General features: G+C 45.3%; 8 protein-coding genes and 1 long non-coding RNA gene across 13 annotated transcripts; 3 read left to right on the forward strand and 6 right to left on the reverse strand.

The window, feature by feature from the left end:
* Positions 1-9,691: 9,691 nt before the first annotated feature.
* LOC115392852 (heparan sulfate glucosamine 3-O-sulfotransferase 2-like) lies at positions 9,692-14,886 on the forward strand. The gene is made up of 3 exons (XM_030097475.1): positions 9,692-9,856; positions 9,937-10,525; positions 13,539-14,886. Exons 2-3 carry the CDS (start codon positions 10,032-10,034, stop codon positions 14,155-14,157), a joined length of 1,113 nt encoding a protein of 370 aa, XP_029953335.1. The 5' UTR covers positions 9,692-9,856; positions 9,937-10,031; the 3' UTR covers positions 14,158-14,886.
* Positions 14,887-17,954: 3,068 nt separating this feature from the next.
* Positions 17,955-25,048, reverse strand: LOC115392853 (uncharacterized). The gene is made up of 3 exons (XR_003931907.1): positions 24,967-25,048; positions 19,249-19,252; positions 17,955-17,964 (listed from the first exon to the last, which is right to left on the reverse strand). It is a non-coding gene; the product is annotated as an uncharacterized LOC115392853 (long non-coding RNA).
* A 682-nt stretch (positions 25,049-25,730) lies between these two features.
* LOC115392850 (ubiquitin carboxyl-terminal hydrolase 31-like) lies at positions 25,731-35,635 on the reverse strand. The gene is made up of 16 exons (XM_030097473.1): positions 35,098-35,635; positions 32,056-32,193; positions 31,884-31,972; positions 31,527-31,619; positions 31,198-31,333; positions 30,957-31,107; positions 30,585-30,765; positions 29,509-29,620; positions 29,304-29,398; positions 28,880-28,957; positions 28,585-28,714; positions 28,318-28,437; positions 27,892-28,117; positions 27,656-27,814; positions 27,427-27,579; positions 25,731-27,324 (listed from the first exon to the last, which is right to left on the reverse strand). Exons 1-16 carry the CDS (start codon positions 35,632-35,634, stop codon positions 25,793-25,795), a joined length of 3,930 nt encoding a protein of 1,309 aa, XP_029953333.1. The 5' UTR covers position 35,635; the 3' UTR covers positions 25,731-25,792.
* A 1,444-nt stretch (positions 35,636-37,079) lies between these two features.
* On the reverse strand, positions 37,080-44,723 carry cog7 (component of oligomeric golgi complex 7). Its single transcript, XM_030097474.1, has 17 exons — positions 44,252-44,723; positions 42,799-42,947; positions 42,596-42,712; positions 41,476-41,644; positions 41,276-41,358; positions 41,079-41,201; positions 40,803-41,001; positions 40,605-40,732; positions 40,003-40,157; positions 39,797-39,913; positions 39,626-39,691; positions 39,237-39,423; positions 38,986-39,126; positions 38,745-38,828; positions 38,489-38,603; positions 38,018-38,161; positions 37,080-37,884 (listed from the first exon to the last, which is right to left on the reverse strand). The coding sequence occupies exons 1-17, from the start codon at positions 44,415-44,417 to the stop codon at positions 37,718-37,720; spliced, it is 2,310 nt and encodes a 769-aa protein (XP_029953334.1). The 5' UTR covers positions 44,418-44,723; the 3' UTR covers positions 37,080-37,717.
* A 1,401-nt stretch (positions 44,724-46,124) lies between these two features.
* Positions 46,125-51,075, reverse strand: LOC115393854 (putative protein MSS51 homolog, mitochondrial). Of its 2 annotated transcripts, none has more exons than XM_030098971.1 (6): positions 50,942-51,075; positions 47,832-47,981; positions 47,612-47,736; positions 46,961-47,524; positions 46,767-46,860; positions 46,125-46,675 (listed from the first exon to the last, which is right to left on the reverse strand). In XM_030098971.1, the coding sequence occupies exons 2-6, from the start codon at positions 47,927-47,929 to the stop codon at positions 46,471-46,473; spliced, it is 1,086 nt and encodes a 361-aa protein (XP_029954831.1). In that variant the 5' UTR covers positions 47,930-47,981; positions 50,942-51,075; the 3' UTR covers positions 46,125-46,470. The 2 variants fall into 2 exon arrangements, with proteins under 2 accessions (XP_029954831.1, XP_029954830.1); XM_030098970.1 differs by lacking the exon at positions 50,942-51,075 and adding an exon at positions 49,395-49,462.
* Positions 51,076-51,210: 135 nt separating this feature from the next.
* LOC115393852 (putative protein MSS51 homolog, mitochondrial) lies at positions 51,211-60,442 on the reverse strand. 2 transcript variants are annotated; one of them, XM_030098968.1, is made up of 7 exons: positions 60,071-60,442; positions 57,924-58,095; positions 57,697-57,846; positions 54,940-55,064; positions 54,108-54,671; positions 52,030-52,123; positions 51,211-51,448 (listed from the first exon to the last, which is right to left on the reverse strand). In XM_030098968.1, the coding sequence occupies exons 2-7, from the start codon at positions 58,079-58,081 to the stop codon at positions 51,241-51,243; spliced, it is 1,299 nt and encodes a 432-aa protein (XP_029954828.1). In that variant the 5' UTR covers positions 58,082-58,095; positions 60,071-60,442; the 3' UTR covers positions 51,211-51,240. The 2 variants fall into 2 exon arrangements, with proteins under 2 accessions (XP_029954828.1, XP_029954829.1); XM_030098969.1 differs by lacking the exon at positions 60,071-60,442 and having other exon boundaries at positions 57,924-58,156.
* A 185-nt stretch (positions 60,443-60,627) lies between these two features.
* capn15 (calpain 15) lies at positions 60,628-102,265 on the reverse strand. Of its 3 annotated transcripts, none has more exons than XM_030097648.1 (12): positions 97,414-97,592; positions 83,156-84,806; positions 74,338-74,546; positions 72,230-72,413; positions 70,644-70,867; positions 70,070-70,195; positions 69,302-69,454; positions 66,768-66,929; positions 66,456-66,691; positions 66,204-66,373; positions 64,854-65,032; positions 60,628-63,802 (listed from the first exon to the last, which is right to left on the reverse strand). In XM_030097648.1, the coding sequence occupies exons 1-12, from the start codon at positions 97,590-97,592 to the stop codon at positions 63,625-63,627; spliced, it is 3,651 nt and encodes a 1,216-aa protein (XP_029953508.1). In that variant the 3' UTR covers positions 60,628-63,624. The 3 variants fall into 3 exon arrangements, with proteins under 3 accessions (XP_029953508.1, XP_029953509.1, XP_029953510.1); XM_030097649.1 differs by lacking the exon at positions 97,414-97,592 and adding an exon at positions 102,003-102,265 and having other exon boundaries at positions 63,625-63,802; XM_030097650.1 differs by lacking the exon at positions 97,414-97,592 and adding an exon at positions 87,899-88,108 and having other exon boundaries at positions 63,625-63,802.
* Positions 102,266-105,216: 2,951 nt separating this feature from the next.
* ankfn1b (ankyrin repeat and fibronectin type III domain containing 1b) lies at positions 105,217-231,765 on the forward strand. Its single transcript, XM_030098889.1, has 24 exons — positions 105,217-105,267; positions 111,439-111,539; positions 133,895-134,094; positions 137,697-137,947; positions 186,603-186,643; positions 199,696-199,818; positions 212,138-212,357; positions 212,642-212,849; positions 215,837-216,034; positions 216,639-216,752; positions 216,876-216,973; positions 218,086-218,176; positions 220,845-220,952; positions 223,294-223,393; positions 223,664-223,796; positions 223,890-224,009; positions 224,116-224,331; positions 225,278-225,444; positions 225,547-225,697; positions 226,895-227,063; positions 227,177-227,343; positions 227,418-227,625; positions 227,710-228,401; positions 228,507-231,765. Exons 2-24 carry the CDS (start codon positions 111,523-111,525, stop codon positions 228,813-228,815), a joined length of 4,101 nt encoding a protein of 1,366 aa, XP_029954749.1. The 5' UTR covers positions 105,217-105,267; positions 111,439-111,522; the 3' UTR covers positions 228,816-231,765.
* A 17,082-nt stretch (positions 231,766-248,847) lies between these two features.
* nog2 (noggin 2) lies at positions 248,848-251,001 on the forward strand. The gene has a single exon (XM_030097494.1). It carries the CDS (start codon positions 249,596-249,598, stop codon positions 250,229-250,231), a length of 636 nt encoding a protein of 211 aa, XP_029953354.1. The 5' UTR covers positions 248,848-249,595; the 3' UTR covers positions 250,232-251,001.
* The last annotated feature ends 8,729 nt before the right edge of the window (positions 251,002-259,730 follow it).

Below are 259,730 nucleotides of genomic sequence, written 5' to 3' on the forward strand. Positions count from 1 at the left end.
AAGGACAGAGAAGGCCAGTGATGCTTCAGAAAGACCCCCAAGATATATACTCTCTCTCTCTCCTCTCCATCTCTCCCCCTTCCCTCCTTCCCCCCTCCCTCGCTCCTCCCCTCCCCTCTCTGTGAATGCCGTAGTGAGCATTGTTCACGACCACTAGCTTTTGCTGAAAGCTGCACAGCAATGAGGTCTCTGTGCCTTTTGCCTCTCTCTTCCTCTCCCCTCCCCCTCCCCTGGCTCTCTCCCTCTCTCTCTTCCACCCATCTACCTCTCTCCCCTACCCTCTTTCTCCCTCTATCTCTCTCCCTCTATTAAATTTCCAGTCACACAGTGGTGCAGAGGATATTCCTCCTTTCCTTCTTTCCCCCTCTTCCCTCATTCCCTCTCACTCATGTTAAAATCTTAGCCCGTATCCCGTCTCCCGTCCGACCCTGGCTTGCCTTTTGGTGCTTTTCTGCCACTCTCGTCTTCCGTGCATCTTTTTTGCCTTCCAACCCCCGCACCATTTAAAATGCTTCCATGCCGCCCATGCCAAACCCAGCCTGTGCCTCTGCTCTCCTTCCTTCCCCCCTCTATCCACTCCCTGTCCTCACTGTGTCATTGCACATTGAATCTGATATTCCCCTTATGCATGTATAGTACGCCTGTGTGTGCGCAGGCACCCTTGAGCGTGTGTGTGTGTGTGTGTGGGAGCAGAGGAGTGGAGGGAGGGAGAAGGACATGCATTTGTGCACAGTAAATGAACAAACACTCATTGCTGTATTGCTTGTGTCATCAGTACAGGAAGGCTCCTGGAGTAGAAATACGGCGGACAGAGCTAATCCCGGCGTCCAGAGGGCGAGCGCGCGGCGTTTCCAATACTGCCCAGACCCCATAAACTCTTAATGCTGCGTTAGTTTGCCACGGGGGAGGAGAAGGGGAGGGTGATGAGGATTTGGCAGCAACATGCTAGTGCCAAGACATATGTGGCATGCTGATAGCACTGGAGAGGTGCAGCTCACGCTGTGCAGGAGCTTTGGAGAGTCGCTGATACGCATCCATCACTTTCTATCGTCGCAGGCCTCTCTCTCGCGCCTTGGAAGTGGGTGACTGAGTAAACCGCGTGCAATTCAAAGGGAGAAACACTGAATGTGGCTGATTTTTGTGGCAGTACCTCTGTTGTTAGATTTGGGTGAAGAGCAGCAGCGATCGGCTTAATGGCCCCAAGCATCCAATTGGGAATGTGAACAAAGATGCTTTTGGTGGTTATTTATAGAAGTGTAACAGAAAAAAAAAGTTGGGTTGGTGCTCACTGCCATCTGTGCAAGAGAATAAGAGAGATACAAGGGAGAGTTTCGACTTATTCATGGTGACATTCCTGTGTGTGTATATGTGTGAGTGTGTTAGAGACAGAGAGGGAGAGAAAATAGAGAGAAAAATCCTAGTGTCACAGTATCTTAGCAACTGCCTCCATCTCCTTGGAGACAAGAACTGACATCATTTCCTGTCTGTGAGAATTCACTTTTGGTTTGTACACAGTGTCTTTGTGCATATACTTGTGAGGAATTCTGTGTTTGCGCGTGTTACGTGTTGTCGTGCGTCTCCGCGTCCGGATGCGGATGTGAGCCTGCAGTTTGGCCGCTGATGCAAAGAGGCGGTTTGAGTTCGGCCGTTTGAGTCCAACTCCAAGCAAAGGCGTCTCCAGACAAAAAAGTTCAGCTCAGTGTGTTGCTTTAGAACTTTCACTTAGCATGTATGAGCTGAGACTGTTACCAATACCTAGCTCAAAAGAGAATATAACTACTCAGAAATAGAATAGAATCCATTTTCCTCTTTTAGATTTAGGTCCATAAGTATAAAGTGTACCTTTAATACTGTGAGTTTGCCGAGAACACGGCAGTGATGCAACGTGTTACACTTGTGCTGCCTCTATTTTTTACTTATTTGGATGTTCAAAGTCCAGATTCCTTGTTTATTCCATCAAATCTGACAGTTTATGGAGAGCCTGCTGCTCAAAGGCCTATTGAGCAGCTGCTGCTGCTGCTGCTGCTGCGCGGCACCAGGACAAAGTGTCGTCTTCAACTGCCACCTTGTGAGCAAAACACTGAACTGCAGCAATAAAATGAATTCTCCTTCACGTCAAAATCTAAATTGCTGCTGTTACATCAGCAGAGGAACACTGATTTTTGTGAGGCCCACAAATGTTTTATATTTGTGGCCATGAGTCTGCTTTCCTACAGCAATGTTATGGTCAGCAGTGCACTAAAAATATCAGGCTATTTATGTTAAATTAAAGGTTGTTACATTTAATTCAGTATTTACAGAGTATTTTCAAATGAGAAATCATTCAAATATGGTTGAAATGACCTTTCCTCACTATAACCTGTCAAACTAATAATTTCTAGAAATGATCCTGTTGATCACCAAGTCTGCATTTTACATATTGGTAATTTAAAATCAGAAAAATCTTTGTGGTTGAAAAAGTTTGACACACAATCTGAAAGTTCGAGTTTCACAAAAGCAACATATTCTTCGAGCGGCAATGAATCTTTTAAAAACACCGTTAAGTTCTTCTCAATAAAGGTGTCAGGCGCTCCAGGAGTAGCTGCAACAATAAGCTTTTATTTCCAGACACAACTCAACAAACAGGAAACTCAAAGCCAGAGACGCTGAAAGGGGGGGGGGGGGGGGGGGGGGGGGGGGGGATGATGGTGGAGATGATTGCAAATAAACGGTACAGCAGTGAACCATTGATTTTGCTGTGTTCGGACATCCAACATCAGCTCATAGAAGCAGAGCTGGCCGCAAATACGTTTGAAGGTAATGATTTTGTTTTGTTTTCTTCGGATGCAGTGAAAAGGCTCTATAGGGAGATTGATGATGCCACGCGCTGCAGCAGCCGCACAAACAGAAAATACTCCAACATTAACCCGATACCCTGGAGGAACACAGCAACTTACTTAGTGTTGCAGTGAATTTACGGCGTTGTACTCAAAGCGAGCTGACAGGTACCCGTAGACTGTCAGAGCCTTGATATTACAGAGCAGGAATTATGGCGCATCCGAGCCCCGAGGCATCAGAGCTGCAGGAATGTCAAACAAACCTGGTCTCAGGAGTCCAACAATCCAAAGATGCAAAATGTCACAGGTCTAAACAGCCAAGAAAGGTCATGACAAACAGCACGAACCTCAAAAACCTGAAAAATCTCGGTCAAATGAGCGAATGCAGAGCTTTAAGCTTCCACTGGAACATTGCTATTCCAGGGCTGTAGGAATCAACAAAGTCAGCAAGACACATAGTCAGACCATCATACAGATCAGCATACGATTTACAAGATATCCCTGGGGAATCCGTGTCCAACATGGTGCCAAGCTGATGTTTCAGCAAATCTCGCGCACTTCAGCAAATCATTCATATTCAAGCACTCAAGCTCTTCATTAAAGTACCCTCAATCAAACAGAAAAGCTGAAGGGAGGAAGAGGCTGCAAAGTCACTGCTGCAAAAAAAAAACCTGAGGTGGATACCCAGATGTGTGTGCTGCAAAAGAAATGATGAAGTCAGGACTGCCTGCAAAGTGAGCAGTGAGCGAGATGACTTCTCCTAATGTCACTGTGTGGATAACATGGAGCTTATTGTTCCATTATTATTTCAATCTTTGATTTCATAGCACTTCGTATATAGCCAAATTTTATAATGTCTCATCTTTTGCCATCAATAATCAACACATTGTGCAGCATTGATGCCTTGAGAGAAGCTGCAGCAGTAACTCCTGCTGCAGTTTCAGCTCTAAAAGCTGGAAGTCTTGGATCAGACCACCTGAGCCAAACTTCACTCCCCAAGTGACCAAAAAAAGGAATAAAAACAGATTCAAAAACAAGCAAAAATGGATCGATAGATGGATGGAGCAGTAAAATCCGTACTTCCTGGTATTGCTCTCATTAGTATTCCATTAGTCTTATTAATGTCACGCATGATTTTCTTTAAGCTCCAGCAGAGATTCATCTGATTCACCTTGAGCTAATTTTCACAAAGCTCATTTCAAACCCAATCAATAAATCCAACAATTGTGCAAGTTCACAGAATGTGACAGATAGTGCGCAAGTCATTAACATGTTGATGACAATTTGCAAAAATATTCTCATATGTTGAAGAAAACAGCTGTATAAACAGCTGTAGCTCAGAACAGTGGAGAAAAGTGCTGTAAAGGATGTTACAGGAAACAAATTCCTCTAATGTTCTGGGAGTGAAAATCCAGGTTTCTATCTAAATGGGTGTTTGTTATACACTGCCGTTAGATGTGGAGGTGTGAGTGTGTATGTGAGTGTGTGCATGAGTGTGTGTTTTCTCTCTCTCTCATGCTGAGCAGTGGTAAAGTGACACCTTCCCTCGATAGCTGATTTATGTGATTTACGCCTGAGATTATATAGTTTGCACAATGTTGATGTGTGGAGCTCCTCCACCATACAGCAGCAGGAAACGTCTTGGGTTCTGGGGGTCGCATTGATTTGAAAATCTTTAAAGAAAACCAAGAAATTAATGAGGGATGAAAAATATTAACTATTTCATGAAAAAAAAAATCAACATTTGATTCATTGTCAGTGTAATAGAATCAAATCAATGTCACTGAATACATTTGAATGTAAAATAATTCACTACTTTGTCTTGAGACAAAGCTATATATGCATAATGTTAATATAACATGTTAAGTTTTGAGGGTTTTATCGACATGGAGCCTCAGAGGCGAACATTTAAACCCTTGTGTCTTGAAAGCGTTCTACCTGCACTGCCAGCAGCTTCTTCTATCACAATGTGTGCAGAGCACCAGCATCAGTCTGAATAACCTACACACAGCTCCGAGCATATAATGAGGAAGTATCAGATGAATGGGAAAAGAATCAATGGAACTGCAGGGGCTCAGACTCTGCAGCTGATCCTCTGCTCTCCTACAGGCCCTGCTGTAAAAGCAGGGGGGGCGACACAGTGTTTAATCTCAGTGAGTGGATGTCACTGTTACAGCAAAAAAAAAAAACTTCTAACCAAGAGATGAGCCAAGATCAAAAGGACTCGGGTGAATGTGTATCCTTTATTATGCAATTTTACAAGCATCACGTTTAAGTGTGAGCGCATCCTCATAAGCAAATTACAGTAGATAAAGTGAAGCAGAATTGTGCAGACATGCCTTCAACAGAGCACCGTGCACATGAAAGACATCGTGGAAAAAGTATAAATAATGAGCAATCATATTTATACAGGCAATGAAAGCATAAGTACATTGAAGAACAATGACAACGATTTGAGGGGAAGTCCACAGCAGGCCCAAGGAATTTAAGGGATCCAGTTGATTTTTTTTATAACCAGTGTAGATTTCATTTCCCACTTTATTTCAGTTTCACTTTCGGAAAAGGATTCGAGAGCTTCAGCTGTGAATGAAAAAAGGAGAAAAACCATAAAAAAATAAGCAAATACAAAAGAACCCTCCGTCCATCTTCAATGTCATTTTATTGTTGATAAAGCTGATAAAAACTGTCTATGAATGAAGTGGAGTGACATCCTGCACAGGTCAACAGTTCATCACAGTGAAAAAAAACAGAGACAACACACACACACCTACCTTCACTCCTACAAATAACTTTCACTAAGAATTCACAAATTCACTGGAATATTAGGTGACAATCAGGCACAGGTGAACAAACCACAGAGCCAAAGAGACAAAGTTAAAAACACAGGACAAAATATCATTTAGTCTTCCTGATTCAACCCTCAGTGGGATAAAGAGATAATCACTTATTAATGGCCATGATGTTATGGCTGATCACTGCATTTTCAATAAAAGGAATGTGTCTGTGTCTGTGGGCCTCAGCTGACTCAGTAAATAGACAGATAGATAGATCGATGGATCAATAGATAGATGGACATAATAACATACAATAAACAAAACAGTAAGTATGATTACCTCTTTACAGACCCGCTTCTTTGCCTTTTTATTGCGAGGGCAATCCAAGAGGCCCTTTTTCTCAAAGAACAGACAGTCCACGACGAGATCCACCTCAGGATGCTCCGCCAGCGTCTCGCGCTCTGGCAGCGGGTAGTTTTCATTGAAAGTGTGATGCATGGCCACCAGAATCAGGGGCTTTTTATTTTCAGAAGAACCTGGAAGAAACAGAGAAAAGAAACAAGCTGATATTGAAGCAATGAAGTCATTTTCATGATAGAAAGGCAGATTGTTTACTTGACAGGCTGGATAAAGCAGCACTGATGTCGGTCTCGAAGCGGCTGACGATGGGGCAGAACAGGACGGTCGCTTCGCCCTCGGCTTCATGGTCCACTATCCTCGCACCCCTTTTGCGGAGTTTCTTGAGGAATTTCTCATGAGAGCCCAGAGTGTTTCCTTCAACTTTTGTGAAAATCTTCTTCCCCACTGAAAACCAACAAACACAGTTTAGAGGGTTTTCTTTATTGTCAGACACGCCCGAGGCACCTTTGGCGATTCTAATCATTTTCCAACCTGCAGGATTCATTTTGGCCTTATATCTCCAACATTAAATATAACAAGTAATTCAAACTTACTGTCTTTGTTCCCCCAGCTGACCAGCTCTGCAATAAACAGGAAATACTGTTTAGTTTGGAGTTCAACACTTTCGCTTTCACTTTAATGACAATACCGCCAAACCACCAGCAGATGGCAGTGCTGTGATAATAATCCACATGGTTTTGCAGCACTCTGCTTTATTGCTATTTAAAAGCAATTAAAGTGAACTAAAACATGACACGTATGCAATGCAGATTCATAAGTATTTCTAATCACTTTCTTGAATCCGTTCCTGTTTGTATCCATGAGGAATAGATGAATGGTGTGAGTTTTATAGCACTGTGTTAATTAACGATCTGGCACATGAATAATACTGTCACATGTTTGTCAGCACAGAGAACAGCTCTGTGTGTGCATTTTTTTTTTTCTCAAAACCACAGAGGGGGTGTGAACCGAGTCTGTGGGAGTGATTCTTCATCCATCTGTAATGTAAAGCTGTGAGGATCATCTGTAGCTGTCCTCGGTGGCTGATCGCACTCCAGACAGGCGGATGTTTCCCCCCTCAGGCTCCACTTTCTGCTGACAAATGAGCAGTGCAGCTGATGGAGTGGTCAATGGGCAAACTGTGGCCTATATTCAGCAGGCTCCTAGAGACAAACAACTATATATGTATTAAAACACACACACACACACATACGCACACACACGCATTGTGTATTCAGGCACGTTGTTTATTTTTGTGTGCTTGTTTTCCCCCAGAGGTAAATCATCATATTTGCTGTCACGTCAGGAATCCTCTCAGCTTAAACCAGCCTTGTTTTTTTTTTTAGATTTGAAAATTATTTTTAGTTCATCCAAAAAGATCCGTCTGTCTGTGTTGCCCATGCAAGAGGCTGCCACGGTCCAGGGTGTGTAAGGTGCTTCACACTCCTGCCTCACAGTGCTCTCCTCCCCAGGTTTATGTACATTTATAACTCAAACTGTTCAAAAACACCCGTTTGAGGAGAAAAGGTGAGTCTGAATCAGTGTGGATGTGAGCGTCTGCTCGCCCTGTGATGCACTGGTGACCCGGCCGGATGCATCCTGCCTTGGCCCAGAGTCAGCTGTGATCGACTGCCCCCCCTCTGACCCTGAGCTGGATAAAGCCACGTGGTTTCACGCTGCAGACTTCACAGTCTTCCTAAGTGGTGTTTTCCAACCTTTTCTTATTGGAGCCAGTCCAGTGATCCTGATCCACCTTGTAAAGGATAAGTTGCATTATCTAATCTCCATTGGATAAACATTAATTCTTTAAAAAATTTATTTTCACCAAGCATGTTTGTCCCCCTGTTTGTTCCCTGCTTCTTTTTGCTCGTCCGTCACAGTTCATGAAGCTCCAGAGACGTTCCCCTTCAGCTCTGCAAACTGAGACATATGTCCTGCAAATTAAACTAAAGGTAAACTGATTTTTCACAACACTATTTATGATTGTGGCGCAGAAAAGTCAAGCGGTGCACTCAGCAGAAGTGATTATAACATTTAATCACCTCGCCCTATCGCTGAGCTTTGCAGGCTTCTTGCCCCAAGGTTTGATTTACCCGCCCTCTTCCAGAGGAAAAATCTCATTCAGTAGACGGATTGCTGAGCGGGTCTCTCTGACCAGCCGCTATAAATCATTCTTTAATCAGAGGCCTCTGAGATTGGGCGCAGACACCCGCAGGAGCACCACTGTGACACCTCAACTCCTCCCCACGCGCCTCTGCAGTACAGGGAGTTTTTATCCTCTTTGGTTTCCACCTTGGGCTTGTCAACATTTGTATCAGTCATCGGGAAACCAAGAGGGATGACCACACACAGACGCCCCAACGCTTCCTCTGCTCGGAGGAGAGGGATGCTCAGGAAGCCACAGACGGGGAGAAGAGTATTAGTGTTGGAGGGTGCATGGGAGCACAGGGCAAAGTGGGTGAGTGAACTCACACGGCCCTGAAAGCACCAGGATCACTCTGTGGACCAGCGAGTGCTGATTAGGGATATAATTGACAGGGGAAAAAGGCAAAAAGGGGAAAGTTAATAAGCAGACGCGTGATAGCATCACTTTGTTTTAGGATCTCCTCTTCATTTATGGAAGAAATCACACATGTTATGTTCTCACCTTTCAAGGTGACCTTAAAGATCAACATTATGTAAATTAAATGAAAAATAATATATGGAACTGGAAAATAAAAGCCTCCGTGATGTTGAATGTCACATTCTAAAACTAATCGTATTTTATTTTTATTAATGTTAGACTATTTCATTTAGCATCTACAGTAAACTCACTATTGAAGGAGAAGGCCTGACAACTCTGATTTAGTTTCTTTCTCACATCACAGTCAGGACATAAAAAATGGATTGTTTGATTCTTGCATTAATAACCTTTGAGGGATGGTCGTGTCATTTTTAATCAATGAGATAATTGACATTCGAGCTCACTGTGTCTTAGTTCATTATTGTGTAATGTTGAATTAGAATGAAGAGGCCCGGCTTAGTGGTGCAGTGATGAAGACTGCTACCTCACAGGGTGACGGTCTGTTCAAATCCAGCCTTTCTTTTGGTTTTCTCTGACTGCCTCAGTGCACAGAGATGTTTGGTCCTGGAAGAACATGCAAACTCCACACATAAATGTGGAATTCAGAAACCCTCAACGCATCATATCTGAAATAAAGATATACTTCATGTTCAATCTTCAGAAATTTAATGCACATCGAGGAAGAAAAGAAACCCCCCTGCTGAGGTTAGTGCAACAGGAAGAGCTCTGCATTTCAGTAAGGAGGGTCTAGTTCCCTTTTAGTGTTAAATTATGGATTTCATGGATGTGTTTCATCCTCCAGTTTTTGGTTCTTTCAAATGTGTCTGAACCAATCTCAAGCTGAAACGTCAGTAGTTTTTTTTTTTCCATTTTGTTTTGATCTTCTGGTTCAAACATATTTAAATTTCCTTGCTGTGGGAAATAAAATAACACACAAGGAAGCTTAGTCCACAGAAATACAGGGAGTGCTGATGGATTCTATACAGCATCCTCCTGTGGAAAAGCGGATGAGAACTCAGAGGAGTGAGACAGCTGGATACTTTTTTTTCTAAGTAACGCAGAGATGCCGTGACGTCATGGCGCGGAGACGTTCCTTTCCGTCGCTCAGCAGCTTTTGAAGCTGACAGACAGTCCGCCCAAGTTTCCCAGAGAGCGCGCGCCCTCCCGCCGCCTCCGTGCGTAATGACCGCGGAGACGTCCGGGAGTTTCACAGGACGGTGTCGCCTCCGGATTCGGTGCGCAGCGCAGGATGAGGAGACCTCCTCAGTTCACGAAGTGCGGAGATGGGACTCAGGCGGGTTGTGGTAACACTCACCGCAGTCAAGTGATGGAAGAGTGGAAAAGCAACTGAATTAAGTTTTTTTTGTTTCTTTTTTCTTTTAAGACCTGCTTTGGATTCAGAGGACACTTTAAACAATCAGAGGGGACGCGACGGAGAAATCAATTAGAAAACCATGCGCTGTGCGTATCCATGGAGAGATGGCATGCGTGCTCCTCTTCAGTCGACTTCTCCCTTTCTCGCACCGGCTCAGAGGAACGTCCATCTGCCTGCTGTCTCTTTTCCTCTCATATCTGTGCTACTGTGCGCTGTTCCCCGACGGATCCGTCATGCTCAGGTCAGCTGATCCGACAGTCAGCTGTCAGCGCGCCGATGGTGCCAAAAGGCGCCTCCAGAAATCACCGTCCTGCGTCCTGGACGCGCGCGCGAGCAGCGTCGAGTCGCCCCGGCCGAGGAGCGACCAAAGACCCCCCTCCACCCTCCTCCACGCCGTCAGGAACGACACGCCCAGTCCCCCCATGAGCAATCTAAAGTTTGGCAATAAAAAGTTACCGAACGCCATCATAGTCGGCGTGAAAAAGGGAGGCACGCGAGCCGTGCTGGAGTTCATACGGATCCATCCCGACGTGCGCGCGGCGGGGACGGAGACGCACTTCTTCGACAGGAACTATGACAGAGGCCTGGAGTGGTACAGGTAAGAGAGCATCGCACCTGAGCACGTGTGTTATAAATGAAAATAAAAAAAATGCATGCCCTAGAGTAAAAAGTAGAAGGATGTGGTATAAATGACAAGTTTCATCTCAAAGTCAGAGCTAATATCATTAACTGTAGAAACTCAAATGACAGTTTGTCTATTTTGTCTATTGCAGCAATAAAAATAGAAATCAACATTATTTTCTATCCAACATTTGCAGTTTGTGCTCAGCTGTGCTTCCTCGTGCATCCCCTCTGCATCTTCACTGAATAACCATGACTGAAACGCATGTAAATTATTTACTACAGGACCATTTTGCTGTGCATACTAATTGCTATTAGTGATATTTTGCTCGATATCACTGCCTAGTGTAGTGAGAGGGACGTGGGAAATGTATAAGTTTGAAATGAATGGCTGGAACTCCTCAAGCGTGTGCGTGAAGCTGAATTTGCAGGTGTTTTTTTCTCTAATTTGATGTTTGTCTTGAATGCCATTCACATCTACAAAATGTGATTAAATTGCTATAAATGAATTCCTCTCAAAACACAGGTAAATATGTAATTAATAGTTTTAAGTGCTGCTCAGCCCTGAAATCTCCTTTGATTTAAAAAACCCAGCCTTGTCTTTGCCCCCCCCCTTCCCTCCCCCAGTGCTCCTCTGTGCATGTTATGCTTTGAGGTGGGTAAACATGCTGGTTGTGCCTTCCGCAGTCTCTCGACTGATTTCAACTTCTTATTGCAAAGAACTTTGGAGGGCTTTGTTTACACCGGTAGAACAGTGGCCCCTCTCTCTTTTTTATGTACTGTAGAGCAATTCATCAGATTTCTCATAAAAATCCAACCTCTGGAGGGAAACCATGCAAACGGCAGTGTGCAGCCTTGCTCTCGCTGCCAGACATCTAAAGCCCTAGTCCTGTTTGTTTGTTGAAATATTTAGAAATGGAGCTTAAAGTGAATGATTTATTGAATTGAAAATGCAGCGTAAAGCTCCCCCTCGCAAAGTGTAATCTCATCCATTTTCCTTTTGTTTGAGCGATTATCTCATGCTCCATTCTGATTGCCTAATTAGAGAGTTAAAACAAATATGTTGGTTCAGCTAATGAAGGATGCGGATTCGCACACCCACAAAAAACAAGTCGGTTAAATAACAGATAAACAGCCACGTTTGTCAATATATCCGTCTCCAAATGCATTTCATGTCAATGATTGGCTGTCATGCAGTCTGTAGGAGGGATGCGTATCAGTCTTATATAATAATTACAGACTGGAAGTATCTCCACTAATTGGCAGTGCTCAGGATGCTTGGCAGCTGAATCCCTTTCATCTCAGAGATTTGTCTTCCAGACATGAACCTTCGCCCATTACTGTAGTTTGATTGTCAGCTGTCAAAGCTGCAGAGAAAAGGTCAAGTGAGGATTCCTTCTTGGGAACTCTCCTGCCGGTGCTCATCAAAACGAGTCCAAATTATTATACGAAAGCGTCTCATCCCGAACGTCCCATTGAGCGTGCGGCGCGCATGTTTTGTATTATTCAACATCCGAACAAAAGAATAAATAAGAAGGAGCTGCGAGAAGACGCCTGGAGTGAATTTGCCAGGCGTCAGATGGTGGTTGGATTGGCCGGATCACAGCGGCGCGGCCGGCTCGACATGCCCTCACATCAAAACAGCACAACAGGTTGATTTCCTCTCCCTAAACAACAGATCTGAGAGCTTTGATCCTCATTATCATCACATTTTCACACCTATACAGCAGAAGAGGTGCTAGCAGGAGATTTCTGTTGTCGCGATACCAGTGAAAAACAGGATGTTATGAAACATCAGCAGCTTAATCAGAAAAGAATAAGTTTGCAGTAAAAATCAAATCAGACAAGTTACATAATAGACGATATTTTACATAAGTTGACAAAACTTATATAACACATCTGACATGACGAGGCTTTTCCTAATATATTCTTCATGTAGAATCCATATGGTGTGAGGATGCTAATAATTTTCTGCATTGTTCCTGCCATAAGCATTACGGCCACTAGAGGTCACAATTTAACACCTGCTAACACCCACGAGATCCAACAAGGATCAAACCTTTATCGATACACTGATACATCAGATTTGAAGAGAGTGAGAGGAAGAATCTTTCCAATCATAATAAAAACCTTAACTATATCCACGACATTAGTTTTAAAAATAATAAATGTAACACATTTTCTGGATAATGCGAATAAGCGGCCAAAAATATGACGCGTTCTTGCAACAAAGATTGCTAATCTGCCTCCTAAAAACTCCGTTTTGTAATCATTAAATATGCATCATCTCAAGTGAATTTTAATAAGTGATGCATTTGGGCTTTGATTTGCAGTCATTAAAATGAGTCGATTGGTTCATCAACAGCAAGTTAAAGATACTGAGATGTAGGCGCTCACATGAAAACAAGTCCTTCTATCAGAATTGATTAATTAGAATAAATACAGATAAAAAGATACGACGCTGATTATTAATTGTAGCTCTTTTGCAATACGTTCTTTCTGAATCCCTCTCGTCGATCTTCGAACTTTTATTCTACCTGTTCAGATCGCTTCTTTCATCGACCACAGTGTCCTAGTTTGGAGACCCAGAAGCAGCCTGACGGAGTCGGTCTGCTGTACGCGCTCCGCTCGCGTTCATGGTGATTTATTACTCCTGAAGCGTGCTGCGCTGATGTACGGGAAAGCTGTCTGCTCGACGAGTCTCCAGTGACAACAAACTACCATGACTTTGCTTCAGCGCTCTTATTATCATTTACATGAAGGAACTGGGTTCAAACCGGAGCTGAGAAGGAGGGTTTGTGTGCTTGAGCAATCCACTGGTGTAATCCTGCCCTGAATAGACGTCTAATATAGACTTTTTACTTTTGACAGAGTGAACACAAGGACGTATATTCCTCTGTGTTTGAGTCCGTTCGCCTTTGAAACAATTAAATGGAAATGAGAAACGCTATCCTCACTGAAACGTGTGTGTGTTTTCATCTTTCATCCAGAGGCTTAATGCCCAGGACTCTGGAAAGCCAGATCACGATGGAGAAGACGCCGAGCTACTATGTGACAAAAGAGACGCCTCACCGGATCTCCGCCATGTCCCAGGACACCAAGCTCATCGTGGTTGTGCGGGACCCCGTCACCCGGGCGATATCCGACTACACCCAGACTCTGTCCAAAACCCCCGACCTGCCCAGCTTCCAGGACCTGGCCTTCCGAAACCAGAGCCTGGGCGTCGTGGACATGTCCTGGAACGCCATCCGGATCGGCCTGTACGCTTTACACCTCGAGAACTGGCTCCGCTACTTCCCGCTGGCTCAGATCCACTTTGTGAGCGGAGAGCGTCTCATCACGGATCCAGCTGGCGAGTTGGCTCGGGTGCAAGACTTCCTCGGGCTGAAGCGCATCGTCACGGACAAACATTTCTATTTCAACCGCACTAAGGGCTTCCCTTGCCTTAAGAAGCCGGAGAGCAGCGGCTCGCCCCGCTGCCTGGGCAAGTCCAAGGGCAGGACTCACGTGCAGATCGACCGAGACGCCATTGAGCAGCTGAGGGACTTCTACAGGCCTCACAATGTCAAGTTTTATGAAATGGTGGGACACGACTTCAAGTGGGAGTAGAGGTTCCAGACCTATTTTTACACGGCGCGGGAAAGATTTATGCATCCCGCAAACAGTTTGCCTACAGTGAAACGTCAGGCCGGATAACTAAGTATCAGCGCTCTCCAGATGATCTCCGAGTGAAACAGCAGAGGCAGTGCGCCGCTTTGATGTGACTGTAATGAACGGAGCAAAAATCCGAGATGACATTGCTTTTGCACTTGTAACGATCAGTTACCGGCGTCAGCATCCTGTTTGTCGCTAGATATAGCCGTCATTTCAGCTTGGGGATCACATGGTTTCGGTTCGTGTTACTGTGCATTACTGCTGACTGGGCTGCTGACTTCTCCACAAAAAAAAAAAAAAAAAAAAATAGGGGGAAGAAATTCCAGGCAATGGGATTAGTTCCTTTTAAAATCTGCTTCACTAATCAAGGCGGGGTTTGAAAGCAAGTCCTTGGAAAATGTCAGCAAAGTCTTCAGGGAGAGCAAAATTAAGCTGCAGCACTGTGGTGGTAAATCCAACGTAAAGCCATAAGGCAAGTCTGAACCACCTAATATTACTTACTGTTCAGTTTGTGCACAGGGTGAAAAAAAAAAAAAAAAAAAGCTTTCCCCCCCTCTCTCTCATTCTCTGCAGCATGAATCAGATCTGTCTGTATGAGCTGTAAAGAGCAGCACTTCACTTTGTACTCCGTGCCAATTGTCTCTGCTGTGTTCGCAAAAATCCATGTTTATATTTTTGTTACCAGGAACAGTTAATCACTGCTTGTACATGAACCTCATTAAATGGAACAGAAGCACAATTTACACCGAATGATTAATTCCGTCTCATCTGAAGTGACCCCGATAGGCTGCAGGATTCCCACCATGCACCCTGCTCTGACTTAACCTTCCCAAAAATCATGCACTTAAACAAAAAAAAAAAAAAAAAAATCACATCACTGAGAAATCTGAACCTCTTTAAAAAAAAAAAAAAAATCTTTACAATACCTCCGTCTCTGCATCTAGTTTGTGCGTCTGTGGCTGAGCCCGCCACCCTTTGAGCCTTTATTGCTTTCCGTAGGGTTTGTTGTGAGCGGCGGTGTGTGTGTGTGTGTGCGCGCGAGTGCGCGCGTAGGTGTGGGGAATTTCAATCGCTTCTCAAAGACAAAACACAGGCAACACCTAGTCGTGGTGGGTTATCAAATAGATGCCGGTGCCGCGTGTCACAAGATTGCAGGGAAAACTTTGGATTTGGCTGCAAGGAATGAATACTAAAGCCGGAGCCGGATTGATACACTGCTGCGAAAAACAAAGGCAACGACTTTAAGCAGTGAGAAGAACACATGTTTCACAGCAGCCGCTGATTAGACACACATAATAACCTGAATTATGCTTCATGCTATCCTTTATATGAACATCTATCACTTTTATTATGTTTGAAATGAGGGTCATCAATTATAAAGGTGTCGAAATGTAAAACAATTTGCTTCATTTCCTGTGAATGCAACAACTTTGGAAGGTTATTTGCAGACGGACGCCTCAACCAGACACTTACTCAGCAAGTTTATTTGTCCTTACAATCTACAGCGGATGACTGAAGTCTGGGAATCTGTTTTCTTGACTAATGATACTCGGTAATAACAGTTTCCTTCAGTGGAATATAGAACGCGCCGCTCCTCTGTGTTATCTACTTTCCTCAGAAGTGGAGGACTTTTATCTATTTCAATGCTATTTCATCTGAAGCCCCCCTCCTTGAAATTTGCATGTAGCAGTGTATCCTTTGAAGATTCCCTGGTGTTTGACATTAGAAATCCAGAAAGTTTGAGCTCAGGAAGCCCGTTCTCATCTTCACACCGCTGTACGTTTCAGACCCTGTCTTTGGTCACGGCGCATTGTTAAAAGAAAAGGAAGATCATGAAAGATGCTCGACTCTCAGCGTGACCCTCTCTCCATCCAGATGTCTGTCTCGCTCTCTCTCTCTCTCTCTCTCTCTCTCCTGGCGGCTTCTCTTCCACTCGCTGTCCTAACATTCATTAAACTCCGGTGACCTGCAGGTGGGGGAGAGGCCCGTGTGGCCGCCCCACCTCCGATGCCCTTCTTGTCATCATGCTCACCAGAAGCTCATTTCTGTGGCTTATTGAGCACACACACACACACACACACACACACACTCACACACACGCAGGTGAACGTCTATCCAGTCGTCACTGTTAGCGGCAACTCTCTGTATGGTACACAGGGGTCCTAATTAGGCCTGAGGGCTGGAGAGAAGCAATCCCCTTGAACAAGCATCAGCCAGAGTCTGATTAGACTCTGCGAGTGAACGGCTCTCCAGAGATTGCTTGCAGGTCAAATCTCTTCTTCTCTTTTTCTTTTTCTCCCTCTCTCTCACTCTCTCTCTTGCTCTCTCTCACACACACACACACACACACACAGACATATGCATGCACCCAGCTTTCTTTTCAAATATGAATTCCCTCTGGAAAAAGTCCATGCAAATCGCGAAATCCTTTGCATTTTGGAGCACCGCTACGTTGTGACCTATTTGCACTCCAGCTAATGAGGTGCTTGTTAAGCTTAATGAGTATTTGTTAAAATCACCATGATTAATATTTCTCCCTGCTGTTACAACGACGTGAAGACCAAATGAACAGTTTGAAGCCAGTCCTCGGCCAAGTCGGCGCCAAATGTTTGGCTTGCATTTATGATCAAACAACTTTAAATTTTTAATACAATTCACATCGCTTCATTCCCATGGAGCTGCCCGGTAATTATTAAATCCTCAAAGTACCTGAGAGACTCAGTGAATAGTTCAGCGTTCTGTTGATAAGCACGAGTTATTATTAGGACTAAATGCCGAGACTTCAAGGGTAAAAGTAATCACACATTGTTCTGTTTTATCTGTCTCACTCTATAGAGAATTTCAGAAATAGGCTCAGAGCAATTGTGTTGATAACTCCTGAGCTCTGCGATCTGATATTGATTAATGCCAAAAGCAGCCATGCTGCATTTTAATAGGGAATTGAAAATCAAAACAGAAAAGGCTTCATTTTTCTCCAGAGTGTCAGAACGCGCCAAAATATGATCACAGCAGTGACTAAGGATGGAGTTTTAATGATTTAAATGTCATAGTGGTGTTATACGTGCACATCATACAAGTTTCTGTTGCTTCAAGTGACTTTTTTTTTAATCAAAAGTGCTGATAGGAGCAGCTGCAAAGGATTAATTCCAAAGAAACTGATCTCCCAAAACATTAATATTACAATAATTTCATATATTCTTGGTATTGCAAGAAAAAAGTGGCTCATATGTGCCTGCAGGTGAATACATTTCACATGCATGCTCCATTTAAGCTGCACTGAATTAAAGAAGTGCACATTCCCACAGCCTGCCTCGTCCTTTGCTCAGGATGCTCTCATGGGACGGAATAAGGTTCCCCGAGACAGCGGCTGACACGGCGGAGGCAGGGATTCGGCAGTGCACCTCGTTCGGTCCGAACGCTTCAGAATAGTTTAGCTTGTGCAGCCGACAGGGTGTCCCAGCGGTCGAACTCACCAGTGGCTCAGGAGCCAAATTAAAATGAAGCGCTGACAACTGTGGCACGGTCTCCAGTACGAAATGATACATGTTCTACAACTATTTGTAGACCAGGCTCAGAACTGCAGTCTGTTGGGAAGACACTTAATAAGCGCGCGGATGTGGTGCGTTTTATAAACTTAAGGAGGGAAGCATGGAGGAGAAGAGTTGGGGGAAAAAAAATGTGACTTTAAATTTAGGCCACAGTTTTGGAGCGCAGATGGAAACTGAAGCCTCAGAAAAACTGATAATTGTGAGAAAACTGATGCTGATGCTGAAGCTTCCAGCCCGACGGAGAGAGACAGCAGCTGTGCGACTGTTTCCATGCTGAACGCCGATGATGGTTATTGCAGCAGTAACATAAAGCTCTAAAGCTCCAGAAGCGTTCACGGCGGCCTGCCGTTGACTCTCCCTGCCTAAAAATTGCTCTTGAGGTGCATTTTTCTTCATTGCGCCGCCCGGCAGCGGCTCCATCGTGTCTCTTATTTTAACTGATCATTCTGAGGTGCAGCTTTATTTCATCTGCAATCAGATCTTTGCGCCTCTACGCTCGGATCCGCCGCCACCTGCACGCCCCTTTTAGACCCGTCTCCGGCGGGGGGAGCGGCAGGAAGATGACAAAGATGCGAGACTCCGTTGGGCATGTGGCCTTTCAAGATTTAGATCTGTGAGGCTCCGCAAAGTCCTCCAAATTAGAAACAGTTGTTGGGTGCCATCTCCTTGTTGTTGTATCCATTTGTCAGACGAGCGGGAGCCTGCTTTCTGTGGAGGAGCTAAAGCGAGGTAGAAAGCTGATTAGATTGGAGGAGTAGTCAGACCTCGGCGTCTCTCTCACCGGGAGATGTGTTCTAATTAGAGAGCGTGCCTGGTGTCTCACTGAGGAGAATAACAAGCCCCATCCCAAGGCTGCCTCCAGACGAACCTCACATCCGCGGCGAAAAAAAACCAAAACGCATCTGATGTATCGGCAACCCCTGGACTTCAGACCGCACCTGAGTCGACATGCTCAGGAGAGTGCCTCCACGGTCCGACTGGTTCTTATACCAGCAAATAAACAGATTCTCCTCCCACAGCCATGAGGAAATGGGAAATTGCATTAGCAGAGATTTGCGTCCTTCACTCGCAGGGAAAGTCATTTTGTCAGCATAAGAAGCGGCTTAAAAGCAGCGACCAGGAAGACGCTCCCCGCTGTGAGATTATTGGATTGATGAGGCAAAGATGATCCCGCATAAACCTCCTCTGATGTGTGAAGCTATTTGAAATTGCGCGTCAGTCTTGGTTCGCCTTCCACACATGTAACAAACAAATGCTCTCGCGCACAATCCGTATTTAAAATGAGCGAGGTGCTTTGGATATTCAACTTAAGGCGGCTTCATTCGCGTGGCGCATTACCGCAGCAAGGCATGAGGAGAGGATTAAAAAGAACATTCATTATTAAGAAATTTTTAGAAAAAGTAAGAAATGAACGATTTCTTTACAGAAAGGAATCAAGTTGGATCCAGATGATCTGGGAAATCAAATTGCAGAAAAAACTGCTGATTCATTCTGACACCAAACTTCAATATTCAGCTTTTGGTTATCATCACAGTGACCTGAGCTATTCTTAAGTACTTCCAGAAAGAAAAAAATAACCATACACTGCTTTCTCTCACAAAGAATTAAATTGCACTCCATCACAAAGAAACACACACACACACACACACACACACACACACACACACACACTTTACAGTGGAGGAGGGTCCGACCACCTCCCTGTGCGGCTTGTCTCGGATTGGATGTCAGATGCTGGAGACAGCTGCACTCATCACAGCTTTTATGAATGCATTACCTTTTATGTTCATCCAAACACTAATTTATCTTCCTCAGGAAATCAAACGGGACAGACGTTCGCTCATCGCCTCTCCGGAAAATTGCAACTTTGGGAAACTGCGCTGTCTGTAAGACAAATACGAGCAGCTAAAGTAACCGCCAGTCTTTCAGCTGGGCGGTAATTCGAACCTCATCGTTGACAGAGTGCATCTGCAAGTGTGTGTATATATATGTGTGTGTGTGTATGTGCCTGTTTGTGCCCAGATCCTCTCTCTCTCTCTCTCTCTCTCTCTCTCTCTCTCTCTCTCTCTCTCTCTCTCTCTTATAGCTGAGATGGCTTGCGAAATATCAAAGTGTGTTATTTGCCTCCATGAAACTCCACAACATCAAAGACTTCCCCCCCTCTCCCACAAGAACCTCCAGTTTTTTTAGCCGAGCAGCCTCGCCTGTCTCCCATCTCAGCGCTGCTCAGAAGGCAAAAGCCTCTAATGATACAAGATACAAGATGGAGAGACTGCTGCCAACTAAATAGGGAAAAAAAAAAAGAAAAAAAAAAAGGATCAACAACCAAACAGACACGTTTTGGGTGATGATTGACATCCCTGCATCTTTTTATTATTCCTGTGATGTTCATCCAGACGCACCGTTGCCAAAAAGCGTGGCCTCACACTTTGGCTGATGCAGCAATCTGGTGATATGCGCCTCTCTGCCTGCCAACCACCTGGCTGGAAAGAAGCATAATCAACCTCTCAGTCAATCATCCCTCGCGCAGCCAATGGTGTAGGATGGGTGTCGGAGGAAGCGTGGCAGACATGCGCTGGCTGTGCGTCCGACTCTGACACTTCACACCCTGCTCTCCAGCATCCTGATGAGTCGTCTCTGCCGGCGAGGCCTCCGGATCCCAGCTCCCCGCTGCTGCTGCTGCTGCTGCTGCTGCGTGGGGGACGGGGACGGCTGTCTCAGACGCTTCTCAGGTTGGGGTTTTCAGTGAGTATATCCCCCCTCCAACATAAGAAGAAAGAGCACTCGGCCGCCTAAATGTCAGCGAATTAATTAATCATAGAGGTCTGTGGAAAATTACACTGAAATTAAAGCGAACTCATAATTAAAACTGTGAATGAGAGGAAGAACAATGGAGATTATGTTTCTGCAACGATTGTATTGTAGAAAGATCCCGTCTCCCTAAAGGCACCGGAAGGCGAGCAGCAGCACAGCTTCATTGGGCGTCGAAGTTGATTCCAAGGTAGCGCAGACCAGCTCAGGGTTACGCAACACGGCCGTGCACGTCCCGCATGACGCGTCATGTATATTGCATCGGTTAAAAAGCAGCTCTGTCTCTTCAGCTGCACTCAAGGCCTGCTAGATTTTTCATCTCCAATTAAAAGAGAACTAAAGTACTCCATCACCAGACTCAGGAGAAGAGAAATAATTGACAAACTCGCTCCTGAAACAAGTGAATCATTTAATTTGTTTTTCACTCAGCAGAAGAAGAAAAAAAAAATCTTACGTTTGAAATACATTTGGTGACACCGTGGAGTGAATTATTCACGTTGAGATAATGAATTGATAGGCTATGAGTTGAAAATAAAAAAAAAAAAAAGACGGATTGCAGATGCACGGTAACGGCTGCAGGAAGCGTTTGCATATAATAAGTCACGTAAGAGGGCAGAGAGGCTCATATGGGGGGGCAAGGAATAACAGCTGCAACGTCAGCGTGGACAAAAAAAAAACTGCTGAGTGACATGATTAACATTATGTTTTTTAACTTAAAGATTAATAGATTAAACATGAGGTCCATGACGAGATGAGTTTAGTTAAAAATCCTGCAGCTATCAGGAAGAAAATACACAAAAAGAAGACTAACTATGGGGAAACTTAAAGAGGCAGAGTTTATGAGCAAAATGTTTGTTCAAACATTAAACAAATGAGGAATTTCTTCACTCCAGTGTCAGTTTTATACTCAAAAGTTAAAATTTCAGAATTAAAAGTGAATAATGTGAAACTTATTGTGTGGTAAAGGCGCAGCAAATTAGTGAAGATGGGTTTTTTTGGTCTCATTATCACTCATCCTATTCACCCTCAGTGGGTGTCTGCCTTTCCTTTCTGTCTCTGTCAATTAATACTAACATGTGGATAAAACGCTTGAGGCATTCAAATCCTGTCAATTCATCTGCATCACATAAGCAAAGTAAAATCTATTATATGTAAATAGTGGAAACAGCTTGAGTCCAACACATTCAACATTTTAATCACTTTACATTACATTCCACAAATAAATCAAATGTAGAAGGAAACTGAATGAACCCACATCAGCAAGCAGAAAGTAAAGTAGCCAGGGTGCAGACACAGAGGTGGCAGCTTTTCGGGGGGATAGCAGAGAGAAAGTGACGGGACATGAGACAGAGAGCAACAAACAAGTTGGAGAATCAGACAGCAAGCCAATTCACAAGCTGCAGACTTGATGTGGGCAGGAGGCACAGCTCACAAACCTCCAGGAAGGCGCAGGGAGGACAAACAGGATGAAACATCGGCTGGTGGAGGGAGACGCATTAAGTTAGTGATGTGCAATGATGATTTATGAACATACGGGGAGTAAAAAGAGAAGGATTTACAGGATTACTTTATACTGTCTGAAGAATCCGATACCAGACATAAACAAGACGGAATTTCATCTCATAATGTCAAACAAATCACCTCGAATTTCGTCTGAAGTGTTATTTGTCTGGAATACAGCGTGTTGTCTTATATAACAGAGCTGTTTATGGTGCGGTGGCCACCCACTATATGTCACCTTCACCACGGCCGTCGATGCATCGATCCATCCAAGCTGCATGTAGTAAAAAGAGAGAGAGAGCTAATCGTGGAGATCCTGCTGGTCGTCCGTCCCCATCGAGGGACCCGGCGTCTCAAAATGGAGACTTTAGCAGCAGCGGCGGCAACAATACGGATCGAATTTGGCCCGAGGAGATGCTGCGATTGGATTGATCGATACAATTAGATTGCCTTTCTGCAATGCATCAGGCACATTAATGCAGCAGTGGGAAAACATGTAAACTAATTCAACAAGTTAGACACGTTGTGCTCAGGAGTCAGGGAGGGTAATGTCACAGTTTGGGAGTTAAATCCTGATAAAAGTTGCAGAATTCTCCACCGAGGCCTTGCTAATGATGTTCTCTTGGAACTGATACAATTGGCAAATGATTATTGATTTCAGCACCAGAGGAGTCTGGCTCCTTTACAGAAGGATCTTGTGCCGGGTCGCAGTGTGTGAGTCTTATAATCACACCGGTTCATGCATCAGTCACAGAAAACTGCACATTTTTTTCTGTATTGTGCTCCTTCCTGATCAGACACACGCCCCTGAGCCCTCCTGCGTGTTGCAGCCCCTTCACACCACAGGCAATCTTAAAAATTTCATCGCTCCGACTGCACAAGAGGTGAGAAGTGAGAGGGTGAAAAACGTAATTCCCCAAACCCGTGACTGTTATAGAAAATTACAAGAATGGAAAAAGACAAAGAGGCGATATTAACTCTTAATATGCCCAGCCTTGGGCCAAACTAATAAAAGGAAAATTGCATTAGTCCTAAATAAATGACGGCGCTGTAGTTTAATAACGTATCATCTCCCCCCGCTGACAGCATTAGATATGGCACAGGTATAAATCTTCATAATCTTCACGGGTTGAAAGTGAGGAGCATTCGTCAGGAACAAATTGCTGTTTCCCCCTAACTTGATATTTCAGATCTGCTGAGATTCACAGGCAAACACCGAGCACCACCAAGTGGAGGCCGCGAGAAGCATGGAGCTGCTTTCAGGAAGGAAAAAGCACAAAAAAAAAAAAAAAAAAACTCAACAACAAACCACCCAAAGCTGCACACTTCAACAAATTTAACAGTAGTTTTATTTTTCTCATTTGTATTGCATTGCTAAATAAATGCCAACACGCACTGCTATCCCCCCAAAACAGAATATGAACACAGTACATTTAAAAAGAAAAAAGAGTCACAGTATTTAAATGGAAAAATAAAAATAAAAATCTCATGCATTTGTGTGGATAAATATCTGTACTTCAATATAATCCTACATTTCTGTCAGTTCCTGAACACCGCAGGGCTTACATGAGTCAGTGTCTTTACTGCATGTGTTGGTGCGACGCCGCGGCGTGGAGCACGCCGCAGCCACCAGGCACTGAAGAGAATACCTTTTGATTTGTGCAGCACTGCACGTGCCGGAGAGCTGCACGGAGCCGGTTTGCAGCTCATTGAGCCTGACATTCGGAAAAAAAAAATACACAATTTCCTCCCATTACGATGACTGTCGCTGATAAAGTGTGTGGGATCTTTTAATGGTGCGGCCTTTCACAGTGAAATGTTTTACAGTTTAGCTGTCACGGTCAAGTTATTACTGTTAATTTAGGCTTTTTGAAGACACATTTGGAGTTAGGGCTGAATCAGATTCATATATACAGAATTATTGCACATTCTCGCTATTAAGCAATCTTCAATCAAAGGTACGAGACATTTAGTACCTTGTTACAATCAGTCCCAGCCTGTTCAAAATTTAGAAGCAGACAACAATTCTGCTGCCCGAACTGTCTCATGAGATTTGGTAAAACCGTTGACGGGCGTTTGATAAATCTCAAACTATAAAAGCGATTCATTCACAAGGCGTAAACTTTGTAGCCAGGATCACATGAAAACTGTTCAGAGGTGAGCACGTGTGAGTCAAATAAATACAGTACAGAAAACATTACTTTTTGCAAGTGAGCTGATTTACTTTGAGAGGGTGAATGAGCAATACGTATCATCCATACAAAATGTATATTACTCTGAAGAAATGTGCAAAACAAAGCTTTAATAAAGGATGCCTGGACATGCTCCCCGATGCTGGCATTTGGAAAAATATACAATTCGAAATAAATAATAAACATCCAAGAGTAGCACTTCTACATACTCAGTGTGGGCATTAGCAAGAATCTGCTTGCATAGTTCGGTGCATGCATAAGCGATTTATCATGCAACAACTGTCATATACTTCAAGAACGCCGATCTCTGCTTCTCGGTCTATGTCAGTGCGGATTCGTGTCGATTCTACTCTGTGATGCGAGATAAAGATGTGCACACAAGCTGTGAGGTGAGGACGGAGGACGGGCGGACTCAGGCGCACCATAATGCCCTATGTACATGTATGGTGTTGATCGAAGGCGCCCCTGCTGGGAAACCCCTCCACGTGGTGACTGGTTTTTCTTTTTTTTTCTTTAATGGTTCTCTTTTGTTTTTACATTAACCCTGTGTTCGTCTGAGAGGAATGTCTGGAGATGTCTGGCAGTCTGAAGGAGGTCGGTCCCCATGGGGGGGGGGGGGGGTCACGGGCATCAGCAGCTGGAGGGCAGAGGTGGCGACGGTGGGGGGGAAAGAGGGGGGGGGGGGGGGGGGGGTCGGAGGGTAAATAAAACACGAAAGGACTTCAGACGTTTAAACACCAACAACACATGCTTCCTTCCTGCTCTCCTACCTCATCTCTCTCAGTGACGGTCGGATTTTTTTTTGTTTTTTTTTTTTTGGCCGGACATAAAAATGCTCCTTAAAGGCGGTTGCAAGAGTTACTACTTCAGAGAGAATATGTAAACAGCTGTTCAGGGTAAATAGGCGTAACTGTGTTTTACTTGAAATTACATTTTTCAGTGCTTAATAAATATTAAAATTGAGTTACAAATTTACGAACACCTGCAGTTATACAATTTAGATTAAATACTCTCTGTGATTATCTGAGGCACTGATGTTTGTTGTCGACACATGGCTCTCGGTAGTGAGGGAGAGCTGTACATAAAGATTGGAAAATAATTCACCGTATCAGCGTGTTTAAAAATTACCAGTAAACTTCCTTTGGTGACTGAATAAGTCCAAGTTGGATGTATCTCAAAAGTTTCTTCCCATCTTGTGCAAAGTGAGTTTTATTTTCACCTCCCACTAGGGCGCTCGTCTCCCGGCGATGCTACACACAGAACAAGGCAATAATGTCGATACATGTCCATGCTTATTTACAAGACAGGATAATATTCCTCGATGCAATCCATACAAAGTGCTTCGTTAAAACCCATTCCTAAATAAGTATGTAACAGTGCGGACGGTGGGCGTCCGCGATGGCAGCTGGTATTCAGTGATCACTGAAAAAGCTACAGGTGCTTTCAAGATGTTTGTTCTTTGATGGTTTTTAAAAAAAAGAAACACACAACACCTCAGGAGCTGCACTAAAGATTGTTGTCAGGCCTTGAAAAGTAGCATCACTTGGATCTCTGGCTAGTTTGTGTGGAATTAATGGGAATCTTCCTAGACTGTATTGTCTTTTTCGCAGGCTCTTTCTTTGAAGGGTCCTTTGCGCCGGCGGACGACTGGTTGGTCGTTTCCGCTCCGGACGGCTTGGATTTCGCGGACGGCAGCAGCGAGTGTTTGGCTGCGCCCGAACCTTTCGAGGACTCCTTGTCTTTGGCTGTGGTCGCGTTAGTCTGGGCCTCTGAGGCAGCATTCTGGGCCTTTTTGCTCGGGGGTGCGTCCCTGACTGCGTCCCCGCCGCCGTCGTCCGGACCTCCTTTGGCGTCCCCCGCGGTCGTTTTCCCGCTCTCGCTCGGTTTACGAGTCTCTTTCGGTCTCAGGGCAGTTTTAAAGAAGGACAAACCTTTGTCCTCGGTCTTACTGTTCCTTCGGGGGCCCTTCGACGGCGGGGCTGAGCTGGAGGAGGAAACGCCCACGCTGGAGGAGCGGAGGCTGGTCATGGAGGAGCTGCTGCTGGAGCTCCGGCCCGCCACCCGGTCCTCCACGGCCCGGGCCGGCTTGCCGTCTCCCCTGCCGGCGGCGCTCAGCCTGGAGGGAGGACCTCCGTGACTGACCTTCCTCTCCGACGGCACGCTGGCCCGAGAGGAGTCGCGGCTGGTGCTCCTCTCCGCCGCCTTAGTCCTTCCCGAGGCCGGGGTTTTCTCAGCCCCCGCTCGGGGCGACGTCCTCCTGGGAGGGTGTGAGCTCTGCGACCCCGGAGAGGCGCTCTTCCTCTGCTGGGCAGAGTCGGGATGTAAAGCCTCGGGGGTCTGGGAAGCCCCTTTCTTAGAGGGGGTCGCAGTCCTCGAAGAGCCGCCTTTACTGGTTTTCGCCGGACCTTCGCTCTTGTCCTTGGGATTGGACGCCGACGCGGCGCTCTTGGACTGCGTCCGAGACGGTGACTTGTCCACGGCCGGAGACGCGGGGGAGAGAGAGCTGGACGACGTGGAGGAGGTGGCGGGACGCTTTTTGGGACTCCTCTCGCTCTCCACCCCGGTTTTGGCGGCGGTCCTTTTGGCGCCGTCCGCAGCCCCGTTTCTCTGTTTGGGCTCCTTCGCAGAGGCGCCGTGTCGAGGACTGACCTGCTCGGCGGCGGCGGCGGCGGCGTTGTTGTTATCGCCCGCCTGGCCGGAGCTCCTCTGCTCGGCCTGAGCCACGGCTTTAGAGTGCACCTGCTCCAGCAGCCTCTTCCCGCCCGCATTCCCATCCGGGGCGGCGAGACCCAGCCTGCCGCCGGACAGCCGATCGGGCTTCGGCGACCCGGCGAAGCTCGAGGCCGACAGCTTGCTGTCCACCACCTCGCCGATCCTCTCCAGCGTCGGGGAGGAGGAGTGGGACTCCAGGGAGAAGCGGGAGGGGGAGTTGGAACGGAGCTGGAGCTTGGCGGAGTGGGACCAAGACGGCTTGGTGCCATTTTCGCTCAGCACCAGCGGGCTGGCGATGGAAGACCTCGAGGAGAAGGTCTGCCTTTGCATGCCCCTCACAGCCTGTCGACTCGATAAGCCTGCAGAAATTTAAAAAAAAAAAAAAATTACGTGCACGCCAATTCAACAGTAACACATACGAGTGAGAAGGCGGCGTGTGTAACTCGGCGAGCGCTCCTCACCGTCGTCCTCGCTCCGTTCGCCCGCAAACTCGGCAGACTCGGAGAGCGACGCCAGCGAGGTTCGCCTGGAGGAGCCGGACGACGCCTGGCTGGGAGGACGGCTGCCCATCAGCCGGCTGATCCAGTGCTCGCACAGAGAGGAGCTCGTGGATCCTGAAGTTCCAGAGAGAACGTGTGTAACGACTTCCGTACGCAACACTTCATCTTGTAATCTCATTTCACAAATCACCTCCGACAGAACTGTTGGCGGACCACGACGGGATCGTCGCCCGTCTCTGATAAAACAGGATGTAAGCGGTCTGCTTGCAGACGTCCTCCTCGGAGATGGGATGCACGTCGCTGTCGTCAAAGATGTACCACTGCCCGTCGATGGAGTTCTTACAGTGAGCTGCCGACACAAAGCCACACAAAGGTTGGACTCGTCCCGGAGAGGCTTCGACGGAGGCGAACGTGTGCGGCGTTCACCTGTGTAGTGTCCTCCCTGCATGGTGCCATGATGGTTGCACACGGCGTACAGGTCGTAGAGGTAGTCCTCCGGGTCGCGGCCCATCCCGTACGGCCGTCGCCACGGCGACCAGTGGGACGGGAGGCTCCAGCTGCTCTGGCTTCTCTTCACCATGTGAGGCGCCATGTCCATGCCCGTCAGCGGGAACTTCACCATGTTCTGCATCTTCATGCGCCGGTCCCCGTCCTGATGGGGGAGCAAGAAGGTTAACTCAACCCCAACTTTTTCCTGTTTTGATTTTAATTAAATTATTTCATCCAAAACCAAAAAAAAGGGTTCTTGATTTAACGTGCAAACCACTACCCCACCGTATCACCCCCACCAGATCTCTTTCTCAAATAAACAGTCAAATTATGAAAACTTATCTTCCTAAGTGAATAAGGTACCTGTCTGAAGCGTTTCAGGTGGAGAATGAGAATGTCTGGCAGGGTCCACAGGCTGAGCTTGATGCTGCCCTGCTGCAGCTGCTTACAGTGTGGGCACCGCCATGCGTCGTCAGGCGCAAGCTGCATTCACGAAAACATCGATCGTTCCAAGACATGATTACAGGATGCTTTTTTCTGTATTTTCGGTAAAGATATTTGATACAGCTGGCTTCACTTCAGCACTCCAGGACAGACTTCATCATCTCAGACCCTGTGCGCTCCGCCTACCTGCTCCTCCTTGGTGTAGAGCTGGAAGCACTGGGCGAGCGAGCAGGTCTGAGGCTGCAGATGCTGCTCCTTCACCTGCCGCACGCTCTCGGCATCCGGGATGTACTCGTCCTCGGTTCTTTTGAACAGACTGTGGGCGTAGCAACGGCACGAGTCACAGAGGGATCGCGCACGACTTCAAAAGGCGGTCACGTATGTAGCGCGGTGGAGCACGCCGCTCCGACGGGAGACACGGCGGCTCACACATCTGCCCCCAGCTTAATGAAGGCTGCCTGTTTGGCGTTATCAGACTTACTAATCTTTCGTCTCCTTGTCCCACTCGACGACGATTTTGACGTGGGGCGGCCCGCCAGGCCCGCAGGACTTGAAGGCTCTGATGGAATTGAGAATAACACACACAATAATTAATATTATTATCAGTCTTTATTTTTATTTCTCAAATTTTACTTTGTAGAAGACTTAGATGCCTGCGTTTTATCAACCCACATGGCAGAGTAGAGACTAGTTTGTTTTGTTTGTATCAAAATCCATAACTTTGTATAAATGTCACAGCAACAAAGTCAGCTAAGAGTAACATCTCCAAACATCAGACAGTATTTTGCCATAAACACCAGAGGAGACATGCTGGCAGACTCCCCCTCATGAGGACTGAACATGTGTTGTGATTTATGTAACGTGTCAGTGCAGCGCTGCCCCCTGGTGGCAGAGAGCGGTGTTACCTCTCCACAGAGGGATGGCAGAGCGGCTGCTCCTCCTGAGGCAGCAGGTAAGTGATCCCAACCACCCCGACCACCCGCAGGGTGAAAGGTCCCACCTGAGGAAAGCCACAGCTTCTTTTTATTATCATTATCGTGAAAACTTCTTTTAACAAGCTTCAGAAAAAAAAATGGAATGTCAGTTGCAAACTGTCATAAATATCTGTACCTGCACAAAGACTCCAGGGCGTAAAAGATGTCTCATCTTCTCCAAGATCTCCTTTTGCAGTATGTCCCAAGTCACTGTCCGCTCCAGATATAAAATAAATGGATTCCCAAACCTGCAGCGAGAACAAAAACAACATTTAAAGACATTCTTAGACGTGGTTGATGTTCATAGAAGCTGCCGTTTATTAATGCAGTCGCCTTCCATCCAGGGAAGATCTGCATGTTTTAGAGGGTTTATTGATCCAAACAGGGTGTGGGTGAAGAGAAAGTTTGTGTAAAAAGATGCAGGTGTAAATAATTCAATTGTAAAAATTTCACTGAAGATCTGGAACCAACTTCAATGCTGCTATAACATCCAGAATAAAAGCAAGCCAAGTCTTTCTACCATTAGTGGGAATCACAACTTTTAAAGAACTATATACACTGAATACTTTAGCATCAGTTATGAAAAATATAAACTTTACACAAATACCTCCATCTGTCCACTGATTCACCTCTACTGTGAATCTAATGAAATCATATCATCAAACTGCTGCAACTCATTTTCATGCAATTCATTTTTAACTGTTCTATTTTTGTCATTAGTGAGAGGCTTGTTCTCGCTTGAACTTAGAAACTGATCCTTGTTGTTGTACAATTTCTAATATTTATACTACAATGTGAAAAATACACTTAATCATTGTTCAGTTAATATATTTGTCTTTGTGTTATGTTTTTGTTGGCTTGGCTAATTCTTTCTCTTTGTAAACAGAGGGCATATTACTTCTTAATTCTCTACTATCAACTTTAATATTTGCTTGATTACCTTGTTTTCTTCAAAGTCTGGCCCTTCATTGCAGTAATAAAAGCTATTTAACAGACTACCAAAGCAAGAACATCAGTCTCTTTTTACAGTGAAAAACTCAGAATTGCCCTTAAAGTATAATTAAGGACAATGATTCCACCCTGGAACACCCTGTGATGCAATGAGAGGCTCTCTGCTGGTGTTATTGATGAAACTGTGTGTATTAGTGTAAAAATATTAAAAACACGCCGCCCTCAAGGATCAGGATTGACCACGGCTGCATGGAGGCGTACCTGCGGCCCTGCTGCCCGGCGCAGGCCCTGTTGCACACCAGCAGGACGATCTTCTCCGCCTGTCCACTGTTCTTATTGGGGCTGGAGGGCGGCGTTGTCGGCTCTTGTATCTGAGTGGATATCCTGTTGTTATCTGTGCCGTACTTCAAGTTGTTCTGGTTGAGATTAGCGTGCGGGCTCCCTGAGAAGAAGAACACCAAAAAAGTTCATGAAAAAGAGAAAACACACACGGGTCGGTCAGAGTGGGAAGCCACTTCCTGTAAATGGCTATTCCCCCGATATGAGTCCATCTCTAATCAGATCTCCGCTCTTCCCGCTGTGAAGAGACAAAGAGCTAAACGGATTCCAGGGGAAATAAGCCGGATGCCGTACCGCCTCGCTTGGAGCGGATCTGATCCGGTCTGAAGAGCTCAGGTGTCTCGAAGGCGAAGATGGAGTCGCTCTCCTGGATGATCTCCAGGTCGTCGTCGTCGTCGCAGAAGGAGCGGTGAAAGCCGTCGTAGTACATCTCGGTCAGGACGATCTGGAGGAAAGGTTAAAGAGGGCATTGCAAACACAGAAAACACCCCAAGACATTCAAAACTGTGAGGATCTGAAGGAGGCGAGGCGGCACCTGTTGGGCAGGGATTTTGGTCTCTTGAGCCACAGCTTGCCTCAGCCTGGACACAGTGCCAGAGAGCGGCACCGCCACCCCGACTCTCATGCAGTGGGAACACTTTCCTTGGTACACCACCGTCACGTACAGAGGCCTGCCGAACAAACGACGCTTCAGAGACACACCGGATCTTCTAATTTTAGTCTCCTCCTGTCACACTTGTCTGGATGAGTTTGATACTCTTTGTAAAACTTGGTTCAAACCGGGTTTCATCTTGATGCATTTTTGGAAACAGCGTTTTTATTAGAATTCGTCTTTCTCTGGAGCTGACTGCAGAGTCACCTTACCGTGTGTGAGGTACTGGGATTGGCAGTGAGATGCAGAGGAAAGGATCAAAGGTGTTGCTCTGTTTCTGGCAGTGAGGGCAAGTCAGGGAGGACCTGGAAAAACAGAAAGCTTCACTAACTTGCTTTTGTTTTTTTAATATCAGTACATATCAAGCTCCTGCATAGCTTTTATGACGGTGTGTGTGTGTGTGTGTGTGTGTGTGTGTGTGTGTGTGTGGCTGTGTGTCTCTGTGCTGACAGGTGACCTCTCCATGTCACATCCTGCCTTGGCCCCGCTGTTCGCTCCAGAGCTCGGCGACCCTGAGCCGGCGAGAGAAGATTGATGGATGGGATGGAAACACTGATGGATGATTTCACCTGTATTGTGCCTGAAACAGCTCCTGTACGAAAGAGCCCGGTGCTGGTAGTGGAGATCCTTCAGGAACCGTTTCTTCTTCGACTGGAGGCTGGAAAAGAGTCAAAATTTCTTAATGAATGCAAAATAACAGCTGATAATAAGGACACAAAGATAAAACATGTTGCTGTTTACCTTCCTGGGGGGCCTGATGTCAGGGTGGATGATCTGGTTGAGGTCTTCGTGAACCCGATCAAGCAGCCAGAGGAGGAATTCCTGCGCATCGTGCTGGGAGTTCCCCCGGAACTGAAGAGCGCTCTTCGACACCACATTCTGCGGAGGAAAAACCAAACCGGGGCTCAGAGGATGGCTCCGAAAGCAGGAGCGGATCGGTGGCTCGCTGAGAGCCACCTCTGCTCCCGACGCCGCCCCGTCATTAAATATTCAGCAGGTTTGACCAGGACGATGATCAGCACAATCCTAAAGGTCGGCGCAGAGCTGCAGCATGGCGGAGCTGCAAGGGCGCCGGCTGAAGCTTGACCTCACCGATGATTCGCGGGTGGAGGCGACAACAGCGTGACCTCCACCGAGCCGTGGAGGCACCCACGATCAAACGTCACACAAGGTCAAAGATATGAGCGTGTTTGTCTCCTCAACCTCTCCTTTGGGACGATCGGTTTTAATTTGGAATTATTAAATTAGCAGTATCAGCAAAAAATTAATCAAACCGACCATCCCTCTGTGGCTTGACCACAAAAATATCTTTTTATGGAAGCACATCTGTAGCGAATGTTATTGATTTTGAAATATCACAGTGCCTTTGAAGCAGCACACCCGGACAAAAATAGTTCATAAAAAGGAAGGCTGAGTGTATTTTTAGTCAACAAAGATCCACAACACAATATTTTTTTTTTTTATTGAGTGACTACAAGGTAAATCATTCTAGAGTACGATCCACATTTCTGTGCAAAAACACAAACCATTGAGGTAATTTGTGCATTTTTTTTAACTGGGAAATAAATGTGTCGTCAATTAAACTAAGAAACTACAAATGCTGCAGCGATGTCTTCATGTTAGTCATACAAACAATTCAAATTTGTTGTCCATACGGTCAGTAACTTGTGTTTCTTTTTCCCTCCATTTGTGTCAAACCCTCCACCTCCAGTTAGAAACACTTTCCTTTACATTATATAACTTTCCGTCCCAGGCTGAGTGCTACTTCTCAACATAAACAAACCGCCGTGTGGAAAACTGCTTGTGCTCTCATATCGGCTTCTCATATCAAAAATGCATGAGAAATCAGTGTTTAAGCTGAATGTGGAGTGTAGGGTGTATGGAGAGTCAGGAGAACTGAACAAGAGGAAAAATGACACAATCAATGCACTGAAATCAGTTCACTGAGAGAAAATCGTGCGTTTGTCTTTTATTTCCACAATTGCAAACGCACATTATGAATGTTAGTGAGTTGGTTTGTCATTTTATCACCTAATAGGTTTTGATTTTTTTTTTTTTTTTCACTTTTGTGGCTAAAAAGACTTCGATCAATGAATAAATCATTGTGATCGGTGCATCATCGCTGTGTCATTTACAGACTTGCACCATTAGTCGGATCTGTTTGGCCATTAATCACGATGTCAAATTAATCATCACTCTCCACAAACTCTGACTGTGTGTTGTGATCGTCGCTGGAACTCAGGATAGGCTGGGCTCTCGGGCCATTTGCTCTGTGTACAACAACATTTTCCTCAAACCAGCCTCTTCTGAGGGAAAATGGATCCTGAGACACAGCGGATAATTCCCCTCTGTCCTCTCTGCCTAATGATCTTTAAGTGCTCTCACAGTCCGGGTTCAGATTGTGGTCGCAGACGACTGTCACACGCGCACACCGAGCTGTAATGCACACTAACCACTGATGCAGTTTGCCTCAATTAGCCGCCTTCAGAGTTGTGACGCATACGTTGCCGGATAAATTACACATTTCTGCCCAACATTTAAAGCGACAGCTTGACTTTGGCTGTACTTTCAGTCCGTCCAAGTATTTAAATGTTGGAAACATTCCTACTGAGTGTTCTCCAAACGTCTGACATGATACCAGAATCAGTAATCACATTAATCTTCCAAAAAAAAAACTTCAAATAAACACCACTCTTAAGTTTTCTAAATATTCTCCTGTCCAGTTGAACATACCCAGTGCCTCCCTCTCTGATGAGAACAATCTATATCCAATCAGACTGTTTGTACTCTGGCTGGCAACCAAGGTAGAAAAAAAGGACAGAAATAGTAACACCATCAAGAATAAAGAATAGTGTGATGCATGTTTTGTATTTTCAACTTTTGAAAAGAGAAAAAAAAGAGGTTATCAAACAAAAGAGAAGGACAAAAAGCTTCCCTTTGTGAGTGTGACAGGCCGACTTTTCAGAGCAGGTTTGAGAGGTAAAACGATGAGAAAGCAGACGAGGACGGAACAAAAGCTGATGAGCGTGGGACAGACAGTGAAGTGGTCAAAAATAACTAAAAAACACCAGAGTATTATTACAGCCCAGCTCTGGGACTCAGAGCTCAGCTGATCCGCTGGTAGCAGACTGATTCTGCCTGCTTTATTTGGCTTTATTCTACGATAAAGACGGCTGTTTGTGACTGGAATTATTACACAGACTGGGAGGTGTGCCAGCTCATGTATGGAAAGCAATCCTTGATTAAAAACAGAAAATAGCTTCAATGTTTTATACTTTACCAAAAATGTACACAATGGACAGAGCAATCAATCACCGTGATCACAGCATGAAGACAAGTGAACATAATCATAGTGTTTTGCAAAAGCTCACTAATTGATGATACATGTTATTACTTAAATAATACAATGTGTCTTCTGAAATCAAAAGATGATCATTAGAAATTACTGTGCAATTTCCTTGCAGGAGTCTATATGAGAACATGAGTCAGACCTTTCTGTGTAGTTTGCATGTTATCTCTCTGTGTACATTTGAACTCCCCTTGCCTCTCATTTGAGGTTCAGTAGTGATCCTTATGGTGTTATATTAGTTCCATCACCCTGAGCTGAAGGTGTGACTGTGTCTGACTGACTGTCTCTCAGCGTCTGTCCTGTGGTGACCTGTACAGGTTGTTCCCTGCTGCAGAAGTTTTGGTCAACCTGATGCAACAGTTCCACTGCTGATCCGATCAATCTTTCAACGCTCCATCCAAACTCCATGATCCACCCCCCCACCCCTTCCTTACCTTGAAGTCCCTGCTGTGCTGAGGCGTGTACTCGAAGGTCCACAGCGCCCGGACCAGGCCGGACAGCTGCTCGGTCACCTCCCCGGACTCCTGCTGCTGGCCGCCCGCCTTCTTCTGCACCAGCACCCCGTTGGACTTGGCCTTGTCGTTGCCCCCCGGGTTGTCCGCCCCCCGGAACTGCTCCAGGGCCAGGTACTCGGCGAACAGCTCCGTGTTGCTCAGGCACTGCAGGATGGCGTTCATGAAGCAGGTGTTCCCGTGGTTCTTGAGCCCGGCCACCCCGGGCACCTTGTCCCCGAAGGGGAACCCCCCGCAGTCGCTGTCGTCCGACGGCACCGACCCCCCGGTGGTGTTGGGCAGGAGGGTGGCGTCGTCCTTCTCGTCCTCGGCGGCCTGCTCGTCGGTGCTGAAGTGGGAGAGCGTGGACAGAGTCCGGAGAACTCTGTTCATGAAGCTCCCCACGGAGCGCACCGAGCTCCTCCGGAACAGCTTCTTGCTGAAGGATTTCTTCTCCTTGTTGCTGACAACTTTCGACATGGTCGGTTCCGCGGCGGCTTTCCCCGGGAATAACGTGAGACTCCGGAGAGAGGGCTCCCCTCCGAAAATTCAGAGCGCCGCCCGGTCCCCGCGCGCAGGGACAGCTCCCGCACTCTGTGGCGTTTCCTCTCGAGGCCCGGGCATTTTGTTTTCTTTTTTAATTATTATTATTTTATCATTCAGAAACGTGAGAAGGGCCTGGCAGTTGTGGGGATCATCTCATACGGAGGCAGCGATCAGATCAGCCCACTTGCAACACTGCGTCGGATTGCATAAACAGCCTCCGCGGAGCGGCTCGGTCGGGGCGCTTTGCGCGGAAAGCAGGGGCAGTCCCGCACCGGCCAGCGGCCATCATCGTCCCCGGCGGTCGGTCCGGTGAAACAACATCACCTGGGTCATTGTTCAGAACAAAAACAAAAGAGGCGCGATCAGCCAGACATCAACATCACATCAGCCTCCGAGAGCGACGCGCGGGATTCCTCATTATTTATTAACCAAACCGCAGCTCCACCCTTTTAAAAAGGTATTTCTTCACATCTGATCGTCGGATCCGCTGAAATCTGGCGGCTCGGTGGCGGGGGGACATCTACCCGGTGGACGTCTTCCTCAAACCGCCACACTGAGGAACCCCCGGACCGGAGCGGCTCAGCCCGCCGCTCCCTCCCGTTCGGCCGCTGCGGGGCATCGCTTCCGGAGCCAGATGTGAAAGGCAGCTGTGTCCGTATCCCCCATCCGAAACTTGATCTCTCTCCCTCTCTTTATCTCTCTCTCTCTCTCTCTCTCTCTCTCTCCGCTCTTCCTCCTCCTCCGGCACTTGTCTCACTCCTCCTCGGTTCCGCCGCCGGACGGTGTTGCTGTGGAGGCCGCGGCCGCCGTCTCCATCATCTGTGGCTCCACTGCAGGCAGGGCGGTGACGGCTGACGTCAGGCCGGAGCACGCTGGAGGAGAGCAGGTAGAGCGGCACGTGACGCTCCCGCTCCTGGACGGCTCGTGAGCCTCCGGTCCCGCTCCTGCACGGCTCGTGACCGTCACAACAGTGGTTCATGAAATTTAACAGAACTGTATTATAGCATAATTTTAGAAAGTAGCCTTTTGTTAGTATTTTATAATATTAATATAATAATAATAATAGCCTTGTTTTCTAATTTAAACGATTTTAGGCCAAAAATATTTAGGGATTTTTTCTCATTTTGGAGCCTTGCCTTATGTGACACTCTTTTATTCCTTCTTGCAGTTCCCCAGACAGTTAACTGAGAGACTTACCAATTTGCATCATTCAGGGGTGCAAAATACATTCAGCCTCAGTTCATAAGGCAGAACGGTAAAACAAGGCGCTTCTAGATAATAGACACAATTTCAACATCTCCACAGGGATTGTGCTAAAAAGAAAAGTCTGTCAGTGTCTCATCTGAAGTGGAAGAAAAACCCCATGATCCCTTATAGTGTTGATGTCAATGTTTTATGTACACATTTTCACAATACTGCATGAACAAATATGGAACACCTGCCATATTAGTCCATCCCATACCACAACAACAAAGAAATAGACCACCGTCCTCTTCAACCTGCAAGTTAAATATTGAAAATGAAGCCAAGTAAACAAAAATCCATAAAGCTCATATCAGAAATATTACTACATATAATTTAATAGCCACAAATAATTATATTAGTACGTGTATCAAATATATTGGTCATATATGTTTTCATAAATGCTATGAAGCTGCCCTACCTCATGAATGCAGAAATCAAAAATGACAAGTCAGAACAACCATTTGGCTTGAGTTGAAGGCATCGACACTGCGGTGAGACATCAATGGAACTCTGATCAATAACAACGCATTGAGGAAAAAAAAAATAAAAAGCCGTAACTGCCATGATTTTCTCCCAACATTCCCACAACCCCCCTCAAGTAGACAGAAATGCCCTAATACGCTGTAGCCCTAACTCAGATACATCAAGCAAATCTGAGACGAGGAACGTTTACATGTAAACCCGCTCCTATTGATATCACATTCCTCTGTTTGTTTACAGCACAGAAGGCCTTCAGTGCCGTTCTGGGAGTCGTCCTCCTTCGCCCAGGCTGTTAGTAGTCGATGCAGCGGAGTGCAGCGATGGTGGAGGACAGTCGTCGAGGCAGCAGTTTGGCGGTCTGCCTGTATTCTTCGGGTTTCGCTCTCAGTAGCGTGACGATATGCTGCAGGGCGCGTGAGGGCTGCAGGCCCAGGGCGTCCATCACATTGCTCAGGTAGTCTGAGGGGCGCAAAGCGAGAAATCGTCAACCCAAATGACTGACTAAACATGTGGTCGACTCTTCAATGCATCACTGCAACATCCACCGCCACATGTCAATAGTGTGTTTGCATAAAGGGTTAAACTCCTGTACCAATATCTGTGGCCAACTGCTTGGTGGAATGTGGGCTCAGCTGGGGGATGAGCAAGATGGCGTCGCAGTAAGTCTGCATGGTGGCACGAGCGATGGAGCCCAGCCAGTAGTCTGCAGTGTTGTCCAGCTCGGGGAGGTCATCACCTGGAAAAGAAGGAACACAAGACACATGTAGGAAGTGACCCAGATCACTGATTCTCATCTCTGTAGCTTTGTCTAGTCACACTCATTAACGGTATGTTATGTCAATGTGAATGCATGTGTGAGTGTGTGTGTGTGTGTGTGTGTGTGTGTGTGTGTGTGTGTGTGTGTGTGTGTGTGTGTGTGTGTGTGTGTGAGACTGTCTGTCTCTCTATCTGGTGACCTTTTCTGGTTGTACTCTACTCTACCGGCCGGAACTCTCAGCTGGATGGATGGATGTGGAAAACATCGAAAAGCAAGCTGACATGAGGATGTTGATCTGTTAGTGACCTTGTTCCGGAGGGAACGGCAGCTTCCCAGCATGCAATGCCATCTCCAACGCCGGATCCTCCTGTGTCACGAAGGGCTCCAGGTGGAGAGGCAGAGACATCAGGTACTGCCCTATCTGGAAGAGAGGAAGTCATGAGAGGTGATACATTTGTCTGATTTTCTTGAGTTCTTTCAAATTTGAATGTTATAGTGAAAGAATTAAGAAAATAGCATCATTAAAATGCCACAACCTTCATTAAAGTCCAACCTGACTCACATTTGTGATGTACTCCTGTGGCGACAGGCTGAAATTAGGCAGGTCTTCAGTGTAGCTCTCTCCTAAACCGGGTCCCTCTTGATTCTGAAATCCAGCAGCATGTGATCAGATTTTATTAGCTACCATACGGCCTACATTCAGAAGCACGTCCGCAGAGGCGAATCCTAAAGCTCACAGCGCTCAGATCTTATCTGTTAGCGGTTCAAATCAAATAACGTGGAACCCTGACATGCGGCTTTACCTCCATCTTTGAGACGAGGCAGAGCTGGTGTTTGATCTGCAGGAAGACAGAGTCGAAGGCCAGCTGGTTCGCCTGCTGATTGAGTCTGGTCAGAGCGGTTCTGGGTTCCGCTAACAAGCTGGAGTTCCCTGTGCCTTTTTCCTGCGAGGCGAAGGAAAGGGGCAGCGTGAGTGCAGCAGGAGGAGGCGTGTGATAAACCAATTACAACTGTTCCCTCTAGAAGGCGTCAACGCTTCAAGCCTGGAGCGGACCTTTAACGAGTACAGCACTTCCATGAGGTTGTTGTATTCGGCGACGTTGCCCCTCTGGAGGTAGTTGTATTCCTGCCACGGGTTCTTGGTGGCGCTCTTCCTCTCGGTGGAGGTGGCCTCCTGGATGCCCGTCAGGCTGCGAGGGCTGTACGACTCAGACAGGTATTTTCCCGCCGTTCCCAGGATCCTGCAGGACGGGTCGATCGCCAATGAGGCACGTGTTTAAATCGCAAAGACAATATATACATTATGTATATATGACAGCATGTACAGTGTGAACACCCAGATGCTCTTATTGTGACTTTTTACACAGTGTTTGCCATTTAAATAGAAGCTGAATGTTTCCTAGAGCAACAAAAACCATATTCAGTGTGTGGCATTCCTCTCACTTGTTTGATAGCTGCTGTTCAAACGCCCCACATTGTCTGAGCAGCTCTCCACACGTGGCAATGATCCTGCAGGGACCGACACACACACACACAGAGAAAACACAGAGCAGTTTTTAATCAATAATTTACAATGAGAATACATTACCTCACATATCAGAGAGAAATATTAACCTGACGGAGTTCTGGAAAGCTGTCCAGTCCTCCTGGAAACCTGATGAACTGGGGATATCTTCGAGTTTACACTTCTTCCTGATGGACTGGAGCGTCGTGGAGAAGTCGGACACGTACCTGCAACGCACAGGGCAGCGTGTGCGCTCAAAGCCGGGAGAGTGGTTCCCACTTAACAAGACGGAATAGAGGAGAGAAAGGCTTTTTACTTGGTGAAGAGGGCTTTGAGAGCTTTGAGGAGGCCACACACGGCAAGTCCATCAGTCAGTTTGACGCAGCGATCCACGGCTGCACTGGCCAGTCCAAACAACTTTCCTACGGAGTGACTCAACTCTTCCACACAGTCGATTACCTCCCCGTGTTCCTGGAGATAAGAGAGAAGATGGAGGGTGTGAAGCAAAAGACAGTATAGACAAAGAGAGACAGAAAAAAAAAATGGGAAAAACCAAAGGTGTGGTAAATTAAAATTTCAAATAAATACATCATTGATCTGAATATCAGTGACGACTCTTCACAAGGCTCACATTAGAAAAAAAACAGTCTTCTCTGAAGGTCAGTAAAAACACAGGAACTAAACAGCTGTTTCTAATACTGATAATGAGACACGTGTTTAACTCTGCAACTTCTCTGAACTCAGATGTTTCCTGACTGCTGAACCTGATCCTCACACACATCTCCTGCTATTAAAGGTTTCACATTCCGGTTCCTCTTGCTCCTCCCACAGCACATCATCCTATACAGCCTTATATTCAGACCAATATGCTATTTTTTCTCTGTGTGTGTGTGTGTGTGTGTGTGTGTGTGTTCTCACCAGAGGAATAGCACTGATCTGAATGAGGAGGTGGTTTTCCTCCAGGTCTCCGTACTGCAGCTGGTAAGGCTTGTAGGGATCATACAGAGCACAGACCAGCTCGGTCACCTTCAGCAGGTTGTTTTCACCTGATAAGAAGCAGAACATGAGAACACGCCTCTTCCCTCTCCGTGTTTTTATTCCTCTGTGTGTACAGACCCAGGTGTGGCAGCATGGCGGCCTCCAGGCCGTGTCCGAACGTGGACGCGGTTTGATGCAGTTCCAGCAGAGTGTCCAGCCGCTGTTCCTGTGCTGCACGCTCCATGGACGAGCTCAGGCATACGGGGATCGAAGGCACCATGGCCCCCAGAGTCTGGATCAGCAGCACCGTCACAACTTCGTACGGGTTCTTAAACACCTGCCGCGACGAAAAAAGAACGAGTCAGCGTCGTATCTCGTCGCCGGAGTGAAAACCCGCGTCTATCGGTGTCTCACCTGGCTGCTCCACTGCAGCTGAGTGTGCCACGACGAGAGCAAGGTGTCATAAAACTCGGCCAGCTGCTGATTGAGACTGAGCTCACTCTGAGACAGGTCCTGCCACACGCTCACCAACTGTCCCTGGTGACGGCAAAACACACGTTAATGCCTGGCTCACACCTGAAGTCCAGGAGAATGTTAATGTTTTTTTTTACCTTATGACACTTGTAGTAGTACGCCAGAAGCTGAGGCATTCTGTCGATCTCCGTGAAGACTTTCACAAACAGCTTCGCTTGGTCTGCAGAGAGGAAAATCCAAATAAGCGTGTGTGTGCTCGCGGCAAACTGAAGCAAACACTCGACGAGGAAGACGGAATCGCAATGAAAATGAAGAGGCTTTTCTCCGGGGCTCCTACCTATAGACATGGAATTAAAGGTTGCGACTATCTGTGGGCTGGCCATGGCCTCCAGTCTGTTCTTCAGGGCCTCTAAGTGAACACACTTTTCAGAGTAGTCCGGCGTGTCCACCAGCATGGCCAGGCTGTTCTGCATGCTGGTCAGCTTGGAGGAAATCACTGCAAGGTCCTGGGAGCAAAAAAGAAATCAGTATGATTGTCAACATCATCAAAAATAGGAAGTACTAATCATGAATTTAGGATTTTATTGTCTTTTTCTCAACACAATGAAGGTTAAAATAAAGGTATAAAGGTAAATAAAGGTAAAATCAAAGACATTCAAATACAATCACACCTAAAGATCTAAAACATACAATCATAAATTCACAGAGGCAATAAGATCAGGCTAAAAACAATGAAATGAACTAAATGTGACAAACATGAATGCTCTCCAGTGGATGGAGCCTTCGGGGCCTGCTGTGTGACATGCATCCGTTTGTTTTTAATTAATAAGAATGTATCCTATTCAGGGTCACTGGAGCAGATCCCAGCTGGCTGTGGAACTCCAGGCTGGCTCCTCTGCCATTCACTGGCTTTTTAATTTAGTTGAACGAGAGATGAAGCGATGTTTGTACTGGCTGTGTTTACACAGAGGCGCTCTGTATCATCCTCCTGATTTGTCCCGGGTATCGTAGATGTGTCTGCTAAAACACCTATGGACCGTCTCACGGTCATCTGCTCAATGAGATTGTTGGGGGTGTGGGGAGGAATTTTTGGGGACCTAACATGAGTTTGTCTGCCATTTAATCTGGGCTTTACATTTGACTGTCATATTGTTGAACCACGTTAACAACATGTCCATTATAGACTCTATTGTTGCTCCATAGAAGATAAATATGTTTCTACAAACATAAAAGACCCTCAGAATCCCAAGACAATGGGGGATTCTGGTATTTGTAGGAGGTAACACACGTAAATCAGCTAATACAGAACACTAAGGAAAAGGTTTGTGTCTGCAGGAGGCTGTTATACAGAACTGTTACATGGAACAGGATGACTAACTAAGGCTTAATATCACTAAGCAACAAGCCAGACTAACATAATTATATAACAGGAAGTCTTGCCGCAACTTTATCAATACCTGTGTTTTGAAGGTCTCCTCGATGTCTGCACTCAGCGTGCTCCACTTGTCTGCTTCCTGCAGGGCTTCTGCTGCCAGCTGCATTCGACTCTTCACCTGATCTATCTCCACCAGGACCTGACCAACACCATCCAAAAACATTCACTTGAAACACTCAACGTCCTTTCGATCAAAATAGCAGAAGAGATGGAGAGCTCACAGACCTGCATGGACTGCACAGTGTCCTGTTCGAACTTCTTGATGTCCTCTTTGACCAGAACCATCTGCTCCTTCAGGAAGGAGGCCTCCTGTTTCAGAGCCTCCACGTCCCGCAGCACTCGGGGCATATTCTGAAGGGCCTGATTGCTGCTCTCTTCACAGAACAACACACAGTCGGTAAGTTTTCATTCATCAAAAGGCACAGGAGGATCTTATTAGTTTAATACTATTATCTAAAAGAGATTGTGGTACAAACCTTGCTTCACAGCAAAGTTTGTGAAAATATAAGACTCAATAAAATTATGTAAATAATGGTATAATTGTTAATTGCAGCATTTTAAAACTAAACCTTTAATTACACTAATGATTGAGTGAACCTTCAATTCACACCTTTAAATTTGAAAACTGGAAATTTGACACCTTACATCAAGTACATCTGGGTTTCTGATTGCTGTAGCATTGCGATGCTGAAGCAAATATGCAGTCTGAAATTCACTTACACATTTGTGACCGTTTCATTTGATCAACAGACGTGCTGACATAGAGTCAGATCCATCTGAACAACCTCGAAACACACGTTAAATCGGCACTGTTTGTTTGAGATGAGGTTTGTGATTCACTGAGCAGGTTTAATGACTATAACATTCATACCTGTTTAACAAGATGAGAGCTACAGCAAAGGCTCAAACACTTAACCACACTAAACCTTGTTTAGACTAATAATAAAAACGAACTGTCTTAGTAACATTTTCATTTTTTTTAATGTTTATTAAGAACAGATCTCATAAATCCCAAACAGTATTTTATTGAATTGGATTAATTTTTCATGAATAATTCAGTTTCACAGGAGATGACTACTCTCTGCTACCTAAAACAGATTATCTTAAAAAAAAAAAAAAAAAAAAAAAAAAAAAAAAAAAAAGTGGTAGCAAATTTTATCAAATTACTGCAAAAGTTTTTTTTCCGACCTTGATGGAAAATTATATTTTTCCCATAACATACGTATCACACACAATGTAAAGTCATTGACCAAAAATACGTTTTTGTGAGGAATAAGCATGTTCCGTCTGTGTATTTTAAATTTCTTCTCACAACCCAATCCATCAGTTTTGGATGGTGACAAGTGCTCAGAAAACATTGATCTCTTTGTGTAGATGTACTTTACCCTCATTTTGTCTCCTTGTAATCCCAGAGTACACAATCAAGTATGAAGTCGTAATGTTGCAGTTTTTGTCAGACATTTTTTGTAAACTTAAAAACAGGCCAACCCTAATTTGTCAGGTTTAGGTAACAGACTGTTGAAGACTGGAACAACCAAATGTTTATTACATGCAATAACAATGACGTGGCAATGCAATTTTTTTTTCTGACAGCTAACACGCTTTTGCAGCTCATAAGTGATGTGCTGAAAAACAGATTAAAACAAACGCAGTCCTGTGAACCACTCAGTTTACTGACCCTCGATGGCGTTGTTGACCTCCTGGATGAAGAGCTGCAGCTTCATGACCAGAGTGGCTGCGTGTGTGTCCGCCTTCCCCGGAGCCTCCTTCTGCACCACCTTGAAGGCGCCGTTCACCCAGTCCTTCACGTCGAAGTCGTCGTCCAGGAATTTAGAGAAATCCATCTTCGTGTCTCAGGAGCGACAGCCAAAACCAAACCCGATCCTGTCACACTGTCATCGAGCCATGCTAGCAGCTAGCTAATGTTTCCCAAACAGAGGTTTGGACAGGAAAATAAAATAAATCGCCCAGGAAAATGAAATTATCATGACAACTAAATATAGTTCCAGTAATGCGACGGCTTCCTCCAGAGTTATTTCCGTTATAGTCCACGGTTTCAAAGAGAGAAAAGAAAAAGCATGTTCTTTAAATGTCTGATGCTTGAAAAGAGCTAAACACTGACAACAACTTCCGCATGTGCGCTCTGATTTAACTTCCCCGCAAACAAGTGCTGATGCAAGTGACCGCTTCCAAAAAAGTCCTACCGTGAGATTAAAAAAAATGTATATGTGACTACAACACCACTATGCAGTCATTGAATAAAATAATTGAAACTATTACAAGAACCAGCCAGCAAGTTATTATCCATCCATCCGCCCACAATTTAATTTCATCATATATATATATATATATATATATATATATATATATATATATATATATATATATATATATATATATATATATATATATATATATATATGCAGGGTTGCTGGGCACTAAAGCCAATCCCAGGACGATGAGTGACCCTAGACAAGTCACCAGACCAGCACAGGGCAAATACACAGAGACAGATAACCACACACACTCACTTTCACACCTATGTTACTAATGAACCTCATATACATGACATTGCACTGTAAGAGGAAACCCAAACACACACAGGGACAAAATGCAAACTCCACACACAAAGGCCCAGATGGAATTTGAATCCGGATCTTCTTGCTGTAAGGTGAGAACACGAACAACTACACCCTTAACTCACTCATGTGAGCTCCTTGGAGACTCAGATGCTGCTTGTACAAGATGACAGTCACAATATACAGGACTGATGTGTCTGACGTAGGCAAGCCTTTACTGAGAGAAAGATGTGACAAAGGATGTGCTCCAGTGGCTGCAGCAGCTGGTCATCACCTTCAAGAGCTATAATTGTAGCACTTTTAGAGATCGGAGATTGTTAATTTAAGTAAATCTTCTGTTAAAGACAAAAAACAAACAAACAAATAATTGGTCAAGCCAAAGTTGCACTTTTATAGATCTGTTCCTATACTCAACATGTCACCAAGGTTCTTCAAGACAAAACTGAATTTCTCGCAATTCTCTTCTCTTGATAAAGAGTAAAATTTGATATATTATATAATATATAATATATATAATCATATTGTTGAGCTGGTAAACCAGTGAAAATGTTAACACTATTATTATGAGTGATATTTCAGTTTCCAATTTTTGACTTCTTCATGCACTGTATGGACTTCAGAGTAATTTTAAAGATGGAAATCTGATGTGTTTGATGACTGAAATGTTTGTGTCCCTAAAAATGTTTTAAATGTTTTCCTTTTCTCATTTGAAAGAATATTTCTCACAAATAATAAACACTGAATGAATACTAAATGTTTTGTTAAAATATTTGCTACATAATAATTTGGGAGCCAACGCACTGAATTTAAATATTGATTCATTTTGACAAAAATAATGTAAGACGGCAGATATTCCAACATAGTAAGTAACTAATCGTAATAATAAAAAAAGTGTAACTATGTCATATTGCTTATCAGATATTCACAGAATAAATATAAAAAAATACAAATTTTGCAAAATTGTGTTGATATCCCAGCATTTAGATCATTTGTACTGAAATGCACCAGCAGACTTTTACAAATATTAACTCATTTATTTTACTTTTACAACTAGATTTAGTTGAAATAGCTCACAGACAGTGAATTCAATTTTCATACTTCTGGAAGTCTGAGATAAAAAAATGCAAATATCAAAAGCTCACACATGTACTCAACAAGGAAACTGATGGTGATACTATTCTAATGACAGAAACAGCTTAAAAAAGTAGCAAAACAGAGAAGTTTTATGAGAATTAATAAAGCACTTAAAAAAACAAAACAAAACATGAGCTTCCAGTCTAAAAAGCAAAACACAGTCCTGAAGTCACATGTCATTTGGTTAGGCGTCCTCTGGGTCCTCAAACTCCACAGACTCCAGCAGCCCCTGGAAACAGAAGTAGTGGGAGTTGCAGTAGACGGGGGTTTTGTTCAGAGACGAGCCCACCACCTCTGGCTTCAGCGACGCAAACGGATTGGCTCCGCTGCCCTTCATGTCCATCTCCAGCTCCAGCAGGATTTGCAGGGAATACGTCATCTCAGTCTCACTGCAGGTGCAAAACCGGAGGCAGTGTTCACTTCAGCCAATACCGTATACTGTATATGTTTATATTGTGAGGACGCAGCGCCAACACTCACTTGAGAGCCGTGAAAAGAGAAGGAATCTCATAATCCCTGAGGAGCAGCAGTGTTGGAAGCCAGCCCTCACCGAGGCCTTGACTCGCATCGAACCCTTCACACAGGATTTGGAGAAAAGCCAAAATCAGTAACTCAATTTAAATACAATGCAAAAGAGAAATGTGATGGTGTCATGGAAGTGCTGCTCTTCTCACCGGGATGAAATCCAATCACGAGGTCCGGCTTGGCGGCTTCCTCTTTCTCCACCAGCTCCTCCCAGAACTGATGGTAGAGGCCCCTGTAGCCGCTGAGGAAGACCCTCTGCCTGGGGCCGAACGCCCTGAGGGGGGGCCTCAGCACGGGGCCGCTCGCCACCTCCGGTCCCACCATGACGACCTCGACGCCCTGGTGTCCCGGGAACATGTTGTTCAGCTCGTCGTAGTCGCTCAGCCGGGCCGCCAGCGTCTCGCTCTGGCCCGCTCCCACCAGGTGGACGGTGAGGGGTCTGGCGAGGGGCTGCAGGCCGAACAGCCGCATCCCCCAGGCGATCGTGAGCGGCCGGGAGAAGAACTCGCTGCAAACCCTCCACAGCGACTGCCTCAGGTCGCCGTCGTCGGGTCGGGGCCGGCCGGCGTCCGCCCACAAGTCTCTCATGTTCGTTCCGTTTAAGATGGGATCCAGTCGCGCTGTGAGATCTCCCTGCATGGCGAGCCAGTCGTCCCAACCTTTGACCTCCGACTGGGGCTTTGACCATTTTCCTGTGGGGAACGGCAGGTCTCCTGTCGAGAGACCCGAAAGAAGAACATCAGCATCGGTGGGAGTGTCTCGCTGTCGTTTGTGTGGCGTTTGTCTGATCCACACTTTACCTTTGTAAACGAGCCACTCCACGACCCTGTCGATGGCGGCGAGGCGCAGCTGTGAGCAGAACTTCTTGTGCTTCGGCCAGTCAGTTTTCTGACAGTCCTTACAGCAGTAGTAAACGTTCAAACATCTGGGGAAAAAGAGAATACACTCTGAGTTGTCTGGTGTCCAAGGGTCCTTCCAGCTCATGCTGATTATGTGAATCTGTGTTTTTGTTGTTTCCACCTGGCACAGCGCTTCAGGCTCTGTGGGTCTGGGAGCTGGTTTGGCCGCTTCTCACAGCAGGCGCAGATTTTAAAAGACTCCTCCATCTTCTCGAACATCTCTTTTTGGGACTTGAAGGCCAAAGGTTTGGCCTTGGTGTCGGCAACATTTCTGGAAAGAGAAAAGCAGACAAAAATAGGTGGACTAAAATTCAGAAAAGGAAAAAAGAACAGACAAAAAAACTGACCGATTGTTGAATGACTATTGTACTGTTCAGTATTCACTCCAATTAAAGCATAGTGCTCCAACTCCTCGGTATTTTAAGGACCCCATGAGAAGATTGGGATCGGGGGATTGGAAGAAGATCCTGTCTAATTTGAATTTTTTGAGAGTCGCTGGGACTCCTGTCTGGAGCCAAGCCCAGGGATGGTTTTCACCAGGTTATCCACATGTCCCGGTAGGGTCCGCACTAAACCAGACATGTGGGAGGCGTACGTGGGCCCACAACCTGCAGAGTCCGTCGTGAGGGAGCGACGCATTGCGGATGCAGTGTGAAAGAGCAGGGAGCCACACGGCATTGTGGGCTGCTGCAACAGAAGGTGACTGAATCATATATTGTTAAAAAAATGTTTTGAAGAGTCTTTAAGAAAACAGCTCGTGACCTGTTTCTCTTTATCTTTTAATAAAGCGATTGTATATAAACCCACACTGATCACTTTATTGAAGATGTGGATGACTGGAGGCTAAAGAGGCAGACTTGGGATCAGACGTTTGCAGGTTTGAATCCCACAGTGGACAGGTCATCACTGTGGGTCTCTGAGAAAGACCCTTGACCCCCATCAGCTCCCCGGAGCACCCTAATGCGGCTGGGATGAGTACATTTAGATAATGAAGATTGATTTGATTGGAGAGGAATTCCCCCAAGGTGTTTAATAAAGCATGATTAGTTTCAGTTCATGTAAACAGGACTTCAACATCGACTGCTATAATTGCCAATAAGAGATTAACTTGTCAATATTATAATAAAAGTAATCAATTTTTTTACAACCGTGATTGAATGTTCATTCAGACAAGGTCATGTTCCTGCAGATACTGACTGTCAGACATTCACCAGCTCATTCAATAACCCATCACACCGAGAAAAGCATGTTTAACACTTTTAACCTTATTGTAAAGCACTTGATGTTGGACTACACACAACAGAATGGTACGTTTTGTTCATTTAAATGTCCATTCTTGTTCAAACTGTGTTAAACTGTGCGCTCCTTAAAGGCTGCGAGCTTCTATTATTAGACCAGAACAACTGCCGCTGTGTGAAGGGCGTAGTGTTCAAAACAAGGAACCGCTTGAAGCTTACAGTGGAGACAAGTCGAACAGGAAGAGAACAGAGGAGTGAATCCATACACAAAAAAACGGGGAAAGTGTGAGTGGTGGGCACGTGCAGATCAGGCCCTGCCGCTGTGCACGGCTCCTCGCGCCCGTCATTTCTTTCATATCGCTGGAAGGTGAGCGGGTACATTCAGAAATGCGTTCCAAAATTAAAACCAACCTGCAATTAAATGAGGCAAAGCACATTCCGCCTACCTCTCAGTTTCAGCCATACGAAGTTGTGTGAATGAGTCAGGCCTCGTTCAGCTGCTGCTTTCTCCCTCTGCTGCTCCTGGTCTGACATGTGAGCGGCCTGCTGGGTGGCGGGCCAGATATAGCACCTGGACCCACACTTCGAGAAATGTCTGACAAATCAAGACTGTTCTCGACTTCGCAAGGAGTGCACCAGTGTTATGAAATGGAGAGTGACGTGCAGATTTCACCGTTAATGCAGATTTTCCCTGCTCAGAAATACATCTCGATTGTTGAATTTGCTGTTTTAATGACAATAAGATCTTTAGTGAACACAAACGCTCGATCATATATATATGCAAAATAAAAAAACACGTTCTCCTTCGATGTGAGCGTAAACAGGTAAATGACAGGTAAATCCTCAGGCATCCTCACACTTGTCCTCCTCTATATTTGGATGATAAAACCCCAGAGACAGAGACCACAACCTTTGACCTGCGGCTTATCAAGCATGCAGTGTTTTTGTACTTTGCCGCTTGTATTTCCTACTTCCGACCACAAGAGGTCTGTGTCGCACTGTTGAGGCTCTTTATCAAGAACCACAGAAAATGATTCCTCACAGAGGTGGTTAAAATTTAAAGAAGGATCAGATCCTCTCCACTTTCATCACAGTCCCTTATGAGATTGGCTTCTGAAAGAAAAGCGACCATCTATCCACCGTGATGTGATAATTCATGTTAATTATTTCCTAAAATTGACTCTTTAAGCCATCTATAGAGATCGCTGTGGTAACACTGCACCCTTTGCATCTTTAATATTCAGACTCTCTTATTATGTTTTTACTAATAGAACCAAACCATTTCTTGCTTTGACGAATGCAGCAACAACAAAAACGAACCACTTGAATTATTTACAACCGATTTAATGGTCATAAAGTGCAATTTGCACTGCATCTGTAAAGATAAAATCGTTCAATTTTCCCATGCCTTGCAATATAATACTGTCTTGTATAAGATTTCCTGCAGCGATAAGCACTATTCAGCTTCTGCTACGTGTCAGACAGGCAATGAATTATCTCTTGGGAATTCTTAACGCGGAGGCTCTCGCTGTTTTTTCTGGATTACATTGTGTGGCGAGGTGTTACTGTAGCTAAATAACGCTTATCTGTAAAAAACAACTGCCACATGACTCGAGAGACTTTCACTCAGTGTGAGAGAAAACTTGTTATTCTGGGTCTGGTCTCCTGGGTCTTGCCTTGAGGCTGCACAGCGGTTTAATGGTCTCATTCCAGTGTGGAATTTGCATGTTCTCCTTGTGTTTGCATGATTCTTCTCTGTGTATCATAAGTTTTCTACACTTGTCATTAAACATGCATTTATTGCCTGTTTAGAAACCTGCATAATTTCCTCATGAAGAGGGAAAAGACGGTTCAGTCGTGATGTTGTTTCGTGCGGCTCCAGTGAGATCTGGACATTGATGCAGAGGAACTCACAGAAAGCTATCAAATGAACCGATTCTGGTCTGATTTTGCCCGTACAACAAAGGCCCTTTATATTCACCAAGCCTGTCACCTTGAGGCACCGGAGGGCTTCGGCCGATGGCGTCAAGCTGGTGCCATCATCCCGGAAAATGAGCGATGAGTGACTTTGGCATCTGCCTCATTAACTTCTCGTTAGGGAGAATCAGATTGAAAGGACAGTGTTAAATAGGACTCCGACGCTGTGAGTGTGCATTTTTTCATTTTGAAGAGCCTCGCAGAGCACAAGAATAGGCTTCAGCGTCCGTATTTATGCGTCAGAAAAGCAGAGTTTAGGGGGTTTATTGAGAAGGGCGCAAGTTGTGGTTGTCCATCATGGTTGATGATGAGCCGTTAGCTGTCGGCCGCCGGCCCCTCAAAGTCCTCGCAGGGCAGCAGTCCCTGGAAACGGACGTAGTGGGAGTTGCAGTAGACCGGAGGCTTGTTGGGACAGGCCTGGACCTGCTCGGGTTTCTGCGAGGAGAACGGATTGGACCCGCTGTCCCTGATGTGCATCTCCAGCTCCAGCAGGATCTGCAGCGAGTGTTTGAGCTCCATCTCACTGCAAGGGGACAGGAGGAGAAATCAGTTCACCAGGTGCGCTCTGTGTCATTATGCTCATGAGACATCCGGCGAGAAACCCAACGCCCCCGCAGAGACACCGACGGGAGAAACACACGGTCGGACACTCGCCAGTTTCATCGGGTTACACTCTGCAGGGGCAGTTTGCTGAAAGCGCCTGCAGTGGAGGATACAGATCTCCGCTTTATCATCGCCTCCGTGCACACAGGGAAGCGGCGTTTGCCACTAGAGAAAAGAGGCGTGCAGAGAAGACGGAGAGGAGTGCGATTCGGGTTTTGGGCAACAATAACTGTGCTGTGACGGATGACTGCAGCGGCGGGGTCAGCAAGGAGAGGAGCAGGTGGATCAAATGCATCATGGGAGTAAACAAGACCTTCCCGTTAAAGAGGTGCAGTGAATTTGTCCGTATTTACCAGTTCTGACATCTGCTCTCTGGGTGAGTTTACACTTGGTACGCGAGGTAAGGTAATGAGGCCCGCGAGCGCGATGACGTTCAAATATTCACCACAGCCATGATTTATGCAACGGAACGCAAAAGAAGCAATCTGAGATGTGGCTTACTTGTACATGGTGAAAAAGGAGGGGATGTTGTAGTCTCTGAGCAGCAGAAGAGTGGGCAGCCAGCCTTCGACGAGACCCTGGTTAGCATGAAACCCTGAAATATAGATGAATGCATGTCAGATATGTGCTTTTAATTTCCCTCCAATGCTTTCGTCATAATCATCACAGCCACTAGAGGTCAGTGTAAGTCTTTATTCTAGCTACTGAACAGAACCTTTTCCATTTAGCTGAGAACAACTTTAAACTATGCTAACGACCGACCTTGCTCCTGTTTTGCTCGGCGCCGCCCTCCTTCCACCGCCTGCTACGAACACACTGCTAACAGCTCCGCCCCGAAAGCGAGCCGGCTGAGCGACGCCGACACTACAAAGCTCTGGAGCTGCCGCCGTCCTCCCTCCGTTCGGAGTGTGGAAGTTGACACGCGGAGCGTTGAGGTGAAGATCGAACAGATTACTCTTGATTAGCCTCCAGCTGGCCTCGTCTTTCTTTTCTTAGCTGGAACACAATTCCTCCGAGGCCCACGCCTGTTTATTGCTGGAAGTGACGACGGGAGCGAAGCGCCCGAGGACTTCTGCCGAACTTAAGGAGGCTTGTTCACACCGAACCAGCTGAAAATTTATGACATTCTCGCTGAGTCGCATAAACAATTTGCAGCAGCGGTCCGGCTATATTTAAGATAGGCTGGACACATAATCCTGCGGCATATTAACTGACAGATGTCGCTTTTCCCAAACGCCGACGCTGAGCTGTTTGAGCGGAAAGCTTTCCGAGCAGCAGAACGGTGAAAAGTTTGCCCTTCAGACAGATTACTGCGGTCCAGGCCGCCATGGACGGCTTCGTGCCGTTTGGAGAAGGGATTTCGATTTTAATAATGCATGTCATGATATGAACATCCCAGAGGTTACGCTTCTCATCACGATCAAAAATTTAACAGGGAGTTAAGTGTTAAGAGGTTCAGACCTCCAGGAGATAAGGTGACAAAGAGAGGCCACAGTCGGACTGTTAATGGCAGCGGAAGCTGCCCGGCACGAGCCGGGATTTCAACCGTGCGCCGGGTAGAGGTGGTGGTAATGCTCACAGATTAAAAGCATTTCCCCGTGTGGAAACACACACTGCAGAGCAATGAACGTGTCGCTCGAAGCTTCTCTGAATGTATGGAAGACGTCAGAGCTCACAGATCCTCAAAGGTCAACGTCATATATCTGCTCCCAGCATTCCTTTCTCATTTTCCTTCGCTTATGACTTTCACATGCGCAAACACCCACTTTTCTTATTCCCTCTGACAGCCTCCTTGACGCTCTGTTGCTTAAACAGGGTCGTGGAGCAGCACTCCGTCAAATCCGGAGTTTGGAGTGCAGATGGGCTCTCAGACGGTTTACTTGCAGGACGACTGATTCCGGTATATTCAGCTCCGCCGGCGGAGCCCGCAGCGATAACTCAGCCGAGGATTATGGGGGCGTTTGGGGCAGGGCTACAGTGCTGATTCGCTGGTTAAATAGTTGAGGAACAGAGAGTGTTTGAGGCTTAAAGGGTGTTGGGTTACAGTGCCACGTTTAATGAGGCGGTTGTGAAACTGGACTAAAAGATAGCAACAACGCCGAGACCTTGAGTCTGAAACGCCGCGGCGCTCGCACATCAGAACAGTTTTAGGTGATCGGACTGCCTCAAATCAATGATTTTACACGTGATTCAGAGCGAGCGGCTGAGTGTCCCTTTTCAAAAGGGCAGCTTAAAGTCCGGCCAGACTCCTTCCCAGCTGCTTCTATTAATCACCCAAATCCCCAATAAAAGCCTGCTGCTAATGAACGGGCCGGATCCGGCGAGCTCCACGTCTCCTGCTTTTACCGTTCTCTGAAAGAGGTGATTGTCGGGCGGACATGAAAGGCAGACAAGCCACCGCTTCTGTCAGACAGCTGACTACTTAAGCTAAGCTGTTTCTATTCATAGCTGCGGCGATCATTATGTCCTCCGCTGTTTGATTTGAAAGCATTTTAAGTTCAGGACTCAACCGAGACTTTATGTTGACATTTGGCAGGTGATTTGTGGTTGTTGTTGTTTTTTTTTTTTTTTAAACATACCAGGATGAAATCCGACCACCAGGTCCGGCCTGGCCGCTCTGCCTTTCTCCACCACGTCCTCCCAGAACTGATGGTACAGGTCTTTGTAGGCACTGATGTAAACTCTCTGCCGGGGGCCGAACGCCGTGAGGGGGGGTCTCACGATGGGGCCGTGCACCACCTCGGGCCCCACCATCACCACCTCCACGCCCTGGTGCCCGGGAAACATGCGGTTCAGCTCGTCGTAGTCCGTCAGCCTGGCGCCCATGGTCTCGTTGTGGGACGCTCCCGCCAGGTGGACGGTGAGCGGCTTGGCGTACGGGTCGAGGCCGAACTGCCGCACGGCCATCCCCACCGTGAGGACCCGGGAGAGGAACTCGCTCTGGATCCGCCACAGCGACTGCCGGAGGTCGCCGTCGTCCGGCCTCGGCCTGGAGGCGTTCTTCCAGAGGTTGGCCATGCCGGCGCCGGACGCGATGGCGTCCAGACGCGGCGCCAGGTCGCCCTGCATGGGGAGCCAGTCGTCCCAGCTCCTGACCTCGGCGGCCGACCTGGACCATTTCTCAGTGGAGAACGGGAGATCTCCTGCGAAGAACACACATGTTGGAGTTTATTGGCGAGTTCACATCTCGTTAAAGAAAATAAAAGCAGGAGATGAAAAAACTAATTAACATTCTACAAACAGACTAATAGAGTATTACCAGTTTTTTTTTGTCACATTTTGCCTTCCAGGCATTTCATTTTCAGCCGAACGTTAAAATATGACTTTTAATTACAGGGATTTTTCTGCCTTGTTAACTTAAACTGCTATCAAGGCGAATTTTAATTCCGACATCATTTGCATATTTCTCACCAGTGAACATCAGCCACTCCACCAGTCTGTCGATGGCCACCAGCCGCAGCGATTTGCAGAACTTTTTGTGCAGGGGCCAATCCTTTTTCTGACAGTCCTTTGTGCAGTAATAGACATTCAAACACCTGTCAGGACACAGCAGGGGGGCAACGTCATAAAAGAAGAGCGTGGAGAGCACGCAAACCAGAGGTCAGGCACAGCTCAGTTCCATCAAGAAATTGGGGCTCTGTGTATGAAAAAGAACGCACAATAATCTGGAAATACCGACAGCTACAATTTGTCTGTCTGAAGTGCAAAGTACATCATAAAACGTTTCACATTTAATGCTTTTTTTCGTTTGCATTTCAACATTTCTCGAGGAAAAGAGAGTGAATGTTGGAGAAAGCCTTTCTCTTCACAGATCAGCCTTCGGTGTTGCACGTTTTCACAAATTCATGCTGTGGCTTTTATGCTTATGTTTTTGTACTCGTAGTAATTCAGGTAGCGTTTTTCCAGCGCCTCACTGATTTCTCAGGTGAAGTACCGACTTTCACAGTCAGATTTCTGAATGGAAAAGGAGCTCAGGTTCGCCTTTCACTTGCAGGCTTTCACACTGATTACAGATTGTGTCAAATATCTTAAATCAGAATTCTCTACACCCACAGAAACTTACAGGAAGATGTTTAATTGGTATCGGTCAGAGAAAAGTCTGAACATTCATAATCTGTCATGATAGTGGGTTTTTTTTATAAAGCATTCATTGATTTTATTGAAAATGGAGAATTTCAAAAATGATTTCAAAAATTACAAAAACACTTTTAAAGTATTAACTCATACAAAATTATCTATTTAAATATTTTCACTAATAGAGAGGTGATTTTAAAAATACACACTACTTTATGTGGTCATGATCAAATTAAAATTTTGGAAATGCTGAAAACATTTGGAACAGCAAAAAAAAAGGTATAAATTGTGTGCTCAGCACTGCCCCCTACAGTAAGACAGATGTACTGACTCACTTAATGCTTTTTTTCTTTTGTGGAGGTTTTACATGAACAACACTGAATATTTCACAGGCAGCAGTCAAACATTTAACTTTTTTTTTCCATGAAAAATGAAGACTTGAAACTTGAAAACTGAAAAACCTCGACAGAATTTACACTTTAGCAGGTCTGATTGTCAACCTTCATTTAAATTCATAATTACTATATTAGAAAATGTTGCAATTTGCTCGCTCATCCTGGATTGAAGTCTCCAGCAGTGCAGTTTTGGCCCACGTCCCGCCTGCTCGACACCCCGATACAAACTAAAAATCATTATCGAAGCTCTGAGTTCTCTGCGGTCGAGGCTGAAGCGTCTTCACAACATGAGACACGCATGTGAGCTATTTGCTTTGGACTTTTCATCGTCTCCATCTCAAGGTGCTGGGATATCATGTTTGAAGATGTGAATTCTGTTAAGATGCTTCCCTCCTAAGCGAGGTGGTGTCAAATCACCAAATACTAAAAGAGCTTTAAAGGGTTTACTGCTTGCAACATATATTCCAGACAGCTTTTTTTTTTTTTTTTTTTTTTTTTTTTTTAGAGCCCAGCAGCTAGAATGTCTTGTTTGTGCCAGGCCATAAATAGCCTCGGGCATTAATCTAGAACATTGACCTTCGCATTCGGTGGCAATCCCATGACCTGATAATGAATTCTGTCCTGTTTTAAATATCTGCCGCTCTGAGCCGAGTCTGGCACGATTCCGCCTCTGCTCACGGATGTGGGCCTTTCGTCGTCGCCGCCACAGTTCTGTGCATGACGGTGAGCAGCAGTCGGTGCAATAGCAGACTTCACCTCGCAATCATTTGTAGCCTCGGAGGCGCCAAGATTTACATAAAATAAATCAGCAGCCAGTGTGTCCATCATGGAGCACTATGAGCGAACTAATCCGACAAAAGAGGCTTAAAAGTGCAAAAAGTGAGTCAACGCAAGGTGAGAAAACAGAGTCCCCGAAAGTTCCAGTCTGAGACATCTCTGCTTTAATAAACAGGTCAGAGTGGGAATGATTTGAGAATTAAAGCGGCGCGGATAAAAAAAAGGAAGGAGGGTGTCGGCAGCAGGCTCTGCTTTATTGTCGGTCGTAACGTCGATGCTAAAGGTCTCGAGGGTTTCGCTTTTCAGCAGTTCTGTCTTCCGTCCGGCGAAACGGCCGCTTCTGTCGAGTGAAGCCAGAGAGTCTCTGGCAGCTGAGAATTTCAAGGGAAGGCGCGAGCAATAAAGTGAGTACGGGCATGTGTGAACCGGCCAAAAAGGAAACCAGAATCCGAATGACGAGACGCCCAGAAAGAGTGTCTCGCACGCGGGAAACCGCTACCTCCTCTATTATCCTCTGTTTTAGCAACACACACACAGATGCTGTGACTTTGTGAAGTTCATTAAAGTGTGTTTAATAAGCCGCGGAGAGATGAATCACAGCCAGGGGACTGGGCTATATTTTGCCACTGGCCACTGGCCACCTCTGCAGCGCCGTCCTCACTTCGGCGGCTTATCATTCCGCCGCCCGATACAAAAGCAACTGGTAATGATTCACACATGACAGCTATTGGATGGCCGCATCAAACCGACGCTCCGCAGACGCGCTGACAGATCCGGGCGGACAATGGGTTAGGTTTTACTTTCCGAAAATACTCTGACTGTCATCGACGATTAATGCTAATCGTCGATTTATCCTCCACGGGCCGAACACATCGGCGAGCGCCGCCGTCACCGCGGAGCGGTCGCTCTTCACCTCACTCACTTCACACAGCGCTTCAGGCTCTGGCCCTCGCCCAGCTGGCCGGGGAGTCGGCTGCAGCCGGTGCAGAACTTGAAGGTTTCCTCCATCTTCTGGAACATCTCCTTGTAGTTACGGAACGAGATTCCCCGAACCTTCCCCTCCACCGCCGACCTGATCGGAGTAAAGCACTCACTGTGAGTCAAGAAGTTACAAGAAGGTAACCGATCAGGTCCCTGAGCAGCGCTCACCTGTATTCTCCATAGTCCTTCATGTTGAGCTTGTCGAGGATCACCTGAGACAGGCCGGGCACGTTTGAGTCCAGGGAGTGAAAGCCCGACTGGTCGGAGAAGACGGTGTCCGCCCCCGGGGCGAAGGACTCGGGCAGCGCCGGGACCTGGGACGCCATGTTACGACTCTGACCTTTTATTAGGAGAGAAATTACAGCATAAATAATGAGGAAGACATTTCTTCGTGAAATGAATTGATCACCGTTAGTAATTCTTTGTAGTTCAACCCTTTATGTTGTCGGATATAAAAAATTATCCAAAATCACACATTGTTTTGTTCACTTTCTAAAAATCTTTCTAAAACAGTCAGAATATTGTCATAATGCATGTAATCTGACAATTTTTATAGAGACAACAGACCCCATCATTCATGAATTTTTACAAAGTGCTAATTGCTTTTCTGTATGTTGCACATTGAGTATTTAATTTAATAATAAGAGTTCTGTGGTGTAGGCTTTTCTCGCTGCTAACCACTGAAAGTTTCTCATTATTCCTTAAAGCCGACGCATGTTTATTAGTCTAATGTTTGGACCACATGCAAATCAATGCAAGGATTTAAGGATTACACGCTCCTGTGCTTTGTGCCTTTCTGTAAAGTCTTCCCGTGCTGACCCATCACTGGCGAACGCCGTCCAGCAGGCCTAATCATCCTCTGCTTAAGTGTCACTCAACCCCGGCGTGGAAACAGGATCCCAAAACAGCACACGGATTCAGTTTAGGCCCCTTTGACATTCTAAATCACCAAATCTGTCAAATCAGTGGGCTGCGCGCGGCGTGCTGACAGACGCACAGCAGAGCCGGACCCTGACGAATGAGGAGAAGCAGGGCGGGTGACGCCGAGACGCCGAGGGAAGGACGCCCAGTTTTACAAGAGTTCTTCAGATAAAGCATCCAGTGAAAGAACAACACCGGCGCTGCTTTTAGATGAGCTCACAGGGTTTGGATTTTTCTCGACCTATGAAAGCCATTTAAAACCAGTGACTACACCTCAACGCAGCTCTGGAAAACGCGTGCAAAGATAGGCCGGCGTTGTAAAATATGAATCTTTCAGGGTCTTCGAATTCTGAACGTGAAAGACAACACTGTCCCGACTGGAACACGGTGTGGAGATTACAGACCCAAGACTAAAAGGCCAGGACTGACTACCAGGCTTTTAAAATACTCCCGACAGAGAGTCTCCGGCCCGCCGGCCACCGCGACAAAGGGATCACACAAATCTCAGACAAGCGGAGGCTCCATCAGGCATGTTCTTGGAGGTGTGTGTCATTGTGCCCCTGCCCTTGACTGAAATCCCCCCACCTCTCCTCCCCTCCCCTCCCGGTTTGCATGTCACATGATTTATTCACTTGGCCTTACATGAGGGAAAATAAGGGCCGGAGAAATGTGATCATCCAGTGGTGGCACACACACACACACACACACACAGCTCCTCCGGTCTTTCTTTAGCATGACGCAGTAGTTAACATATAACCATGCAAATCTTCCAGTTTAAAGCAAATTCACGCAGGCGGCAGCGCGGGCCTGTCAGTGTTTATTGCAGTGTGAACACACACACTTCTCAGTGAAGTGCGGCTGAGCCTTCCCCAGCTTTAGAATCAATCCATAAACCTTCCTGAAACTTGATGCAATGAAACTCTAACTCGGTAAATGCTTGACTTTATCACCCTGGGACACTCTTCAGTGCTCCTTTTCCACTGTAACACTGAAAAAAAAAAAAAAAAAGTTTTCCTCCACTTTGGGGAACTCTGTATCTTTTCAATTTCATACCAAGTGTTGCTTGGGAGTGATTTAGCCTTATCATGTGTGCAGACTAAATTGAAAGGCTTATATCTAATTAGTTCCTCCATATCTACAGAGCACCGAGGGAAGCAGAGAGCTCGGAATGAACAGATTTCCCTCGGGGGGAAGGCAGGTTTTCACTTTTCTCCCCTCACCTGCCTGACGATAACCCCCTCATGGTTTTCAGGATGCCTTCCGCGGCCTGAGTAGCCGCCGCATTAACACATTTCCACCCTGCCCGGCCACACACACACACACACCTCACTAAAATAAGCCTCGGGCGCGTCCAAAACACACAGATCGGTAAAGAGATATTTTAGCGGCCATACCTTCGCTTTCAGATGAGCCGGGGCGCCTTCTGGATGATTTTCTTGGTTCTCGATACGGGATAAAGAGAGTGAGTGACGGCTCCTTATGCTGGATGTGAGAACCTCTTCCATGGAGCCCTGCCAGTGTTTGGACTGGACGTCTGTAACCCCCACCACCTCAGAGAGCGGCCCTGTAATCTGAGGTTAAGAGGGGAGACCACTAAGTGGGAGAGGGAGCTTGACAGGATGGGGGGGAGGAGAGGAGGGGAGGAGGGGGAGGCATTTGCCCCCAAAAGAAGGTGGGAGCAGATGAGAAAGAGGAGTGGAAAGCACAGCGTGGACACTCTTTTTAGTAGAAGATTTAGAGGAGGGTGGGGTGAAGGGAGGGGTAGGTGGAGGTTTTGGGAGAAGAGGTGGAGATTGGCATCAGGAGCTCCCGGGGGGGGGGGGGGGGGGGGGGGGGGGGGGGGGGGGGGTTCGGTGTAAACCATAAAAGCCTCTTCGCTGCTGTATAAATGATAAAACATCCCAGCTCAGGTAAAACACTGCGTTTTGTAATAAATAACCACTGGAGCCCGTTAATTTAAAAAAATTTATTTGGTCCACTGGAACCTGAGATTGAAAATTAAACATACATATGTTTGTACACATATACCTATACCCTGCCCCCTTCGCCAAAAAAGATCATTAAAATATATATATTTATATATGTATATCACATTCGTCATTTTTTTTTTTCAGCATTGGGTTATTTCATGTTTATTTCTGTTATCATATTTTCATCGTGTTTACAAGTTCAAAAGGGTCACTTGATTTCTTTTAATTCTTTCATCTTTTGCGTGACTTAAGTCTGCAGAATGTACAATTTACAAGGAGGGGATCAGGACACAGAAAGAGGAGCGGGGAGGCGGCGAGTCGCCTCTTTTCTGGGCTGTTGAGTGTTTAGCAGCAGGGGGCGCCGCTGAAGCACAGAAGAGAGGAGGAGGGGGGGGGTTTGTAGAACACCAACAAGAGCCCGTAAGAAAAAAAAAAAAAAAATGACAATGACATGACAAAGAAAGACACGACTTTAAAGGAAAAAAAAATAAATCTCATGTCAATGTAAATTCATCCAGCAGTGACACTTCAGTTTGCAGGTGTTCCAGTGCGGGTCGGCTTCCTGTCGAGTGAATCCGTCTGGGCTCAGAACTGAAGCCGCAGATCATCACATTCCTTTTTCTGTCAGTCGTCAGCTCAGTACGCAACAGCATTCATAAAAAAACAAAAGCAAACAAACAAACAAACAAAAACACAGGCCTGCGAATCACTTGTACAAATAAATTAGACACTGAGTTCACAGCTGTCAAGCTGTGACACACACACACACACACACACACACACACACACACACACACACACACACACACACACATAAACACACACGCACGCGCTCACAGCACAAAGTGGTCATTAACACATGTATGTTTCTTTGGAAAACATATTTACAGTCACTTCAGCTTCGGGTCGCTGTGACTCAGCTCCTTCAGGAGATTCCATCTAAACTGACTCCGAATCCAAAACAACAACAAAAAAAAATCCTACCGCTACACAATCGTCTAACGCATGCACGCTTTAGGGGGTTTTGCTTATCAGCTTTCAAGTTTTTTTTCCCAATCTCACTACAAAGAGTAAGACGTCAACTTTTTGCAGAGGAAAGTCTCCCGCTCCCTCCCGTTGCTGTAGTACCGTTTTAATCTTCCCACATTTCCCTGATCAAACATCAACATCTCCACTGCGAAACAGGACTGATGGCTTTGACAGTGAAGAAATGGGAGAAGAACAAGTGGGCGGAGCTAAATGAGGATCCATGTTGAAAAAAAAAAAAAACAGCTGTAGGCAACATATGAGACTAAAGTTTTCTCTTTTTTTGTGTCACAACATATCTCAGGGGTCTGTTCTCTCATTATGTGCACACCAAGTCAAGACGAAACGGTAATTTGTTATTTCTGGAGGACGCCTGTGTTTGTCGCCAGCATGCTGTCGGTGTATTCTTGGGGGAGGACGGCCCAGACGCTCGCGCCGCACCCGAACAAACAAGAAGTGGTCCCGGACCTCCCAAAGTAAACTCGCCGGCCCGTCTGAAGAGCTCCCCTGTGGCAAATCGACTGTGCAAACAGCCACCGGCTCCACCCGCACTCCGTAAGCACACTCAAGTTTAAAAACTGACACAACTGACAAAAAACTGCGAGAGGAAAAAGAAAGTTAACTGGCGTTCCGTACCGGGGAAAGATCAGACGTGGATCGCGGGGCGCTCCGAACGAGTGTGAGACGCAGCGAGATGTAAGAACTGGAGGAGGGAAAGTGGCTCCCTCAGCGTTAATTTATGTGTGAAGACATAAACGGAGGTTTGAAGTGAAGGAGAAAAGCCGGCGTGCCTGAGGGTCAAGCTGTAAAGTTGATCGTGCGACGACTCGCCTCCAGCGCCGGGGCTGCGAACCGAGCGGGAGGAATTAGAATAAGCACGAGGAAGGAGGTGCGCCGCGCGATTATCTGCGGGGAAAAGAACTAAATTAAAAGTTGTTCTATCTTAAGCGCCGCGGCGGGATTTGTATTATGTCTCAGGGTTCGGGAGATAAAGCCTCGCAGTCATAACACGGCGGCGGGACGTGGCGTCTCTTAAAGCGGCGGTTCCCCAACCCCGTATCCCAGGAGCGCCGGCCCCTCCGCAACGTCACAGTGAAGCCAAACAGACACGTCCCCAAGAAGAAGAGAGAGACGCTCCTCCGGCGTTAAGACTCGCCTCCGCCAGGCTACACGTGGAAATGGTTTGGTCCTGAGCTAGAGAGAGTGCCCGAGAGCACTGCGGCGACGGCCGACACACAGCACGATGTGGGTGATGGCTTTTTCTACGACCTCAAAAACACAAATATGGACAAAAAATAAATCAACACGGGATGGATATAAAACAAATAAGACTTATACCGACGTGTGTTTGCTCTCCAAGACGAATAAAAACACGTATCGATACGGGTAGAATGAGATGGGTTTGGCTCAAAAGGTACCGTTCTGAGGATGAGGGGAGGAAGTCGCCCTCAGTCAGCTGTCTCTGAGGGTGGAGGAGGGGTGGTGTGATTGGCTCATTGGTTGTAGGCCGGCGTATGGCTCAGTAGTTTCAGCACTCCACCCTGGCTTTTCCTCTCTTTTTTTTTTTTTCCTCCATTTTTGAAGCTCAGTGAAAGCAGGGTTGACTCCGGGGCTGACGTCTGCTTCACATACAGCGCTCACTACCAGCTACCGGAATCCGTCTTTAAAGTCCAAAACTTAAGTTTTTGTGACCAAGTTCCCTCATTTCATCCTGGCATGGCACATCCGTTTGGCGGGGGGGGGGGGGGGGGGGGGACAGATGGAAAAGCACGGAGAGAGGGGAGCGAGCCGCCGCCGCCCACTTCTGCTTTTACATTCATGTGTAGACGCAGAAAGACTCACAGACGCACGGGGGTTCTCCGTGCTCCTGCCGCTCAGCCTCGCCTGGCGCTCCAGTGGTCTGACGGTTCATTGGTCTGAAGTCCGTGCGCGCGGGGGGAGGCGGGCGGTGGTCATAGCGGCCGCGGCCGGTGCAGGCCGTCGATGTCCGGGGTGAGCTGCGGGCTGTGGGTGGCCTTGGTGGTGGTCCAGTCGCCCAGGGAGGCCTGCACCGCCTTGCGGTGCGCCAGGCGGTGGGTGATGGAGAAGCCGGCGTTGCCCTCCAGCTGAGAAAGCACCACCAGCACCTGCCTGCAGGGGGAGATGGAGGGCAGGGAGACGGCGTGAGCGGCCTCCGGTTTTCAGCTTTTCGGGCTGCTGTCAAGGCGCATCAAGCACAGGCTCAGCGCTCTGAATACAAATGCAGGCTTCTGCACTTGTGCATGAAGCGATGATCTGAGAGGCTGCGTGGATCCTACTGCGAGGAAGGGACTGGATTTCACACTGCTGCATAAAAACACACTTATTTTATTCCTATTTATTTTACAAGACAAGAAAAAAAATCTGTGATGAGTAATGCTAACTTGCATTAGCAGTACTTTTGATAAAGAACAATATATGTACAACATGCTGTTCAACTTTGTTCTGGAGGAAGAGAAGCTGATTAAACACACCTGAGTCAAAGCTCGGAGTGTGTTATTCACGCTTTGTGAATACGAACAGCACGCGGATTTCTTCCCGAATGTGATTACATAGCTGCTTAAATGCTTCCACCTATGAACTGATTGCCTAATAGCAAGTGAACAGAATATAAGGAGTAAGATTGCAGTGCTGAATGTTTCTATCGTACACAGAGCCTTAATGGCCTTGTTAGATGGAGAAAATTACAATAAAAAGACATAGTCCTCATGCATGGTGACTTTTAACAGTTTCCTATTATATGGGCCATAACTTTGGGGGTGATAAGGTCCTAAATTTACATTAATGCGGGCGGTAATGTGTTCAAAGAAACTAAATTCGCAAAAACCTAATGATGTGTGAACTGCTGCGCCATGCCTCACTCTGCAAGTGTGTATCAGTCTGCAACGCTGCGAAGCGCACAACAGGGACCCACAGAAAACAAAAGCAGCTATTAAATGTGCTCAGACCGGCCCGAGGTAGATTATTAAGAAATATAGAGCGCCGATCCTGTGGGAGCGCCGCGTTTATGTAAGCGTGTATATTTGCTGCACCTGTAGCAAATGCTCCCAGAGCGTTTACTTTCTTCTTTTTTGGTATAACTTCTGCTTCCTGCTGCAGTAAATGACGAGGCGAGTTTTCAGCGGCTGTGTGAATGGGGAGAGGGGGAGCGTGAAGCGCCTACCTGTGCAGCGGCGGGACGCTGTCGATGGTCTTCAGGCTGCCGCGCGTCGACACCACGTTGAAGCTGTCGGTGCAGTCGCAGGAGACGTGGAGGTAGTACTTGGGGTGGCGGTTCTCCACCACCACGATGAGCCCCGCCCAGCCGTGGGTCAGGTAGTAGCAGGTCATGCCCTCGCGGCCCTGAGAGAGGAAACACCGGACACGTGTCAGCAAGAGATTCTCCATTAATAATAATACTTTCATTTGTGGGCAAACAACAATCAATGTGTCAAAAAATATCGTACATGTACAGTATCTGCTCACAGATTAAAGCTTTTATTTATTTTTTACCACCCATGGCTGCTGAAGCTATTTATTAATATCCAAAAGTCTTTGTTGAAGCATGTTGTTAAAACGCTGGTGATTGTGCGCTGGCTGCCACGAAGCCGTCGAGAGACGAGCCCACCTATTGCGAGCGGCGGATTCCTGGAGAGCTGGAGTGATGAATGATTTAACAAAGATGATCTCCGGTGTTTAAAAAGCTCTGTCATCCACCGAAATACAAGCCGATGTGACAGCGCTTCCAGGGAGAAGCTGCTCAGGTGAGCCAGAATAATATATTTTATTGGCTTTGAGATGCTGTGCATGTGTGTGTGTGTTTGTGCAGGAGATACGGTGCTCGTGTGTGAAGGTAAAACAGGGTTCAGGATTCTGCTGACGATATCTTAAGGTCATCTCAAAGTGGATTATAGTTAAAAAGACTTCCCAGTTTGATAATCATCGACAGTCCACTACTTATACAGACACACAACCTGTTTTCTAACCTTCATGTGCTTAAATACATTTTCTATTTCATACCTTGTTCTTTCCAAAGTTAATTTAACAATGTGACATTGTCTCTTTGAGCAACAGACTCGACTGCAGAGTACAACAAACTGTTAGAAGCAGTTGCGCTGGGTTTCCTAATGAATCGTAGATGTGTTTCGGAGCACCGATTTGAATAAAACCTCCTTCGATTCCCTTTCAGTTTCAGGCTGGCGCCTCGCTTTTATGAGAGTGGATTTGCCAAAAAACTGCGTAATACCATCTGCCATTAGAAGCTGATTGATCCCGTCCTCTGTGATTGGAATATTTTAGAAGTAAATATTGAAAGTTGTCGCTGCTGTGCCAAGAATTTAAATGCCCATGATGTTCCTTCTATAGAGATGCACATTTAAATAAGTGTGTGTGTTTGCAGGTGCATAACAAGAACTCGTGTAGAGAAATACTGAAGGTTGTTTGAGTATTCAGACACAGTGAAGAGAATTTATCGAACTGCTGGCGATTTCACGGCAGACTTCCCCCGCTCTCGGGTTTCCCCAGTGTGTCGCACCTCGTGTCTTTCGCCTTTGTTCTCCGTCAGCAGAATGATGGCGTCGGCCAGCGTGGTGGCGGTCGCCTCCACCTGCTCCACCATCACCTGTCGGGAGCTGTAGATGGCCAGGATGTAGCCCGGGAAGTCCTGGCTCGGCCGCCGGGCGGCGCCGCTGGTGGGGCTCGAGACTGAATGGAACAATACACAGTTTCAGAGCAATATGTACGCGGTCACGGGCGCCGTCTGTGTCGACTGGACGTGTCCACCTACTGGGCGTGGGCGGCCCTCCGGAGCTGCTGATGTTCATCTGCCAGTGGTTGAAGGCGCAGCAGACGACGGCGTACTCCCCCGGCTCCAGCATGACGTCGCAGCCCACGAACTTCTTGACGGCGCGCTTGCTGTGAGCCAGCAGCCGGCCCAGGGTGAGCTTGTTCCCGCTGCCGAAGGAGGCGCGGAACACCATGATGCAGAGGTCCAGCAGGTGGCTGTCGGCCGTGTCCGAGCGTCTGCCGGGAGGGAAGAGTGAGCACGGTGGAGAACAGGAGGGTTCTGGGTAGGAGGGGCGGCGGCTCCCTGTTTTACCTGCTTCCTTCTTGGAAGAGAGCGAACTCCAGCGCCGTCCTCTCCAGCACCGTGAGCGCTGTGACCGTGACCGGCCCGTTGGCTTTGCTGGGGAAGCATCCCTGTAGCCTCACCTCCTGCCAGTCTGAGTGGATCTTACAGATGTCCACGGAGTCAAAGTACCTGTTGGAGCAAAGGGGAACGTTAAGGCCGCAGGCAGCACTGATAATTCTGGATAATTCATGACTGTGAAACGCACCACTGGCGTGTTTCCGGACCTGCTCTTCACAGACAGCGCTGACGCGGCCGGCCGATCCCCCCCCCCCCACACACACACACTCATTTGTATGCATCACAAGCAACTCTTTAACATTAGCATAACCTCTGAGGGTGCTGCTGTACAAAAACAGTTTACCTTGCTAACATATCAGACCTCTCTCTTCAAAGCGGGAGCCCCCGAGAGACGCTCTCTGCTCACTTTCCGCCTGTTTTTGGTTGTTTCATCACTTCCTAACCTCACTCTGACAACTGTCTTACATCTTCCCTTTGTCTTCCTGACGATCGAGGAAACGAGAGAGTGAATAAAGGCGGGGCGGTCTAAAGTTCTCCGGTTGATTTTGATCACCAGGCTGAATTATATCCGCTGATGCTGTAACTTCCTCTCCCGCCCTTGTGTCTTGTTTCTGAAACATCATAAATAATGAGGCTTTTGCCCGTTTTGATCAGCTGATCCGGAGCCTTGTTATCCGTCCAATGAACTGCCTGCTGTCTTCCAAACGAGTTGAGGGAGGCACAAGCTGGAGATTTGTCATATAGCGCAAAGCTGAAAGATTATTTGTCTGTCGGAGAAAACAATAAACCGCCGGAAGACAGATGGGAAACTCGTCTGGGCTCGGCACATCTTTCAGGTCCGAGTCGTCGAGGAGAAGAGGCGCGCCGGACTTATTACCACTCGTACTTTGTTAGCGAGGAGGGGCACGACTCAGGCTCAGCCTGCGAGTTCAGAAAAAATCAAGTTGTTTGCAGGAAATGTGGCGGTCACTTTACTTCCTAAACATGCTTTTCTTCTGGCACTTAAAGATGACAATCAAACTGCAGATTAGATTTGCTGCTCCTGACTGATTTTAAGGCTCATATTCTGCTCTCATTCTTCTTGCAGCATCACGGACGCTTCAACCGGGATTCAGAAAAGATGCAAGAAAAAAAACACACTGTACGCAAATAAATACCTGATCGCTATTAGATCACTGTATATCCCCATATGGTTTATCTGATCATTTATTGGAACATGCAAACCCGGGTCCTCTAACTAAAAGATTCTTTACGAGCAGCAGGCGCGGATCTGATTATCGCAATGATCTGATTTATAGCCAGATATTAAATTTTACAGTCTTGCTGAGCGAATGACCTCCACAAGGTGCTAAGTTAATTAAAAGACATTACAGATAAAAGAAATGTAACTAACAGGGCTGCAACTGCATGTGCTGAATGTTATCTCAAATAATGTGCTCTTTGTTCTTTAAAACATGAGAAATTTGCACAAAAAAGAGATAAGAATAAACCAATTTTTTATGAAACATAAGAAAAAAGCATGTCAAGTCATAAGCTGAATTATTCGAGTTTATATATGGAAGGAGTGAAAAAGGAAGAAGTGTCCAAAAATAGCATTGGAAAAAAAAGAAAAAAGAATCCAATTTCAATTCAGATGAATCTATTTTTCTAGAAAGTGTTTTTATGGGAGAGAATCAAGCGACGTTCTGGCCAAAACTTGACGCTGAGCATGACTGAAAGAATTAATTTAAGATGACAAAACACACTATGAGGCATGACAAGACTGAGCCTCTGCCTGCCAAATCCCTGGCAACCACAGCAACCGCCATACAAGAAAAGACACACACGCGCACACTCACACACACACACTCACTGACAGCACGGTGTGGAAACCAGTGTATGATGCGCTTGTCAGCAAACACGGTGTTGTAAAAACAAGAAAAAACACCGCCACTCATTGTGGTGTCAATACCAGATGGTCAGAGAAATCCACAAAGGCGTAACGTGATTAAGCCGCCCATCAGCGAGCAGATTTCATGTGTCCATTGTGGCAGAAATAAAGGATGTTCATGGACACCGGGGGTTCTCTGAGTGTGAAAGCACGAGCCTCCACTCCATTTCCTCCCCACGGTGCTGCAGTGGTTTTGGCAGCAGCCCAGTGGTGATTCTTGTTGTAGTAACGTTGCCTCATACTAGAGCTGATAAATTAACCTGGTTGAGTTCATGCTGCAGTCAGGCTGTCACTTGTGGTCTCCACTAGGGGGCAGGTGGAGGAACTGGTAATAAGATGAGGGAAACCTCATTCAGAAACAAACTGGTTTATGGCTTTAAGATATTCTGATTTGTGCATCTGTCCTCAGTGAAAATATGCCCACTGTTTGCTGAGAACAAACCAAATATGCTGCCAGGCAGATGCACAATTACCGTTTAAAAGAATAAATAAATAAATAAAAATCTGCCTCCTGCTAGAAGAGGCTTTAAAATTCGGTAAATCAGCGAGTTACTTTATGAAGTCGGTGTACTCCATCCAGAAGACCCCCTCGCTGCTCCCATGGGCCATCAGCTCGTGGCGGAGGTGCTGCGGCCAGTCCGTCCACTCGTCTGACCAGCTGCCGTTCCACGAGAAGCGGCCCCACGGATTCCGCAGGCGCAGCAACCTGGAGCGAAGGGGGGGGGAAGCGGTTAGAACGGCAGCGGCTTTCTGCAGACTCGTCTCTCTCCCGTTGTAAACGACTGCCCCTACTTTAACATCCCATTTCATTTTACTGCCTCCTCGATAGAGTGGAAAACTTGGGAGGCATAATGGAAAGCCGTGTTGGAGAGTCTCTACTTTGCAGGAGAGAAAAAAAAAAAAAAAAAAAAAAAAGGGACAGGTAGAACGCAGTTTTCAAACCGCGTAATCTCCTCAAGCTCAGAGCAGAAGGACCCCTGCTCATTTTAGATCAGGCACTTCAGCCCAATCTTCCAGCACTCTGATTGCTTTATGGCGGTACACGAGTGTCGCACTTAAACAAATTACATCTGGGATTTTTTTTTTTTTGGCGGCTCTCAACCTTCTCTTACAGGTATGGCGAAGTACCCACGATTCAAACCACTACCCTCCATCGGATTTAGAGACTGACTTAAGATTAGGAGGAATAAAACGTAGAATTCAAAGTGCGACACATCAGGAGCCCAACAGAAAACAGTCATTTAACTCCTGTATTTATGATACTGATTATTAAAAAGATAAGACAACTTAACATGAAATCAAAGAGTTACTGGGGGCTGACCTGTAACCCTGTACGTCCCGGACATCCAGGATTGAATAGGCGTGGCGAGGCCTCAGACCCAAAGACTCATAAACCACATCGTCGACCTTCATGTTGCCTCCTCCACAAGACGCGCCCATCAGAAACCTGAGACAGGAAACATCAGACGCAGCAATCACAAACGATATCCTTCAACCGCCGAGACGCTTTCGGTTTTCCTGCAGAACAAAGTTGTCGTTGTGACGGATCGGTTTGCATTCGTTTGCAGGTTTCTTTGGTGATGTCTCTGTTCAGCACAGTCTGTGAAGTCTTGATCTTCCAGGCTGTTCCCCTCTTTTGACATATTAAATCAGTCTTGAAACAATGATTCCAGCAGATGGACCTCTGATTTGGCCACAGATGATTTGGCCTTTTAGTCTCATGTTGCTTTTGAAAGCTCACATATCAAAGTGGCAATTACCGGACATCTTTTATTACCGGCATGAGCCACAGAAGAGCATTTTCGGAGCTTTGCAGGCTTTTCGCAATTTAAATTTGGCGATTTTATTGTTTCACCAAATTCATGCAGATGAATGTTTCATTCCCCTGGTCTTACCCGGCCTCTTTGGAGCTCAGCATCTTGGCCCAGATGAGGTCTGTGTCGATGGGCTCCTCTCTGGGGTTGGTGGAGCTGACCTGGAGCATGAGGGAGTCGCAGGGAGCCCCCGTCAGCGTGGCCAGGCCCTCGATGGCGCGCCCCGCCTGCAGGGCGAAGTAGGACCCGTGGAGTTTGGCCAGGGCCTTCTCGATCAGCGCCACCCAGAGCTGCTTCCTCTGGGCCTGGGATGACGGGAAGGAGGAGGAAATATTCAGTCACGACTCACCGTTTTGCAGCTCCATCTCTAACAGGATATCACCTTTCTCATAAGAGTGCGTTTTAAGGTGTGCTGGGCTCATTCCGATATGCGTGGCTCACATGTTTCAAGGCTCCGGCGCTTGATGGCCTGATAGCAGAGGTAACATATCTCATTTCGTCTGTCTTATCTTAGAGTCACAAGCTTCTGCATTTGCAACCTGCTCAGTCAGCATGCCCAGTTTCCCCTTCGTCTTCCTGCAGCAGACGAGGCTGTTGGTGCCAGAGAGTCTCCACAGGACGTCGTTTTTTTTAAATGCGTCTCTCCAACACATTACAGTACATTTACCTGCTTTTATTCTCAGCTTATTTTGCGTGCATAATTTAAACCTCATTTGCTCTGCGGCTGTTGACTGTTCATTAATTAGACATCGTCGGTGGGAATCTTTAAGGTGTGTTTGTGATAAAAGGGTACATACATAACGAACTTGGTTGAATTCATTAATATCTCAGCATTTCTGGTTCACCGAGTTAATTTTAATCAGTTATTTCGATCAATAGTGAAATCATGGTGTTATTTGTGAACGGGGCATTTTGAGGCAGCGCCTCTGAAGGCAGAACAGGCCGTCCCGCGTTCTTCCAATCTGCAAGCATCTCGCAACGCAGCCGCATCCCAACCGGTGTGTGAACAGGCGAATAAAATCCGAGTTGTAAAGTGCTCCGAGACCAACAGCCTGTGACCCCCCTGCAGTTCCTTCACTGTTTTAACAGGCCGTGGATGTACAGCAAAACTGAATGGCAAGATCAATGGGTTTTTCAACAACAATCACAAAATAAATCTGATAAATAAAATGACCTTATCTGACACAAATCTGAAATCTGACAACAAATATGTTTTTTTTGTTCCTCTGCTGCTGATTGACAGAAGAAACTCTTCAGCCGCTCAGATTCAGAGCTGTTGTTAGAAAATCTCTGCGTCTCCGCGGATGATAGTAATTCATCCGTAGAGGTGTAATTTATAAATCAACAGACGCGGTGAACCCCACATAAACTAAAACAAATCCGGGACCATTTAAAACTGAAGCTCAATTATCTGCACTGACAGTGAAATTCGCTGTTAGCCACGAGATGCGCCGTATGAAGACTCACAGAACAGTAACCTTTTGTTACAAGGAGATGATATCTGTGTTTACCTTCAGTTGAACCCAAAAGAAAACAGTTAAAATATTTTGTGTAATTCTGATATAGAAAGATCGGTTGATTTCCTGAAGGGCTTTGAATGTCTTCAAATTTCCAAGTAAATCTAGTTACTCTCGAGATAAGGTAACCCCCGTGGACGGCAGTCTGACCTGAGAAAAGAGGAGGTAGCCGTAGTCGTCGCAGGGCAGCATGTCGTCCACCAGCACCGTCGTCCACGTCCCGTCTTTACATAACCGCACCTGGTAGGCGCCCTCCTGGCAAATGGTCCTGGTGATCATCACCCGCTCCACCAGCTCCGGACGCTCCGCCAACACCGCCAGCGCGCTCAGGAACCTGCGGACGGATCAAACTCCATGAACTGGAAAATGAAACGTCGGATCAAGATGGACGGACGAGCCGGAGTGAGAGGATGTGGCCGAAAAACTGAGAGAGAGAGAAAAAAAAAAAAGTGAAGCGGGCATCCAGACAAACGGAGACGGAAACGCAGGAACGATGAGCTGATAGCGGCAGACAGTCGCGCCTAATGGACGTCGACTAATGCAACCAGAGAAGAACAGAGGAAGGAAAGACTGACTGACATTAAGGACATTAAGCTGCGACTGTGAAATTAAAAGGATTTGTTTTTCTTCATGAAATACCACGAGCAGTTGTGAAAGATTTGTTTTTAATATAATTTTCCCCTCATTGAAAATCAATGACATTTGATGAGTCAAGCTTCTCTGCCTCCTGGTTACCTCCCCATTTACCCCGCAGCAAAGACAAACTGACTCGCTTTCCCTAATTAGCTCGCAACAGGAATTAGTTAATCAAAAATCCGGAATACATCTAAAAATGCTAATTTCTTTGCACGGGAGGAATCCAGCTGGGGACACCAGGAGCCAGCTTAAAAGGAATATCTTCTAAAGTGAACATTAATTCATCTGAAACTAAGTAAAAGATCATACAACTCTAATGAAATGACTACAGAAAGTGGAGGTTTCGTGACAATCGCATAAAAATAATTGCCTCGGTGCGCTGATGATTCACCTCTGATACAGCAATTGGATTTCCTTATTAACGAAATTGCTGTAAAATGACCAAAATGAGAAGCTACTTTTGCCACCGTCACGTCTTTTATCGTCCACTCATCATTGTGTGTTAATGCAGCGATGGCCTAAATAGATAAAAGTGTTGTGCGGGGTTAGAAATGCGCGTTACTGGAGCCATATTCCATCTGTCTGAGTGGAGCTGATCAGCTCATTCGCTCGCTGGAGAAATACCCCAATCTGCAAAAAAGAATGCAATGAAAATCCAATTAGCCGTGTCATAATGTGGCTCGTGGTGCAGCCGCACTCAAGGACAAAGGTGACTGGCACGATTTTCTTCTGCTGTCATTGGCTGGCGGGCACAAGCCGCCATGTTTGCTGGTTTATTGGGACAGATGTGAGAGCGAGCGAGCGAGCGAGAGAGAGAGATGAAGCCAATAAGAAAGAATTTGGGTTACATCCTGTTGCGAACGAGAGGGTTTTGGCTCCAGGGAGGGTTATTTTTGATAAGCTTTGCACGCTGGTGATGAAGTGAAAAGTTGTGTCGGGACGACTCTGTGAGCGGCTGCTCTCTGTTGTGGGTTGAAGATGTTGATTGGCAACACACACACACACACACACACACACACACACGCACGCACACATACACACACACACACACACCCACACAACCCAAAGGACGCCAAGAACAAGGACAGTCAGATTAAACATGTGTCCAGACCCACTTTCCTGTGAATAATCCTCCCGTCAGGTGTATCTGTGCATCTGTCCGACTCCTCTTCTACTCTCTCTCTCAGTTAGCTCGCCTAGTCTCTCTCTCTCTTTTTTTTTTTTTCTGAAGGCCAATTTTTCAGCTTCTTGCTTTCACGCTCTTCGCTTAATGTTTCACTGCCCCTCTGCCTCTGTATCTATCTCCGTCTACTAGCTTCAGGCTGCAGTGTTCATCTATGGCAGACTTAAGACAAAAAAAAAAAAAAAAAGACGCAGACAGAAGTGTTATCTGCTTTAAAGTCCTCTGACCTTTCACAGACACTGAGCAGAATGAAAAGTTTTCTTTTGCTTTCGCAATCTTTGACGACTACCGCTTCTGTTCTGGGTCAATGCATTAACCAGCATAACTTTCCAAGCTTTTTCAGCCCTTTTCCAAGTCTTCCATCCGTCTTTCTTTGTCTCTGGGTTATCTAGTCTGACTCGTCTCCTGTGGATGATCCTGTTTTCTTGAGAAAGCTCACCAACAGTTTCCGAGGAGGCCTTGCAGGATGTCGGACGGCCGCGGCGTGCGGAAGACGGACCACTTGACGCCTCGGTCTTTGAAGTTGCTGCAGTTGATCTCGTGGGGGCGCAGCCACTTTTTGATGCGCTGCTGGACGCTGTCGCCCTCGGGGAAGCCCACGGAGCGAGGTCCGGGGGGGAAGCTGTCATCCACAAAGTTCACGGAATTCTAAACAAGGACAGGACAGACAGAGGAGGTCGGAGAGGAGAAGCGATAGGGAGCCTGAAGATCTTTTTCAAACATTGACACCCTACATTTTATTCAAAAATGGATTCAAACAAGCGCTTCTGACTTAATGATGCCCAAAGGAGCTGCTGAAAGCACTTAAAAAAATGAAGTTTTCAAACAGCTAATTTAAGACTGAAGAAGCCGTACAGCTTTGAGGTCTAACTATCTGGCAGTTCTTACAAGATCTTTTAGTCAACACTCAGCCACTGCTCACATGGTACATCCACGTGCACAAAGCAACTTCAGAAAACAAACCTTGAGCAGTCACGGCCAAGTGACTGATTCATTCTAAGATGTGGCTGCATGTCTACTGTACACAAGACCTACACTACAAGGACGCATTAACGGATCGAGACACCCGATCCGACACACTATCTGCCCATCTAAAACTCTCCCGTACAAACCTGAGAGGGCACACAGCCACGCATGCCAAACCCTCTCCAGTTTCCTATCTGCGGTGGGTAGAGCCGGTAGTGAAGCAGGAGGGATGCATTGTGGGTGCCGCCAGCCCCCCCGGTGTCTCATAGTGAAGCGAATTGATTAGTTTCCATCCCCTCCAACAATCCAATTCTGTGGTCATGATTTAGCATTAGCAGCCAGACAGAATCTCTTCAATGCTTCCTCGCCACCTTGGCCATCCGAGGTCTCCACGAGGATTACCGATTCTGGAGTTCACCGGCTTAGGTGTGACCCCTGCTGCCGGCTTTTATCGAGAGGGCGGAGAGGTCGATATGAATCTTCCACAGAGGAAGGGAGCGAAGCTTTGGCGCAGTTACACAGACATACGGAAATTATAATTATTGCAACTTACAGCGTAAAAGAGAGAAATGAGGACGATGCTCATTGATCCGGGTTTAGAGAGTCAGCCTCCTTATGCACAGACTGCCCCGGGTAGAATTGAACTCTGGCTTTTTTGAGAGGAGAGATGTACTGTACTTTCTCTCTGATGAGGCAGGACTTAATACAGACGAATGAATAAATCATAGTTAAACTTGAATGAATATTTATTAAAACTGTAGGTCGGAGCGGCTCCTGGATCTTTTGGCCTGCGCTACATCAGTGCAATCGGGGTCTGGCTCTGGAGGTTTCTTTCCCTCCACTGTCATCTGTTACCAAATCACGTGGGATTCGTTGGAGCCTTTTTTTTTTCAGCTTTTTATTATGATGTTAAATGCCTTCGGCTAGCTGTGATGAAAACTGATACTATAGATATGATGAAAATTAACAATATTTTATGAGCACATTCTATGCTATAACCCCATACTGCAACGCTAACAATATATGAGCAGTTATTATAATAGCCCAGTCCAAATTTATCATAAAAGAATCTTTTCCCCATATCATCGTTTCAAACATACTCATCTGCTACGTTCACCCATTAGAGCAAAACACTAATCAAACACACCTATCTGGACACTTTTGTGATGTGGAAAACTGAGTTTATTGAATTAATTCTATTTTATGCATTTTTTTATACAAACTTGTGACAAAATTACATGCATAATAAAACTGTAATAACTTAGAAAAAAACTGATTGAGCTAACTGTTAAGATAATTTGATTAACCATTAAATTTAATAGCAATGTCTACCCTGGAGGGCGGGTGTCAACCTTGAGTATAGGTGACCTGGGTTTTAAACTCCTTTGTGGCAGTAGGAGCTTCTGGTATGAAACATAGCAAACTGCAGTACAGTGTAAAGTGTAATGATTTGCTGAGGAGAAACACCTGTAATTAAAGCACCGGGCAAACAGGCGCTACTACTCATACTAACAATGGTTAAATGGAGTGTAATCAGAAGAAGGCTGAACACTATTTTATAAAGCAGCCTACACTCCAGGGCCACAACATTTGGTACAAATCTAACACTAATTATGGCACCACAATAAGCATAATTCCAGTATTGTGATATAACTTGACATAAACCTGAGGAGTATGTTATTAATGTCTGTTTGTATGGAGTGAAATTAATGCCAAAACCTCTCCAACACAAAAAACGTGTTTTATTCACAGCCGATGATTCACACACAAACACAGTGTGTTTTGCAAAAGCAAAATGTCATTCACAACTAATGCACTTAGGTTTGTCCATCAAAAAAACGTTCCACAAATTAAAAAAATATATATCTGCACTTACATTAAAATATTCTTTAAGTGCAAAATAAAATCTTTCAAGATTAATTTTTTTTTTCCGAGTACAAAAAACAATTCTGCGGGTTGGAGAAAAAAATCTGCAGGTTGGAGAAAAAATTCCGCGGGTTGGAGAAACTTTTCTGCGGGTTGGAGAAACTTTTCTGCGGGTTGGAGAAACTTTTCTGCGGGTTGGAGAAACTATTGGCTCCCCAGCGTCACGTGACTTTTGGCAGCGATTTTGCACCTTCCTGATTCGCATCCGCAGGACTTAGGATTTATTCACAACTGCCAGTGTTGTGTAATTTGCATGCCACAACAGGAGGTGGCGCTGTTGATGCCGTTTAACGCATAGCACCATCCACAACCAGCCAGGACCACAACCGAGTGAGTCAGTCGCCCCAGAACAACGCGCCCTGAGCAGCCAACAGGTGAGTTTGTGGTCATTGTTGATGAAAAATTAAATTATCTTCGTGGGTACATGTCATTTTTGTCACTGCCGGAGCTAACCCATGTTGTGGTGTCCGTGGTGTTAGCTGGTTGCTAGCGTTAGCCACGCTAGCTCAGGGCAGTAGTGGCAAAGCAAACACTCTTTCCTCCACTTCCTTATAGATTACTGTTGAATTTATATCATAATTGTCCTCACTCATAGGAGATTGACTTTGAGAGTACATTGTAACTGACCTCATGTTAAAAGTCATAATGGGCGTGTGTGTGTTTTTCAGGAGAGCTGCTGATGAAGTGAATGAACCTCATCCAGACTGAACCTGTCATCACATCTCAACACACGGAGGTGAAAGCTGCGGGAAGATTCCAACAGAGAGAAAGGAGACAGGAGAGTGTGACGGCAGTTACTGCAGCTGCTGCACCTGAACCTCACACACCTGATGGTTATCAAGCTCCACAACAGAGCGACATGGTGGAGAATGAGCAGTGTGTCAGTTGTAAACTTATGAATGGTGAAATTAAGTCCATGTGTGCTGAGATGAACCGCTTGTTTTGTTTATCTTGATTATATGTGACCAACTTCTGTTTTTCTGTAAATAAAATTGATGGCTAACAGTCTTCCTCTGCTTCATTCTAATATTTATCCTGAACATTTCATTCTGTCAGGACAGGTAAACCTCCTCAGCTGTTACTGCTCATATGGTGACAAAAACCAGCCTCTGCTTTAATAAGTTAATAAGACTATGGTGAAATTAAATATTGTAGCTCAGTAGCTATTTATGAAACTTCATTTTAATGGGAAATCCTCTGTGAGACTGTGCCATTTACCCATGCTGCAATAATGTCACCATTTCTGGTTTGAAAGTCTTTTCTGTTTATTACCAACCTTCTTGTGTAGCAGCGACACTGTTAAAGTTACAGTTACAGTTCAAATACGGTGCAAAAGTCTGTGCACACAAATATCACTGCAACTGTATAAAGTACGATTAGATTGTGCATAAACAACACTGCAAATAAAATGAAGGAAAACATTGTGCACCTTGCAGTCCACCGGCGTCCACACAACTAAGTCACAAAACTTAGCAGCTGTCACAGAGATGTGAGTCTGTCTGGCTGTAGTATTTCTGTGTCTGGCTGTAGTATTACTGTCTTCAAGACAAAAGTTTGTGCCCTGACAACCAACAGCGCCGTGCTGCTGCGATGCTTTGATGGACATTTCACTTCCAGGCAGCCTTTTTCCACAACAGGAGCGGTAAGTGAGCCCAACCGGGTCTGAACCGGGTCCAGCTGGTCTCCATACAGTCCGTCGCCTTTCTGTTTTGGTCCATTTCTCCTTGTGTTTAATTCTGTCTTGTTGCAGCACAGTACATGATCATTTACTGTAAACACTGTAAACGTGAACGCGCACAGCGCCACCTCCTGTTGTGGCATGCAAATTACACAACACTGGCAGTTGTGAATAAATCCTAAGTCCTGCGGATGCGAATCAGGAAGGTGCAAAATCGCTGCCAAAAGTCACGTGACGCTGGGGAGCCAATAGTTTCTCCAACCCGCAGAAAAGTTTCTCCAACCCGCAGAAAAGTTTCTCCAACCCGCGGAATTTTTTCTCCAACCTGCAGATTTTTTTCTCCAACCCGCAGAATTGTTTTTTGTACTCGGAAAAAAAAAATTAATCTTGAAAGATTTTATTTTGCACTTAAAGAATATTTTAATGTAAGTGCAGATATATATTTTTTTAATTTGTGGAACGTTTTTTTGATGGACAAACCTAAGTGCATTAGTTGTGAATGACATTTTGCTTTTGCAAAACACACTGTGTTTGTGTGTGAATCATCGGCTGTGAATAAAACACGTTTTTTGTGTTGGAGAGGTTTTGGCATTAATTTCACTCCATATGTTTGGTTTCGATGCATCTACTTCCAAATAAATAAAGCTCCCTCTTTTTTTGGGCTTAATTGTACACATACGTGAAACATGTTTTTATTGCAATTCAGGCATTTATGTTACAAAAAAAAAAAAAAAAAAAAAAAAAATAGATCCCCAAATTCTATGTGATTTGATTTGTGCTCTGTGATGAAATCTACTTGCGTGAAGCTTTTCGGATTGTGTTGACGCGATCGCCAAGGTTATACTTCCCTTTAACATCGCGGCAGCAGCCAAAACATAAGGCGCACTTCCCTTTATTATCCTGCCGCTGAGCTGCTGAAACCTACAATCTCAACATTATGCTGAAACGAACGCCGCTCTGACAGCCTCAGCCAAAGTTGAAGAGTCAGGGCAGAATTTATGGCGGCGCTGCTGCACTGGATCAAGAGCAGCAGATGAAGTGTCCACTAAGTGTACTTCAAACATTTTATTGTTGAACGCATTCATTTTCATCTTAATTCAGCCGGAGATGGGCTACTCCTGCTACTCTTCACACAATTTCTAAAACGGTGCACTCTGGCAAGAGAAGCCAGTATTTTAAGAATGAATTTAATTTTTCCGGAATAATCTCGACAAAGTATATTTTCACACTCTCTTATCTGCAGGATAATGTGGCACTTAAGCTAATGAATAAATATCTGATGTTACAGTTTACGCTGCAGCAACACGATGGGATATCATCCGTTTTCTTCAAGAACACTCTGTGGTTTTTGTATCCAGTTACGCTCACATAATATATCATGAGCATGTCGAAGAGCGTTAGTCTAAGCCAGTGGAAAGACATGATGAGCAGCAAATTGGTCTGCTGCAATCTGCCCACACGACGGAGCAGTGCATTTAGCCTGCGTGCTGTAGATCTGGAGTGTACAGGATGTTCTGATGACAGCGGTGTGTTTCTCCGGGTGCGCGAGTGCAACATGAGTGTGTGGCAACAACTGAAGTCCCCCGAAGATCATAAAGGTCCGAATCTGGAAGCTAAATCACGATAAATGTATAAACAGTCGAAAGAATGTTCGAGATCTGGTGTTGGAGATTTCGCGGAGCGTCCTGAGGTGTCTGATTGTATCTCTGGGCACAGTCCGACATGCAAACACAAGCCTGCAATCAGCCAGTGTGCTGCTGTGCTCAGAAAACCTGCTGCCTTCCCGTCATCTCTCAGGCAACTCAGACCTGGCACCAACACAAGGTCTTTTTTTTTTTGTTGGGAGTGGTAAGCTTGTAGCCAGATAGCTACATATTCCAGGCAACCTACTGGTCTCCTAAAAACAAATTTGTGACAAAGGACTATAGAGCTGAAAATTGGAGAGCTACACTTATCAAAAGCAAAACAAAAGCCTCCAAGTACAGCCTGGCGCATACAACACTGTCACAGGCGGTGAAAACCTGTCACCGCGGGGGGTCAGAGCGGCCAATCCAACATGCAAATCAAAACCCCACACAAAATCCAAGTGTCTGTGGGGGGAAAAAAAAAAGACACCGAGCAACAGGCGGAATAAAACACAACACAGAGAAGAAAAAACAAGAATCAGAGTCAATCTGTCGCAGTGTAGCGTGTTTCTGTTGCTCCCTCTGAGGCTCGCAGGGAAACAGAAGAGAGGAACCAGTTCAAACCCTGCTGTGTTTTACAGTTCACAAGTCGGACTGATGGCTGTTAGTAGCGTTTACTTGTTTGGCACAGCGAGTAAGCGGACACGCTCTGGGGCATTGGCATCAAGCACACACACCACTCGGCCTCAAAACCAATCAAGGAGAGGCGGAAAGCAAAGAGGCGAGAGAAATAAACTGCACTCAGGTGGAAAGAGAATATTTAGCTCTGAGATGCATTAATCCTGGAATCTGGACCAACTCCACAATAACTTTGATATATATTTCATCAAGCAGCACAAACTGCTTATTTTAACAAGTAAAAGAAAGAAAGCTGGGCAGTCTGAACTGTACCGTGGTGGCTGCGCCGCCCGTGTCTCTTGTTACAGGGTAAACCGAAAGCTTTTATCATTATTAAATGTTCCCCACTGGCGTTTCTCCGCTTGCCAAGTGTTAGTACCTCGACAAAGATGGATTAGAGAGCCAAGCACCTCTTGCTTACCAATTTACCCCCCCTTCATCTTATTGGCCCCTAAAACCCGAGATGCAGCAGTTGATGCTGGTGGCGATAACGTTCACGATAGAAAAGCAGATCGTTTCTGCTCGTCTCCTCTCCTCTCCGGCTTTTTGCGCTAAAAATAGGCCAGCCCTGTGTTCACCTTAGTACGTACATGCACACATACATGCACACATCGACTGCCACGCTGGAGAATTGAGTGCAATCATGTGGAGAGGGTGGGGTGGGGGCGGAGGGGCAGCAGTGGGAGGCATCGGGGAAAGTATATTTTGAGGCATTAGCAGAGAAGAGAAATAAAAAATTAAAAAAAAAAAAAAAGAGGGTGAACATGTGGGAATAGATGTGATGGAAGGAACCAGGATGAAAAGGAGATGAAGAGGGGAAACTACTTTGAAAAGCACAGAGGAGAAGAGTTGGAGAGAGGAAGACCTAAAATATTTGAGCAGAAAAGACAAGATTAAAAAAAAAAAAAAAAAAAAAGCAGCTCATATGACTATCTTAAATAGGGAGGGGGGGGGGGGGGGGCGGGGGGGGGATGAGGGATCTCCCATATCTTTCCTTCAGACAAGCCAACTTCCCTCCCACGCTCCCAGCAGTGAGCCCTGCGACTTTCAAAGAAGACATTAATAATGCATTCGAAACCTCACTTCATGCTATTGTAAACACGGCGAGATAGGTGCCAACACACGGGCACGCACCTGACACCCAGGCAAACCCTGAAAATGGAGTCCGAATTCAGCAATGCCCACATCTGACTGAGGTTTAACTGGTTCAATCAGATTAGTCGCATTTACTTAAGCGGTCTTAACAAAGAGAAGAAAATTAACCCCTCAGACAGTCCCAGGAAACCAACCTATGAGACAATACAGGCAAATCATAAAGCAAGTAGTGCAAGAAATAATAAATTTCCATAGCGATGATCAAACTGGTTGACCTAAAGTCAAAGATGCTGGAGCACAAACCAGAGTAATTGCAAAGAATCGATTCTAATTCTCTCAATTAAGAAGCAAAAGCATCCAAAAAAATATGAATTTTTGCAAAGTGACAGTCACGAAAGAGAACTCAAACATGCATATCTAAGGAGTTAAGTTGATACAGAGTGTTTGCCATCTTCAGATCTATTAATAACTTGGCAAAATTAAAGCAATCTGGCTTGCTTTAAAGAGAGATTACATCCAGACTGATGAAAAATGTTTTAATCTCACACAGGCAGCTCTGTCACTACACAGTGAAATGTATTCTATTAAGTAGTTTGATATCATTCTAAATACAAAACTAATGCTTAGTGTCAACTGAGGACAGAAAACACAGTCTGACCCCATCCAGCCTTCAGCATTCAAACGAGAAAGCTTGACACAACAATCACAGTTTAATCAGGACAAACAATAAACCTGAAATCATTATGGCCTCCTTGTGCAAGGGATCAAGTCCTGAAACTGAATTTCAGAATTTTGTGAAGCGACTGCACAGTTACAGAGGGTAGGGCGTCTGGATATGAAAATGAGACCGCGTACGCTCATTTAGGTGGCCAACATTTACCCGCTGGTCGTTTAAAACTCAACTAACGAAGCAAGTGCAAACAGAGGCAATAACAAAACCTATTAGCATTTCTCTGAAATTAGAGAGATTGAGGGAGCGGGAACAATGCCAGAGCCATAACAAAAAGAGGAATTACAATGAGGGAACTGTGCTCTGAAAGCCAATGTGCACCCTGTGACGAATTGCACATGAAAACAAGCTGGCTTCTCAAGAGAACCCCATCAAACATGGGATAAGACGGAAAAAAATGATCACTCAAGAATATCTGATGATTATTTTCACCTGTGTTGGAAACTGCCATTTATTTACTTACTTAACACTGAAAGTTGGTTAAAATCTAACACACAGCTAGAAGTGTGGCCACTGCAAGCCTTTACAAGTTTCCCGATATAACTCGAGCATCACTCACCTCTCTGCAGAAGCTGACGATGTTCTCCCAGAGCTCCTTGGCCTCGCCCTCATCGTTCCGCCGACGTGCCTCGACATGCATGCTCTCCCTCCTCTTCAGAGGTTTAACCACCTTGCGAAGGGTGAGGTACTGCTGTGGTGTGTGGCACGCTGCACAGTTCTTGGCCTTGATGTCATTGAGCAGCGTACATGCGGGGCAGCTCCACTGGCCCACCTTCTCCTGAAGGCTGGATGAAGACGAGGCTCCAGACGAGGAGGAGGCGGGAGGGTAGCCCCGGGCCGGCTTTCTCGTTTTATGACCTGAGGAAGATGAGGAGGAGGAGGAGGAGGGCGTACAGGAGCAAGATGCAGGGCCTGGCCCCACGGGGAGGCCACAGTGTGTACAAAGACGGGGCAAGGGCACTGGCTGCTCTTGAAAGCCATGCAGTTTGGAAGAACCGCAGGCGGAGCACTTGGGTGCGCCCGTGGGGTTGCGCAGGGTGCACTTGGAGCAGGCCCAGGTGCTGAAGTCCGGGCTGGAGGGGCTGGCCGGAGTAAATCGTACCGTCTCACAGCCAACCAGGTCAATGAGGTCAGCACCGACACGCGACGACCGGCAGGCCTCGCACTTCGACGAGCCTCCTTGGTTGGGCAAGGAGCAGCTAGGGCACTTCCAGGTAGGGGCTCCTGAGGAGGCAACGGGAAGGTGAGGGGTCAGCGGGTGGGGGTCTTCTTCCTCCAAGATACTGAGGCGCTTGCTGGGGTACGAAGGTTCCTGGGGTTGGGCGTGTTTAGGCTTGGCTGGCCGCTGCGGGCCGGGCTGTGGGGGCACACTGGTTGTTGACGGCGAAGTGGGGCTGGGGGTGTTGGTGCCTTGGTTTGGTGGGCGCCCGGGGGGTGGCACCTCTCTCCTGCTGCGGGGCACAGGATTGTTTTGGAGAGAAGAGAAAGAAGCAAAGGGGGAGGAGAGGGCCTGTGGCGGGACATGAGGAGGTTCTTGTGGGTCACAGGGAGGGGCCGGAGGAGAGTCATCTGTTAGGTCGATGAGCAGCGGGGTGGACCCACTTGTATGAACGGGAAAACCTGACACAGGTGTACGGACCTCAGGCACAACCAGGGCCTCGGGGGGGATTTTAGGCAAAGACAGTTTTCTGGGTCCACCGCAGGCTGAGCATGAGAGCGCCACGGGGGTGTTGTGAAGCGTGCAACGAGGACAAGCCCAGCCGGAGCGCAGCACCTCCAAACCACACACATCTCCGTTACTCTCAGACCGCCGTAAAACCTCCTCCTTGGTGGGATGCTGCCCGTGGGGCTCAAGCAGAACCGTGGGGATGAGGGTAGGCGTGGGGCTTTCTGTGGAAGCGGGGGCGAGGCCATTGGCAGTAGCGGCGATGGTTGTGGTAGGGGGCGTGTGAGTGGCGGGGGACGGGCCGAAGCCACAGACCGAGCAGGCTCCCGATCCCTGGGGGTTGTTGAGCGTACAGCGGGGGCAGGCCCAACGGTGCTCCTCGGTGCTGCTCAGTCGCAAGATCTGGTTAAGATCCGGTTTCTGTCGCGGCGCTTCGCAGATGGAACAGCGGGGCGCCGCACCGGCATTTAGGAAGGTGCAGCGTCCACATGACCACTCACTGCCTCGCACTGCTGCTGCCATGGAGCCCGGGGAGTGAGAATGGCTGGAAAACAGTAAACAGTGAGTCAGGACAAATTCAACCAGCAAATCAGCTTTAAAACGTTTTGCTGTTAATGTTTGATGAAAACAGCTAACCATCAATCACACAACTAAAGAATCACTTAAGTTATTTCAGACACAAACATATGGAGTAATATTTTAATGAACTTTCTATGCAGCAGAGAAAGAGAATAGAGAGAAGCAAGACAGAATCAGTCAAACTGAAAATGGGAAACTATGAACGAGCCACAGAAAGAATGCATGCTTCCAGTAAACTGATTATCTGCAGGAAGAGAGGACAGCGGAAACATCAGCGAGACTGCGGGCGGACAAGAGACAGTCAGAATTAGAAAAGAAAAATAGAGTGTGAGAGGCAAAGATTAGCCAGTGCAGGGGGAAAAAAATCAAATCTCCCTCCTGGGGGCACTGAGGGCAGTAAATCCATACACAATGGCCACCTGATTAGAGCCAGGGAGACAGCACAGAAAGGAGGAGTCAGAGGAGAGGAGAGGAGAGGAGAGGAGAGGAGAGGAGAGGAGAGGAGGGTCAGCGTCGCCTGAGTCCCCCTGACTGACACTTATTAGAGTGGAAGAAACACACGGGATCTCTTCCACTTCATATTAGCACCTCTTGCCTCTCAGTGAATGTTAATGCAGGGGAGACGGGAGCAACTTAAGGTCACGTCACTCCCGTGCCCAAATGAATTACAATCGGACGGGTGCATTAATGCCACGAAAAACCCATAACTTTGGCACATTTTTATGGTAAATCATGTGCTCTCCTGGTTTCAAGGTGATTTAAGCCCCATTAATATCAATACATTTAACAGAGCTCTGTGGGAACAGTGTAAACACTGCAGAGAAAAATGCATCCATCTTTTTAAGCTTCTCTGATGATTTTCCCCTCCCTGCCTGCGCATAAAGACCGAAAGCAGCCTGTTACTGTGGATTGACCTGTATGTACAAATCATTGTGTGTGCCTGCAGCTCAGTCAATCTGACTTATTGATGGTGGGTATATTAGGGCTTTTCGAGGGGAAAGCTGCGCAGTCGGACACTTCCTACTGCACGGCGGGGGTTTGGACAGGCACAGCCCAGAGGGACTGACATGGCTGCTGTACGGACAAGCCCATAAATGTCACTGTCACTCAGGCTGCTCATGTGTGAACAGCAACACAGAGAAGGTAATATGGGAACTTCAGTGTGGTGCAGAGCAAGGTGCTAAGAGCGAGGAAGCTGCAGTGGTTTTTTTTTTTTTCTGCATTGATCCCAGAAGCAGGCATGTTTGCTGTGAAGTGACTGGAGCTCACAGATCCGGTCTCAATAATCATCCTTTTTTACTTCTTGGTTGTAGGACTGCGCTCACATCTAAGACTGCTTTGACAAAGCCTTTTGTGGGGAGGGTTTCTGTAAAATTTATACACTCCCACAGGAAACTGTTTTCTCAGAAAAAAAAAAAAAAACAACATATTTTGATAATCCTTTGTTGTTTTCACATTACAGCATGCAGAAAAACAATCTCACGGTCCATGTGACAATTTACTGCCACTGAAGTATACAGTGACTGTTGGTTGGAGAGTCTCGGTCCTGCCCTTCCCCTCTGCGGCACCGAGCATCCTGGCCAGCTAACTGCTCTTAGTTCAACTCCATTAAACCCTTTCAAATCAGGCGAATCCTCAGAACCCAAGGGAACCTCTTACAGACGACCTCTTGTCCCCAGCATGCTGTCCTTTTCCTCCTGTCATCTCCAAAGAGGAAAATGAGAGCAGGGAGGTGCACCAGCGTGCCTCTTTTGTTGTTGTCGAGTGTGTGGGTCCTTGCTGTTGGGTTGTGTGCGCTTGTGCGACTATATTTATCCCCAGCTATAGTGTAGCCGCTTGCTTTATTGTCTACCTACATTTGTGCAGTCTGTGTGTGTCCTCTGGCCTGGGGCAACAAAAGTATAGAAGCAGAAGTCCCAGTGCTTTATGTCAGGAGCCATTAGCACTGCATTCATTCTCTTGAGCTGAAGTCAGCACTCTGGCAAAAAGCAAGGCCCCACAGAGTGAGGAGGACACTCAGCCTTGCAGTGATAATAAGAGAAACAAGGAGGAAATCACTGTTTCCATAAACACAGGCGGAGGTTGAGAATCGGATGCTTAGCACAATGTTATATTTCTGCGTTTTGTGCAAGGTAAAAAGCTAGAATAAATTCTCCCAGTTGATGCGCTTAAAAAAGGTCTGACTTTGTATTTGTTTAATTAAGTTAATTCAGTTAATTAATACAGACATCAGTGAGATATATGAATTGGGTTCACAACATCCTTAAACTGACTGAGACATTTTTTTAGGTTTATTTCTTTTGTTATGAGCTCAGATTAATAGCACACTTCCTATACGCTCAGCAGTTCAGCTAAAAGCTATCGGATCTCGTGCTACCTTTGGTGGCACATGTTCACACGATGTTTCGCCTCTCTGAAGACCCGCCTACCTCAGAGGTCGCAAGCAGCAATGACAACTACAACAACAAGTGTCAACACCTCACATTTGATGACAGGTTCTACCCGGTGGCCTTTTTTTAAGAACTGTCAGGCAGTTTTTGTTGTTGTTGTTTTTTTTTCTTCTTATCTCCAGTACAAGAGCAAAGTCATGGTGTCAACCACATGGAGACTTTGTCAAACCACTTGATCGAGTTCTCACTGAAGCACAATCTTCACACGTTCATTATGTTCCTGTCTGCAGCAGATGCTGAAAGAGCTTTTTTTAATAAAGTGAACAGCCTCAAGAAATCTTTTAACATCTACCGTAATTATCTTACTATGATCGGTACAAGCAATACACCTATCAAATGTCGGCAACGCATGATGAACGACTGAAGTCGCAACTGCCTCTCTAAATTAAGAGGACACAGACAGTTGCTTCATGAACACACACACATACACACACCTTTTTATAAACGGTACACATCTGCACCAAAGGATGAGCCACTACACCATGTGATCCCTGGACTGTACATAAAAGGTACATTCAGTGTACATGTACCACACACACACATACAAGAGTGTGCATAAAGCCATACACACACACACACACACACACACTTCAACACATGCACACACCTTTTGTCCTTGGCCTTGTGTTCAGTGGAGCTGCTCTAAAAGTGCCCACTTCAGCTCCTCGGTTCCTCAGTGTCGCAGACCTGGGCACACAGCCAGTAACTTCCAGGGTCGGGAGACAGGCGGGGAGAGAGAGAGAGTACAAGAGACACCTCACCCCTGAAACCCTGTCTTTTCGCCTGTAGGCCCTCAATGGAATCTGCAGTGCTTTTTTTTAAACTACCAGCTTTTGGCTGAAGATTGTCACTCGACAGGAAGAGCATGAATTACCCCTGGCCTACTTTTCAACATCGCACCAGGTATAACACAACTGTACAGTTTCAGCAGACTCCTCCTAAAACAGTAAGGTCTGAAAGCAATAGCAAAAAAACAAAACAAAACGAAAAAACCCTCCAATACCAGAGGAACAAAGTTAATTTACCTCCACAACTTAAATGTCTAGGAGGAGGCCTCGGGGACTTGGAGAAAATGGGAAATACAACAAGCATATTTGAAAGGTACAGAATGTGCTGAATTGGACACGTTATGGGTCAGTCAGGGTTTAAGCAATGCCTGAATAGCACTGATGAAAGTATATAGGCCAATTTTAAATTCATTCAATATAAACTACTTACTGTAGTGGGGGATCAACTCAGCGAAATGGAACCAGCTTCTAGGAACCTCGCTGTGACACATTCGGTCATTTTGATGAACAAGTGAAAATTTCTTTCTTACTCTTTTTTTTTCCCTCAAGTCTTCACAACAGTTGCACTGATGAAACATACTATAGAAACTACACTACAAAATGCTTAAAGACCCTTGAACCACTGCTAGGTGTTGAGATTTTTTTTTTATATCTTTCTTGAATGAGCGATGTTGGACTTTGTGAATTATTTGACAGTACTTTATAATTTGAATTTGGGCGTCCATCATCAAGCTACTCTTGAAATCACTTTTCTCAAAATCATCTAAATGTAACAAATTGAAGCGAATTAAAGTCAACTCTACTTTCTCAACCATATAATGGTGCATAAGATGTTAACAAGTGAGAAAACATATCGTGCCTCAATTCTAAGGTGAAATATCAAATCATGACAAAATGTCAAACCTTAATTTTTTTCCATTAGCAATTCAAGCATTCATCTTGCGGTCTAATGAATGAATTGTGACATTCAAAGCAGTGAGAATAAGAAAAAAAAAAAAAAAAAGCCAGTCAGCTCTTCAGAGATTTTATATGACAGATGGCCTGTCAGTCAGCGAACAGCGAGTGTCACACAGAATCTCCCTGACAGTTTATCTTGCGACGAGCTGCGCTTTAGGAAAGTTGCAAAACACAAGGTTCCTCAAAGTCTGCACGATAAACACGAGCAACTACACACAGACCCTTGATCTCCACAAACTGTTTGCTCTATATTTTAGTCGTGCGTTCGCCCGCCAACTAGTAACAATTATCAAGTGTACACAAACATGTTGTGCTTATCTGAGAGCAACACATTGAGTCATCTCTCCAGTATGAAAACAGACCTGGGAGGGAACTGAAACTCTGCGACTTGCTGCTTGTACTTATTACAAGTGGGAGTGTGTGGCTCATACTGCTGAAAGCCACATATCAAAAAGCTGCAGGCTAAGCAGCAACGAAAAGGTTCAAGTAGAGACATCTTCCTTAATCTTTCCTAAACAGCTCCAGCCTCAGTTCAGAGCGTGTTACTTGTTAATAATCTATTGAACCCATATCGCACTGGGTCAAGCCTTACTCATCTCTCTGATAGGGAGGATTGTAGCTACTGGATGGACTGCTTCAAAGTCCACTGAATACAAGGAAACACTGTGAGAGAATAAGGTTTCTAGGACATACAAAAAAACAAATTAGAAAAGGTTATGGCTTCAATGTTGTACTTGATTGAAATGTTAGAGTCCCCTTGAGTGATATCGCTTCAATTGAAACTATTGTAAACGATAAAAACGGTCACTTCTTTGGAGACATTTACAAAAGTGGGACAAATATGAGGTCATGTCAACAAAACCTGATCAGGTTATTGAGTCAGAGTAAAACACGTACTGTATGTTCTTCTGAAGAAACTCCGTTTCAGTATCCCAGGAATTCAGTTTTAATGAGAATGCCTGAGAAGAGCGCTGTTGTTTGAGTCAGAGCTGGGCGGAGTTAGCATGTTCTTCCTGTGTGCATGTGAGTGTGTGACTGCCCGTCTCTTTCTCGCTGTATTTATCCTGTGGTTGACTCGTAAAATACGAGATCTTCAACTGAAGAGGACAGACAGCCAGAAGGACAGACGAGCAGAAGACGAAGTGCTCGCGGCCTTCGGGTGTCAACACGCAGAAACAACACTTACAGACAGTTATACTTACTACTTTTTTAATAAATGAAACTTCTCAATTAAAAAAAAGGGTACAAACGCTGGATTTGCATATTAATATAACTAAAGCCTACTTGAAGACTCTCCTTTCTTAATTCACTTTCACCACTGAAATTAAAAGGCCTCCAGCATTTCATCCAGTCCAGTGCACTGTTCTGACCCACGCGCCTTTATTTCTTACAGCTACGACTGCAGACCGGAACGGGATGCCAGCTGAATAGTGATAGTTGTTTAACAGCAAGAAGCTGTTCGTTAACAAAGGAGACGTATCAGCAGTTGATATGGTGTTGATAAGGGAAAACGCAAAAAGAGAAATAATTGTGGAAGCGATCTGCTGGATGAGGACACACACAAACACACACACACACAAATCTCCCGCGATGAGGATTAGATCAGCACTTTTGCACACTTGAGAAATCCAACTGAGAACTTATTCTACCCCTCCAGTAATGAATGCTATCTGTCTGTAACAGCATCGCTGACAAACGCCTCTGTTTTTCACTTCAATGAGGATTCTTTTTTTCTCACTTGCAAGATCTGAACACCATTTGTATTTAATAATAATTTGTCATTACCAGGCCGTCTTTTCAGGGGGACGTCAGTGAGTCAGGGTATGACTACTAACAGTAGGAGCTTATTTCTACCTGCCAGGTAACACGTACTGGAATGAATATGAGTCATTTATTCAGCTTTGAAAGGTTCAGAATTTGGAGCAGTGCGACTGATTGCTTCTTATCTGTTGAGTATCAAGAGCCCAGCCTTTAGCGGGAAATAAGGCGCGTCTTCTCAGACAACAAAACTTTGGTAACACTGAAAACCTTTGTCACACGGCGGAAGATAGCTGGGAAGGGTGTAATAAAATGGCAGTAAATTAAAAGAGTTGCTGGTGTCGTGAAACTCTACTCAGACAAAAGCTAACTTGAGGCTGAGAGTTTCCTCCAAAAGGCACAACTGGAGTTTTACACTTTGAGCAGCTTAGAAAAATGAACACATATTTTGCTGTTAGGAAAAGAGGATATTATGATTGAGTAAAAACAAGGATTATGTTGTGTAAATGTTCACAACAATTACACTGAGTGATATTTTACATGAGATCAACTGCTTTTGCTTTGCTATTACATAAAAATTCAATCCTGTTGCCATTGGTTTTAGGAGAACGTCACTCAGACGATGACATTTAGTCGCCACCTCATAATCCGTAGCTATAGTTAAAGGTCTGACTGACCAATCAATGCTGCCAAAAAAAAAGACTAGTTCCGAAAATGCAAATAAAAGTCAAAAAGGACAAAAGCAGCAGAAACAATATCAACAGCCTCTGACCTGGAGCTGTGCCCTCTGTGAATATTTTACGACCTCTGCTCATTTTTGACGGGACAATCTGTCAGTGGTGGAGACAGCCCCAGACATTTGAATCTTTAAACAGAGGAAACTGTCTGACTGGGTTTCGGCATACATCAGTGGTGCAGAGCGAAGCCAGAGCAGGCGGGAAGCTTGGCAGGAAGCTCCAGAGGCAGAGGGGAGGAAAGGGAAGAGACGGCCGGGGCGCAGCGCCGTGCTAATCTGGAGTTCCAGCGGGCACCGGCACCTCGAGGGCAGCGGCTCTGCTGACACAGCGATGCTTTCAGGCAAAGAGGAACATCTCCGGCAGCGCAGACAGCACAATGTGGAGTTTTCCTGGTTACCATGATGCTAAGGCTGTGCGTCCTCACTCAATGGCTGCATCCTTAAAAAGCTCACCGATAGAGTCACAGCAGTGCAAGTTGGCTGTCGCATTTCAAAAGATCCTTCCAGTGTAAGATGTGTTGTGCATTTATGATTTTGGAATAGCTGTTGAACATTGCTCCAATAGAGCGATTAAATGTACGGTAAAATATTTCCTGACACAGCCTACAGGCTACCTTGTTTTAATCTTATACATGAACATTCTGTCAAACTAGGCTTGATTAGCAGGAAATCTGCAGTCTTAAGTCAGAAAGTGAAGTAGGTTTGAGTCATGAGACATAAAGCAGCCCGAGACGATTTTCTGACAGAAACTCGCCTCATTTGTAACTACTGCTTTAAGCTTCAGCTCCCAACAACCAACAGAAAAGTAGGAGAAAGTTAAATGACTATCAGATTGACGCATCAAGACAATACAAATACCGGCCCACATCAACATTTATTACCAAACTGCAGAACGACTGCTCCATTCTTTCGCTTTATCGTTTATATTTTGACAGCATTTGAGGAATGATGATGAAAACACTGATATTCTTTCAGCATCCATTGTAGGTGTTGTTGGTTCAGTTTCAGTGGAGTGACATTATGCATCCAAACCTACTCTCATATCTACATTCATAAAATCGCAGTTGGTAGGAGTTTTAAGTCACCTGCACAGCTCCACACAAATTCTATATGGTGGAGGGAGGACTGTGGGTGGTTTTGATCACAAATGTTGTAAGAAAGCTATCATTTAAGAAAAAAAAAACCCTGAATTGCAGATAAATGGTTTATGCTTTATTCTCCAAATATATCACAATACACCTGCGTGTCATTAGCGCATTGCTCAGAGTAATCAGTAGCAAAGAACTGCACATTCTACTAACCATGTTCACTCATCTTAACTGAGCAGCTAACAATAAAGTAAAATCCACGATGAAGAATCAAAAATTCTTATAACCTGTCAGGTCGACCTGACAACCTGGACTCCATGATGAAACAGAAAAAGGCTGAAAACCCTCTGCAGACTGAAGCGTCTCATTTTTGGAGCCGCTTTCCCCGGTCTTCACAGCCTTCAAAGGCCGTGCGATTGTCGGGCACATCCTCCAAACGATGCAGCTCCTGAATTGGGACACAGCTTAATATAAACCCTTGATGGTAGACCAGTGAAAACCACTCCCCGCCGCGATTCTCGGGCTCACTGGCTTCTATCTGACATCGCTAAACATTCGCAAGCTGAGATGGTATTTCTCCAATGGTGTAATCTGCCAACGCGGCTTTCTTTCTGTGTATGAGACTGCCAGGTTACCATGTGTGGTCTTATCTATGGCCCGATGGAATTAGGTTACTGAACATATGCTACAGATTTCCATAGCAACAAGAGCGGGGAATTCTGGAATCATGTCAGTTGCAGTGCCAACAGACATTTCTTTCTTTCCCTTTTTTTTTCTTTTTTTTTTTTTCTTTTGCTGCATCATTGCACTATCCTCCAAAGAAAGCCACGCTGTGAGACAAAGCCTGCCAGCCAAATCTATTCGGGAGGCTTGTGGACTGTCCTGACGCGGCCCTGTCTTCATCAGACAGGCAACAGCCAGGGAGTAATTCAGACATAAACGCAGCCAGTGACCATGCTTGTTGAGCCCAAGTGGACCAGTTTTAATCCAATTAAAGGGAGAAGAGCCAGTGGAATGGAGCTGCGATAAACGCCGTCATCCATCATGCTGGGCCAGTGGAGACACTGGGATCGACTCCTGAGAGAGCGCACACAGGATGCTCAAGGCCAAGTGCGGCAAAACACATGCTTGTTGGTGAAAAGAAGAAAATAAAGCCAAGTACTATTGTTATGGAACTGCAATGAGCAGCTGCTGTTCGTAAAAACTGAGAGTAGTCAGAGAGTAAAGGTTTGAAACTGGAGTTCACGCCACACAAAATCCAAGTGAGATAAAAGATCCGAAATCTCTTTAAAATCATGCTTGTTTTTGTCTAACGAGACATTATTCTTCAGCAGACAAATCCAATGTTTGCTTCAAGGTTTTTGCACTCCAATTACCCTAATAAGGAATTATAATGAGATTTTGCAAGGGTTCTGTAAGGGTTAATATAAGGAATCAGTACTAACTGAGATCATTTACACTTTTGATCATGGCTGACATGAATGAAGACACTTTTTCAAAGTCACAATTCAGATTTGTTAAAACACATTATGTCTGAATCCCATTCGCTTGCTCCTTTTTTTTTTTTTAAAGAAGAGAATGGTTGTTAGTTTTTACAAGATCATCAGTCAGTCAGAAACAAACTTTAGTTTCAAACTTGACAAAGATCTTTATGGTTAGGATTCTTTAAGTTATTTATTCAAAGAGAGGCGAGGAACGGACTTTGTAATTTTACAGCTCTCATATGCACTTTACAGAAACAATCACACCAATGGCGGCAGATTCCGTGTAACTTGACATTTAGTGTTTTCCCGAAGGACACAAGGAAACTGTCACCATCGAACTTACCAACATGGGGCGGCTGCGGCTCAGACGGTGGTTGCAGGTTTAATCCTAAATTATTATGTTAACATCAGTCTTTTAGTTATCGACAGGACACTTGCTACAAGGGATTCGGGTGTGGTTATTGTTTTCCAGGAATTCCAGAATAAAAGTGTGGTAAATTGTTTTGATACAGTAACAGTTATCAGAAGTATTTTATTTCCATATTAAGAAAAAGAAAAATCTAGGTACTGTTGCACCAAGAAAATCCACTTAGCTGCAAGATGATGGCACTAGCATTTGCTGAATTCAAGCATGCTTACTTATATTAAGGAAATCATTTTTACAGCAAGGCATCAGCAATTTCTTTCAGTCTCGCCTGACTAGTTTTAATAGAACCGAGGTTCTGACGCAAGATCCTTGAATTTTTTTTTTTTTTTTTGTAAATCTTATTTTGTTATCAGTTAATTTTGCTTACTAAAAAGTAAAACTATTACAATATATCACTTTTTTTATTTCCAAAAGTGGCACTTGTACAGCAGGTCTTTGTCTATGGAGAGGACTGTTATGACTAGTGAACCTTCGTAGACCAGGGACAGATTCAATGCACACAAACAGTTCCTGAAGTCAATGGGTCGCTGCCAGATGAAAACAAATTGAAATTACCCAAGGACAAGAATGTTCATGCACTCTTCAAGCTTAAAAAAAAACAAAAAAAAACAAAGGCAAGAAAAACAAAAAGCAGACAGGAAATGTTCATAAGACAAGATAGTGAAGTGTAAGAGGGCGACCAGAGTTGAGCAAGGCTCATAGAGTTTTGTTGTTTCTATATTTCATGCTCTGTCACAGCTCTGCAAAGCTTGCCTAACACTGTTAGTATCATGCAGTAGTGTGTGCGTGTGCAGGCTGCGATGGGTGTGAATTAAATGAGGAAGCGATGGTGAGTGCGGGTGGATGAGAGGGCACGTTCCAAGTGCCGTTGCACAGCCTTTCTAAAACATCTATTGTCACAGTGTGTAAGAGTGTGTCCATCTTTGCCCTGCAGTTTGACAGAAACACAACCTAATACGTTTGTATTTGTGTGCTCTGCTGACTGAGAGTGGCGATTGAATACTTAGAGGGAAAGAGATACACAAACTGCATAACCACTATGAGTTATGTTTGAGTTTCATTCATGAATTGAGCTTCGGATGATGGAACTGTGCTTCGAGATAAGCTAAAACCCGTCCTGTCTACATTTTAAAGTCTGAGGGGGAAGAAGCAGCGATAGCCATGACAGCTTTAACTGTTAAATGTGGGGCAACTGCGAGGAGAGCATTGAGAGCGGTGGGCAGGATTGAAGAAAAGATGAAAGCCCAACTGGAGGCCGATGTTGAATAAATAATGACATCCATTGTGGGGAAATGTGATCGGGCTCTCTGAAAATCAATAACTAACAACCAGACCATGATGCCCTGAGTGACTCAGCAGCAACTTCAATACACTACAGGCGGTCGATATCAACTGCCTGTTTTCGTTCCTGGAGACCCCCCTCAATAAAAAACAAACAAAACAACAACAACAAAAAAAAAAAAACCTCATGGAAAACTGGAAAGGCTTCTAAACACGTTTCTGTCAGGGTGGCTGAGAAGATCATCTTTTGGAAGAAAGTCAGTCAAAAGCTGCAGGATGAGCTGCGCATTTAAAGCTTCTTACAAACTACTGCCTTTCACTCTGCTGACAGTGATTCAGAAGGCAACGATTGGAACAATGGATTACGGCGTTGCAGTCTCTCCAGCAGATACAGTACTTTTTTTTTTTTTCCCTTCCAAGCAGTCGATAATGAGAAACACGGTCAATCTGGATAACACTGCTCTTCCACAAATAGTTCGCGCTGTTGGACATAAACGGCTCTCAAGTGCATGGCTACTAAGGGTTCAATAGAAAAGTTTGTGGTTCGAAAAACCCTCAATAGTGGACGTTATGTTCAGAAAACTCTCAACAGTGTCACAGATTTGGTTTGAAGGGAACGAGATGCTGACTGGATTATGTGTACAACATTGACAGATCTCCTCACTGAATACTCGACAATTTCAACATGAACACACGGTCACTCTCTGGTGATGAGCTCCAATTTGAGAGGCTGAGGGACATTCCTCATCTGTTTTTTTCCTGACTGAATTGAATTGAATTCTCTTGTAAAATCTATTGGTAGATGACACAAAAAAAGCAGTGGCCAAAAATCAGTCTAGCGTAACATCCACAAAAATGAGCATGGAGTTGAAATAATTACAGTTTAAAAAAACTGTCTTTGTACAAGGCCAATTGAATTAATTGTGCGTGTGAATTTGCTTTATTGGCTGATGAGTGTATGTACATTCAGCCGGCATTACTGAGTACTCAGCTCTATTATTAAGATTTCACAAAAGCCCAGTAACAGGGAAGACAGCAAACCCTATATTCTAATTACCCTTGGGCTGGTTTTCATCGGGCTCACAGGGGTCAGAGCGGTCTGTCTGTCCAGGCAATCCACTCGCCGATGTCTAAATTGTAGCACACACGGCACAGTGGAGCTATGAGGAGGTGGGATTTTGATTTACAAATCCGGCTTAGCCAGATTTTGGGTGCATCATAGAAAAAAAAAAAAAACATCAAAATGCAGGCTTTGATTAGATAAGCTTTGATGAAACAGTGGGGTTGATCTGTGGCTGCGAGGTTACCGAATCCTCAGTGAGCGCTTCAAAAAGATTGTGAGAGCAGAGGTGGTGAACATCTGAAACAATGTAGATAAACGGCGTCACTTCATAGCGAGACGTGTGCATGGGTCTCGCAGCAAATCCAAAGAAGAAAACCAGCAGAAGACAAAACGATGCCTCGCTGTGTGCTTACACTCGCACCGCTAAATGGCAGCGCTCATGCGTAACGCGATCCTCCCGAGCCAGGCCGGACCTGGCCCGAGTTCACTCAACTGTTAGATGTGCTGGCACCCGGCGGGTCATGCGGCGCCGGCTCTTACCTGCGCTCTCGGTGAGGCAGAGGGGGCTGCTGCTGCCGTGTGATAAAGGTCGTACCCCACACCGGACTGCTGTGGCTGTTCCTAAGCCAGCCCACGGGGGGCGAGGACGGGTAGGGGGTGCTGCGAAAGCCATGGTCCGACTCGGTCTCAGCGGTGAGGGATGAGGCTGAGCTCCCCATCACCACGCCGATAGGAAAATTAGTCTCTGAATGCGCTCCGATAAGGAGATCAGTTTGTTTTGTTGTGTTTCCCTCGAGAACAAGAGCTGACAAGGAATCCACCGTTGCAGTCAGTCACAATGAGACATCCTGTTTTTAGAGAAATGAAGCTGTTTGGGCTGCAGCAAGAAGCCTTGTCGGGTGTTTTTCTCCACTGTAACCTTCAAGATGAGAACTTTTAAGGTTGGAGTTGGAAGAATCTGTCTGAAGCTGCTCAAAAAAACAAAAACAAAACACAAACACAGACCAACGGGGAATCAAAGATAAAGGTCCTCAAATGATGAGTGTAACTTGCAGGTGGCCAAGTATGCAGATGAGGGTTGGATATACAGTGTGTGCAGGAAGTTCTCAATTCAAACAGTAATTTGAGGCACGGAGAGCTGATTCCAGTGGAGCAGTTGGTCCCCGAGAGGGGAAAAATACAATTTTCTCAGAACAAACGTTTGTAATACTCTCTCTTATCAATTTGAAGCTTGTAACACTCTGCACCACGTCTTCCTTAGTGTCACTCAGAATTCTGAGACAGTTCTTTCTGACACATCTCCCCAGCCTGTGCAGTCTCATGCCAGGCTCCCTTTCCTTTCGCACATTCTCGGCAAAAGAAATGTCGAGTACGTGAATCCATCCACTGTCTTTTCGCGTCGCAGTCACCAAACAGTCCAGCCCTGGAAAATATGAGGTTCAAGAAATACCCATCCAGGACATCACTAAGTCGTCACGCTCCTTGGAGACAGATTAATACTGGCACTGGTTTTTTTCTCTGGAATAAAAGTCACAGAAAATATGTCCATGGAGTTATTTACAACATGAGCACAGGAGGATTTCAATGCATTGCATTTCAAGGGAGGGGTGTTGGCAAAAATGCAACTATGCTAATATCCAAGTCTCCTCTTTCAGACATCCAGGCGAACTAACAGCTGCTGCGGAGGTTTTACCAGTAACACAGCCCAGCTGCATTGGTCCCACTGGGCGAAACTTCTTGTCCTGGAGCCTAATTCACACATCAGGTCATCTCTGCTGCTCAGAGAATTAGAGATTTCCACATGAATAAAAGCAGCGCTGATCCAACATAAAAACCTTTGACACAGAGAGGTGTTTGTGGGCAGTTTTACAGCTTCTTTTAACTTGGAAATGGTTGAAAAGTCTGCTTCAGCTTGTGAGAAATATCCAAGAAAACACCCGGGGGGAACGTTCCGTTTCAGGATGCGGTGATCAGGAGGCTGTTCAGGGAGAGACGGCTTCGTTCGGGTGTGATTCCAGCGCCGAGGCCGGTCGACTTCATCAACTTGCGCTTGGATTTATGCGGACTCGCCCGCCTGTCACGGCAAGTCCGTACAGGCGGAGCAGCTGAAGGAGCCGCCGCTGTCAGCACGGGGAGGCTGCATTCTCACGCATCTCGACGAGAACCTTCACTTCAGAGACGCCAAAAGTCGAAGCACAAGGCGATATTTCCTGGTTTTTCCTCGGGTTGCGAACCGATTCCGAATCACATGGGGTCAGATTCTGTCCGCCTCACATGATAATCGATCACTGACTTCCTATTGCCTGAAACAACGGCACCGCAACAACACACACACAATAAAAAGCATGTACTTGTTTCAGAAATGATGATCCGCGAGCACGGAGAGGCCAGGAGGAGAGCTGTGCGGGAGGCGGCTCGGGGAGGCTTCACTCAGGCGCACATTTCACCATCTTCCGCCGGCTCCGGTCGTGCCTGCCTGCCTGCCTGCCTGCGTTCATCTCATATTCCCAGCGTTTGGCGTGTGGACGCGCAGCCCTGTTGTCTTACATGAGGAGACACCATCGCTCCGGTCCCGCTGTCGTCCTGGATGTGGGATCGCTGGGAGCGCAAACCTTCCCCGCATCTCACGCTGCCTGCGCGTCCGGGTCCACCACAGCCTCGCTATCTGCCGCGATTCTCCGGGTGTACATATTTTCCATCTTTTTTTTTTTTCCCCTTTTTTTTTTTTTTTTAATTCTCCCACACTGATAGCCTGCGCGCAGCGGACGAGGATGCAATCTCCTCCAGCGGATTACTGGAGTGTCAGCAGAGCGCAGGCGCACTGGGCTGGAGCCGAGCACAGGAGAGCTGGAAGGCTGCGTTCAAGAGATTTAAATAAACCCAAATACAGTCCCTGCCTGATGAGGTCTCACTCATTAATGTGCACGGAGTAAACAAACAAACAAAAGAAATTCATTCCAGCATACAAAACACAGCGGTTCACCATGCACTGCCTGTTTTTTTTTCTGTTTTCTATTACATCCCTGGGAAATTCTACTAATTTTACCCATTGTTATAGGTAATTCTGACAAGAGGTGGCACCGGAAGGGTTAAGTAGAAGACAGTGGTGACTGCAACACTCATCACTGCTCAACTGTCTCTGCACATTACTGAGATAAGCCTTCAAACTTTCCCTCTCCTCTCTTCCACTTCATGTAACTTTACTGACCTCATTCCCGATCGCCAGTTCCAGCAATGAATTCTGAGCTCGCCAACAATATAAGCGCACATGACTCCAGACCGTGAACAGCCTAAAACCACAGGGTTCTCTCTGTCCCTTTGAAGCCCCGTGGGCTGCAGGTTGATTATTAGTCATCTTTAAAATCCCAGAGTCCTGTCATCTACCTGAAGGTATACTTAACCAGATGCTGCCCTGTGATCTTCATACAAAGCTCCATGTGTGCCTCCTTTGAGTGTGTTGACTCTCTGAGCACTTAGTGTAAACTCAACTTTCAGGTCATAAAAAAGGATTTACTATTTTTTATTTTATACTCATTAAAATGTAATGTAATTTGTATTAAATGTTAATCTGAGCAAAGTATGTTTGATCATTTATACCAGGAAAACTAAATGCCATGTGATGCATTACTGGCTGGATTATGATGAAGGGTTGTTGTGAACTGAAGTCAACTCAATGCTTCATTTGCCTAAGTACAAAACCAAACAAACTATGATGAACATCCCAGACATACAAATTGCTTTTAGTATTACAGCGAGTGCACCTGATCTGAGATAGCACTGAACACTTTCCCACACTTTAAATCAAGTCAGAGATACAGTACTTAATCAAAGCGCAGAGGCAAAACACAACAGTGATTTTATGATTATGGGAAGTTCAAAACAGAAGTGATATCAGCTGTCCTACTTTTGATGATTCGTCAGAGCCGCACCCAAACAACCCCTATGCAAATGTACAACACAAGAACTTCATCTGTGTTTGTTTTGTAAGGAATGTAAATACACCAGGAAGTTACCAAATATGGTTACTTGCCCGTCAAAGGGTTAAGATCGAAACTAGTAATTCCAGTAATCTTCTCCTAACAATTCCAGACAACAGTGTGCAGTTAGTAACATGGTTGTTAATGCTTGTAGCCTCATAAAATCCTTCACTTTTGCATTTGAATTTCTATGACAAAGGTTGCATTAGTAAAGCACAGATTGTAGCTCTGGGACAGAAAGAGCTCATCTAATGTACAACTAAAAGAGAATAAAGACCGCAAGAACAACATGCACTCTGGATACTGCACCCTTTTGTTAAGAGTGCACCTGTCCAGGAACCACCTGTCCCTCTGCAAGTCAGCACCCAGAAACAAGGCAGCTGACACAGTCAGTGCCAGAGGGAGGGATTGGATTTCATTTCTGCTCTCCGGGGACAGACTGGGGGAAGAGGGGGAACGGGAGGATGTGAGCTGATTTCACGGTACATTGTAAGTTGTCATCTCGACACCACCCCAAATGTCCTCACTGTCACATGCTCTCTGATTTCTTCCCTCCCAGTGGACGCTATCATAGCAAAACAAAGTACGTAGTAGATGGCTTTCAACAAGATCACCATAAAGCAAATCCTAGACAGACATAGTACCCAGAAGACTTTGTGATTTCCCCAATAATCCATAGTCCTAATCAAACATTTAATCAGACTGTTGTAAATGGAAGCCTGAGGTCACATATAATTAACCCAGCTGAGGTGTCCGTGAGCAGGTTGGTGTTTATTATGTCTAAATGCTGGTTAATCGGCCTGACCTGTGACCCCAACCAAGCTCCCATAAACAGCCAGGAATAGAGAAGCCTGCTCTAACTGTGTTATCTTGATCAGGACATGAAAGAAACGGGGTGAAAATGCCTGTTATATAAAATCACAGATCACATAATCAATCTATTTGTGGACAATCGGTAAGCCTGTGAGCCCTGTCACTAACACGAACATTAGCTACAGTGTGACCAGATGAGTACTCCGAACAATCCCATTGAGACGAGGACACCGGGAGCCTTGTAAACAAAGACATTCATTCAGTCATTCGGTCGACATTACCGGCCCGCCGGGCCGCCGGTTTCTTCATAAAGTCTGCGCACAAACTCATGATTCTTACCTCAATTCGGAGGGAGAGGGGATATTCCTGCTTTTTTGGTCGGCTTTGGGTTAACTTTTCACAGCCATGGAAACGATAAGTTCTCCCCGGGTTTCACTTTCGGTTGTCCTAAGGTCTCCACGGCTTCAGCTCAGCGCCGTCCGCGGCCGTCGCATGTTTCAGACAGTCGTGTTGAAGCCGTCGATGAACGATTTGTTCTCACTCCGTCAGGTATTAATGATACTGATGCCACCGCCACCGCGGAGGTTTACCTCAAACAGCCCAGGAAGGAAGGGGAATCTCCAAGGAGCAAACACAGAGCGAGCGTACGACGGAAGCGCAGCGACCGCTTCGCGGCAGTGCGTAACCGCACGCAACTGACGTAGAGTGTGTTGAAGAATCCCAGAAAAGGTGACTACATTTCCCAGGTTCCACGCGGAACCTTCAACAAGGATATCCGGGTATATTTGACGTCAACACATTCAACAAACATTAGCAGGAAAATGTTTGAAAATTAACGATAAAATGTTTAAAATAAACAATTAACACTTGTTAGCAAACATTAACAACAAAATATTTGAATTTCATATTCAAAAGACAACGAAAAAATTTCAACTAAAATATATCAAACATTAACAGTAAAATTATTCAACTGTTTGAGAGCCTTTTTTCCCGACGGAAAATGATAGGTGATTGATTCAGATGTTTTTCGCATCATTTTGTCTATTGCAGGGTGGATTTTACTTGATCTTCTATTTATGAATTATAATTTCATCAAACTACTTGCTTAGAATTCAGCAAACCCCCCATCCCTACCTTGTAAAAATCATTTGAAATCATCAATCAATTTCATTAATAATTTTGCATTATGTATCAAATGGGAAAGCAAGTGATATGAAAAAAGTGTAATATTTGTATGAATCAAATTATTTCCATAAACTATGGTGTGTATTCTTCTCTCCTACAACATATTATTGTTTGTCTGTATCATTCATCTAAATGTTCACTAATTATACATGCAATTAATTTCCACCTGAAGCTCTTTGAACCGCCTGGTACAATTTTATGGAGGTTTCATATCGACCCGTTAATAGCAGTCTACTACCATCTAGTGGTAGAAGTTCATTATGCCCCTTAATCTACTGAAACAGACATTTTTATGTCAAATGCTCATGCCATCTGCCAGAGTCATTAAATATTGGAGCTTTATTTAAATATTTAAAGACTGGATGTTCTTCATTCAATATTGATAGGCTTCTGTTGGCTACACTGGTATTAGAAACTGCAGCTGGAGACAGAATGTTTATTAGTATCAGCACTAGAAGGCGAGTTTGTTGACATTTTGGATGGAGACCTCACATGCAGAGGTGAAATCAAGTAAACAGGAGCAATATTGGAACTTACAGGTCGTCTTTTTTCCCAGAAAAAAAGTGTTATTGCTTTATTGACCATTTTTGACTTTATGACTTACAGGTGTATTGATATGTCTTATCTTTTTTTAGATTTTTCAAGTTAAATTGCATCATAAAATGAATCATCTAGTCATTTTAGCTCATATATAACACATTTGTCATGCTTTAGCAGTCAATTTACACACAAAAGTGATGGTTGACATGCACGGTGCTTCCATCTGCCTGCATCCCACCACCTATCTTTTGTACAGCTTTGTCTAATTTAAGGTCTGATTCGGCTACAGCTATGACTGAATGGCATATCTCTGAAGTTGCTATTCCTTCATAAGGAAAACACAGGAACAGATAAACACATCTTCAGGCTATTTGGAGTTGCCAATTACTCTCAAACTTGTTTTTGATGTGTGTCTTCAGATTGGTGATTATTCCAAAGCACACTATCTACTATTTCTCACTTACATCCAGTAGTGATTGCAATGTGCTGTTGATTTGATGATATTGTACCTCTGTCTGTATTGCAGTCTTCAGATTGACATTAGGGAATATCTAAGGTGTTGTTCCTGAGATTCAGTAACAATTTAGTAAGAGCTTGCCCTTCTCTGACTGTGTTGCAAGTCTTATCTGATGATTCCTGAACATTTTGAGTAAACCCAACATTGCAATAGACTTGAGATCTTAAATACAGCTGATGATCCATGTTTTTACTTTTAGCACTTCATACATTCAGATGTCTTCCACACAGTTTAACCTGGGTATTGTCTAACAAAGAGGAAACATGGTGAAGCAGATAACCTGTCACAGTCACACATGAAACATGGAGCACAGGGAAAACATGCAAACTTCACATAGAAGGCCAAACCCAATCTTTACTCAGGACATTCTCAAGAAGGGACTAATCACTACCACAATGCAACCTCATGCAATAGAAATCCCAGTTAAATATCTCTGTATTGACTGCTTTCATATGCATTTGCTTTAATGGAATTTACAGTAAATCAGATTTATTTAAGCCATTAAGAATATGAGATTAATTCCCAAATCTTGTGACTGAGAATTCTTTTATTCGACCCTTTTTTTGTACAAATAATTATTGTATTCCACTCATGATTGTCTTGTTCATTAATCTGTGCTGTATGGTGTTTCTGTTCAACTCCAGTGAAATTTAAATTTCCTTCGAATGAAGAGAAGCATGTGAAACATCCAGTGGGCCTGGATTACCTCTGTTAATGCTGGTGTCACCCGGGTTGTTTGAACTGAGAAAGTTCAAAGGATTACTCCAATATCAGCTCAGTTCTGTAATGAAATTGCACGTCCAAGTTATAAGACCCATAACCGTCTCATTAGGATAATTGCCATGTCTGAAATCAATCATCACAATTGCCTTTAACGAGGCTGCGGAAAATACAACAAAGCAAGGTGACAATTAAGAGTTTGAAACGCGTTGCTTGGGTGATGACATGGGAATTACACCACTGCAGGCTTATAATGAAGGCTCGCAAAATAAATACAATGTAAATCTAAGTGACGTGCTAGAAAATCACAGGGGAGGAAAAGACAGGGTGTCAGCCGATAGGGATCTTGAAGTTTCCTTGGATCTCAGTGATTTATCTTCTGGGCAGAGCGAGGCGGAGCGAAGCATCCTCTGATGGAAGCGGCGGTGGGCTGAGAGAGTCTGGGCGGAGAAAACTCCCGCTGGACGCTGTTCCTCTCACGCCGTGTGGCGTTCGGGCTCACGCAGCCTTCCCACAGGATATACACAAGCGCTCCTTAAAACTTTTCCTCTCATTTGGAGCGTCTAAACCTGAGCAGCGTGCGCCACAGAGCAAAACTCGGAAATACGCGTCAAGAAGTGGAATAATTTCCTCGTGGAGGAGGTATGGATGAATTCTGTACACCATTTTTTTTTTAATATAGTTGTGCACTTGTTCCTTCCGAGGAATTTGAGTTTCAGCGAGTGTATCTCCGCGTTTTTCACTCTCGACCTTTTCAGGAACTTGCTAGCGAGTTAACTTTTGGTGGGTGTATTGTTTTCAAAGGCCAGAGTCGGTGCGTACACACTGTTGTCATGACAATGCTCGGGAAACCCAGCGCGAGGCACGCTGAGACACAAAAGACACCAGCGTCAGGCTCCAGCTCTGCTCCAAGAGGCGAAAACTGCACCTTAAAGTTCACCCGACGGCTCAAACAAGCCGCAAGAGCAGGCTCTGCTGCCACCTTTTACCTATCTTCATATTAGAGAAGCAGATGCAGCTTTACCGCGCTGAGTGCAAAAGGACGAGGGACGAAAAGTTAATGGTGCGTTCAGGAGTAACTGGGAAGTGGGAAAGGTCCAACTTCCAAGTGGGAAAATGAATTCAATGAATTTTGTTGAAACTGGGAACGTTTCTGAGTGGCACCACTCACCTCGACCGCATGCCCTAATTATTTACCCTGTAGTAAGTCAGTATTTTCAGTTATTCTGAAAACATCTACACTTTGGCTTGTGAAGACTTGAAAACTGTTAAAATTTAATGGAGCGTTCAAGAGGAACACTGGAAATGGGACATGACTGAACGCCGTCAAACTGGGAACTTTCCTATTCCCTAATTATATACAGACCATTCTACAATTAAAGTAATAATAGCTACACTTTGGTTGAATTAGTAACTGGGAAATGGTACATGTCCCATCAAACTGTCAACTTTAGTATTTCCTAATTATTTACGACCCATTCACTAATCATACTATAATTAAAGTGAATATATCAACACTCCACGAGCCAAACATACATAATTAATGACCCATATAAATAATAATTGATCATTTTGAGTATCTCTTGATATGCCTACGTAAACACAATGACGCAAATGTCACCTTCCATGATGGATGTTGATGGGGTTTTTTTTTGGTCATATGCTGCATTCTTAAGTAATTGTGAAGAAGAAAAGTCTCACTTTGCCGTGTTAAAAAAAAGTATTATACTTTGAATTTCAGTAGCTTTTTAGAGCTAGAACACATGAAGATGACATCACCCAGAAAATGTGCTTGTTTGTCTATGAGCTAATTGCATTTTTTAAAGATGTACACTATTAAAAAATAAATTAAATGCAGCCTTGTCTGCCTAGTCGCTTAAATCTTAGGTACCGGTATTTTCACACATGCAGAAACAATGTTTATTAGCTTTAGTGACCTTACACCATTATTTCGTCCATGTGCTGTCTTACATGGGTGTTGATAACAGTCACTCAATTGGGAAACGGAACATCACCAATAAATAATACTCAAAGTTCCCAGTTGATGAATGCACCATAAGGTGTGTCCTGTGTTTATGTGAGATAAATTGTGACCCTGCTACTCAGGAAAGGGATGCTTTTAGTCGGCTCTTTGCTGTTTTATGGCCAACACACATGTGGAAATGACCGACTTCCACAATAGAGAGTGAGCAACACAATTGTCTTAGGGGAAAAGGAAAAAGATGTGTGTGTGGGTGGGGGGCTGACAGTTCCATGAGGTACACAGAGAAAAAGTGTGTCACTGTACGTGTGCATGTGTGTAGACTTGGTAGGAAAATGGGATCAGGGTCACATTACAGGGTCACGGACGCATGTGAGGACAGGACAAGGCCGCTTTCTGGCTATATTTGTGCCGCTGCTGTAGATGTTTGTAAGCACATGCAGTACGGAGACAGAGCAACTCAGGAGCTGGAGGCATGAATGAAGCCTGTGACAAGCAGGATAAGCTCTTCCCTCCGATGACTCATGATTACACTTGTTTACAGGCTTGTGCAAGGGAAGTTTTCACAACTCCAGGCGCTTACAGATGACAGACTTGTGGAACACTGCCACACTTTATATTAAATGCAGTGTCAGCAAAATATTTAATGATGTATTTTTGCTTCTGATACTCTAAGTAGTATTTTAAAACCGTAGTTCTTTAAATATTGATGAAAGGTTACTGAATTTTTGATGAGCTGAGACCTTTTATTATGGGATCTCTCGTTTTATTTCAGACAGAGTGAGCTGGATCAGACTGAAGAACAGAAAGCATTAACTATCTAATGACTGTTTTACTAGACTTTTAAATAACTGCGATTTTCAAAAACCTAAGCGACCACACTAGGCTAAGGCTAGAAAGCTACAATTGAGTACAGTTGAAATCAGTTGAGCAGGTGTGAGTTAATTTTAAGAAATCTGAACTATTCAAATCTGCGCTTAGTCTAACTAGTGCGTACAATACTTCATTTTGTGCAATGGTTGTCTTAGAATAGTGGCGTCAAACATACAGTTCCAGATACAGCCCAGCTTCATCTTGAATAGACAGAACAGGTAAATAGTCTCATAATAACTTTCAAATTTAAATTCAAGGTTTTGTTTGTTATAGCACAAGGTATATGTCATGAAAATGTTTATGTATTTGCAAAACCAAATTATTATGACTGAAAATACCTACAATCCCATCATAAATGCTATTTCATTGAGACCCTCTGGTGCAAATTGTCAAAAAACAAAACAAAAACCCTCTTTTGTAGCTGTTGCATTATGGATGCTTTTATGAAATCAGCATGAGATTGAGACTAATCCTAGTCTGTGGCTTGCCTGATGGCATCACCAATATCTCAGCTTGGCTCTCAGTTTTGTGTTGTGTCTGCCACCCTCAAGAAATTTCTAAAAAGAAAACAATGTCTTCTTTGAAATGTTTTCAATTTGTTTGGTGGTTTGGGGGGCCGGCTCGGAGCCTCTTGCGGGCTGCATTTGGCCCATAGGCTTTATTTTTGACATCCTGTTTTAGACAGTAGCTGTGAAATGGAAAGATGGAAACTGAAACAGGGGAGCAAATACTAAAATACACACTGGCAAAAACTTACATGAATGAAAAGCAATAAATAAGATGGAGTAGCTACAGGTCAACCAAAGGCCTTTCTGAATAAACATGTTTTCAACTGCCTCATAAAAGTTTCATAGCAGTCGACCGATCTCGACTGTAGAGGAAGAGCATTCCACAGCTTTGGTGCGAGAGGTTGAAAAGCACAATCACCATGGGTTTTGTGCTTAGTTTGCGAGACAGCCGGTAGTTTTTGTTGGCCAGACCTGAGACACCTATTTGAGTCATAAGAGGGAAGAAGGCAGGAAATATGATCATGAAAAGCCTTAAAATTAAGCACCAATATTTTAAAATGACCACGAAAAGTGACCGGGAACCTGTGAAGAGAGGACAGGACAGGGGTGATTTGGGATCTTATTACCTCTGTGAGCTATGATTTAATGTGTGAAAAAAAACAACATGCCCATTACGGCTTCATATAGTGTGTCTACACCCATAAATCAACGCTGGAATGTTAGTGTGCAGTGAGAGTCGTCTTCATATTTAGAAGACTGGGAAATGTCAGCTGTAATAAATTACTCTTGAAAATAAACTCCACAGTGCAGTGTGATTGAAAGCTAAAGTGATACATCACAGAAACAAATTTGCTTCCAGTCATGTGAATTATGCAGGAAAAGATAATGTGTGGCAACATATTGCCTCATTGATTATTTGTCATTTCGAGTGTCTGTGGCAGCCCTCCCGCTCTCCTTGTGTGTCGAGGCATGCAGCCGCATCTCCAGCTGGGCTTGTACCTGCAGGGCCTGAGAACACACACACACACACACACACACACACACACATACACACACACACTCATGCACATGGGGCAACATGAACAAGCCTACATCAAAGATACATCTGTTTCTTATGCATGTTTGATGGAACAGGCAGGCAGCGGCTGGCCACTGCTTCAAGTTGCAGCTCAGATTAGTATGCATGACCGGGTGGAAGGCTGCTGAGGGAAAAGAAGGCAGATATAGCACAGATATATGAAAAGACAAGTGAGGCAGGAGGAATGTGTTGAATTGTTGCTTCTTGACAGTTTTTTTTCTAACATTTTTTTTATCTTAAATACCTGTTTAAATAACCTTTTGGTACCACAGAAGTATAAATAACAGGTGCTGCAAATAGAAATGATTTGTTCTGTGCCACTAATCATATGATCACTAACATGAAGTGACAGCTAAAACACCAAAAGAACAGAGATAGAAGAACTGAACAAACATACTGCTACCAGAGATGTGATAAAAACCTTCCCTGTGTGCAGTTGTTGTTTGTACCTGCTGTTGCTGCATTGTTGAACTTTTTTGTAGCTGTGAACAGCCTGGTATTGTCTGGTTCACAGCTTGACGCCAAGCTATGCTGTTCAGGAACAAAGTTGCTAAAACTGTATCTCTGAGTTTTTCAGACAAAGATTGAACTCAGTTGAAGGAGTCAAGGTCATTTATGACGACATGGCGTCTCCACTTGATTGTGTGAATGTATTATGCCTTTGTTTGATTTTGGTAAATATTATATTTGGTAAATCCGATATTCTGGCACAATTTTTTTTCTTAAATAATAATCTTTCTAAATGTTCCGTCATCCCAAGCCCAGTTTTGAACCAGCAAGTCATAGAAACACGTGAGCGTGGTGTTGTGTGACAGCACCTTCTTGTCAACATCCGCTGTCTGTGCCTCGCCAGGATTTTTCCTTCACATCAGCGAAAGCGAGGACTGGAGCAGATCTTGGCATGGGGTGATAGCACACATCCTAAATTTGAGTGAAGCTCCCGCTCCAAAACACCCAGCAGTCTGGATCAGGGGAGATCTCCCCGTCGGTCCCGCTCAACACTGTGTTTTCCTTCCTGCCAGATGTTCTCCTTAATTAACATGTGGGCTCGGGGCAATAGAGGTGTTACCACCAATACACAGTTTGTCCAGGTGCTACCGCTCTGCATAATTACCCCACATTAACATGAACGACAATGATTAGATTCAAAGATGTGTCTCTATAAGTGAGAAATGTAGGTCAGTGTGATTTGTCCTTTGAATTAAGCTGATCGTGTGTGTGTGAAGAAGATAATGTGTCACATATCTCTGCAGGAATTACACTAAATTATTTAGAAGTTGTTTGGGTTTAAATTATTCTGCAACAGCATTAATAAAAAAAAAAGTGTCATTTTAATATTGCTAAAAGTGATATTTTAACTTCTCCCATGAGAGAAATTGATTCTTTCTGCATTCTAAGTAGAAAATTATGACACAAATGTCACGATTGTCTTTTTGTCAGATAAAATTCCAAGTAATAACAGGCATAATAACACATGAATGAGTCAAATGCACCTGTCGTAAAGTTTGGTTTTCGCATCAGAAAAAAAAAATCAAGTTGTGATGTGGTCACTTTGTTTATTTACAGCTAAAGCTTCTTGAGATCCTCCCTATTAGTTGTTTCAAACTTATGGCCTGTGGGCCAAATCTGGCTCACCGGAGAGTCCATTCTGGAACATGAGATGGTAGTACACATTGTAAAAAAACATCCAAAGAAAACATCAGTTACTTTTTCAATCAAAGTAATGGATTTTTCTGATTTGTTCCTTGGGGATTTCACTTTTTTATGAAGACGAGTGAACAGCATCAACATTAAAACCATACTATAAGAGGGAAAATTGTAAAAACATGAACGCTTAAAGCTTAAAAATTCTTTGATTGGACCATATGATTTATGTGCGTGTCACTTTATTTTCACATCAATTCAGTTAAAATGGTTTCTTGTTGATGTTGCACTTATTTTTCTTTAAAGCCTTAAACTTCTTAATGTTCTCTAAAACTGTTTTGTACCTCATTGCACTAAGATGAAAGAAAGATTTGGAGATGTCCAAACATGTGTATATGAAGAGTTTTACTTGTCTTGGCCAGATATGTGGGCCTTTTGTGTGAGCCCAAGCTGAAACGAGTTTAAAGAGATGGATTTGATTCTGCACAGGCAATCTGTACAGAAAAGTCCAAAGCAACAGAGACAGCCCTGTTCTTTTTCTGTCGTAAATCACACAGTGTGAGGACAACTTTGAAACTCGACACCTTTTGATCTGAGAGGGTTTTTGAAATGCTTGAAAAGATCGAGAGCGAGTGACAATAACACACAATAACATCAATGCTTTGTGGAAAAAGAAATCTACCGTTGGCTTTCCTTTCTATATCACATTTATGTGCATAATTCTTCAGGTTAACCACAGAGGGGGAGGCAAAGTGGACGACGAGGACTGCCGACCCAGAGCCGGGGGGGTGCTGGAGCCCCGGGGTGCTGGAATGGAGCAACTCATAGGGTAAGAGCGATCTCTCCCTCGTGTGTCTTATTTAACATTTGTTTTTTCATGGTTGGTAATGTCTCGTATTGTGTTTACTCAATGAATATCCTGCCTCTATTTTGGGGGCTTCCTGGAACTGTTGTTGCCCACGCTTCAGCTGCGTGGCACTGAGGCTGAACGGTTCGAACGACAAACCTACAGATGACTTCATCTGACTGGGTTGCATATCTTATTATTTCAAAAGGGCAATTTTATGGTCAAAACAATTCAAATGCACTCAGTTAGGGATTTGAAGTGTCAAATTTAGGCGAGCAGGAAGATGCTACTGACTAAAATACAGAATATTAAAAACATAAAATCTCCAGGTTAATAGGATACAGACTAACCTTGTCTGGGTGTTTGAGTGAGTCTGATCCACATCATCATCATGCAGCATGGGAGCGAAGTGAAGGTTACAGACACAATCGGACAGACCAACAGGAGTGTCCAGGAAAATAAAGAAACAAATAATTAACCTCATATATTCATGAATACTCAGAGGAGCATTTGCTGTCAGAATACCACATTTAGAACATGACGCACACAAACATTTGTCAGCCTACTAATTAAGCAACCAGTAGGGAGTAGAGAAAGCAGAGAGCGGTCTGGATGTAAGCAACCTTATGTTGTTGGGGGGAGGGGCTGTTGATTTATCTAACCCTGCATACCTCCAGCCCTCTTCATGATCAAGCTTTTGAACTCCAAATCACCCCCTACCTAGCTACCTACCTACCTATCTACTTACGTATCTACCCACCAACCTACATACCTACCTATCTACCCACCTATCAAGCTGGCTACCTACCTACCTACCTACCTATCTAACCTACATACCTACCTATCTACCTACCTACCTACCTATCTACCTACCTATCTAACCTACATACAGTACCTACCTATCTACCTACCTATCTACCTACCTATCTAACCTACATACAGTACCTACCTACCTACCTACCTACATACATACCTACCTATCAAGCTACCTACCTAGTTACCTACCTACCTATCTACTTACGTATCTACCTACCAATCTACATACCTACCTATCTAACCTACCTATCTAACCTACATACAGTACCTACCTATCTACCTACCTACCTACCTACCTACATACATACCTACCTATCAAGCTACCTACCTAGTTACCTACCTACCTATCTACTTACGTATCTACCTACTAATCTACATACCTACCTATCTACCTACCTACCTACGTCAAACTCATTCAGTATCTGCCGTTCCTCTTCCAGTTTCGCCACATTGTATCTTCCTTTGCAAATCTGTTCATTCCTCTCATTGTGGTCGCTGCAGCAGCAGGAAAAAATGTGATAAGAACCATGGGAGTCATATCATCCTGGCTCTCTTGTCGGGACATTCTGCTCTCAGCCGAGACACGATTGGCATTGTGTTTTCTCGTGTTCGCGTACAGTAAGTGCCTGGGCTCTGAAAGTGTGTGTTTGTGTGTGTGTGTGTGTGCGCGTGTGTGACTTTGCATTTAGGTATGTTGGTGTGTGTGAATCACACACTCTTTGGCATTTCATTATCCGCCTCTTTTCACTGGCGTATATGCTGCATGTTTAATTCATACCTGTGATTATGCCTAGAAAGGGATGCGTGCCTACACGCGCTCCCTCCCACATGGCTTGCCGCACACCCCAACCTGTCAAATGAAACCACTCATTTACAGTGTATTGATACCGGCTTTCATTATGTCTCATATTGACTATGACACATCGTGGATTGTTGAATCACCGGCTTCCTTTTCCGTCACCTCTGGCTCCATCGCCGGTGTGACTGGCTTCCTCTTAATGACGCTGTTACGTCAGCGACCTGCCGCTGCACCTTGACGAACTGAAGAGTGACAGACGAGTGCCTGACTTGCGCAAGTTCACTCTCCTCTCTGGCCCGTGACTCACTGGTGAGTCACAGCCACAGGGACGGGGGCTATAAATGTAACCCTCCAGCATGTGCGCGCACATCCAGTTGTGCTATAGTTCTTTTACTCATGTGATACGAATGTACATTCGCTTTCTGTTTTCTTTGACAAACTTTGCAGTGACGATGTCCGTGCATTATGTGTGTGTATGTAAGATGTGGTGGTGTACAGTAGATTTCACACACTTGGCTGAAATTCATTTCTTGAGGACTTACTTTACCTCCCAAAGGGGATGAATGAAACATGACTAGTTTAGTTATTTTAGTTTAGTTAGTGTACCTACCCATCACCCTTACCTTAACCTCATTGCAGCCGTTGTTTGACCTTGCAACTTGTCTTCACCTCAAAGTGTGATGAATGGAAACCCCGTGGATGCAATTAGCTTGTTCTCACTGGTACAGCAGAGCGAGGTCACATATCCATCAGACACAATGGACACACATATACACACACTCACAAGCTGGCGCTCACGCACGAACACACAATTACTTTGAATAATCCTCACAATTGTAATGATGTTTGTCATTTTCAGATAAAGCTCAAAAAGCACAGAATCAGTAATTGTTTGACACTCAGTGCATTCCAATTACTCTGCTGTTGACTCAGTCTTGATAAGAGATGGTCAGGCATAATAATGAGGGCTGGTGATAGTTTTGCTGGAGTGGATTGAGGTGCTCTGCCAATAGAGGGCGACACAACCATGTGTATCTGTGAGGAGGCGCTCCGTTCACAAATCATATGAATGTTTTATGAGTTTGACTAGTTTAGCAGCATCAGCTTTCACACTGATGTTTTTTAGGGAATGTGTGTTACTTGACTGCTGCTATATATATGTTTTCTTGAAAAGACTTTTGAACATCTACATTTTGGGTGATGGGGGCATTAAATGTCTTCCATGCAGCTCCTGGGAGGCTCGTTTACTGATGGGGGGTATACCTTCTAACAAAAAGCTGAAGACTTGTGTCTGTGTGATCAGTTTCCTGAGGGAAATGGGCCTGAGTGTCAGATTATATTTCATATCCCATGACGCAACCTGTCCAGCACTGACACTTAAAGCAGGTGCTGTAACAGTGAACCCGGTGGGAATCCTCTCAAACGTTTGTGCTCAGGCTCTGAATTCATGCTGGATGCATGTTACAAATCTTGTTTCGGGGCCAAATCAAATATTGAATTGTCAGAATTTTGTAGTATTATGTGTTTTTGGCTTTGGTTTGCCTTGATTAAAATAAAAACACAGTCATAAAGTAAATAATTACACAAAATAATCCATGTATTTGTTTAATCCTGCTTCTTTTCTCAGCTTCATTACCGCCACATGCACCTAATTCTTGTAAATTATACTCACAACCATAGCAACATGCACACGTAGCTTGATACACACATGTTAGAAAGAGATGGTAGATGACAGATTAGACACCTGGAGGCTTTAAACACAACCCATATTGAACCACTCATACTACCGCTTCTTATGAAGCCCTTTCATACAATACAATGAAAATCAACAGTGTGTTTAAAATTTTATAGTGTCTCAGAAAATATTTGTTTCAATAGAAGAGTGTTTTAATGTTGTCTTATTACCATTAAGAAGCTTCATTAAAAGTGTAACTGCAGCTAATGTCTTGAAAAGCAAAGAACTGGATTGCGGATAGTGTATCAGTGTGTTTGTAATTGCTTAATAGCTCATAAATCCCCCCCACACACACACACCCCCCACCCTCTTTGTCCTCGCTCACATTAGAATCATTTGTCTGGAATGACCAGCCAGTGTAAATTTACCGCCTCCTTTTCACGTGGATTGAGTTACTCCCAATGAAAGCAAAGCTTCCAGCAATCTGATAAGGAATCGAGAGTGAAGAATTTTAAGTCTGAGCTTTTTCTTGGGGCCATTTTCAGGCTGTTAAGGGACTTTTTGCCACGGAATGACCTGTCAGTGTGCAAAAATTACATAAGTATGAGGATCCGAGCCATCCTGTGAGGGTGACTGTCTGAAAATGCAAATATTAAAGTCCATGGAAGTCAAGGGACCTGAAACATGACGGCCTTCCAGAATTCTTGGAAAATTCTGTTTTGTTTTGTTCGTAATGCCGTTGTTTTGTATTCTATCAAATTGTTTTCGTTTTCTTTTCTTTTGTCAATTAAATACATAAATAAATCAATGAATAAATGAATAAATACACTTAAGATGCTAATTTCTTAATCTTCACTGCGATTAGCTGGAGAAGGTCCTGCCTGTCACTGAGAGAAGGTAACACCCGCTTTAATTGGGTCGTTTTGGGTCGAGCTGTCAGACAGAGAAAGCTGAACAAACAAGCCGCCGCTGATGATCGTGGCCTTTACGCTGCTCCAAGTTATGTGAATTGTTTTTAAAATCTATATTTTATAGTTGTTAGTGTCCTGATTTGTTATTTAAATACTGTCTCCTGCAGTGAGACCATAAAGATGTTTCACCGAAAAAAGCAGTTGCCAAACAAAACCAAAACAACTTGTTTGTTTGTGTGATCTATGCTTCAAGCGAGTCCAGGAGTCGCCTGTTTATGCGGTTTGTCACGATGCCTTCACGCAGTGCAAGTGTGTTGCATGCATTTCAGAGTGGGAAGACAGATTATCGCGGCCTCTTAGGGAATGTGTTTGTGCACCGCAGCCTTCCTGAGTGACTGACAGCGTCTGAATCTCCAGGACCGTACGAACAACATAGCTGGAAGGTCTCACGTCCGCGTCTTCAGATCGACGCCATCTCAACACGCTGTCAAATGCTTGTGCGAACACTCACATGTGCGCACTCTTTCAGACTGAACCTTGATCTCTGTTATTGGCGTTTTTTTCCCTTTTTCTGCCATGCCTTTCTTGTTCTTACATCTTTTGATGTGTACACGCATGTAACAAGCATCAGAGCGTTGCGCAACAGCCCTCTTACACAAGTTATTCTGATTGTGTGATTGTGTTGCGGCCATCGCAGGCGGCGCCCTCGTCTCCCATTGAACCGTCCACTTACACACACACACACACGCATGAAAATAGATACAACAGCAGCCGTCTAATCACTCCCAGGACAATGACGACAGTGATGAATGGCACCCTGCGCAGTTTGAATCTTAACAAACCGTTACATAATGAATCATGGAGGGCGGGCAGCTTGACACCGCGCACAACCCGGAACGGAAACAATGGTCAGCGCCCATCAGAAAAGGATGTGATGTGTATATGTGTGTAAATGTATGTAAATCTGATCACACACTCGTATTATGGGCACTTTTCAAAAATATACACATTGGACTGGGATCCGGTCCAGACTGTGGCAACATAATGTTGGATAAAGCATGAAAGAAGGAAGGTGGAGGAATGGAATAATGATCCAGACACATATTTTGCGACATGGCTCAATCCCCCTGGTTATTTGCAGATAGACGATCCGACCTGTATGAAATCCAGCGTGTGCTCAAAGGCAGCGACTCCACCGTGACTTGAACCTGATGTGTCTCTACTGTTCTAGACTGACTTGCTGCAATACTTTTTTTTCATCACAGTACCATTTTATCTCCTCATTTTTGAGCTTTAATGATTTTGTTTCAACGTTCTCTCAGTGGTTTAACAGCAGCCTGTGCTTACGTAGCTTCATCTTTTATTCAGACCAGCCTTCAGTACCAGAAATCCTCTAAATTTCAGTGTGTATGACTGGCAAAATGCAGGGAGAGAGGGAGGGACGGGGCGCTTCGGCGATGGTGAGAGGGGTGAAGAGGTTGTGAAATACAAAAAGAAGGAACGTTTCTATTTCCAGGCCCATCAGGCATAGCATTCTCAGTTACTTTGGAAGAGTGTTGCTTTACACTACAGTGCATATATATGTATTTTGGAGTTGTTAGGTGACCGTGAAGCTTTCCCGGACCTTATTTTGACCCCTGTCTGTTTGAAATACAGATTTTATGCTAATTTCAGGAAAAAAAAAAGTCATAAGCAACAAAACCTACTAACTGGCCTGATCTGGAAATGCAGCTGGCAGGAACTGGCCTGCTGCATGAGATGGAAATAATCAATAAAAAACCAGCTCCCTGCTATCTGGATGTGCAGATCCCAAAACACATCATCTGCTTGAGCTTTTGTAGATTTCAGATTCCTAAGGATTTCTGCATCCAACCTTATTATGTACTCATTAATTTCAGCAATTCATATTAGAAAAAAATATGCTCAATTTTATGCATTCAGAAACCTGTATATTTAAAGAAAATGGTTGTTCTTCTGAGTGACAGTAAGGTTTCCAGGATAACAACTCTGAATTTAGCTTACTTCCTCAGCTTTTGATAAATGAAATCACCGCCCGAAGGTTATTTTTTGATATGTGGTCCATTTTTTTTTTTTTTTCAATTTCACACTCATAAATCCAATCATTGTAAATAAGCCTTGAGTTTCTTTTTTTTTTTTTTTTCCAAAAACAGAAATAACTGACATTCACAAATGCCCTTGAACACCTGCGAGCAGACGGAGCGCTCGCTCTGCAGCTAAATGTGCAGCTCAGACATCCCCGGCACAAAGACGCCGTCCAGACACGCTGCAGAGGATTTTTATGTGTTTATTCAGAAAAGCACCTCAGTGGAGAGGAAGCCCAGACACTTCAAGAAGCCAGCATTTACCAGGCTTGTTTTTGTGCACGTTATCACATCACGTAACAGTATATCAGCAAAGTGGCAAATTTCTATTATATTTAGTTCATTAAATAAAGATATTACATTTTATTCTGGCTTTGTTTTGATCCTTGTGAATGAACAAACCCCCTTTTTAGCAGGAGGATAACTCACTGATAAACACTGGTAAGTGGAGCCTTTTATCATTAAAAAATACAGCAGGAATACATGAATACCAGGGTTCAGAGATGTGCCTCAGTGTCCTGCTCAAGAGGTGAGAAGCTTCACCTTCAGAAGCTCTTGTATTTCAAAATTATGTTTGCCTCCTCTCTCTGAGGGCATTTTTCCAAAAAGGAGAGATAAATCATCCTGAAGAATGTTCTTTGTCTCTTGGTGAAGCCATCATTAAAAAGTTATGGATAGATGGAGCCTGAACTTATTTCTTCTTCAGGTTTGGAAACTAGACTCTCAACATTTATACACTTTTACTAAGCTTATCTCATAAACTATAAACTGTGTTCAAAAGTAAGGACAATGTTCTTGGTACATTATTTTTTTTGATGTGACAAGAATTCTTGGTAATGAATCTCATACAGTTAGACAATCTTTTTCTTTTTTTTTTAAATGGCACCCATGAAAAGTTGCTAAGTCCTCCTCGTCAATACTAGACAGCTTTTATGTGCTCTTGACTCTGGTGGATTGGAGGAGTGAAGTTTGAGGAAAGATGTCATTTTGGCAATTTACCAGCATATGACACCTCCTCCTCATGGCCGTCACCTCAGTTAGGTTTTTTTTTTTTTTTTTTACAAGCTGTGGACTCCACAAACTCAAAACAAGAATCAAAAGCTACAGAAAACGAAAGAAAGTTTGGTGTTGGAAGAAAATATTTTGAAATCCTCGCTATCAATTAACATTACTGTGATGAAAATAGAAATAAACAGAATCAAGACACACCAAAAGCTAACAAAGGAGTTAATAAATACAGTCAACCAGAGGGGAAGTGCTGAAACAAGCAGGACAGAAGCGTTCTGCGTTGGCTTGTGTATGACACGTTTCTTATTAGCTTTATAAATAAGTGATCCCTCCTGTCTTTTGAACACAGATTTTCACACACGCCGACAAGCACAGATGTCTGGATGTGACAGGCAGAGACTTTGCATCCCTGAAGTTTGTCCCATTTTGCACGGAACATACGTAGTTTGTCAGTGTTGAACGTGCGCTTCCCAGCTGCTGTCTGTGCCTCTCTGATCACCCCTACAGCTGTATACACAGTGCATCACACATGCACACATGTCAGTAATTCTTACAGATCCTCTGTAAATTTGAGTAAAAACGGGCTGAAATGTTGAGCTGCTGTGCAAACATGGTCACGAAAGCTGGATCAGCCTGGAATGTGTCCGACTATTGTGTTTAGTCAAATTATTGAGTGTGTTTATCTTCCGACTGTGATTTAAGTTGGAGTTTGAAGCCATGCCGAACAGTGTGCAAGCCATTCATTTTGAAACTCTCTTCTCACTCTCTCTGCTCTGACGAGCCAAATATTCCTGTTGATCTCAGTCTGTCATCTTCTGAGTGCACGGTGTCAGAGCAACTCTTACTTTCAGCCGTTTGTATCAAAAACATTTTTCAGAGGGAATACAAGACGTCTAAACATGAGCTGAAATGTTGGGAAAGTTTTTCAGTTGCTGTACGTCATCACATCTAAACAGGAGCGTTGAAATGAGGGCTTTGAAGGCTTTAGATCTTATTTATCCAAAAACAATCTGCTGGAAATGGTTGAATTTCAGTGTTTGCTTACTGAATGGGGCCCTAACCCATTAAGTTACGCTTTCAAATTGCTGCACAATATGCGCAATTTCTCAATGGGTACGGCTCCCAGATAGAGGGAACTGATGGAGGAGGAACTGAGGAAATGAGAGAAATGATAAAAATAGGCTTTGACAAAGAGGTGGAGCTGAGGTTCAGAGATGAAATAACACGGGAAAGGAGAAACGAGAGCTCAAGTGGGTGATGACTTTTTCACAGCGCGACTGGAGGCGGGGACGTCACCGCTGGATCTTACTCAGACACGTGCACGCTCACATGCACGTGCACAGACGCACACACACACACACACAGGCATTATTATGGCGGGGGGTTTGCTGAGCCTCTTGCCGATGAGTCATAAAGACGGTGGCGGTCTTCATCCTCCGTGTGTGTGTGTGTGTGTGTGTGTGTGTGTGTGTGTGTGTGTGTGTGTCCACGGGGTCCTTATCATTCCATGCGGATATCAAAGATTACTCCAGTGTGCTCCAAAATTACGGGGTTCATTTCGCAGTGAATAACTTAGCTCCAGTCGGTGGGTCTCGTGAATGGTGTAGTCTGACTGATCCCTGTAGGGAAAGCCGCCGCCGAGCGCCGCCACAGTAATTACAGGAAGCAGCTTTTTTTAAAACCGTCTCTCACTTTCTCTCCCAGGCTGTTTTCTCTCTTGTCAGATGAAGGTTTTAATGTGGAACAGCGTATCAAGGTGCCGGCTGACGAGCGATCTGTGAATGTTTAGTGTGACTCAGGTGTGCAATGAGAAAACACTGATTTCATAATCACGACTACCTGTGCCCTCTTTAATTTTTTAATCATGCAAAATTCAGTGTAGAATATAAATTCAACAAGTTGCAATTCTGTTTGATGCACAGTTTTACTCACAGTTGGACAAAAACAACATATTAGATGTTGAAAGTAACATTTCTAAAGAAGGGTAATGACAGAGATACGCCTATAAAAAGCCTGTTGTCCCTTCCATCCATCTTTAATATTGCTTTATCTAACATAAAGTTGCAGGCTGCTACAACTAATCCCAGCTGACGAGGGTGTGAAGGCAGGGGACACCCAGGACGGGTCTCACAGAGAGCTGGACAATCACATAAACACACATCCAACAGCTGTCCCGACGCAGACAACATTTGGTGCATCATAACCCAGAACGAGGATCCCATGAATCGCGCTGTGTAAAAAATGCCACCATCCGGCAGAGCGCACCGAGCAGAATGGCGAAACACTTTAGAAAGCCACTAGAAGATCCTCTTCAGCTCCTGGCAGCTGTGCCCTGTTTTGAATGCTGCTGAAGTAACAGCTGGTAACTCAAGAGCTGTAAGGTCATGTGTTTTCTGCAGCGCTGCAACATTTGTCATGGATATATTAGTCAGGGGCGTCAAACACGTTTAAGTCCAGGCTCCACATTCAGCTCAGTGTCATCCTGAATGGGCCGAACTGGTGTCTGTCCTGAGCAGCGAATGATGTGAGTTTTGAGTTTTTTCATTTTTATTTTTTACACAACTTTCACTCTCAATTCAAAACAGGCGACAGCTTCCCTTCAATTTTTAAACGCATTCTGTTAATGTGTTTTGTCTCGTCTGCTGGTGACGTGGCTTCAATCACCCCGCAGAGAGAAACATTGGATCCCTCCCAACGGTGGGAATAATTAGACAGAAGGATGCGGCCCTCCAGGCAATCAAACCCTGCATGAGGTGATCCGACGCAAACTTAACGGAAAGTCATTGAAACAAAGTGAAGCGACAGACAGAAACATGACGAGAACCACCCTGCAGCAAATCAATATTTCAGATGAACTATTGAGATAAAAACATCCAAAATGAAGCGTTTGTGTAAAATCTCAGAAGCCCAGCTCTCCCACAGGAGTTCAACTGGGTTTAGCTGCATTGACTGAGATGGCCGAGCACTTTATTTTCAGTGACCCTTCACGCCCAGTGATTTGTGACATTGTTGTCCTTACAGAGGCCCCTCCCACTGGGACGGGAGCGCCTCATCACGGGGTAAAGGTGATCACTCACACCAACTTTGTATTGATTTATAGAGTCCCTTCTCTCTGTCAGAGCTCAAAGGGAACCGAATCACGGCGGCACGCCGTCCCCGGAGCGCCACTCTGCCAGCGGATGCGGGGTTTTTCTTCACTCTGTCACTCGTCTGCATTTATAATTAGAAGCCCCAGATTACCTCATCTCCATCTTTTTTTTTTTTTGTTTCATGGAAAGCAACTTCCACAAGCCAAGTATTGTGTTCCCAAATGGATGTTGCCAAAGCGAGCATTTTTTTTTTGTTTTCTTTTTTGTTTGAATGAAAATAGCCCTGAAAAATAGCAGCATATGATTTATTCATCAGCCAAAACCATTTTAGGCCCGAATACAGACTAAAGCTGTCAATATTTTGAGCTCGGCTCTTCTTCGGCTCGGTGGTAAATTCCCCTCAGAGGCTCGGAGTGCGCTCCATTGCTGCATCCTTTTTTTTTTTTTTTTTTTTAGGTAAAGATTCACTTTCTTCCACTGCCTCCGTCAGTCCTCTGAGTCCTCGCTTTAGCTGTCTTCTTGACTTCAGCTCTTTTTCCCTGTAAAGCTACTGTATCCAAGGCGTTCGTCCTCATTTTATTTTCCCATCTAATAAGTGCCAAAGAGTATTTCCCTTCCCAAAAAATGCAATATTTATAGAAGCATTTGAAAAAAAAAAAATCAAGAATATATAGATTTTAAACGGTTAATTAGGCTCTTTGCATATCTGCTTTCTAAAAGTAATGACTGACTCTCTTGTAATTATGGTAAACGTTGTGCCAGAGCTTGTTATTTTTCTGCGTCACTGAACAAAAAAAAGAAAAAAAAGGAGAGCATTCACAATTGATTTGATGTTCCTCAATAACAGTGCAAACCATGAAGTTTTTTTTTTTTTTTCCTTTTCTGTTAATACATTTCCAGGAAAGCACCTGAGTGCTACAATACATGTACAGGATGTGGTTTGAGAAGACCAGACGTTTTGGACCCTCGTCCATAAAGGTTTTTGCAAATAGTTGATCTAATGAGAAAGAAAAATTAAAAATGAAGAATATTGAAGCTTTAGTACTCATTTATTACACCACGTCTATCTGTTTTATTTTCATCAGTTGTGTCAAGTGTTTTCTGTTCCCCTCCAAGTGGCTTGGCTTAAAAATAGTGGTCATTCCATGCTGCTTCTCAGATCAATGGGCGGACGAACGCGGGAGTGGGGTGTGTGTGTGTGTGTGTGTGTGTGTGTGTGTGTGTGTGTGTGTGTGTGTGGGGAGGGAGGGAGGGGGTGATCATGCAAATCATGACGCAGAAGCAGGGGGTGACAGAGAGAGAAGAGGAAGACAGACGAGGCCAATCGATAGGTTGAACTCGTTAGCACAGGAACCTGCAAACACACACACACACACACACACACACACACACACACACACACACACACACAGCCCACACCTTTCACACAACATTAACTGCAGCGTGGGATCACAAAGCCGAAAACACACACACGCACACAGACACACACACACACACCAGCACATAGACACACTCTCTGCGGGTTGCCAAAATCTCACTCCGCCACAGTGTTGCTGAGACAAATTGCTCGACTTGCACTAATTCAAATCCTGTTGTGCAAACATTCAGATTTCAACGCAGCTTTTTGGAGATTGTTTATTTTCTTTGCCGAGTGAGATCTTGATTAACAAAAGCAATATTAATATTGGGGGGATTTTTTTGTTTGTTTTTTTAATCTCGCCGCACTGCGTCTGTGTTTGGCAGTAAAACACAAGGGGTGTGTTTTGGGGCCAAACCTGCAATGATTTCCAGTGGCTCCCGGGCCAAAACAAAACTTCATTTCATTCAGTAGTAAAAGCTGGATATTATTACGTCTGCTTCAAGAGTGATTCTGCGAGGGTGAATTCATAAAATAATCTAGAGAAATCGTAGATACAGAAAAGTGACAGATTTTTGTTGGCCCGAAGAAAAACACTGCGGCGGAGAGGATTTCAGGCCCATCAGCAGATTTGGAAGGGCGAATAAAACCAAGTTATTTCGATGCGTCTTTGGATGCTACAATATTCCAATGAGAAAGTACAAGCTGTGAACATGGACAAACTGGTTCCTGGACATTTGCCTTCATCTTGCAGAAAGAAGCGTTGTTGGAAATGAAATGAATTTGAAGTTGGACTTATTTTTCTTCAGTTTCGTACAAAGATAAATCAAGCGTTCTCATCTTTTTACTAAGCAAAGGGACACTGGAGTTACCTATCAGTTAATAACATCTTAGAATTTTTTTTTTTTTTTTTTACTTTTTTGAAGGCTCCAGCTTGTTGTGATCTTTATGAGGTTGGTCTGTCTCCCAGTGTTTTTCTTCACTGTAATATTTTCCAAATCAAAGCTTGGAAAAGAGGGTCCACAGAGGGAATCTGGGATGGGGGGGGGACTCCAGGAAAGAAAGCAGTACTTTACTGGTTCTCTGCATGTTTCAGTAGATATGTATTATTCATGTTTTCTTAAAATGTGTATCTGGACCTTTCTTAATGTATTTGGTCATTTACAGTAGAGGCCTTTCACACAACGCTGCTTTGCCACCTTGAAGATCCATTAACAGTGGGAGTGAATCACAGGGATCTATAGAAGATGGACAAAACTGATGAATAGGGTTCTATTTTCAACCCAGCTTAAAGAGACATGAACACATGAACACATGGGCTGCCACAGGACCGTCTCTGAACAATTTTACCTGGATTTACTGGTGCCCAACATTAAGAAAGGCTCATCATGGATCCGACAGCAGATACTCTCGTGTCTCTGTCTTCATTTTGGGAATATGAGCTGCTGCTCAATTTGTTAACAGTGTGTGTTCTCACTCCTCAGCGGTACCTGTCACTTCACAATATGCCAGTGAGCGCGGGAAGTTCTTTTTCATCTTGATTCATAGGTATGAGGAGAATGAGAAAAAAAGCCAAACATTTTAATTGTCCCTAATTAAACATCAGCCTGTCTGACATGTGGTTCCATGCAGGTTCTGTGCTCATCAAGTCGTTCAGTGCTTGACGGATTGGGACAGTGTCATTTGCAGAAAACGCTCGGGGTCGAAACATTTCATTACAGGATGAAGGAGATCACTCACAGCGATCTTTGTATTGACTCGCAGGGACTCCTCCTCTTCCTCAGGGACAAGAAAAATACTCCTGTATGTCCACAAAAATACTCATCCATCTGATCCCCTCATTGGATCAAATATCAAGCTTTCACCATCAAATTCTCACATGACTGGGCATTGTTATCTTCTGAAAATGCAAGAGAAGTCATGTGATATTTAGTTGGTTTCATTATTGACAGTATTATCCCAACTTTTCGTTAAGCACACCAAACATGGGCAGTTGCATGGCAACTATTCAGAAAAGAACAGAAAAAACCACCACCCTACACCTTTAAATTCATGCTTTGTTGGTCTGATAATTGAGTAATCATTTGACAGAGAGTCAATTAACATTTTACAGGCCAGGCGGTTAATGGAGAAAATAATCTGCATATTCATCTATAATGAAAATACTTGTTGGTTTGCAGCCCCAGTGGCGACGCTTACAGACATGCATCACAAGGGCAAAATTTGATCGGGAAAAAGGTTTCAGATGACAGACATGGTTTGCTTTCCACCTGTGCTGAAATGACGATCTGTTACTTGTATTAAAATATCCTTTCTGCCCCTTGATCTTCGCGTGTGATATCTGTAAAGGCGCAGACCAATAATAGTGCACAACCATTACCAGTCCGGCAGTGTGAGAGATTAGCTTTAAAATGATTCCCACATTGCCCTCTGGCTGTTTAATGAGAGAAAAGAAGTGGAAGAATCTTATGTGAGAGGAGAAGAAAAGCAGAATGAGAGGTATAGAAATGGGAAGGCATGTGGTGGCAGACAGATGAAAGGGAGGGAAAGGAGACGGCTGGAGGGGACGGGGAAGTAAATGGAGGATGCAACAGGGAGATTCTGACGGTGGATGCGGAGAGAGAGAAAGAGGAAGACACAATCACCTATTTTGAAAGGAGAATGAAAAAACATAGTGAGAGCGAGAAAGTGAATCGGCAGAAGTGTCTGTGTGTAGCTGTCTGGATGTGTGGGAGGCAGACGTACACACACACACACACACACACACATACTCACACACTCACTCACTAATGAGCACTTCACAAAGAGCCCTCCCTTTATCCCTCCGTTTCCTCCTTTCTCATGTTCTTCACCTCCATCCCTCCTTCTCTGTCCCCCCTCGGATGAATCCACGCCGCCGTTTGCTGGTGTTTCCTCGCGAGGCTCGCTGCCCGCGCCGCGTTTACTGATTGAATTACAAAGTCGGCTCGGTAGGAGTAAATACAGAGACAAACAAGTGGGCAAAGTTATGACGGTGGAGCAGGTGTACTTGAGGTCGAATGCATATGTGTGTGTTTGTGTGACAGAGAGAGAGAGAGAGAGAGGGAGAGGAGGGAATAAATGAAAAAAGGAGACAAAGATAGTGATTCACACAATGCCAGACCACTGCCACCTGCTCGCCAGCTTTGATCGAAGGTTGTGTGTGCCCGCCAAGAGTCGAATGGTCGTGTGAAAGAATTCAACCGTGACACGGAAAGAGAGAGAGAGAGGGAGAGAGAGAGAGGGAGAGAGAGCAGGCTGGTGGGCAACACACACACACACACATACACAATATGCACTACAAAAACAGAGAGGAAAAAGAGGGGGGTGGGCTTAGGTATGAGCATCATAGCAGCTCATATTCTCCCACCAGCTCAGCTTCCTCCGGCATACAGGAGCACTGACACTGAGCTACCATCTCTCTCTCTCTCTCTCTCTCTCTCTCTCTCTCTCTCTCTCTCTCTCTCTCTCTCTCTCTCTCTCTCTCTCTCTCTCTCTCTGCTCTCGTCCTTCTTGTCTGCTCTCCATTGGGGGGGGCACTGCTCTTGCTGTGTCGATTGGTAGGCAGTTACAAACGTTACTATTTTGAGAGAGTCAGTGTATGCGCTCTGTGCGCAGCGGCAAACGATCGAAAAAGGGGAGAGAGAGAGAGAGAGAGAGAGAGGGAGAGAGAGGGAGGCATAGTGGGCTTTGGTTGGCTCATCTGCACGTTAAATGTTGTGCAGGAGAGGATGAGGGAGCAGCGGGAGACTCGCACCTGCAGCTGATGCCGAATCGTGCCACTGAAGCCAGGTAGAAGTAGAGGAGGCAGGCAGGAAGTCAGGAGGTTTTGTGCCAAGACGCTCTGCCGAGCAAAACCACAGTTATCTTTTTTCTTTTTTTTTTTTTTTTTAAGGATCAAAAGGCAAAAGGAAAATAGGTAGGAGGAGGTGAGCAGGAAGAGGGGGGAAAAAAATGGCGAGTTTTGGTAAACTCACAGACTACTTTAATCGGCGTAAGTCTCGAGAGGAGCTTCGGGTGGGCAGGAGCTCGCGGCGCAGCGGCAGTTACTGCTGCACTGTGGCAGAGGCCAGGTAACCTGTGTGTACTATCTGCATGTGTGTCTGTGTCTGTGCACAGGTATGCCTGTCTGTGCGTCCGTCTCCGCGACTGTAAACACTGTGGATTCGTCTGAGCCACAGACCGAACAAGTGCACCAGCTGATTCCTGAGGGGATTGTTGTTGTCGCTCCTCATTGTCCACACAGTTGCATCTCTGGACTTTGATCAGAATTGAACAGCTGTTGACATGCACAGAATATATTTACCCACAACAGACAGGTATTGTTAGTAATGTTGTTAGATAGCGTGCGTCTGGACACAGACATCACTGTCAAGCTTACAGGTGTTTCTGTACTTGTTTGTGTGTGTGTGTGTGTGTAAGCATATGTTTTCATGCATGTGCGAGCATGCATAGTGTTACATAAGTGTGGAGGTGCAGAGGATGTTTGTTGACAGACATGTAGCTGTAGATCCTTCCCGCTGACGCACAGTTGTGCACAGATCCTTCTTCTATAGATACAAACGATGAGGATGAAGTCAATATGCTGCACATAGAGAGGAAGAAGATGGAGAGACGGAGTCTCTGTGGGCATGTCGACCTGATGCACGCCGTCTTCCCTGCCTCACATGTATCATTCTGCCACACTCGTCCACGCTGAGAGCTCCCCTGCATCACACACAACTTTACACTGGTAATCACTCGGCTCCACCGAAAGTGAAATCAGGAGTTTGGTCGAGGATCCTCCTCAAGGGCAAATCGTCAGCAGGTGTCAAGGCAAAAAAAGACGGTCACTCAGCTTTTACGGTGATTTAAAGGCAACCTTAACATTGGTAGATTCACCCTGAGCAGCAACATCACGATGTGATCAGCATCATATTTAATCTCCTCTGTCCTGCTGTCCTCAGTCGGCCGCATTTGTCACCTCTGTTCAAGGAGACAGACGGTATTAAATTATTTTAATTGTAATTTTTTTTGTGTGTGTGTGACTTAAGCTAAATATGCAAGCATAATAACATGGCAAAGACATTTTCTCAGGCGTTTGTTAAAATTTCACTGACTGCTGGAACTATTTTTTGATCAACAAAGGTAAAACACCTCCATTGCTCTTGAGAAAAACTCCCTCATGAAAAACAAAGCAACAGAACTACGTTTGATGTGTGCTGCGTCGCTTTTCCTTCCTAAAATTGAATCCCACACAGTTCTCAGTCTGAATGAGGTTTTTCTCATATGTAACCTGGATAAGAATACAAACCAGGATGCTCGCGTAAAGAACCCCCGCCGCTGCTACTACTTCAGCCTTAGCGTCCATCAGACCTCCTGTCATTTACTCTCAGCACAAGTGTGAACGTGCATGGACATCTGGTACAAAGAAAAAAAAAATCACACCTCTCAGATTCCTCTCAGAGCATCGCTCGTCCCTATAGTCTCTGTTTGTGTTTCTCCCACTCACTGTCTCTCTCTCCTCCCATAAGCCACCCCATACCGTCGCCCCTCCATCTCTCCCCAACTTTATTCGTTCTCTTGTATTGCTCTCCCCGTACTCTTACTTCACCAAAAGCTGGGGCCAGAGAGGCTTGTTAGTGTTGAATGGGTGGGACTGACCTCCATCTCCCTCCGCCTCCAATTGATACGAGCCGAGAGAAATTCCAAAAGCAGTCATCAGCTTAGAGCAGGGGTGTCAAACATCCGACCCCTGAGCTAAAATTTCCTCTCCAGCAGCTTGACCGTGCATTGTGTAAAAATTAAAACCAAAATCAACTGTATTAACTCAGGACCGAGCAGTTTGGAGACCCAGAACTGAATATGTGTTGCAGTTAAACAGTCTTGGCTGAGTTGAGGATTTCTGACTGCAGTTTAGGTTTGAACTATTTCTTAACCAACACAAGGTAACATGAAGTGCTCTCAAAATGAAAATGTCAGTGTTTTATGATTAAAGGATCAGACTTCGATAAAATGGCTCAATTTCCCTGAATTTTCATTGCAAAATGTAGAAAATACCCTGGTTTTGAACGGTCGTTGTTTGTTCTCAGTTTCACCAGTTGTTTTTTTCTTGTAAATTTCCTTTTAGTCCAGGTGCGCGTTGTTTTTTGAACTAATTCCTGTTGTTTTTGCCTGTTCTGCTCTCTGTTCGGGAAGCGTCATTTGCATCGAAATGTCTTCCTTTATTTCTCCTGATGGAGCATTGAGAATAATGACTCATGCAGACACACCACTTTCCTTCCCTGAAGGAGAGAAACAGTACTTTCAGCAGTCTTTCGGAGAGAGTTGGCACAAATTGTGCCCTGTCACCGACATAAACATAATGAGTGGTGACAAGACTCTGTGGTGTTGTGGTTTCCACTCCTGTCTCAGAGCCAGAACGTTCCAGGTTGGACTTTGGGGATTTTCTGTGTAGAGTTTGCATGTTCTCCTTGTGATTGCGTGGGGTTTTCTTCTGGAACTCCCTGTCCAAAAACATGCATTTGAGGTTGATTGCAATCTAAATCTGACCTATCCTAGATACGCTCTGCCTTTGTCCAGAGTCAGCTGAGATTGGCTTAACAGCCCTGTGAAGTAAAGATGGATGAATGAAGTCCAGCATTCCACAATGAGTTCATTCATATGAATGAACAGCGCTTTGATTTTCAGCTCATAACATACAGCTGGTGCGCATCATGGATGAAATTTTGTTTAAATTGACTCCACTTCTTTCAGCCCCCCCTATTTTCAGTCCGTGTTTTCTGGCTCATGCGTTTCTTTTAATACCCTGAAATGTTTTTGCAAAGGAGGCGACGTCTCAAGAGAGTGGAGGAGGGGCGGGGTGTTGAAGATGAGAAGTAAAGTAAAATGAAATGCAAGGGAGTGATTAGGAGTTATCTGGAGAAAGTAACTGCAGAAAGAGAGACAAGGACAGTGAAAATGATTGAACAAAAAAAGAAAAAAGAAGAAGAAGAAGAAAGAGCACGGGAATGGAATAGCACGTCACCCCCAAAACACACATCCAAGTTCAAACGTGCCGAGAACACATTAATACTGAATAAGAAATTTTAATGAATGGCTCAGTGCTGAGCAGCCATGCCTGGTTTATGAATGAGTAACCATGAGCTATTTCACTGCCTTCAGATGTGCTGAATTCATTAGTTTATTTCATTAATAAATGCAGCATTTGTTCCAGTGCACCAGCAGGAGTCTATAGAAAAAAAAATAACACAGACGGAAGTGTAATTTAAATTGTTTCAGTTAGTGGTAAATCTTCCGAGCTGCTTGTCCTCTGCTCCGTGCCTTACAACTCAATTCAGCACCATAGATAGCTCTCATTATCGTAGTGGCTTTCAGCGGCGCTCGGCATTCATGAAATCCCCGCTAACAGGTTGCTGTAAAGTCGGACCTTAACCTGCACGGCGGTTTGAGTCAAGGTCAGCGCTCGGAATTCAGGGACGGTTTCGAGCGTCTGGGTTCGGGAGAGACCTTTGAAGAGTTGCACAATGCCGAGCAGACGCCGGGCTTGGGTGTGCTACTTCTGGCAGTAAAATGGGTCACTAAAACAAATTGCTGTACATCTGTTGGACTGAAATGTGTTCCTGTGTATGTGGGAGCGCAGCATATTTTAGCCCGCAGCTAAACAGAGAACAGATGCTTTTGCAAAGTTGTCTGAGTTCCCCTTCATTGTGAGTCAGGCACAGAAAGAGACAAAAGAAGCGGCGCTTTTAAAGCATATGCAGTCTGTGTTTGTGATGTGTGAGCATGAGGGCTATCTCAGTTTAACACTGTATTTTCACACGCCGCTATCACACCATCAGCTCGTAAATCTTCCACTTTCTCCTCTCATTGTCTGTCATTCTTAAAAAAAAAAAAAAAAGCCCCAAACAGAATCTATTCATTGTCATATTTTATTTCCTCTCGCAGAACGCCGGGGCACAGATGGACTCGCACAAAGAAAGTGAGCTGTTTCCCTTGACTGCAGCTCGACAGATAATAAATTTGGCAACAGAAAACATGTGGCACACTTAATGCCTACAACTCGGGGCAAACATTGTTTTGATCAAACAAAAGCAGAAATATCCCCTCTCCTCTCCTCTCCTCTCCTCTCCTCTCCTCTCCTCTCCTCTCCTCTTGTTTTTGTTGTCGCCTAGCAACAGGTTTGTTGGATGAGTGAAACCCAAATTGTCGTCGCGGCCTGGGCCGGCTGTTCAGACTGGTGTGTTCCCGCCGCGACGTGCTGACGGGAAGCCAGGGATTGCGTTTGCGCACACGCGTTTGTGGACTCACAGTTAATTCATCTTATGCCAGACTGTATGTGTGTGCGTATGTGCCCTGCCCAGATATATAGTCAACATAAAATTGGCCATCGCCATCATCAGACCGGTCCGGGTCGTCCGTGTCTCAGCTCCGGCGCCCACCGCTTCTCTCAGGTCGGAGTTCAGTGGCTGACGCTGGGCAGATGTCGGCGCTTCGCCTCCCAGACGAGCGGATGTGCTGACACAGAGGCTTCTGTTGGTTTACCTGATCGCTCCCCAGTGCGATATCGCCCCGAGCCTGCAAACACATCCTGAGCCAAACATCTGAGAGAGTTAAAAAGTGGACTGAAGTATTTCTCTCGCAGAGACGTCACGCTTGGAATTTTAACTTAAGAGCAATTATATCCAAAATGAGATGTTTCAAAGTAGCTGTTCAAAACAGCCATTTAGTGTTTAATGTGGACAACTGCTCCGTTCAGTCATGAGTAATGAATGATTATTAATCCTTTTTTTTGGAAAGTCAAGGATTTAATGGATTAGATATGATTGTGTTTGGGGATAAAAGGCTGTAAACGATATGAGATTCCATCATTTTGATGATGTTTGATAAAAAGATTCTCGTGGAGTGATTTGTCAATTGCTCATGTTTCCAGTTCGGTGTAAAAGTTGTGTGTGTGTGTGTGTGTTATGAAATGAATTAATGTGCACTCTTAGATTTCTGTATAGATTCATTTAAAAGATCCTTATTTATAGAAAATAGTAACTCATGTTTTAGAAACCTAAATTCCAGCAGTTTTCATATAATTTTATTGAATGCATGTTAAACTGTCTGTATGATGAATGCAATCAAAGAGCATTCATTTTACTACAGTAGAGATTCAGTGCTTCCTGCAGTGAAGTGGGAGAAATATATCTGTAATCAGTCAAAAATCACTCAGCTCATCAGATATCGGCGAAAAAAAAAAATCCAATATTGTGAACCCCTGATGAAGCAGCAGCAAGACTCAAGGAGATCACCAATCAATAGTGGAAAATTCACTTACAGGCTCACATTCGTTCCAGCAAATACGCTGGCGCAATAACTCTAACTTAACAATATTTGAAAGTGGATATCTTCTTTTGAAAGCACATTTTTAAAATCTGGAAAAGATGCTTTTGCTCCATCTTCAAAATTGCATCAGAATGAGACAAAGTCAGTCTCGTCTCCGTCTTTCAGCCGGCGGCATTTATTGTCTCCAGTAAATATAAGCCTAAATTCCCGGCTAAACCCTGTCTGTGAAAATGTCAGCGCTCAAAAGCTCAGAGGAGCTCGGCTCGCTTGTCCTCGACTGGTTTTCATCTGCTCAGGTCCCCCAAACCTGAACCACATCGGGAGAGCAGACGTCCTGCAGCAGATGTCAGGAATGAATGAATCTGATCGAAGACACGCAAAGAAAGACACAACGGCTCTGTAATTGTTTATGCTGCTAGTAATTGTTTAAAAAAATGTGCTGGTGCTTGTCACCAATTGTGAGTGTGTGAATGATTGTGATTATTGATCGGCGTCCCACCGGAGAGTGCCTGCTATTGAGTGCTGTAATATTAATCTCTTGTCGGGGTCTTCGCCGCGACCTTCAGCCTGATTATGCCGAGGTGGAAGTCATTCCAGTATCGATTGGTGAAGCTCCTCTTGTTGCTCATTAACAGTGAGGCGCATGTGTTTGGCAGCATGTGCACGCTTATGATTGATGGCACGTGGAATGGCTAAATTCTTTTATAGTAAATAAACTCATAAGATCATCACACCTAAAGCCCCACTTTTTTTTTTTTTTTTTGCATTGTTCTTGTTTCCTGTTCAAATTTCACAGCTTGTCCATTGATTGGTTGACTGGCCATCAGTGATTTTTCCCTCCTTTTTCCCATTCCTTTGAACACATTTTGTGCAGGATAATGATCACATTATATTCTCATATATGTATAACTTTAGATTTTCATTCGTTTTGACTTTAAGCGTTCTGTTGTGGGGTTTGTAAGATTATTTCCAAGTTTGTTAACCACATTTTTTTTTTTAATTCAGTGCCTCTCAGGATGGAAAAGTAAAAACTACTTGAGAACATGAAAATGCTTCCGACTCCTTGAGTGGTGAAGGCAGGATGCTCTCAATCTCAAGTCACTAATTATCCCCAAGTGCATGTTTTAGAACTGTGGGAGGAAACAAGAGTGCACACACACACATACACACACATACGCAGACACCCGGGTCCTCGAACCGAGGCTCTTCTCACTGTTCGGGGGAATTGCTCATCACGCCCGCCGTCCTTTCAGGTCACTGGAGAGGAAGCTGCAGAGACCCCTGCTGGCTAAGTCGCGCACCCTGCCCAGCATCCCCCAGTCCCCCACCGTCTCCAGGGTCCACCACTCCGATCTGATCACTGGAAGTCCTCCACGCAGGAAGAACGCCCCCGCCAGCCCCACCGCCCCCACCAGCACCAGCAGCTCGACGGCCTGCACTCTGCCCCCAGCAGGTAAACTTCACTCTTCATTCTCCAAAACTTTAACTGCAGACTGTAGAATAACTTCCTACATGCCCTTTATTTTTTATATATTTAATTAAAACTGATTAATTTTGCTAAATTGAAACTGTGTTGAGTGTTGTTGCTCAACAACATTGTTGTTTTCTAGTCTTTAAATGGCAGTCCGTGACCTCTGATCACAGAGCATTTCTTTGCATTAAGCTGTCAAGTGAAATTGATTGGTTAGTTACGAGGGGAGCACGGCATCGTGTTCGGGCGCTACAGGAACATAAAGGGCAGCAGAGCTCAGCATAAATTCCTCTCAGGTATGAAAACACATAATCCTTTTGCCTCTTCCTTTCAAGCTTCCACACTTGCTTTGATATTAGCCTCACCTGACTGAGAGCACACAGCTGTCTCAGCAGCGGCAGAAAGTGTGTGTGTGTGTTTGCGCGCGCGTGTGTGTGTGTGTGTGTGTGAAAGAGCTCTATCCTCCTCAGCCTGGCTTCTCTCTCCACCGCAGAAATCAAACGGCGCTCTCTATCTGGGTTAGGGGAAACTCATCACGGAGAGTCCTGGAAGTTATCTTTCATCCTCAGGAGGAACTGAGTGTTTTTTTTTGTTTTTTTTTGTTTTTTGTTTTTTGTTTTTCAGAATGACAGCATCTATACTCGAGGAAGGTTTCACGTGAAAGGTCACTGTGCATTCGTTTCGACGTAAGGGAGGGGGGGGGAAAAATGCTGCGTTATCGTTCTTATTTGTGATGTTTAATTCAGAAGAAACTTGCAGAGGAGCCCAACCCGGCGTTCTGTCCTCTGTGTACAGTGTGAGAGAAAAGAAACGCGCAGCTCCGCAGAGACAGAAATGATGCCGTCAACAACAAAGAGGAAGACCTTATTAAAATGACTTCCCTTCCTGAAGCAAACCTAAATCAAACTGTGACAACAGGCAGCAACCGTGGAGGTAATCAATTCCAAATAAACCCCAGCGGATTTCCACAACATTCTGACGTGCACAGGAAACCATTTTAACCCGCTTTTTTTGTTTCTGTTTCACTTAAAAGTGCTGATAATGTAACGGCAGCATCAGTGACAGGACTAAGTGAGGAAAAGATGCTGACATAGCAAGGGCTGATTTTTGCCCTCTCTCTCTCTCTCTCTCTCTCTCTCTCTTGGCTACAGCCTCTCTCATTTTGCTGACTCCTTGCTGCTGTCAGTTCTGCTAAAAAGCTTAATTAAAGCTATATTCGAAAATATATCAGTCTTTGCAGCCAGGCTCTGGAAAGGTTCGAACAGAACATCCTTTTTCTGCTCACCCAAGTGTCGCCAAACAGACCTGAAATAATGGAAGTCACATGTTGAGCCAAGAGAGTCGCAAGTTACAGTAATAGAAGTATGTTTGAGTCAGAAGTGTGAAGTTACTTTCATTTCAGGGACCACATACAGTGATTAAATATGAAAATGTTCCCTTTGCTTTGGTGCAAAGAAATACAGCTGCTTTCTAAAATATACACTTATTCAACAATTGTTTACATAATCTGATCAACCTGAAAAGCAATTTGAATACTAATCTATTATGTCCTGGTGCAATGTAGTTCAAAATACAACGAAGTCTCCAAAAATAACCGGAAGTTTGGAAGTTTACCAGCTCAGCGCTGCAGCAGTGATCAGGCTCTTATCACCAGCTGCAAAATGAGACGTTTTCTGTTTCCCTTGCTATTTATTCCTGGTCTCATCGCCTCTCTTGTTTGAACTCTGACATTATTTCATCATTAAAACCACTTTGCTGTAGGGGCATCTCTCAGCGCTCTAATCCGTTAAATCCTCCTTGTTGCCACGTCTGACGGATTCTGGACCGAGCATCGTCACCTGTGATTGGACGATTTAGCCGAGCGCTTCCATTTGACGCAGGTTTTACATCTTGACTAATGATCCGGGTCTGGCGGTGCGTCTCTCTGCCTCCTCTCTTTGTCTGACTGCTGCTCTGCTGCAAATATCAAATTGGGAGCGGGATCAGTCTCACGTGGTACCTTGTTGCTAAGCAACCACTGTCACCGACCATGATGCTGCTCTCTCTACCGCTCTTAATAAACTTAAAAAAAAAAAAAAAATCAAGTGTTTAATAACACAGCTGCCGTTCATTTACAGATTTAAGTAACACCTTATATGAGTGATGGGGAAGCCTCGCAGTCTCCACACAGACAGTCTTCTTGTTACAGCGAGGTTTGACTCGGCTTCAGAAGCCAGATGCGCCCTGGCTGCTGCTCACACAGTGGAACTGATGCTGGAATATTTCCCTCATGGAGATCATTCACAAGCTCACTCACTCCTCAACAGCCTGCTGTTCAGAACCTTCTGAAATGACTGTTGCTACAAGGTAATGCTGGGACTGAGCATAAATTTGGGCACTAATCTGTGGAAGCTTTGTACGGAAGCCTGTTTTGCAGGTGTGGCATGTTCGAGTTACTTCAGCTGGCTCTAAATTATTCATGGTTTAGTCAAAAAAAAAAGCATTCTAATGCAACAACAAGGATGTCTCCTATACGCAGTACTCTAAAATTTTATTATTTTAAATGCCCTTTTGGAAATAGACTCACTATCAAATGAATTTGCTCAGACTTGCCATATTACTGGGGTTATTTAAAGGTGAAAATATCAAATGCATACATGCTGACTGAAAATAGAAGACAGACATACAGTTAGGTGTAGCTATGTGATGTAAGTTTCCATAATTCTGATTAGCATTTCTAATTCCTGATCCAAAGTGTACTTTTCCATGTTTCAAATGTACTATGTCCTTTTCAAGAATGATGTGGTAATCCATCACAGAGTAAAAGTTCTCATTTAAAAGTAGCTGCACACATGCATAAGGGACATTTCTTACTTTAAAGTAACTTTTTGTTTAAAAAGTAACTTTTAAGTAATATATAAAATATGATCTTTTCATGTTTTATACTTTGAGAACCTAAGTTGATCGTTTGCATTTGCAAATATGGGTCAATCAAGTTGTTTTATTTGGATCTTCTCCATGGACAGAGGTGATGTAATGCACCCAGCTGCCATCAGGTTCAGTCAGTGCCTGACCGTCCTGCGAGCGCCGTTACTCAGACGCTGACAGGACGTCCGAGGAGCGCCAGATGCAGAGTGATGGAAGCCGGTGCAGCTCAGCCGCGGTCTGACGGCGCTCATCCATCTCTGTTGTGCGACGATTAAGCCTCAACCTGGAAAAAAAAAAAAAAAAAAAAGAAACGACGACAACACAGCATCTCTGTCACAGCAAATCTCTTCTGTCCACTTCAATTTACACAAGCCATCGTTTTTATGCAGCATGTGAAATCATAATCAAGTTGTTCCGGAGGCGGGCTGAGAGTCTTGTTGTGCCGGTAATGTGATTGTAGAGTATATCACCTTAAAAGGATACTTTATGGGCGCAATCACCGGCTGACAGTCTACAATTTGTGGAGTGAGTTTCCAATAATTGCGCCGTCCACTCGCTCTCACTCACATATATCTACTCATCTCCTTCCTATTTCTCTTGTCCCTCTCATTTTCCTCCTGACAGCAGCCTGATCTCATTATTTCCCCTTTCCCTTCCCGTCTGTCTTCTTCCCCCAGGTGAGCTGTGGCGTTTGGAGGATGACATGGAGGGCGGCGATGAGATGGAGCGCGGCGGCGGCGGCGGCAGCGGCACCGAGGCCCGCCCTCGCTCCCAGTCGCCTTTCTCCCACTTCCGGGCGCGAGCCGCCTACCTGCGCAAGAGCGTGTCCGCAGACGACCACCTGGACCTGGGGTCTGACTACGGCTCGGGGCCGGCGGTGGAGAGCAAGCCAGCCGGCCGCACCAAAGGGAAGCTGAAGAGGAAGTTTGTAAGTTTCACTCCTTTCAAAATCACACCGTTTGTGCCCCTTTCGCTTGCTTTTTTTTTTTTTTGGTCCAAAAGAGTCTCATCTTACACATGTTCATACATGCAGTCTTAACTACAGGCGAATTGAAGGCTGCTGCAGCTCGAGCTCTGAAGCTGCCGTCAAGCAGACATTCACAGCAGCTCTCAAATGAAGACAGCTTGACTCGCGCACTCCCCTGTCTGCCCGTCTCCCACCCTCCCTCTCTCCCCTCCTTATCTTTAATTCATTTATACAATTTGCATTGGCCTTTATCTGCCCTACTTCCAGCCCTGTGTCTGTTTTACAGCCCTCTGACATTACCATGTAAATCCCACTTGTCATACTGACAAAATATCCTTGAAGCGACGGAGGAAAATTGAAAGCAACAAAGGTGGCCGAGTGTCTTAGTCAATGTGTTTCAGTCTGTTTGCGACACTCGGTTCTTCTCTCACTCTAACAAGGCAGTAAATAGTACATGACAGATGCAGAAACAACACAAACGCCGGCGTTTAGAGGTGGCGGAGAGGAGAGCGCTGTCTTGAGATCTCGCTGCCTGCAGTTCAAAGAGGACCACGCTTCAAAAGATGAACTCAATAATTCAAGTCTTATGGATAAAATGCGTCATTCAGTTCATTTTTAGTCCTAAGTACTAAGTTTCTTTGTCATATGGAAAGCTGACACATAGCTGCTGCAGCAATGCTAGCCAAGTGGCACGCACATTGCCGAGAGATTCCGTGTTTTTTTTGGTTTTTTTCGTCACCCATGCTGCTTGTCTTCAAACGCCTCCACTGCAAATCATTTTTTCGATCACATCAGATGCAAAACTTTGTTGTTTCTTTTGGTTCGGAAACTTGTGTCTCATGGGAAACGTCTCCTTGTCCTCCTTGCCGAGTGCGCCTGTCTTTTAATTTGGGCTTAATGTTTGCTGCATTCGGTCCAGTCGCAGCAGAAGCGGGCTTAGTGGTGAATGTGCATTAAAGATTGAAGACCTGGATATTGTCCCTCGGTCATTGGATCAGGTAATTGGAGACCTCATTACCAGCGCAGGCTTTGTAATTGATTCTCCTGTGTCACATGTGCAACAGGACACCAGCGTCGGGACAGCGGGAGTCTGGTGGGAGAGTTTAAGGTCTGAATGGGGATGAGCGGCGTCTTAAATGTGGCTGGAAAGAGGATATTAAGCTGATGACTTTTCTGATTGCTTGGTGCAGTGGGGAAATTACTTTTCAGTGGATTCTTTTTTTCTTTTTTGTTAATGGATGGCTTTCTTTAACCTCTAATCATCTGACACAAACAGTTAGCCGTCTGGACTTGAAGCCAAATTCTCATGTAAGGGATCATCCAACATTTTTTTTTTTGTTTTTCTCCCATCTCGTCCTTGATCTGGAGCACTTTGTGCAGATGCTCACAGATTAAAGTCAGACCTTCAGATCCATCACCGAGCCGAGAGTGAAAGGAAGAACTTGATAATACTTTTTCCTCACTCCTGGCGTTATAACACCGTGACTGGAGATGGGAACGGCTCTGGATCTGATGACTTGCTTTGGGGTGAGAGCTCATGCCGCCTTGTCTTGTAATAGCACACAACATTCATTCATCCCCGCTGCGATATCAAAATATAGCATCGCGTCCAAGGGTTTGCACTCTTACGCAACGTAATGCACTTACGGTGGGGGCTTTTATTCATACTGTCTTTTTTGTGCGGCTCCACAGGGACCGCAATTCTGCCTTCCAGATGGAAAACAGACAGAAATAAAAGCATATTAACAGGCCATCAGAGAGACAGGTTATATAAGGCGGCACTGTGCAGGTTTCAAGACTGTGCTTCTCTTCAAAAACACCCTCTGTGTTTCCTCCAGCACACCTCTAATTATGAGGGGAAAAAAAGAAACTTAGTAGGAATTTAAAGGATTGCGAATACTGTGTTTATGTCTTACTAATAATTCATTTATATTACCTGACTTCTCTACGTCACTGTACGTCTCCCCTCTTTCTTTTCTTTGTGTAAAATCCAAACTGCCTTATGCACACATCATTTATATGAATAGATGGAGGTAAAGAGAACCTGTTCAGCAATTTGGAGGTGCACGGAAGAAAATCAAGTATGTGGATTATGTGAAAAATTTCATTTTAATGTAATATCTGGTAATTCAAGTATTTCTGAGTTGGTTAGCTCCGATGCTAAAGAAGCGGTTGGATTTTTTTGTATATTGTTGCATGATAGATGTTGTTAACCTCTCTAACCAACATCCAGTGAGCAGATGGATGATTAATTCTGGATCAAACTTATTGTTGTTACATCAAAACGTGAAGGGTAAAAGATGTTGGATTTCAATTCTTTGGGCAGGTGTCATTATTTTTTACATGTTTCGCAGAAAATGAGCTTTGCTACGTAGAGGTATTCACATGAAGATATGTTCAGTCTGTTTGTAATGGCCCTCTGGCCAATACAGATGTATAATGAAAGCTTTATGGAGGTTAATGTACTCATTGCAGAACATTAACCTACAATCATTAAACAGTTTCTTATTATTAAAGCTTATTTCATCAGCCGGTCATATTAGGGGAATTATTACTTTCCTGACCTACTGATAAACTCTATGGTCGCAGTGGAAAAACGTCCGTCTCTCTCTAAGACATGAAAACATACAGCTTCCACTAAAAGCTTGTTGTCTTTAAAAAAATCAGTATTCATTAGAACTAAAAAAGAATACAAAAAAGTTACAATCAAAGAATGATCATTTTGACTCCTATAGCCAGTGATTCATTTTCAGTTCTCATTTTCAATAATCATGCAGACTTGAGATGATATAATCTTTGTCAGGAACATACATGCTGAGTTAGTAAATGTGTGGGTGGATCTGTGCGTAAAGCAAAGAGGGGGAGAGAGAGGTGAAAAGAGAGAGAGAGAGAGAGAGAGAGAGAGAGAGAGAGAGTCCCACTGTGTTGTAAGGCTGCCAAGTGGTGCATTAGCCTAAAAGTTAATTATCTACTGTACCAGTATCATCTCCTCTCCTCAAGTTTTTCCTCTCAGCTTTGACGCTCCACAAGTGCGGCGTCTCCTCTGCGTCTGAGGTCGCGCCCCTCAGATTCAACAGCGAACGGCAAAATAAAAGCTGTTCAAGTTTTTCACCGGCAGGTTGAAATGGCCGCGCGCTCTCTATTCAGCTCTCAATAAAAACAGCATGCGGCCTTACAGGCGCTTTCTTAACCTTTATTTAGTCTTTACCGAGCCGAGGGAGTCCGTCTGCTTCTTGGCACTGAAATATGTTACAGCAAAAAGAAGAAGAAAAAAAAATCCATTGGCACATAAAGTGCGCCACTTGATCCATAACTGACTTTTCACGTCTGGGTCGTTGTTGTTTTTGTTTCCACCTACCTGTGTGTGCAAACCACAGACGATACGTACAGGTGGATGATGCATGTTAGGTTTTATGTCTCTTTATCTCTCTTTAAGTGTCAAGACCTTAACAGGACGTTTGCATTGGGATCTCTCACTTCAGAGGCTGTCCTTGGTGCCTTCATGTGTGTTTCCTGAGCCAGTGGTGAATGTGTTTGAGGTTGTTCTCGATTAACACGCCTGTAAAGTTTTTGCTATAACTCGCCACCGCCGTTTCCTCTTGTGACCCTTCAGACAATGATATCAGGCGAACAGAATCAGGGGACGGCGTCCGTCCAGCTGCGACACCACTTTGTTTAATTCGGGGCGACGGCGAGCTGGAGCCGATCCCAGCCGACTTTGAACAAAGGCAGCGCAATCTGGGCAAATTTGAAGAGGCCAGCAACGGTCTGAGTACCCAGAGGCGATAAAACCAGCGACCACTACACCACCGTGCCAGTTAGGATTAATCCAGTCGTCTTATTGTGAATACCGAATACCAGGAACACCGAAACCCAAAGCCTTTCTGTGTTACAGTACACAAAGAGATGCTTGTTTTTGTCGACCATAATTGAATGTTGTGACATGCTGCAGACGCATTGTAAATATGTAAGCGTCCGTCCGGGTGTGTTTTATTTGTGTGTAATTGTGTCTGATGTTCAAATGCAGTCGGAGCTGAGCGTCAGCGAGCCGAGCGGCCGGGTGTAATCAGAGTACAGACCGTATCATTCCTCCTGATTGAATGGCTGTGACTACATAATGCTGTGTTCGTGCTTATTTGTAGCACTTTAGTCACCGACACGCCGCAGGATGACTCAAGTTTGTCTTTCAAATGAAACAGGGGGAGTCGGATTTCTCCTAAAACGGGGAATGCAAATAATTGCCGGCGGCAATTTCCTGATTCACTGAAACCCAACAGGAAACCACCACGAGACAAATCTCAAACAAATCACGCACGCAGATACATACTCACTCGTACGCGCCGCTGGCGGGAAAACCCAGCGGCGTTCAGACGTCCGAATGAGGAAAATTATATTCAGCGTGCTGCTTTGGTCAAAAGGCCGCGAGTGGCCTGGATTGGTTTAAGAAGCCCGCCGCTGTTCCCTGCGGTTCTGCTCCGTCTCTGCTCGGAATCATTCATGCTGTCAGGAAGCAGGCACAGAGCGTCCTCGCACTTAATCATTCAAAAACACACTCGAACACACATGAAAAATAGCCAAGGAACATCTTGCATAAATACAGATATCAGATCTTAAGAGCGCGTTGGCAGAGCTTTAAAAAGCCGAGCTCAGAAGCGGCGCGGCACTGTCAGTTCCTAAACTCTGTGTACCACCTGAGCCGTTTGTGAATCAGCTCGTTTGCGTCTCAGACAAAAAAAAAAAAAAACAGCGTTCACCTGAGGTAAGCGCCGCGGGGATTTTCTCTAACAGCTCCGAGGCAGTTTGCTTTCATTTTATAGTGTCTACCCAAACCGACCATCTGCTCACAAAATACCTTCAACGAGTCTTAAATTCTGGAATACACATCATGTTGTGTCCTCACCAGGAAGGATCTTTTCATAGGGGCAGCAGCGTCTCTCCAGCTTGAAATGGGCTCTGGGCCTGACGGCAGTTAAGTTGTTTGTTTCCCGTCTGTTTCAGCCAGTTTTGTGCTCCAGACAAAAACCTCTATTTGGATATGACGCGTTGTTTTTCAGTGAGTCATGGAGCCTTTCATTTGTTTTCATTGCTAAGTCACCATCTGATGTATCCTCAGATGGCATGTAAGCCTCGCGGACGGCCGTGTGCAACACGCCGGCGATTGTTGCTCATTTGAATGCGACAAATTGTCGCAACAATGCCCCTGATCAAGATAAAGAGCCAGTGATAGATAGATGTGTGAAGCATGGAATCATTGTCCGTTTCAGGACTAAGTTGGAGAATTATCTTGCCTGAAATGAATATAATTATCGTGGGTGTCAGTTAAAGTGACACCATGTGATTTTTATCCAGAAGAGAGCAGAAAATGAAGCTGGTGGAGGGCGTGTTCACCCAGTCCATCACATGGCGAACACAGGCATATGGAGAACATGCAAACCGCACACAGGAAGGCCAGGTCAGCGAGGATACGTGCACCCGGGGAGAAACTTGCATGAAATGATAACACTAATCATCAGTGAGCCGCCAAGTGACTAAAAGGCCGCTCAGTGCCAACGCCACAGTCCGTTCCATTTTCCATTACTGTTGTAGAAAATTGAGAAAGATGCTGTAATGACAGATTGGCAGATGTAGAACAGACCAGAAAATAACGAAGAATGAAAATGGGACAGTGATGCTGAGATCACGAGAAGAAGAAACAATAAAAACCTGGAGGAGCTCCCATCCCCACTCACTCCCCTGACTCCGCATGGGCCACACCATCAGACTAATTACCCCAGTAATTACTCTGCTGATGCTGCAGAGGCTGCGCTCTTCAGCCCTTTTCGATTGAGGCCGCTGGAAGTTAAACAGCTGGGAGGAGCAGGCTGCCAGTTTGCTTTTCAACATCTGTCTGGACTGCTCGATATGGACTTTGCAGACTGAGACACTCTGATGCTGAGTTGTCACTATGGACGACAACATCGCCCTTTATTAGGTCCTTATAGGTTTTTTCAGGTGGCCGTGCACATCCAAGGTTTTTTCCTTCTGTGCTATTGGTAAGAGAATCCTCAACAAAATGTACGAAACATTCAAGACTTGGCTTCTCTCCATTACTGTATGATCATATTAGCAAAAAAAAAATCTTAAAACAGTTCTCTGTAATACGCCCTCATGAAAATAAAAATTAGTATTACTTTGTACTAATTGTTTTCATGGTAAATGGATCATTGTAATTGCCACATACTGGCTGCTAATGCTCTGTTATATCATAAAAGACTTAATTCAGCATTGATATTGAGTCAAATACTGCAGCTCACTCATACAGTAAGAGAAAACAAGCAGAAATAATCATCAAGCCCCGAGCCATTTCATTTGACTTGACATTGACGGGATAGTAAAAACCTTTACTGAAGCTCCCACGTGAAACTATGCAGCATCCATCCGCCTCTGTTCCCTCAGACCAGGCGAAGCATCCCACTCGAAGAAAGACGATGTAAGTGGCAGGGGGATGAAGAGAGTCAAATGTCAAGGAACAGATGTTCTGCGGACAGCAGGAAAATGTTTTTTTCCACAGAGATGTTTCCTCTGTGTTTGTATTGCGTGAGTGAAAACTATGTGAGAGTTATTTTCCAAGAGCTGCATGGTACGATAACGATTTGAACCGCATGATGGTTATCCCGATCAAACGGAGCCCTGCTTTACAGACGCCCGCCCACTAAGGAGATGTGGAGATGTGTGGTAAGACAGTGTGTGAAAAATATTCAGGACTAGTCACATTATAATCACAATACACAGTCATGTTACGGCACATCACATGAACGCAGGTTATTGTGTCTTCGCCCGAAGTCAGCTTGGATTAGCGGCCCTCGACCCTGAGCTGGACGGAAACAGCAATAAGATCATTCATTCAGCTTCCGCAGCACATCCACATCAACTCATTGTCTCCATTGTTAGCCGCCTTCGTTTTGGGTTGCTGACTCACTTCACAAATCTGGACCCAGCTGTCTGGCTGATTGACAGATGATCTTTGGTGCACTGTGTATTGCCTTGGTGATTAATTTACCCCTAATCCTTAATTGCTGATGTGTGAAATCAACCAGCTGCAAGGACTAAAAGGAGGCTTGAAAACTTTCCGCACGCAGACAGAAAACTTTTCTCATTATATGTCCGCTTTTGCATTTTCATTTGTCTGCATTCTGTCTGTGTTGACCACCACATTCCTCGATTTATTTTCTGTTTGAGCAAACGACGTCCATTGCCTCATTTTTCCTCGGATCGTCTATATGTATACACACAGCCGTGTGTTATTTAAAGAACCTGCAAACCCACATTGCTTTTTTTTTTTCTCACTTTCTTGCCTATTAGTCATCTTGGCAGGTTGTAGTTATTTTAGGAAGGCTGTAATGTTACCAAAACTCTGTCCAAGAGATGAAGTAATGAAATAGATTTGATGAAGTAAGGAACTGCATTGCTCTGACATCTTGAAGAGGCACAAATCAGGTGATGCACACTTCTGCCGGTGTTTTTCAGTGGTGAGGTTATATCCATCCAAAGAACAACAAATGATGTAGCAGACAAGGTGACCAGTTCTTCAGTGTCCTCTATTACAAACTGCCATCGGGTAGAAAATATTGTCTGTTACTGTTTCTCTATAGTCTCACTTTGAACAACCAGTGTCAGGAAAACATCAGCTTCTTCTAAAATTAACTTCAATGCAATTCGACACAGAGTGCACCAGACTTCTGGAGGTGTGCGCTGAATCCTTTAAGTTCTGGAAGTTAAAGATGGAAAATCCATGAGACGGTGTGTGTCAGTGAGCCATGGCCACCCACAGCACATTTACCTTTCCTGGAGCACTTTCCAGAGTTATTGACCACTGCAGGCTACGAACAAAGAAAAGCGACAGTTTTGGAGATGCTGTTGGCCCAGTTGTCTCGAAATCATAACTCACTTCTTTTCTTACTTTATTGCTTTTTCAAATCCTTAGACTTACCTATTTTTCATGCTTCTGACACATCAGTTTTTTCACTCAATGCTTAATATTGCCCGTGCATGTTGAATAGACAGTGTTACTAACCTGACCAGTGTCTTCAGAGGACGGCAAAGCCTGTGCTTTGAGTGGGTGTTTGAGATTGGGAGCAGTTTTCCTGGTGGGATGTGATGATGTTGCTTTCTTGCTGCTGAGAAACACTCAGCAGTAACACTGAAAAGTGGCTCCATCAGCCAAAAGCATGTGAGAGCGCCTGCAGTGCTGTACCAGGACTGCCGGTTCCCGACTCCCTCTGGAAATCCACTCACCCGCTTCCAGCAAACACACCGTCTGTCTTGTATTTAGTCTGTCCTGCTCGTTCATATGTCAATAACATGATTGTTTTGGCTTTCCGTTTGATACAAATGACTTAATGTATGTCCTTTTCATTTTTCCTTTATTTTTCTTCTTTTTCTCTGGACAAAAATATTGTTATTACAATAATGAACCTGCAGTTTTTCATCGTAAAATATATTCAGTAAGTTATTATAATGAATATCTGGATCAATTATGGTTGAATGACCTTCGTTGACTGTTTCTGGTCATTCTCCTGCTGACCACATGATGGCAGCATAATGCCACACAATCGCAGTCCCGCCTGACAATCCCTCACCTCGTTGATCTCTGCTGTGCTCTGTGTGTGAGTGTAAGTGTGTGTGAGAGGGAACTGTTACCTGGGTGGTGCTTGAGGTTTCTTTGGGGTGACTCATTCATCCTGCGATGACTAACACACAGACACCACAGCGGACAGTCATAACCGCCATCGGAGCCGAGCGCTGGCCGCCTCCGAACGTTCATTATCTATGGAGACTTTTATTGGAATGCACAGCGGCAGGCGAGAAACCAGGCCGGAGGAGCCAGGCCACTTGGCCACTTTGTGAAAGTAAAACACTGGTGTTTTTGTTTGCTCAGCGTTCTTGTTCTGTACGTCGGCTTGACGATTAGGGCTGTGAGGAGAACACTCAGACAGAACTCACTTTGGGTCTCGTAAGACTTTGTGCGTGGCGGCGTCTCTCAACCTCGGCCTCCCCCGAATCGTAGACATAAGATGGATGAATAATGGTGTAAAATGATTAATGTCTATAAATAAGCAAAGGCAACCGCGATGAAATGAGATTTTGTGGAGTGTAAACTGATTTCAACAGATCATTTTTCTTGATCCGCACCGGCGGTTGGACTTAATTAAAGACACCAAAGGCCATGGTGCGAGCTCGTTGTACTTCACATCCAGAGTCAGGTTAAGCAAGCGCACGGCCCCAACGGTCTGGCTTCGGAAAGGCACGGTTATGGTTTAGCTTGGTTAGCGTTTTCTCTTACACACTTACTCCAATACCCATACACACAACTCACATCATCGCACATAATTCATCACTATTTTCAGCCCTCTCCTCCCACTCTCGGTTTTTTTTTTTTTTTCTTTTCGCTGCTCCCTTCTCCCCGTGCCTGGGGAGGACCCAGATCTTGTTATTTGAGGCAAAAAAAAAAAAAAAAAAAAAAAGAAAAGAAAAAAGAACCTGACTCATTTGAATGTGCTTGCTCTATCAAACCTCTCTTGGACACACATGCACGCACACACGCTCGCACAAAAAAACAGACGGAGAATGGCATGGGAATGTTTCCTGTAGCCACTTTGGTTGCTGATGGTAACCAATGAAATGGTGTTCATTAACTGTCTCGATTCAGAATTGCTCCTCTCGTCTCTCTCTCTCTCTCTCTCTCTCTCTCTCTCTCTCTCTCTCTCTCTCTCTCCCTCTTTAGCTCTCTATCACCCTCTTTCTCTCTCTCTCTCTCTCTCTCTCTCTCTCTCTCTCGGCTTCCTCCCCCTCTCCTCACATCTTTTCTCTCAGCAGTCAGTACTGAGGTTTGGTTTTTATTGACATGGGAGCTCTTGCAGAGGATTACTGTGGAGTCAGTAGTCCACTAATAATGATGTATAATAATCTCCTCTCCTCTTTTTCTTACTCTTTCCTCTTCTATTTGTCTTGCTTGCCCTCCTTTCTCCCATGCTCCCTTGTGCCCACTTAAACTCTCCACGTTGACAGTTTTCACTAAGGAATCAGACCCCTTAACCACAAGTCACATTTGGGTCAGTAGAATTACACGCCGTTCTTATTTGCTTTGAATTCATTTGTTCTATTTACCCTGGCCTCACTTCTTCAGGGGCTGCTCTCTCCCGTCTGCGGAGCCAGGCGCTGAGATTGACGTCCGCCGTGCGTACTTGGCCGTCCAGGACGCACTTCATCTCCCCTCGGTCCTCATCCTCCAATAGCTTTTTGATTCCTGCGACTACAGGGCGTTTCCGACGGTCCTGCAGGACGCAGCGCTGCAGCATCGTGACCTAGATTGTGGGAGATGCCCGGGGCTTTTGTTTTTTTAACGCAAGCCGACGCTCACTTTTGTCAGGTGATAATGAGCCGGAAGACTCTCACCTGAAATGTTTCTTGAAGGACGTCAAGCGCCTTAGTTGGAAAGTTTTCCTCTTAAAACGCCTCTGACCTTTCTTCAAAATTAAGTGACGTTTTCCTCATAAAGTGCGTCATATTAGGTTCTTTAAATGCCGAAGGCCTGCGCTGACTTTTTAAAAGTATTTATGCCCACTGAATGACGGGAGCTTCTGCAACCTTCCAGTGAGTTTGTTTGGTCCAAACTCGCCGTGCCCTCCTCTTCCATACATGCTTCCTTCTGGAGAATGGCAGATAAATTGCATTGTTTGTGTCCAGTGTGTGTTCCAGCGGAGCTATATGGAACACGCAGCCTCTCAGCAGCTGTTCGTCTGTTATGGTGATGGGGCTCTTGGCAAGCCCTTTTCCAATCAGAGGCCCACACACTGGCTATGTGAAGGCATTTCACATGCCTGTGAGCTTGCAGACTTAGACCCCCTGGAGCCATCTGAGCATACGCCATCCAGCTTTGGAGGCTCTGTCCAGCAAAGCATCAGTGGAGGAATACCTGCTTCAAGCCGCCCGGGTCTTTGAATGCCTCTTTGATCTGCTGCTACTGTTTGAATATTTCCAGATCATTCTCAAATCTCCCTCAGTTCTCAGTTCACACACTGCAGACCTCTCGGATGTGTTCTGCTTTGCTGCTGACCGGGCCATTGACGTGCGCCCCGGTGAGGCGGTGGATTAGTGTAATTTGGAAAGAACACGAGGCTATTTCAGGTCACTGGTGAAGGTAACAGGCTCTTCAGGAAAATTTAGAGTATTTGTATTTGGGAAAGAATAATGTTTAAATACGGACAACTTTGTTTCTTTGACTCGTATAAAAGTGAAGAAGTGCAGTTCTTGAAAAGTACTTAGAGGTGTCAGGCTCATTTTAGTTCAAGAGCCACTTACCGCAGTGAACAAATGAGAAGTCAGGATCTTATTTATTAGTATTTGGGCCACGTGCCTCCAACACACTGGCTTTGGCCACTTGCCTTACAACATTCTACCAACTTCCTTTTCCAGTTCTTTTGGTTGATTTAGAGTAATGACTTCCATAAAGGTATGCGTCTCGCTCCGTCTTCACTATAATCTCTTTCTTTGTTGGTGGTCTTTTTACACTTTATTACATGTGAAAAGTACACATCCATGAGACTCTGCATGATATCGAGTATATCTGATTTTTTTTTGGTGGGCTTTGGTGAAGCGTATGCAGTCAAGTCTTTATCAGTCTCAATAGGCTTTTATTTCTTGATAATCAGCTACATTCAGCCATTCACAAACACGATAATTCATACGTAAACACACCCATCACAATCGGTCGTAAGGAGCTACTTAGGCCTCAGTGTTCACACAGGGAGATCAGGGATTGGGAGATGACCTCTGACCCTCCTCTGTTGTGATTGCACAGGATTTATGTTACATCAGAACCTTTCATGCTCCGGCGTTCCCACCTGACAGATCTGTTTTTCTGGTCCCTGAAGGTCTTCCCCGTCTCTGTGCATGTCTGCTTGCGCTCAGTCCGCCCTCTCCCTTTCCACAACATGCTTGTTTCTTCGCTCCTGAACAGGATCCCGCACAAAACGGACCCTCCCTCCGTCTCCTTTGCATATTCCATTTTCTAACAAAAATGTTTCCCTTAATTTGATCACTCCTCTCACCTCCGTCGACCCTCTCCACATCCATCATCGGTCTGACACTCCACCTCTCCACATCACACCTTGCCTCTCCTCCTCCGTCGCAGCTTTTTTTCCCCCTGCAGCTCGATCTCTGTGGCTTCCTCTGCACCGACCTGCCCTTTAATGGCTCCGTTGCAGTGGCACCTACAGGATCGATGCAGCTGTCAAACAGATCCCTGCCCGGTGAGGTTAACCTCAAGGGGCCCCGAACCAGGGCCAGCACCCAGGTTTTAAATGGTTCTCAGGGTCTAGGGCCCTCCGGCACAAAAGCAGGGCCAAAAGCATTTCTTTGAGAGCACCAAATCTCCCGTCTCCTCTTCTCTCCCTCTACCGGGGCCTCCCTTCCTCCGTCCCTGCCTCCCCTCTCTCCTCTCATCCCTCTTTCCCTCCTCTCTGCCCCGTCCAGACTCTCTGTCTGCGCTGACACCGCCTTTAATAACGGGGAGAGGGGTGCACTGTTTATTTGTGCGGTGCGAGGTTAAAAACTTCCCCCTTAATTGACATTCCGGTAACACTTTCCAATAATGGGGCGAGCAATTTCCTTGAAATTGATGTGTGTCCACCGCAAGGAAAAACACTGCTTCTAGCTTTCACTCACCCATGGATGACCTACACTTGCGTTGTGTCTTTGTCTCTGTGTGTGTGTGTGTGTGTGTGTGCATGTGTGTGCGTGTGTCAGCGTGAGAAATTGGCTGAATGGCCTTTGGCTGGCAACGGCAGCTTGGTTGTGTTTGCAAGAAGGCAAGCAAACATCATTCCCATTCTGCATCTTTTTTTTTCTTTTTTAGCTAATACACGTCAGACGGTTTGTTAATTTTAATGAGTGTGTGTTTTCTCTGTATATTATACGCAGGCGTCTGGAAACCTACACATCAGTGTACGCATGCCCCCTTTTTGGAACTTTTGTCGGCCCATTTATATTGCTTGTGTACCCTTTATTTCCGAACCTGTTGAGGTCGATATAACTCAAATATTATTGTTTGTCCCACACGCCGGTGAACGACAGTTGAGCCGCGTCAAAACACTAAAACAAATCCACAGTAAAACAGCCTGTTTTGCCCTCTGCTCCGTCAATGTCTGTCTGTGAGAAAGTATGCAAACACAAACATCTCCCTCTGCTGCACACTGCATCCTTGGCTTCAGCTCTGACCGCCGCGTCGGACTTGTGGTGTAACGACGATCGGTGTTAAACGTGTGTGTGTGTGTGTGTGTGTGTGTGTGTGTGGGTGTGTGGGTTCGGGTTTGAGAGAGAGAAAAGGAGAGTGACAGACCGTGAGGGCGACTCTGTGTGTGTGTTTGTGAATATGCAGATATGTACGAATGAGAAACAAATAAGTTTTAATTTGTGTGTATGTGCATTTCTTGCGCGCACACATGTGCGTGTGTGTGTTGGTGTGTCTGTGTGTGGCTGCAGGCAGACGCTGGCTGGTTCCTGGCCTTGTCATTCTGTCTCCCACACACTCTCTGATGTGGTTTGAGGCTGTGGCTTTCACTGCGGAGGGGGATAGCCACCGCACACACTCACACTGTTCTCACATGTCTGTGGAAACACACATTGCGCACTGGTATGCAGTCACATTCTCAGAAATGCAGACACACATACTGAACAAATGTACACACACACACACACACAAGCAGGCACACGCACACACACACACACACGCAGCACAAGCCTTGAATGATGTGTAACAACACTGCGGCGGCTTGCCAGAGCGTCTGAATGGACGCCGGAGCGCGCTCATAGATTAACACACACGCAGTGCTAGACGCCATCAGTGGTGCTGGTGGGCTCCCACAATAAGTGGTTAGTTAAATAATATCAAAGACAGATGTTGGCGTCGGGCCCATCATACTTTCTGTGAGTGTGTGTGTCTGTGTGTGTGTGTGTGTGTGAGTTGGAGAAAGATGGAGAAGGGGTTGCTGATATGCACATCCTTGAGAGCACATGTTCCCTTGGAAATTACTGCATAGTTTACAGATTTGGAGCACTAAAAACATATGTATGTAATACATACATATGTAATACATACTATGTATAGAAATTCCCAATTGACTTAAATTTTATTTGTTTTCGAGCGGTGTAATGATTTCTCCAGTATGCTTTAATGAAACCACTGCATTGACTGGAATAGTCTGTCATATTTGGGATTCACGGTATTTTGGTATTTTCGGAAAAATACTGCTCACTATTTAGTTTTTCATTTTATTCTTTTATTCAATAACACATACTGTACAATCTGAATTAAAAGTAATGCTCCTTCGGCTACATGGCGACGTGGTGGTTAATCCTCTTCACAATATCCCTGGATTGAGTTTAAAAGTCTTTCTGTGTGGAATTTGCATGTTTACCCTGTGTGTCCACTTCAGAGTCCACAGTTTTTCACAATAAGTGTTTATTGAAAATATACTATATTCCAAATGGAAATACCACCACAAAAATAGACACACAAACAGCCAAACATCCGCATATCCATCAGTAAAAACATCTGGCACAGCAGTCAGTCCTGAAGACGCTCCAAAGAAAATCCGACAAAGCAGAGTGCGTCTGCGTGGCTTCGTGCTGAGAAGTCGGGATCCAGCGGGGACGCATAGCTCTGATGGTTTTGGGGAGGAAGCTGCTGCAGAGTCCAGCAGAAAAACCACAAAAACAACAGTTCATCACGACACGCCCAACTATTTTCCATCGTCTGAAATAATCCGCTTTGTTGCTCAGGGGTCGTATATCTGCCAGCACGGCGGAGGACACAGCGGGTTTGTGAATGCCATTTTTCAGCTTTTTGGTCCGGCGTGGATACGTCTGCGCCCGCCCCTCGCCTCTCACACAATTTACTGTACTTTCTTGGGACTCAGACTTGGGATCTGGTCAGCGCTGCAGCCCGAGTCGCCGTAACCTCCACCGGGAAGCTCCTGTCGACATGGATGGGCGATCTTCCAACGTACACAGGAGCCGCGGACCTCATACCTATCCACCGGGCTGGAGATCGGGCCTTTAAACAGACTGCAGGCTCAAACTTTCAGGAGCCTTTCTAAATATTTACTACTGAGCAAAGCAGGAGACGCTGCTGCGGCTGCCATGTTTGGAGGCTTGGATCGATCAGTTCATTAAACAATTATTCATCCTACTCATTTGAGTGGAAAAGAAATAAACGCATCACATTGCACGAGGGAAGAACGCCCTCAGGAAATGTCCTTTTGTGCGTCCTTTCTTCATTATCATGACCTTCATTGACTGCTTGGATACAGTATACCCACACATGCACACGTGCACTGTGTTACTGACCTCTTCTGGTTACACTGGGAAATGGAGCATCGGTTTGACACGTGCGAGGATTAATCTCTTAAAAACATCTCCTCTAATGAGATGCCAGACAACAAGTTCTCCATAACACGGTGTGTGTTATGGAAAGAGGCGGCAGACGAGGGGGAGCGGTGGAAAGGGCCGGTCTCACAAATGAACATCGGCGTTTATTTACAGAGCAGTAAATAAAAACTATTCATGGCATTATTTTTTTTTTTTTTTAAACTGTGTTCTTTACCGTCCTTGTTTTTTTGGCGTCGGCCACATGAGTCGTTGCAGCGTTTCCGCCCGCAGGAGTTGCCGCTCGCTGGATGTTGTTTTGTTGACTGTTGTGCGTGCAATTCCCAGGAGAGGAGAAACACTCAAACCAGCCTGTCTGGCACCAACACTCATGTCACAGTCTGAGCCGCTGAGGTCACTTTTTTTTTTCTTTCTTTTTTACCCCCCTTGTTTTGTTGTTTGATGTGAATCGAAGCCTCTGACTTGCAATTCACAGAATGAAACAAAAAAGAAAGCAGGTGTATATGTCTTCCTTAAAAAGTGATTCTTCACTGGTGGTTAAGATTTATTTTTTAGACGCTGCCTCCATTAAACTAATCATTGTTATCTTGACGAGTCTCAGCTCGTCTTATCGCATTGAGCTTTTGTGCTGGAGCGTATAAATTCCTGAGACTCTTACCTCTCCTGGATGATCCTTGATTATCAATAGCGGCCGCTGCCAGTCCCAGACTTGTTTGTATCTCTTCAAGAGCTCTTGAGGGGCCCTGCCGTCCCTCATTTTCTGCAAGCCTGTCTCTTTAAGGTGGTGTTTGTTTATGCCGAGGCTCGGCTCAGTGAGACCTGTGCAGGCTCAGTGCTGGGTTCCTTTCATAGGGGCTCCATTTTGTTCTTAATAAAATGGCACTCAGTGGCCGGGGGACTGGCAGGCACCCAGCTCCCTGGGAAACCAAAGAATGCCGGCCTTCATTTAGCGACAAACAGCTACTGCCTGAGGAGGCTAGTTCTCCACTCTGCTCCTCAATGCCACTGCTGCTCAGGCCTGTGTCTGTCCGTGTGTGTGTGTGTCTGTGTGTGTGTGTGTGTGTGTGTGTGTGTGTGTGTGTGTGTGTGTGTGTGTGTGTGTGTGTGTGTGTGTGTGTGTGTGTGTGTCACTATGGAATGGGGCCACGGTTGAAGGAGTCAGGTATGGCAGCTCCTCACATAGCTTGTCTCTTGTTGACGTTTGCTTACACCATTCTGTCTTTTCTGTCTGCCCCCCCCCCCCCCCACACCCCCTCCACCCCAAACCCACCCCACCCCACCCCCCCAACCCCGCCCCACCCCATCTCGGCTGCCCACTTGAAAACATGCAGCGCCACTTCTCCTCATCCCCTCGCTCCTCACGCCCTCACTCTCTCCATCACTTGGTGTGAATGGTGGGAACAGAGCGGCCATTAAGATGCATATTTAGAAGGGCTCACCCCTCCCTCTCCGCCCATCTCCCATGCACTCTCATAACACACACATACACATACTGTAAGTCACTAAAAGTGCCTGTCACCAGGGACACACGCATCATTACATGCACACACACTCATACACTGAAGCATACTTGTTGGAAAGCTCCTTGTTATTGGATGTTTTAAGCTCAGGCAGGATTTTTTTTTTTTTTTTTCTTCCCATCTCACCATTCGCGTCTCCTACTCATATCTCAGGGAGCGAGGTCACATATGTTATTTTGTCCTGATTTCTTAGCAGTGTTTACCCGATCAGAGCGGCGACAGGAATACCTCTGGTTCAGTTGACAGTGCGTGAGCCATTTTGAAAACAGCGAGACGTCACCCAGGCTCGCCATCTGGTAGACTTCATTCTGATAGCGGTGCGATCAAAGCAACCAGCGCCGCCGGGGTTACAGAAATTAATTTGCAGCCTAACACGCGAGCGCTAAAAAACACTGCGCCTTCAAGCTCCTGCAGGCTGTAATTTTTTTATTGGCTCCCACGTGTGCCTTGGAAACTCGAGTAAGACCATAAGTTTGACTCCACTGAATGGGAGGCGACGACCGCTGCGATGTATGTCAATACGCAAGAATAACAACATCATCGCCCACATGAGCCGCCGCCGCCGCCTCCGACAAACACAGAAGTGAAGTGAACCAAGAATGGAGCCATTACTCCAGGGTGGAAAAGGCTTCACATGGAAGTAGAGAGAGATTGTGGTCCCGCATGCCGTTGTCTCTTTGGGAATCTGCAAATTGTTGTTTTGGTGCTGCTGGAGCTTTGACCCTTGAGTAATTTTCTGCTGCATTTCTCTCGGTCGTTAGTATCTGTAGCTTGTGGCAGCAGTGTACTGAAGTGAGACTTGCAGTTGAGACATTGTTGAGACTGTCAGGTTATCTCAGACGGTCTGTGGTTGCACGACTGTGACAGAAGCCTTCCTGAACCCCCCTTTTACTGTACGAGGGGGAAAAAAAAACCTTCAAAGATATCACAGATCAAAGATACGGTCACGGCTGCTTGTCTTTCATCGTGGACCAAACCATCTTTAAAGAGAAAGTCGGGAAGATAAGCACAATAATAGGTGCATTTAACTAATCTGATGAGAAATTAGGTTTTTGACCACACAACGAGAGATTTGTGTGTCAGAATAATAAGAAGATGATCAAAGATCACACAAGAGCACGAAAAGTAACGTAAACGTCGATAATGAGGACTGCGCAAAAAGTGGAAGACTCGGTTCTGCCCTCATGTCTCCTCCTAATGTAACGCAGATGAAAGGTCTCGGAAACAATGAGTCACGCAGAACGGGAGTGTCGCCACTGTCTGGGTCCGTGCACAAGAGGTCAGTGCTCGCCATTTAGCCTCTGACTTCTCCCCACGACAACATTTTCACTGCTTGAGTTACATTCTGCCATCATCAACATGGCTCTGACTCAACGTATGGGAAACAGAAGTAGGCAAACTCAGACTTTTGCTTCAGCAGCAGAACAGAATATCAGGGGGAAGTTTGGTCTGTATTTAATTCCGGAGAGCAGCAGGAAGTTTTTGTCCTTGAAGATATAGTTGACCTTCTTATTGCTCAGTGTAGAAGTCTTTGAGGAGAGGAAGTCATCTATTTGCGATAAGCTCCATCACACTGACCACCTGTTGCAGGTCCGACAGAAATAACCAGCAGGCGGTGAGGAAGATGATGTTGCTTCCTCACTTTCTTCTTCTCAACCTTATTCTCCCAACAGAAGGGGATTGTTTTTCTTGGTATCTTCAGTTGAGAACCGAATGCCAAGAAATGTCAAGGTAGCTCTCCTCTCTCTTAACCTCCTCGTTATATATGCAGAGGACAGATTGCACATTGTGCCTCCCTCTTCTGAACTCGACTGCTTTTTTATTACGATTATAACGTCCCCGGTAATGTCAAAACATCAGCTTGGCAAATGCCCATTTCTTCTCTACAAGACAGTTTTTGTTTAATACTATGATAGTGTCATCAGCAAATTAGATAAATGAAACAGACATTGAACTTTCCCATCCAAGTGAAATTTGAAGCTTCTGAAAAGTACATTTTGTATTTTACTGCATCAGTGTTATCTGGTTCACTTTGAGCCGCATCCCTCCCATTTGGTTACAACTCTTTCATATTTCTTGACCTTGTACATCTGAAATGCACCGATGATTAAAGAGATTCGTTGCTTTTGATTTATTGTCATTCTGTCTCTTTTCATTGAAATGAGTTTGGATGTTGGCAAAGACGCGGACACTAAATCTAAAACCAAAAGCATTGTTGCTTTGTTAATGTGAGCAAAATGACAAACACTGAAGTTCAAAGGGCGGAAGAAAAATTTAAAACCTTTCTCAGATTACCCTGGCGTTTTACAGAAACAGATTGATTACATTTACAAAATACCTGAACATAATTTTTATCAGCTCAAATTTAATAACGTGTACCGAGAGAGGACGGAGCGCTCTCATCATAACCGCATTGTTCTGTTATCACCACAGGAAAGATGCTCCAGCAATGACCTCAGCCTCAGCACAGATGATACTGTGTGTGTGTGTGTGTGGCAGGATGTGTGGAAAGATGGAGGGCACGGCAGTGACAGCCTCTGATGTATAGATGGACAGGTGGAAGTTGGACAAAGAGTAAAGAGACTCGTAAACCCGCTGTATGGAGTCGCTTGTTCTCTCCTCCTTCAGCTGCTGCACATAGAAAGCATTTCAAAACAAATCTTCTTCCTCTCTCATTGTTCTACCCACACACACACACACACACTCATGCAAATGCACACGTGTACACACACAGTCAACTCCTGTCAAGTTTCCAGTGTGCGAGCGGATTGACAGTGACGGGCCTGGTAAAATGCGTTTTGTGTTTGAAATTGACAGAGCGTTCCAGCCACCATCAAATCATCAGTTATTGTCAGCTCCGTGCTCCTTCCATTTAGCCGCAGCGCGCTGTCATTGTTGTGACTGATTGGCAGGCCAGGCTGCCGCCGCAGACGGTTATGTAGGGAGGTAAAGCAATCAAGTACAAGTTGCAGAGTGCAGGCGGCGGCCTTTTCCGTGGGGCCAATTAGAGGGGAGATTTCCCAGCAGATTGCTGCAGCTCGGTCTGTGTCTGGGGCTGTGCTTTGGTTTGATCCCATGAAATTAGCCTGAAACAATGGGGCTGAACAATCCACTCTGCCTCTATCTGCAATCTGCCTATTGTTTATATCCATCAGTGTGTTTTCATCCCCACTGTGTCTGTCCGTCTTTTTTTGTTTTATCTCTGTCTTCATTTGTACCTTTTTCATTTCAACCACTTCCCTGTTCCTTTCCATAACCTGTTCATGACTTTTATCTCGTCCCATCTTCATTGTCCTCGCCATTTGTCTCTGCACACATGCACACTCGCGGCCATTTTTGGATGCATTCATCATCTGTGAATAGAAAGTTATAAAGAGGAGCCAACTATTTTTATTGAAGGTCACTTATGAAAGAAAGAAAAAAAAAACTGCTGTGTCTTCAGCAGGCAACAAATGATGATTATTATTCAGCAAAAATCTCACGTATTTTCAGAATGAATGTGCCCCAGCCAATTGCATGAGGCACAAGTCAAGTGCATGTGCGTGTCTAAACCAGGTAGCTTTGTGTGATCATACACTTCCCATAATGCTACTTAATAGTTTCATTAGTTCAACTTTTCAGTCGGAACACTCACTTCTTTCAAAAACCTCACGCCACATGTTTACAATGTGGGCTCCTGACTAACTGCAGATGCTCGCATCCATTACGGCTTTCCATCACTCAGCAGTAGTCCTCCGAGATAAATCTTCTGACATTACTGGGAATACTGTTCAGGCTTTGTAAGGAAGTACAGGAACTCCTGTGATCATTTGGATCTGTGTGTACAGTAATATGTGAAGCGTGCCATTAATTAAATCCACTTGTAGGTTTTGTAATCTGTCTGTATGAAATCATAACACGGCCTGCTGCTGTATGAGCAAAACCTTCGGATAAGAATGAACATCTTCCTTCCTTCCTTCCTTTTCATTTTGAAGGATTCCTCTGTTGCTAAGGCAATAACTCATTCAGTCTGCAGCCAGCGCTGCAGGTCAAGGGTCCAGCTGGTTGAGAGGAGTGAACAAGGGCAGACAACAGGGAGCCGGCGCGGCGAGAGGAGGCGAGCGGACGACAGTGAGGGGAGGCGAGGGCAGAGTGGCCCGCAAAAAATGAAAGGAGAGCATGGGTTAGGAAGGATATCGAGAGGATTTTGGCTGTGAAATGAAAGACGGGTCGGGGTGAACCAGGGCGGTCCGTGTAAGCGAGCATTCAAGACCCAAAAAAAAAAAAAAAAAAACGCCGAGAGGCTTCTTTGTGGTGTTTTCTGAATTCGATGGTTGCTGTTATTTCTGAGTGGAACCTCTTCTGTACATTTTTGAGGGATCTAATCGCGATGTGGCTAAAAACTTGACTTGATAATAGGAATTCTTCGGTTTATGCATTAGGTTTATTTGGTTCCTGGTAATATAATTGTGATGTGTGTTGGGAAGAATGCACAAAGAAGACGAGTAGAATAGCGAAAGAGTGACCATGAAAGTGACCGTAACACCGCATCATACTGAATCTGGAATATTCCAATAAACAATCAGCTAAAGCCTGCCAATAAAAGGAAAGTACAATCAATCCTTTGATATTAAATTTAGCCGCCCTTTGTTATTGCCCAAGATAAGAGGGTTTTTTTTCTTTCTTTCTTTCTTTCACTGCACACTGAAAAAGGTTTACAAACACTCATTTAGTTGATGGATTGGCTGGTAAACTTTTTTTTTCCTTCCATTGACTTTGTGAGTTGTTGAATTCCTCCAGTTTATTGCAGATTTCAGCAGGGATGCCAAGCCTTTAAAGTTGTACTAATGACCTAACACACACTAGTACAGCATGCGCATGCCGGACACACACACACACACACACACACACACACACACACATGCGTGCGCACACACACTCTTTTCTCCTAACGTGCACCCACACATGTCCTCATTATATTTTCTTCACACCAATGTATAAGCTACCAACTCAGATGCATTTCCCCATCAAAGGAGTTCCTACATATAGACATTGCATTAAACCCACACATGCTCTCTCTCTCTCTCTCTCTCTCCCTCCCTTCCAGTTTTCCTTTATCTTTTTTTTTCCTCCGCCAAGGCAGGCCTTTTATAGAAGATCAGAGTAACAACAGATACCTGCATCCATTAGGGCTTTCCAGTCACTCAGCAGCTGTATTGTGATACAGACAGGCAGGTAAAGGGACACACTTGTCGCTCAGTGGCGGCCTGAGGGAGCACTCCCTCCATCTTGGCAGGTATCTTTCTGCTAATGCCCCCTACGGGAGGCCTACCTGCACCTCCGCTGACTGATGCACATAGAAATAAGAGGAATACAGGTGGGGATCTCCTGAAACACTGTAGCGCAAATTTCAAGATTCTCACTTGCTTTGTAAGCGTATCCTCCTGTGCTGTGCAGCTCGGCGACTTGCCTTGTGTTGATCTTGCAGTAAAGCATTCATGGCGGATTTTATTTTCCAACACAGAGACTGTTACACTAAATCATCTAGCTGGAATGAGTGGGTGATGGAGTGGTTTTCGGTGTTTTTCCTGGAATCCAAAAGCCACATTGTGCAAAAGATTTCTTCGCAACATTTAGACTCACTTTTCTAAATTATTGTTATTGTCTTTTTTTAACAAATTAAAGTTGTGCTCACACTCTTGGTCTGTTTTCAGGTTGTAGAGACGGTGTTGTCCAGGTTTGGTTGGCATTTCCACATTTTTATCATCACTCCAAAGCTGCAAAGAGATGACATAATGGAATCCATTTATGATGTAGATTATGCAACTGGACTTTTATGATGCTCATACCAGCGGTGTGCGCTGGAGTGAATGCATCATGTAATTATTATTGTGGTGGAGTTCTCTCAGTTGTTTGGAAAATGGCTGAAGGAGCAGCAGAATTCATCCTCTGCATATTTCCCCGTAGTTGGTTTGGAAGTCGACCTCTGTTCAGACTGATGAGTATGAACTGGATGCATTTTCTCACACTGTTTATGCGTGACTTGACCATTTTACTGTATTGATTTAATATATACACTATATTAAAAATCCCTTTTTTAATAGAAATACTTGTTAATTGTGATTAGGAGAGAGATGGGTTAAAAAAAAACTCACCTCCTGGCCTCAGTTGCAAAACAATAACATTTCATTCATTTCTTGGAGCTGCTTAATGACAATACAACAGGATGCAACAGCAGTCTGAGCAAACAGAATAGATGAAGATTCTTTGGCCCCTTGTGCTCTAATTTGCTGGCTGACTGCAGAAAGACAACACTGTCTCTTTAATGTGGCCAGGGTCAGAGGTCACTGTATTGCATTTGTAAGGTCAGCGGTTGAGGTCGTGCTCAGCTCTGGGCCTTCCTGCCGCAGACAGCTAGGTCATGCCACCTACACAGAGTCCAATTATCCCTGCCAACTAATAACTCTTTAGCTCGTTCCATCGCACGGCGCGCACACACTCAGACACACACAATTCCCCGTGACACAATGAACGTCTTTCCATGCGTGCACGTTCGGACACACCAGTGTGTGTCAAGTCTTCGTCAAGTGCAGAAATTCAGAGCAAAATAATTTAACTTTGAACATTTCAAGTTAGATCAAGATATATCTTAAATTTGCTTCAGCTAACAAGCATGATCTAGAATTGGGGTGGGGGGGGGGTCTTCAGCTCTTCATGGACAAAAATTAATTCACGCAAAACCATCATTCCAATTCTTGTTTGCATATGTTGTCAGTCATATGATTCTCTATTGATTACCCACAAGCCCGACACAAACAAAAAATCCGAGGGGATTTAGCTTGACGCTAAACAAGCTTTATGTGGAATCTAAGTAAATCGGGCTCATAGTACTGACAAAACCACATGTGCCACTAAACCCTCATTTAAGAAAAAATATACAATGCAAGAGACAGACAGAGTAGGCCCAAGAGAAGAGATATTTTGAGGTGTATCCTGGCTGTCTGGCTTTGGCTAATGCCCTCTTCAGTGAGGTGGAATGGCACATAAGCTCCCATTAATACGGGAATGAGTTGAATTTAGCTCCGTCTGCCTGCACGGCTGGCCTGGCCAGCCCCCCTGGCTTTCCATGAAGTGTGGGGCGCAACACTTACTGAAAAGCTCTATGCTGTGCTCCGGCATGCCACACCCTCCTGACACCCCCAGCGCTTTCCTTTGTTCTCTAACTATAGCCGTAGCCATGCCAAGGCCCCCTGACTTAAATATTCCACTATAAAACAAGTGATAATGAACATGAAAAGCGCCCAGTGCTGGTAGTTGACTGAGCCGCTAAGCGCGCACGGCCATGTGCACACACACAATCAGTGGTGCATGCAGAGAGCCACAGAACACACCAAAGTGCATGCTTCTGTGTGTGTAAAATACACTCCTACACTGGAATCAAAAAGGAAAGTAAAAAAGCGAGTGGATGAGAGGCGCAGAGACCCAGGAGTGGAAAATGATTGATCCGTTTTAAGGGTCCTATAAACCCGACCAGCTGATGTGGGTATAAATGGCGGGTGTACATGTCTTTCCTACCTGGCAACCCACCGCAGCATCACAACAGGGATATTTATACTGTCCATCCTACAGTAAGACCTTGACAAACCCCTCACATGTCTGGAATGAGCGAGGAAATTAGCTAACACGGCTGTTTTTCCCGCATTCGTACCTCTAATCGTGTGTCAGATTTTCGGGTGTTTTGGTAGTTGTTGTGAGGTGAGTGTGCTGATTCATGAATGTTGCTATTATTGTCTGCCTGTTCGAGTGTGAGTATGGCTATTGATGAGTGGCGGGAGCCTTTACAGTAAACCGTATGTAACTGACTGGAGCGTCTGTACCGAGGGAGGCTCCATGTAAAGGTTGCCTGTCTCTGGAGGTCCCCAGAGTGCCCGGGCAGCCAGGCACCTTTGACCAGGACTAGGCCCCCTCAGGCCTTTGCACACACAGGCACACACAAACACACACACCTCTCTGTGGGCCCCCCACTCTCCCTGGGGTGAGATGAGCCCACTGAGGCCCCTCCTGGAGCTGTTGCCTCCGCAGCCCAGGATCTCCACCTCTCTCGCCCGCCGCTCCACGCAGACGTGGCCCACAGCCAGGGACGCCACTGTCTGGATCACGGGGGTTGGGGGGGGGGGGAAGATATGCCTGTGTAAGTGTGCACGTGCCTGTTTACGTGCATGTGTGAGTGTGTTTTTTTGCGTGTTTGTGTATATGCGTTGAAGGGGTTGTGGGGGGGGGGTCTATCCCCAGACACAAGTTGCTCAGTTTTTTGGAGAGTCTGTGGCCCACCCAGGAGGAAAGAGCAGGAGGAGAAGGTGGTGGGGGGGAGGAGACCAAGGCCTTGGGGGAACAAAGCCTTATTTCAAACTTGCCGAAAACAGGGGTCTTTATGCTGTGATGCTGGGGGCCCCCTCCTATGTAGGGAGATGTTATCGCAAAGATGCAATATCCACCTCGGCGTAGGGCCGGGGGCGGGCGCATAGGCCTCCAGTGTTACACTAAGTACCCTGGGGCACTGACCTCGCTAATGAAGTCTCCCTTGGCTGCTGCTGCCCACTACTGTACCCTCCTTTGTCTTTCACGTGGAGATCTCTCACTCTGTTTGTCTGTCTGCCTCTCTGTCAGCCTGTCTGGCTGCCTGCTTAACAACAGCTGTGTGTGTGACCACTGCTCCTATTTTGTCCACTTTGTTTATAAAGCATATTGTTGGTCTGTTTTGTTCATACAGGGTAATGTTTTTTTTGTTTTTTTGCGCTCACTTAAAACCTCCATGAGCCCTCCGTTTGAGTATGAACCTCTGCCTTTCTTTGCCATTCATTTATCTCCACGGCTGTCTCCATAGCTTACTTTGAAGTGTCTCCCTGATTTACTGTCCGGCTGTCTCTTATAGTCCTTTTGACTTTGAAGCTGCCAGTTATCTAACCACCGGAGCCTTCCTTTTTTAAGCTCGCTGTGACTTTTATGCGTGGCCTTGAGTTGAGTTTAAAGATGTTACACCAAGCCCTTCAAGGAATCCACAAGTGGGAAAAAGGGAAATTTGATTTTGTGAGATGGGGATCGGGAGAAAAGCACAATTAAAGTGGACGACCCACATTCCTGTGTGGAGCCAGTGGCCTGGGGATAGGATTTTCTCAGTTTTCCTGACAGCTTGGAAATCCCACCACTCCACGGCTTGATCCGCGTCTCAGCTTGCATCTTCTGGCCCAACGCAAAATTTAAAGAGGCAAAATGATATTTATTTAAAGGGAAGGCATAAGATAGCAGAGAGCAATTTCTGTGAGTTGACATTATGGACACTGAGGCTGTAAGACTAGATGCCAACTTGGTTTTTGCTGAAAAAAACACATTAATTATGGTGAAACAAAGTTTAATTTACCAGAAACACCAGGAAACGGTCTGTTCAACGCTCGATTTGCAGTATTTATTAAACTTTTCTGTGGTGAAATCCAAACTCTGCCATGACACAATTCTAAATTAGCTGACTTTTTTTTTTTTATCCTTGTAGGTTTTATGCAGTCATCTTATGGGATGGATCCTCCTGCCTCCTATTGATGCTGCTAAGCTGACACTAGATCTCTGAATCCGCCGTGCCCCTTGACTGAATCCGTCATGCGAGGGGCGTGGCAGCCCTTCTTTGAGGTGCTGAGAAGAGAGAACAGGTCCCTCAGACCCCAGAGAGCCAAAGTGGAAAGTTTGCTTTAGCACCCACTGGGTTAGAAGATGAAAGAGCTTTGGGATGACATGGGTCTATGGTCGGGGGGACAAGGGGGAGCACGGAGCATGAGGGGAGGGGGGGGGACTTATATCTCTTTATCCCGTCTGGCGTGCTGTGGATGGGCTCGACCCACATCAGCTGTCCACTTTTCTCCGGCTGCCAGTCGGCGTGCAGTCCAAAGCTGGCCTGTCTGCTGACGGATTACCTGGACGAGCGAGTGGACCCCTTCATCCCCTTTTGCTCTGAATATGCAGCTCAGCCTACCCAGCCTAAAAGCCCCTCACCTGAGCAGCCCTGCGTGGCCCTGGGGTGTAGTTATAAAAAGATGAAGGGGTCTGGGGCTTGGGTGTGGTGAAGCTGGACTAAGGCATTGGCAGGGGTTTGTGGGGGAGCTGCTGTAGCGGTGTTTATGGGAGCTAGCCAGGATTAGTTGGCGGCCGGTGGTTATTGATTCAATTTGGATGCTTTTTTATCTGCAAGCCGCCTAAGGCCAGTGCACATGCTAGCTTCCTCCAATGGGGCCTAATCCCTACTGGTTATAAAAGGAATATGCCTTTGGTGTCGGAGGAGATGCTCTGAATGCCTGCGCTGCAGCACAGGAGGCATCTGTCATGTGTGTGTTTGGTTGAGCCGGCACTGGGATCAGGGGGGCTCGGCATGTTGGCTGCAGGTTTTAGCCGGTGCTGAGAGCTAGAGTACAGTGTGAGTCGGCGTACTTTCGACATGCACTCATAATTTGTTCTGCGTTTTGTTTTTAACGCGTACAGCAGTACAGTGCATGCATGCTGTACAGGTTTTGTTATTTTAGTCTCACAAAACTGCTCTTGTAATACTTACTTGTGGTTAAAGCTTGAAAGTGAATGAGGCCTTTTTTTGAGCGCACGCATTAAAAGACAGATGGAATTTCGTTAAATGTCTTAAAATGTTAAGTGTTTTTGCAAAAGGACACATTTCCTAATATTGTTTCAAAAAATAAAAAAGTAGGGGGATTGATTTGAAGAAATAAGTGACGGACACCAGATGAAGTCAGAGGCCGAGACCAGAGGTTAATGAGAAGACCAGCACTGGCTGATGGATGATGAAAGAGTGATTCAGCTCTTTTTCTCCACCCCTCTCTCACTTGTGTGTTTATTCTGAGATTGTCATTTGTCATTGGCGGAGGGCCTTTCTTTCTTTCCTGCGACAGCCAGCTCCAAATCATGCGCAGACAGATGGAGGGGCCAGCAACTCAAATAGAGATGGGATGGAAGGGGGGGGGGGGGGGGGGTGGAACCAAGGCCAGCATCCCACGTTTGATGTCTTTCCCCTGGGCCTCATCCGCTCTGTCACCCCCCCCCGGATGGCGCTGACAGATGGAACTTCGAGACACTAACCCATTGGGGACAGTGACACAGAAGTATGAAACAGAAGGAGGGATGAGTGTGAAAGATGAATGGCTTAATGAATGGAAGCTGATGTATGAAACCATGTAAAAGGCAGCAGAGTCGCACTATATCACCTCTGTGTTGAACACGACACCTCACACAAACCTAATGAAGCTGAGTGAGTTACTTGATATCACACTTTTTACATAGCATCTACGAAAAATTCTCATCAGTGTACATTAAAAATGCAGTTCAGATAGAATCAAAGCGAAAGGAAAACGTGGCTTTGGTCACCTCTGTTTACTTCAGTAAGTTTTTTGCATATTCCTATAGTAATGACTGTTTTCAAGAGTTGAGATTTTGCAGGTAGCCACTAGAGGCTGACAAACTGCTGCAACCAGCCGTGCCACTGCTACTGTGTGTCACACAAATTAAAAAAGAGACCAGAAAATGAGACACATACGTCAACTTTCAGCATCCAAACAGGCAGACTCACTCATAAGCTCTAAGCCTGGTGCAATGCTGGGGGGTAGGATTTTTCTTTTTTTTAATCAGATTTATTTCAGTGTCATTGTCAGTATATTTCTCATTTAAATAAAAATCTTTTTTTTTGTGTGTTCACATTAACTATTATACTGAAAGGAGCTATGAATACTCAAGCATTTGACTTGATTTGACTCCACAAGACAATCAGCTGAATTTCCAGGATTTATAAAAGGGATAATGTAGGCTGACTACATTAATCAGATCAGCTCGCTCATTCCTGCTCGGTGCCAAAGGATGACTCTCTGCAGTCTTCACTTTCCATTTATGTTCATGGTCCAAACGCATGAATGGATAATTGTTGTTGTGTCTATCTCTTGCCCAAAATGGAATCTGAGTGGCTGGGACAGCAGCGGCGCTGGCCATGCCGGCGAGCCAAGCAGGAGACGGGCTCCTAGGTTTTGGGTCCAGCTTGCAGAACACACCTCCACTGGCTGTGGTTTCCTTTGTGACTTACCAGAGATGTCAGGCCTCTAAGGAGTAAAACTCAGGATCTTAAACTACTGCAAAATGTGAACATGTGTTTGTGCACAGTTAGTGATGCTACTTTTCCCGTTGAAATCCTCCTGAATCCATCATCCCACAACATAATTTAATTTGCTCATTTGACTATGAAATGAAGTATGAGAAAACACAAATTACAAGAGATTACTGAGAACCTTTTTAAAAACAAAAAAAAAATCAATTTTGTCCACAGACTTATGCTCCAAAGGACAAATGAAGGGATAGGAAGATAGTAAATTTCATGACACAGAATACTCCTAAACTAGATCGAAGTATTGCTATTGCTTCAAAACAGTTGACCAATTCTTCAATAAATGTTCAATACGTGAATCCTGCTTGTTTCCTGGTGTTTGGTGGATTTGTGAAAAGATGGATGCATCTGTGGACACAATGGAGATTTGTATGATTTCATTCTCATTCTTCACCGCAGTCGTTGGGGCAGCTGTTCAGGTGTTAGAGAACCTCTGAATCTGTGATTCTCCAATCCGAGGGTTGACTGTTCAGTCATGTCGAAGTGCCATTTGGTAAGACACTGAGCTCTACATTATTTATTGAAAGGCGAGCACATTGCATGGAAGCAGTTACCACTCTCAAGTGTGAGAGTGCTTAAAAAAAACACTATACTGAATGCATGAGTCTAATTAAATTACCTACTACTTCAATTTCAGTCATACTGAAGGATGTAGAAGCTCTTTCAAAGTTTCCAAATATACGTCTTCCAGTAATTTCTTGGTGGGTTTACTCCGCATGCTCCAGTTTCCTTTCAGAGTCCAAAAACCTGCATTTGAAAGTTAATTTGTGACAGTTTGAATGTCTGTGTGAGTAAATGTGTTTGCCCTGTGATGAATCACCTTCAGCGACTTTGAATAAAGCAGAATAGCAGATATATGAGTGGTTTAGCATTCCTGACTACTTCATCCAGTCACTTGTCTGAACGGCTTACGATCAGATGCTTATCTGTTAGGATGTAGTGTTTTTCACAAGGTTTGCTGTATTCTGGGTTTTGTTGTGCTTAATGGCAAAAAGTAGAAAGATATGTATGACTCAACTTCAAGTCAGTGTATCTTAAGAGATCCACTTCAACACTCCCCGTCTGTTTGAACATTTGGTTGTCGTTTGAATAGCTTGTTGAAAAATAGTAGAAAACGGATGGCTTCATCTATTTTTATTGCGGTTTGCTGTCTTTCATAAAATATGGTGTCATCAGCAGACTCTGAAACATTTCAGAGCATCGCTGTCCACTGGCACAGACAGGGCTGTGTGTGTATAAACACACACAGGACAATAAACCCAACAGGAACTGTAACAGTCACATTGGCAATCATAAAACATGGCAAGACTATTGGACATAAAGCTAAAATATGAAAATGTTATATGTGAAGATTAAGAATGCAATAATTGGTTATGTCATTAAACTGACAGATCAGAAACACATATAGTATCATGAGACTCCACGTAGGACAAAATACAAATAAAACAAAACCAAGGACTGTGGCATTAGTTCATGAATGAGTTTGAGAAGGATGTTTTCAAGAGGGAAAAAAGTAAGACTGTATCTTGAATTAAACTGTCACCATTTCTCATATTCATGACTTTCATGCTCCTTTTTCATGTCTCTATTTGCACGTTCTTTCTTTTCCATTATGCCAGACCAGCTTCAACCAAAACTTGTTTTCCATAGTCATACTCAGACCGACCCTTGTCTAGCCCATAAACATTCCTTGTTTTGGAAGTCATTGACCAGACCTGAAAGCCCCCATATCCCATGTAATGGGAAAAACTCCTAGACATTATAGTCAGACTTCTGGAATTCAGTCATTTGCACCAAACTTCAAAGATTCCCTACGGAGTCTCTGACTTCCAGTAGCACAATGAAGCAGTTTTGTTTATTAGGGGATTCCCGTTTTGTTTACTTAGTGTGTATACAGAAGGAAACATATGCCCGCAATTGGTGTCACACAGAGCATTTGTCGCCTCTAGGCGGCAGTAATGAGCCAATATGTGAAACAACCTGCCAACCAAGGCAAGTAAGAATAAGACTCAGACCACAAGTGCAGACATGGGCGGATTCTCTTACTCAACCAGTGTTTTTAAAACTCATATTACTCTATTACTTAATTTAAGTAGACATTTTATTTACTCTGGCGTAGCTTTAGGTTAAAAAGTTGTAAAAACACAGTTAGAATATTTACAATTTCAATAAAAAATCAGCCTGTGATGAAACCACATCACTTTTATCAGAACAGTTCTGTTGTTGCAGAGCAACTCAATATACCATAAACTCAAAGAAATGTGAAGCAATAATGAGTTTGACTAAAGTGAAAAAAGAGAGATACATACAGAGAAGCATTTATTCAGTTACTTGAACTTCATGCAAGTACCCTTCCTGCTCACCCAGGAAGTAATTGGTAAATAATACTGTAATGATGATGCAAGAGGAGGCTTGGATACCCCTGACTCTCCTCAGCATTTCTTTCCTCCCTCTCCTCTTTCCTTTACCAACAACTCCCACCCCACACAACACCCCGAGAACTCCTCCCCCTGAACTGACATGGCACCCATCAGGCTCCGGAGCAGGCTGCAGGCTGGGATTCTGAGGTGGCGCCCAGACTTGGATTATTTACAAGAACTGCAGCTCAGTAGAGTCTGTGGTATTTCTTCTTTCAGAGGATTGGAAGGCATGTTACGGGAAATTTAAAATATCTTTGCACAGCTGCTTTCCCTTGGTTTTTCTTATCAAGTTTCTCTTCTTATCCATAAATTTGTATATTGTTTATTATGCACAATAAGTGCATCACCAAAATATTTGTTTTACAAAAAAAATCAGGAATCGTGAGGCATGGCAACTTTCTGTAAGTTTCCCCAGTCACCTCTTGGTCCCCCATGCCGTCCATCGGCTGCTGGCCTTCTGTGACGAAGCAGAATGTTCCCCAGACTCTGTGACTGCTGCTGGGAAAGGACACCCGAGCCAGCCTGCATAAATGTTTTAGCAGAGTAAGGGGAGTGTGGTATGGTGACCGAGTGCAGATAAGGGAAATTTCACGGACGCGGTCTCACGTTAATGCCGTGTTCCACATGCCCAGAATAAGTGGCCGTCCATGGTAGTCTCACTACTCACAAACACTGTAAACTAGAAGCAGTAAGGTAAGAAAACAAAAAAAGGAATGGGTTGGGGGCACCAGGCATTGAAAGGAGATGGTTGAAGAGATTCGAGGCAGGCTAACTGTCAAGTGGGGGTTGTTTCTGGGGAGTGTGCGGCAGGCTGGAGTCAGCAGGGGTCAGGTTTGCTGTCTTGGGTATCAGCATCCGGACACCAACGCCAAAAGAGCACAAACTGCAGAAACGATTAGACGGAACGGAGAGGGGGGTTGGCGGGGGACTGGGAGAGGTCTCCAGTGTGCGTCCTGGTCTTTCACAGCTACTGTAGCTCCTCGGAGAGATGAAGGCATGCCAAAAAACAGAAGGAAAAGGGGGGCTGAAGAATGAGACAGCAAAGACGAAGAAGAAAGACTTGGTGTCAGATGAGGTTGGGGAGGGGTTTGTCATGACATGGAAATCCCAGCCTGTTGGTCACATGCCAGGCAGCTTTGGGATTAGAGCGCCAGGAAGGCCTTAGAGTCCAGTCTGTCTGCCTCCTACCTGACTCTGCTTGGGGTCAGGATGCCAGGAATGAACCTGTGACTGACTCCTGCTTGTAAACAAACTAAATATCGTGGGAACGATGAGGTGTTGGGCAGAGGATGGTGCTTTCTCCATGCGCTTCTCTCTCTAATAGAGGATCTATATTTCCGACGTTCCCATCAAGGCTGCACAGTTATTTTGTTTTGTCGTGGAGGAATATGTGGACTTCTGTTTTAGTCCAGCATGTTTGACTTTGAGAGCTCCAGCTGGTTTTCTCTTTTGGCAATAAGTCATTTTCCAAGAATCAGCAGAACTCTAAGATAACCACGAGTTTTACACATGAGAGCCAAAGAACATGGCTATCAACAGCAAGGGAGACATTTTTGGAGGAATATTAAATGGTAGTCCAAGACTTCCCATCACTAGTCCAGCTGTGAAACCCACTCTGGAAGTTCCCTCTTGTTTTTGGATGTGCGTCCCCACTCAGCCCAACGGTACTCACAAACAGGGCCTGTCATTCTTAATACGTTCCTGAGACTAAATCTGGGGGGTTTTTTGTCCAAAATAATCTTGAACTACCTAAGCGATGCTTGAAAAAGTTCTCTGGAGAGGCCTCAGGGTGAGGGAATGGAGCTGGAAGGAGGAGCTGGCCCCCGAGACGCCTGCAAGCCGTCGGGATACACACTGGTCTGGCCACAAAAATGAGCCCCTCGCCAGTGTTGGCTTTACACAAATACACTCTCGCTGACACACAGACACCAGTGGAAAAGTGTGACTGGAAGTAGCTGAGGAGCAGGTCGAGAAGTAGAACGATGATGAGAGAATTTAGGAATAAAGGAGAGAAGTGGAGGGTTGGAGTAAATTCATTCATACTACCCCCCCCCCCCCCCTCCTCCTTCCCTCGGCGCGAGAAAGCCAAACCTCACTGGGTGAATCAGTGTTCCTCGTAAACAAGCCGCAAGCACACAATGGCGCCTCTAACTCTGGACAGTCAGAGAGAGGGAAGACAGAGGAACATCGGAGAAAAGCAGTGACAGAAAGACGGCGTGCCAACCTCCTTAACTGGCACGCTGCGGAGGGAAACACACTCCCAAATGAAAACACTAATGCCTGGGGGTGATATGGCGAGTCTTACAGAAGCCAGGACAGATTCTCCAGAAGGGCTGTGAATGATCCCGACTCCCATCTATCATTTGTTGCGGGGGATAAAACCCTCAAGAGTCACCTTTAATCTCAGACTGTCTCTGATATCTCACAAAAACGGATCACTTGCAGCTCATTTGATCTAATTAAGGAAAAAAAAAACACACACACACCGACAGTCTGTACTGTGTATCTGTATTCCAGTCTGTCCCCTGGCGTCTTGCAGACAAATATACGCCCTTCTTACCATTGTGTTTTTTTGTCCTTGAGCTCTTCCATGATTCCACACAAAAGCAACAGGACTCTCTTAGAACTAATGCATTCAGATTACAGGCAATTATGGCTTATTACCATTTTGTGGTCGAAGCGGTGCTCATTTGCTGTATTTGTTCAGTGAACGTCTAATAGCGGGAAGGGGAGGGAGCCTTGTACTTCCTGCTGTGCAAGCTGCGACGCTGCAGGACAACTGTAGCGTAGCACAAATATTAATGAGTCATTTCCCCCTCACCTGGAAGACGAAAGTGGAGGTAATCCAGATACATCAGTGCTAATAGCCCAGATAAATCACTCCTGAGCTCATTTTGTGGCTTGTTGTCTTTTGGAAGAGCCAATATGGAAAATCAGGGCCAGGTCTTGTGCTGAAGAAAGGAACATTATCTCAAGTTTGAACTTGAAGTATTGTTGCAACAAAGTGAATAAATATCTAACACACCGTTTACATGAAACGTCATGTAAACGGTGTTTTAGTCGAAAGTGAAACATTGTAGTCAGATCTCAGATTGCTCTTGTTTTCTTCGGAAAATGAGTTTCTTCAACATTAAAAAAAAACAAAAAAACAAAAGCCTAGATGTGAACTAGAGCTAAAATAAAATTGTAAGAGTTGTTGGTTTTTTAAGTTTTCATGCTATTTTTTTCACTTGACAAGCTGCATTTAGATCAAATTGACCTTCATGTGGCCCTTTAACGAAAACGAGTTTGACATCCCTGGACTAGAAGAACAAGACTTGTTTTCTTGCTCAGAAAGAACACGAGAGATTGGACTAAAAATCAGTGCTGCACTGATCCAGTTTACTAAGAAAAAAACTCCCCAAAAAACAGCCAAAGGCTTCCGTGATGAATGACTTTTGGAAACTTGGGCTCCGTTAAGTTTCGCATCATATTTCTTCAATTACAAAAACTTTAGTTTCGTCAGGTCCTTTTATATTCAGGAGCATTTTTCAGGAGGTGGGAAACACCGTTATTAGCATTCTGGATTTTGACTACTATACTGATTTGGGGAAAAAAAATAAAGAAAGACCAGACGACTGTCACTTACTGGCCAATACACCGTGCTGTCAGACTCAGCATCCTTCTAGTGAAACCTTTTCGCCACAAGAGATGTGAAGCATGAAAGGGCTGCTGTGTAGCCGTGTGTGTCTCCTCCGGACCGTTGCTGCTGCAGTACGATGGAGCTTGCGGCAGTATTTTTAGGCGCATGGTTTGGGACAGGAAGAGGTGAAGCGCTGAGGTTATTTGATTGCTTCATTATGGTCATATATATGGCCATATATTTATGTATACTTTGTTACGTATGTCATTACATGTACACCAGTGAGTGTTTGTTTGTTTGTGTGCATGTGCTTGTGTGTGTGTGTGTGTGTGTGTGTGTGTGTGTGTGTGTGTGTGTCTGTATGTCTGTGTGTGTGTGTGTCTGTGTGTCTGTGTCTGTGTGTCTGTGTGTGTGTGTGTGTGTGTGTGTGTGTGTGTGTGTGTGTGTGTGTGTGTGTGTGTGTGTGTGTGTGTGTGCGACTGGAGTAAAGAGGGCTCAGTGTTTGGACCACCCTGCGAGCTGGGCTGAGTGACAGCATGGGCCTCAAGACTCTCACAGTACACACACACACACACACACACACACACACACACGCACATACAGTGCTCAAACACACACGTCAGCGAGCTCATTTTTCAACATGTTTTCTACTCTATTAATGTCTCATGACCAAATACATATAATGATCCAAGGCAAATATGCTGTATTAAAATGGAATAAATCACTTTGGATCAGGGGAGAACACACACTCAATGTTAAAAGTGCATCTCTGTACCTGCTGCTTACACCCCAAGTCGCACCGGTGTGACGATAAGTTGAAGCAGAAGTTCAAATTCAGTCATGAAGCAGTAATAAAATGCTGTTTCTTGATAACAGTGAGCGCTCCTACTGGTTTGACATGAAACACCAGCCATGCGAGGTGGAGGTCATTCATAGCAAAGGTCAGTTCTGATTCCCATCCTGTCCTGTTCTGCCGCTCAGCTAATGTCTTTGGCTCAACCTCACAAACATATAAATTTGAATATCTCTATGATTGTGAATAAATCGATATTGAAGATGAATGACTGCTATAAACCTGATATATGAGATTTTTAATGCTGTAATGGAAAAGCTTTATTTATCTCCCACCAATGGGGAGGATTCCTGCCTCAACTTGTTTTCACATCTTCCAGCTACCGTGACTTTTGAGCTATTTTCTTTATCCATTATTATAATGAGACTGACAGAAGCCCTGTGCCCTGAATGTGAAAACATCAGTCCACCAGGGTGTATTTAATTTAAGATAATAAGTGTTTTCTTCCGGTGACTAAATGCAGCATTTGCATTTAGATGCACGAGCCATTTGTTGATAAAACACTATGTTGATTTTTTTTTTGAAAAAGCACAACTATGACATTTAATAAAAACATGATAAATCTGAGAACATAAAATTTGCAGTTCCCAACCTTTTTACAGACTCCCTCTCTCTGATCCAGTGTTTAACACACCCATTTCTGCTGTATTCTGCGACTATCACCAGCGTACTGTGTCAGAAACAGGAAGAAATCTTGGTCACATTTATGATAAATCATTCATGTTATTTATTTTTACATTTGTATATTTATTCCAAGTGTTCTCCAGAAAGGGGCCGCAGACCCCAAGTTGTGAACCACACTTCTAGATCACAGGTTAAAAGCAGCTTTTAAAAAGTGAGCTTTTAGGATTTGAAAGTGTTGAGATTGTTACAGTCTCATGAGGGTCTGAGGACAGACTCACAGAGGGCAGCGATAGAAAAGCCTCTGTTCCTTCAGATCCGGTGCTGGGTTCCTCAGAGAGGTGAGAGGCGGTTGGCATCAGATTAGCAGTCGGGGCAGGAAGGAGTGTGTCGATGGAGCAGATCAGAGTGCTCGGACTGGGCCAGGTAATGGAGGGCTTTGTCTCTGGTCAGCAGCGTCTCAAAGAGATATACTGTTGAGTCTTTTTTGAAGCGTTCCATTTATGCACTGGCCGGTCGGAAAGGTTTTGGTCGGGCTTTTTGTCACGTTTTCTCAAAGTTGCGGAAAGAATCCAGATGACATCAGTGACATTGTCAACTTGGAGGAATGGATCTGAAAGTGGAGGGGAAAACCGATGCAAGACTTTCCATTTGTTCTTGATCAGAATCAGATTCTGAATTTTTCATGAGTAATAATATATTTGAATGAATCTACAATTGACGTCTGCTGGGAGGCTACTTTACACCACAAAGGTGCACGGCGAAGTCGTAAAACCCTGAGGTGTGTCCAATAACCTTTCTCATAACCTTCATTCATTTACGAAACGCTCGCGTACATGTCTGTGAGATTATCCGGTTAAATGTCACAGCCAGCCGTTACTGAACCTGAGAGCACAGCTTGGAGGTTCGAGTTCACTTTTCCCGTCCGTCCAAAAACTCCTCTGTGAAGTTCTGTGTAGTTATATCATCACTTTACCGAGTCTTACTTTAAGCATTTTTATTCACTGAAACTGGAGTTGGGTATTATTTTTGCACTGCAGTCTTACTTCTAAAAATATGACTTTTTGAAGGCTCTTTCTTGAGGAACTAATGTACCAGACGTTTCAGACGTGCGTTAGGTAATGGAAAAAGATCTAATGGGAGCTTTCTCTCCTTGTTGTGAAGCTCATGCAGGAGATGTATAAATAAAATTGGCCTGTTTTAAAATTGCAATTTGTGAAGCACAATTTAACAGTCGTGAACAAACGCAGCAGTCCATCAGTCCATTCACTTCCCAACCACTTTCTCTGAATTCGGTTCGTGGGGGGTTTGAGCTGATGGCAGCGAACGATGGGCTTAAGTAAGGTTCGTCTAATTTAGAGTGAAGAGTTGAACTGAGATTTATGTTTTTAAAGCGTGAGTAGAACCTGGAATCCCAGTAGAAAGTCCACTTAGGCTCAAGGAGAACATCCAAAGAAAACCCAAAGTAGAAATCCAACTTCTGTCAGTGCAGAAGTCCATATGCGTGTCAAAATGTGAATGTTTATAGTGTGTTGTTCTCTGCATGCATGCATGTGTGTGGTTTCATTACTGAAACAAACAACAGCACCTGTTAGTGGCCTTACACGAAAACTACATTGTTTTCAGCAATTCTGCCCTTTTTCATTGTAAAAAATGAAAACAATTCCAGGTTCACTATCAATACACGAGAGTGATCTTTGCTCTGATTTGTTAACGAAAAGGGTGAAAAGATGTGGGCGACGTGCGGCAGAGTAGCTGCCGCCTGCAGGAGCTGGATGAGTGGAGGAGAGACGCTGGCTCGCTGTTCGGCCGGCGGACTGACGAGAGACATCAAAGGGGAAGAAGCCAGCGCCCGGCTGAGCTCTCCAATGATTAAAAGCAGCAACGTCTGGATGGGCCGTTTAAAGCTAATGAGGGAAAATAAATATGGCCATTGGCATGTGTAGGTGGAGTATATATAGACACACGTGTGTGTGTGTGTGTGTGTGTGTGTGTGTGTGTGTGTGTGTGTGTGTGTGTGTGTGTGTGTGTGTGTGTGTATATGTCTGCGTATATTCTCAGCTGAATTTTCTGTCCATAACGTTGTGAATAATGTGAAGCATTAGAGGAGTAATAGAAGATGATGGGGATCATCTGGAGCTTCACGCAGGAAGCAGCCGAACAGGGCCACCCTTGCCGAAGCGCCATTGGCCGGACACCGGGTTTCTCACCTCAAATTTAATCCGTGCTGATAATCATCGTCATCACGTTGAGTCAGCGCGTGGTGCAGCACGCCGCTCGGGGGGTGGGGGGGAATGTAGGCAGGAGGCGTTTCGTTTTGTGAATGAGTCACGCACTCGGGATCGTTTGTCTTATCCCGGCGCTGTTGTGACACACGCAAATGTGCACATGCGCGCCGTGCGATGCCGATGACAGTAAGTGGAAGTGAAGTGCTGACACGGGGGACATCAATTCACGGAAAGTAGAGAAAAAAAGAAAACACAACAAAACATGGGGTCGGCAGCAAAACCGTGTGTTCTGATTCATCCGAGGTGAAGGCTGTTCTCGCCGGTGACTATAAGTAAATCACGGACGTCATGAGTGGCGTCAGCAGATGCATTACGGGCGTTTTATTAGTCATCCTCGTGGCATTTTAGACACACGGCTCAAACTTGTGAAACAGATATCAAGCAACTTTGATGTGTTAATTATTTTTTTCTTCTTCTTCTTCTTGTGATGCTTTCACTGCTGCGTTTCCTGGCCTCTTCTGTAATATTTCATTCCTGACTTTCATCCTATTTTCTCGTTTGCAGCTTCTTTTTCTTCTTTTTTTTTTTTTGTCTCATTTTCCCTTGTCATCATCTTTTCCATGTTCAAAGTGCAGCACAGCGAAAGGCCCAGACTGCGGAGCCCCTTACAACAAGCCATAATTTTCTTTGTTGATAATCCAAGTGCTTGGCTGAATGATAGTACAAAAAGCCAACCCATCTTAACGGATTCCAGGCCCCCTTTCACAATGTGACTTTTTTATTATTACAAGTTGCATTTAGCGTCAGACTTGAGTTATTTCTCAATCCAGCGCTCTTCCAAGATCTAATGGGCAATTATCTGTGAAGGAGAAGTTAATGGGTGTCCCATTTCACAAAGTCCCCAGTTATTTATGTCAATGAGCGCCATTGTGTGGAAACGTGGCAGACCCGTGCTAACCGCTCGACTTGTTTAGATTTTCTCGATGGAATCCCACTCCCATTGTAAGCCAGCAATAACCGCAAGACTGGTGTGTGCTTGTGTGAGCATGTGCGTCCGTATGTGTTTTGTTTTGTTGTTGTTTTTGGGAGGGGGGGGTGTAGATTCCAGTGTAATGTGTGCAAATATAGTGTGTATGTGTGTGTGTGAAAGCACGCCTTTGTGTGTCATTGTGTATGTTCTTGTGAGTAAATCAGTGTATATAACATGATGAAAGTACGTACCGTCAGACACACACACACTCACATACACACACACACACACACACACAATGACCACCTCGGTACACACAAACCCACATAAACAGAGATCCTGCCTCCCACACACACCACACACACACTCACCACAGACACTTAGACAAGCAGAACCGTAGAGCCGCCACCGCATACCCAGACACCCCCCGACATATATGCCGGCATCGCCTCTCTCTCGCTCTCTCTCTCTCTGTCTCTCTGTCTCTCTGTCACACACACACACTCAGACAGATCCAGAGACCCACCACCAACATCAACACCCACAGGGTGACATCATGGCTTGTATGACAGCACGTCTTCCAGCCCCATTAGACTGATTGGAGGAGGCTCCGCTGCTGTGATTTATGGGTAAATATCCATAGTCTGAGCAGTGCTGATTTATGAACCGCTTTTTTTTTTTTTTTTTTTTGCCTTTGGTCCCCACACCACAAGATTTGGGAGGAGGAATCCTGTACGAATAATGGCATTGTAAAACTGGAGACAGTGAAGGCTCACCCCGTCACTCTCACTCGCTCATCACTCTCTGCTTCTGACGGTTTCGGACCGGTCAGTGAAACCTGGAAGCACAAAACAGTAAAGTTTTCTCCTCTTGTCACCTGCACACTTGTACCTGTCCGATCCGCTGCCTCCCTTCTGATTTGACTCGCAGTTATTGTGTCCATTTGTTATCCGGCTGGTGTGTGTGTGTGTGTGTGTGTGTGTGTGTGTGTGTGTGTGTGTGTGTGTGTGTGTCTGTCAGCTGCCCTTGTCGCATGCCATCTGTTTTCTTTCCTTCTTTCTTTTTTTTTTTTTTTTTTTTTTTTTTTTTTACTTCTGGGCTTTCGGAGTGTCTGACTTTTTTAAGAGCGCTATTAATTCTGTCTAACACTGCAGTGGAAAAAGGATTAGCCCAAGGAGCCAAGTCAGAATGTACACTTTACTCCTTCCACATTATTCTTGTATTCATTAAGTATAATGGAGTTTGTCTTCCCTTACCATGAAAAGCAGGAAATATTTGGTTAGTGAAAACTTAATTCGCAACTGAAGATTTTCTGATTATAACAGCATTTCTGTCCGTGAGCACATTGAAAATATTCTCTCGCATGCTTTCTTTCACTCTTATCTCATACGACGCCTCATTGTGTTCATACGTTTTGTCTAAGCTGTGCCGCTGGACCCGAGTTGACGGAGATAAAGTCGCGTGTGTGATTGCACTTTTGCCGCCGTAGCGTGCTTCATGTCAGCTCAGTCCACTCACGTCTTCCTTCCACTTGAGCAGTACGAATCAGCCGGTCCTAATCATGCTGCAGCTCGCCACGAGGACAGCAATTAACTGCAATTATCATTAAAACTGAGGCTGGCTGAATGGCTGTTGGATTATTGCTTGAGTTACGTTTGGATACTGTACAATTCGAAGACAGATTTCCTTGGAAAGATGAACTTTATCCATAAAATCTTCAAATATTATTTAAATTTGATATAAAATCTTGCTTTTTTTTATGTAACTTTTCAAACCAGTCTTTAGCTTTATTTTTATTGTTTTTGTTCGCCCGTTCGCCTGTTGGAAGTCTGTTGGGCATCCACCAGTAAAAGTGCAAAAAACCCAACATGCAATTAAAAACTTTTATCAAGACTATTTCAGATACCAACAGATCTTTTAGTGGAAGTTAAACCATGGAAACTAGAACTGCTGCCGCCTCTGACTATCTATCCCCACAAACACAATATTAACATTTCTACCTTTTTAAAAAAAAATAATGTCACTGTTATCACAAATAAAGGTACATCTTGACTGTGCTATTTTTGTGTCGAGGTCTGACCTCATATTACTAATGCGAGTTTTGCCATCGGGAGGCTTATTGGTGCATGGAGTGTATCCTGAATCCAGCTGTCAGGCTCCTTCCCCACGAGCCTGCATAGGAAGGATAAGCTGAAAGGCCACCGGGATCCCACTGAGAGCCCTTCAAGGAAGTTGCGAATTGTGTGTGTGAAGAAGGTGGCGTGTGCATCGGGGTACATTGGGCCGTGTGCGTTTGTGTTGAGATATAATTAGAAAAGCCTCCTCTGACTGGCAGGTGTTGGGACGGCCTGCTGCGGCTCCTCGGCGGCACAAGCCGGGTGCCTGCATCCACTTTCGTCTCGGCGCCAGGAATTGGCAGGTGTTTTTTATAGGTGTAGGTGGGGAGATGGACGGACTCAAGAGGATGAATAGCGAGGATAAAAAAAGCAATTTCGACAGCGTTTCCTGCGTAGCCTTTCCAGAACGTCGCCGGTGTGTTTGACATTTCCGCTCGCTATGAGTAATGCTCCCTATACCACGACGTGCTCGGGCTGCGCGGGGCTCGCTCGCCGGACAATGAGCTGGCAGCCACAGTCACTAAAAACACACCGTGAGTCACTACAAAACATGCAAGCGTTGGGGAATACGTAACAGTTTTCTAAGCGGCTGTCATCAAACCGGCGACCGGCGGCACTTGACGACACGTCCGCGCAGGCGTGTGCGTCAGCAGGTCCGGTGGGCAGCCGCCCGGTCTGAACCCGCAGGTCTGCTGCTGTTATTCACACACTGATAGTGACCCAATTAATCCTGGATCGCATACCTCGCTTCATGTTAGTTTGTCATTTTTGGACTTTTGGTTTGTGGCTCTAAATTTTCTCGCGCACACAGAAGGTCAACATCTGTCGAGCTAAATATAGATTTCCTGATTGATACCAACACACACACACACACACACACACACACACACACACACACACACACACACACACACACACACACCAGAGATAAAAGTGTGAGCAGGTCGTCTCTTTTTATAGAATACTCAATGGTTTCCATGTGTGCAGCAGTGTTTGAAAGCTGCAGCCTCCCGGTCAATAACTCCAGTTCAGATGATGAACCCTGAGGTCATCGCAGTGCCTCAGGAGAAAGATCATTTATTTTCGATTCTTACTCTTATTTCAACTCGTTCATAGAAAAAAAAAGAAGAAAAATAAGACTTCACTTACTGCAGAATACTGAAAGTGCTGTATTGAAGTGTGTTGGTCATGATCACTCATTCATACACACACACACACATTTAATAGCTGTGGATGGACCTATGAGCTTCATTATATTCTTTTTTTTTTTTTTAAATCACTAATATAACAGTAACAGATAATTTCAGGGTCTTTTAAATTAGAAGGACAAATACTACAAATACTAAATAAATAATTCACTACAAGTGTAAATGAAGAAGCTTGCCTCAAGTACATTGGATGTCATTGACTGAGTCAACTTGATGTTATTTAGTTTTCTGCTGTGATTTAACAGATACTGACATGATCGGCACGTGACCCAATTAACGTTTACATTTACACGATTCATCAACAAATTAAAGCTAGGGTCGGCGATCTTGGGAAAACTAGCATGTAGCACGAATGTAGCATCTCCCCAAGGCTCCGCCCAAATCCCACCCCAATGGAGGAGCTCCCGTTGGGAGCGAACGTACTGGACGCGAAAGCGCCACGCGCGTGCGTGGAAGCGCCACGTGCACGGAGTTCGTGATCGCCTCCAATGTTATTAACCTTTCTGACTGCCTGCACACAACGCGCATAGGAGCGCAGCGCGCCCGCTCTGCTTCCTTCTATTTTTCACGCGAGCCGCGAGCGCCTTGGCAACACGTGCGCGCTCTGAACCAGAGCCGGTGCACGCCATTGAAATGTACGCGCAGGGGGCTGGTAGAACGGCGAAGGGATGTGATTGGTTTCTTAAGAGCGGTCCGCGCGATACCATTGGTCGGAGTTTTTACTGTCCTTTGGCCGCTACAGTGGTCAGATTTTTTCCGCACCTTTTTCCGTCCACATAATGTATTGACTTCTCCCAGGGGGCAAGGAGCATTTCACTCAGTATGACAAAAAGTTCTTTTGGACAACATCGTCTACCCTAGCTTTAAGCTCACATATCGCATGCAAAGCAGTATACACTGATCACAGTCATCAGATCTGGTCAGCATTGCATACCTGTTTATACACACACGCACGCACGCCCACACACACACACACACACACACACACACACACACACACACACACACACACACACACACACACACATACTAATAATTAGGTGCAGGTAAATTCAGAAATTCAGACACAGATCTTCAGCTGGTTGTTTGTTTATCGCTGACTCTGGAGCCGAGTTTTCCTTCAAAGCATGTTTTTTTTGTTTTGTTTTTTTTTAAAGTGCTGCCATATCTGCAGATTTCTAACTTTGATGAGCAGAAATCTATTTTTTTAAATCCCCAAAACAGGAATTCATTATTTTGGTGTAAAATCTATGGAAAGGTACTATATGTACAGACATGACTTTAATTCTGTTATCCATTTAAAGTTTGCACTATAAACCCTATTAAGTGAGTTTAAGCCCTCCAGATCGCACCAGGCGGTCTCAGGGTGGAAACGAGGATGAAGGTGCACCTGCTTCTGTGGGTTCGCCTCTTCTTCCTCCATCCTCACAGCTTCCTCCCCTCCTGCGAACTTCTCCCCTGCCCATCATTGTCCTCTGGCTACTGTGTCTATAATGAGCATTTCCTTCCACCGCCCCCCCCCTCCTCCTCCCCCCTCCCTCCTCCCTCCTCTCCTGTCCTCCCCTTCACTCTGTGTGCAGAATTGGAGAAGCTTATCGCCTAGCAACCACAATTAAAGTACAACAAGTCAGTGGCGGTAGCAGCCACCGTTGGAGCAAGCTTCGCAAACCTTCGCGTGACCGGCGGCTCTGGACAGGAAGAGGGGGAGAATAGCGAGGGAGTTTGCACGGGGAGGGAGGGCAGCGGAGCTAAAGAGTTGAAGTTGGACAGGTGTACGGCAATTAGAGGCGCCGGTGAGACAACGCGGAGAGGACTTTAGGTTCTGAGGAGGAGAAAGCGAGGCAGGAGGAGAGTGGAGGAACGTTCTGCCACTTGGCTCTCCGGGTTGCTCTCGGCAGGTATGTTGCCGGGATCGATGGTGGATGCAGAATGTTTCTGTGCGCGTCTTCGACTGTTTGTGCGGCTTTACTTCTGTGTGTGTATCTTAAATCTTAGTGCCTGTGTTCTATTTGTTTACTCGTGGCCGGGTATTTGAAGGAACACATGGTGAGGGGATTAGGTGTTTCAGGCGTTTGGCAAGAAAACTGTGTGTACTGTTACTGTGATTGCACAGCTGTGAGGCTTTTATTTTTTTCTGCTACCTGCTGTGTAAAGGTATGCGCTCACACACCTGCTTTGCCTCAATACACACGCAGATGCCGAAGAAAGTGATTTTCTTGTTAGATACAGGTAGCCTTACTTATATTCTTAACTCTGAATTTGTGCTGTTGCGTTAATGGTTTTCCATACTGTGCCATTAATAGAAATGTGTCTGTGGAAAAGCCCACTAATTACCTCCCATACTCTCCCGCAGTCATTAGGATAATGACTACGGAGTTAAGAACGAGTCCTGTCGGTGCCAGGTGTGCTGTCCGCCTGCATCCGCTGCATAGAAAACTTTTCTTCTTTAGGTATTTTCTTGAGTTGCAGAGATTGGAGATTTTCAGCCTTGCTGAATTTGTTCCTGATGCTCTCGGTGTGTAGGAGAGTGAGCTGACGCGTTAATTTTACAATGTGACATGATATTTATAATACCTAGAATTTGACAAGGATTTCTTGCATGGTTTGTGAAATCTTGATATTTCTGTCCATGTATTTCAAATCAAGACTTATCACTTTCTAAGATTCTGTTTTAAATCACTGATAATCTCTTGCAGATCTTTGCAGTTATGAATGTCTATTTATAGGCACACCCCAGTCTTTTTCCAGCTCTTGGTGGGGGGCCACTACCTGGGGGGGAGGGGCTGTTGTGGGGACTCGGGGGTGAAAGGTTATTCCCTCTGTATGCCGTATCCTGTCCCCACCAGGAGGATTATCCGCAGAGGTATATGTGCAGGGAAGCCACACACTGGTCAAAATGTCACCGCGCCGCACACATTAAAGCACACACTCCAAAAAAAAAAAAAAAACGCCACCGCGCAGGAGTCCTGCCCTGGTCAAAATGTCACCGCGCTCCTCACATTAAAGTGCACACACCACATGTGCACACACTGAAAACAGCAGTCCGCTCTGATGCGAGGTTCGAGATTCGCCGAGCGGCTCGTTTTCTTCTCGCTGCTTCTTCAAGCTGTCATAAGAGCTCCACAGAGCAGCCGCAAACACGGCAATTTGAAGCAAAATGTTCAAATAGAAATGAAAATGGGGTAAAGAAAGAAAGAAAAAAGCCTTTTTATGTCGTTTATGTGAGCGAAGAGTGGACTTGAAGGGAGCTGGTTCAGTCCTGCACCTGCTCTACAGGCATTAAAGAGCGACAATTGTTCATAAATACACACATTTTAAGCAGCAAAAAGGCAACGATTCTATTTTTTTTATTTTTACTCCAGCACCTCAAACGAAGGCGTCCACAAAGCAAGCCTGTTTGTTTGTTTTGGTTTTTCTATCGTCCATCTCCTGCGCCGTTTTATCCCATTCAGTCGATCCCAGCTGATTCTGGTCACAGGCAGGGCGCCAGGATAAACAACGAGAGACAGACAGTGACACACTCGCATCTACAGACAGGCTTAAAGTCAGCAGTTCACCTGATTTGTATGTTTTGTGACTGTGGTGGGCAGCCGGAGAGTTACCAGAAGAAAACCTACGAACACACAATCCCAGACTCCAACCAGGTCATTTTTGCTGCGTCCCAGGAGTGGCCACCGCTGTAGCGCTCTGCGGTCCTCCTCGGGGGTTTCCCCCTGGTAAAAAGGGAGTTTTTCGTGTTCCAAATACTTGCTGATGTGGGACTTCTTAGGGGGATATAAGTTGTCATGAGACGGCTATGTTGTAACTGACACTATATAAATAAAACTCAATTGAATACATGTACAGCTTGTAGGATTATTGTTAAAGTTTTTCTAACTACTCTTGAATTTTGTCTGCACATTTACACAGCTGGTTTTGAAGTGTCTTACTTTTCATTGTTGCGATACTTGGTGACATTCTTTGCAAAGTTTCTGTCGAACGTGTGTAATTTCTCCCACATTATATCCTAATTGATGACGCTTGCTTTGTTCTTCCAGAACTATTGTTCTGCACGTTGTTGGCCAGCACCTCAAGTACCTATAGCGCGTGCTTGGTGTTACCATAGTAACCAATGCAATTACGTCTTATATGCATATGTTGTTCTTGAGAATCTGTTAAAGTGCAAAAAACAAATGGGATAGCATAGAAAAAAAAACCTGAAGTGAACATTCTATATATACGTAGGTACAGAGCAACATAAGAAATCATTATGCTGCCTGTTGTCACATTGGATAAAAGCTTGGAGGCAGGTCAGTTTCAGTTCACAAGTCAAGAAATGGCTAAAGAGACAGAAGTGGGGAACCTGGTGGACCAAATCAAAATCCTCACTTCTGGTCTTCAAGGTCCAAATATTGAAATTGTAAAGAAAAGTAAATATTGAGGAAATATTCAGAATTGATTCCATTTGGAATTACTTAAGAAAAATCAGATTGACCAACATAAAATATATGAATCCTCAATCAAAATATATATGTCTGGATGTAAGCATTAACATTTTGTGCAGCGCCTTCACAAAATGAAATTAGATCTTTATTTTTCATTGGCTAGAACCTAGCAGAATCATTTTTCTTGTTGTGATCAATCAGCTGCTCAAGTTCCCTCTTTCGATTTGCACAATAAACCAAACTTACCGATCATGAAGTGCAACATGTGGAGCTACAGGTACACAATCATAAAGATGTTCTGTTTCCCCGTTGAATTCAAGGTGTTACTAGTCTTTCTGCATCCTATCTTGTGTAATAAGTGAATTCCAAAAGACGCCGATGCGAAGTCCTCAGTGTGAGTTACCTCTCTGTGTTATACACCTCCGGAGGATGCAGACAGCAGGGATACTATTTGTGCACTCGTGTGTGAATGTGTGTTTATATGTCAGCGCGCGCACTGCGCACGCGTGCCTAAATCTGCTGCTCTGCTGGAGGGATGCATTCAAATGTCCCCTGTTGAGCAGAGCTGGCGGGAAATATTAGTTTTGGCAATTGGAGTTTCTGAACTCAGTTGACTCCATCAGCAAGGAGCTGGTCTCGAAACTTTTCTCAATCCAATCCTTTTTTTATATTTCTTACTTGATAATATGCTTTAAATCAAATAAATCTAATGTTTGACCATTTATGATCATAGATAAAGAGTCGGAGGACTTTTTTTTCTTTTTTTTCCCCCACTGGAGAGGTTATGTTAATGAGAATCAAAAATGGAATTGGAAATGTGAACATCTTATCAATTCTCGTCCCTGTACGTCAGACTTGCTCATGAAACCTCTTCAGCGGAACGTGTCCATATTGTCACTCCAGCTTGTTTCTTTATGAACCAATGTCCTTTGAGCCGTCTGAACCGCCAACATAGAAACACAGACAATTCAGAAATAATCAGCTCTTCAACGCTGATTCTAATGTCTGTTTTCCTTCGTCTCTTTCCAGAGTCTGGGCTCAGCTGATCGCAAGGAGAACCAGAATAAAAAGTAAGTCCCAACCCGTTCCTTTGTTTCAGCCTCTGTAGTTCGTTTTTAATTTCTGCTCAAAGACATTTGTTCTTTATAAAAGACAGACGAACAAATTGATATAATTTAAGTGTGTTTTATTAAAAAAGCATGAACACTCACTCTCACTTTTTTGAAATGATGCTGAAATAAAAATTGAACACATTCAAACTGATCTTAGTGACACAACTGATCAACTCAAATCTTTAAAGGAAAACATCAGGCAGTAGAAAGCTGTTGGCTTCCTGGACTGAGTCGTTTTCGCAATGAATTTAATTATATTCATCTAAGTTGATTGTGGCTTAGTTGTGTGCATGTTTCCAGAGCTTAGTTGGCCTTTTCCGGACTGAACTTTAATCCTTTTCATAACTGTAATACCTCTCAGTCAACCCAGTTTGTCTGAATGTTCTTTCAATTAATCGGAGAAGGGTCCTACTTTTATTCACCAGCTCACACACACACACACACACACACACAAAATAAACAGCTTGTCGAGGTCACTCACAGAAACCAAGCCCTTCTGTGCAGAAGTAGGAGCAGTGTGCGTGTGTGTGTGTGTGTGTATTTGTGTGTGTGCATTGTGCAACTAATTGGATCTGCAGAGTGAAATGTTGACCATGACACCTTCTGTAGATCTGTGATTCATGCGTTTGGACCTTCTCGCTGTGAGATGGCACCAATGCAGCTGGTACATTAGCTCCTATCAACAAAACACGCTGCCAGATCAGGGGTTGCTGAGTCGACGCTGCAGCTCGGAGGGATGAGGTTTGCTTTCAGTGAGGGTGTCTTTCAGTACGAGCGGCTCAACCTGAAGATCGGGCCGTCTTCAGGACCCTCGCTCAGGCAATTCAGCCCCCGTTGCCAAAGATTTGGGAAGCACTGTTCTAATTTCTCCCCGTTCAGCGAGAAGCATAAGCATTTCCTTATCCACCACCATCAAATTTGCCCTTTAGTGGCATTTGCTGTTTATATTAGCTAAGCGCAGACCACACCTGTGTATATATTCTCTCAGTAACTATTAGCCCTACTAATTATGTTGTGGCTGCTTACAGCAACATTTTTGAGAGTACTGTGTCAGGGCCAATAATACGGCAAATACCAGCTTCTTCGTGGCGGTAAAACCATATCTATTTGCATGTCTGAGATTAGACTGTAAGAAAATAGAGAAGCCAGCCTAACAGTGGAGGTGCCAAGCATATCACTGTGGCTTCACGGAAAGCACTTACAGTACTTAGAGTTGACGACAACAACTTAATTCATGCTAAATAAGTATAATTAGTAGAAATTAGTAACTGAAGCCAGAAGAAACTTAACTGGTCATCCTGGTTATAATACCTGTTTCCAGTTTGCTTCTGTGATAATCTATTTTATATTAATCTTCTTGTGATGCCTCACTTTGAACCAGTTACCAGATTAACCCATAATGAGATCGCAAACTCAGTGTGGAGCAAAGCAAATGATGCGCTTGTTTGTTTTTTTAGAACATTTTCCGCTCCAACCACTGACAGTTCATCTTCACACGAGTCTCAGATGCATTCAGGTATTCTTCAATGAAACACAGCTTTGAGCCGCTCGCCTGAGCGGTCTGTGTTCACTTGGTTTCGTAGCAACAGGCCGCTGCCAGGAGAATATGGAGGCATGTATGAGCACACAGTGCACTTGTCATGCGAACGGCAGCCTTTCGATTCCACAGCCGCATTTCGTTTGGATCTGAATCAAACACAAACGGCAGAAGAGCAAACTGGCACCAAGAAGGTTAAATTCACTGGCAGTGTGTGTGTGTCTGTGGATGAAACATATAAAAGTTGCATAATTCAGTAGAAAAGAGATACTTAGATCAGAGGAATCCAATCCACCAGTCGCCCATTGGATGCATTTCTTTTTTTTTTAACTAGTGTTTTATATGGTGTGTTAGCTCTCTGAGCACTCAGTGTGCCAGAACAGAGGACATCTGTTGCCAGGAGACAAGCAGCTGTATTCAAGACAGTCATCAACAAAGCCATGGCGGGATGCCTCATAACAGGGATCCGCTGTCGTAGATTGGCTGCTTCTTGTTTTTAAATCCACAAATTGACTCGTAGTAGATGCTGCACATGTGAATGGGTGCAGGTGAAAACAGCAAACGTGCGGAACACAAATATTTGCGCGTGACGATCATGGCAAATGTGTCATTAACCCCGAGGAACACTTTGCAACACACGGACGTCTCGTCTTGACACACAGGGGTGTGTGTTGCTGGTTGGCGTCGGCGCGTGTTCTTTAATATCCCGTCTGTATTACCTGCTGCTCGGCCGCATTAACAGTCACCTCCGCGGTGTTGGAGCTCCCGCTCCGCCGTCTGTTCCGCTTTCCACTGGGACGGTATAACCTATAAATGTAATGCCATTATCATTTACTCTGCTTAGTCTCAGAATGCCACCCAGATAATTATATTTATATAATTACTCCGGCTTCATGATGGAGGGTGTCGTCGGTATTTTTCTGAACGTTATTGCAGATAAAAGCCTGTTTTACTTTTGTTGCTCCTGATAGGTTTGATTTTATCAACATGTGATCGTTAGAGGCCCGTTGTTGTACAGGAAACTGTTAATGCTTGATTACAATCGATTGCATTGAGCTTTTAAATGAAAGTTAGAGCGTCATGGTCTCGTCAGACAAGCTGCTCAGAAAGTTTTTGCAAAGCAGATGTACTGAAGAGGAAACTTTAATGTCATTATGCATGATACCACAAAATTATATTGAACAACAATCATTTATAGCAGCTATTTGTTAGAATTAATATGAATATGTGCAAAATCTGTTTCAATTTGTTTTTTTTTGCTTCTGTGTGTTGTGTAGTTGGATCTGTGTGTGCCTCTGGATGGAAATGTTTAGAGAGCTTTGGGGTGAACAGATCCAGCTACTTTTTATCCTTTGGGTTGCTGATAATTAATATCATCGCATTTTTTCTCACTGAAACATCCAAATTAACCTTTCTGAGTCACCGACAGCCCTCATTTCTTCTCATTGTTCGTTTGATGTCGCGGCTCTCAGTCGTCCTCCCTCCTCAGATCTCCGCGGACGCGTTTTTTTAAAAGCGGCTCAAAGCCTGTAATTTATCGGTGTCTGTGGGTGAATACATGTGCGGCTCACTTTTATAATTGTGACTCACTCGGCGCCGTCTTTGTCTCTCCTCCACCTTCTGCCGTGTGCACGGCGTGGCGGACGGCGGGGAGCGCGGCGGGAGGGGGGTCCTGGCGGCGCGTTCGCTTCTTTCATGGAGAAAGGGATTTAGGTACAGATGTCAGGGAAGAGAGAATTTGATGAGACTAATTTATTCACAGGAGCAGGCCGTGTAATTGTTCTCATGTGTCCATGACGTAGGTGTGTGTGTGTGATGGCATGGAATAAGTTAAGGTAAGACAGAAAGGGCATTTGTTCACCAGCTCAGACCCTATCCTAATGGAGTTTTCTGAATTGTCTTGAGAAGGTGATTTACATCTGTGGCTTTAGAAAGATTAAGGATCTTGTAATAGTTTCAATCACTTAAAACTTCAAACTGTTTTTAATTCCTTCCTCTATAACAGGAATGAATGGACCTAAATCAGTTTGCACATCCAGATTCTGTGAGAAAGATGTTTGAAGATGAAATAGAAGGTTACTTCCACTGCAGTTCTTAAAATAAAAATGTCATGACCCCCTTTCATTTCATTCACTGCTGGAGCTGTGTGAGTGTGTGTGTGTGTGTGTGTGTGTGTGTGTGTGTGTGTGTGTGTGTGTGTGTTTCCTGCAGTCACTGTTTGTTGCTGTGGTTACAGGTGACACACAAGATAAAAACCCCGCTGCAGCTAAATCACAACACGCTGTGGATGACACCACAATACATCCGAGCGATTATAGCCCTGTGCGGCGATACTGAACAGTGACAAACAGAACCGGGAGCGCAGACACACTCCGAGGACCCACCGCATCTCTCCAGTTCATCCCCCCCGACGGTGGAACCCAAAGCAAACTGTAGCAGAGAGATAATGAGGATTGAGGGTTCCCGCTGTCTGAGCTGCATGAAACACATTCCTTCATTTTTCCAGCCTTTTCTTTTTCTTTTTTTTTTTTCCCTCTTCACCTCCTTTTTTTTCCAGGATTCTGAAATCCCAATGTAAATACACACTGAGGAGTATTTACAATAGTGGTAATGGTGGTAGGAGAGGGAGCTCACTCACAGGCTACCTATCAGTGTGTGACTATAGTGAACAGAGTAGTGTTCTAATATGAGTAAAGCATCCTTATATTAACAGAATTTATCCAACTGTGTGTATGTGTGTGTGCATATGTTTGTGTGTGTGTGTGCTGCTTATTTCATGTGGCTTGGCCGAAGTTTCGTTGGGTTGTTTGAGAATTTCCCAAGAGCCGACCGCCAGGCCGAAGAGCCGCTGCAGGCGGAGACAGCCATTGTTTTGGTCTGACGTCCTCGCTCTACTCCTGTGTGTCTGCGCGGCGAACAGACAGAAGACGGACGAGTTTAATTTAGATACCTGAAGAACTAAGGTTGGAAAGTGTAACCCCTTTTCCACTTGAACTTCTCGTACAAACTCATAAACAACAACACTGCACTGAACAAAACAATAAAAAAACCACCACTCCGAGCAAGTTAAGTCTTATAATTTTTTCTTTCAATCATGTTGCAAAACAAATTCTTCACCAAACCTCTCCCTCCAGTCAGAAAAACCACACATCAAAATGCGATCGGCTTTACCAAAAACATCTCAACACTCTGGATGCTCGCAGTTTGTTGGCTTTCAATTACAGACATGATTTCAGAATGAAACAAATGAGCCAACTCAGCATTTCAACCACAATCTTCCTTCAGAGGTCACCCGCGGAGCTTTCTGAACTTAAGGTTGCTGTTTTTTTTTTGTCACCAGCCGTCTTCACCAAATAAAACCCCCGTGAAATGGAAAAAAAAAAATAAAAATCCCTACAATTTACTGTTTCTCTATGTGTTTTTCTCTTTTGATCTTTGCCAGCTGCATGTCAAACGAATCAATATTCTAATATTCTCACATAAAAATCAATCTCTTTTGCTTCTTGGTGAAGCATTCTGACCTGGAGGCTGTTGTATAAATGCAAAAGTAGAGAAAAATAGTCACAATTTCCAAAGTTCATTGATAATATCATGTAGGATTAGTCTCTAGACTAACATGTTTACTCAATTTGTATCATGTGTCTATGTCAGTGTCCATGTTCTCATCCCTACTACTACAGTTAGTGTGACTTTTTTGTTTTCCAACTAAATAATAAAACTCTGTAAATGGTTGAGTGTCAGTATTCGATTTGGGGAATTTTTTGTTCTGAAATTCTATCCTCGAGCAGACCTTTTGGTTCCTGCAAGTGTGCAACTATGCACATGCAGCAAACACACGCGTTGCTCTCCCTCCCCGAGGTTTCCTGATCCCTTCCAGCATAAATAATCCCCACAGTCTGCTGGCTCAATCCTGATTGGAATCTCGACGCCGTGCTCAATTGTGGCTAGCTGGGGGAAAACGGGGTGCCCTGACCGTGTGTGTGTGTGTGTGTGTGTGTCTGCGCCGCCGTTTCAAGGCCATAAACATAATACCGGCGGGGTGTTCACCTCCAACAAGTCAGTTCAGAATTCAGTTCTGGCGCTCAGCTCCTCACTTATTTACTATTTACTGCCGTATGCAAAGAGATACACCGTTAAAAAAAGAAAATGAAGCGTAAAGCTCTGAGTACTGAGTGTACCCGCACAGGGGGTTCACACGCTGGCTCCACAAAGTTTTATCAGCTTTCTCTGTGTCCTAGAGGAGGCCAGCTGGAGTCTTATGTGGAGTTTTATTGTGGAGATTCGGTGGATAAATGTAAGATTGAGCGGCAGGATTATTTGCGGGTTGCAGCGTCGTGTGATGACTCATGGTGATTGGTCACCGTTGTCGGGCTGGCGCTGATTCCTGACAGCAGCGATAAGACAAACAGTTCTGATCAAGTCATCTGTATGTATTTCCTGGATTGTGTCTTACTAACAAATCACCGGGTTCATTACTTTGGGTCGTGTTGGATCTGATACCGCTGCGTCACAGTTTGACTCCATTTCTGTGGTTATGTGCCGATCCACGCCCGCGGATTGCGTTCAAAGAGCTGTACGTTCACTGGGGTGTTACAGCGTGATAGCCGCTCGCCCCAGATCAGCTTACTTCAAATTACATCCCCGATTATCTCATTCCGCCCAACTGAAAGCGAGTGGAAAGAAAAACCATTTGCGGTGCCGCGCGCCGCGCCCCTCCTCTCTCGGCGGCGTGGCGCTCGAGCTGCAGACTCCGATAATTTGCTTGTCTCCACGTGTTTGTCGGCTCGATTCGGGATTAATTTGACTGCGAATCCATCATCGGTATATCTGCGAGTGTCGAGTCAGCCTTATGCCACACATCAAACGCGGAGCGGGACGCGGAGGGAACGGCATCAAACCCCACACCGCGGGAAGCCGACCAAACTGAAACACAAGCGAAGAATTCCTCCCTCATTTTTGTCTCAGTACAAATTCTATATGTGCCGACTCTGTGGAAAGTAGAAGGGAGAAAAAAGTAATAAAAGAGAAAGACTTGAGGGGGAAAAAAAAATACAAGAGTGAAGATTCAGCGACGAGTGTGACTCAGAGACATGCAAATGAAGGGATGGAGGGAAAAGAGCGAGGATGGAAATATCTGTGTTTGCTGTGGTGGGTGGATGAGCAGCATATGAGAAGACATGTGTAGGACGATAACAGAGTCCCTTCCCTTGGCTCACAGCGCTATGATTATATCATTAGCACTCCAAATTGTAGCAGTTTGTCATTAAGATGTTAAAGCAGCGGACCAGCTGCTAAATACCTGAACCCGTCTTTGCGTGCTCAAATGACAAAAAAGGAAAAAGGACGAAGATCTGAGTTGTTTTCGGAAACAAAACCTAAATTTTTTCTGCCTCATTTCAAATAACTTTGTTTGAAGAAAGCTGAATTCATGAGACTCCAAAGCAAATGAGGCATTATGCAATATGTTCTCGCTCCTCATTTATTGACCCTCTCAGCTACAGCAATTAAACCCTGCGCTCACGGCGAATCAGATAATGTAACTGTATCACAACTGAAGGAGAGCCTGTTAGCTCGGAGAAATATCAGTACATTTTATTGGTCAGGGCTCGGTCCAAGTGAAATAAAAGCAGCCTCTGCCATGTCGGGAGACGTACACACAGACATGGGTTTGGATGGAGATGCTGAGTGGAAAACAAGGCTTTCTTTGAGCACATTTTAATTAGCAATGTTCATAGCTTGGCTGCGTTCTTTTATGATTGGACCACTGAAAGCCTTTTTGTTTGCCTAATGAAACACATCGAGGGGCATGTTCGTGAATTAAACTGCTCTTGTGTGTGTGTGTGTGTGTGTGTGTGTGTGTGTGTGTGCTCTCTTAGGAACATTTGTCCACTCCTGTTGCCTGTATCTGTTCTGTCGGAGGGTGCCTGCGTTCTTTCTGGCGCATTAGTGCTCCGCTGGCAGGGATAAGAGGCCGTGGCAGGAGACGAAGATGAAAGAAATCCCAGCGCTTTTGTTTTCCCCCGCTTTTCCAAAATAGTTGTTTTAGGTAGGTAGCCATTGCCCATAATTACAGAAACAGGGTCAGGTATTTGTCTGTGCTGCTCGTGATTTACTGTAGTGTCTGTACCTCGGTAATCTCAAATGAGATCTGCGGTTAAGGGCAGCCTAACCTCAGACAGACCGCGCAGATTGTGTAATGCATAGCGTTCTGCTGGTTTCAGTGGAATCCCTTTATAAACACATCTCACACAAAACCCTCTGTGTGATCTGAGAAGCCGTGCACAGAAGGTCTGTCCTATTATTTCCCCACTTCTATCAACCGCATGGGTGTTATTCAGAGGTACCAAAACACAGGTTTATGAGAAGACATAAAAGTTTTGAAAGACTCAAATTGTCCTAATCTACATAATAGGTAAAATATTTATACTGTACATTTGCAGAAAAATCCTTTAATCAACACCTCTCGTGTCCCACAAACCCTTTTTGTTCAACAGAATGCATTAATTATTTATGATTTAGTAGCGAATGTAATAAAACTGAGGAATATGACCTACATTGCACGTTAAATGATCTTTTTTTTCCCCCTCACTGTTAAACATTTCTGAGCTGCAGTGGTTTTGCTAGAATTCCATGCAGTCTTAACTCAAATAGTGGGTCACTGAGGCTCTGAGCGGGGTCAAAGTGCACCGTCAACAGCTTTGTGTACCGCGCGGAAGAACAATCGGTTCTTTAGCCGAGCTTCTGCACACGAATACCTCTGAACGGTTAATTGCTGCCATGGCAACGTGGGAACGGAGAAGGGAAAGTGACATTCGGTGAGTTGCTTGCGAGAAAGACGCCGTCCGTCGCCGTTTCGTGGGGACTTGAGGCGCGCGTGTGAGCACAGGTCAACATTTCCTCCGTATCATCGCGCGAGCCATTCAGCGCCGACAAAAGCGCTCTTGTGCTGCAGGATTGGGGAAAGTTACTAATGCTGGCGAGATGATAATCTAAGTCACACTGCAGAGAGGCAGAACGGGACTTCAGTGAAATAACTCGGGCATCATGTCATGTTGTCAGTCGTAACACAGAAGGATCAGTTTATTGATTTTTTTTTTTCTAATTTATGAAAAATAAACTATCATGATAGAGTGATTGCATGGAAAAGTAATCTTCACCTTTCCAGGGTGTGTCGCTATTGCCTGAATTTGTTGGAGTTTATTGTTGCTTACAGATTTGTTTCAGTCATGTTTGGCGTTCTCTCTGTTAAATGGTTTTCTGCCAGCTTCACAGCAGCAAATCATCTCATTAACAGAAAGATGTCTCCGTTGTTCGCGGAGGAATTTATGTGGAGATTTGACTCCATGAAAGTTTTACTGTTGGCTGGAAACTCTGTGGTTCTTCATGCTGAAGTATGACAAGATGTACTGAACGCATATTTCAGTTCTGTCATCAGGTAGCAATAAAGTCGTGAAATCGACTTTTAACAAGTAATGTGTAAATCATTTGCATGCTAACGTTTTCCAACTGCAAAAGTAGCACAAAAAAATCCCTCCGTTGCAAACAAAGGTTGTGTAATTACTTTAACTGACAGAAGGAGGAAAGAGAACTTTCATTCTTCACATCAAAATAAATAAATTAGTAAAAAAGTGTCAATGTCATTCATTTTGCAAGCATTTGGACTGATACAAAACATGACATTTAAAGTCAGCTCACGATGGCACTGCATAAAAAGCTTTTTGCATTTCTTTCTGGCAGGAGAGCCGGTGTCGGATTTTACAGCAATTCATTCAATAGCTGTTGAAAATACAAATAGAGGAACCACAAATGTCAGCCGTATGGTGGGTGAGGCGAAAAGTGAGGGGTTCATCAGAAGACATGGGAGAACACAACGTCTCCAAGGATGAATGTCTGGACACGAAATGTGGCCGTATCAGATGGGTAGCTATTTCCATGGATAAGTGGGGACCACAGGAGTCATTAGGGTTCATCCCCTGAGCATTATGGGTATCTGCAGCCGTCTCGGTTTCATGGTAATCCATCCAATAGTTGTTGAAACATGTCATGAAAGAAAAACAGAAAAATTCAAACCTAATGGTGGTGCTGCAAGAAAGAGTCACCATAATCAAGGGGCGTCGCCATCGCAGGACCACAAATGCCTCAGAAGAAATTCATGGCGCTCCATCAAACAGTAGACGATATGATCTGAGACCAGCAGTGAACTGACAGCATCTTTAGGACGGGATAAAACTGCAGCAGAATGAAAACTCTGACACGTTCATGTTTTTATGTTGTATTTTTGCAAATGTCAGAGAAGAGCTTCTCTCGGTGCACACACGCTGCCGGATTTGCACAGTGAGCGATCTCAATCCATTCGGCATTTAGTGTGACACCATCTCACAGCCACCGTCTGCGCTCTGTGATCGCGAGGCAAAGTGACTGAAATGTGAAGGTATGAAATTACAAAGACGAGTTCGCCGGCGTCGGACTTTCGTGGCAGAGGACAGGGCGCCGCAGCAGGTGTCTCTGTCCCTCTTTCTTCTTTAATATGTCCTTTTTCAGTGGGGGTCAGGATTAAAGGCGGCTGTACGCGGACAGGTTCACCCTCCTCTGGTCAGAATGCCGATTCCTTAAACCGTAATCAACACCGGGGAAACGAGACAGAAAATATAATTCTGATGAGAGGATAATCGAGCGGGATATCCTGAGTGGGCCTCCGAGGGGGATGGCGTCATCACACCGTGCCTGCTGTGGTGATGTTATCAGGGACAGCTGCATGGGGCGGAGCCAGCGCCGAGGCTCTGGGAGAACCAAGGGGCAGCCAGTTGCCAGCAGATCCCCCTCCGCCGAGACCCACCTGCTTCGCATGTGCAGTTCTCCTCTAAACCCCTCAAAGGGATTCCCTGAGTCCTCTTCTGTGTCCACTGGCCCCCGGTGTCTTTGAAGTCGTGATCCTGTGTGTTTTCATGGCATTGAGGTCTTATCCTATGGTCATGTCATGTCATGTGTTTGATCCAAAAGTGTGTTTGAAGTTTCACAAGGAGCTCTTAGTGTAAATATGAGTCCCAGGACAAACATGTTAAAACTCTACGATGCACCGAGTAGTGCACAATCAAACAAAATAGTCCTTGAATCTCAGTTAAGAGTTAAAATTTTGAAGAAGGGTGAGTTTATATAAAGGGACGTAAGCATCAGCCACTGGTAGCAGCCTGAAGCACATGGTAGTGATGCTAATTTAATTAAAATCCCTTGAAAGAAAAAGCCCAGCCCAGCTTAATACCATTAATTAAGGGTTTCACTGCCATCTCACTAAAATCCCACACCCCGTTTGTGTGATTCATACAGGAAAATATGCCTCTTTGTCTTAGAGGTCGACCAACGATTTGGGGAAGCTGGCTCTGGGTCAGGAAACAGTAGTTGAGGGTGTAGGAGTGGGAACGCAGGCGGCGAGGCTGATGGTTGTTCTCCTAGATAAGCCATAGCATGAGGTCATTTCGAAGGAGAACTGCCTTTTTATTTCAGTTTGCTGCGATGCTTTCAGTGTGAGGCAGCTGGTCTTAAAGGTGCAGTGTGTAAACATGATATTCTGCCTATCTTCATCTATTTTCTGCTCTAGGCAGTGAAATAAAGCAGTCAGTGTCATACAGAGCCTTGAAATTTTTAGTGAAATAAACCATTTGTGCAAAGTTACTTCGTATCTTCATCAGATTGTTGCTTTCATCACTTATGAAGCGACACGGTGGATGCGCCTCCTCTGGTGCAGGGTGCAGTATGCAGCCGGACCACTAGAGGCCACGTTACTGGGCATGAAGCGGACTTTTGAAGTCGATGGTAATAAAATGTGGATTTGTGGCACCCATTAAGGACGTGGACCGGTTAGTGAAAGTAATGAAATTAAATTCAGCAAAGCTTTTGTATCGTTTAGTGACAAGGTCACAGCAGCGGCCGATCCGTCTCCGGAATGTCTAAAGGCCCGCGACGCAATAATGGCTCCGATTCAAGTTTGTCTCTTTGTATAATCAGTCTCTCAAATCTGCTGTTCCCTTTTTTCTTTAAACACATTACATTTGACAGGACGCTCTCAGGCCTTCTGTCTACTTTCTCTGCAACAAAACCAAATGAAATACTCACTCAGGGTCAGACTGTCAGACTCTCCCGTCAAGATGCCAGGAAATGTGCATGTGACATGATGCCAGTGTAGGAACTCAATTAAAGCCAACTGACTGAAGTCACCATGCTGTCATTGATCCATGTCACTGTTTGAGCGATCAAGATTTGCGAAATTGCGCGCAATGGCTGAGTTCGTTGCTTGCGGCTGTTGTTTCTCACGTGAACCGGCGACAGTCGGGGCGGACACAGGGTGGTCTCACCTCGGTCAGAGCTTCAATCAAGCCGTCCCTGCAGCTCGTCTCCAACTGATCCTACCATGGAGACTAAAACGCTTTTTGGCTCAGATCGACAGGAGATCTCTGTACGCGTTTGAATATGTATGAGTCATTATTAGGGATGTTTTAGCATTTCATAATGAAATGGAAACAGCATGTGTGTGCGATTAGAAGAGGGAGGAAGCCCACGTTATTTTCTGTGATCCTCTTTTATCATTTTTTTTCCATCGAAAGATGTGTCACAAAAAAAACAGAAATGCAATACATTTTAGTTTTTTTTCTCCACAGTGATCAGAGCGACATTTAAAAATATGCTTGCCTGTCATTGATTTTGAATCTGAAGTGATGTAAATTAAACCGTTTTAGCAATGCTCCTCCACAAGCTTGGCTCTTTGAGTGATTATTATTACATTTTGATTAGCCCCCAGTGTTACCACAGTAATATTGCAGTGTTGACTCTCATCGGATGCTTTCCGGGTTGGAGTGGAAGAAATATTACGTTTCTTGTTTTTTAATTTTGAGCAAAAAGTTGAACTGGGACTCTGGCAGCCCAGTGGAGAGGAGATTAAAATGTGTGTGATATCGCTTCTTCTTTTTTTTTTTTTTTTCTATGAAGATTTAAAGAAAATTAGACAGGAAGTACGCGGCTTTCCCTGAAACCAAATGTTTCCTTTATAAATTCACATTCTGCATTCCCACTGTGTATTCTGATCTGCAAAACTGAGTTCAGTTTGATACATCAGAGCATTCCAGCTCTTCCAGCAGTAGTTAACCTTGGCTGACCGCGCTTCACTATTTTGGCGCCGAGCAGTTTCAGAGTACTGAAGATGATAAACTGTGTGGATGTCAGTCCCTTTGTGTGTTTTCTTGACTGAGAGTTGATGGAAAGGGTGTTTTTGACAGCGCGCTGTCTGGTCGATCGTAGCAGGACATTAACTGCTTCCTCGCTCTTATGCAACGCCGCATGATTAAAGACAGGAAAGTATGATGCAAGTTTCTTGAAGTTCTTCCAAACGTTGTGTCAGAATCTATATGTAAAGCAATGGATCGAGCCTTTTTCTCATTCACTTTTTTTTTTTTTTTTTTTTTTTTAATATTATCGCCCTCAGGTCGGAGTCGGGAATCTCCAAGTTTACTCATCGTTTATCTCTCAAGGAACGTCCGGCTAAAGCAGAGAAGACGTCTGCGGACCGGCCGCCATCCTACAGGAGACGATCTCTTAGTGTGGACTGGTAAGTAACAACTGTTCATTCAAGAACGTTTCCACACAGGAAGTGTTGGTTTGACTGCGTTCTTCCTCAGAGGATTATATTACATTCATTTATCTCAAAATATGATCAATATTTTTGATGTTTTAGGGTTAAATTCTTGGCCATGTTCAGACTTTCAGGTTTGATTTTCAGCAAAACTAAAGCTTTTTTGTTGCTGACCCAGATGATGACGGAAAGTGTTGGCACGGCTGAGGCCTGTAACACATCTGCACGGCCTTCAGGTTCCCGAACCGTAAAGATTATGAGGTGCTAAAAGATTTGTATCACAAGCATGGTTTCGATTGGGAAAATATTTTACCCGTCGCAATCTAAATCCGAAAAAAAATAACACCTAATAAGCGGCGCAGCGGCGCGTAAACGCTGCCGCGATGTGTCTGCCTGCGTCGCCTGGGCCCAGGTCGACGGGGGCGGGGGTCTGGAGCGGAGGGGTGGGCGGTGTGGCGATAGGGCCTCGCTCTGTCTGTGCGTCTGGGTTTCGTTGAGGAGCGCCAAGCGGCTCCAGTGGCGCCGGCTCATCTTGCTCTTGTAAAGCTCCAGTCTTCAGGCAGCCGATGAAAGGAGTTTGAGAGCTTTCCATCGTGAGGCTGCCTTCCCGTCTCCGCCCATGGGAATCCTTCCCAGTCTCCCCTCTTGTTGCCTGGCCTCCTCTCGTTTATCTACCCGCTGAACCTGCCGTTTATCCATCTGGCATCCTTCCTGAGCTTCCTGCTATGTATTCTTGGCTCTTCCTTTGTTACTTTCTCACTATTGGGAACACAGGCCTGGATTTAAAAGGATCTTATACTTCCTTTGCACTTAATTTCGTCAAGTAAAAAAATGTCCGGCCGCCGTCCTGAATGATTTTCAGGCTTCCACAGGAACTACAGTGGCTTTTCAGCGGAGTGACTCCGGGTTTGTGGAGTCTCAGGTGTGTGATTCTCTGAGGTCCCGTCGACTCCTGCTCGGACCGGGTGTGAGGTCTTACGAGGTCTTTTGTCGGCCTTCGGAGACCAACTGTGTGGTCTCGGATTGACATTGCGATGTGTGGTCCGCCAGTAGAAATGTGGTGTGAAGTGTATGAGCGTCAGAGTGTGTGTGTGTGTGTGTGTGTGTGTGTGTGTGTGTGCAGTGTGAGGTCCTTCACTTTAACAGCTCCGTGTTTTCCTTCCATGTTACTGGTGAGGGGACCTGGCCTTTAAAGTTCAGACCCTGATTGATGTGGTCTGGTTTTAATGAAACACAGTGGGTAGATTGGACATGCTCATTTATGAGTAGGATTGGGCGGAGGTGGGAGGGGTGGGGGGGTCGGGGGGGGGGGGGGGGGGGGGGGGGGGTCTTTGCTACAGCTGCATTCTGACTTTCTCCGTTACAAGTGTGACTGGCCTTTTGTGACATAATAAATAAGGGACCCCTGGAGGACGGACCCAAGGCTGAGGTCTGAGTCATGCTACTGGGGGGTGAAACAAGGTTGGTCCGACTCTTGACAAGAGCAGAGCAGCTCCTCGGGAATGCACAGTCATCTGCGCCGTCAAAAGGAAAACACGGATTGTCGTAGCATCTCGTGAAAACTTCTCATGAGTCAAGAGCATATTTGAAATTGCTGAACACTGATAGAATTTCCTGTGGTTTCGTCAAGCCCTTGATCCAGTTAAAGTCACCTAACATTGATGATTTTATTATTGGAGATTGTTTCCATCATCGGCTCGTCAGTGTGCTTGTTGTACTTTCCGCACATGCAGGAGCACGTCTCACTTGGATGCCGAGGCCTTCACAGCAGCTCGGTTTAACTTCCCTCAGCATGTTGAGATGAAGAAGTGGATAAACTTAGGGAAGATGGAGATACAATATTACCTGCAAATATTGGAAAATTAACAGTTTATGTTAATTATGTCTCTTCACAGCTCCATTCCCATCTGGCTCCATCGCCAGCAGTACCTGTCTACCTATTACTGTGAAATACTGCGTGTGGGTGACAGCTGACGTTTGAGAGTCTGCGCTTTTCATTTTCGGTTTCAGCATCATTAGCAGACGTGTCATCGTTTTGTGTTCTCTGATTTGTTTTTCTAGACTGTGATTCACTCGTGAGTCATTTTTGCATGAGAATGTCAAATCAAGATCGGATAGCTTTAAATGATTATGTATTTTCTGATCACTTTCTATTAAATTTTTTAGTCATAACTGGGGAAATGCTTCTATGTCTCAGGCCTGCTGCTTTATATCGGTTACAGAAAACACGTGTTAGCCTGTAAATGAAGTCAACTTTGGGAAATGCAGCCTTTTTCTCCACCTATGCATGCTCTTAAATTAAAATTTCATTATGTGTATCCATGCACTGCACACTTTAAATAGAACCTTTCAAGTGTAAAGTGAGACAAGAGTTATATGAAACACCGAGCTGGAAACTTCCCAGCAGCCCCCTGCAGCACGGTGGTCTCAGGTGGCCCGACACTTTACTATCTATTTAGTGGACCATTGCCATTTATGTCGATTCAAGTCAGATAACCAAACAAACTGTGACCATTAAGGGATTTCTGAGCCAAGGCGGCCCATATACAAGCCTGAAACAGGAGCTGTTTTGTAGCTTTATCAAAGTCTATGAGTGCTGGCAGGGTCTTGGGAAAATGCGATAATAAAAGATAATGGCTGTGTTATTGTTATTGGTAATCATAGTAAATGGGCTCTAGGGGTAGGAGTGGAGAAAAGTGTGTGGCAGGGAGGAAGAGTTTTAGGGAGTGTTAAAGGGAAAATAGACGGGTCGTCACTACTTATTAAGCCTGCTAAAAAAAAATGGTGACACGTGTTTTGCATGAAACCTTCAGCGTCACTGCAGTGGAAATCAGAAATTTCACCTTCTGAGACTTCAACGTTTTTCTCAGCCAATAAACCGTCATGTAAGCAGACCTCATTTCACAGCTGATGCTGGGTGAATGTAGATTAATTTAGTGTTGTCAGAATTTGAACTATATTTCCCATCTACCGATATTAATCACTTGGTCTAAATCGCTGGTGGCCATTTTTGTTTGCTCATTTCCTGCGCCTGAAGTGAACACAGGAGACATCTAGTAGAGTCTAAGAATCAATACCGCGGCTATAAAGGGACGCCGGTTCGGTCCCAGCGTAGGGCCAGCAAATAAGTCTTTATTTCCATATCCTCTCATAGTGACAGAAAGGCAGTTCCAGCCGCTCGCCAAAACCCCCGAGTACAATAGAGAGGCAGCCATGCATATCGGCCAGGCACTTTTTATTTCCCAAAACAGTTCCCCCGCACTACTGCTGGAGGGGAAACCTAATACATAAGTGCTTAAACATCAACGCGTAGCGTCGAATTCGGCACTCCAATCAAATCCACTGCATAAACAAAAATTGGAAAATGGAAAGACTGCAGTCGGTAGCGCACACTCCAGAGTGTTTGATTGTAACGCGTGCGATTGTGCGGCGCGAGCCGGAGGGTTTAAGTCCTCCCCGATCCCCGCAGGCCTTCTGCTCCGCCTGGTGCCACCCTGTCTTCGGGGATAACTCCGAGCTGACAGCACTCTGAGGATGACGTCTTAACTTTGATGTCAGTGGGGAGAAACTTGCTCTTCCCGCAATCTCACACACACACACACACACACACACACACACACACACACACACACACACACACACACAGACTCGCCGAGTGGCAGCAGCTCATGTCTGCGGGTCTGATTTTCTCCTTGATATTCATGCTCACACATATACATGAGCAAACACACATTGTAATACTTAGCACTGTGCTGAGTTTGGCGCGTCGGGGAGGAGTGGAATTGGGGGTTACCAAGTGCTAATCCTTATGAACTGCGCACAAAGGGAATTAGAGGGGGGAAAAAAAAAAAAAGAACAGAGAGAAATCACCAAAGTCTTGGTGGAAAAAGAAGGGCAATGCTCAAGGGGCCCAGGCGTGAAGTGGTTTTGGACAGTGTGCCACTTGCCTCATTTGGTTCTAATTTGATTTAATATTCCCCGCTTTTCTCCCTCGTTCTCTCGTTAGATTTTTCTCCTTTCTTCTACGGCTCAGGGATGTCAGTTCAAACAAAAAGAGCAAACGAGGAGGTTATGAATGGCTGTAATTTCTCTCCATCACAGCATGTTAAAGATCTGTTAAAGAGCGCTGCAGAACGGGACCGAGCCCCGCTTCTGTTGGAACATCTGACACATGTTCACTAATTGTGCAAAAACCCAAAAGAAACTAGTTATGGCTGGAATAAAATACAGAACTAGTAAAATATCTTTTCTTTTCAAACTGTTCCAGTGAAAATGCCATTTGGCGTTGAAAATAAGACTGAATACATACTTATTTTTAGTGGGTTTTTGTTTAGTTTTTTTTTTTTTTTTTTTTTTACTTTGTGTCTTGATGAAGGCCACAAACAAAGATTCTGAAGCTCCAGAACAAAAGGGAGGACTATGCGGTAAGAAAGTTTCCTCAAATGTTCCCAATGCCTCCAGCGACGTCGCCTTTATTTTGAGATTTTCGTTTGTATCTGCTAACTACTGAGGGTTTGTGAAACATTTTCCTCGGAACCAAACCATTTAGCCACGCTGGTTTAAGTGTCCTGCTAAGTTTGTGCCTCGACCGCTTCTTGGCCCGCATTATTAATTTGCTGCGGCTGAATTGTTGGCGAGATGAGAGACGACAGATTCCAGTCCACATGACGGAGCAGAGGTTCCTGCTGACCTCCTTGAATCCTGGAATATCCTCATTTTTCTTTTCTTCATTCATGCCGAAACACACTCATATACTACTACTCTAATCTTAACCGTAACTAAAACATAGGTTTCAGTCAGAGGAGGGAGTCGGCCCTGAAGTCGGGTTATATCAGTGAGGACTGAGAAAGGTAAGAGGAGACGGAGGGGGAGAGTTTGACGGATTGAGATGAAAAGACAGATTGAAAAGTTGATGGAAAAGAGCGAGCGGGAGATTGTCCCCAGGGCCTCTGAAAACTGGATTGAAGCTGTGGAAGCACAGAGGAGAGGGAGAAGTTATGCAACAGGAGAGGGGGAAAAAAAAAAAAAAATCTGGTTAATGTGGCGTATCTGTGTGTGGCTGTCGCCGTTTCAGAGACAGACAGCCGGTGGGTCGGAGGGTTAGAGGGACGCCACGCATCTCTAGTAACCCGATAAAAGGCGACCCTCGCTGGATGAACTACGACCCCCCGCCTGGTGCGCGGACGCATTCACCGTCGCGTTCATATGGAACCGAGCAAGACGTTTAAGCCTAACTGGGAAAATGGTTTGCAGATTGAGAAAGCGGAGTCCAGACACGCATGCACGCCCACAGCGCGCGCCGCAGCACAGCGGCATGAAACGCTGCAGTCGGCGAGTGATCGAGTACTCATCCATCATGATCAGATGTTTTCATGTTCCTTTCATGCTTTTTTCCTTTTTGTTTGTTTGTTTTACCTCTCACTCGGCTGAAGGACAGCACGGTTGCCACCTCTCTTTTCTGCATCAATTATTCTGTCAAAAATGTAAAAAAAATAAAGTGTCTTGTGGGGAAACTGTTGTGCTGAAGGGACATTTTTTGGTTGAAACCATGATTTGAACATTCCTTTTTTCTCTGTAGGGAAAAAAATATTGTTGAAACTGTTTTGCTCGTGATAATAACCTGAAACTCAGCAGAATCGCTCAGCAAGCTGTTACAAAAGCATCGCCTGGAAAAGGAAAAACACCAGAGGGGAATGTTTTTTATAACAATACTCATATATGAAGACATGAATATCTGCACGTATATCCATCCAGGGCCTCCATCTTGTCTCTGATGTTGCTGTTATGCACAATTAGTTTGTCTTCCTGATTATTTTCACATCAGTGGTCAACAGTACTGTTGTTTCATTACAAAAATGTCCGTGTTTTAAAGTCAGAATTTCACACCCATCCCTGCGTTTTAATAACGGAAAGCTCCAGAATATGTCAGGCCTGTGGCCGAAGATCTTTGATATTTTCACAAAGTGTCTAGACTCTGGTTAATGTTCCCATCACTCCCTTTTTACTCATATCATGCAGCCATTATTCAATAAAGCCATTTTCTCAATGAGCCACAGGGATGTCAGAGTTTGCCATGCTTTCCACTCTGTATCGTGTGTGTGTGTGTGTGTGTGTGTCCGCATGCTGTTATCATTTTTCACAAAACATCCATCACAGTAAGTGGAGTCGTCTCTCCACCCATCCAGCCACCTCCCTCAAATCCAGCCGCAGATAAATAGCCGTGGGACTTTAAACATGGCGCCCGGCCGTCGTGTGACTGAGAGAATGAGCCAACTGGTGGCTCCGGCGGCCAGGGGTCGTCCCCACCTCTCTCCCTCTCCCTGGCTGAGTGGGTGGCATATGGTGGCCCAGGCAGGGACCCCATTGGTGCGACACACACACACACACACACACACACACTGAGAGACACACAGAAGGCATGGAGCCACCCAGGCTGGACCCACGATCGCCGTGGGAGACATGGTGTCACCAAGCCTCTGACAGAGGAGGGGCTCCGCGTATGTGTGTGTGTGTGTGTGTGTGTGTGTGTGTGTATGTGTGTGTGTGGGTGATCCCACCTTGGAGGCGCCCCCCCTCCTGAGAACGTCGCCCGCTGCCCGCCGCCACATCCCCATGGTGACTCCACTGTTGTCTCTGCTCATCAAAATTAGAGAGATTTACCTCTGCATGCACACACAACACATGCACACACACAGAGCCAACAGGTGGCAGGCCTTGCTCAGCACAGCAGGCCCACTTCAAAGGTTAAACATACAGCGGACCGCCCACTCTTTCTCTGCTGCTCTCCCCCGGGGGAGACCGGGGGGGGAAAGTGAGAGAAAGAGGACAAGATAAAAGAGATAGAGAAAATGATATCATAGGGTAAAATGAGCGCGTTCATCAGCGATCACGCTCTCTGATATCATATATACCTGTTGACAACAACAACTCCATAAACGGGCTCGCGTCTCGCACTTAAACCCGAGTCGGAAATCACGACGGAGATGCTAATCCAGAGCTGTTCTTGATAGATATCTACAAACAAAACACAAAAAAATAAATAAAATGCATAAAAACTTTATTCTCGACAAAGGTAGTGTTGTTACACATTCCTTGTTTTCTTTTTCTTGGAGAAAGAACGAAAGAAAAAGAAAGGGATGTGGATTGCTCAGTACATACTGTATATCATGAATGGAACATGCGTGTGTGTGTGTGTGTGTCATTTAAAAATGAAGTAAAATCTCAGTCTTTGATGTAAAAGTGTGTCATGTAACACTTGAAAGTCTAATACCTTCCCTTCTCAGTCAACAAGCCAGTCACTCCCCTTCTGGTCATCGAGACGCGATGAAACTGATCACAGTCACGCTTGTTTGCCTCTTTAATCTCACGCACAAGAAAAGATCAAGTGAAAGTAGCCTGACTCACCCACAACAGCGAGCATCACAACAGTGATAGAGAGAGAGGAACGGCTTCAGCTTATCAAGCGGGAGGAAGTTGAGTCACTCCTGGGTCAGCAGAAATTTATCACTCAGCAGTGGAAAATATTATGTAGATGCCTTTAATTTGGTGTAAACAACACAAAACTACTGCTTTATCCTGTCTGGTATCACTTTTACTGTCTGCTGCCTGCGGTTCGGCAGCCTCGGTAATGTTTCCTCAACACTTACGAGCCTGTTTGTTATCGTTTGAAAAACCGCAGTCTGTAGTAATAATCTCATCAAGACCGTTACTTTCATGCTGCTTAAACGCACGTCTGATGGCGTCTCTATTCCGCGTTCAGGTTTGTGTTTGTGGTAAGAAATTAACGTGGGAGGACACCGTCCAACATTGAAACGTTTATGTGCGCCTCATTCATTACTTAGTAAAATCCAATCCAGGAAATATGACCCATAGGAGCCTTAGGAGTCACTGGAATGGTACTGTTGGCTATGAAATAATGTGAACCCTCTTAACAAGGCTGCACAGACGCTGCATGTTTTATTATGTGGATGCCAGTTTAATGCGTCTTCATTTGTTGTGTTGCCATGCCGTCAAGCTGCAGGTCACAGCGTCGCCGTGGCCTCATGTTGCCTATAAGCTGATAAGAGTCAAGGCAACTCAAGCAATACTGACCCCCCCCCCCCCCCTCCTGATTCTTCTCTCTCGCCCGCTCCTCTGTTTCTCTCACCCTCGCTCTCTCTTTCACCCTCTCTCCCTCTGTGCATCCAGCAGCCTGGCTGCTTCCAGCCTGTCTGGTGCCAAGACTCAGATTTCAGAATTTCCTTCTACAAGCCACATTTAGAGCAGCCAGCGTACTCTGTGCATGTGCGTCTGTGCGCGCACGTGTGCGTGTGTGTGTATGTGTATGTGTGTGTGGTAACTGAGGGAGTTTGCGCGACTTTCTCCTCTTACTGGAGAAATCTGTGCGCCCCAGTGCCTCGCTCCGTCTCCGTCTGGGGCCGCTCTCCGTCTCCCTCTGTCCTTTTTCTTCCACTGCAGACCATCACTGTCAGACAAGGAGAATCGTTATTTACTCCCATGTTTAGGGGAATATGATGGAGCACAGTTGAGGTGGTGCAGCGTTGTTTGAGATTTGGTTTAAAGTGAGATGAGAAGTTTTTTTTTTTTTTTTTTTTTTTTTTTTTTTAATCATTTGCACTGCTGCATGCCGTCTTCGCCGCTGTTTTACCGTAACTGTGTTGTTTACTTCTCGCTATCAAAAGATCTTCCTTTGTGCTGCCAATACTAATTTAGTCAGCAGTCCCTCTTATGTCCTTTTCTGGAAGTTACATGTTTGTGCTCACTGGCACATCAGCACAAACACACACACACACACACACACACACACACGTGCATGTGCAAACAGTAAATTCGTGTCATAGGATTTCATTCTTACATCGCAGCAGGTCTGCAGCGGCTCTCAGTATCCACTTCATCCACAAATAGCTCACTGAATGTCAAATACAGGAAGATAAACAATTTTTTCTTCATTTTTAAAATCACTGAATATTAGAGGAGGAATAAATGTGAGTTGATATATGTTTGCTGAAGAGTATATGTTTTGTGCTTCGCTTGCAGTTTGGAGATTTGCTGTCAAATTTCTCTGGAATTGTCCTTCTGCGCTGCCGCTGTTGCGCATACCTGTGGCTGCCTTTAAGGAAATCCCAGAAAATTTGCCATTTCTGCAGCCGACAATTATTTGCTTAAATCATAGGTTCCCCTTTTTAACTTTTAAACAAGATGAGAGTCTAGACAGTAAATACACGTCTAGACTGCCTGCATGTTTTTGTTTAGTATTTGTTTATATCTGACTCACTGACTTCTGTCCCAAGCAGTTTTTTTTTTTTTTTTTTTTTTTTTTTTTTTTTAGGAAAAAAGAAAAGGCTGATCTAATAACGATCTAATAAAGTGAGTATGTGTTTGAAATCAGGGGTGTTGATTGTCTGCGGGGCTAACGCAGCCTTGCTGCAGCCGGCTGGTCGTATTTGATGTGGGACTGATCAAGGGCCAAGCCAGGATTTTTGGTAGAGACTCTTGGTTTCCCAGAACAACTGCTTCCTGCTTCCCAAAACTGGTAAAACTGTAGGAAATTGTGCGCAGTTAGACTGTCTGTGTTGGTGGTGCGAGTTCACGCAAGTTCAGTTGTGGTTGTTTTGTTTGTTGGTACCACTTTTAGTTTCTCACATTCGTCGTTGGGGAGATGAATCTGTTGAAGCAAAGACGTCTCTCGAATGGCGATAACGGTATTGGAAAAGGTATAAGGCGTAAATAAGGCACTTTCTTTCTCAAACACTTGAGTTAAGTTTATTTTTGTTTTTTTAGAATGTGTCCCTCAGTCTTTCTTTCTGGGTCAGAGGTCATGTCATTGGGGATCGACTCCCAGTCTCACGTGGAGGATGCAGCATCTCTTTGAAATCACAGACAAACACACACGCCCTAATGTCGTCAGAGAGTGATGGGGCACCGTCCTGCCGACAGAAAAAAGTCGTCTGTTCCATCTCAGGCAAATAACAATAAGCCTAGGGCCGGATTCCAATGGGCTTTCTCTTTGAAATGGGATACCGGCACACGCATTACAAATATATCTCTTGTTTTATCTTCCGGGCCAGGCCCATGGAAAAATTATTCCAAATACCTGCCGCGCTTTATCTGGAACCCTGGAATAGGTTAGGCCCGGCCGGGAACACGAGGATGTCTAAAATAAGGCCTCTATTACGGGATGGAGTGGAGATGGATGGGACGGAGCGGGAAGGGACGGGGATCGGGGGTATTTTAGGTGTATCAGCCCCGTGAAAAAGGGCCTTGTTGCGGGGGCTTGGAGCTGCTTTAAAGTCTACAATGTGGGCCGCCGTCAGCTGTTGCCCAAACTGCATGTGTTGGGGGAGGGTCCGGCGTGTGCATATGCATGCTCATGTGGGCTCACACGTCCACTGCCGAGTACGAGTATAAATAACATTTTTCCTACAGATGTTCTCACCTTGACAAATCTGTTCTTGGCCCGGGTGATACTTCTTGGCATGCGGCACGATGGCCTAAACTAACGCCTTTATTTACTTTCCCCTACCTGGGCCCACTCCTGTTCAAACCGTGGTTTTTTTTTGGTGTTCTTTTTTTTTAGAACCGCTTTTATGTCTTTGCTATCTCACTCATGATGTTTTTTTCAGTGTGACTTACAATAACTGAACAAGGCGCATGGGGTGAGAAACAACACGCTAGGGACGGAAATTAGGACATATTTTAGGAAGAAAATGAAAAAAAAAAAGGTTCCTTTTAATTATGGTGTTGGAATAAAAGACAAAGTTTCATCACGAGGTGATTCATTGTTTTCGGAGTTGGTTTCCATTAATACCTTTTAGTTTGAATGAATAATTACAGGTGGTTCATCATTTCCTGGGATTAATTTATTACAACAGCTTGAATTGATAAATACGAGATAAATTGACTCGACGAAAGAAAAACCGGGACGAGAGAATGCCGGAGAAATGAAAGACGAGGCATTAAATGGTAGTAGCTAGAGGCCAGCACTCAGAGGAAAGAGGGGAGGAGATGATTAGATGAGTAACAAGTTCATGAGATAACAGGAGAGGTGGGACAAACAGAACAGAAGCAATAGCTGCTGAAACTCTCTCTCTCTCTCTCTCTCTCTCTCTCGCTCGCTCGCCCGCCCGCTCTCTGACATGGAGACTATCACCACCAGCCTGAAGTGTCCCGCTGACATTTCCTTCAGCAGCTGAGTGTGTGTGAGCTCCACGTACCAGACTCCCCCCCTTCAAGCACACGGTCGTCCGCATAGTTCCCATGGCGGAGCGGACAGTCGCAGCATAAACATCATACCGGCGGCGCCAAGAAACCGGTGGCCGCGAGATGAGCGACGCTGTTGGGAGAAATGAAAGAATACGCAAAATGTTACAGGGCGACGCTGGCAGGCGAGCGGCGGACCGGGCCGGGTGACTCACATGGCACCTGTGGCTGAGAGCTAAATGCCAGCATCATGCCCATCTGGCAGATCAATGTAATTTATCGCCATGCCGCAGATCATTGGTGTATTGGGCCCGTCTCCCAGAGGGTTCAGGTTTTTAATCGTGTTTTGGGTTCGTCATTTCACTTTAGTATTTGTTTTTTTTTTTTCTGGTTATTCTGCAAAAACTCCAGCCAGGTAAAAGCCTCGGATTGGTTCTTCAGCTTTCTGCATTTCTTAACCCGTGGAGGAGGATATGGTCTGGTTCAGTCTGATCGCGATCCCACAGTGTTGACAGTCACTGCCATACATACTGTTAGATCAACACCAGACACTGAGTTTGTTTCAGCGACTGATCTGTGAAGCTGATACGTTGCACAATGTAAGTCATGTAAGCACCTGATGCCAGGGATTTCATGAGTCGGTTTTCTTAGCCAACATCTGAACTTGTTTACAAAAGGAGCTTGTACAATGAAATCTCAGATCCTCCCTCGGCCTTCAGTGGATTTCAACTTCTTTTATTTCTGGATGAAAAATGGCAAGCTGTTCGCCAATTTTTTTTATTTCATGTTGTTGTCTTTCCAGCATGGAAAACGTAGCATTTGATCATTAGTGATTAATTCAGTTGGACAGATGGGTAAACTTTAAAAAAAAAAAAGTACAGCAGTGGTTTTATTGTAGTCACTTAATTCTTGTTAGCATTCGGTCATGAGTTCAGGAACATTGATAAGTGATCACAAAATGTCACGTTGAGCTCAGCACCTTTATTTCTTTCTCGTCTTTCCTTCAGTGCCGCAAAGTACTGCAGCAGATGACTTATATTCCACTCGTTTCTCCCGCGTATCAGTCACATCTCCTGCCCGCCCGTCTCCCCTCCAGGGCCGACACTGCCAAGATGACGCAGCCCATGAGGGGGGACCAGGCCCACCAGCCGGCCTCGGCTCGCAAGTCCGCCAGCCTGTCCTCGCCAAGCGCGGCCCGCCGCCTCTACCGCAATTTGTCTGGAAAGTTCCGCGTGGGCACCAACCCCCCGACCCTGGAAGACAGCGTGGTGTCGGGACGGGGAGGAGAGAAGGAGCGGCTGCGCAAAACCACCATAGTAAGTCACGGGGAGAAAGAGAGGGAAAAAATAATAAGCCCCAGAAACATTGTCGTCTAAAAATAGTCCAAGAAAACACATTGACTTGAGTGGTCAGAGGAGCTGTGGTGGTCACATCATACCCCCACCTTTCCAAGGCCGGTACCACAACCCAGAAAGCATATAGAGGAAAACATTGTGTGTGTTTAGGCTGCGTGTTTGCATCGTGCCAAATTTCATTCATTTGAGCAGAAAGGCCTCGAACCGTCTGGAGATTTAACTCTAATCTAATTTGGTTTTTGCAGTTTCAGAGTAATGAGGCGTTATTCGAGGCGGTGGAGCATCAGGAGCTGGACCTGGTACAGCTGCTTCTGTCGCAGTACAGTCTGGAGGAGCTGGACCTCAACACCCCCAACAGCGAGGGCCTCTTGCCCCTCGATATCGCCATCATGACCAATAACGTGCCCATGGCGAAGCTTCTGCTGCGAGCCGGAGCCAAGGAGAGCCCTCACTGTGAGTCAAACAAATTACAGCAAATGTTGGAGCAATAAACCAAAACAAAAACAGAGGTGTTTGGAAAAAACTGGTAAGAATGATTATACAGCCTTTCTGTTTAGAGCTGCATGTAATCTAATTCCTACTTTGACAGTGTGTATCTGTAGATGCACACATTTTATCTGACTTCACAATCATAAGGTGTCATAAAAAGATGGTAAAACTGGAGTGAGAAATATTGTTTGACATTTGATTGTCTTCATTTTTCATATTAAAGTACAAAGAATACAGTATTGTAACTTGAGGTCGCTGGGTGCCGGAGCAAATTCTCGCTGATATTTACTGAACGACGCTCCGGAAAGGTCTCCTGTCCATCACAGGGCAAACAGAGAGGAATCCCCACACACACGGTCATGCTGACGGCAATTTAAAAACGCCAATTTACATCATCTGTGTGTCTCTGGGAGGAAACCGAAGCACCGAGAGGAAACCCGAACAAGCAAACCCAAACCAATAAGACTCCCAGGACTGCGATCAGCAGTCAGACAGACATTCAGCGGGAAGTAATTTGCCTGATCGTCAAGATAGCCGGAGTCTCTGAAATCAAGCAATCAAACTTCATTTGTAAAAAAAAAAAAAAAAAGAAACACTTTAATTTAGATCGATGCAATTCAAATTGCTCGATAGGCAGTTGACAGCGTGATAATCAGACGGAACACGAAAAGCAGTAAACTGAAAGGGAATTTTACAGTTCAGTGGATACAAAAAAAAAATCTCTTTTTAGAATTCAGATTAAAAAAATACAATGGGAAAGGAAGGCGAAACTGATCAAATAAAAGCCAGATGAAATAAGATTTAAGACACCTTAAAAAAATGGTTGAATCTCTCATCCTCTGTCAGTCGCAGCTGATCCACCGAACCACTCACTGACAGCTTACTAAATATTCTTTCTCCTTTTGTTTCAGTCTTTGACACGAGCGAGAAATCACACTCAGAACAGTTTGTTTTGGCTCCATGTGGCTCTCACTGCAAACCTGATCAGACTGATCCCCCATCTGCTTCCGTAATACAGCCATCCTCGCTATATCGACCGGCTCACACACCTCTTTGTGTTTTCCGCTGGCACCGAAACCCCATTAAAGCCAATGAAGCGGCGGCAATCATGATGCAACGTTAGTCATCTTCATAAGCACTTTTCATTGTCTGTGATCTGCCGCGCCGCGCTCCCCTCCTCTGTTAATGATTAGGACTCGCCATTTCGGCTCCTCGGCTGTTTGTGTTTGTGCGTCGGCGCACGCACATTTCAAAAGCCGAGCCAGACGCCTTATAAAGGTATCATGAAATTAAAAACACTTGAATGGAAAGTGGTGTTTACTGAAGTTTGCTCTTTGATTGTGCGCGCGCTCTTTTTCCTCCAGAACCCAAATAAGTCATGAGACACAGAGCGAATGAGCAGATAGTCAGTCATTGGAAAAGCTTCCAGCGTTTTCTAATCCAGTACATTTAACGTCACGGACTCCGCAGACGTTTTCTCTCACTTTAAAAGGAATTGATTTCTGCAGCTTGTTGATATTGCCGTGCTCGATTTTTTTTTTTTTTTTTTACAGTGTGTGGTCGCCGCTGAGTAATAAGCAGGCAAAAAAAAAACAATCAAACAATTTCTCACAAACTTCATTCTCGCATTATAAATCTTGCGGCGGCTTTTCAATAAGACAAAGCCACTTCAATGTGCTACTGAGAATCACCGCCTTGATGTGAAATAAGGACAAATCAGGACGTGCATACACACTGGTGACAGCATCTGGACCCGCTTCCCGGCCTGGAAACGTAAATCATCAGCATTGTTATTACTTCTATCCAAGCAAGAGGCCAAGTCCAAGGGTCTTCGGCAATAATTCTGTCCTCAATCCTAACCTCGCTGCTCATTCCTGACCTGCACATTATCTCTTTGTCAAGTGACGAACGGCCTTTAAAATCTTCACACAAGTGGCTGAAGAGAACAACAAAAGTGACACCCAGGAGAGACAGCGGGACTCAAAGAGGAGCTCGCCGCCGCTGAGGAGACACAGAGGGAGCCGCAGAATTAAACACCCAGATGGACATTTTGACACGGAGCTTTAAACTTACTGTCAACAGTGGAATCTAACGCTCAACAGTGGAATCTACAACGAACAAACACAGACCACACAGACTAAACACAGACACACACCAGTCCCAAACACTCCAAGAAATGACGAGCCACCAAAGAAGGAGTACAGTACGCTACTGTCCTTTGTGACCTCAGCGGCTTCACGGCGATTTTTCTATACTGATCATTTAAATATTCTGCCCGAATTTGTCAATTGGAACAATGAAATCCCTCCGATCCGCGTGCGACGCCAAACCGAGTCGAGGTTTGAATATTTTCACAGAGTGTTGCGTCTAATCTGCCGTAGTTTTAAACATCATTGTTCGTAGTGTTTGAGTAACACCCGGCTCCCCCCCCGCCTTTTTTTTTTTTTTTGAGGAAAACATTCTTCTGATGGCCGTTTGACTCTGTGACACGTTGTATAAATACACAAGTTATACACAATTTTCCACAAGTTTTTGCTGAAAAAAAATAGTTTTACAATGGCAGTTTAAAGCGGTGCCTATGCACGTTCCCACCATTCTGCGCTCCCTTACAACCGCATATGAAGAATTACCCCTCCCTCTCTCGCCCCTCTTACTTTCATTGCCCCATTTTCTGTGTCATTTTCTACATGATGTCATCCCTAAAAAGAGACTACTTAGTTACATTAAATGAAGTTTATGGAGGAATCTCCCACAGCATTTTGGCAAACAAAGACATTAAAAAGAGCGGCCTGCAGAAGTCATTTGCACCCTTTGCAGGCGATGGGGTGACTTCGCTGGAACACGTGGTGGAAGCAGAATCAGCTGAAGTTCAAAAGTGCTTGATTCGTTAAAATCAGCGTTTTCATTGAAGTAACGGTTTAATATGAGATTTTTCTTCATGTCCTCACCAGTTGTGAGTCTGGAGGGGCGAGCGGTGCATCTGGCCACCCTGGTGCAGGAGGCCGAGCAGCGGGTGTCGGAGCTCCAGGCCCAGGTCCGGAACGAGGGCCCGGGCGAGCGGGAGGGGTCGGACCGCGAGCGGCAGCTGAAGGCCTGGGAGTGGAGACTCCGGCTCTTCCGCCGAATGCAGACGGGCTTCGAGCACGCAAGTGAGCCTCCGGGACGGGTTTGGGCGTATTTCACTTTTAAAACGCGGCGTATTCCTGCCGTGCCACGCTCACCTCTCCTCTGCTGGCTTTCTGTCTGGGCTGAGTTCATAGCTTCCGCACTGGAAAGCCCAACACACAGCCATGTGTGTGTGCAAACATGACGTGCCTGTGTCCCTGCTTTAAATTTTCACGGATTTTCGTGACATGCTCAGTGGCGGAGTAGACAGCCGCCCCCCCCCCCCGGAGAGCAGACACTCCTCCTCTCCGCATTTTCAAAACAAAAAGTCTTTACCTGCCACATTACTCCACATGCTCATTTAATTTGATGGGTAAGCTGTGGAAGGAACAACATGTCAAGATGATGAGTTTACATTCACAGTCAATGACATGTTTGTTTCCAAGTAAAGCAGTAAAAGATACATTTTTAATGTCACTCCCGTGTCAGCTATATATATTTTTGTCAGCATTCAGACTCAGATTAATTTTCAGAGTTATTCCACACCACATATCTGTGAGATTAGAAACATTATCATAATATATTTACAAAATCGGCCTTCTTATGTTGCTTGCCTGTTCGCCTTTCTGCCATTTCTCTGCCTCTCAGACCCTCCAGAAGCTCCGAGCGTCGTCCGTCTGTCTGTCAGCAGCAGCTCCAGTCTGAAAGTTGAATTCCAGGAGCCTCTCTGTGTCAACTCTGCAGTGGTCACCAAGTACAAAGGTTTGCATCCAACCCAGCTCACGTACTTAGTGCTACAATATGCAGAGTGTTTTTGTTAGAGTTTTCCATACTTTTTTCTGATGGATTAGTTTCCAGAATGTCGATATTTGCCTGTGTTCGCAGTGAGCTGGAGCAGCGTGCCTTCATTCAGTCCTCTGCTGGGCGAGACGGTGGTGGACGACACCACTCAGCTGCAGTGCAACATCACCGGACTCACTTCTGTACGTTCCTCCAAAAAATCTCCGTCTCCACATCACTGACAGCCCGAGTTACTGGATCGGTATATGTTGACTCGTGAATCAGCATGAATCATATTGTAGATGTTCTTTTTTGTTCTCTTATTTATGTCTGTTCCATCATTTCCACACCAGGAGTCGTTCCACTTACCATAAATTTGTTTTATTTGAGGGGTGTTTGGATAAAACTTATGACTGTGCACGGTTTTTTCCTTTTGCACGACGGCACAACAAGCCATTTTCTCATGAACTTGGTCAAACTGTCGTATTTCCTTCCCACTACCAGATAAAACAGAAGCAATTATTCTTTATATGTTAGTTTATGGATGACAAAGCAACACAAAAAAACCCACTGAGCTGCAGCTTCTCCAGCTGCTGGTGCTGACCGATAAAACATTTAGAAGCCATTCTCCCACATGAAGGCCCCTCATATTATTTACACACAAGCTTGAAGCATTTGCTTTGGGCGACATTTGAAGGCATTTCCCAAGTGACTTTTCTTTATAAAACACATCAAACTCCACACACACAAGTTGCAGTCGCCATCAATCCCCGGCGTTCGCTGTGAAAGACTTATGGCCCCCGCTCCGAGCACAATTGGAAAACAAAGTTTTATTTGTTATTTGTTCAGAGTCTTGGCTCCTGACCATTCATATGCAACAGTTGCAAGACAGCCTCCAAAATGATAAAAAGAGCAGCTTGGTAGCCTACCTCCTGATTTATGTTTGGCATTTTTAAGCGGGCATGTAGACAAATGGACACTCTGCTAGTTGTTTGTTATTATGTGAGAGAACCCCCCCCCCCCCCCCCCCCCCCTCCCCTTTTAGGCCCCCACTACTTGCCCGAACTGACTCCTGGGGTCAAGGCGAGGCCAGTAAGTGTTGGCGGCTGGTTTGATTGATCTGGCTGAGAAAGGAGAGACAGCGGCTTGCTGTCTGCACGCCGGGCATGGAGACAGCCAGAGCTTCTGGATAAACTCTGCGCCCGGCACACAGACACAGATCCACCCAGCTCCAGAAGCACGCATACCTTCGCAAGGATGGCCGTTTAAAGTTACTCATAACCGACGTTTCTTGACTATGATGTCTCCTTTTTAGGGCACTCATTACTACGTTCAAGTGTCGGCCTACAACATGAAGGGCTGGGGGCCGGCGCAAGTCTCCACCCCGGCCTGCTCCGCACCCTCCAGTAAGTCTCCATTGTGTCTGCGTTGGTATGTGTGTCGAATTCATACACCGAGCTCCCAAATTGTCACAGTTTAATACAAAATGCCCCTCGAGGGGCTTCGTTGACGTCACGCAATTAACACCCCCGCGAAACAGTTTTCTCACAGGATGCTAAATGTGTGTCGAGGGAATGATGCAATTCTCAGAGCTGTCCCTCACAAGAAGCGGCTTTAGATGCCGCGTTATTTGGTTTTAAGTCGAATCTGGTCACGCCGACGTCATTCCGCCGTCACTTTGACATCACGAGGCGGACGACAGCTGGAGGCCGGGTCGGCTCCAGGACCCCCACCGTGGACGTCAGCGAGTGTGACCGCGGCCCCGGGACGGCGCTCCGGGCTGAAGAAGCCAAGCAATTAAGCGTGAAGTCGTGTGCAACAGCTGAGGTGTTGACCGGCGCTGCTCCGGCCCTCCATCCTCTGTCCTCCATCTATCTTCAGAAGCATTTTCCTTTTCTTGATGCGCTCTTCTTATGCTTCCATGTGTTTATGATTCATGAGATGACTTGAGCGATCGCTGCTCACGTGAAGCTTGTAAAGTCTCCGGAGTGTGTGCACACCTACCGTAAACCAGAGTCAACCTAGGTACGATCATAACGGGCATATTGGCAGACCCGTGGCACATCTGGGGAACACATGAACATGTTTATCCTAATCAGCACACCGCATTTTTTCAGTGTGTGTGTGTGTGTGTGTGTGTGTGTGTGTGTGTCTTCATTTTGAGAAACTAGGCTTTCCCTCGCTTTTTTTTTTTTTTTTTTAACGTCTGTCCCACCTCCTCCTCCCTCCTGTCCTCCCTCCTCCCCGCTCTCCAAGCTAATTTCGATGTTGCGTGTTTGTGTTTTCCATTTGGGCCTACCACTGGAAATATTTGCATGTCTGTGCCGTAGCGCGCGGCGCGGCCCCAACAGTGGGGGCCTTATGCCGGGCTGTGGACGCCCATTAAAGGGCCCGCTTGTCTTGTCGGGACAGGCACCTTTCCGGGAATAGAGCTCACCGTGTTTCAGCCCCACGCGCCCTCCGGGGGGCTCCTGGAGGAGGGGGGGCAGAGGGGGTGGTGTGGGGGTGAGATGGTGGGGGTGGGGGGGGGGCGCAGGCTATCGCTGACACATCCTCTGGTGCTAACACAGAAGGAAGAAGGTGCTGAAGGATCGTTTTCTGCACGACTCTTCATCTTTGTGTGTGTGTGGGGGGGGGAGCAAGGGGAGAAGTGATTGAGAAAGTGGAATGCAATCTTAAACAAATGGGAAACACATAGAAACTGCAGCGCGGTAATAATAAAGTATGTTAACTTCTCCTCTGGTCTGTCACATCGTGTTTTATTCTCGTGCCTGCACGGCTGTCCCGAGCCCAGATATGTGCAGATCAGCCGGCGGCGGCAGAGCTGCGCCGGTCCGGCCGTCAGACGGCAGCAGCTCTTTACACGCTGGCGTGTTTACTGTTTTCAGTAGTACACACACGTTAGACTTGTTTGCCGAGCTGGCTGCGCTCGCACCGCTGGACGCTTCAGGTAAAGAGCAAACCCAAGATATGAGAATATCTCTCCCGTACTATCCTAATACAGTAACGTCACATGAGCCAGGTATAATCGAGAAAATTACTATTTTTTTCACAAGTGAAATTGCCAACAGAGAGAGCATTATTAACCTGTATTTTGTTAGGTAAAGATTTTAGGAGCCTGCCGCTGAGGAGAGTGACTCTGAAAATATTTTTCATAAAAGTTGAAGCACAAGTCGGGGTTGTTTTCATCTTGCGAGTGGCCATGCTTCATCAGCCGAGTAGCTGAGCAATTTCAAACCCAAATGATGATTTATCAACAGCTCAACGGGAACTTAATAACTGGCAGTGTTGGTTGACTTGTGGAAAAAAAAAAAAAGAAATGTGCGGACTGATCCACACTCAAATAAAGATGATTAATGGTTGTAAGTCAAATGACGACTGCTGAGCCAGACAAAGCAGATGCTATCAAGTATCAGGCCGTGTCTGTAAATACAAGCCACACGTCTGTTATTTAGCAAAAAAAAAAAAAGACTATTTCTGAATTAGTGTGGAAAGGCCCACAGTTTTAAGCACCCTCGTAATGCTTTCAGGCTCAAGTATGATTTAGATAAAAATGTGTTCTGAAAGGCAGAAATAATCATTTTATAAGGTTACTTTTAAAAACAAGAGGACTGATGTTTGCAGAAATAAACAAACGTTTGTAGAAGTGATGAAAAAAGCGCAGCAGATAGACTGAAGATGAATACAACCAGGAAGTGAACAAGCAAATGAACAAGTTGCCCACAGGTGTGAATGTGAGAGTGTGTGACCGTCTGTCTGTGATGGACCGGCTTCACTGGATTCACTCGGCCTTCGGTTGGGATTGACTCCTGGATATTGCGACGATATGCTGGACAAGACGGTAAAAGATGGATGGATATGATCAACGTAAATGTCTGTTACTTCAAGACAATACAGTTGATGCTTCTTGACTCATCCATCCATCTTTTATACCACTTTATCCTGGTTCATCCTGCTTCAGTACGATACTCTCAGTACCTTCACTTGAGAGATCATTTATCGGCCCTGTGAGTCTCCATCAATGTAGCGCAAAGCGGTTTTTCAGATTTTTTCTTCTCTGACGTGTGTTTGCAGGTTGGAGGGACATCGACGGCCGCGCTCCACGCCAGAGAGGCCAGAAGGAGGCGCTAGACCAGCTGCTCGGGCAGATAAAAGAAGCTCACCGCCACTGTGTCTGCCATGGTATCAACAACTTTTTGATCGATTTGATGGGTGTGTTTACATAAAAGACCCCGCGGTAATACGAGAGCTTTAACAGTTTGCATGCTTGACCCCGAGCGAAACTCAAAACCCCGCCGCTGGAAGCGATAGTGACTTGCTGTACTTACACACCAGCACATGTTGTTTTAAACCCGGGATGAATTAACAACTTGAGCACTAAAGTATCAGCTGAAGTGCTTTAATGTGAGCACTTGACATTCACCCGAGCCCCCGTCATTTTCCCTTCTCCAGTCTCATTTCAAACAAACACATCTGCAGTTTGTTGCCGCCATTCTCGTTCGCGCCGCAGAAAGTATGCGGAGCGTAAATAAACGCGGCGGCGCGCCGCTCGCTCCGCAGGTGCAACGCATCTCGCCCAATTGCTGTGTTTCATCTCACCTTGACAGACACTTTACAATCTCAGGCACGACAAGTACTCCAGGGGCCATGCACACTAAGATGGCATGTCACCTCAAAAATAATACCCTCCCCTCTGTCTCAGCCCCCCCACCCCGAGCCCAAACCCCCCCACGTATGAGTCTTTCCATGACTCAGCCCTTCCTCGGCTGAATACCTCTCTCTCTCTCTGTGACAAAACGCAGATCAGCGTCTCTCACACTCAAGCTGTTTATATCCCCAAACACTGCTGGCTATAAGCTGGTCCCATAAGCGTCAAATCCTGTCCACGCCGACTCTTTTACGCGGCGGAAAACTGCGCGCAGCATTGAGCAAGTTGTCCGTCTTTCTCTCTCACGCCCACACGCCTAAACACACTCACCCACTTACTATTGTCTACTGTGGCCAGGCCTTATTTGCAATAAGGCCAGATGCAATATAATAGTCAGTATTGAGTGGCTCTCGGCGCTTCAGACGGCGACTGATTGAGCCGGAGAGTTCAAGCACGGTAGTCAAGGTGGCGTGTCCCGGGGTCATGTTTGTTATTCCTGTAAGAGACGAGTCTCGGGCTGGAGTCTGGAGAGGGCATAAATTAACACTGACTACTGCTGACTCCCCCTGAGTCACCCCCCCCCCCCCACAAGTCCCAGCGGTCGCCCCGCTCACTGTCCACTCACACACACACACACAACGATAGACAGACTCATACATAGAAACATATGTATACGAACAGACACAAATATTCAAGTGCATGCTCTCGCTTTTAACGCCAACTCTGTCTCACACGTCCATGTACGCAGACCCCCCCCCCCCCTCCCCAATCCCAGCCCAGCTTATAGCCCCCACCACCTTCTCCCTCTTGTCCAAACACTATTAATTAAACTGTGAAAGAGGCCTTGACTAACACAGGCACCCCAGCAGTCGGCCCGACTTGTCTGTCTTACTCAGTGTCAAACGGGGACCGAGGCCGGCCGGACTGGAGCTCCACGGAGCCGCGAGCGGGGAGAGGTCTGGGGAGGCGAGAGGGGTTGAAGGTTGCTGTTTTTTTTTCTCGTTCCTCCACCTCGCCTCGTCCACCTGAAGAGAAAATTAGCTCTTTTTGGGTCCTCAATGGGGGGGTTTATTGACTTTAAGTGGCCCAGGGCTGCAGTCAGATCACCTGGGAGGGGAGGGAATCTGCAAAAAAAAAAAAAGGGTTTTGGGACTCAGGGGTTTCTAATGAGTTGGGAGGTACGCTATCTCACCAACACACACACACATGCGCGCACGCACACACCTCCTTCTCTCGCCTCCAACCCCCTCCTGGCTCACTAAAAATAAACACGTCCCCACAGACTTAACTGACCTCCCTGTCAGTGAGTGGCAAAGGGTTAAGACACCTACAGACACACACACACACACACAAATTACTACAGCTCCTTGGCTCCATGCATGCGGCTGTAGCTCAAGGCATGCCATGCTCCAGCAGTTATAGTATGCAGGTAAACACACACACACACACATACATCTACACATAGTTAGTGCCCCTCTGGGACCCGAGAGCTAGTGGTTCCCTCAAGGCCCATAGTCTGCTGCTGGCAGCCAGCATGACTGTCAAATGGTGCCGCACCACTGGAGAGCATGAAATGTCAAAAAACATTCCAGTCCCGCCGTGTTGTTGGACGTGTCAGGCTTGTTGTCGGTTAGTGAGCGGCCTGTCAGCCGGAGGAGATATTTCTAGACTCGGTCTGGATAGAAGTATTCACTGGTTTGGCCGGAAAGTTAGCGCACCAATCAGAGATATAGGACAATATTTGACTTTGAACACCCCGATTTCAGACACCAGGTTGTTTTTAAATCTTTCTGATGCAGTGGCATTAACTGAGTCGTTTTTTTTTTTTTTTTTTGTGTGTGTGTGTGTGTGTTTTTGCCCATCTCTTTCACACAGAACAGTGCAAAGCTCCAGCACAGGGCAGGAAGCACTCGGTGTCTAAAAGCCTGCGACACCTCTTCCAAAACACCAGCAAATTTGTTAAAAGCCTAAAAAGGTGGGTGGCTTATCCTTGATGTCTGATGTGAAAAGAGGAGTAAACTTTAGTGTGAATGGAACCAAACTCCAAGGACCAACCTTTTAAAAATAGGTTGTTGAAAATGGAAACTTTTCTTGAACTTATTTTTAGATCAAAATGCTCGTTGTAAATAACTGAATTCCATCTTATATTCAAAGATGTGTCTAATTATTGGCATCGTACTTAAGCATATATTTCCAGTGTTTAAACAAGTTCACTCTAACACACGCTTTGTGTGTTACTCCCCAGAGGTCTGTACCTGACGTCCATCTTCTACAGAGATGACAATGTGTTGGTGACTCCAGAGGATCAGATTCCCATTGTGGAGATCGAAGATTCCTACCCCAGCTCACTCATGCAAGACTTTCTCTGGTTCACCAAGGTAGACAGATCAAAAGAGGGATTCGGATTAGAAAACTTGATTTTGCATTATTCATTCTTTTAAATATACTCGTTGCAACTGTTCCTCCAACAGGTGTCGTATCTATGGGAGGAGATTTCCTGGCTGCAGCAGTGTCTCAGCCCCTCTCAGTCATCATGTTCGTGCACTCTGCAGACACGCCTCAAGATGCTGCAGGCCATCTCCCATCTACAGGTAGTACGGTGACTTTATTAAGTGATAAACCATCCATTTGTTTGACTTTATTCATTATCCTTCCACTGATGTGACAATAATTCCAGTTTCTCTTTCCTTCCACCAGGGGATGTTGGGAACCCAGGACCTGGGTCAGGTGTATTTTGAGCCGATCAAAGACAAGCATGGCAACGCTCTGCTGGTGCTCCTCAAGGACATGAGCGCCTGTCCCAACCTGGACGGCGTCCGGTGGACACAGCTCTGTAAGCTGCAGCTCCAGCGCAAGTCCATCTCGTCCCCCGAGGAGCCCACCGCCCTGGACATGCTCCTGATCACACTGCATGTGAGTCGCACAGAACCGAGCAGGCAGTGGTCTGAAATCAGAGCAGTTTCAGACAACTGGTTGCTTTCCAGTGCGTTTCAACAGGAAAATGCTGGTTATAAGCTGCAAATCACATTGGATTCTGTTTTGAGAAGGATTTTCACGGCGGACTAAAGTACACTGAGATGATTATTTACTGCGATGGCTGCTTTTGAAAAATGTCATTCGCAGAAATTCCAACATGACTTGACAAACATGAGGCTCTGTGGTGAAAACAATAGAACGGTAAATTAAAAGGTGCTTCCAATTACAAGTGCTGCTTGTGCAGACAGTCTTTATTCAGACAAACATTAATCATGGTGGCTTGTCTCCATTCGTCACTGCGTTAGTGCGGAGACATTAATTAAAATGCCACATTCGTGGTTCCAGATTTCCGCTAATCAAACATGAATTTTAAACCAACTTCATTTATGCTGTATTTGTTTAGTTAAAATGTGATTTTCAGTTAGTAACAACCATCTAATCTTTAAACAGTAGATATTTAGTGTTATATAACTAATGCTGCGAGGCTGTTTTGTTTAGAAAATAACACAAACTGGAATTAAACCACAGGTTTTGTCTATAAAGCAAAGAGAACCCGATACTATTGTTGCAATGCGGTTTTGTTTCCAGTGTACATCGGTTTAGCTTTGTGGTTCTGAAACAATGGCAGAGACTCCCTTTGGCAAAAACCGCTGCTCCTTGAAATATGTGTTGACTGTCAGTGTTATGAACAAATTTTATGATGAAAGACATAAAAATGTGCTGATGGGCTATTTTTCAGCACCGACTGCTACTTTAGCTCTGCTGGAGCAACTTTAGACTGAGAAGTCTGACAACAGAAAGAAGACAGTGCTAATTCAGTGAGTTAGGATGTCTGTCTGTCCACGCCGTCCTCTCACTCGGCTTCTCGTCCTCCTGCTTCCAGGAGAAGCTGGCGTATCACAGACGCAGCAGGAAGGTTTTGTCCCCAGGCTTGTACCTGGGCTACCTGAAGCTGTGCACATCGGTGGAGCAGATCAGAGCGTTGGTACCGCAGAAACTCCCCAACGTCCTCTGCCACTCCAAAATCCGGGACAACAGTAACGTTTCCAGGTGGGCGCTTCTGCGTCTGTTGTTATCGTTGGATGGACCAGATGGTTTTCAGAAGACGGGCTCCTGATGAAAGTGTGAAATGTCTCATTTGTGGTGTTTTAGAGAAGAGTGGCAGTGGCTGCAGGCCCTCAGCTCCTTGGACGAGTCGTTCGAAATGGACCATGACGTGCAGAGCGCGCCGCACCGCCTCCTCCAGGACCTGCGCGCCGCCATCAAGGACCTGATCACGCACATCAACGTCCCCGGCAATCAGGTCAGGGCAAGGCCGGACTGAAGCTGGCTGCCACCCGATACCGCCTCGGTCGGCCCGATGGGTCTCTTAGGGTGCGTGAACTCGTGTTTCGTACAACACGGCCGATATCATGAAACCAGCAGAAGCATCGGGCCAAGCTCCAGCCGAGCGGCAGACACAGCACCGAGCTCCTCCAGCGATTCCGTTGGAAATCGAGCCAGTTCTGGTTAGACCACTAATTCCCCATGATTTCTTGAAAAGGACATGGTTGGAATTCCAGCGCCGCGGTATTCATTGTCCATTTGACTTTTACCACCCGCCGTTTCCAACGAGCACTCTACAGAACCTTACTGCCACGAGGTCAAAATCCTGCAAACAGGAGCAAATATTTACATCCATCGATCACAATGTAAAACTGAAAGCGTAAATGTGCGTTTCATTTCCACGGGGCAGAGACGTTAAAAAGAAATGACGAACATAAATATAGTTTTAGGAGCGAGATAGTTTTACTTTACTGTTCCGAGCAGGAGTCCAAACTGTATTAGTGATATGAAATAACCCCTCATTACAGAGAAGGAGCTGCCATCTACTGCTGCAGTTTGAGCTTCTGTTTCTACTTATTAGATGCTTAAAGAAGTAAAACTCACTTCACGGTCGCGCAAAAATCTGTGATTTATACTGTCCAACCTTTACTTTTATCTCACCCTTTATAGCAACCTGCAGTAAAAACACAGACTTTAAAATAAACAATGAGAGACGTGGCCTTGCATTTGGCCGGACTGCGTATGAAAATAATACCAGTTAGCGTGTTGGCTGGGAGGCGTGGAGCGAGCCCCGATGCAGTTGTTACCTGGCAGGCCCTCTGCAACATGTCATCCCTGATGCCTGACTTCAACTCAGATTTATTCAGCTCTGTCCCCGCGCCGGCTCCGCTCGCCAACTATGAGAAGTTTCTGCCGTTCGCCGTATTAGCTTGCACTGCTAGCCTTTCTAACTTCAGCTCGAGCAATCAAAGTCTGCGGCCTGCAAACGGGTCGAAACACAATATTAGGTTTGAGTGTGTGTATTTGAAAAAAAAACTCTTTAAATATGAAAACAAGATCACTGGTTACTGCACTTTTCCAGTCGCTGATCATTTTGATGGCGCCGTGAGAATTGTTCCACTGCTGCTCGTCGCTCCTCTGGCTCAACGCAGTCACCTCTGCACCTGTTGTTTAGGCTCAGGACTTCCGCATCTACAGTCAGGAGGTGTTGGAGTTTGGAGAGAAGGTGTCCTTCCTGCTCCTCCTCCCTCCTTCAGACGAAGTGTGCACAGCTCCCGGCCAGAATAACCCGTACTCCCCGCGCTCCGGCTTCCTCACTCTTCCCCTGCAGATCTTCGAACTGGGTCAGTATAAAAACCTGAAGTGTGTAAACATACAATGCATCACGCAAATCCAATATTTGACACTAACTGTGTGAGTTTTTCTTTGCATAATACCATCGCCCGTTTCTCCACAGTCCACTTCAATGCTTATTGTCCCAGCTTCATCGGGCAGTACTGCCGGGTGTCGGCTCTGCTGGAGCTGGAGTCCCTCATGTCCCAGCAGGCTCTCCGGGAGGCCTTCTCTGAAGCCGAGCTGCTGGCGGCCAAAAAGAAGCATCAGCAGCTCCAGGAGCACATACAGGTATGAAGGTCGGCGCGAAACGCACCAAACCGAACGTTTCAGAGTTACTGAGACAAACTTCGATCCCGCGACAGCAAATGGAGGAGGTGTGGCGAGACGCCAGGTGGATCATGGACGCCTTGCAGTACGCGCGCTACAAGCAGCCAACGGGAGGCATCTCTGTCAGCTGGATCATAGACTTCTCCAAGGAGGTGCTGCCCGACAAGCCTCCCTCCACCTCCTCTCAGCCGGACTTCATGCCGTCCCCCATGCCGTCGCCCGAGCCCTGCCGCAAGCACTCCGGTCAGAAGACGCCTGCGAGATACTTCAGTCATGCAAGACTTCTCTTTCTTATATTTTCTTGTTTTTTTTTCCCCCGTACTCCAGATTTCGCCGGTCTATCAGATGAGGAAGGCTCCTCTGAAGTCTTCCTCACCACCGACAGTGACTACGACTCCAGTCGCGCTCAGAGCCCCCGGGAGCTGGACCTGCTCCCCTCCTCGCCGCTCTCCTCCGCGCCCCTGGAGCCCCGCGGTTTCCTGCGGAGCGACGGCAGCGGCTCGGGCGGAGTCGGCGGCCGCGGGGGTGGGGCTTTACGGGACTCCACGCCGGACGTCCTGCAGGCCTCGGAGCCCCAGCGGGGGCGGGAGGGGGAGCGGTGCGGCGGGGAGAGGCGGCGGGCGGCCCCGGAGCTGTTCGACAGCGACTTCATCCTGCCCAGCCGGCAGATCGAGCTGCTGCACATCACGGAGAAGAGGCAGGCCTTCTGCGTGAGGACCAGCAGCCTGGAGTTCCCCTCCGCCACGTCGGCCCCCCAGCAGCCTTACTCCTGCCACACCACCTGCCCCTCGCTCTCCAACTCCCCGCAGCGGCGGTGGCACAGGCCGTCCTCGGTGGACCGCTGCTGTCCCGCCGAGCGCTGCCAGCCTCAGCCGCCGCCGGCACGAACGTTATCGGAGGACAGCGGCACCCAGAGACTCTCCTCGCCGTCGCCCGTGGTCCACAGGAAAGGCTGCCACGCCACGCTCAGAGTGTATCCGCAGTACTGCACAGGTCTGCCCAAGGAGACCAGTGTGAAGGTAACCAGATTTCCACTCCTGCATGCTGAATTCTCACAAACCGCCGCTCCGCTCGCGTCCGGGCGAGCAGACAAGTAACGGTGGACTTCTCCTCCTGCGTTCCAGCTCTGCGTAACGCCAGGCACGTCTGCGCGGGAGATGATCCAGCTGGTAGTGCAGGAGATGAACGTGGTGTCCCGGCGCCTGCTGGGCAGCGTAGGGGGCGTCGGCGAGCAGGAACAGTGCGTTTACTACAGCCCGGAACAGTTGAAGCACTTCGGTCTGGTACTGGTGGTGGACGACAGAGAGAAGTGGCTCCAGGACGACTTCTGTCCCCTGGAGCTGCAGAACCCCTGGCTCAGGGGGAAGCTCTGTGTTCGCATTAAGGAGTACTCGCCTCTAGCCCTCAAACACAGCCGAGCCACCACGGTGTGACGCCGGGAGGAGTGAAGGGAGAGAAAGTTCTTGAGAAAAAAAAAAAAAAAAACCTGTTGTGGTGTCCAGAACTGCAGCTAGAACTCCTCGTTTCTTCTGCTGTGTTCTTGTTATCTGAAAAGCTGCTCAGAAGACCTTTCTCCCATGAAATGTGTTCTGCTGTACCAATCCGCTGGACGTTTTATTCGACCCATATGGACACCAAATGAACGTCGACCAAGAAAAGAGCGCTCGGAGCCGTCAGAAACTTCGGACGCAGCGCCGGCTGCAGCAGGCCGGACTGTGCTCTGGAGCAGAGCGGCAGCAGGGGAGGCCGACGTCTCGCTCGCCTAAGAGCGTGGAGACTGCACCTCGTAGAACCTGGCACAAAAAAAAAACAAAGAAACGCTGGTGCTCTCTTTCGCTAATTTACAGCAAAGTCCTCTGTATATCAGACTCAGTGTAGTGTAGCGAACTGAAACGGTCACCCCACGTTGTGCGGACATCCAAAACAAAGCCAGCTGATTTGGGTTTTAAAATCTGAGAAAGGAAGAGAAAAAAAAACAAACAAAAAAAAAGCAAGCAATACTTTTTACTTTTTGTTTTTTTAATCGGTGGGAAAGCATGTGAAACCTTCCAGAATTGTGCGGAGTACACTTTGAGTTTTGTAAGTCATGCCGTGCTGAAAGTTAACCAGTTCAGTGTTTTGTTGTGTTTGGTTCCGTGGTATTCCCACATGCATCAGAAAACGGTGCCCTTCTGTCTGGAGCAGGGTCTCCCAAAGGGATTCTAGTGTGAAAGGGATGACTCAAAGTGGTTGAGAGGCCCGGCGAGTTAAACCAACCTTACCCACAATACTGTAAGTCCTCAGCCGCCTCAGAGTAGGTTATTCATTAAAAACAAGGAAATGAATCCCACTAAAGAGGAAACGGTAAAAATCTGAGTCATTCGACAAACAGCAACAAGCTTGGACTTTATATAAAGATGGATGACATTTCTCCCCACTTTGACTGATTTAGCCTGTATTTTCACAACATGCTGCACCAATCACGGCTGGACTAGAAACCCTTCCAGTACCACGATGGAGCCTCTATGTGGAGGCACCCAACTCACTCATCAGTCACTCATAATACTACTTCCTGCTTTCAACATATCAGGTTAAGGCCTTGTTTACACGACTAAGGTTTCAAGTGAAAAGATTTTGTTTTTGCGTTTTGTTTGCAGAAAAGTTCCCCGTTTACGTGGTAACGTTCTGAAAAATGACATCCGTCCACATCTATAAACCTTAACAACAGCGAATACACACACACACTTGTATGTACCAGCAATGATGTTGGATTGCTATTTTGGGTGATTCTCGACTATAAAACCACCAAGTCCAGGAGAATTTAGTAGATTGTTCATGTTGACGCGTTTGTCCATCTTCTCTCGGATGTGCAGAAAAATTATTTACTACAGTTGTGGTGCACAGCAGCAGCAGCGTTTTCCCTTTTTCACTTAAAAACGTCGGCATTAATCTGATATGTTGAAAGCAGAAAGTGATAATTAAGACTAAATAGATGTAGAATTCAAACAGGTGTCGGGATCAGCCACTCCTACTTCTTCCAAACTCAATTTTTGGTTTATTTTACTTTGAAAGGAAACAAAAGTACCTGAAGAAAAGCCTTCGATGTGCAGAGAGAACATGCAAACTCCACACAGCAAGGCCACCAAGCCCAGACTCACATCAGGGATATTTTTATGATTTTACTTTGTAATCACATGTAGCCACAGACGTGCACTCAGCTACATGTAGTGCAGCATTACAGACAGTGAAAGATCACACCTCGAGCAAAGCGGGGTGATATTAACAGATCTTTATGTCCTTTAAGTCGTCTTTAAATATACATTCTATGAAAAAAATATAAACTCAAGCTGAAGCATCATTTTTTTGTGAAGTTTCGGCAAACAGTGAAGGATTAATGCAGAGCTGGCTTCAGAACTGATCACATGTTGTTCTCGACACGATTTCTGCCGATAATTACAGAACCACACCTGAGAAGATCTTCAATATAATTTACTTTTCAATTTCAGAGTCAGAAGTCAGTGATTTTCTATGCAAAACAATAAACTTCCATGCAGTGAGTGAGTCAGTCCCGAGCCAGGCGACCCCTTTTAATAGAAACAGCGTGAAGGGAGATAACAAAGATTCCAGCAGCTGCTTCCTTCTGAAACGTATCCACAGTGTCAGATTTTTAACTTGGCCACCAAATCTGGTCAAGTCACCCTCTCTTTACAAGATAAGCAGATCATTTATGAATGTGTTCGTCAGCCTCTCAGATTTTTGACTTCCCCAGCCGGTTCTCCCAACCCTCCAGCTGGAGCAGAGCAGTCTGTGCATTGTTTACAACTCTCCCTTTCATTGTGATGGAAACTTCAATCAGTTCTGCTTCATGTTATTTTCTTTCTCTCAGCGGTTCCCCAGTTTTTATGGCGAATACTTTCCCTGCTCTGAGATCTGAAGCCGACCGGGCTCGGCGTCGCTGACCTGCAGCATTCTCACATGTAGCACTGGAAAAACGGTCCGGAAGGAGCGAGTTCGACGGGAGAAGTCGACGGACCTCAGTTATTATTGTAGCATTTCCGGGTTCACGGCGTGGATCTGAAGCCGAGGGAGCCGCCAGCGGCGCCTCTCCGAGTGTTTACAGAGTTTACTTTTCTTTTACCTTCAGAAGATGTGTTTATGTGTAACTACTGTACAAAGATGTCTGCAGACAAACTGACGTTATTATAAGTTGTGATCGGATTTACTGACGGCTTGAACTCTTGTGTTAGCGCTTAGATGTCTTCTTTATCCACACAGTTAAAGAGAAGTTTTTACAAGGGCCGTCTGCAAAAACAAAACGCTCAGCCAGAAAGTGAACCATGTACAGAGACAAACCAGATGAGGGGATGAATGTACTGTACCTACCCTGAATGTGAAAGTCGGTAAGAGGTGGCGGCTGCCATCTTCGCAGAGGTCAAAGATCACGCCGTCACCTCAAGAGCTCACTGAATGGTAAGAAGGGAGTCTGAATTCCTTTTTCCAGAGGAGAACAAAAAAAATAAATGAAAAAAAAAAATAAATAAAGGCCTGTGTTTACAGGGAGCTGTTGGCAGATCCATCAGGCAAAGTCATGAAGGAGACATCACGTCACTTTTTTTAAATCTATTTTTATTGAACAATAAATGAATATTACAAAATGAAAGCCTTGGTTGTTTTTGTGGGTTTTCTTGTCTTTTAAGAGTTTGCTGCACATGAGCGGAGGAAGCTCTTGTTTTTTTTTCCCCTCGAGATTGTTGGATTTTTCCCTTTTTTTTTTCTCCATTTTACACCTTTTGTTTTTTTTTTTTAAACGTTGACAGTCCAAATGACGAGGAAATGTGAAGGGGAAGAAAAGAGTACGCTGTGAAGTTGTTTCAGAAGTTAATGCACACCTGCAATTTTCAAAAAAAAGATCCAGCACACAGCCATATGTCATCATCTATTAGCTGCATTATTCACAAAAGTTTGCAAATTTTAATTTATCATTTGCAATTGCATGTCTTCATTTTGGTTTGTTTTTTCAGTTTGTGCTGTTTCCTCCTGTGCATCATATTTTTTTACACGCTCGATACAAAATGATCCACCAATCAAGCAGTTTGATTAGAAGTCTCAGTCTCTTTTTAAACAGATCGCCAATGTTTTAAAATCCTCAAACCTGCGTCTCGCCCGTGATGTGGAATATCAAGAGCTTATACTCAAAATGCTTCATAATTCCGGTTTTGCTTCTTGTTTTCTTTTGGAGATTCTATCCCCGTGTCTCGTTTTAGGCTCCTTCGCTTCCCTCCTCATGTCTGATCGCCGTTCCCGTCCTGATGAGTTTCACCTGAGTCTGAGTGAGTGATTGTCGTCACCTGGTGTCTTCAGTACATGTTGGGCATCTTCCGTATGTTCCGGCTGGTACTCTGTGTGTGTTCCTGTGTTCAGACTTTCCTGCATATATTTGTGATTTTCTCATAGTTTCGTGAACTTTGTATCTTTGGTCATTTTGTTCTTTGTTGTTGGGAACTGAGTTCTGTGTTCTTATTTCCGAGTCCCTCCACAGAGCCAAACCTCACATTATGCTCAGTAATGCCTGAAATCAGCATAAAAAAACTCCCCAAAAAAACCTTAAAAGACCTCTGGAATTGCATAATGCCTCTTCTGCGTAGAAAATTTTAAAAAAATAACATGTTTTCGATTCTTCATAGACAAATAAATGAAAAGTTCTAAATGGTAAATATGGAATCATCTTCAGTTGCCTCATGGGGATTTTTTTCATGTGTGAGTTTAGTCCAAAACAATCCACTTATATCAATGATTAATAGTTGCTTGAAAAACAATGAAAGGAGTTCTTGATGAATTGATTTAAACCCACTGGGGCAGCAGTGTGAAGAGGAAAAGTCCGAACAAACAAGGACATCCAGTCACCTGAGTTTACATCTGTTTTAAAAATGTCAGAGCGGTCTTACATTACAACATTTATTCATGGAAAATTCATCATTGATCACTATTTTTCTCGTTGTCTTTCCTCTCTTTATCGTTGTCTAGTCCCTTGCACGGATCAGAACTATTTTCTGGCGTACCTTATCGGCCATATGGAGCCATAACAAGCTCATGTTCCGACTGTGTGCAGATCACATTTTCTTTGGGGCTTAATCTTTTAGTTTGGGGTTTCATCCGCGTGTATCATATGTTCCCGGGAGTGATTCCTTCATCTGATATGAATGAGAATGACAAATGGAGCTCTCTTGTTCCCTACAGATGCCATATCGCCATGATCTCACCGCTGTTCGCCACCCAGCTGATGAAAACCGAGTGGTGGGCAGCTGCAGGCTGACGCTATACGTGGTGGGCATGGCAGCACGGGGCGGAGGACGGCCGCCGGTCTGGTGTTTTTGTGAAAAGCGTGGGAGGAAGTGGAAACAGAGGGGTGACGGGGCTTCCCCTTAGCTCCATGTTCTCACTGCATTCCTTTAAAGACTGAAGAGGGAAGAGCTGTTTTCCTCTGAATCAGTGTCTCAGCCTCATTTGAATAATCATTTGAACCTGACATCAGTCGTGTTGTTCTTAACTCATCACCCCAAAAATGTACAAAACATACAATGTATTTCTGTGAAGATGCAGACGTGACATGTTATTGCATGAGATTTTGATAAATTTGGCTTTTAACAGGACGGCGGTCCATGCAAACACACGTGGTGAATCATACTTCAGGACGCTTTCTTCTCTTCTAGCTGCTTTCCTTCAAGCTCTCTGCTCCTAATTCCTTTAATAATGTTGTAGGAGCTTTTGAAAGAGCTATCCAGTTTATTTATCTGAAAATATTTCCCCAACCTGCAGTGACAGCAGACTGAATATCTGCAAAATTTCAGAAGCATTTTGTTGATTAGTCATGGACTCCATCATCTCTGTTCCTTCTGTCCAAATGTGATGAAATCAACTCAAAGTCATATCAGAAAAAAGGAGAATTGGATCTTTTTCTCTCTTTTTTTTTTTTAATGAAATTGGTGATTTAAATCATCACAGCCATGTGTGCACACATATCTTCACACATTTCTCCAGATAACTTACTTTCGTTTGAAGGCTGGACAAACTAACTGGTGCCAAGAGTTATTTTTATAACCTTTAAACTCAAAAGCAGCGTGCGAGCACGCAGTGGAAAGTGCATTTTAGCACGTGCATTAATAAATCTTTGTGTTGCGCAGTTGTGTTTGTGTACAGTGTGGTAATAATGTTTAGCTGAATCCTGATCCGCGGGTTAAATCCTGGCTGGCCAGGTTGCTTTCAGCAGGCTCATATCACAGCGCTCCCTTGCTAGCGCCATGTGTTTTTTCAGCCCTTGAGCAAATAAAATGCTGCGTGCTTCGCTGTCAACAGATCCTACAAACACTAATGTGGAGATGGACGCACAAACACGCGCACACACACTCACAGTGGCGCACACATTCAGGAATCTTGATATATAGATGTGCAAATGCACCGTGTAGATTTACGCTTTTGTACTGTTTGGAAACGAGCGTGCGTGCGCTTTCCCAAGCAGCTTATCGCTCGCAAATCAAGTCCAAATGCATCTTTTGCAACACACTGCTGCTTTAAGAGCAGCCCTTTACCGTTTATTGACAGTAACTTAAGAATTGTACTGGAATTCTGACACCTCCTAATTTTAAACCTTCTGACTCCAGGAGGACCCGAGCTAAATATAACACCTGGCATATATCTGAATACCTATAAAGAAAACATTCCAAAAACGTCTTGAATAGTGGCTATTCATGCTCATAAAAGAGATGTGCTGAGCAGAGGGGGAGGGGACCGACTTGTGACTCATCAAAATATCTGCGTCCAAATAGCTGCGAACTGGAGTTGTGTATCCGGGGTGGGGTGGGGTGGAGGGGGGGGGGGGGGGGATCATCTGATAGGTGATTTCATCAGCGCGCCCGCTGGCACCGGCGCCACATTCACAGGAACTGCAGGAGTCCCGGGCTCCCGACAGCTCATGCTGCAGTTTTTTACGTGAGGCTAAAGCGGTCCACCTGAAGAGTAGCAACCCGGGTATTTTGAAAGTGAGCAGACTTCGGGGCCTAATCTGCTCCCACTTCAGAGCTGCCCCACCTCTTGACCCTTCTTGAGGCCGGAGCGTAGATTTGGGGCCTAAAGCATTTATCCAAACCTTGAGCAGATAAGTTAACGTGCACATACACTTGATGTCTCGAAACACTGATCTGATCTCTTCAAATGTAACTTTTTGCCGATGACACCCCGCTTTCCCGTTCACCTGTTTCGCTCCCACCACTCCCCCCTTCTCTCCCCAGGCCCTCCACCTCCATCGCCAGCCTCGACCCCACCCTGCCCGCCACCAGCTGATTTCACTTTGGCACTCGCTGGCGGATTAGCAGCGCCGTACGTGTGTGTATGCCGGCATATGTGTGTGTGTGTGTGTTTTTGTATATGCGTGTGCAGTGGGTGGGAAAAGTGAAGCCTACCACTACTGCATCATTCATTTCTCTCCCTTTCTCCCTCCCTCCCCAGGGCCCATAAACCTTTAAAGCACCTATAAAACACTTGGCGAGGCCTTTTTGAAGTTTTTATGAAGATCTGGCTTTATTGTTCCCAAGAGATGAGCCCCGCTCCGCTGGCGCCTCGGAGCTTTCTGGAAGTGCCAGTGAATTCAGGAGGGGGGGCCGGGTGGTAGCAGAGGGAGTCCCAGGGTAAGCAGGGCTGTGGAGGCGGGGGTGGGCACTATGAAGCTTCAGTTTTTTTTGTTTTTTTTCTTTAATGCCCCCCGTGCATATGTGTGTGTGTCGGGGTGGCAGATGAGCTGCAGATGCGGCGTCAGGATGAGGTTCTCGTCTTCGCTTGCAGGATTCTTCCATCCTTGAAGAGCGTATCTGGGATTAAAGATGCACCGGATCAAATGCACGTTAATAAAGTTCTAATAAAAGCACACGTGTGCGCATTCCTGCGTTGCGGCAAGTGTGCGCCGGCGTAGGCCCCGCGTATTTGTTCGCAGACGACGGGGCCAGCAGGTTGCGTTCTTGTTGTTTGAAGTGGGGCTCTGTTGTTCTCATAGAGCTAAATGAATGGAGCCGGACCCCCCTCCATCTGTCTGATCCAGCGGCACCGGCCCTCCCTCCCAAATCCCAGCTCCGACGCCCGACGCACCGGCCCCCTCAAAGGAACAGTTGGCAAACGGACGGCCCATTAAACAGGCGAGGGCGACGAGCCCTCACCTCTGAGCAGCGCCTGTAAGAGCGGGGAGAGAGTGTGCGACACAGGCAGAGAGAGAGAGTGTGTATTAACTCTGAGCTGAGTCTTTAATATTATTGTGTGTGTGCGCGCGCGTGTTTTACAAGTCAGTGGCCATGACATTAGCCATGCTGGTGGCTTTGACTCTGCCGGTTCCCTGACTGCCTTCCAATCAAGGCATCTGATAGATTCTCTCTAAATTATGCAAGATTATTTCACTGTTGTGAATTGCTGTCTGGCTGTCAGATAAAAACCTTGCTCCCATTTGTGAGTTTCTCAGGATGTTCACGCATTAAAAAGTGTTTCAGGTAATACCGACAACCTTCCTTCTGATATAAATAGCTCCACATGAAATCAAAGAGTTCTGCACACTCTCTCTGGTTTGTCTGTTATTGCTCCAAATCTGTCTCATTCAGGAGGAAAACCATCATTTTTTTTTGTCTTCGCTCGGGGGAGAGAGGGTTCGCCGCAGAGCAAACAGAGGATTTCTGTGAATAATGACCCAAAAAGAAAATGAAAGCAGTGAGCTAATATTAGCGGAGCAAGCAGGTATTCGGTGCTGCGCTCCGGTGCTCCACGGCTGGCAAACAACCTGAAAGCAATTTAATTTCTCTGCCCAGACATTCAGGATCAAATCCGTGTTAGTCACTGACATAAAAGACAAGAAGGTGAAACAAAAAACAAACTCACTACATCAGTTTGATGAGCGTGAAAGAGAGTGAGAACTTCATTATAAATCTGAACACTTGGAAACGGAGGACGTATCTTGATTTATCTGCAATCAGTGGGACTGATGAACTTATACCAAACACACACACACACACACACACACACATCCATATTAACCCCAGCCTCAGCCCTCTTTGTGCAAGGGATGATGTCATGCTTTCTGAAAACATGGGGGGAGAGTGGGGGGTGTCGGGGGGGATTCCTTTGGTCCTTTCAAGTTTGCAGGGGGAGCTTTGGGCCACGGCAGGGTAGACAGTATGAGGGCAGGAGGCTCAGCGCTGCCACCCCTTACCCCCTCTGATTCCACCCAGCCCCAGCAAGCAGTCACATTAGGCACGCTCCGGCCACGCCATCAAAGGCTCAGCTCAATACACACACACACACATATACACACACACACACACACATATGCATCTGAGCAGTTGCCGTGCATGTATGGAGCCGCAGACGCTCACACTGACACGACTCAAATGAGCGTGTTCACACTCGGCCGAAACAAACGCGTGCCTAAAAATAACAGCGCATGCACACACTCGCTCACACACACACACACACACACAATCACAAAAGACACGCACCCGCACACACACACTCACACACACACTCACATACCAACAGATCAAACACGCACACACTTCAATCATGCCCACCCCCCCGGCTGTGTTATTGTTTTGAAAATATGATTGCGGTGACGGATGGGGTGGGGAGAGGAGGGGGCTCTGGCAGGGGCGAGTGGCAGGGCCCCTCTATTGTCCCCGACCAGTGTGAGTTTGTGTCCATAGCTATAGAAACTGGGGCCACACTGGGAAGGCATGCTTTCATCTCCACCACAGGCTCACCGCTGGCAATAAGGGGTCAAATAAATCCCCCTGGATGCAGTGTGTGGATGTGGAGGGGGGGGGGTTATAGACACACATGCAGCCGCGTGCACGCACACACACACACACACACACACACGCGCACGCTCAGAAACCATGTTTACCTGAGAAATCTCACATTGACACAGATGAGCTGTGAGTCATTTCCATAATCCTCTCTGTTATCCTTCTAAGCAGTTTTCTAAAGTTCCCACTAAATTCACGTCTTTGGATTCGCCTTTGCAAGGAAAGAAGTGAGTTCCCATGAGACGTCACCTCTGTTCTGATACTGCTCCAGCCTTAAATACGATGCCTGACATGAAAGAGACCCGCGTCTCACCACAACAGAGGCGGTCTGAGGCACTCTGGGTAAATCACGCAGCACATGTAGCACAGGATCACCATGTTGATCAGCAGGACTCGCAATGTCTTGAGAAATTCCAGACTCGCTGATTGCAAACAGTAACACACACACACACACACACACACACACACACACACACACAGGATGTATACACAACAAACGCATGCAAACGCACTTTCTAACCGAGTGCTGTTGGCAACGTGCTCACACCCGAGCGCCCTCGTCCAGATCGTCGTCATTAGCGAGGACGGGAACATCGAGGGGACGGACGGCGTCCTGGTCCCACCAACGCCGGGGACCAACGGCCCGAGGAACGGACAAACAACGGGCGTGTGAATCATTTGTGGAGACAACAAAATCACTGCGACTTTCTCACACAGCTGGAAGTCGACCGTGGAAAGAGCAGTAACTGAAAATGCAGCCTGGTGAAACAAAAGTTAATGAGAATAGAATGATCAGTGAGCAGTAAACTCAACTGCCTTTTCACATGAATGCCCCGAAAGAGATTTGATTCTATTTTATTTTAAGTGAGACTTTCTAGAAATTCTTCTTATGCTCCTTTTATGTATGTAAAATGTGGGTTTGTTTTTCTCAGAGTCTTTAATAATCTCAATAAAGATTGATTCAGCATTTTTTTTTATGGTCAATGCAACACGATAAATCAAATGAAAATTAATGAACACTGCAGTCTTACTGAGTAGAATTAAGTCAAACTTGTGGCTTGGATCTCCAGAGCGGTGCCAGATTTTCATGTAGCCTTTTAGGAAGAGTAATTACCCACAACTGATTTAATGTGTGCGGATGACTCACCTCAGGATTTGAGGTTATAAGACATAGAAAAGCGTCAGAGAAACAGACCAGTACTTCCCAGCATGCCTTCTTCCTTGCTGTTCTTGAGAGGAAATTATGGAAAAAAAATGATTAATTGATTGAAAAATAAATGTTCTTTCTACAAAGTGTACTGCTTTGAAACAGACAGTCCTAAGTAAAACAAATAAAAAACAATTAAATCAAGGGTGAAGCTGCATTTGTGCATCAAGCCCTGTCTGCCTGATTAAGAATAAACTCTTTTCTGCTTCGTTTGAGTCCTTTACGGTTGTTTTCATAGCAATAGCTGCAGCTCAGTGTGAGGAAATTCAAGTGTGGATCCAATGTGGTGAATCTCACACTCAGTGCCCGATAACATCTGTTTCTGACAATAGATTTGAGCAGTGTATCATATTGAAGTGAGGTTAAAGAGTTTAATGTTGCTAGAATAAAAGTTCCAGTGATTGAGGATGATTGATGTTTTCCTCTAAACACCTTATCTGATAGAGGGGCTGAAGTGGGCAGCCAATCAAAGCAGCCATTATTCTTTCTACATCGACACGTTTAGAGCGATTCCACATCAGATGAGTTACTGTCTGTGCAAAATTTTCCAGCGATTCAAACAGAGGGAAGGCCATTTCTGCGGATGTGGGATTTTGCATGATAGAGGCACCCGCTGGGTGCTCGGTGTGGGCGTTTGCTCGCTCGGCTATTTGCAGGCCGTTTTGCCTCGGCAGCGCCACCATTACTGCCTCCGATAGTGGCACAGAGGTGCAACAATTCCACCTCAGCGTCTCTCACACAGACAGCGGAACGGAATAAAGTGGAACAGCCCCGAAACAAACAAACAGGCGGCGTGAGCGGAGTTAATGTTGCAGTCAGGATCTCCTGGATCTGAATGAACAGAGAACCGTCCTTAAGAAGCGAGCGCAGCGCAGAAGCTTCCATATTCCTGAAGGGATATAATTATGAGAGAAGAGCACCGGACATTCGGCTTTCCTGTTAACACCTGTGTGTGAGTGGTGTGATGTGGCGGGGTTTAGTGTCTGATGGAGCCGGAGAGGAGAGGAGAAAAGAGGAGAGGAGAGAGGGAAGGTCAGCACCACCGCCGCATGCCACAGACAGACTGACGATACTTCTACTGGGCTCCATGCCGGGGACCTGGCTGTAATTACACCACACACACACACACACATACACACACACACACACGTTAACAGACAGACGGCGAAAGGTGCCCGGCTCCTGAATTCTGTCTCGCCCTCCCCTGTCTCATTACAGTTTTATGTCCACAATGACATCCTCTATCGCACAACTGAACAACTTCAGAATTACGGTTCCAGACAGTTTGGAAGAGTTCACAGCAAAAATGGAATAAACAGCAAATATTTTCTTCTTTTTCTTCTTTTTAAATCATCATAAAAGCAAAAATGAAACAAAGAAGCCACAGGATCGATGCTTAACTCAGAGTCAAACTAAAGGTTCCTAAAGTCAAAGTTATTCTGCATCAAACCTGTTTGTATGTCATTGTGTCAGAAACACCCTCAGAATGAAGTGTCTCGATACTTTTAGGTCACATAATTATGTCAGTGTTGAGACTCAGACGGCTCTTAAATTTCCAACATTTTCTTTGTGAATGGACACTTGTTGTCTGACCTCTCGGCAGACCCAAATCCAAGGTTAAATAAGGTCAACAAGGTTATTGGCACAAACCACAATTGTGATCTTGTTTGGCTCGCAGACTGACACCGGCACGGATCCCTGGTATCAATAGCTCCTTGTAGATCCACTTGGCCAGGAGGCAGTTTTCCGTCTCTCTCTCTCTCTCTCTCTCTCTCTCTCTCTCTCTCTCTCTCTCTCTCTCTCTCTCTCTGACTTGTGAAAGTTATTGGAGTGTAAATGCTTTTAACAGCCTCTGTCTGCCCCTCGATGTACAGAGGGTGTCTGCTTCCTGTTTCATACTTACGGTATCTGACTCAGGAACTTGCATATTCCCAACTGTATGAATTAATTCACTTACCAAGTCTATTTGAATGCAAAACTGGCTTGAGTTGTTGATTTGTCGTATTTATGAACTCTTATGATAATCAGCACCTTTTCCATGAACTGGTCCCAGCTTAATTGCATCAACGCGTTGACATTTTCTCGCCTTAATTTTGGAGCAGGGCTGCTCGCTCGGCTCTGTTGAAACCCGTCAGTCATTTTAATTATGCTGTCTGTAGCGGCGCCCTCACTAACATTTATTCCAGCAGGCGCTCAATTAAGCAGTGATTCTTATTTACAGTGACAGTTGGGTGGGAATGGGTGTTCCCTTTTCTCGCTGAGTTAATAGTTAAAATATACCACCTGAATCCCTGATTGAGACGCACGCAGCCTGAGCGTGAGGTCTGAAGGAGCTTCTTTTTTTTTTTTTTTTTTTTAAACCACAGCACCTAACTTCAGTGTTTCTACCTGCTCCCTCTTTGGTCCAGTTTCCCTGGGGAGCCCTGAAAGAAGGCAGACGCTCCTGTTTGCACATGGCTCCAGGGGCTTGTGGCTCCCGATTAGCAAACCAGTGTGAGTCAACATCTGGTACATCCCTTGGACAAACTATCTCTCGGAGCGCACACTCAGCTGTTGTCAGACTCCGTTCCTTCCCATCCGGTTCCCAAGCAGGACGGCACCCCACGGGCGACAGTGCGCACTTACACATTGGCGAGATATTTCCCAAAGCCTTCCCAGTCCCCCCTGGCATCTCCGCGGGCCGTCACCTTCGTACCCTCCCGTGTGTTCAAACATGCCAGAGGGCCAAAGAGCATCGGGGGCCGGCGCTGCTATTTGTCTACACGCTCGATTGGGGGCACGGGGAACTCGTTCGGGTCGCGACACCGACCCAGTCCATCATGTCTGCGCAACCGGCGGCGATCATTTGACCGCATACCATCCCGTGACACATCGGCTTTTAATGCGGTTCAGCAAGCTGCCAGGTTGAAACGAGGCCACCTCACCCAACGAACCCCGTCAGAGACGGACGGAGACGACATCGTAGAATTTCCCTGACTTTGTTTTCGTTACGCAGTGCCAGTCTATGAAATATCTTGGCTCCAGACTCAACAGAACACACATGCTGAGGAGAGTGTCGGGCTAGGGAACATCTGTTGTGGTCGGTGGCTGCGGGCAAACTGTTTCATTTCGACAAGATGGCCTGTGGCAACACAATGGCTTAGCGGTTGGGAGAACGAAGGAATTGCCAGTCACTTGCGGTCGGGGTTTACCTAAGTTGGACAGAGCTTCTGAAAGACATGTGGTCAGATTTTACATCAAATTACTCTTTAGTTAGCGATAAAAAAGCAGCAATGGCGTTGCCTTGACACAACTGTGTTTCAAAACTTGATCTTTTCAAATGGAACCGTGGAGCAACCAAACAGTTTTCTTGTCGAAAGTCTTCATTCCATTGTAGTTCCTTTTCCATTTGTTTTCTCGTGAAAACCAGGAGTGTAGTAAGTTATTTCACAACAAGCGTGCACAGAGTGATCGATCGAGCACGCCAACAATGATTTCATTGATGAGAAACTAGATTAGGATGACAGATTGGATCTTTAGGAATCACAGAGAGTGAAAACATATGACTTTACTGTCCAAATAAACTGTGATATACAGTATGTTCCATTATCAAAGGTCTCGTATCTCTGCCATGGCACGCAGTCAAACATCACTTGACGTCTTCAACCAGCCAAGTCTGACTGCAGGAATGTGGAACGCTGGTCAGTCGGGCTGTCTGAAGACGTTTGCATCTCAGCGTTACTTATATCCTTCTTTTTTTTTTTTCTTCTTTTTTTTTAAATTTTCCGCTTGCTTTCTCCGTTTCTCCCTCTGTCTTGCTCTATCTGCCTCTGCTTCGCTCTTGGCTGTTGTGCCACCGTGGAGACGGCAGCACAGTGACCCCATTGTGAATGGTGGGAATTGGGCAGCGGGCCAATGATGTCATCCCGCCATAAGGAAGACCAGGGGGAACGCCCTCCTGGCGTTGGGAATGCACTGTTTTTTCCTGTTTTCTTTTTCCGGAAGATGGTGATCAATTTAATTCCACCCTCGTCACTCCCTGATCTGGTGGGGCCAAGGAGAGGAGAGGGAGGGAGGGCGAGCAAGAGGGGCAGGATGGTGAGGAGAGCTGAGAGAATCTTTTGGGGGGAACTCTCTTCCCAAAAGGGGACGCAGCGAACAAAAAACAAAAGGAGAAAGAAAGAAAAGAAAGAAGAAGACCACGGGATGCTTGGAGCTGTCGACACCCTCCTTTTTGCTTAACTTTTTAAGACGTGAATAAGGGTAATCGCGCTGGAATTTGGTGAGGTTACATCAACCTTCCCAATTAAAAGCTGCCAGGCATCACCGGGGAAGATTCACCCCCAGACGAAGTGACTCATGGGGGGGGGGAATGGTGGAAATGGTTCACGGAACTTGACAATCACTGGCTTCCCATAACCCTCATTACCCAAACACAATAAGAAAACCCCAAAATAATTCACCATATTTACATTTACCATCACATCTTTTGTTGCACTCTGCAGTTCCTTCTTTGGCCGCGCTGAACCGCATTCCTCAGCTGACTACGCGGGTCAGTCTAGCTGGTCAGATAAAGCACACTGGCTCTGAATCCTTTTAATCTTGGAATGCCTCGGCCTTTTTCTCTGGTGCCAATCATAAGTCATAGTTATCCTGTAGAGAATCTTCACTGTCTACTACAAATTTCATACAGATATTTTTTGATTTCCAGATGGTTGATTCGACTGATGTTGGTGACCTCTGACTTTCCCCTCAGCGCTGCCATGAGCTTCGGCTCTGTGGTCCTCACCAAGTATTTCAGAGCTGGCATCGTGTTCCGTGGAGTGATTTGCAAAGTCTTGGGTCGATACTTACACGTTTTAATAACCAATCTCCTCAATCTGCTTTGCACTTTGTGTAACCCCAGTGATGCTTAAAAAGATGTGCTGAAATGATGACCAGAGCGAACATTATCAGCCTTTAGTTACCTTGAAATCAACACTTCACCATTATATCAGGAGATGGACTTGGAAGTAAAAATAGCTGCAGAATCACATCCATTCCACTAAAAACCAACTACACTGCAAAAATGGCTAAAATCCTCATTTTATTTTATTTTTCTAATGTTGGATTGGAAGATACTTTCAAGTATGATGAAGTAAAAATATCTGGAATGAGTGAAATTAATCCTGGAACTCCAGTATCCAGTAAATATTTTAACTCTGTCGGTCGTCGGCTGGCTTTCAGATGCTGTTCCATTATTTTCATTGGTCACTGAGGCCGTAATGTTTATAATATAGGGAGGTAAGAGGAGAAAAATGAATTTTGTGGTGCTTTCAGGGACATTAATGTTGTGCACTCTGCTGTACAAGCAGGCAAAATAAAGTATAATAAGGTGGAGCGAGGAGTTACTGAACACTTAGAGAATCTGAAAATGAGCCTGATATTCACCGTGTGTGTCACAGCGCTGTTTTTCTGGCTTTGCTTATGTTCTGCTACACTGTCTGGGTACAAAGTGGGCCCCGTCGGCTCCACTAAAACCAATGAGCTGTCTCCGCTGTGATCACCATTAATCACGGCGTTTGATCGAGAAGCGTTTTATCCATCGGCTGGAATGCCGTGATAAATCGGAAGAAACACTCAGACCGACGTCAGACTGAACAACAGTGAAAGTCTGGTACTTTCTCAGTAACAAGGACAAGCTATACACCGTCTCCCCCGCCCCCGCTTTTCAGAAAAGGGAGGGGGGGAATATTACTTTGATGCTGTTTACTGGGTATTTTGCAAAAAATAACTTTATGATGAATTTTAGGGGAAAGGAAAAAAATGTAGAAGGGGCTTCAAAAGTAGTGTTAACGGGAGACAGATTTTTGACATGCTTCCCGAGCCATCTGCTTTGGGTTAAAGCTAGGAGACAGAGTCGAGCATGGGGGAGAGAGGAGAGGGGAGGGAGGCTGGAGAAGATGGCAAGACAGCGGGGAATAAAGGGAATGCAATATTGACAAGTAATGGTGGAAAACTATTTATTTAAATGGCGAGCGTTTCTGTTTTAAATTGTTGTGGTGTGGGTTGTATGTCCAAGGCAAGAGATTGTCTATCTTGCCAATTCAAAGATGTAATAGCTTGATCTTGTTTGTACAGCTATTACAAGAAAAATATTTAAAATGGCCATCGTGCTGGATGTTACATTAAATACAAATATGATCTGGTTCCAATTTGGGAGTTACTGGAAATATTTAGCTGGAAATAGTAAAAACTGTTCCTGTACTTTTGACTAAAGAAGCAGTCTGGGCTCCGGTTGGTTCTGAAATCTGTCAGCCTGCCAGACATCCAGCAGTGTGTTTTCTGCTGGAGACGCCGCAACACAAAACTAATTATGAAATGTGCTCCGAGCATATCTATTGATTTGAAGGGAGAGCGGCTTGGGGATTTCAGAGTTGTACAATCTGCCACTCAAGGTTATTTCTAAATAGCCACAGCATCTCGCCAGATTCCCTCACGTCCCTTATCATCCCAGCCTGATGCTGCAAGGAAACGATACGAAGCTCAAATACAATGTTGATTTTGTCTTGTTTTTTTTTTGTTTCCGAGTCTCCTGTGCTTACTCCCCTCTCTCCTCCACCAAGCTGCCCGTCTCCGTCCACCCCTCTGTGCCATTCTACCAGTCCCCAGTGGGCACAGCCAGCCAGTCTGGCCAGGCCTGCCCCTCGCTGTGCCCCCACGCTGGATAAGCTCCTGTCTGGACCTCGGGTAGAGGCATTTGTATAGAGCTGTGGGGGTGTTAGTGTGTGTATGTGTTTGTGCGTGTGTTATGTGTGGGTGTGGATGTGTGTATAGCATTCATAGCAGAAGAGGAGAAGGGGGTCCTATCTGTGCCTAAGGGCTGCCCCCCCACCCCCCACCCCCCACCCCACCTCTCCAGAGCACCTCACATGCGCCCCATTGAGACCTAAGGGAGCGTGAACAATCACTGCAAAACCAAAGAGCTAAGTCCCCTTGTTATACAAGCCCAATTTTCAGCACCAGTCCCACCTCTCTCCTCCACGGTCTGTGTGTCGTCGTCCGTCCCCCCCCCCCACCCACCCACCCGTTGGAGGTTGACGGCCTTCGTTAAAGCGAGCCGGGGTCCTTTAATGCCGTTATTTAATTAGCCATTCCACAGCAAACTGTCATCCGGCTCCTCCGCCATCTTCCTCATCACCGCCTCCCCTGCTCAGCATCATCACCGCCGGGTCCCCTCCTCTCTCCTCTCCTTGTCTTTATCTCCAGTAATTAGCCGGAGGATGGGGGTCGGCTCGTCGCCGGGGCCGCCTCAGCATTAGCGCTCGAGACAAGAAGGAAGGGAAGTGTCTCTCCCCGTGGGGCTTCTCCCTCTGTCCACCATCCTGAAGACCTGCAGAGGAGGACAAAGAGAACGGGCCATTCTACAGTAGCCAGCTCAGCCTCACTGTCCCCGCTGCCCACTGAGCGCCGTCTACACCGGCACTCTAATCATTAACCAGATTATGACTTTGTGTGTCTGCGTGCACGTTGGAGGGGTCAGTGGGAATTTACTCACAGGATGTTAAACACTGCAGGAAACTCTTTTCATGTGGTTAATAGAGTTAAGCTGAGATAATGAAGTCACTTAATTGCATGATTCACTGAAATCAGAGCTCCTTTTATGAGGTCCCAGGTTCTTCATGTTCTGAGGGGATTTCTGGTATTTTGGAGCATCGTGTCTTATACATGTGAAGGGTTTCACTTGAGCTGCAGCATAACTATCAGAGCACATTCCTCCCTCGTGCACTCAAACATGAGTAGTCAAAAGAGTGGGGCAGAGAGTCTGGGGAGCCCCCAGCTTCACGAGCCGCTCCATGCTGGATCATCGCCCTCTAGTGACCACTACAAAGGACCAGCAGAGTGACAGTCTGTCCAAACTGCGCAACGTAAATGCAACAGGCGACAGAGAGACACGATTTGGGTGGAAAAATCATCAGAGCTGGAGAATCTGTGTTTGACTGATTGGATTTAATTATATCATGGGCGAATATATGTTTTTGTCATTAAAAAATAAAATCACAATTCAGATAAATTGTTATATTTGATCAGACTGGAGAATGTTTGAAAGCAAAATGAATATTACAGGGTAATAAAATAAGAATTTAAAAAAGAAAAGTGTGATTATCTCTTCAGTGTGTTGCAATCATAGTGTCTCAGCAAAACTGATGTGATGATCAATAAATGGATGTTCAAGTGGCATTATGGGAGGATCAGCGCAGCTCAAACAAGAGTAAGAAGTTAAGCACGGCTGCTGATTTTCTCATAATGACTGCTTAGCATGGGAAAGGTGCTGCTTAGTCGTCCGTGGCCATTTATAGCTCTTAATTATGCGCCTATTTTGTGACCCCTGGGTTCAACGGGCCAATTCCTGTGTGGACCCGAATCTCGATGAACAAAGGTGGAATGTGATTCCCCTTTTCCGCAGACAGGCTACCAAACGTTTCCCATCAATTTCATGGGAAAGTTGGAGCCATGGACGGTGTTGCGCGCGCTTCGGCTGGATACTGACAGCGCACTGAGGCTTTCGGAGCATCACAGATAAAGTTTTCAGGGGAAAACAGCTGCCGCCGCTCCTGAAACCAAGCAGAGAGAAAGAAGCGCTCTTTTTACGCGCAGCACTGTTCATGACGTGGAATATCACATTTTAATAGGGGATAAAACAGGCGCTTTAGGACCCAGTTGATGCTTGTCATTGTGGCTGATATTTTCCACGTTGTGAGGGGAGGGGGTAGCCCGGGGTGGGGGGTGTGAGGGGAGGGGGGGGGGGGGGGGGGGCTGTCAATCACAGTGAAAGTGGCCGGGGTGGGCAGGCCCCTCTGACACTTTGTACCGACGGAGGGGGATATTTAACTTGGGACTGAGCACCACTCGCTACAGACACACTCACACACAGTGTGCCTAAGCAAAGAAATGCTCCAGCGCCAAGTCTCTCAGACTCCTGAAGTAGGAGCGACTCAGTAGGAGCTTCTGTACCAGTTATCAAAGGAGGAGAGACGCTCCCTCAGGAATTGGCCGCTTGCACCGACCGGGCAACAAAAAAAAAAAAAAAGAAAAGAAAGAAAGAAACGCGCTCCAGATTATGGACCGTCTTCTCCTGCAGCTGCACGGCGATCTGAAGCTTCTCTGAGCGGATTCAGCGATGCCACACTGAAGGCAACTCTCAACTATCTGGCTCTCTGCAGTTTGCATTTGATATGCAACACTGCCATTTGCTGTGAAGCAGGGTTTTTTTGTTTTTTCATCGTTTTGCTTTTACGTGCACAGCCAGGACTTTCTGTGGGAATATTACAAGTTGAGACTCTGAGTGAAACAAAGCTGCTGGAAACATCTTCTGGAAAGATACATGGCTGTCATTTCATAAGTTCAGATTGCGTCCTGTGGCTTCTCTCAAATTTTTTTCCTTTTCTTTTTTCTTTTTTTTTTTTTTTTTTTTTTTTTGTAAGTAAGCGTGCACATATCCACGGCTGGACTATCAGAGGAGGCTGGCAGACCTTTTCCCACTCAGTTCATGGACTTTGCGCCCTGGGACCTTGACAAACCTGAGAGCGTCTGGCGACGTTAAGAGAGACCACGTTTATAAAAGCCGTGCGTAAAAATAACATTGGCCAAGGCAGCCCTCATTGCCGGGCGCATGACATTTAAAACTTGGTGAAGTAGTCTTTTGTGCGCCCTTCTCTCTCTCGGGACGCTCCGGATCTATTCTGTCTCTTTAGAAAACACTTTATCCCATGCAGCTCTCGCCTCGGCCGCTGTCATCCAGTGTGGACAGGTCGTCGTGGCTTTGAGTCCCCGGGGTAACCATGACAACCGAGAGACCCCCAAAGTGAATCCAAGGAGCGGAGTGAGGCAGGAGAGCGCGTGAATAGGCTCGAGATTTCCCCATTAAGTTTGCTGCTGTTTTTTTTTTTTCTTTTCTTTTTTTTTGGAGACTTTCCGTAAAGCAGGGGTGCCGCTTCACGTTGCACAAGTTGCATCAGCGGACAAACTGCAAAGTTGAAGGAGCCCTAAAAAGCAAAGCACCCCGCTAATGTCATTCAAACCCGACGTGGTCTATTAAAAGTATCGCCTTGCCGGTGACTGAACTTCTACTATATTTATGAAGCCCCGGGCAAGTCGCTGCAGACAACACGGTAACCGGGAAAAGAAGTGACTGTTATCCACACGAGAAGAGCCGGTGCGCAGTCCAGAGGGAATAATGGGCCTCTCGCAAACACTGCTCGTTTACGTGCTGCTGTGCGTCCACCTTGGAGTTTCCCAGCATTACCTTCGCCTCCGTCCATCACCCAGCGAGCACCTCCCCGTGCCCGACCTGAAGGAGGACCCCGACCCGGAGTACGACCCTCGCGAGCAGGACCTGGTGGAGAGGACTCTGAGGAAAAAGCTCGGCAGCAACTTTGACCCCAACTTCATGTCCATCAGCTCGCCCATGCCGGTCAACCAGTCGGCGCCGGACAACCAGGTGAAGCTGCCGGGGCCCATGCCCAACGAGATTAAAAAGCTGGACCTCACGGAGACCCCCTACGGGAAGCGGGTCAAGGTGGGCAAGAAAGCCCGCAGGAAATTTCTGCAGTGGCTGTGGACCTACACGCACTGCCCGGTGGTGTACACCTGGAAGGACCTGGGCGTGAGGTTCTGGCCACGTTACATCAAGGAGGGAAACTGTTTCTCCGAGCGCTCGTGCTCCTTCCCAGAGGGGATGTCTTGCAAACCCGTCAAGTCAATCAACAAGATTTTCCTCCGGTGGTATTGTCAAGGCTTTCTAAGACAGAAATACTGTACGTGGATACCGGTGCAATACCCAATCATCTCAGAGTGCAAGTGTTCGTGCTGATTTTTCTTTTTTCTTTTTTTTTTTCTAAGGAAGTAGTGGTGGTCGACAGGGGAGTGGACTGGAAATACGGTTTCTATTGCACTGTTAACTCTCTACAGAGGTGGGCACCATAGCAAATCTATTTTTTTATATAGCATTTTAAGTGAAATACCAACATTGTACATATTTAAGAAAATGCAGCTATTTTTTCTAATTGAACCAGGACCATATTTTATTCTCATCCCTGAAACGTTGTTTTTGGGGGAACAGGAGCACTTCATAACGAAGAGCTTTTTTTCTTTTTGATATTTTTTATGAGACATTGAAGATGGAATGCATATGCTACACTTCTCCAAGAGGTGAACTTTTTTTCAACTGAACATTGATGCTGACTGTTATTTCACTGCAATGCTGCCTAGAGTTTTTGTATATTATTAATATCAATAATAATTAAATTGTAAAAAAAAAGTTGAGGTTAAAGATATATATAAAGGCGTGAACTCAGCTTTTTTTGGAATACATAGTATTGTAGGAATAAACAAATCTGTACGTTTTATTTATTATTTTAACGATTTGTGAGTATAGAGCATAAGGAAAGAGAATAGCAGAGTATACCAGAAAAAAATATGGGAGATGTCTACTTGAATATTTTTAAAAATGACAAAAAAATAAATAAATAAATGAAAAAGTAAAACATATCAGTGTACATGTTATGGCTACACGTTTTAGCAATAAAGTCTATCTTTTCAACATGTATTAGTGTCAAGCCATGTTGCTTACGAGTGTCTATATACAGGGGGCGTTTACACTGTAAAAAAATCATCTGAACATGGCGTCTCATTTAGGGTTCAAATATTTTCCTGTCGTGCTTTATGGTGGATGCATTTCACTGCTGTCCGAAACTGTTTGGAATATTATTAAAGAAACTGTGTTTGATGGAGAATCCATAACTTTTCTAAAAAAAAAAAAAAAAAAAAAAGGGGGGGGGGGGGAGCACGTGGAATTGAAGTGAAGACGGTGTTTTTTTTTTTGTTTTTTTTTTTTTACAGTGTGGAGTTCCTAACCGAGCGCGCGCGGCGGTGTGTGGACCGTCTGACGCTCCGCGCCGTCACACTCGCTTCAGAAAGGGGCTGATTTACTACGCTGCGTAAACGCGCAACGCATACCTCACGCGCGCCTCCGCACAAGTGGCATTCATTTGTCTGGGGTCGCGCGCATGCAGGCACGCGCGCGCGCGCTCGTTCGCTCGCCCAGCGCGCGCTCGCCCCGGGGGGCACCGAGGTGTTAACATAATGGGGGTAAAATATGATTCGGGGGGGGGGGGGCATTTCAAACGGCGTCGAACGATCGAGTGGCGAGCGCGTGCTCCGGCTACGTGCGCGTCTGGCGGTCTGCGCGCTGGAAGCTGCACACAAGTTCCACTGAGGTATTTGTATAGAGGTGGACTGGAGCAGACCGGCGCCTATTCAAGTCTGACCGCCCCGGAGAGAGAGAGAGAGAGAGAGAGAGAGAGAGAGAGAGAGAGAGAGAGAGAGAGAGAGAGAGAGAGAGGGAGAGAGAGAGAGAGAGAGAGAGAGGGAGAAAACACAAAGCCCATAAAACAATGGTCAACTGTTTTTGACGTTAGCAGACTATTAATTGGAGAGCCGGGGTACGCTGTCTGCACGTTAAAGAGATATGGCCAATTAAACGCGCCGGAGACGCGCGGGGGGAAATTAAAAGTCGCGCGAAATCAAAGCGAGGACTCGTTTTTTTTTTTTTTTCTTCTATGAGCAGGGGTTTGTTTTATAGTGTTTATATTATTGGTTAGACACAATCAACGACTTAAACAGGGCTATGACTAAACGTCTGAGGGCTAAAAGCGGCTTGTGTTGTGTTTCCACTGAGCGCATCTCGTGTGCCTTCGAGTGATTTGTGCTTTTTTGCGGGCAGAGTTGGATTTGACACTTGCCGCCCGGTTATTGTGACAGAACCGCTGAGGGGATTTGGTAAGCGGAGGAGAAGGACGGCAGCGTGCCAGCGGAGGAGGAAGAGGAGGAGGAGGAGGAGGAGGAGGGGGGCTGCTTTCCTTACTGTCAGCTTCTTTCTTGATGATGTCTCGGGGTTTTTAGAAACTGCGTCTCTGACTCGACGGCGCCACTCAGCCGCCCCCTCTCGACTGCGCAGAATGAGGCACTTTGGGAAACAGTAACCCTTTCAGGCTCTGCCCGGAGAGTATTTTAGAAGCGTGTGAAAGGCAATACGCCGCCCTGGCTCCAGCCAGTTAGGTGCGCACCTTTTAGAAACTGACCTTGCCAGCCAGTCAGATCACTGGTTTCTCAAAGTGGGGTCCGGGGACCTCCAGGTGGTCCCTAATGAGATCCTAAAGGGGGGTCCTTCATAATAGATGTCATCATTAAAATGTCAGCAAAGCAGTTTATTTTCTAGAAATATTGTGAGCTGATTGTCCAGGATGATTACTTTAATCATGCACTCACTGCACAACTCTTTATTTGTCATTTCAGTTGTGATAAACACAAGATAAGGAGTGTGTAGTGTAACTCATCACAGTCCCGAAGCTCACATTTCTTCTACCCCTGGTTGTTTGCACAGAGTCTTTCTGCACTTTGAAAATCCACTGTACATCCTCTAAATTAATCCCGATCTACAAATAGAAACCTTTTGAATACAGAGTTATTATAGAAGCATCTAATAGGGCTGCAGGTTAAATATGGAGCATGTGGGATTTTTTTTTTTTTTTCTTGTACGCAGGGAAAAATGCCAGTCCTGGAATGAGTAAGTGTCCTGTCCGGTCTTCACTTCAGGCAGAACTGCTGTGTTGACCATAAAACTATGCGGCACCACTGATGAACACATCACAAAACCTGATCATAAAGTTCCTCTTGTAAATATAGAACCCCTATAGCTTGACATGGCTCTTTGACTGACATGTTATATTGAGAAAAATGAGGGAAAAAAATAGCTTTCCCATCAACAACATCAACATCACGTTGTAAAAATGTCAAGGCGCTGGTGGCTTTCACCCTGTCAGTTTCTGAGCATCATAAATGTCTGACATATCCTCTCTCCCCATTCATGAAGTGAACTATAATAAACCCCACAATAACAAATACTGTCTGGAACATGTGGGCCCTTCACGTACACCAACACACTCATTTGATTGTGAGATAACGCTCACATATGATCGCTGCAGGAGATTTAAATAAAGGCCTGGAGGCAATTAGGACGGGGCACGATGGGGGATGAGGCGAGGGGAGGGGCTGACTCTCTGTCTCCCGATGAGAGTAAATTATTATGATGGACTGCGGTCTAATTGGGAGTGACTGGGGTGCGTCTGCGGGTGGGTGGTACGAGGTCTTCACCGGCTTTTATTCAAACAAACATGTCAAAGACGTCCTTTTACCTGCAACGCCGCATCTTTGTCAAGGGATAAGCATGTAAGTAAGCGCGCGTGCTGATTGCATGCGTGCACTCAATCAGCAGAAAGCCCACACACACACGCGCGCACACAGCTCTGGCGTGTGCGCAGTCGTCTGACACACAGACGGAGCTGGAGACAAGGGTCTGTTGCTGTGAGTAAGGCCCAAAACCCCACAGTTGTGAAAGCCAGTGAGTCAGCACTGGTGAGGTTATTGATGATGACAGGGTATTAGATCGAGCACTGAGGGGAGGGAAGGCACACACACACACACAAATGCACACGCACACACAACGCATAAGTGGAATGACCGCCAACGATACCCGGCATTCCATCACACCACCAACCCAGCTTGTGGTGTCTGGAGGCCCGTGTGTGTGTATGGGCGTCGAGCCTTGGTTCATGTTGCGTAGGAAAGAGGAGACGAAGAGTGTGAGTGTGTGTGAAGACTGTGTGTGTGAAGCGGAGAAGAGTTGTAGATGCAATATGATGGTGTGTACGGTCACAGACGTGTCTTTTTCCAGGCCCATTATTAATATTTCTTGCGATCCTCTGGTCACTTTCTAAACCGCTGGTTATTTATGTTTGTCTTTCTCGCATCTCATTTTTAAGTGCAGGGGTGTTTAGGACAAGAGCATTTTCTGCAGCTTAGCACATTTCCACTGCTATGAGACTGATCCGGAGTCAGCGGCTCGTCCAATGTCAACCATCCATCAGTTAGAGCCGACAGACCTGAGCGGCAGTACTGGGAACAGGATTTATAACATACCGGACCATCAACACAGCGGCCGTCTCCGCAGACAAACAACAGGTGAACCCAATCAATCGCCGCTCTTTGCCAGCATGTGGCGCTGAAGATAATTCAGCAGGCAGGTAGGAGATTTGTCCAATGCCACCGAGGCTCATGCGTTCATAACTCACATGGCTGCGTTATTTAACATTAAGTTCTCAACACCGTCTGGATGTGGAAAGTTCATACATCCATCTTCCACATCCAGTTTGTCCAAATTCAGGGTCCCTGGGGGGGCTGGAGCTGACCCCAGCCGTCAATAAGGGAAAGGAAGGATATATAATGGAGATACTCACATCTGCAGAACATTTAGAGACACAATTAATTAAAGAAATACATTAGTTGAGTAAAAGTCAACAGAATTGAATGCACTCCAGCGAAAAGCACGTCGCAGGACGGCGGTCGTCCTATATGCACGTACGCTGCTCCCATTTTAATCAGCGGCGGAGTGCGAGAGTCACATTTCTCTAGTCACGCTTGCTGATTACTCAGTTTAACTCTTGTTAGATGTAACAGATATTGTACGCTCAAAGTGAGGCCTAAAAATAGAGCTGTGGGTGGCGTGGCACGCTCAGGGCTGGGAATAGTGCATATTCTGAGCCGTGTTTCCATGGTTACTTGTGCTTTCTCCTATTGCCAGCATGAGTCTCAAACGCAGGGATGGCCTTTAAATGCAGGCTAAAGTCACTTTTTATCAGGTATATTTCCCTTTGGTGTCCTTTGCAACACACACACACACACACACACACACACACACACACACACACACGACCTCAGGACGTCATCTTCAGACACCAGCTCACACAAACACCTTGTGCTCCTGACACATGAGCATCATATTGACATATGCAGGTAAACTTTCTTTAAATTGTTTACTCGCCTACTCAGCCTCATCTCATGCGGTTATACACACATACACACACTTCAGTTTTCCTCCATTAAAACTCTATATTTTCCATATTCATCACCTCTTAGCTCAGTGATTGCTGCTGTACTCCCGACCTGCACACACACACACACACACATACATACACTCAGTCACACACACAAATACATACACCTCCCCCTCGCAGCCTGTCCGGCGGCTGTCTCCCAGTACCCCTCTGTGCGCCGAGATGGCATGCTGAGAATGTTTACTTTCGCCACAGTGTGTATTTACAGAGCCTAATAGTTTTTTAGGCCGCAATGGCGCCTCGCTCCGTAACATGTGTACAACCCACCTACTGCCCCCGACTCCGGAGCGCGCACACACGAGATACAGATCACTCCCCCCCGCCTCCACCTCAACAAACAGCAAATCAAACCTCTGGCATTTTGGGGGTTTGGCTGTGGCGTGAGCTCTGATGCAACCAGGTGACGGGGATGCAGCATCAGAATGAGATGTTACCGATTCTGCGAGCATGCGAGCGGAGATTATGCTAAAAATAAGGGGAGGCGAGCAGAGCATGTGTGCTATGAGGGAATGAATGAATGCATGAAGTGCTCGCAGTGGATTCTCACATGATGTCTTGAATGGTTATGTGTGATATGTTGCAATGAAAAAGATTTATGAATGTGTGTAAAGTATGTGTGAAGCGTGTTTTCTGAGTTAGAGAGGGAGTGTGTGTATCAGAGAGGTGATGGAGTAAACCTCAAATGCCAGGCTTACGCGGATTATCGGCCGCATATAAATAATTCTGAAAAATGAAAGAGGGGAAGCTCTCAGAAATTTAGTTCACGAAAACCAAGGTCATGGGGTCATCGTCACATGATGAGTACAAACCAGATAAACACCGGAGGTTTTAATGAAAGAGAGCTCTGCCATTCAAAAATAACTGCACAAGTGATTGATTGATTGATTGATTGATTGATTGATTGATTGACAGGCTTTCAATCCATCAGTGAAGCATCTCTGTGAGTTTCCAGTCTGTCGCCATGTTGACATTTCCAGCACAGTTTTTGATGTTTAATGAAAGTGTCTTAGAAGTTATCAGAAGTACTTTCAGTGGATCTGGCGCTCGGGGGGAAACTGATTCATTCATTACATTTCTTTTAGCAAATTAGCTCATTAGGGCCTGAACATTAGCAAACATCCATTATTCAGGACGTACCTGTTTCCTGCTGGTACCTATGAAGACCGCTTTTAATTTCTGGGTTGAAGTATTTTCTTTTGAAAGACCTGAGTCTGATTTACTTTGGCAAGAGTCATATTCAATAGATTATCACATTGGATGGAGGTTAAATTCGCTCCAGTTTGAGCTGATGTTTATTCGCCTGGGAAGTGGGAGCATCACCGGTTGGGAAGGTAATTTAACATACTTATCGATGAAGAAAGAACAGAACAGGAAGCAGGACCAGTGGTTCAGTCGTTCATCACAGTAATATTCTCCCCGGTTCGAGTCCAGACTTGGGGAGTATTCCAAAAACGTGTGTTTTAGGGTTAAGTTGGTGACTCTAAAATTGCCCGTAGGTGTGAACGACAGTGTGTGTGGTTGTACGTCTCTCTGTGTTTTGACCTGCGGTGCACTGTTGACCTGTCCGCGGCGTACGCTGCCTTCACCCGCCGTCAGCTGGAATCGGCTCCAGCACCCTGCGACTTTAAAGCGATAAAAAAGATGGATGGGTGGAAGTGAGACCTCTGATGGGATCATGATACCCAAAACCAGAGCCGGACAGGGAAAGGAGAGAAAAATGGAGCTGTATTTAAAGACGCCTTATGCTTTTGTTTTATGTAACCGGCAGACATTGGACTTACTTTGGTGGCTGACACTAACTCGATCCCACTGATGGGAGAGATTAGAGTCTAAAACACTCAGACCATTGTTTTACAGCCTTTCTCTCTTTAGACAATAAGAGCAAGGGGACCAAACAGGTGAAAATAACTGGTTGTGTTTTCCCCGCTGGGCTGCTATGCACGACTCGGGCCGTTGAACCTGATGTCCTGACGCCTGTCTGTCTGTCGTATTCAGCCGAGGTGGTCTATTCAGAGTCAGGGACCAAGGGACGCACAGCCCACGGCGTGTGGACGTGCATGTATGTGCGCTCACGTATGTGTGTTGGTGTGTAAAGGGGGAGGGAGGGAGGGAGGGAGCAGGAGAGAATGCGCGGTGATGGGTTACCAAAAACAGAGCGCCAGGGGACAATAGGACCCAGGACATTCCTGACATAACCCCAACACACCGGGGAGGAAGTGGAAGGGGGGATTTATTGGTGTCAACGGCCCCTTGCCCCGAGAGGAGGAACGGGTGCCTCTTTTGTCCCCTCTGGCGATGGAGATGGACTGAATCGAGACGCCTTGCAAAGAGAGGACGCCTCTAAACACATACACACATAATCACTCCTTTGAAAGAAGAACCACCAATTAGGGAATGGACATATACGGCTATAGTGGTTTAGGCTCAAAGGAGGCAAGTTTCTGTGTGTGTGTGTGTGTGTGTGTGTGTGTGTGTGTGTGTGTGTGTGTGTGTGTGTGTTATTGCAAGGCTGCCTGCATGCACTTCTCAATAGGATCCGAATGTAAAAGGAGAGCCATCCAAATAGGATGCTTTTCAGTGCAAAGTGCACAAGGGTTGACCCCATGGGAACACTGCTATCCGAACTTGTTTGAATCAGAGAGCATTTAGTCTCATTTAGGAACAGTTCAAGTTACACTGGAGGGGTCCACGACGGACAAGACAATGTAATACTCCGGTAATTGGCCGGACAATTGTCAAGCAAATTCCCCCAGCGTTCCCCATATCTTTCCATGTGCTGCTGAAGGAAGTGGTCTCTTGTTGAGGGAAATGAAATCAAATTATAATGTCACATTGACACCTTTGACATAAATTTAGGAACTTAGACAGTTTGCCTTGTAATAATATAAAAATCTCTTTCTATTAATTAAAAAAGATGTCATTGCAGTCATTATACATAACTAATATTATTCAACGGGTGAGAAGAAACATGGGTTTGGAAATGGGAAGGCTGGTTTTGAGTTGCATTGTAATTACTGACCCTCCCTGAGCCTCATTACAGCTTATGCAAACTTTATTGAAGGTAAATACCCCTTTTGTGAACGGAAATGACTACGGAAAGCTGACCACTGAGCCTGACAAAGAATACTTCTTCTCCATAGACACTTGAGACTTAAGCCTTATAGAAAACATCAACACCACACTGACTGAAGACTGTATTTAAAGGTTATTGATTTAGAAAATATCATTATACCTGGTGACGTTGGCTAAATAAACACCCGCTCCAGGGGGACAAAGTTTGCCATGAGTTGCTGATATTCTTCAATGCAAACAGAAGTTTGGAGAGAAAAAAAACTATTTCATTGGTAAAATTGCTCTAAAATGCCAAAGTGATGAGAGAGATCTGCAGGTAGAAGCTTTTCATCCCAGCAGCTGCGTGCCTCCTGGGATCAGGCTGTCAGTTTTTCTGATCTGGACTGTCTGGTTGTGCTTTCGGTCAGCTTTCACCTACATTGACCTGCTTATCAGACGATGTCGCAGGTGGAGGACACCCAACAAGCCAGGCCAACACTGTCATCTAGTGGTGAGCGCGCTGAGTTATCTCTTCCAGTGAGGTGTGTGTGTGATGTGTTCCTTCTAAAAGCTCTGTGAACACACTGTGGACTCAAGCAATTACTGTTCATATTTGAAATGAAATTTGTACCAGAGAGGTAATAAGTGAAAATGGACATTGATGGACAAGCTCTCAGAGAGATAGCTGTGTTACAAGACACAGAATCAGTGAGTGAAGGGTTAACTCCTGTACAACGGCATTTACAATAGAATAAATTTGATCAGCATCGACTTTCCTGGAGTCCCAGTTGCTTCACTTGGTCCAATTATCCAAGCACTTCGACTGAATAATCATCCACCAATCAAAACATAACGGTCGCTATATTTGATGTTTATGAACATGGACAAGCTGGAGGGGAAATGCCAAAACATTTACGGCTTTCCTGCGATTGATTGCACATTTATTAGGCCGTTGTTCACTATCAGCGTGCCTGGCTTGAGCCGCCACCATCGTCATCCACTTCGAGCTGACTGGATTACAGCTAATTCAGAAAGTGGCTGCGCAGCCCTGGGTGGCATTGTTGTGGCCGTGCAATTTATTGGCTAATCAGCAAGACAGTGCCAGATTCAGCCGCTCATGAATATCAGAGCGGAATGAGAACCAGAACACGAGCTTTCATTACAGAGTTTTGACTCTCTCGGTCTGTCTGCGTCTTCAGAACACACATCGAGTTCAAATGGGAACTCCCAAGCGCTTCCAGCTGGCAACACTTTGGGATAATGATGCTGGATTCCACACAAATGAAGGGTCTAAATACCACCAGAGAG

This window comes from Salarias fasciatus, chromosome 8 (genome assembly GCF_902148845.1).
Source record: "Salarias fasciatus chromosome 8, fSalaFa1.1, whole genome shotgun sequence".
Classification (NCBI taxonomy): domain Eukaryota; kingdom Metazoa; phylum Chordata; class Actinopteri; order Blenniiformes; family Blenniidae; genus Salarias; species Salarias fasciatus.

Excerpts from the sequence above, each read along its gene's own strand:
- nog2 (XM_030097494.1), top strand. The coding sequence starts at position 249,596 with ATGGGCCTCTCGCAAACACTGCTCGTTTACGTGCTGCTGTGCGTCCAC.
- capn15 (XM_030097648.1), bottom strand. The coding sequence starts at position 97,592 with ATGGGGAGCTCAGCCTCATCCCTCACCGCTGAGACCGAGTCGGACCAT. Across the intron at positions 70,196-70,643 it reads CTGAGCTCCAAAGAGGCCGG|GTTTCTGATGGGCGCGTCTT; the intron begins GTAAGACCAGGG and ends TTCCTGTCTCAG. Across the intron at positions 66,930-69,301 it reads GAGTACACCGACTTCATAAA|GTACTTTGACTCCGTGGACA; the intron begins GTAACTCGCTGA and ends TTGCTCCAACAG.
- LOC115392850 (XM_030097473.1), bottom strand. The coding sequence starts at position 35,634 with ATGTCGAAAGTTGTCAGCAACAAGGAGAAGAAATCCTTCAGCAAGAAG. Across the intron at positions 29,399-29,508 it reads GCCCTGGAGTCTTTGTGCAG|GTGGGACCTTTCACCCTGCG; the intron begins GTACAGATATTT and ends GGCTTTCCTCAG. Across the intron at positions 28,958-29,303 it reads TGCCATCCCTCTGTGGAGAG|AGCCTTCAAGTCCTGCGGGC; the intron begins GTAACACCGCTC and ends CAATTCCATCAG.
- ankfn1b (XM_030098889.1), top strand. Across the intron at positions 134,095-137,696 it reads CTGCACTCTGCCCCCAGCAG|GTGAGCTGTGGCGTTTGGAG; the intron begins GTAAACTTCACT and ends TTCTTCCCCCAG. Across the intron at positions 225,698-226,894 it reads TCAACGTCCCCGGCAATCAG|GCTCAGGACTTCCGCATCTA; the intron begins GTCAGGGCAAGG and ends CCTGTTGTTTAG.
- cog7 (XM_030097474.1), bottom strand. The coding sequence starts at position 44,417 with ATGGATTTCTCTAAATTCCTGGACGACGACTTCGACGTGAAGGACTGG. Across the intron at positions 39,127-39,236 it reads AAGTGCTGTACTCGTTAAAG|GAAAAAGGCACAGGGAACTC; the intron begins GTCCGCTCCAGG and ends TTCGCCTCGCAG. Across the intron at positions 38,604-38,744 it reads CACAGGAGTACATCACAAAT|ATAGGGCAGTACCTGATGTC; the intron begins GTGAGTCAGGTT and ends CCTCTCTTCCAG.
- LOC115393852 (XM_030098968.1), bottom strand. The coding sequence starts at position 58,081 with ATGGCGTCCCAGGTCCCGGCGCTGCCCGAGTCCTTCGCCCCGGGGGCG. Across the intron at positions 52,124-54,107 it reads GGTGGTCGGATTTCATCCTG|GGTTTCATGCTAACCAGGGT; the intron begins GTATGTTTAAAA and ends TCTATATTTCAG. Across the intron at positions 51,449-52,029 it reads TCCTTTTTCACCATGTACAA|TGAGATGGAGCTCAAACACT; the intron begins GTAAGCCACATC and ends GTCCCCTTGCAG.
- LOC115392852 (XM_030097475.1), top strand. The coding sequence starts at position 10,032 with ATGGCATGCGTGCTCCTCTTCAGTCGACTTCTCCCTTTCTCGCACCGG. Across the intron at positions 10,526-13,538 it reads AGAGGCCTGGAGTGGTACAG|AGGCTTAATGCCCAGGACTC; the intron begins GTAAGAGAGCAT and ends TCTTTCATCCAG.
- LOC115393854 (XM_030098970.1), bottom strand. Across the intron at positions 46,861-46,960 it reads CGTGATTGGATTTCATCCCG|GGTTCGATGCGAGTCAAGGC; the intron begins GTGAGAAGAGCA and ends TCCTGTGTGAAG. Across the intron at positions 46,676-46,766 it reads TCTCTTTTCACGGCTCTCAA|TGAGACTGAGATGACGTATT; the intron begins GTGAGTGTTGGC and ends TTGCACCTGCAG.